Source organism: Oncorhynchus gorbuscha, linkage group LG03, assembly GCF_021184085.1.
Source record: "Oncorhynchus gorbuscha isolate QuinsamMale2020 ecotype Even-year linkage group LG03, OgorEven_v1.0, whole genome shotgun sequence".
Classification (NCBI taxonomy): Eukaryota; Metazoa; Chordata; class Actinopteri; order Salmoniformes; family Salmonidae; genus Oncorhynchus; species Oncorhynchus gorbuscha.
This window is the reverse complement of record NC_060175.1, coordinates 52448556-52736913: the sequence shown is the minus strand read 5'-3', so window position 1 is coordinate 52736913 and position 288358 is coordinate 52448556. Positions and strand designations below refer to the sequence as shown.

General features: G+C 44.3%; 9 protein-coding genes across 30 annotated transcripts in view; 2 read left to right on the top strand and 7 right to left on the bottom strand.

Moving 5' to 3' along the window:
- kaznb (kazrin, periplakin interacting protein b) overlaps positions 1 to 58250 on the bottom strand; it is a 162726-nt gene extending 104476 nt beyond the window's left edge. The window contains exons 1-3 of one of the 4 annotated variants that reach the window (XM_046342912.1): positions 57478 to 58250; positions 56188 to 56316; positions 31313 to 31470 (exon numbers count right to left, since the gene is read on the bottom strand). In XM_046342912.1, the coding sequence (XP_046198868.1) occupies positions 31313 to 31470; positions 56188 to 56263 (234 nt within the window). In that variant the 5' untranslated portion in view covers positions 56264 to 56316; positions 57478 to 58250. Of the gene's footprint in view, positions 1 to 31312; positions 31471 to 56187; positions 56944 to 57477 lie in introns of those variants that run through there. The other 3 variants (XM_046342911.1, XM_046342919.1, XM_046342918.1) reach the window with 3 other exon arrangements.
- A 5641-nt stretch (positions 58251 to 63891) lies between these two features.
- Positions 63892 to 79870, bottom strand: prdm2b (PR domain containing 2, with ZNF domain b). Its single transcript, XM_046342910.1, is given in 9 exon segments — positions 63892 to 64136; positions 64355 to 67334; positions 67336 to 69007; positions 72336 to 72449; positions 74791 to 74917; positions 76069 to 76221; positions 77592 to 77695; positions 78239 to 78359; positions 79796 to 79870. Coding segments are annotated over 9 exon segments (5349 nt in total). The 5' UTR covers positions 79856 to 79870; the 3' UTR covers positions 63892 to 64118.
- Positions 79871 to 106443: 26573 nt separating this feature from the next.
- Positions 106444 to 189968, bottom strand: LOC124031537 (forkhead box protein J3-like). Its single transcript, XM_046342909.1, has 12 exons — positions 189672 to 189968; positions 161451 to 161907; positions 131894 to 131968; positions 127478 to 127561; positions 125143 to 125244; positions 118281 to 118409; positions 115613 to 115787; positions 113619 to 114086; positions 113185 to 113286; positions 110985 to 111185; positions 110728 to 110796; positions 106444 to 110273 (listed from the first exon to the last, which is right to left on the bottom strand). The coding sequence occupies exons 2-12, from the start codon at positions 161772 to 161774 to the stop codon at positions 110161 to 110163; spliced, it is 1842 nt and encodes a 613-aa protein (XP_046198865.1). The 5' UTR covers positions 161775 to 161907; positions 189672 to 189968; the 3' UTR covers positions 106444 to 110160.
- Positions 189969 to 194215: 4247 nt separating this feature from the next.
- ppcs (phosphopantothenoylcysteine synthetase) lies at positions 194216 to 196664 on the top strand. 2 transcript variants are annotated; one of them, XM_046336170.1, is made up of 4 exons: positions 194216 to 194372; positions 195457 to 195990; positions 196093 to 196196; positions 196283 to 196664. In XM_046336170.1, exons 1-4 carry the CDS (start codon positions 194270 to 194272, stop codon positions 196604 to 196606), a joined length of 1065 nt encoding a protein of 354 aa, XP_046192126.1. In that variant the 5' UTR covers positions 194216 to 194269; the 3' UTR covers positions 196607 to 196664. The 2 variants fall into 2 exon arrangements, with proteins under 2 accessions (XP_046192126.1, XP_046192134.1); XM_046336178.1 differs by lacking the exon at positions 194216 to 194372 and adding an exon at positions 194397 to 194562.
- A 2208-nt stretch (positions 196665 to 198872) lies between these two features.
- utp3 (UTP3 small subunit processome component) lies at positions 198873 to 206887 on the bottom strand. The gene is made up of 16 exons (XM_046336160.1): positions 206654 to 206887; positions 206246 to 206333; positions 206033 to 206089; positions 205878 to 205934; positions 205650 to 205767; positions 205455 to 205523; positions 205154 to 205296; positions 204885 to 204905; positions 203363 to 203473; positions 203091 to 203203; positions 202910 to 203006; positions 202643 to 202774; positions 202175 to 202314; positions 199831 to 199891; positions 199435 to 199542; positions 198873 to 199172 (listed from the first exon to the last, which is right to left on the bottom strand). Exons 1-16 carry the CDS (start codon positions 206668 to 206670, stop codon positions 199083 to 199085), a joined length of 1422 nt encoding a protein of 473 aa, XP_046192116.1. The 5' UTR covers positions 206671 to 206887; the 3' UTR covers positions 198873 to 199082.
- Positions 206888 to 209366: 2479 nt separating this feature from the next.
- fam83e (family with sequence similarity 83 member E) lies at positions 209367 to 220647 on the bottom strand. Of its 3 annotated transcripts, none has more exons than XM_046336137.1 (9): positions 219679 to 220647; positions 219217 to 219363; positions 217849 to 217973; positions 217306 to 217755; positions 211245 to 211307; positions 211028 to 211087; positions 210635 to 210881; positions 210262 to 210474; positions 209367 to 210008 (listed from the first exon to the last, which is right to left on the bottom strand). In XM_046336137.1, the coding sequence occupies exons 1-9, from the start codon at positions 220138 to 220140 to the stop codon at positions 209808 to 209810; spliced, it is 1968 nt and encodes a 655-aa protein (XP_046192093.1). In that variant the 5' UTR covers positions 220141 to 220647; the 3' UTR covers positions 209367 to 209807. The 3 variants fall into 3 exon arrangements, with proteins under 3 accessions (XP_046192093.1, XP_046192106.1, XP_046192099.1); XM_046336150.1 differs by having other exon boundaries at positions 219217 to 219379; positions 219679 to 220034; XM_046336143.1 differs by lacking the exon at positions 211245 to 211307.
- Positions 220648 to 222576: 1929 nt separating this feature from the next.
- Positions 222577 to 235558, bottom strand: LOC124020831 (epithelial membrane protein 3-like). Of its 2 annotated transcripts, XM_046336124.1 has the most exons (6): positions 235037 to 235558; positions 227077 to 227096; positions 224732 to 224854; positions 223874 to 223976; positions 223495 to 223635; positions 222577 to 223295 (listed from the first exon to the last, which is right to left on the bottom strand). In XM_046336124.1, the coding sequence occupies exons 3-6, from the start codon at positions 224807 to 224809 to the stop codon at positions 223120 to 223122; spliced, it is 498 nt and encodes a 165-aa protein (XP_046192080.1). In that variant the 5' UTR covers positions 224810 to 224854; positions 227077 to 227096; positions 235037 to 235558; the 3' UTR covers positions 222577 to 223119. The 2 variants fall into 2 exon arrangements, with proteins under 2 accessions (XP_046192080.1, XP_046192071.1); XM_046336115.1 differs by lacking the exon at positions 227077 to 227096 and having other exon boundaries at positions 235037 to 235555.
- A 3781-nt stretch (positions 235559 to 239339) lies between these two features.
- si:dkey-264d12.5 (myosin-11) lies at positions 239340 to 272153 on the top strand. 5 transcript variants are annotated; one of them, XM_046342904.1, is made up of 21 exons: positions 239340 to 239654; positions 239892 to 239939; positions 242576 to 242752; positions 242926 to 243046; positions 243491 to 243723; positions 244051 to 244134; positions 244897 to 245056; positions 245350 to 245421; positions 245635 to 245750; positions 245920 to 246006; positions 246172 to 246257; positions 246419 to 246815; positions 255983 to 256165; positions 256483 to 256619; positions 256783 to 256948; positions 260820 to 260932; positions 261057 to 261198; positions 268590 to 268726; positions 269045 to 269177; positions 271331 to 271392; positions 271537 to 272153. In XM_046342904.1, exons 1-21 carry the CDS (start codon positions 239640 to 239642, stop codon positions 271766 to 271768), a joined length of 2901 nt encoding a protein of 966 aa, XP_046198860.1. In that variant the 5' UTR covers positions 239340 to 239639; the 3' UTR covers positions 271769 to 272153. The 5 variants fall into 5 exon arrangements, with proteins under 5 accessions (XP_046198860.1, XP_046198863.1, XP_046198864.1 ...); XM_046342905.1 differs by having other exon boundaries at positions 239341 to 239654; positions 245920 to 245991; positions 271537 to 272152; XM_046342907.1 differs by lacking the exon at positions 239892 to 239939.
- Positions 272154 to 283224: 11071 nt separating this feature from the next.
- LOC124031534 (alpha-1,3-galactosyltransferase 2-like) overlaps positions 283225 to 288358 on the bottom strand; it is a 20198-nt gene continuing 15064 nt past the window's right edge. For 5 of the 11 annotated variants that reach the window (XM_046342894.1, XM_046342895.1, XM_046342893.1 and 2 more), the window contains 2 exons: positions 284721 to 284858; positions 283227 to 284584 (listed from right to left, as the gene is read on the bottom strand). In XM_046342894.1, the coding sequence (XP_046198850.1) occupies positions 283897 to 284584; positions 284721 to 284858 (826 nt within the window). In that variant the 3' untranslated portion in view covers positions 283227 to 283896. Of the gene's footprint in view, positions 284585 to 284720; positions 284859 to 288358 lie in introns of all 11 variants that reach the window. The other 6 variants (XM_046342901.1, XM_046342902.1, XM_046342903.1 and 3 more) reach the window with 2 other exon arrangements.

The window sequence follows — 288358 nt, the reverse complement described above, 5'->3', positions numbered from 1 at the left end:
TCTGTGAAACTGTGAGAAAAAGAAGGATATGTCTCTGTGAGTCTGAGATGACATAGGATGGGTCTCTGTGAGTCTAGTCTGAGAAAGTAGAATGGGTCTCAGTAAGTCTGAGCTAAAGTAGAATGGGTCCCTGTGAGTCTGTGAGATAAAGAAGGATGGGTCTCTGTAAGGTCTAAGAAGCTAAGAACAAATTATTATTTTAAATGACGTCATAGGAACAGTGGGTTAACTGCCTTGTTCACGGGCAGAACAACAGATTTTTACATTGTCAGCTCTGGGATTCGTTCTAGCAACCTTTTGGTTACAGGCCCAATGCTCTAACTACTAGGCTACCTGCCGCCCCAGATAACATAGGATGAGTCACTAAGTCTGTGAGATAAAGTAGGATGGGTCTCTGTGAGTCTGTGGGATAAAGTAGGATAGGTCCCTGTAAGTCTGTGAGATGGAGTAGGATGGGTCTCTAAATCTGTAAGATAAAGTAGGATGGGTGTTTGTCCGTCTGTGAGATAAAGTAGAATTAGTACTCTGTAAGTATGTGAGATAAAGTAGGATTGGTCTGTAAGTATGTTAGATAAAGCTGATGGGTCTATGTGAGTCTGAGATAACGTAGGATGGGTCTCTGAGTCTATAGTCTGAGATAAAGTAGAATGGGTCCCTGTAAGCATGTCTCTGTAAGTATCTCTGTAAGTATGTGAGATAAAGTAGGATGGGTCTCTGTGAGTCTAGTCTGTGAGGTAAAGTAAAATGGGTCTCTGTGACTCTGCGAGATAAAGTAGCACGGATCCCTGAAATTCTGTGAGATAAAGTAGGATGGGTCTCTGTAAGATCTATGTGAAAATGTAGGATGAGTCTCTAAAAGTATATGAGAATGTAGCATGGGTCTCTGTAAGATCTGTGAGATAAAGTAGGAGGGGTCTATAAGTCTGTGAGATAAAGTAGTATGGGTATCTGTGAGTCATTGAGAAAAAGGTGGTTAGGCCCCTGAACGTCTGATAAAGTAGAATGGTCATCTGTGAGATAAAGTAGCATGGGTCTCTAATTCTGTGAGACAACGAAGGATGGGTCTCTGAAAGTATGTGAGATAAATTAGTATGGGTCAATGTGAAATAAAGTAGGATGGGTCTCTGTGAGTCTGTGAGAAAACGTGGGATGGGTCTCCAAGGCTGTGAGATGAAGTAGAATGGGTCTCTAATTCTGTGAGATAAGGAAGGATGGGCCTCTGAAAGTCTGAGATTTTCATTTATATTGTTTATTTAACCTTTATTTAACTAGGGTCGATGTGAGTGTGTGGGATAAAGTAGCATGGGTCCCTGTGAGTCTGTGAGATAAAGTAGAATGGGTCTCTGTAAGTCTGTGAGATAAAGTAGCATGGGTCCCTGTGAGTCTGTGAGATAAAGTAGGATGGGTCCCTGTGAGTCTGTGAGATAAAGTAGGATGGGTCTCTGTGAGTCTGAGATTTTCATTTATATTGTTTATTTAACCTTTATTTAACTAGGGTTGCTGTGAGTGTGTGAGATAAAGTAGCATGGGTCCCTGTGAGTCTGTGAGATGGAGTAGGATGGGTCTCCTTGTCTATGAGATAATGTAGAATGGGTGTTTGTCAGTCTGTGAGATAAAGTAGCATGGGTCCCTGTGAGTCTGAGATAAGGTAGGATGGGTCTCTGTAAGTCTGTGAGATAAAGTAGGATGGGTCTCTGTGAGTCTGAGATAAAGTAGGATGGGTCTCTGGAAGTCTGTGAGATATTTCTATCATCAGCCTTTGTCAGTGTGAGAAGAAGAAAGAGGCGGAACACTTGACTGTTAGATCTCAGCCGTGTGTTAGGTCAAGGATTTCCCCACATCTCCTCATTGTGACTGCTGTTTCATAGCAACACCAGGGTATGGCAGGACATGCTGGGAGCCACTCCAGGGAGAGCCATGTTGCATCCTGTCTGAGGCTGGAGCAGCCCGCTGAATGAGAACTGACAGATTGGCCACCGTGGACACGAACAGGCTAGACAGGAAGAAATGAAGAGTGGTTGTTTTGAAGGACGAGGAGATGAGTGAACTGAAAAAGGGGGATGCTTCCACATTTCCATTTTTCAGAAATGTAGTTGAAAAAGTAGTATTCTGTTTGCGTTAACGTGGGTTCAGAACCATGGAATTGACTGGTGCAATATGAGAATGAGGTGTGTCATGTATTTCTGTGTGGGAAATGTGATTCAACTGCAGTGTGGAACTACAGTAAAAGAGAATGTCAAGAGAGGCTATATCTTCTTTCCACTGCTCGTCTCTCCCAGTCCTGCCCTCTCTGAGCCAAACATCATCCATTTATGGTCAACACTCTGAATCAAAGTTTTCACACAGTCTGAGGATTTATGCAAATGTCACAGTTGGGGGAAAAGGGACATTTATGTAAATGCTTGAGTGACAGTGGGGAGGGGGGAGGCCTTTGCCCTCTTCCACCCTGCCCGAGCGATGGCAGTGTGCCACACTGGGACAGAGTAGCATTGATGGTGAACACAGTCGATGGCACAGAGAGGAAACTGAGCTCTCATTCTTCATCTGCCATTTGGCTGCCTCGCTTTCTCTCTCTGAACCTTCCACACGGTCAATGGAACTAAGCCTAGGAAACAGAATATCGAACAAACGAGCTATGTTTTGATAAAAGAGAGTAAATCACTTCTTTATTCAGCCCCGCTGAGAGCGCACCTGACTACATTCCAATCAACCTCTGGCAGCAGTGCTGGTATCTTTTATCAGAGCCAAACCCTATTACATATTCCACAGGAGGAGATCCAACCTGGTTCACACTTCAAGCCAAACGCTATCACCAGGTTTTTTTATGCATCAAATGTACCCGGAGGCCCTGCTGGCTATGTGGCTTGAACTCTGACAGCGATAAAGTTCCACCCCAGGAGCGGGGCCCTATGTTGTCTGAGATAAGGTTCGTAGGGAGGACCTTTTATCCACTGTCAAACTCTGTGCCTTCCTTACGCACCCCCGGTCTGTCGCTCCAGTCCTCCCTCGCTGCTCCCTCCCCTCCCCTCTCTCACAAGCCTCGCTCTCCTCTCCCACATTCCTCCATCTTCGATAGAGGAGCAGTAACCCCCAACACAGGGACACAATCTCTCCACTCGAAGATAACGGGCAGACAGGGGTTGCGGAGTGTGATGCCAAGGGCCATGATGAGGATTACGATAAAACCTAGCCTGCAAGGCAGTAAGGGGGGGGGTGTACCTGGGGTTTGTTGGGAATTGTTGGATGGAGAACAGAGATTGCGAGACTTGACTAGAGAGACTCAAATGGCCCTAGTGAATCTTTTCCCGCTGTCTCTCGTCTGCCCCCTGCTGGTTGGTTGCTCTCTCTCTCTCTCTCTCTCTCTCTCTCTCTCTCTCTCTCTCTCTCTCTCTCTCTCTCTCTCTCTCTCTCTCTCTCTCTCTCTCTCTCTCTCTCTCTCTCTCTCTCTCTCTCTCTCTCTCTCTCTCTCTCTCTCTCTCTCTCTCTCTCTCTCTCTCTCTCTCTCTCTCTCTCTCTCTCTCTCTCTCTCTCTCGTCAGAAATGTTCTCATGCCCCTCGAGTTAAAGGTTAGTATTGGGGGCTAATCCTAGATCTGTGGGAAGGGCCAGGCAACGCCCATCACAATGTAGCTGCTCCTTAACTAGCATGGGCCCTGTTGACAGGCCAGGTTTAGGTAGGAGCAGACCCAGACATGGAGTAGGCTACAGGACAATGTCACACACAGAGAGGCAAAGTAATGTTGACACAAAAGGTATGCGTAATACAAAGCTCCCCTCCGCAAACTTTCTGACGTCCAATTGAATTCTCAGTACTGCTACCCCCTGTGCATAGTCTCGCTTGTTATTCTACTGCTGCTCTTTAATGACTCGTTACTTTTATTTCTTGTTCTCATTTGTACTGCATTGTTGGTTAAGGGCTCGTAAGTAAGCACTTCACTGTAAGGTTTACGCCTCCTGTATTCGGCGCATGTGACTAACAACATTTGAACCTCCTCCTCCTCCGTCGTTCCCCTCTCTCGATTACAGGACTGCTATGAGATAAAGGGCTGCGCCTCTCTGCCCACAGGGGAGATAGCGATAACCGTCTGGATCATCCTCAGCACAACGGAAGGTGTCATTTGTATAACGGCAGACGTGGAACCAGTGTTACAACTAATAATACTACTTAGCGTTTAAGTCTCGACCATAAACCAAACTGATTTCTGGCCATTTTTCGCCGTGAGAGGACCGTTCCCTGGGCTCAACGGGCGAGCTACGATATGTAAAAGTATCAGTGAGGATAACGCTGTGGATATTCCAGGCGATGGTTTTAATAAGGCTCACCGTCCCAGCTCTGCTCCACACCGAGGGCCTCATTCATTCCCACTCTCCTCTCTCTGTACACTGAAGTGATCAGTCAGGGGGGGGGGGCAATGCTGTGGAAATCACAGCGACAGAGCCTCGGCGGCTTGATTTATGACATGCAGTTAGTTATTTATTGGCTAATCATGGCAGGCTGCTGAGAGCGGACTGAGGCATACCTACAGAGGAGGAAGGCAGACATGGAGCTGTGCTGAGCTTCATGGGAGACAGATGAAGAAGACGAGCCGGCTAGGGTTATTACTGGGAGAGATAGGGAGAAGACTTTTCAAATCACCAGATGAATCTAAAGGCAGTCGTGGGTCATAGTTCTCTCTGCCTGGAAGTGCATTCCAATGCTGATGATAGTGCAGGGTTCCAAAGGTGTGTCGTGAGGTTGGTACACAACTAACAAAGGACTCTTCATTAATCCAGAGCGCTCTGCGATGAGAGTGAACGTCCTGTTGTATTATTCATTAGAAGAGAAGAGGGATTTTCCACCAATCAGAGGAGAGTGAGAAAAGAGCAGATCAATCAGAGCTCTCCTTGGGAGAGATTCTGAGGGCATCCCACTCAAAGAGATGATTGACAGCCTGGGGTAGTACCAACAGAGTGTGTACAATGGATCCATAAGAACTGATACTGTATTGGTATTGAAGAGCTACCCTATTCATGTCCATTCCCCACGGTGAGGACACATCTGTGGTAACCGTTCTGCTGATTTGGTAGCTCATCTTGCTGGGATTGGCCCATGTCCTAAACATGGTGGGGCAGCTACAGCGAGGCATAGCGGGGAAACGAAACCAATCTTCCACCATCACATGTCTATGTGTCTACTCTTCTCTCTCTTTCACTCTGTAACTGTCATCTCCTCTCCTCTCTAACTGTCATCTCTCTCATTCACTCTGTAACTGTCATCTCCAGACCATTTCCGGAGACCTTCTCCCTTACCTCACCTCGCTCATCAACTTATCCCTGACCGCTGGCTACGTCCCTTCCGTCTTCAAGAGAGTGAGAGTTGCACCCCTTCTGAAAAAACCTACACTTGATCCCTCCGATGTTAACAAATACAGACCAGTATCCCTTCTTTCTTTTCTCTCCAAAACTCTTGAACGTGCCGTCCTTGGTCAGCTCTCCCGCTATCTCTCTCAGAATGACCTTCTTGATCCAAATCAGTCAGGTTTCAAGACTAGTCATTCAACTGAGACTGCTCTTCTCTGTATCACGGAGGCTCTCCGCACCGCTAAAGCTAACTCTCTCTCCTCTGCTCTCATCCTTCTAGACCTATCGGCTGCCTTCGATACTGTGAACCATCAGATCCTCCTCTCCACCCTCTCCGAGTTGGGCATCTCCGGCGCGGCCCACGCTTGGATTGCGTCCTACCTGACAGGTCGCTCCTACCAGGTGGCGTGGCGAGAATCTGTCTCCTCACCACGCGTTCTCACCACTGGTGTCCCCCAGGGCTCTGTTCTAGGCCCTCTCCTATTCTCGCTATACACCAAGTCACTTGGCTCTGTCATAACCTCACATGGTCTCTCCTATCATTGCTATGCAGACGACACACAATTAATCTTCTCCTTTCCCCCTTCTGATGACCAGGTGGCGAATCGCATCTCTGCATATCTGGCAGACATATCAGTGTGGATGACGGATCACCATCTCAAGCTGAACTTCGGCAAGACGGAGCTGCTCTTCCTCCCGGGGAAGGACTGCCCGTTCCATGATCTCGCCATCACGGTTGACAACTCCATTGTGTCCTCCTCCCAGAGCGCTAAGAACCTTGGCGTGATCCTGGACAACACCCTGTCGTTCTCAACTAACATCAAGGCGGTGGCCCGTTCCTGTAGGTTCATGCTCTACAACATCCGCAGAGTACGACCCTGCCTCACACAGGAAGCGGCGCAGGTCCTAATCCAGGCACTTGTCATCTCCCGTTTGGATTATTGCAACTCGCTGTTGGCTGGGCTCCCTGCCTGTGCCATTAAACCCCTACAACTCATCCAGAACGCCGCAGCCCATCTAGTGTTCAACCTTCCCAAGTTCTCTCACGTCACCCCGCTCCTCCGCTCTCTCCACTGGCTTCCAGTTGAAGCTCGCATCCGCTACAAGACCATGGTGCTTGCCTACGGAGCTGTGAGGGGAACGGCACCTCAGTACCTCCAGGCTCTGATCAGGCCCTACACCCAAATAAGGGCACTGCGTTCATCCACCTCTGGCCTGCTCGCCTCCCTACCACTGAGGAAGTACAGTTCCCGCTCAGCCCAGTCAAAACTGTTCGCTGCTCTGGCTCCCCAATGGTGGAACAAACTCCCTCACGACGCCAGGACAGCGGAGTCAATCACCACCTTCCGGAGACACCTGAAACCCCACCTCTTTAAGGAATACCTAGGATAGGATAAAGTAATCCTTCTCACCCCCCCCCTTAAAATATTTAGATGCACTATTGTAAAGTGGCTGTTCCACTGGATGTCATAAGGTGAATGCACCAATTTGTAAGTCGCTCTGGATAAGAGCGTCTGCTAAATAACTTAAATGTAATGTAAATGTATTTCACTCTGTAACTGTCATTTACTCTCTATTTCACTCTGTAACTGTCATCTCCTCTCTTTCACTCTGTAACTGTCATCTATACTTCTCTCTCTAACTGTCATCTCCTCTCCTCTCTCTTTCACTCTAACTGTCACCACCTCTCTTTCACTCTGTAACTGTCATCACCTCTCTTTCCCTCCGTAACTGTCATCACCTCTCTTTCACTCTGTAACTGTCATTTCTAACTGTCACTCTGTCATCTATACTTCTGCTGCTGTCCACTTGTTCCATCATCCCAAGCGACATCATCAATCACTCTTATCAAAAAAGCACATTCCTATCAGAAATACATCTCCTCTCATCCAAATACTGGCTCACTAACAACTAAATATGGCAATGCTTATCAGGCTTCAGGAATGCTACAAATATAACTGAAACATGGGAATGTGGTCAAAATGGTGTTCTGCTCCTTGCAAGATAACAGAACTAATAGTGCTGGGAAAAGATTAGGGGAAAAATGTGGCTAGTGCATATTGACTAACTACTGTATCTTCCGAATATAAATTGGACAGAATAAATCATCCTTCCAAAGCATATAAACTGTGAGAGATGGCTATAAGGGGAAAGAAGGAGAGAGAGCGAGCGAGACGTAGAGGGAGCGAGAGACAGTTGGATGCCAAAATAGTTGAAGTCATTTATTATATTTCAACATTTATCTCTTGGAAGGAGCAAGAGTTATCAGAGGGACTAAATTGAAAGACATTCAAGCGTGCAGTGGGGACTCAGGAACACTGATGACCCAACAAGCAGAAATCCATTCAACACTCCAGGCTTAGCCTGCCATGCAGCTTTGCACAACCTTGCACAGAGCAGAGCAGACGAAAGCAGAGGAGAAGAGAGCAGAGGAGAGGAGCGCAGAGTAGAGGAGAGGAGAGCAGAGCAGAGAGAATAGCAGAGGAGAGGAGCGCAGGGGAGAGGAGAGCAGAGCAGAGCAGAGAGAAGAGCAGAGGAGAGGATAGCAGAGGAGAAGAGAGGAGAGCAGAGGAGAGCAGAGCAGAGAGAAGAGCAGAGAGAAGAGCAGAGGAGAGGATAGCAGAGGAGAAGAGAGGAGAGCAGAGCAGAGCAGAGAGCAGAGGAGAGCAGAGCAGAAGAGAAGAGAGGAGAGCAGAGGAGAGGAGAAGAGAGAGCAAAGCAGAGCAGACTAGAGCAGACGAAAGCAGAGGAGACGAGAGCATAGGAGACGAGAGCAGAGGATAGGAGAGCAGAGGAGACGAGATGAGAGCAGAGGAGACGCAGAGGACAGAGGATAGGAGAGCAGAGGATAGGAGAGCAGAGGATAGGAGAGCAGAGGAGCGCAGAGGAGAGGAGAGCAGAGGAGACGAGAGCAGAGCAGAGGAGACGAGAGCAGAGGATAGGAGAGCAGAGGATAGGAGAGCAGAGGATAGGAGAGCAGAGGATAGGAGAGCAGAGGAGAGGAGAGCAGAGGAGACGAGAGCAGAGGAGCGCAGAGGAGAGGAGAGCAGAGGAGACGAGAGCAGAGCAGAGGAGACGAGAGCAGAGGATAGGAGAGCAGAAGATAGGAGAGCAGAGGATAGGAGAGCAGAGGATAGGAGAGCAGAGGATAGGAGAGCAGAGGATAGGAGAGCAGAGGAGACGAGAGCAGAGGAGAGCAGAGGAGACGAGAGCAGAGGATAGGAGAGCAGAGGATAGGAGAGCAGAGGATAGGAGAGCAGAGGATAGGAGAGCAGAGGATAGGAGAGCAGAGGATAGGAGAGCAGAGGATAGGAGAGCAGAGGAGACGAGAGCAGAGGAGCCGAGAGCAGAGGATTTGTTTGATCGTAGCTAGCTACATAGCTAGCTACATAGCCGTCTTTGTATCAAAGATAATTGTGTAGTCTAGAGCGATTTTCTAGGTTAGCTAGCCAGCTATTGTCGTTCTTTTAACGCAACGTAACGTAAACAACACTGCTAGCTAGCCAGCTAGCCCCCGAATAGCAGCACCGTCGAAACTATTACACTCAACGGAACGACTTGATTAGTGTAGTGTCAACAACGCACCCACTGCCAGCTAGCCTACTTCAGCAGTACTGTATCATTTTAATCATTTTAGTCAATAAGATTCTTGCTACGTAAGCTTAACTTTCTGAACATTCGAGACGTGTAGTCCACTTGTCATTCCAATCTCCTTTGCATTAACGTAGCCTCTTCTGTAGCCTGTCAACTATGTGTCTGTCTATCCCTGTTCTCTCCTCTCTGCACAGACCATACAAACGCTCCACACCGCGTGGCCGCGGCCACCCTAATCTGGTGGTCCCAGCGCGCACGACCCACGTGGAGTTCCAGGTCTCCGGTAGCCTCTGGAACTGCCGATCTGCGGCCAACAAGGCAGAGTTCATCTCAGCTTATGCCTCCCTCCAGTCCCTCGACTTCTTGGCACTGACGGAAACATGGATCATCACAGACAACACTGCTACTCCTACTGCTCTCTCTTCGTCCGCCCACGTGTTCTCGCACACCCCGAGAGCTTCTGGTCAGCGGGGTGGTGGCACCGGGATCCTCATCTCTCCCAAGTGGTCATTCTCTCTTTCTCCCCTTACCCATCTGTCTATCGCCTCCTTTGAATTCCATGCTGTCACAGTTACCAGCCCTTTCAAGCTTAACATCCTTATCATTTATCGCCCTCCAGGTTCCCTCTGAGAGTTCATCAATGAGCTTGATGCCTTGATAAGCTCCTTTCCTGAGGACGGCTCACCTCTTACAGTTCTGGGCGACTTTAACCTCCCCACGTCTACCTTTGACTCATTCCTCTCTGCCTCCTTCTTTCCACTCCTCTCCTCTTTTGACCTCACCCTCTCACCTTCCCCCCCTACTCACAAGACAGGCAATACGCTCGACCTCATCTTTACTAGATGCTGTTCTTCCACTAACCTCATTGCAACTCCCCTCCAAGTCTCCGACCACTACCTTGTATCCTTTTCCCTCTCGCTCTCATCCAACACCTCCCACACTGCCCCTACTCGGATGGTATCGCGCCGTCCCAACCTTCGCTCTCTCTCCCCCGCTACTCTCTCCTCTTCCATCCTATCATCTCTTCCCTCTGCTCAAACCTTCTCCAACCTATCTCCTGATTCTGCCTCCTCAACCCTCCTCTCCTCCCTCTCTGCATCCTTTGACTCTCTATGTCCCCTATCCTCCAGGCCGGCTCGGTCCTCCCCTCCCGCTCCGTGGCTCGATGACTCATTGCAAGCTCACAGAACAGGGCTCCGGGCAGCCGAGCGGAAATGGAGGAAAACTCGCCTCCCTGCGGACCTGGCATCCTTTCACTCCCTCCTCTCTACATTTTCCTCCTCTGTCTCTGCTGCTAAAGCCCCTTTCTACCACTCCAAATTCCAAGCATCTGCCTCTAACCCTAGGAAGCTCTTTGCCACCTTCTCCTCCCTCCTGAATCCTCCTCCCCCTCCCCCCCTCTCTGCAGATGACTTCGTCAACCATTTTGAAAAGAAGGTCTACGACATCCGATCCTCGTTTGCTAAGTCAAACGACACCGCTGGTTCTGCTCACACTGCCCTACCCTGTGCTCTGACCTCTTTCTCCCATCTCTCTCCAGATGAAATCTCGCGTCTTGTGACGCCCAGCCGCCCAACAACCTGCCCGCTTGACCCTATCCCCTCCTCTCTTCTCCAGACCATTTCCGGAGACCTTCTCCCTTACCTCACCTCGCTCATCAACTCATCCCTGACCGCTGGCTACGTCCCTTCCGTCTTCAAGAGAGCGAGAGTTGCACCCCTTCTGAAAAAACCTACACTCGATCCCTCCGATGTCAACAATTACAGACCAGTATCCCTTCTTTCTTTGCTCTCCAAAACTCTTGAACGTGCCGTCCTTGGCCAGCTCTCCCGCTATCTCTCTCTGAATGACCTTCTTGATCCAAATCAGTCAGGTTTCAAGACTAGTCATTCAACTGAGACTGCTCTCCTCTGTATCACGGAGGCGCTCCGCACTGCTAAAGCTAACTCTCTCTCCTCTGCTCTCATCCTTCTAGATCTATCGGCTGCCTTCGATACTGTGAACCATCAGATCCTCCTCTCCACCCTCTCCGAGTTGGGCATCTCCGGCGCGGCCCACGCTTGGATTGCGTCCTACCTGACAGGTCGCTCCTACCAGGTGGCGTGGCGAGAATCTGTCTCCTCACCATGCGCTCTCACCACTGGTGTCCCCCAGGGCTCTGTTCTAGGCCCTCTCCTATTCTCGCTATACACCAAGTCACTTGGCTCTGTCATAACCTCACATGGTCTCTCCTATCATTGCTATGCAGACGACACACAATTAATCTTCTCCTTTCCCCCTTCTGATGACCAGGTGGCGAATCGCATCTCTGCATGTCTGGCAGACATATCAGTGTGGATGACGGATCACCACCTCAAGCTGAACCTCGGCAAGACGGAGCTGCTCTTCCTCCCGGGGAAGGACTGCCCGTTCCATGATCTCGCCATCACGGTTGACAACTCCATTGTGTCCTCCTCCCAGAGCGCTAAGAACCTTGGCGTGATCCTGGACAACACCCTGTCGTTCTCAACCAACATCAAGGCAGTGGCCCGTTCCTGTAGGTTCATGCTCTACAACATCCGCAGAGTACGACCCTGCCTCACACAGGAAGCGGCGCAGGTCCTAATCCAGGCACTTGTCATCTCCCGTCTGGATTACTGCAACTCGCTGTTGGCTGGGCTCCCTGCCTGTGCCATTAAACCCCTTCAACTCATCCAGAACGCCGCAGCCCGTCTGGTGTTCAACCTTCCCAAGTTCTCTCACGTCACCCCGCTCCTCCGTTCTCTCCACTGGCTTCCAGTTGAAGCTCGCATCCGCTACAAGACCATGGTGCTTGCCAAGGGCACTGCGTTCATCCACCTCTGGCCTGCTCGCCTCCCTACCACTGAGGAAGTACAGCTCCCGCTCAGCCCAGTCAAAACTGTTCGCTGCTCTGGCCCCCCCAATGGTGGAACAAACTCCCTCACGACGCCAGGACAGCGGAGTCAATCACCACCTTCCGGAGACACCTGAAACCCCACCTCTTTAAGGAATACCTAGGATAGGATAAGTAATCCCTCTCACCCCCCCCCCCCCTTTAAGATTTAGATGCACTATTGTAAAGTGACTGTTCCACTCGATGTCATAAGGTGAATGCACCAATTTGTAAGTCGCTCTGGATAAGAGCGTCTGCTAAATGACTTAAATGTAAAAAATGTAAATGTAAATGAAAGGAGAAGAGGAGGAGAATAGAGGAGAGAAGAGGAAAGGAGAGGAGAGCAGAGGAGAGAAGAGGAAAGGAGAGAAGAGGAAAGGAGAGCAGAGGAGAATAGAGGAGAGAAGAGAAGAGGAAAGGAGAGGAGAGCAGAGGAGAAGAAAGGAGAGGAGCCAGTCGACACAGGAATGCAAACACAGTAAAATCAGGGAGACAGAGCACACTGCTGCCACCTCCAATCATTTAAAATGCATAGGCAATTAACCACCAGCCACAACACCACAGTAGAACTGGCAACCTGACAGCAGGACTTTGATCATTTTAACGAGTTGGGACAATATGGCTGAGTCGTGTTTAAATGTAATCGAAGGAATGGTTGGAAGAGGAATGGTGTGTGGAGGGATGTTTAGGTTATAGGATATGCACACTTTACGTTATTACAACTGCAGGGAGACAGTTACAGTATGGAAATGTATTTAGGTTAAATTACTACGCTGGCGTGCTCCCTTTCCAATGTGTATTTTATGTAATGGCTCCGACATAGCTCACTGTAAATGTGGTTAATAAGCTGGCTTCTGTAGAGGCTGAGAATTGAATTAATCTGCATTCCAAATGAGTTTGTCTGAATCCAAAACTAGTACGGCTTAGGGAGTTTTGAACCGAGTAGGAATTATAGCATGAGTAATACTAAGAAGCGTGAATAGTAATACAGGACATTATGCGATATTTCCCATTGTTTTCCAATTTGACATCTGGCTAACCTCATTTACACAATCATGTTTTGGGACCGTATTTGTAGTAATTATTTGAATTATGGAACACATCCGTGTGTTACGAATCAGTGTGTGTGCATGTGCCTAAGTGTGTGTGTATGTGCCTAAGTGTGTGTGCATGCGTGTGTGTGTGTGCATGCGCGCTTGTATCCGAGTGTGTGTGTATGCGTATACCTTGTACCTCTGCACATTGATCTGGTACTGGTATTCCCTCTGTATAGCTCCATTGTTGTGCATTGTATTGTATTCCTTGTGTTACTGCTTTATTTTAAAACTCTGAATCATTAGGGCGACAAGCATTTGTAAAGTCTGCATGTGTCTGACAAAAAAAGCATGTGTGCGCGTGTGTATGTCTGAGTGTGTGTGTGTGTGTGTGTGTGTGCGTGTGTGTGTGTGTGTGTGTGTGTGTGTGTGTGTGTGTGTGTGTGTGTGTGTGTGTGTGTGTGTGTGTGTGTGTGTGTGTGTGTGTGTGTGTGTGTGTGTGTGTGTGTGTGTGTGTGTGTGTGTGTGTGTGTGTGTGTGTGTGTGTCCGAGTGTGTGCATGTGTCTGAATGTGTGCTCGTGTGTGTGTGTGTGTGTGTGTGTGTGTGTGTGTGTGTGTGTGTGTGTGTGTGTGTGTGTGTGTGTGTGTGTGTGTGTGTGTGTGTGTGTGTGTGTGTGTGTGTGTGCGTGTGTGTGTGTGCGTGTGTGCGTGTGTGTGTGTGTGTGTGACAAAAGGCGAGAGAGAGACAGAGAGTGTCTGTGTTGATGACTTTGCGTCGACTGACACCGTCACAACCACAGGTACTTTAACAAACAAGCCGTCTTAAATTAGAGTGCACCTGCCATCCTTCAAGGACCTGAAAGGCCAATCATTCATTTCAGAACCGTTGAAAGCCTCATGGCTCTGCCGGCAGCTGTTATTCCCTGGAGCACCATCCAATCCCTGTGTTTAAACACGAACCACAGAAAAGGAAGCAACATCACTATACAGCAGAGACACTCCTTTAATTAACGGTAACCCGTATACACCAGCACAAGACGAACCCCTTTAGACAACGAAACCGCGAACATCCGTCCCGAACGAAGCGCCACTCAAACACATTTTTAAAAGCCAGGATGTGTTGTTATTGGCTGCTACGTTTCAAACTCTGCAGGCCCTGTTGACATGCATTGATTTAATTCCCTCTGCAGCATGAGGTTGATTTGGACAGGTTGGTCACCTACAGAGAGAACAAAATGAGCAGTTGATGATCAATCAGGTTTGAACTATTCAGAGTGATGTTTCTACAGTAATCACCCGTTTAGAGGTCATAGAGGTCAATGGGATTTGTATGGTTCTGTACTGTGTCCCTCACTCTCTCTACTCGATCTTGAGAATATTGAGAGAGCTTAAAAAAGGGAGAACATGAGTACTGTAAGGACTCCTTCATACAACCACAACACAACAGAGCATGGCCTCGTGAGTCTGGTTCTGATTATTGTACTCTACAGATGAATAACCAAGGAAGAATCATTTGGAGCACAGACAGATCCAACAAGTGATTGATCATAGCCTTCACCTTTAACATGCCTGTCGGATAAAGATGTTGTTTTCTTATGAGTCTGATGTTCATGTAGGGAATTCAATGGAACATTTTGACTGGAGCAGTTCATCTTTTTAAATATGTAACTACATGTAATCCAAATGTAATCTAAGTAATCCCCAAAATTAATTATTTATCATGAGAGGACCGTAAACAATAACTAGTAAATGCTGCATACTCCAAATCTCACCTTTCTGGTAAAAAATAGTCATAAAATGCTGTGGTGTAGTTACTTTTACACCTGCATTGTTTGCTGTTTGGGGTTTTAGGCTGGGTTTCTGTACAGCACTTTGAGATATCAGCTGATGTACGAAGGGCTATATAAATAAGATTTGATTTGATTTGATTTTAAGTACACAGTACAAATACGCAAAAAATATGAAAATATAAAACATTTATATGACATACTTCCTATTCAACAAAATTGTATGAATAAGGCTTGGAATTACTTATATGCGTTCTAAATATGGTATAATCAAATTATAAAACCACAAATTATAAGATTTCACCTTCCTTATAACTGTAAAATATATATGTGTATGTTTAGTGCTAGAGAAAATGTGCATGTTTTCTAATGGTCTCTCTTAATCAAAACATATACCCCCCACCGCTGTGAATTTCACCCAAAATGCTGTAATGTGCTGTAATGTAGGGTTCAGCCAGGAGTTGATGGACAGTCGGAAGAGCGAATGAAATGATAGGAGGGACATTCCAGCCAGTCAAGGCTAACAAAATATACTACCGCGGGAACAAGGTCTATTGCTCAATGTAAGTCATTTCGATCTACGGTGTCCACAGATCGATTTCTAAGCGAAAATGTTGGTCGGAACCGGTACTAGAACCACGGAGGTCTCCTAAACGGGGGACTTCACATCTAACACGGAACCCAAACCCGCTGCGCGTGAGCGCCATCGTGCATAAATGTATTTTGTCCCCCCACACCAAACGTGATCACGACACGCAGGTTTAAATATCAAAACAAACTCTGAACCAATTACATTAATTTGGGGACAGGTCGAAAAGCATTAAGCATTAAACATTTAGCTAGCTAGCTTGCACTTGCTAGCTAATTTGTCCCATTTAGCTAGCTTGCTGTTGCTAGCTAATTTGTCCTGGGATATAAACATTGAGTTGTTATTTTACCTGAAATGCACAAAGTCCTCTACTTCGACAATTAATCCACACATAAAACGGTCAACCGAATCGTTTCTAGTCATCTCTCCTCCTTCCAGGCTTTTTCATCTTTGAACTTAAATGGCGATTGGCATCAAAACTTTCATAGTATTAACACGACGACCGGCAACAAAGTTAATCTTTCAATCACCCTCGTGGGTATAACCAATGAGGAGATGGCACGTGGGTATCTGCTTCTATAAACCAATGAGGAGATGGGAGAGGCAGGACTTGCAGCGCAATCTGCGTCAGAAATAGGAATGACTTCTATTTTAGCCCTTGGCCACGCAAACGCTCATGACGCGCGCGAGCATTGTGGCTGCAATAATTGAATAACATAGATTCTTAAATGTACTTTGCAACGCACGCGACGTGAGCGGTGTGGTCAACTGCACCTTCCTGGCATCTTATGTCATGCAGCATACAAGAGGACAAGAGTTCATTAAAATACAATCTGCTCTCTAAAGAAACCATGAAGATGCATGACAAAAAAAAGTGCTCCAGGGATTTAAGAGAATGTTATTTGACTCAATGATATTGAAATATATATCGCTCGAGTCAGAGAGCACTGTTTTCCTATACTCACGACTGCTGTAGAAATAACTGCTGGTCAAATAAATAAATGTAATATCAGGTTGTCTGGGACGTAACTTAACACTGTATGCACTAGAACTGCACTGTACAAAACATTAGGAACACCTGCTCTTTCCATGACATAGACTGGTCAGGTGAACCCAGGTGAAAGCTATGATCACTTATTGATGTCGCCTGTTAAATCCACTTAGATGATGGGATGGAGACAGGTTAAAGAAGGATTTTTAAGCCTCGAGACAATTGAGACATGGACTATGTGTGTGTGTGTACCATTCAGAAGGTGAATGGGCAAGACAAAGATTTAAGTGCCTTTAAACGGGGTATTGTAGTAGGTGCCAGGCGCACTGGTCTGAGAGTGTCCAGAACTGCAGTGCTCCTGGGTTTTTCATGCTCAACAGTTTCCTGTGTGTATCAAGAGTGGTCCACCACCTATAGGACATCCAGCCAACTTGACACAACTGTGGGAAGCATTCGATTCGACATGGGCCAGCATTCCTGTGGAACGTTTGACACTTTGTTGAGGTCAAGCCCCAACAAATTGAGCCTGTTCTGAGGGCAAAAATAGGTGCAAAGCAATATTAGGAAGGTGTTCCTAATGTTTTGTACACTCAGTGTATAGAGTGCATAGCATCTTTGTAATTGTGAAATAAACTAAAGTCCCATTAGGATTGTTATGAGAGGCCATCCGTTGGGTGAGTCAGCTATCCAGTGACACAGAGCCATCGGAGGAGATAACGGGGGCAGGGGAATATCCCCAGGAAAACATAGTGGAATTCTAATCCGCCAAACTTGAGAACACATCATGTAGATACAGCGCACAGCCTACTGTACGATCATGATAATTCCAACCACTTTCTTTCGTTAACATGCTGGAATTGGATTTCTCTACAAGGGACATTTTCTCCTATCTCATTGGTAACATTCAATGTGACACTATACATTCTCTATTCATCTTCATATCAATTTGCGGTGGCGTTCTATTGCGTCACCTTTATGCATAACAACATAGACTGATGTAGAGGTCTCCAAAACCCAACGAGGGGATCAGGGCACAAGACAATTAACATGTGAACGAAATGACAAATTGAGTGAATTTGACCAGACGACTGGTAGAACACGCTGGAACAAATTCAAATGAGCCATGTCTAAAGTGGGCAACCGGTCTGCCTTAACCACTTTGCTGAGAAGTGGCTCTTGAGGCAATTCAGCCGGGTCTCACTTCATCACTAGGGTTCTCGTGTGTCCTGTCCAATATCGCGGCATGGGAGTGAAAGCTAGCTGACACACATACACACACACACACACACAAGGCCAGGATACTCTGGGAACTGTCCGGAATAAAACACTTAGCAGTGCTCATAAATAGATGAGATATATCTTTGGTAACCTTGTCCATGTGATTACACTAGTCATTATAGTAGTCATCGCAGTGGCAGGGACATCTGTGGTAGGGCAACTGGTCGTTGAAGGGGACAGAGGACATTAAGGAAGGTATCACTTAACATGAAAATACCAAACAGTATTTTTTTTTATCCTAATCATACTGTTGACTAAAACTTTAGTGGAAAGCGACCTCATCCTGGTAAAATGGAAACAGTATTTAACAGCAATATGATGAAAACTAGGTCTGGATTATGGATTTTGCCCAGAACCTTCATCCATTCCTAAGAATAAACCTGCATCCATAATATATTTGATTCAATGTCGAGATTCGCCATCAAACTCCTGGCCTGCTGCAATCACTAGTACAGTTCATCTCATGGAGTTCTGTATTGTGGCCAACTGGTGGCGCTGCAGCAGGCCCAGGTTCCTATTGTAAAGTCCACATGACACCCTGTATGACATGCAGGTATAATATAATAACCATGGTGTGAGGGCTATGCTTGGAGGTACAAGTGATCCTATCAAACCACCTGCTGTGGGTGCTGTTAGGTGGGTACTGGTACCACCCCTGTACAGTATGAAGATGACCCAATCACCTGTATGGAGGGAGGCCTGCTGAGCCCTCCAGAGGATTACAGACAGATAGCCTCTCTGTTTAATTACATTACACCAGATTACACCAGGATATGACACTCATAAACCAGCAAGCTACTATTGATGATTGCTTTGACTGTCTCAGTAATCAGGGGGGGTTACTGAGCTAACATATACAATTGTTTTAAGATGGTCATACCATGGACCATTTAGCTATTTGATTGAGATATTTAGGACCCCTGTCATCGACAGATCATCAACTACAAAATCAAAAGGAAGTCTGATTTGAGTTGTCTGAGATGCATCTGAGAGATATAGGAAAGCATCAAGCAAAAAACTAAAAGACACAAACAAAAAGGTTACATGTGTAACCCTGGTCCCCCAAAATGTGATTTATTTGAATCAATATTTTGCCGGTCGGTGCCAGGTTACCTTCAGACGAGACTCGCGAAGCTTGTGGGCGTCATAGAGAAACACGGAGGACACGTTCATGTCCGTGAGATAGTTTCAAACCGCTCGGACCAGTGGTGGAAAAAGTACCCAATTGTCATACTTGAGTAAAAGTAAAGATACCTTATTAGAAAATGACTCAAGCTAAAGTGAAAGTCACTCAGTAAAATATTACTTGAGTAAAAGTCTAAAAGTATTTGGTTTAAAATATACGTAAGTATCAAAAGTACATGTGTAAATAATTTCAAATTCCTTATATTAAGCAAACCAGACAGTACCATTTTCTTGTGTTTCAATTTACGGATAACCAGGGTCACACTCCAACACTCAGACATAACTTACAAACTAAGCATTTGTGTTTGTGAGTCCACCAGATCAGAGGCAGTAGAGCTGACCAAGGACGTGCTCTTGATAACTGAGTGAATTGGACCATTTTCATGTCCTGCTAAACATTCAAGTACTTTTGGGTGTCAGGGAAAATGTATGTTTATTTTCTTTAGGAATGTCGTGAAGTAAAACTAAAAGTAGTCAAAAATATAAATAGAACAGTAAAGTACTAAAACGTAGTACTTTAAAGTATTTTTACTTAGGTACTTTCCACCACTGGCTCTGATGTTTTTTTCGTGAGAAGGTGTCTCCTGGTCTGACAAACACTTCTGTATCTCGGCCACCTTCCACCGCAGATGCGGAAATCCGACATTGGCGGAAGATGTATATTGAGATGCAGGCCATGATAACAGAAATCTCTAGTTAAAACAGATGTATTGAGATGGAGTTTATTTTATTATGCTAATTCATTCCATTCATTATTTATTACGCTCAACATCAATGCTGCTTTTGACTAGAGGTCGGCCGATTAATCGGAATGGCCGATTAATTAGGGCCGATTTCAAGTTTTCATAACAATCGGAAATCGGTATTTTTGGACATTCTTTTTTTACACCTTTATTTAACTAGGCAAGTCAGTTAAGAACACATTCTTATTTTCAATGACTGCCTAGGAACGGTGGGTTAACTGCCTTGTTCAGGGGCAGAATGACAGATTTTTACCTTGTCAGCTCGGAGATTCGTTTTTGCAACCTTCTGGTTACTAGTCCAACACTCAAACCACCTGCCTTACATTGCACTCCATGAGGAGTGCAACAGGCTGACTACCCGTTTCGCGAGGGAAGCAAGAAGCCACAGTAAGTTGCTAGCTAGCGTTAAACTTATCTTGTAAAAAACAATCAATCTTAACATAATCACTAGTTAACTACACATGGTTGATGATATTACTAGTTTATCTAGCGTGTTAATTTCTCATCCAATCACAGCCTACTTTGCCAAACAGGTGATGATTTAGCACTGTCGTTGCACCAAACCTAACCATAAACATCAATGCCTTTCTTTAAAATCAGTACACAAGTATATATTTTTAAACATGGATATTTAGTTAATATTGCCTGCTAACATGAATTTCTTATAATTAGGGAAATTGTGTCACTTCTCTTGCATTCCGTGCAAGCAGTCAGGGTATATGCAGCAGTTTGGGCCGCCTGGCTCATTGCGAACTGTGTGAAGTCCATTTATTCCGAACAAAGACCGTAATGAATTTGCTAGAATTGTACATAATTATGACATAACATTGAAGGTTGTACAACGTAACAGCAATATTTAGACTTCGGGATGCCACCAGTTAGATAAAATACGGAACGGTTCCGTATTTCACTGAAAGAATAAACGTTTTGTTTTCGAAATTATCGTTTCTGGATTCGACCATATCAATGACCAAAGGCTCATATTTCTGTGTGTTATTATGTTATAATTAAGTATATGATTTGATAGAGCAGTCTGATTGAGCGATGGTAGGCAGCAGCAGGCTCGTAAGCATTCATTCAAACAGCACTTTCGTGCATTTGCCAGCAGCTCTTCGCTGTGCTTCAAGCGTTGAGCTGTTTATGACTTCAAGCCTATCAACTCCCGAGATTACGCTGTTGTAACCAATGTGAAGTGGCAAGCTAGTTAGCGGGGTGCGCGCTAATAGCGTTTCAATCAGTTACGTCACTCGCTCAGACTTGGAGTAGTTGTTCCCCTTGCTCTGCAAGGGCCGCGTCTTTTGTGGAGCGATGGGTAACGATGCTTCGAGCGTGGCTGTTGTCGATGTGTTCCTGGTTCGAGCACAGGTAGGGGCGAGGAGAGGGACGGAAGCTATACTGTTACACTGGCAATACTAAAGTGACTATAAGAGCATCCAATAGTCAAAGCTATATGAAATACAAATGGTATAATAGAGAGAAATAGTCCTATATGTCCTATGATAGCTACAATCTAAAACTTCGTACCTGGGAATATTGAAGACTCATGTAAAAAGGAACCACCAGCTTTCATATGCTCATGTTCTGAGCAAGGAACTGAAACATTAGCTTTTTTACATGACACACATTGCACTTTTACACTTTTACTTTCTTTTCCAACACTTTGTTTTTGCATTATTGACAACAAATTGAACATGTTTCATTATTTATTTCAGGCCAAATTAATTTTATTGATGTCTTACAGTGGGGAGAACAAGTATTTGATACGCGGCCGATTTTGCAGGTTTTCCTACTACCTAAAAATCCAGAAAAATCACATTGTATGATTTTTAAGTAATTAATTTGCATTTTATTGCATGCAATAAGTATTTGATCACCTACCAACCAGTAAGAATTCCGGCTCTCACAGACCTGTTAGTTTTTCTTTAAGAAGCCCTCCTGTTCTCCAATCATTACCTGTATTAACTGCACCTGTTTGAACTCGTTACCTGTATAAAAGACACTTGTCCACACACTCAATCAAACAGACTACAACCTCTCCACAATTTCCAAGAACAGACAGCAGTGTAAGGACATCAGGGATAAAATTGTAGACCTGCACAAGGCTGGGATGGGCTACAGGACAATAGGCAAGCAGCTTGGTGAGAAGGCAACAACTGTTGGTGCAATTATTCAAAAATTGAGGAAGTTCAAGATGACGGTCAATCACCCTCGGTCTGGGGCTCAATGCAAGATCTCAACTCGTGGGGCATCAATGATCATGAGGAAGGTGAGGGATAAGCCCAGAACTACACGGCAGGACCTGGTCAATGACCTGAAGAGAGCTGGGACCACAGTCTCAAAAAAACCATTAGTAACACACTACGCCGTCATGGATTAAAATCCTGCAGCGCACGCAAGGTCCCCCTGCTCCAGCCAGCGCATGCCCAGGCCCGTCTGAAGTTTGCCAATGACCATCTGGATGATCCAGAGGAGGAATGGGAGAAGGTCATGTGGTCTGATGAGACAAAAATAGAGCTTTTTGGTCTAAACTCCACTCGCCGTGTTTGGAGGAAGAAGAAGGATGAATACAACCACAAGAACACCATCCCAACTGTGAAGCATGGAGGTGGAAACATCATTCTTTGGAGATGCTTTTCTGCAAAGTGGACAGGATGACTGCACCATATTGAGGGGAGGATGGATGGGGCCATGTATCGCGAGATCTTGGCCAACAACAACCTTCCCTCAGTAAGAACATCATGGCTGGGTCTTCCAGCATGACAACGACCCGAAACACACAGCCAGGGCAACTAAGGAGTGGCTCAGTAAGAAGCATCTCAAGGTCCTGGAGTGGCCTAGCCAGTCTCCAGACCTGAACCCAATAGAACATCTTTGGAGGGAGCTGAAAGTCCGTATTGTCCAGCGACAGCCCCGAAACCTGAAGGATCTGGAGAAGGTCTGTATGGAGGAGTGGGCCAAAATCCCTGCTGCAGTGTGTGCAAACCTGGTCTAGAACTACAGGAAACGTATGATCTATACCAAATATTAAGTTATGCTTTTCTGATGTATCAAATACTTATCGCATGCAATAAAATGCTAATTAATAACTTAAAAATCATACAATGTGATTTTCTGGATTTTCGTTTTAGATTCAGTCTCTCACCGTTGAAGTGTACCTATGATAAAAAATTACAGACTTGCTTTGTAAGTAGGAAAACCTGCAAAATCGGCAGTGTATCAAATAATTGTTCTCCCCCACTGTATATGAAGATAAAAGAAAAGTGTTCATTCAGTATTGTTGTAATTGTCATTATTACAAATAAATAAAAGAAATTGGTCGATTAATCGGTATCAGCTTTTTTTTTTGGTCCGCCAATAATCGGTATCAGCGTTGAAAAATCATAATAGGTCGACCTCTACTTTTTGACCATAATAAACTCAAAGATGAGAGCTGCTCCTACTTCTCTTCCTATCAAAGATAAAGAGACCATACTACTCCCACAGAGTGGCGCACAGTTTGTTTATCAGTGAGCTGAGCTGGTGGCAGGCCCAGGTTGAATAAACACTGTTTGTATGAACCTGTTATTAAAGCTGCCCTGTTATCAGTCCAGTCCACAGCAATCCTGCCAGGACAGCATCATTTCTCCCTTAAATATGTGCCTTCAGAATGAGGGGCCCTGGGCTAAACACCATCTCAGCCAGGCCTGCCTGCCTCCTCAAACCGATTGCTTCTGGCAGGGAATCAGATAGGAGGGGGAAGTCATTTAGCTCCCTGCACTTCTCTACAAGCACAGGATGGCAGGAAGCATTTCAATCTTAGAGTGAGGTCAAGGGGGGACCCCATACAGCTTTGATAACACAAATCCCAACTCTAATTCCACTCTCGCCTCATTCCTACAGTATTATTCCACTTTCAATGAGGAGTGAATGCAGGCAAAGAGGGATTCAGAAGGTGAACACGCTCCTCAGGTTGAGATCACATACACTTTCCATGTAGAACCCTATGTGGAAAGAGTTCTACCTGGAACCAAAACGGTTCTACCTGGAACCAAAAAGGGTTCTTCAACGGGTTCTCCTATGGGGAGCCTTTCAGGTTCTAAATTGCACCTTTTTTTCTAACACCATGCCCAAACCGGACGTGTGCGCAAATTGATTTTGTCCCCCCACACCAAATGCGAACACAACACTTAGGTTGAAATATTTTTTTTAAAAACTCTGAACCAATTATATTAATTTGGGGACAGGTCAAAAAGCATTTGACATTTATGGCAATTTAGCTAGCGAGCTAGCAGTTGCTAGCTAATTTGTCCTATTTAGCTAGCTCGCTAATTTGTCCTGGGATATAAACGTTATAAACGAGTTGTTATTTTACCTGAAAAGCACAAGGTCCTCTAATACGACAATGAATCCACACATAAAACGGTCATCCGAATCGTTTCTAGTCATTTCTCCTCCTTCCAGGCTTTTTCTTCTTTGGATTTGATATGTTTATTGCCATCTAACTTTCATAATATGGTGTATTACCACAACTGACCGGCAGACCTCAATTCACCTTTCAATCACCCACAAGGTATAACCAATGAGGAGATGGCACGTGGGTATCTGCTTCTATAAACCAATGAGGAGATGGGAGAGGCAGGACTTGCACCGCGTTCAGCATCAATGCAATGCAGACGCTCGTTTGTGCGCGCGAGCAGTGTGGGTGCAATGATTGAATAACACGTATGTGTACATTTATTTTGCAACGCTCACGCACGCGAGCGGTGCTGTGGTCAGCATGTAAGAGTGTAGAGGAGGATGGAGTAGGTGAGACAGGAAAGAAGGGAAAACTAAAGGGACGTCAGTCTCTTCATCTCACATCAAACTTCAGTTTGGGCAGTTTACCCACTGTTCCCGGGGCGCAGAAGACGTGGATGTTGATTATGGCAGCCCCCCCGCACTGCTCTGATTCATGGGGGATGGGGTTAATACATTCAGACTAGGTATCCCCCTTTTTCCCTTTCCCTTTGCAGCAATTCAACCATGAAGTCCTGATTCACACAGTCTCCTTTGAACAGTCGATGTTGAAATGTGTCTGTTAATTGAACTCTGTGACGCATTTATTTGAGCTGCAATCTGAGGTGCAGTTAACTCTAATGAATTTATCCTCTGCAGCGGAGGTAGCTCTGTGTCTTCCTTTTCCTGTGGCGGTCCTCATGAGAGCCAGTTTCATCATAGTGCTTGATGGAGTTTGCGTTTGCACTTGAAGAAACTTTCAAAGTTCTTGAAATGTTCCGTATTGACTGACCTTCATGTCTTAAAGTAATGATGGACTGTCGTTTCTCTTTGCTTATTTGAGCTGTTCTTGCCATAATATGGACTTGGTCTTATACCACCCCTACCTTGTCACAACACAACTGATTGGCTCAAACACATTAAGAAGGAAAGATATTCCACAAATTAACAAGGCACACATGTTAATTGAAATGCATTCCAAGTGACTACCTCATGAAGCTGGTTGAGAGAATGCCAAGAGTGTGCAAAGCAGTCATCAAGGCAACAGGTGGCTACTTTGAAGAATCTAAAATACAACACTTTTTTGGTTACTACGATTCCACATGTGTTATTTCATAGTTTTGATGTCTTCACTATTATAATACAATGTAGTAAAATAGTAAAAATAAAGAAAAACCTTTTAATGAGTAGCTGTGTCCACACTTCTGAGTGGTACTGTAGACCATAAGGGATTCTGGTATAGTTTGCCATTGTTTTGATTCATTCAGAGAGGAGAAATGTATGAACAATACCATTAGTTCATTATTTAGCATCTGTTCGTCTGTGAGATTTCTTCTCCTGCTGTTGGTGGTGTTGCTTCTTGAAGCCTGGCGCCTCAAGACATCATCTGCTGTGCACTGACGACTAAGAGGATGGAAGTTTGATGTGAGATTATTATTCTGCACGGTAGAAAATAGTAAAAATAAAGAAGAACCCTTGAATGTGTAGGTGTGTCCAAACTTTTGACTGGTACTGTATGCTGAACTCTGGTGGGGGTTCAGTCAAATAGTGTCAATCAGGAGACAGAACACAATTTCTGATTCATTAAAATGTTCCCATCCTCTCCATATGCTGTGAGACTCAATACTATAACCTGTTACCTCACCCATGTGAGTTGCTGCTCTCCACTTCCCTCTTGTTACAGTCTCTCTCTCTCTCTCTCTCTCTCTCTCTCTCTCTCTCTCTCTCTCTCTCTCTCTCTCTCTCTCTCTCTCTCTCTCTCTCTCTCTCTCTCTCTCTCTCTCTCTCTCTCTCTCTCTCTCTCTCTCTCTCTCTCTCTCTCTCTCTCTCTCTCTCTCTCTCTCTCTCTCTCTCTCTCTCTCTCTCTCTCTCTCTCTCTCTCTCTCTCTCTCTCTCTCTCGACATTCTGCAGCCATCTCCATGCCTCCCCTCAGAGCTCTCTCAGAGTTTCCAATGCGAGACGAGTGAACGTATTCCCTTCAACCAGACACAAACAAGACCACAACAAGGGCCCCGAACAGCACAAACACTCTTCCTGTCAGTCAGGAGCAGATGGGCGGGGAGGAAGAGACCTTTTATATCATCAACACTCTCTCTAAAATTGAGGTGAGCACCTTTGGTCTGCAGAAAGAGTGAGTGTAGTGATCCGGATCACCTTTGTGACAGCACTCTCCGTATCTATGGCAACGTGCACACAAGTGATGCTCCAGTTTAAACTGCTTCAACAGGCAGCTTTGGTAAGGGCTTTAGACGACCAAAACCCAACCTGTTCATTCACCATCACAAAATTCCTACATGTAAAGCAAAGGCTTGATCTACCGAGCAATGTGCCCGCAATGTACTGGGGTTATTGGACGTATGATCAGAGATGATATTCTACTGTATTCAAGGGACTTGGGGAACAATGCAAAGAATCACTCACATCTGCGTATCATGCCATTGAAAGGCGGTAATATCCTCAGTGTGATAAAGCAAGTGAAGTATCCAACTGCAGTGCTATTCTGTCCTCCTCCAGGCATAGGAGCCTTGGATATGACAGGTATTTAATTTAAGCAGATTCTCCACAGTTGGGATGGATCCAAAACAAATGTAAAATAACGAATGTATCATAGTGGTTTAAAATGCCTAGATCGGTTTGAAAGGGCATATCAGCTCAAACCGCACAGCTAGAAAATGAACAACCTCCTCTCTTTGAAGTCCAGACCACACCAGTCAATCAAATTAAGAAACTTTGGTTCAGGAAAAGATCTCATACCGCCACGCGATGAATCAGGTGGCAGAGAAAGTAATGACGGCCAGTCAAATGAGACGAAAGACATTGTCGTTTGCGGAGATAAGATCTGTGTTCTCCTCTGACAAAACAATGTCATTTCATTTTTTTTACCTCTGCAGTAAAGGGTTCACACTTGTAACGAAGGCCGACAAATCTCATACACACCATCCATGGCCTGCAAGGCTCTAAGTCGTAGAACACAAGTAATGATGAGATGCTAGCTAGGAGTTATGGATCTATATTCAAGATGGGGCAGCAAATCAACACTCGCCTGGGTCGTTCTTTGTGTGTCTGTTGATCAGTTTATTAGTGCAATATGTGAAGGGCCTGATCCCCCTCTCAGACCCAGACACACCTCAGCTGAAGGAGTTGCACAAAGGACTGAGGGCTGGAATCCAAACCCTGCTGGATCAATACCCCAGCCTCCCAATTCATTTTCTCACAGGCCATTGGCTCACATTCCTCTAACTCTTGATTGATCAATAAATCATTTTAAATGGTGACAGTGCCAAAAACTCTATAATTGTGCATCAAATTGGCGCCTTACCCATCTGTCTAATCAAAACATGTTTTGTAGCAGCCATAACATAATTCACTGTAGTTGTAAATCGGCACACTTCACCATATTTACTCAATTCTTCCTGAAATGTTATATTTGACTAGAATGATTTTGATGTGCATTGCTCATAATCAGACTCCTGTGAACTGACCGTAAGTGGCTGAAGGTGATGGCTAGGATTAATAGCACTTCTAATCATACTACTGCTGCCTCCTGCTCTGGCTGCCTTTTCGCCTCAGTGTTCGTCCAGTATGGAATTTCTAGGCTCTCTGTTTTTGCTTCCACTACAGACTCGGTTCATTGCCAAACAGCCAGACCCTGACCCTGAACGTCCGAGTAGTGGAAGAGAGGGGAGATTAAGGATGTGCAAGGTCTGCAGAACAACCCACCCATAACGCCAGCCCACTGTCTGATCAATACTGTAATCACTTCCTGGTCTCCCATCTAACAGCCTGCCTATAGTGGGCTATCTATTATTCTGTAAAATGGCTCAAAGCCTTTAGCTAATACACAAGGAAAGCTCTCCTGCTTGGACAGAGTGACCATGACACCCAAACGGACAGTGAATGGTGTATGAGTGCCAGGACTGCTCTTTTTGGGGTCTCTAACCAGTCCCAGTTCGGCTGTTTATTTAGTCTGAATCGACTCAGTATTGCAGCAGTTTTAAGTACTGCTCCTGAGCTTGGGTATTGTTTACGGGTACAGTATTTTGACATTCTGAGCAGTGCCAAGTGGTTGAGCAGTGAGTTCTCTTTCCACCATCATCAGATCAGAACAGCAACCTATGGAAAACCCACTGAAACCCCCACCAAAGTAACGCAACGTAACGCTCCGCTACGTCAAGTCAGTCGCCACACCCACAGAAAGGCTTCGGATTAGTCACCCAGCCACAGCACAGCACATAAATAATGCATCCGTGCAAAATGATTAATGAGGCAATCAATTATGTGACAGCATTCAAAGAGAAACTATTTAAATCCCTTCTCCCCAAATAAATCTGCCTTTTAGTGGACTTTGCCTTGAGAAATTAACAGTTAAAAACAGATCAGATTGTTTTTTGTTTCATTTATTTGCAGTCAAACCAAATATTTGATTAAAAAAAATATTTGATTCAATTTCCAAAGTCAATATTGCTTATTTCACATCATTCGCTTGTGACTAATTCTGCACTTTGTGAATCCCAACAAGATGGAGTAAACAGATGTGATCATTATGATACCGTGTTTAATGAGAAACATGAATACTTTTGGTGACAGATATCCTCCTTCAGTAGCCCTATGCCTGGCGCTCACGTTCCTCAACCACAAGTAGCACTAATTAGAGTTAGCGATCTAATGACCCACAACATGATGGGTGATGAAGTGAGAGAAGGCGCAGGGCTGTGCCGGGCTGGTGACAGCGGGTGATGATGTCAGAGCAGGCTGGAGGGCGGCAAGGCGAGGGTGTGTCGGCTCTTTAAGGTTATGCGGGGCACCAGAACAGCCCAGTCTGGCTCTGCCACATAACCAATTAGACTGAGAGGGGCAGCTGTAGCTCTGCTGTCAGCTAGATGAACTCTGGTTCAGACTTACCCCAAGATTGACGGCTAACACGGATGGAGAGAGAGGGGGGGGGGTGATTTCACATTTTTGCCTGCTGCCGCTCTACCCTCAATGAATGAAAAACACTTTGGGTAGACAGGCTGGAAGACAGGCTGGGAGGCAGGCTTGGCAGGCACTGCTCCTGAGTAGGTAAATTGAGAACAGTCTCTTGACTCTTCTCACATCCCATTTTGCGAGGTTCCGTGGGTAGAGTCAAACACTACAGACGTGAGGATGTAATCACGGTGATCATGACTGATCAAACAGAGCATTGGGCTGCACAGTTCAGAAAGGTCCCAGTGTGCCCGGAGGGGAGGAGAACGTAACAGAGAGACACTGTGCTGCCCAGACTGATGCGTAAGCCTGCCTACCATTCCAAAATTAAGGGAAGGTCCTGTAGAGGACGCACAGCTCGTCGCCATGGCAACAAGCAGCTGTCAGTCAAACAGGGGCAGCCTCTACTATAGCTACTCTACTGTGTCTCTACAACTGACAGGGCAGAAGAGGGCGTCATGGATGGGCTCAGGTGACAGGATGGGCCTCATGGGGGGGGAAACGGGTGCAAGTAAAGATAGTGGGTCTTACGGGACACAAAGCCAGGGCAACAGGTAGACAATTAGTCAACTTGACTGCTACAAGACGCTTCACTTAACATTGAACTGCTACTAACTTCTCACCCAGATAATCAGCAATCCATTCGTGGCAGAAGGCCCCTGCTCATCCATCACCCGTACAGTTTTATATCGTTGAGCTACAGAGAAACTGACTGCGGGCTAGCAATCTTTCACCCCGACTTGCATACGATCGGGCCGAGGAGAAGGCGATGGCCTTTTGCTGAATTACATTCTCTTTAATCAATGACACCGCAGCGTCTCAGACAAATATCTCGGGGAGAATGGCGAGGGGACTCTATATTCATCATGTAAGTGTGTGATGTGACTAAAGGATGAGCCAAATCCATCACTGTGTCAAGTCCCCGGCGCACATCTAGCAAAACAAGAACAGAAAAGGAATGAGACGATTCAGGGGTAACTGTAAAGAGGAAATTATCAAACGATCCAAGGCAAACCAGAGGACACATGTGGATTGTTGTATTACTTCTCTCTGTAGACATTTCTCACATATTATACATACAGAGTCCCTTCTGATGTAGGAAGGAGATCCTTATGTTCAGGAAATAACTGTTTAGAAAAGGCAATGGAAAGCATTGTGATTGAAGCAAGCATTTTCCATACATCTTGAAGAAGGAGAGAGAAACAATACAATGCTTTAGCTCATGGCCAGACTCCCCTGTACAATAACAATGAAGATAGGCAGCGTATTGCCAGATTGGAGACAATTTCCAACATGGATGTGCACTGTTGGGTACTTGGGTCGGCATGATATTGGGGCCTTGGTTTATGCGTACTGTGATCCGTGAGCCGGTCCGAGTCACATTATGTCCATATCTGCAGTGCTGATGCTGTCATAGCGGGGGTTGGGGCTAATGATTTCGAAAAGCTCACTTGAATTGAGAGCTTTAAAAAAAAGACTGAGAGCCCATTACATTATTTATGCTCCCCTCTGAACGAGGTGACATTCAATTATTCAAACATCGACATTTGGGGGCGATTCCGTTTTGTTTGACTTTTGTCTCTCCCAGGTCCTGCATAGAGTTAGCTCGCTCATAGCTGCCCTGTCGGTGACCGTTCCCTGGGAGAAGCTATATCCTCTCCAGAAAAGAAAAAAAAGCGCAAGGTGAAAGATTTGAACAAACACCCTAGGACTACATGAGAACTACCTGCAAACGTCATCATAATAGTCCGTAACGAAAAGGATGGAGCAGAAGTCAACTGATGTAACAGAGCACATTAACTCCCTCAAGTCCTCGCTAAGTTTGCTGGGAAGGAAATAATATAATAATATATGCCATTTAGCAGACGCTTTTATCCAAAGCGACTTACAGTAATGTGTGCATACATTTTAAGTATGGGTGGTCCCGGGGATCGAACCCACTACCCTGGCGTTACAAGCGCCATGCTCTACCAACTGAGCTACAGAAGGTCCGGCATAGTATCAGTTGAAATCGATTTTTTTTATTCATGAAATTGGAGTGAATGAACTATAAATACTCTAGTCTTAACAGCCCAAGTATGAGTCATCATAATATGATTGCCCTCTCTCTTTATGTAGTGTTGTCTCTCTCTTGTCGTGATGTGTGTTTTGTCCTATATTTATATTGCTTTAAAAAAAAATTATATCCCAGGCCCCCGTCCCCGCAGGAGGCCTTTTGGTAGGCCATCATTGTAAATAAGAATTTGTTCTTGACTGACTTCCCTAGTTAAATAAAGGTTAAATAAAAAATAAATAAATACAATTGCTGTGAAAAGATCCTGCCTCAATGGATTTCAGTAGGCTCCAACAGCAGAGACTTGTTACCCCTTTGGACTCTTGCCCTGGTTTTAAAGGAGGTGAATGATCAGGGGTCAGGGATTAGAGATCGGGGGTTAATACCTGTGCGTCCATGAGCAGGTGCCTCATCAGGGCCATGGACTTCTTCAAGGTGTCTCTCTCTCCGGGTATGAAGGCCTCGCCCTCCCGGGACAGAGTGCCGGGCCTGGTCACCATGAAGTGGACTATCTGGTCATTCAGACTGTTCAGGGACTGGACCGCTAAGAGAGAGAGTGAGACAGAAAGAGAGAGGGGGGGGGGGGAGAAAAAAAAGGTTCAGGGCCATGCATATTTAATTTGACTCACACACAAAAGACACACACAACATTTACAACAATAAGACAGTCTGCCTTTCCATCCATTGCCATGGTGACCTGTCAGCTCAACTGATTTCCCTCACGCTGGCTTTGCTCTCCCATCTTCTCCCTCCCTGCCCTGGCTGATCTCTCCCATTTGCATTCTGAGTGCTGAGCTATAATCGCTCCCATCCCCATGGCCACAGCAACAGCACCGCTCCCTCCACTGGTCTCCTCTCAGCATTAATCCCTCTCTCTCACGTAACCATGGGGGGGGCATCATTAGAGTAAGTCCATTACCGGCACACAAGTCTCACTCCAGCCCATTTGCTGCATTTGTTCATGCTGTAAGCTCCGGCGATCATGCAACCCTTTGTTTTTCAGCCACTAGAGATGAAAGCAACAATATGTGCAGCACTTTCAAACTAACACACTACGTTTACTTCATAGAGACCTCGCCGCGGAGACTGTAAATGCTCCATTAACCTCTCTGGCCCAAACCCCTGTGATGGGAGCACTAATGTGACCAAGTCCTGTATGATGGATAATGACGGTCTTCACTTCAATAGGCAGCTGTGCAGACCACACAGGCTATAGTAGCTGTCTTGGGGTGAGAGGAGGAGGTTGTGCTTGTCTAAGCAGGTCAGCATATCAGACGTTAGAGCAGATGACATTTGACCTTGTGGTGGGAGGCCACACTGAGGTGAAGAGGAGGGTGACCTGCAGAGTAGGTTGAGAGGTCAGCGGGAAGTGGAACCAACACTGGTCACGTGTGACCCCGTCCCAGATGACAACCAAGGACAGTCTATCAACACAATGATGAAAGATTTATGTTCCCACCTTTCAGCATTTCATTGAAATGCAACAGCATCACACAGCCAGGGAGACATGTTTATGAGCACACAGCCCCGCAGGCAGGCAGCGGCACACATCAAATCAGAGGCAGGGAAAAATGTAATGTTTATGGCACCGGTTGACGAATGGATTCTAATTTGACATTCAACATTGACGAGGTGTACAGTCCCTCTTTCTGGCTGAAAGACGGGCGGCGGGCAGACAGGCTGCAGTGTAATAAAACGCTGCTGTTGAAAACGACATTCTTCCCGACGTGGGGAACAGACTGTACTCGGAATTTCCATTCAATGCATTCTGTCAATGACGGAGAGAGAGAGAGATCGCTCAGCTCAACAACAAAAAAAAGCAATTGTTTAACAATCCAACTTCAATATGGCAAAATAGAGTGAACATGCAGTTCTCTCAAATAGGTTCCCACTATTCACATAAGAGGATAAAACAAGCTGAAGGTAGGTTATTACAAAACCATCTCAGACTAATACTCCAGTTCTCCTCTTTACTTCCAAGTAAAGTTCTGTAACAACCTCTAGACTCATAAGACCCGTGACTCCTTACATTACTGCAGTTCCCGGGTACACAACTCCGGTCCTTGAGGGCCACAGGGTCTGCCGATTTTCATTCTACGCTTTTGATAAACGACTGTTTACCTCTGGGGAAAACAGATATGTACACTCTCTGGGAAATCACTAACATGAATTGATCCGTTAAGTTCCCGGTAGAAACGAAAACATGGGCGGCCCTCAAAAAGGACTCGGTGAGGTGCTCTCCTGCACACGTTCCTAGCTTCACGTGTAATCATATTCACACAGCAAGTGCAAAGCAGACAAGGAATTAGCATGGAAATGAACACACGCCCATTTATTCTACAGAGAGTACAACGGCAGAGGAAATGTCAACGCTTGTTTTTCAGATCAATGATTGAATACCTTGCCTAAGCATTCAAATCACCTGGAGAGCTGACCATGTGTGAACTCGAGCATTTGATAAGCATAACTGAGAGAAATGTTATCACTGCCCTTTCTCAGCAAGCGCTACACGGCTTATATCATTGTAAATATGGGGAAATGTCTAGTCCCTTCACTATTTGCTCAAGCATACATCTTTAAAGTCAATAGCGTTTTGTCTTTCAGATAGCCCTCTGAACAAGGTCTCTGTAATAATTCATGTTCCCAAAGTGATGTACTTTTTACTCCATACATTTTCCCTGACACCCAAAAGTACTCCCTGACACACTTATCAAGAGAACATCCCTGGCTCTGATCTGGCAGACTCACTAAACACATGCTTAGTTTGTAAATTATGTCTGACTGTTGGAGCGTACCCCTGGCTATCAGTAAATGGGAAAAAAACAAGAAAATTGTGCCGTCTGGTTTGCTTAATATAAGGAATTATAAATTATTTATACTTTTACTTTTGATACTTAAGTATATTTAAAACCAAATAGTTTTATTCAACAAGTATTTTACTGAGTGACTTTCACTTGAGTCATTTTCTATTAAGGTATCTTTACTTTTAAATATGACAATTGGGTACTTTTTCCAGCACTGCACCTGTGAAACAGATGAGGGGAGCTCATTACAGGGTCTGTAGAGCCACTAAAATACACAATGGCATCAACAATGAACTGTACTGAGACCAGTCAACAGCAGAATCATAAAACTGTGAGAAAACAGTTAACTCTTATTAATGTAATAGCTCTAGAGGGGCATTTGGCGCTTAATTTCTGTGTTTTGTGATGTTAAAATATCAATCTGCATAGTGATTCCTATGGGAGCCAGATTTGTTTCGCTACGGTGTAATAGCAAAACTAACCAATTTAAAAGGTAATGATGTGGTTTTTCACCCAATCCATCTCATCCAGCTCTGCAATATAGATAAATAAGAATATTCTGCTGGAGCAGAGAGAAATAAAGATGAGCGTTTCAATTCTTCAGCAGCTTCGGGGATCCCTCCCTGCCCTGGTGCTGTGGTACAGTCTCAGAAGCCTGTCTACTGCCAAGGCAATTTAAAATAAGTTCTAAGGACTTCCCTGCAAACAATAATGAGTCGTTAGGACGTCCCAGAGACGTCCCAAAACGTTGCCTAAACTCATCAGGACGTTGTGTCAAGGTCCCCTGGAGGTCCCTCTAGTTCCCGGTTTGTGCCGGGGTTGTTTTTAGGACGTTGCGCCATGATCTCCTGGAGGTTTTGTATTTTTTTTTGTGTGCCTGTTTTGCATGTTATTTTGGCATTCATTCATGTCACATATCAGTTTGCAAACAACGTAAAAAACAATGTGATCCCTCTCCCCCCTAAGAACTTAGCCTACTGACTTGATGTTGCACATGTAGCCTATAGCCTGTTTTAGAGGAATGTCATCCTCGGATATTGTAAGAGCGGCCCATGTTCTGATTTACGTCGCTGTCCATTTCAAAAGGGCTGAACAAATAGTTATATCAACTGCTCGCTCATTAATGTCTGCATCCAAATGACGGCTTGTCTCTTATTGGCTCATCGTTCCCTTATGCCATAGTTTGTCCATCTCAATTGTTATTTTGCTTCACGGGTCTCTCTCATGAATTTCTTATTCATAATTTTAGGAAATGTTGGAAGGATTTCATTGTTTCGCTTACTTTGTGTATTATAATTAGCTCATGTGCTTTTCTTCACAAGGAGGGGATACTATATCATGTTGTTGGGTCTGTAACCATGTTTGCCAGTGACAGTCTCTTCCCATAAAAAAATTATAATTCAACATAAAGTTCAGTAATAGAACCATGTACTTCCAGTTGATATTGCGAGAGTTGTTTAGTTTGCAAAATGCGCTGTCTGTGCACCAGTATATTGTCAATAAAAATGGATCCATGTGACTGTGTTTTCCTGGCCTAATTAAATAATTGGCCTAATTAAATAATAACGTTATATAGTGGCTTTGCTGGCATGCATCTAAAAATATTTCCAATATTTCCATACTAAAATCGCCACTGGTCATGGTCCCCTGTAGGTTTTGTCTTGTTTCCGGGGACATCACCTGATGGTCTAAAATAAACGTTCTAGCTAGGGCACGCAGACCATAGTTTCATTACACATCCCCCCCTTGTTACTGTTGCCAAGCCCATCGAGGCTCTGATAGGTGACACACTGATCCATTCACAGCTCTTTGTCTTTTGGCAATGCTAAACAGTGCTTTTAACACACATATTTGACACAATTTGACATACATGTAATACAGTAATGTCTATTTAACATGTCCTCATGTGGGATGTACTCAAAACTTGTTGGGTCACGGGATTCCGGTCTTCCAGCTACCCCACCATGTCTGTATCAATGACTGAATTCACCTGTAGGCCTATTCCGACACTTTGCCCCTCAAGGTACATTTCATCCATGTTAAAAATACACTCAAGAAAAACTATTATATTTATCATAGTGATTCCTTGAGTAACATTAAATCCCCGCCAACGTTAGAAAAGTAAACAAAAAACCCAAACTCAAAATGCTGAAATAAGTCAATGAAATCAATGAGAGAAGTCAGATTAAGTGATAATTAAAATAGCAGTGCAGTTGGCACTCTTTTGTGGAGAGATGTGTTATATGTAATTGTGTAGGGAATTCTGTAATTCTTCAGTCTTTGTGGCACAGCAGAAAGATCAGCATACCCCAGATGCAGAGGTTGTGAGTTTAAATCCCAGGTGGGGTCATATCGATATGGTCAAATGTAAAACATACTGTCATTGATTTGACATGAACACTATTTTAGCTGAACAGCGTACAACTTACCTCAAAACCAGATACCATTTCATTACTTTACTTATAATGGTTTGGGACACCTGGAACAATCAGGGGAGCCTCAGGGGACATTGCCACAACATCCCAAGAACGTTCATGGGAACAAGAAAAAGGTCCCCCAGAAAACATTCCCTTGGGACCATCACACAGCGTTCTTAGAACGTTCTCAGAACGTCAGACGGATAACGTCACACCAAAACCCTTAAAGGACCTAATGGGAACATCGCTGAATGTCCTCAGGACGTCTCCTGTTCGCTGGGTTCACACTTCAAACCTCAGGCCCAGGGCTGCATCAATGGATGAGAGGTCTCCAAGGTTCTGAGACCACCAAGAGAATGCCACTCGGCTGCGTCTCAATTGCACCGTTGCCAGGAAAGCACCCAACACAATTATGTTGGGAGAACAAAGCCTGTATTGAATCTAAACTAAAGGCTATACAGTAACATGATCTGTTACTTTCAGAAAGAGGAGAGATTGAGGCTCATTTTGAGGCTTTGGAAAGCTTGCAACTGTAATGCTAATTGTAAAGCTGCTCAAACACAGGCATTTGGACAGAACCATTATAGTTTAGAGGTTTGCTTTGCATAAAATAACCCAATCCCGCTCGGTATCTAACAGCGTCCACACAGGCCTGTAATTTTATTGTTTACCACATTGTTCTGCTTCACTATCCATGGAAGGGTGCAATTCATCCCCCGACTGTCTATGCATCTAAATTCTCCAGAGAAATTGGACACTTTTCTCAAAACCATGCTCCAAACAATATATCTAATTGAGAGCTAAAGTGTCCCCTTAGAGATAGAATCAAATGGACCTTGTCGACCTCTCAAAGAATAACTGCATTTATTCTGCAAAAGTAAATCCTTGCTGCAAATAGGGATAGCTGCCAAAAACCCTACTATGCATTGACCACAGTGCTGGCTCCAAAATCTTTCCTTTCTGAGGACAGAATGACAAATACTTCACCTAAAATGAGGTAAGCCTCATTCCATGGTCCCCCAGTTCCTCAGAAAGCAACATATCCTGTCACTCTCAACATTGATGTGTGACTGTGTGAAGATGATGCTTAGCAGATGGAGATGTGTGTGTGAAGCTTAGATTTGCTCTATTTTGGGGCGGAGAATGAAATAAAAGCACAGCACTGACAGCCACTGGATCCAGGAGGCTGATCTAAAAAAGGAACTATACAAGGTTCTGGTATTCTGTGCGTCATTGTTTGTGTTCCCCAGAATCACGAATCTGAGAATCCACAGACCTCAGTTTATCCAAAACAAACACCCAGACTGGCATACATACAGACAAGCATACATACATACATGACAGGCATACAGGCATACAAACATACAGACAGGCATACAGGCATACAGACACAGACAGACAGGGCTTGGGTTCCCTTGCTTCGCTCTGTTCCATACCTACCAGCTTGCAGAGATCCCTTGTGTCCTTATCAGATGTGTGATTCCTATGGCGCAACAGTATTGTTTTGGTTTGTGTAGAACAAAACCTTCTGTTCTAATCACGAGCTCAACACAACACCTCAATCTGTCGCAGAGTGACAAATGGGAAACACTCACATGCTCTATACAGACCACAATATACTAAAACACACACCACTGACACTCGCACATTAGCATATTAATAATACTATCGACACATCCTTTCCTAACGAGGAAAGATTTTTTAAATACACACGGTAAGTGGTTGCTGTAGTGTTAGGGAACAGCACCAGCAGCATTAGCCCAGTGTTGACAGCCCAGCACACACAGCAGAGGCTTTAGTGGAGCTGACTTTAAGGTGCAAAGACGTGCTTGTATACAGCCGAAATCTGGTCCTTACAGGAGTTTACATAGAAAACTCTTGAATGAGCTATACATGCACTTCTGGTTATAGTTTAATGATATACAAGTCTGCTTATAAACTCAGTCAACTATTTTATGAATTATGAGCATTTGTTCATGTATTTCTTAACATCAGTGAATACATGTGTATAAACCATTTATTACGTTAAGTACCTTCAAATTGCAATCATATTGTATATAAATGATGAACAACCTTATTTCAGTAAAATAGGAGTTTACCCGTGCATGTAGAGAGCAGTTGGGTCTTACTGCACCACAATGGGTTTGGAACCTAGTCTGGACAACCAATCTTCTCAATGGAAAAAGGGAAATGTGATCTTGACAAACCATTTCTGAATGGATCTCGCTTCGTGCACGGGGACATTGTCATGCTGAAACAGGAAAGGGCCTTCCCCAAACTTTTGCCACAAAGTTGGAAGCACAGAATTGTCTAGAATGTCATTGTATGCTGTAGCATTAAGATTTCCCTTCACTAGAACTAAGGCGCCTCACCCGAACCATGGAAAAGAGCCTAAGATCATTATTCCTCCTCCACCAAACTTTACAGTTTGCACTATGCATTGGGGCATATAGCGATCTCCTGGCACTCCGCCAAACCCAGATTCGTCCGTCGGACTGCCAGATGGTAAAGAGTGATTCATCACTCCAGAGAACAAGTTTCCACTGCTCCAGAGTCCAACGGCGGCGAGTTTTACACCTCTCCAGCCAACGTTTGGCATTGAGCATGGTGATCTTAGGCTTGTGTGTGGCTGCTCAGCCACAGAAACCCATTTCATGAAGCTCCCAACGAACAGTTATTGTGTTGACTTTGCCTCCAGAAGCAGTTTGGAACACCTGCATTGTTTGCTGTTTGGGGTTTTAGGCTGGGTTTCTGTACAGCACTTTGAGATATCAGCTGATGTACGAAGGGCTATATAAATAAATTTGATTTGATTTGATTTGGTAGTAAGTGTTGCAACCGAGGACAGATGATTTTTACGCACTTCAGCGGTCCCATTCTGTAAGCTTGTGTGGCCTACCACTTTGGGTCTGAGGCGTTGTTGCTCCTAGACGTTGCCACTTCACAATAACAGCACTTACAGTTGCCCGGGGCAGCTCTAGCAGGGCAGAAATTTTACAAACTGACTTGTCTGAAAGGTGGCATCCTATGACAGTATCACTTTGAAAGTCACTGAGCTCTACAGTAAGGCCATTCTACTGCCAATGTTAATCTATTGAGATGGTGTAACTGTGTGCTCGATCTTATACACCTGCCAGCAACGGATGTGGCTGAAATAGCCTAATCCACTAATTTGAAGGGGTGTCCACATACTTTTGTATAAACCGCGCATCTCAAAGGGATTTCTTATTAGAAATTTCACTGTAAAAGTCTGAATCTTATATGTATTGTTTTCACTGAGCCATAAAGCTGTGTCTGTTCAATTCCAATACATTGACCATGTTCTGCATTCCATCAACATTTTTGTTACCAAGGGAGTGAAAAACAAGAATTGCATTTGCATATTTTACATTGTTTTATTTTACTTCTTGATGTACTAGAGACTCAAATGGCAATGCAATCTATCCTCTTCAAGTATTCCCTATATTCCTTAAACATATAGCAGTATAAATTAAATGTGATTAAATGTGTATAAAACTGAAATGTATCAAAGAATTTCTAGTCCAGCAAATAAATACTAAAGTAGCTCCCTCAGTTTCCCTTGTGGGGGTCCAACTAATTACACTGATAGTTATTCAGCCCTTTCAGTGCTCACCCACGATAAGCCTACAAAGACACCCGCCCACTCCTACTTCTCAACAATGAGGGCTGATGAAAAAAATAAAGGTTTATCCCTCCTTCAAGAAACTCAAAAGTATTTCAACAGGCGCAGTAATCAAAATTCAAATGAAGGCGAGAACCAAAAAAAAAAAGTCCCACTTACATTTCTAATGAAACTTTTACAGCATATCTCAGTGCTGGTTGCTATGGTGACGGTAGAACCAGAACCTACATCTCCCTATATGCACTCGTGGGTCTTGATGCCAGCAGGAGCAGGCAGCACTGGCACTGCAACACTTCTTAACCCTCGTACGATCACAATATAACTAAACGCCATTGCATTAACACACGCCTTGAGGGTCACACCAATCAAGTCTCTCTTGAACAGCAGTAGCAGTTCATTGTCCACGTCCAAAGCAAAAGGTTAAAACCCTTGAAACATCTTGTAGAAGTCATCAGCTGTACTCAGCGATGTTAAATATTCACGTGATACAGCCCACTCAGTCAGCAGGGTTCTGCTTGAATAGGAAAGACATTAAAAAGCTATGCTTTAATCATGCTAGGGTGCGTTCAGGTGAGGACCTGACATTACAATATTCTAGCACTTCTCTCTGGGTATACAACCACTTTGGCAAAAACTGGTTGAATCAGCGTTGTTTCCACGTAATTTAAACCATAACAATCTGTATGATGATGTTGAATCCACGTGGATAGCTGATTGGATTGGCAAAAAGTCATCAACATAAGGGCATTTAGTCTTTTTTTTTCTCAAATCAAATTGTACACGTCACATGCGACGAATACAACAGGTCTAGACTTCACCGTGAAATGCTTACTTATGAGCCCTATCCAAACAACGCAGAGTGAAAAAGTACATTTAACCTAAATCCAAGGACACGGCGAAACGTTTTACTGAATTCACGTCAGTTGACAACTCGACCAAATGTAAATCAACACGAGACGTAGAACTGACGCCAGCGGCCAGCAGGAAGTCACATACAGAACTCCTCAAACTGACGTGCAAGCAAAAGAGTATACAAGTTCACAGAAGTGGATAGCTAAGACCAAATCAAAGCATGCACCTTGATTTGTCGTTGAGTTTTCTACATTTGTTTTAAGTATGATCAAATTCTACATGGTAAGCAGATGGAATTGTTAAACAAATCCTGGGTGATTTCAGAGTGCATACCAGTATAGCTGTCACTATGATCCAGCAACATTTCCTTCTGTAAATGTCAACCAATGGCCCCCCAGACCCGAAATTCCAGAAATAAGAGTTTGACCTATGAGGCTTGACCTCTCTATCTGTCAGATTTATCCTTAAAAAGGTCAACAGACAGTTGGCTCTGGTTAGCTATGTGGGTTCATCACTATGTTTTGTTGTTACTGACCTGTTGTTCCAGCAGGTAGCAGGCAAACCTGGGGGAAGGTGAGTTGAGCCCTTAAATAGTCTGTGTACTGCATCATTTATTTCAGCATACACTCCCTGTGTGCAGAGATTCCACCTGACTTTTACAAATCAACACTGCCACCATCTGGTAGTTCCGTGGCATGGTAGGCTACTATATGAGCATGGGAGTGGTGTAAATCCTCAAGTCTGGTCTATTTTCAAGGGCTTGTTGATCAAATATTAGATCAAAGCCTACTATAAACATCCCTTCAATTTAAAACAGACTGACATCAACTATCACATGCATCACAAATCAAGACGTCCAGATCCACCTCAAATCTTTGCCACACGATCCCTCAGGTGTATCGTCCAGCAAAACCGACGTCTCCAGACGCGGCGTTATCACAGAGAGTTCGGCATTGGGGTCTCCTAAGGTTGTGATTGGAGACAGCGGTAGGACCGAGCTGCACAGAACAGGATGCCGAGTGAAACAGCGGCGGGAGCAGAGCAGCTCGAGGCAGCCTGGAGGAGAGTGCCCTCCACGGGCCCGTCGTGTCTTTGATCAGTGTGCCTGCCACCTAGTGAGACAACCCAGTGAGCAGCACTAGGAGCTGCTCGGATTCGCCGCTTTCAGTCTTGAGCTTTAGATGGAGCAGCACATAAAAGTCTCCTTCGGCCCTTTAATATGATATGCCAAAGGCCTGGCTGCATGCTCTGCACTACCAGGGCTGGAAGAGCTTTCCGGTATTATTACCCTGACATTAGCGTGCGTCCACACAGACCCAGAAAGCCCACAGACTAATTGAAATGAATGACAAATGAGTGCGGCGAGGCGAGGCTCTCATCGAGAAGGTGCATGTAATGGCTCTCATCATGTATTGGTGCATGTAATGAGAGGGAAGTGAGAGGAGCGTCTGTCTGGTTGTACGAGAGGTCAGGTGTTAGGGAAGGCCAACTTGACCACCTGGATCGATCCTCAGCCGAAGGTCAGCAACACTAGCATCCCCATCCTTATGCTGCACGCCCACAACAACAACAACAACACAGAGCCTACCAGCCCAGAAGCATAATGGAAACTCGGTTACAACAGTCTGTTTTATTCTACTATATATGAAAGGCAAAAGATGAAGAAGAAATGTCTGAAGGATGGGAGTGGCACATGCTGAAGGAAAGAGGCATCTGTGTGTTTCTTCCAGCTGAGAAGAAGAAAGCGTATGAGGATAAGGCTCTTCTCTTTGAGAAGTCAGGGTAAATAGAGCTTGTTAGAGGGGACCCATAGGAACTACACAGCTACACAGACGCCACCGTTGTCATCGGGCACATCAAATCCAGGGCTGAATTAGGGTCCTTTGGAGAGTCCGGACTATGGGGAGAATATGTGACAAGTCTGCTGCCAATTAGGCCTGTTTGTGTCTCAGACCCTGTGTCTTGTTTGTGTTTGTCATTCAGGGGAGGAAAATAGGGTAGAGGCAGATCTGTTCCTAACTGTGCAGCAGGAAGGAACGCTGTCTGATAGCTAGCAACTCTTCACAACCTAAAATAAGGCTATTGAGAAAACATTTTAGATCTCAGAATTACTCGAATAGTGCACATTGGGACCCATTATACCCACTTTGAAGCTCAAAATCCAATTTCGTAACCATGAAATTTGATTATATGTCATTCAAAAGTAGAAAAGTGTTAGCAAAAACTTGGTTACACTGTTTTTATTATATAAGGCTACCAGGTTTATATGAGGCCATACTGTGGTAAACAGCCCCAGAAATTCAAAGGCAACTCAAACCAAAGCATACTGAGCTTGACAGTTCCGAAGAAAAGTTAAAGAGCACTCACATCCTTCATACATCAAACATTCCAAGCTCTCCTCACGCATGCACAGACAGCTCCGTATTCACATGTCTGCTAACAGTGAGATCAGGAGAGGGGTGGAGAGAGGAATGCAGCTTAATGATGCTGACAGTATCTCTCCTACTGAGTGCCTACTGAAGAGCCTATTACTGATTGGATCAGACAGGTTATGCCCGTCTGAAAAGCACAGATAGGGTCTTGATCCTGTGGTCTTGATCTCCAGACCACTGCAGACCATGTAAATGCAGTTTGGACACAGGAACTCTGCCTAGAAGGCCAGCATTCCGGAGTCGCCTCTTCACTATTGTTGTTAAGACTGGTATTTTGCGGGTACGATTAAATGAAGCTGCCAGTTGAGGACTTGTGAGGCATCTGTTTCTCAAAGTAGACACTAATGTATTTGTCCTCTTGCTCAGTTGTGCACCGGGGCCTCCCACTCCTCTTTCTATTCTGGTTAGCACCAGTTTGTGTTGTTCTGTGAACGGAGGAGTACACAGTGTTGTACAAGATCTTCAGTTTCTTGCCAATTTATCTCATGGAATAGCCTTCATTTCACAGAACAAGAATAGCCTGACGAGTTTCAGAAGAAAGTTCTTTGTTTCTGGACATTTTGAGCCTGTAATCAAACCCAATAATGCTGATGCTCCAGATACTCAACTAGTCTAAACAAGGCCAGTTGTATTACTTCTTTAATTAGCACAGTTTCAATGGTTTTCTAATGATCAATTAACAAAATGCTGTTCACAAATGCTCTCCATCCAACCTCACTGAGCTCGAGCTGTTTTGCAAGGAGGAATGGGAAAAAATGTCAGTCTCTCGATGTGAAAAACTGATAGAGACATACCCCAAGCGACTTACAGCTGTAATTGCAGCAAAAGATGGCGCTAGAAAGTATTAACTTAAGGGGGCTGAATAATTTTGCACGCCCAATTTTACAGTTTTTGATTTGTTAAAAAAGTTTGAAATATCCAATAAATGTCGTTCCACTTCATGATTGTGTCCCACTTGTTGTTGATTCTTCACAAAAAAATACAGTTTTATATCTTTATGTTTGAAGCCTGAAATGTGGCAAAAGGTCGCAAAGTTCAAGGGGGCCGAATACTTTCGCAAGGCACTGTATATTGGTCACGGTTTATATCCTCCAAACACTGGCTTCTCGGGCGTTATCACTCAAATATGTCACAACACAATATGGGTCATGACAGTGTTTTGACCAGGTTATGACAAGTTATGACATGACATGGTTAAGACCCTGTCACGACGGTGTTATGGCGCTGAATGTCAAGTGTCACCCTGCTGATACAATGTCGCTGATGCAGAAAACTGCATTCTCACTTGAAGTCAGCAAACTGATGTATCTCAGAGAAAGTTGACTGTCAAAAACAGAAAGCATTTGACACACGAGACTGCTTTTTCAGGTTCTGAGAGGCAGCGTATGTAAATTATACTCTCACTTTGTGAGCACTCTCCCCAAAATAAGATCAGTGAGTAAATATACCAGCAGACTCAAACCATTTCAAACCTGCCTCACGTCTGCTATATCTGGCTCCGCTCTGCATCGGTCTCAGGTCTGTGAATGCCGCGGTGCTGCATGGAGAGTCCTGAAGGTGTGAGAAGAAGCAGCAGCAGCCTACTGTAGCTAAGCCTCATCATCCTCTCGATGGGTTTCTGTGTTTCCTGCGTCATTGAAACGGAGGCTGCCTGTGTCTGCTGACTCCACACATCTGTCTTCCCTATCCAGTATCCAGCGCCGCTGGCCTCCTTTCCCCTTGGTCTGGATTATAAAACCCCTTAGTTACACTGCTGAGTCCTCCACTGCAGATACACGTTGAGATGCTTGCCAAGCCTCCAGTGTTCCTCTAACAAACGATAGAGCTACAAACAGGGGGGGGGGGGGTGAAACAAGATAGATAAAGATAAAAACAATTTATTCTATGACTGTAATAAAAAAATGAATATATCCACACTGAGCCACAACACAAAACCATAACGCTACAGTATCCAGAGCACATTACCAATAGTACAAACACCCATACTGTAGAACAGTACCTTTATACCGTGCCTTCAGTAAGTATTTACACCCCTTAACTTTTTCCACATTTTCTTGTGTGGGATTCAAATGGATTTATTTGTCTTTTTTTTGTCAACGATCTACGCAAAATAATGTCCAAGTGGAAAAATGTAACATTTGGAGAAAGAAAAAAATCTTGATTAGATAAGTGATTCAACCCCCTGAGTCAATACATGTTAGAATCACCTTTGGCAGCGATTAGAGCTGTGAGTCTTCCTGGGAAAGGTGAATTTGTCTCCCAGTGTCTGTTGGAAAGCTGTTGGAACCAGGTTTTCCTCTTTGATTTTGCCTGTGCTTAGCTCTATTTGATTTATTTTGTAATCCTAGAAAACTCTCTAGTCCTTACCGATGACAAGCTTACTCATAACATGATGCAGCCACCACCATGCCTGAAAATATGAAGAGTGGTACTCAATATGTTGTGTTGGATTTGCCCCAAACATAATGCTTTCTATTCAGGACAAAGTTTATTTCTTTGACACATTTTTAGCAATTTTACTTTAGTGCCTTGTTGGAAACGAGATGCATGTTTTAGAATAGTTGTTATTCTGTACAGGCTTCCTTCTTTTCACTCTGTCAATTAGGTTAGTATTGTGGAGTAACTACAATGTTGATCCATCCTCAGTTTTCTCCTGTCACAGCCATTTAACATGTCTGCTTTTTTTTTATTTATTCAGACTATTTCATCTAACAATAGTTGCCCTTCTTTTGCGAGGCTTTGAAAAACCTCCCTGGTCTTTGTGGTTGAATCTGTTTGACATTGACTGCTCGACTGAGGGACTGTTCAGACAATTGTATCTGTGGTGTATATTGAGATGAGGTAGTCATAAAAAAATGATGTTAAACACTATTATTGCACACAGAGTGAGTCTATGCATCTTATTATGTGACTTGTTAAGCACATTTTTACTCTTGAATTTATTATTATTATTATTATTATTATAAGCCTGAATTTATAGGCTTGCCATAACAAAGGGGTTGAATACTTATTGACTCAGGACATTAGGGATTTTCATTTTAAAATTCCAAAAAACATAATTCCACTTTGAGATGATGAGATATTGTGTTAACACCAGTGACAAACAAATCTAATTGTAATACATGTTGAATGCAGGCTGTAACACAACAAAATGTGGAAAAAGTCAAGGGGTGTAAATATTTTTGCTGAGCTCATAACACAGAGTACAATGCGCTTAAATCCAGTAAGAGAAAACAGGGCCTATTGCATGTGGTAGCCTACACAGTCCATAGCACAGAACCTATAGCACATCATCATCATTCTATAGCGCAGAGCCCATAGAACATCCAAGACATTGATAATCCATATTAATTAGCGCATCAGTAGTTAGTCTGGGCTCACGTTGTGGTGAAATATATAACCTTTACAGCACTTCAGTGGCAAGCTCTTTAACAGGCAGGCCACGCTCCACACAGATGGGAGTGCACAGAGCAGAGTGTGCATGTTTGTGACAATGAGACAAGGTAACAGATAGTTTAAATTGGACCGCCTCTATGCATATGGGATCGCGGTCTAAGGCATCGCAGTGCTTGAGGTGTCACTACAGACCCGGGTTCGATCCCAGGCTGTGTCACAACCGGCCGTGACCGGGAGTCTCACAGGGCGGCGAACAATTGGCCAAGTGTCGTCCTGGTTAGGGGAGGGTTTGGCCGGGGGGGGATTTACATGGCTCATCGCGGTCTAAGGCATCGCAGTGCTTGAGGTGTCACTACAGACCCGGGTTCGATCCCAGGCTGTGTCACAACCGGCCGTGACCGGGAGTCTCACAGGGCGGCGCACAATTGGCCAAGTGTCGTCCTGGTTAGGGGAGGGTTTGGCCGGGGGGGGGATTTACATGGCTCATCGCGGTCTAGCGACTCCTTGCGTCGGGCCGGGCACCTGCAGGCTGACTTTGAACAATGTTTCCTCCGACACATTGGTGCACCTGGCTTCCGGGTTAATCGGGCGGGTGTTAAGAAGCGTGGTTTCGGAGGACGACTCGAACTTCGCCTCTCCCAAGCTCATTGGGGATTTGCTACAATGACACTAGACCATAATTGGACATCACAAAATTGGGGAGAAAAAGGTAAAATATAAAATAAATAAAGCTATTGTAACCCTGTGTTTTCTGAAGGTTAATTCTTCAACTTGGCACCACAACCTTTCATTATCTTGTATGAAGGTTCAGTGGTGTTTTTCATTAATGCTGAATCTGTGAGCAGGATTATAATGAAAAAGTGGCTCCAGCTGTTTCTATTTTCAGCAAAACAACATCAGCCTTTATCATTAGATGGACTCGACCGGGGTGTATTGTGTGCTATTGGTCGTGTTTAAGAGCATGCATGTACCACTTACAGTGTGCTGCTTGCAACAAGAATTCTGCAACAGAACGGGAAGCTAAGCGTCTGTCAGGAGCTTTTTAATGCCGTATAGAATTGAACAGATCTTAAAACAGCTTGAGCACCGGAGCATGAAAGCAACTGTCTCTAAACAAGCCACTCTTCTTGAGTACAAGCTCTGTGATAACACAGATACCATCTTACATTTTATCACAAAAGAAAAGAAAATTACCGGCTACTATCTTCAGAAAATGCAGGAAGGTGTGAAATGGGGGCTGTGTGTGTGTGTGTGTGTGTGTGTGTGTGTGTGTGTGTGTGTGTGTGTGTGTGTGTGTGTGTGTGTGTGTGTGTGTGAGAGAGAGAGCAAGAGAGCTCTAAAGCAAGCCCAAAGGTAAATCAATATGAAAGAAAGAAACAATACCGCAATACAACGTGTGAAAACATGATGAGCATCTCAGGCATTTCTCCACATCAAAAGCCTGGGGAGCGTAGTTTGAACATTAGAGTGAGATTCTGTCATTGGCTCGGTGCTCCATAAAGGGCTACTGAAATCAGCAGGTGTCGGTCTACTCCCTCTCAAAGACGACATGATTGGTCAGGGCCAGGGGTTAGACCCACAGATCCCACTTAGGGACGAGCCTCATGCCAATCACGCCCAACATGTGGATTTCCTGTCCAGGGGAGACATCTGTTTCCCCCAGAGTTAGTGTTTTATTGAACCAGCTTAGATAGGCAGGAGAACGGTGCACTAATGAAGAGACCTCGCCCAGCAGTACACTCCTAGCACGGAGACCACAGCGCGGACAATAGCCACAACACAACTACACAGACACACACTATGTCTGCAGAATAGCAATTAGACACTTTTGGGGCTCCTACACACTTTGCTGTAGTCACTACTTATGCAGACACACATATGCATACAGACAAATACACAGTATTGATTACCCTGAGACAGCACACACACACACACACACACACACAGTCCCACTGACCCCGTTCTTAAACAGCGACCATTAGAAACATGAGGCCTGCCCATCTCCGCAGTCAGATGCACTAATGTAGTGCTGAAATCCAATACGGGGGATTAGATCCGAGATAAAGAGAGGTATAAATTAAGCCTGTATTTACTCTGATGAAGGGATTAGCAGAACCACTGGGAACACCCAGCGACCACTGTCAATAAGGACCTCTAATCTAAATACAGATATGAAAGCCACTGACTGAGCCGTTCATCGTAAGCCTAATAATAAAGTGTGACTGGCTTTTTATTAGGAACTAAGGACACTGCCAACAATATCAAATGTGTCTGGCCGTGATTCGAGACGACACTAATGTTTTAGCAGTCAATCTGGGCACACAGAAAGAGAGTTGGAACATTGGCCGTGCGCCAGCCCCCTACCTCCCTCTCTCACACACACACACACACACACACACACACACACACACACACACACACACACACACACACACACACACACACACACACACACGGGATGAAGACAGTATAAAGAGTTATAGGCTCCTTAGACTTGAATCTGCTGATAACCTTGTTCTCCCTCGGTCCTCTCATCACTGGAATCTAGTGGTGCAGAAAAGGTGACTGGAACTCCTTCATAGGACATTACAGTAGAGTAAAGGTGCTTTTAGCCAGAGCAGACCCAGATATGGGCTTGATTTGAGTGACACGCATTTAACGCATTAAAAGGCAATCTCCCAACTTTATAGGCCCTTGTGAAATGTGACGTTTTTGGCGGAAGTGGGACTAAACATTACCCTGAACGTAAGATGTGTATACAGAATTTTTGGGGTCAACTCTGGTCCCACATAAAACAATGCGGTCAGAATTAAAGCCCTGCGTTACCTTGTAAACACAATAACACTTCAATGTTACAGCCACCCTTACAATGTTGTTGAGGAGCAGGGAACCGCATTGAAAAGACAAACCTGGAGAACGGCATGGAAATATAAACCTGTAATTGATACAATTCATTCAATGTTGATGAGCGATGATAAACACGCTGCCAAAAACCTACTGGTTACTGTTTTGTGACAACAACCATACCGGCGGATCTGTCATCTAAGAATTCTAACCTGTTGAAATAAATGTTATTTATTAATAACCGCAACTTTACAGATTAGCTGCTTTGTATAATTGCATTAGCTAGATAGATTTGGTTAGGCAGAGTGGGCTTGATAGTACAAATCAAGTTACAGTATAGCCGGTGTGACTCAATCAACCCTCCATTTACATAAGTGCAAAAGAACAATTTGTGTGTGTGTGTGTGTGTGTGTGTGTGTGTGAGAGAGAACTTTATCCTATTTAGATAGGATAAGGCCTAGCTTTGCTCTCCTAGATACAGAAGAGTCTCATCATCAGCAGTACTTCAAAACCCAGCACACATTTAGTAAAGAGGCTTTGAGCCGCCTGCGATCCTCCAGTCAGCGGCAGAATATTAATCAGGGCCCCGTCACCCCATCCGACAGTAATACGCTACTGAATACCAAACACACTTAATGAGTCCACAGACACATTCAAACAAAGAGCATTATTTATATGCAAAGAGAGGACAGGAACAGAGAAGAGAGACACACTCTCGTCAAAGACAACGAACAATATCCCACCAGGCTGGATAAGCTCGTTTATCTTATCAAAATCACTCCGCGGCCTGCAGTGAGCAGAGTTGACTAAATCAATCACCAGATAGTAGATATACTACACTGTATCACACCACAGCTCGTTACACCCCGGCAAGGAACATGTGTTAATGAATTATGTTCTCATTATCACAAACAACTTCTCTTTCGGCCCCTTATGCTTTAATAGTGTGAATCCCAATCAAATGTCTTTTACTGTGCGTCTCCGTTGAATTAACACATTACTGAATCAGGACCGGGGCCTTCTCTCTCTCTCTCTCTCTCTCTCTCTCTCGCCCTCTCTTCCGGTTGTGCAAATAAATACTTCTGAACTATGCCGTTAACTTTCTCTAACTTCAATGAGAAAGTACTGTTCAGGTCTCGCTCTCTCTCTCTCTCTCTCGGACTGCTCTGGCAGTGTTTCATCTGGCAAAGGACGTTCTCATTACCCAACATGCATGTATGTCAGTTTGTATTTATGGCAGAAGGGAGGTATCAAAGGATGTGAGTAAGATCTCTCTGCAAGACCCCAAGAGAGAGAGAGAGAGAGAGAGATATTCAATCTGGAGGCAAGTCAAGGGAAATCATCTGTATTTAGGAGCTATGTGACCCAGAACATTGTTGAATAAGACGTCAGCCAAACATGGTTGACATAGAGATGATCGGAAAGTTGCAGAGACCTGTCAACGCATGTGAAAACGTAATAGATTTAGCTCAAAATAATACAGCCTTCAGTTTGGGCAATATAAATGTTCTAAATAGTTTCTCAGCCCCCTCACTCTAATGCCTTGAGATTAATACTGTGTAAAAAATAAATAAATATAATTCTGTCATGAAGGATTAAAAAGACAAATACAAGCAGGCAGCTGGAAGAAGCTGGAATGGGTTCAGCCACCACCATTTCCCACTGATATTTTAACTAGAGCCTGACCGATAAATTGGTTAACTTTTCGCAGAAATATTTGCATCGGTCTACATTTCACAAATAAAGCGCTGGTAATATATACATAGAACAAATAAATACACCTGCTCATTTGAGGTAATTTTTTGAAATGTTCAATGATTGCCTGAAGAGGGCGTTCTACCCGCTGCTGATTGAACATCATTCAGCCCTAAGTCACAACGTGAGAGAGTAGGCATTGTGGTTAACGTAAGTAGCTTGCCACAGCCAACGTATTTGAATAAGTAAATCATCAGAAGCACTCTTCATCAAGCAAGCACCTCTGACCTCATCACATTCTCACTTAGTTAACATTAGCTAGCTAGCTAGCCAGGAAGGCAGTTAACTTAGCTATCTAGCCAGCATGGTACACTACATGGCCAAAAATTGTGGATTTTACTATTTCAGCCACACCCGTTGCTGACAGGTGTATACAATCGAGCACGCAGCCACACAATCTCCATAGACAAACATTGGCAGTAGAATAGCCTCACTGAAGAGCTCAGTGACTTTCAATGTGGCACCTTCATAGGATGCCACCTTTCCAACAAGTCAGTTTGTCAAATGTCTGCCCTGCTAGAGATGCCCCGGTCAACTGTAAGTGCTGTCATTGTGAAGTGGAAACATCTAGGACCAACAACGGCTCAGCTTCGAAGTGAAAGTCCACACAAGCTCACAGAATGGGACCGCAGAGTGCTGAAGCACTTATCTCGTAAAAATTGTCTGTCCTCGGTTGCAATTCTGACTACCGAGTTCCAAACTGCCTCTGGAAGCAACGTCAGTACAGTAACTGTTCATCGGGAGCTTAATGACATGGGCTTCCATGGCCGAGCAGCCTAAGATCAGCATGTGCAATGCCAAGCATCGGCTGGAGTGGTGTAAAGCTCGCCCGGCTGGAGTGGTGTAAGGCTCGCCGCCATTGTACTCTGGAACAATAGAAACGCGTTCTCTGGAGTGATGAATCACACTTCACCATTTGGAAGTCCGACAGACAAATCTGAGTTTGGCGAATGCAAGGAAAACGTTATCTACCCGAATGCATAGTGCCAACTGTAAAGTTTGGTGGATGAGGAATAATGGTCTGGGTTTGTTTTTCATGGTTCGAGCTACGCCCCTTAGTTCTAGTGAAGGGAAATGTTAATGCTACAGCATAAAATAAAATTCTAGATGATTCTGTGCTTCAGACTTTCTGCAACAGTTTAGGGAAGGCCCTTTCCTGTTTCAGCATGACAATTCCCCCGTGCACAAAGCGAGGTACATAGAGAAATGGTTTGTCGTGATCGGTGTGGAAGAACTTTACTGGTCTGCACAGAGCCCTGACCGCAACCCCATAGAACACCTTTGAGATTAATTGGAACACCGACTGCGAGCCAGGCCTAATATCCCAACATCAGTGCCGGATCTCCCTAGTGCTTTTGTGGCAATGTTCCGACATATAGAGGAAAGCCTTCCCAGAAGAGTGGAGACTGTTATAGCAGCAATGGGGGGGGGGGGGGGGACCAACTCCATATTAATGCCCATGATTTTGGAAAGAGATATCCGACAAGCAGGTGTCCACACACTTTTGGCAATATGTACTACTTATGTGCTAACACTAGATTGATTGTTGCCAAAGTGAACACTCGCCATTGATGCAAAAAATTACACCGTTACTATCTGGGCTTATTATGTTAGCTAGTGGGCTTATTCAGTTAGTTTACCCAAAATATGCCATCTGCAAAAAGCAAGACAGGTGGTGCAGATCTATCATTCAGACCATGCACTTGCATTCATGATAAGTAGCTAACGTTAGCTAGCTAGCTAAATTAAAATGTGTGACTAAAACCAGTGTGGCAAGCATTTGCCTAAATTTTGTCATGAATAACATGCAGTGCCTTTGGGAAGTATTCAGACTGCTTCATTTTTCCTTCATTTTGTTACGTTACAGCCTTATCCCCCCAAAAATTTTAATTGTTCTTTCCCTCATCAATCTACACACAACACCCCATAATGACAAAGAAAAAAATGTTTTTAGAAATGTTTGCAAAAAATAAAAAACTGAAATATCACATTTAGTATTCAAACCTTTTACTCTGTACTTTGTTGAAGCACCTTTGGCAGCGATTGCAGCCTCGAGTCTCTTGGGTATGACACTACAAGCTTGGCACACCTGCATTTGGGGAGTTTCTCCCATTCTTCTCTGCAGATCCCCTCGAGCTCTGTCAGGTTGGATGGGGAGCATCGTTGCACGGCTATTTTCAGGTCTCTCCAGAGATGTTCTATCAGGTTCAGGTCCGGGCTCTGGGTGGGCCACTCAAGGACATTCAGAGACTTGTCCCAAAGCCACTCCTGCATTGTCTTGGCTGTGTGCAAAGTGTCATTGTCCTGTTGGAAGGTGAACCTTCTCTCCAGTCTGAGGTCCTGAGCGCACTGGAGCAGGTTTTCATCAAGGATCTCTTTATACATTGCTCCATGTATCTTTCCCTCGATCCTGACTAGTCTCCTAGTCCCTGCTGCTGAAAACAATATTGCCACATCATCCTGCCACCACCATGCTTGACCGTAGGGCCAGGTGATGAGCGGTGCCTGGTTTCCTCCAGACATGATGCTTGGCATTCAGGCCAAAGAGTTCAATCTTGGTTTCATCAGACCAGAGAATCTTGATTCTCATGGTCAGAGTCCTTTAAGGTGCCTTTTGGCAAACTCCAAGCAGGCTGTGATGTTCCTTATACTGAGAAGTGGCTTCCATCTGGCCACTCTGACATAAAGGCCTGATTGGTGGAGTGCTGCAGAGATGGTTGTCCTTCTGGAATGTTCTCCCATATCCACAGAGTACCTCTAGAGGTCACGCTCTGTCAGAGTGACCATTGAGTTCTTGGTCACCTCCCTGACCAAGGCCCTAATCCCCCGATTGCTCAGTTTGGCCGGGCAGCCAGCTCTAGGAAGAGCCTTGACGGTCCTAAACTTCTTCCATTTAAGAATGATGGAGGCCAATAGGTTCTTGGGGACCTTCAATGCTGCAGAAATGTTTTGGTACCGTTCCCCAGATCTGTGCCTCGACACAATTCTGTCTCAGAGCTCTACAGACAATTCCTTTGACATCATGGCTTGGTTTTTGCTCTGACATGCACTGTCAACTGTGGGACCTTATATAGGCAGGTGTGTGCCTTTCCCAATCATGTCCAATGAATTGAATTTACCACAGGTGGACTCCAATCAAGTTGTAGAAATATTTCAAGGATGATCAATGGAAACAGAATGCACCAGAGCTCAATTGAGTCTCACAGCAAAGGGTCTGAATGCCTATGTAAGATCGGTTTTTTATTTGTAATACGTTTGCAAAAAAAAATCTAAAAACCTGTTTTTGCTTTGTCATTATGGGGTATTGTGTGTAGACTGATTTTATTTTATTTTAATCCAGGCTGTAACATAACAGAATTTTGAAAAAGTGAAGTGGTCTGAATACTTTCGAATGCACTGTACTTCTTCTCCACTGTACCTAAGGTAAACCAAAAAAAGTGTTGTATTTACTACCGTAAATATTCTGAAGAATATAAACGGAACATGCAACAATTTCAAAGATTTTACTGAGTTAGTTCAAATAAGGAAATCAATCAATTGAAATAAAGGAATTATGCCCTAATCTATGGATTTCACATGACTGGGAATACAGATATGCATATGTTGATCACAGATACTGTACCTTTGAAAAAAAAAGTAGGGGCGTGAATCAGAAATGCTGTGACCACCATTTGCCTCATACAGCACGACACATCTCCTTCGCAAAGAGTTGATCAGGCTCTTGATTGTGGCCTGTGAAATGTTGTCCCATTCCTTTTCAATGGCTGTGCAAAGATGCTGGATATTGGCGGGAACTGGAACACGCTGTCATACACATCAATCCAGAGCATCCCAAGCATGCTCAACGGGTGACATGACTGCTAAGTATGTAGGCCAGCTTCCAGGAATTGTTTTTTCAGCTTCCAGGAATTGTGTACCGATCCTTGCGAAATGGGGGCACGCAGATGAGCTTCCCTGAAATGGTTTCTGACCGTTTGTGCAGAAATTCTTCAGTTTGAAAACCCACAGTTTCATCAGCTGTCTGGGTGGCTGGTCTCAGACAATCGTGCAGGTGAAGAATACAGATGTGGAGGTCCTCGGCTGGTGAGGTTACACGTCGTCTGCGGTTGTGTAGCTGGTTAGACGTACTGCCGAATTCTCTAAAACGACGTTAAGGCAGCTTATGGTAGAGACATTAACATTAAATTCCCTGACAACAACTCTGGTTGACATTCCTGCAATCAGCATGCCAATTTGATTATATTGGCAAAGGTGAAATGCTCACTAACAGGGATGTAAACAAATTTGTGCCCAAAATTTGAGAGAAATAAGCTTTGAGTGTATAGAACATTTCTGGGGTCTTTTATTTCAGCTCAAGAAATCATCATTTAGAGTATCTGTTAATCCTTTGGGGCACAATTAGTGTCAAAAAGGTCTGTTTTTCATTCCTCCACTAAAAAAACGATATATCGGCAAATACATCAGTAATCCGCCTCCCTAAAATTGGAATCGGACCCAAAATTCCCATATCAGTCGGGCTCCAATTTTAACTTGTCAAACAAGGGAGCAATATACATGTATTTTTTACGGTCGTGAAAATTAAAACGTGGTGTGTGTCCGTACTGTGAAGAGTGTCTTGGGTGACAACCCTGCTGTGAGATGACACCGCTATAATATAATGAACCCCCTCCTCCACATACTGTACCAACACTTGACATGTATCAGCCGTACTAGTGTTTCACTCAACCCTGCCATTGTTTCAACTCAACACAGCAACAGAGGTATTAACCATGAGTACCCGACTACTACACAAACTGCACAGTTCCACATGGGCACAAAAACAAAACATCCTGCAACCTAAAGCCCCTGGGTGCAGACCACTGCATTTTCCCTTCATATCAACCTACAGTACATAGAAACACCAATTTACTCCAGAGACTAGAGCAACAGTAATCCCATCTCGGCCTCATCTCTATCTGAAACAGTCTCTCCAAGCACCAGCTCAAGTGACAGCCAAGGAGATCCGTTAAAACTGACAGAGCAGGCTTGTTATCGACCTGATCTGGGAGGGATCTCCAGGCAGCCGATGGGGGATAAAACACTGACATGTTTAACAAAGGTGTATGTTTGGTTACTCACTAGCCTGCATGAGCTGTCCCTGACGTCCGAACACCTGGGAGAAGGTGGCAGGGCTGCAGGTGAGGGTGTCCTCCATGGCTGACCCACTGGCCCACGCTGTGCACACCAGGGGGATGAAGGTCAGAAACACTGCGTCACGTCGAGGCGGAGAGAGAGGGGAGAGAAAGAGAAGCAAAAAGAGGAGAGAAAGAGAAAGAAAAAAAGAAAGAATGAAAGAAAGAGAGAGAGGCTTGTTGAGGGCTTCCAAAGTCCAGAGCGTGAGCTGTCCTGGAGTCTGGAGAGAGCGAGTTGACTGCCCTCCACTGGACTAGTCCTGCTGCTAGTACTGCTGCCGCCAGAGAGAGAAACAGTCCACCGCTCACACCGACACGGGCAGAGCTTCTCACTGCACAGATAGAGAGGGGGTGTGCCTGCGTGAGTGTGTGTGTGTGTGTGAGCGCTTGCGTGGTAGAGTTCTGGACGTGCCTGAGTGTGTGTGTGTGCCTGTGAGTGTGTGTGTTAAGAGTGAGAGAGTGCCGGAGTGTTGGAGGAAGCAGCAGAGAGAGAGCCCTGAGTGCAGCTGTTCCAGTAGTGCTGTGATCTTGCTCTGTCTGTGCAAGGTTGACAGCAGGTTTCTGTAGCTGAAGGCAGAGAGCAGAGCAGACACAGGCTGGATTCTCCAGCAGGTGAAAGTCACACCTCCCTCCCCTCTCTCTCTTCCTCCCTGCGTGTTGGCAGTAGGAAGGAGCCTTGTATTCTGGGCATGGGTGGTGGAAAGACGATTGTTGTTCTCTGATCTGTTGAGCATGCCCCCTTTCTCCCCTCCCTTTGCCTCCCTCCGTTCCTCAACCCTCCCCTCTCTATAGCCCTCATTTGCTGTGCTTCAGCAATAACATCTCTCTCCCTCCCTCCCATTGCAAACCCCCTCTATCCATCTTAGAGCCGGAGCTGCTGCTGGGAAACGGATTTCTGCAACCCCAGCTCTTCATTTCTCCCTGGTGCTGGAAAATGGGATGAGGGAGAAAGAGGTTGCATACAAGTATGAATTCTATATTTGTCACCTAAGGCTTCACCTTCAAAAAGCAGAACCGAAAACACTGAATATGAACTGAAAACGAGCAAGTAGCTTACTTGAAACAATTATTAATGTATTATACTGTTACATATAGTATGTACAGAAACTGCTCTGCTGTTGCATTTGACTAATTGCATCTAATGAGATGAGTGCCAATGCTTATATGCATCTGAAAACACATTAATGTCCACCTGTTGAAATGAAGGGAATATCCAATTTAATTGAGAGAATATTACCTCAGATCCTGAGGCACCTTGAAGCGTAGTGCTCATTATTTATGTAGGTGTTGGCATGGAAACCGCCACCCTCAGACAAATGATGACACTATTACTACTATACAATAATTGAATTATGGCACCGAAACCCATATTCCTCTCAGTGAGTCCACCTCTCTTTCTCCATTATGTTCAGGTCCTGAGCCTTTTGCGGGATGTCAGCCAGCTCCTCCGACAGGCTATTTCCCTGTTAGCAAAACTTTCCCAGGAAGCCCATTGTCACTGAGCCCTCTCGCACACACTGAGGGGACCTGGCCATAGAACTCACATCCTCCTTTTTGAATAAATAAATAAAAATCAGGAAACGTTAGAGCAGGACACTCAAACAGTGGGAGATCAGCGCTCGGTTGGCTAGCTAAAGCAGGTGGCCTGCAGGGAAAAAGATCTGGCCTTCGACGTTAGCTTGTCAAGTGAATAATTAGCCATAGGCATACACATGCTTCGACCATCTTCAGGTGAACATTCAGCCAATCTAAGACGTTCAAGTAGGTGAACAGTTCACCACATAGTGTAGGTAACTGAAAAGTACCCTCATCTCACAAACACACATGCAGATGGACAGAGGAAAATAGATCCTATAGAGTGTCTGGTACAGGCTCAGCTGTTGCATGACATGAGCAACGACAACAGACACAGAGAAGATGGCTTCTCACTGACATCTCTGCCTAACTCGGAGTGACGCCCACTGGAATTCATTATTCATCCCCTCTCGAACTTCGTTGGCTTTAATGCCATTCTCTTTGAACAGGAAGTCAGGACTGGGAAGCTTTTTTTTAGGACACAGGAGGCTGGGCGCTGTGATGTGTGAGCAGCAGCAGTCATGCCCCTCCCACAGAGCTCGCTGACACTTTCCTATAGAGAAGACAGACTACTATATTCCTCAGGGTTTTGGAACAACGGAGGTTACAGAGCGATGAGGTTTACAGCGCCGCAGAAACTGCACCCCTTTAGGACTAGGATAGGTCCCTGTCTAAATTCACAAGCGATAAACACTGCGGTCTTGCGGTTATGCTGAATTTGCGTGGTACTTTATATCTGCAGCATTAGTAGTGTGTCCATGCACTTTCTAAATCTGCCAGCTTTCCTCTGTATCATAGTTTATTTAGTGCTCTCTGCCAGCCTGGTACAGAGCTGCATGGGATTGCAATTTTATGAATCCGGCTGTACACAGCAATCAGGAGAGCAATGATATTTCATTCTGACAGCTGGGGCATGGCACAGCGCTCCTCTCCCCACACACACGGGCTGCAGAGCACCCATAAACAACAACACCGACCCACGAGGGAACCATAAACCAAACCGCCATGGCACCAGGGGAAAGATAAACACGTCGCACCATCCCACTGAATAAAGACCCTCTCAAATCAAATTCACACACACGCCTTTCAATCCGTCATTCGTCTATCAACCGTATAGCTCCACGCACCTTTCTAGTGATACAAATTCATTAGAGAAGTTCTAGTCCTGAAGACATTCCAATTCTCCCGCGACCAGTACGGTTTAATGTTGCCGCTGCTTGTTCGTCTAGTGTGTGGGCTTGATCAATCAAAAATCTAATAAAATTCAAGGCCATTAACGCGTGTGAGTGTGACGGATGGGGCTTGGACAAAACTAATTTCGGCACAGATGCACGCAGGCCAGAACCTGACTCTAAGCGTATTCATGGCAACGCAGCATCAATGTGACGGAGATGCACAGCATTGCATCCAGTAAGCTAACCTGCTTTACTTGCCAGTAAAAGACACGTTTTATTTCACTGTGAACGACACTTACTTTGTCCATGGTATCATACAGATCTGAAAAGACAGGGAAAGACTGACCAGAATGTTATCAATCATGGTGCCAATATTCTCAATATTTAAATCAAATAGAGGGAAGGGTGTAGTAGAAACTGACGTAGTGGCATAATAAATATGAGCCCTGTGGACTACAGCGAGTTTCGTCTTTCTGATGACTGGCAGCAGCAGTAATGAAAAAGACAGGTAGGATTGAGGAAGAGACGAGAGAATACCCCGCATGTCCAACATCAGCACCAACGTTTACACCTCTAAATAAATGTATTGACGGTTCGTGTCAGATGAATGCACTCCATCCCTGATAAAATGCAGTTTAGACTGCATGCTGTAAAAACCTGAAAACAAAGCTCACAATTAGCATTTGGAACATGACAAATACATACAGCAAAGTACAATTGGTATTTGGAGGACAGGTGGTTAATATTTTGTCATTTAATGGCAGATGGTAAACATTTCTATGTTACTTTTAAAGCTTTTAATCTAGTACTCAAATCTATTATTAACTCTGACCTCTGGTCATATTGATGTCTAACTTGTGGTGCTGTTTTAGCACCAGTCTCAGACCTCTCAAGGTCACACTCTGATTTTCTGATGCGGTCATTTCCTGGTCAAGCTGCACTGAAACAATACATCTCCAGGAACAAAGATAGCGATTCCACTGTCAGAATAAATCTGATGCAATTTGTATGCAGTGGTCATAACTTTCAAGTAGAAAATTCAGTGACTCTTCAGCAGTTTGCATACTGATAGGTGACTCAGGACTCATTTGCACACAGGTCATTGTTGTTCATGAGGCTGACTGAAAAGTGTCAAGGCTCTATTGCCTGTCCCAGAACAAGCCTTTCACAAGGTATCACCCACGCAGAGGAACGAGGCGAGGGCTGTAGGCATGAGATGACTCACATGTCAAATTTACTGACAAGTGTGCAACACTCAAAATAGACTCAAATCACAGGAGCTAGCAAGCCAGCCATGGTCCTCCGACACATATAACTTTTGATACGCCTTGATTACAGTATCCATCTAAACTGTTTTTTTTGTTTGTTAAAGAGAACATTCCAATTGGTCACAACTTGCCAATGCCAAGATAGGCCTAGCTTTATCAGCCACCCAGAATATTACATGATGTACTCTGTCAAGGGTAGACTAAGGAATAAATAAACAGAGCATTTGGCATTCTGACCACAAGCCAACTCCAGCAGCAATGCCTCAGGTAATATTCTGGCTCTACAGCAAACAAATAATGACAGACTACAGCTTTAGCATTACAGCAAGATGGTTCATCTAGAGGGGGCTAATCACGCTTAAGGTAACTTTTGATCTTGATTGAAGAAATTTGTATCTATTCTTTGGCATGTCGAGAAGACCCCTTCTCTTTTCCCACATTTTGTTACGTTACAGCCTTATTCTAAAGAGGATTAAATGTAAAAGAAAATGTCCCTCAGTCTAAACACAATACACCATAATGACAATGCGAAAACAGGTTTCTACAAAATGTTACCCTTCTATATAAGGTTCCACAGTTGACAGTGCACGTCAGAGCAATAACCAAGCCATGAGGTCCAAGGAATTGGCTGTAGAGTTCCAAGACCGGATTGTGTCAAGGCACAGATCTGGGGAAGGGTACCAAAATAATGTCTGCAGCATTGAAGGTCCCCAAGAACACAGTGGCTTCCATCAGTCTTAAATGGAAGAAGTTTGGAACCACCAAGACTCTTCCTAGAGCTGGCCGCCCGGACAAACTGAGCAATCTGGGGAGAAGGGCCTTGGTGACCAAGAACCCAATGATCACTCTGACAGATCTCCAGAGTTCTGTGGAGATGGGAGAACCTTCCAGAAGGACAACCATCTCTGCGGCACTCTATCAATCAGGCCTTCATGGTAGAGGCCAGACGGAAGCCACTTCTCAGTAAAAGGCACACGACAGCCCGCTTGGAGTTTGACAAAGGTCACATGAAGACACTCAGACCATGAAAAACATGATTCGCTGCCAAGATTGTAGCGTCATACCCAAGAACACTTGAGGCTGTAATCGCTGGCAAAGGTGCTTCAACAAAGTACTGAGTAAAGGGTCTGACTACTTATGTAAATGTGATAAAGTTTGTAATTTTTTATAAATATCCATTATGGGGGGGTATTGTGTGTAGATTGATAAGAAAAAACATTTAGGAATAAGTGTAACGTAACAAAATGAGGAGAAAGTCAAGAGGTCTGAATACTTTCTGAAGGAACTGTATAAGTAGTGTATCAGTGTTTCTGAAATAGACTACATTTCAGTCAGATGGTGCATAATTACTGTTCGACTTATCACTATGCCTCCCAAATAGGCCTAAATACTCATCACCATGTGACCAAGATGAGCAAATCTGTGCCTCACCTGGCCCAAAACAGATGCCCGAAAGTAAGATGACTAAAGTTAAAAAGGACATAACCAAAACATATTAAATCATACATGGCAGCACACAGACGGCAAATTGAAAAAGGCTTTAATATATCAATTAGAGCAATATGTTTTACATAATGAGGTCAACAGGGATACGTCTTTGTTCATTCATCCTCAAACATATATTAGAAGATTCTCCATTAATTTCACTCCTTAGAGAATTATCAGGAATACCGATGCAGGAAGGCAACGGAAATATTATAAATTAGCTTTATAATATATATATATATAGTTCAATTACAGTTTTTTTTCAAACATGCTACAAGCACTTGAGTCATATCCCTCTCCTCTACCTCAGCTGTAAAAGGCAGATGGTCCAAAGGAACAACAGTGGGGTGAGCATTGTAAACAGGGACAGAATTCCTCTATATAGCACATCATGGGATAGATAGGGACTAATCATAATCAAAAGTACAATACTTTGTCAAAGTATAACATGTAATAGGTCTACATATAGATGACATTGAAGAAGATACACTACCTTCCCAGCCACCCTTGACTGTAGGTACAGAAACAAACAGCAATCAAATGACCTTACTGCGGTCTGTTTGCAGCTGCAAGGAACATAAGAACCGAAGCAACTTTTCAAGGCCATCCTTATTACTGGAACACAGTGGCTTCTGCTCTCCTCATCTACAGCCATGACTCCAATTATCAAACCTTAAACGAAACAAAAAAATCCTAACATCATCATGGTGGAACATTTTTGGCAATCCTCCACACACGACCACCGCCGCTACATATTTCAGATTAATGCATTTGATTACATCATACGGGTGAAATCAAGTCTGGGGAACTATTCAAAATTGCTCAATCTACAGGGAGTCTTAAACGAGGGCAATATTCCAACGACTATATTTCACTGACTTTCTGAGGCAACCCAAGTTCTCAATCATATGTAATAGAGATCTCCACATTCCATTCTTCACATTTGAACCCAAATCATTCAAGGATTCATAGCGATTCAATCAAAACAGTTTGGCAGATGTTTTTAAAGTGCTTTCAGACAAGACGACTTATATCATGTATGACACCTCAATAAAATGTGAGCCTCTGAGAAATCCACAATGTCAATAAACTGGATAAGTGGCAGCGTCGTCGTCCCCTCCCCCACACACACATTTTCAATGTCATCTTCCCCTATCCCTTCCCAGGGAACTAACTGTCAGAGGTATACGGCTGCATTGTTCTAGTTATCCTCTGATAAGCAACATAAGGAAAACATGCCGGAGAGAAAGCAGACATCTCAACTTTGAGATCAAGGGGACAACGGTTGTCAGCCCACACATAAGGTGCAAGCCTACCCATACGCACGTTTGAATGCATATACACACACACACTTGGGACATGCCGTTTCTGACAAGCCATTTCTACAGTTGAAAACAGTTCCGTTTCATCTTGGCTTCCCGACAAAAATACAAATCTGCCAATGAAGAGATGTTCCAAAATGTATTCTCAACAGAGCATTGCGTGAAATCAAATATACATATTAATTTGCAAATCATGTGTATTAATCAAAATAGGCGCAGGACTTAACATGGAGACACGCAGACAAGGGACAGGTCTCTAGTTCAGCTGGATTCAGCACATGCATTAAGAGACAGAGATGTCAGAGGATTCATCAACCACCAAACAATGGAAAAAACGGAGCGAAAAGAAACACCAGACCAGTTTTGTGAACGGATATAAATGATTGCCATTTGCAATATCAGCTTTTAACCGAACCCCAATACCAATGTTACGAGTCAAGTTATGACACACAATATATATTTATATATATATTATATTTATTCATTGTCATTAATAGTCTGTTTAATCCTTTCTTTTTTTGTGTTGGCGCCAGCACACCTCCAGATCCTCCCGTCTGTCTCTGTGTCCGTCTGTCTCTGTGTCCGTCTGTCTCTGTGTCCGTCTGTCTCTGTGTCCGTCTGTCTCTGTGTCCGCCTGTCTCTGTGTCCGCCTGTCTCTGTGTCCGCCTGTCTCTGTGTCCGCCTGTCTCTGTGTCCGCCTGTCTCTGTGTCCGCCTGTCTCTGTGTCCGCCTGTCTCTGTGTCCGCCTGTCTCTGTGTCCGCCTGTCTCTGTGTCCGCCTGTCTCTGTGTCCGCCTGTCTCTGTGTCCGCCTGTCTCTGTGTCCGCCTGTCTCTGTGTCCGCCTGTCTCTGTGTCCGCCTGTCTCTGTGTCCGCCTGTCTCTGTGTCCGTCTGTCTCTGTGTCCGTCTGTCTCTGTGTCCGTCTGTCTCTGTGTCCGTCTGTCTGTCTGATCCTTGGGAAGGCCAGAGTTTCTTCTCAGAGGCGAGCCAGCACAGCGACATCCTCCTAGCCGGGGACTTGTTAATCCTCAGAATCCACATTTCTCTACCTGGCTCACTTCAGCAAGTACTCCTGGAAGACACGAGACAACAAGTATCAGCTACAGTGATACGTCTTCTCTACCTTGAAGTGCAACACAGAACCTGATTAACAGAACCACCTTGTGTTGAAAGTGCTCTCTAAAACACAGATTATTGCGTAAAGGTTGATTTAAAGGTAACTTGCTATGAATTAATTAGGTAATAGTTCTACATGGGCTGAGACTGGACACTGTTTGAAAGTAACCTTACCTGGGTCTCTTCAGGCTCCTGGCTGGAGAGGTCATCTGTTTTCACCTCCACAGGAGCTGCAGTGTTGGCCATCTGTAGGCTCCGGGTCACCGGCCCGACAGCTCGCTCCCTCGCTCTCAGAGAGAACCGTTCCCCTTCTTTCTTAGGCGGCACCTGAGACTGCTGCTGTGGGGGCGATTTCACCTCCGCTCCCTTCTTGGGTGGCACCTCCTTGCCCATGCGTTGCTTTGTCTGAGCTGCTGGCCGCAGTGCAGAGTCACTGGGACTCTCGGAGGGCAACGGGGTGGGGGGTAACGATTGAACTTTGCCTTTTTTACTTTTCTTGCCGAGAGAAACTGTGGCTGCTGGGAAAGAGGCTGGCCTCTTGGTGCACACCTGTGTGGCAGCCATCTTTCCTTTACCTACCGGTGGTGGGGCCTCAGCCTCCGCAGGGCCAGGTCCAGAGTTGCGAGCCCGAGTTTTGCTAAGCGTTTTGGGAACCGGCTCAGCCAGTTCTGGCTGCTGGATCTCAGAGTCTGTGGTTCTCCGTCGAAGGCTCATGTTTTTGTCTACAGCTGGTGTTGCCTCTGTTGCGGCTCCCTTTTTGGCCTTCTTAGAGACTGGCTTCATGGGACAGCTGCCTGCTATATGTTTATTGAGGCTGGCAGGGTAGGTGAACTCTCGGCTGCAGTGAGGGCATACGTGGACCTCCTGCTCTTGCGGCTCCTCCTGTTTAACCTGGCTAGGGGCCTTGTTAACAGTAGCTGCAGTCTCATTCCTCTGCCCGATGGCCTTCTGAACCAGCTGGCTCTTCTTCTTACCGAGGGAACTCATCTTGGTTTTGCCAAGCGGTTCTTGGTTGAAGTTGAGCCTCTTGGGTTGGCCCATTCTGCGGAAAGCGTTGTGCCCTGCGTTGGCTGCAGAGGCAGGCGACAGAGAGCCGTTCTGGGGCTTCACTATCTGTCTCAGAGGGATGGGGTTCTTCTTGGGAGTGTACCGCCTCTTATCACTGGCGTTGGCACAGGCTAGTATGTGCTTGTGCAGCTCGGGCATGTTGTCGAAACTCTTGCCGCATTTGGTGCAGCGGATGGCAGTGCTGAATGTCTGGGGGATGTTGTGGGTAGTGAAGTGGGTGGCCGAGGCCACAGAGCCTGCAGCAGTGCGGTTGTGGTAGGGGAAGGGGGGTGGCTTGAAACTGGGGTAGTGTTGATTAATGCCCAGGCGTACGTCTGGGCCTTTAGGCTTGCCTCCCTCAGAGGCCATGATCTTTATAGTAGTGTACAGCTCTTCAGTTAGGTACTCCAGTCCATCCTCCTCATGCTTCCCGTTAGTATCAGGCTCCTCCTTCACATCAGAGACCCCCTGGGAGGAAGCAACTTCAGGAGAGGACTCAGGCCCTGTGGCTACGGTTGAGGAGGGGTTACTCTCCTCTTTGGCCCTGGCTGGGTCTGTGTAGTTCTGTGGCCTGGGCTTGCCGTTCTCCACCGCTGTGTGAGTGCACAGCTGGCTGGGATGCAGGTCCTTCTGGTGCTGCTGGAGGTTGCAGAGGAAGGCAAACTCCTTGGAGCAGACGGAGCAGACAAAGACGCGTCCCACGCCGTGGAGGGCCGTGCGGTGCTCCAGCAGAGCAGGGGCGTTCCCGAACAGCTGCACACAGAACTCACACTTGTAGGGCCACTCAGCGGCGTGCTCTAGGATGTGCCGACTGAGCTCTTTGATGGCGCGGAAGGGGTCCTCACATACATTACACACAAAGCTCTTACTGAAGGGCTCTGGCGGCGATCCCTCTTCCTCCTCCGACAACGACGAGGGTTTGTCAGCAGCAGCAGACAGAGGTGAAGACCCTGTGCCACTAGGAGAAAGGACTAAGTCAGCCAGCTGTTCACTGTGCTGGGGATCCCCTTTAATCACAGTGCTAGAGAGAGATGGCGGGGAGACCGCTGGTGGAGCTGGGATATCCGATATGGCAGCAGGCGAGGTCGATGAGGCAGAGAGGAGGGATTCTGTTACGGATGATAATACAGGGAGTTCAGAGCATTGGGATTTCTCCTGTCCCTCAGTAATAATCGGTTCCAGGTCTTGATTCACTTGGACATCCAGCTGGTTCTCAGTCCTAGCAGGTTTCGATTGTGTTGAGGACAGACTCAGAGCGACAGCATCAGATACCAAGGAGGGCTCTGTAGAGGGGCTTGAAATAGCTTCCCTGGTAAGGGGATCTGGATTAGAGTCTATTGGCTTATTGATATGTTCCTCATCTCCATAACTGTTACTTACTGCAGCTAACATTGTCTCTGCTGTGGTAGAGTTCGATACGCAAACTGGCTCGTCCTCACCTTGGTCGATAGATCTGGGGGACATTTTGTGGGAGAGGACAGGGAGAGAGCTGATGAGCGTAGGGCAGTCTGGTGAGGGCATGGTGGGTAGGACAGGGGGGGGTGGCGTTGGAGAGGTTAGGCTGGAGCCGCAAGGGGAGGAGGGGTTCATCGTGACGGGCGTTAGAGAGGGGGGAGAGGGATGGGCTGATTCAGAGGGCAGATTGGAAGAGGGACTGTGAGATGCGGTACCTGTACCACTGCCTGCAGTATACTGAGAATCTGGGCTTCCCAGGGGAGAAGAGCCTTCCTCTTCTGCTGGGTTTAAGCCGGCGTACTCGTTCATCAACACCTTCTCTAGCATGCTGGTGTTGGGCTTCTTCTTCTTGGTGGGGGGCTGTGCCGGAGATGGACTTCCCTTAGACTCCGCTGTACTCTTCCGACTCATGCTTAAATCCAGCACTACCTCCCCGGGCGTCTTGTTGAAGCTGTCCCTCCTCTTACTGATGCCGCTGGACAGATCCAAGGGCTGCTGATTACACGAGTTCCCTCCGGTCCGAGAGGCAGACCAGCTGCACCCGTTCTTCCCGCTGGGACTCAGTGTGTCCCTCTCCTCCTTGCTGGACAGACTCCAGGCAGGGGACATGCCCAGGGTCTCCAGATTTGGCACCTTGAGGGTGTACGACGAGACCCCCTGCCTCGTTCATACAGCCGTTTGCTTTCAGCGCAGGGCTGAGCTGTGGAGATGAGGGGGAAGCTGTTCTTCTCTTGAACCTGCCTGAGGCTGCAGGCAGAGACGTAACGGAGAGAGGGGGAGCTAATCTGTGCCTCTCTGCTATCATGGCAATGGCAGGTTTCTGACTGTCTGTCTGAGTCTGGAGGAGCTGTTTGAGCTTAGGAGACAGATAGATAGTTTTCTCCTTTTGAAATGCTAATGAGTCTGAGGACTGAGGGAAGACACTTCCCACCAACAAGGCGGATGAGGAAGACGTGGAGGAGGAAGAGGAGGCGGAAGAGGACCCAGTTTCAGACTCCATTTTAGGACTTGGCATGAGCGGGGGTGTCGACGTTCTCCTTTTCGACATGGGCTGGCCGAGATTCGAGACCTGCCTCACAGCACATGTCCTGGTATCCACTTTGAGAGCATGACTGATCTGATTGGGGCTGATGACCACTGCGTCAAGACCAAACAGTGCTGCAGAACTGGAGTCCACTTCGATCACCTCACAGCCACTGACTGAACTAGTGGACAGGATCTTGCCGTCGATGTACAGGCTGAGATTCTCCGAGATGTTATTGGCTATGTCGACCAGGTACTCCTCTCGGTCCCCCTCATCCTCAGTGTCTGCACTGGGCACATAGACGAGGGGTGGGCTGACGCTAGGGGACTGTTCAGGCAGATGATGCAGCTGCTGCTGAGATGGGCTCTCCTGCAGCAGCATGCCTTTCCTGCGGACACCCTTGGGCAGTAAGTGGCGCTCGTGGATTCTGCGCTGGTGTCTGCGCATGTTGGTGTGAGTGCCGAAAGCCTTATTACAGTACTTGCAGGGATGAAGCTCCTTTGTCTCACCATTCTCATCCACGATAAACGGCCGGTCACTCTCAGCCGCAGGGTCCTTCCTCACAACCTCAGGGCTCCCCATAGGTCCTCCAGGGATAGGGGAGCCCCTGACAACATAGTGGCCAGAGACGGTGCCACAGTCTGGGCTCGAACCACCAGCCTGCCCCAGAGGAGAGAGTAAAGTTGCAGTCCCAGCTAGTGAGCCAGGCCTTTGGCCTTTGTTCTTTGGCCCGTTCTCATGCCTCCGCTCGTGCCGCCGACGCCCCACCTGCGAGCCGAAGGACTTGCCACAGTAACGGCATTTGAACGTGTGCGTTTGCTGGTTTGCGGTGGCATGGATGTGTGTGTGGCGCTCCAGGCCCTGTTTGGTGGAGAAATGGCGCTCGCAGTGCTGGCAGGGATGGGACTCCTCTCCGTGGGGGTCACCTTCCAGGTCAGGGTCGGGGTCAGGGTCTGCCTCTGGTTCAGCCCTTGGTAGGGATGATGCAGTCTCAGTGTGATGATGAAGGCTCCCAGGCCCCTCCTCAACTGGGCTGCTATGGCTTAGTGGCAGATCAGGCTGCTCACTCCTCTCCTCTGGCTCAGCTTCAGTAGCAGACTGAGCACTCTGCTGTGTCAGTGACAGCGGCTGCTGCAGATCCCCTGGGTCTTCCTCTTCATCATCCTCCTCCGCTTCCCCTCTCATTGCTGCTGAGATGAACTGGGCTTGAGAGAGGCCGTTCCTCCCCATGGGGGAGCTCTCCCGAGTCCCCTTGGAAGGCCCTGGTGATTGGGAGAGTCTCTCGTCTTCCTCATTTGGACCTACAACAACAGCAGAACAACAACAGTTAGTTACATCATTTAAATGTAAAAAATGTAATTGAAAAAATGCTGAGATTTTAAGAGAAGAGTATAGTCGAAACATTTGAAACACCTGAATAACAGGATTTAACTAGCCTATACCTAGGGCTGTTGCGGTGACCGTATTACTGCCACTAACGACTGCAGTAAAATGCCACATGACCTTTGAGTCACGGTAATCTCCTTATGCTCTCAGGTCATGCCTTGGTAGGACCCTAACGACCAGCTGGTCCTAATACACTGGTACTCACCACTCCATTGTCCCTCTAACCACTCTGACATCAACGCAAATACAATAGAATATCACATCAAAACAGTATCATCCTTTTAAAACTCAGCATTTCGCTACACTCGCATTAACATCTGCTTACCATGTGTATGTGACAAATAAAATTGTCATTTTGAAGAAAGAAGGTCAACTCAGGTTGAAACGGAGTGTAAAACAGGGTTGTTGTGGATGTTGTTTCAAAGTCTAACAACAAAATGGACAACTCTTTCTGTGGTTACTAATTCATAATACCCATACACATATTAGAGCTTATGAATATGAGCCTGAGCCCAAGCTCCTCCCCCCCAATCAAAATATGATTGTGCTGTTATACAACACATTGCCTACCGCATATTAAGCATGGCAGGAAAAACATGAAACAAAGCTGATTTAAGATGTCTTTGGTACATAATTGGTCTAGCAGCCTATACTCCAAAATGAAATGCATTCACACCTTTGAGTGTGGACTGTATTATTATGCATACTGGATGGACTGGTTACCTTATCCTATGCTCTAAACGTTCTATCCATGAGTCTGGGGGAGAACGTTTAGCCCTAGGATACGCGCAATGCCGTCGAGGGAACACAAAATATTTTACTTTTCTTCACATTTTCAAACAGCCCATTTATATTTTCTAACGGGGCTATACTTTTGGGTGAGTAGCCTCATTTCACTGCCAAAAATACAATTAAACCATCTAGTGTTCAGCAAAATAACGACACAATATCAAATACAGGTAACCTAGGCAAATACTGAACATCAAATCAAATTAACCGTTACTCTCTCAGCAGTAATTCCACTAACGGTCCGTATGTGGCCAAAAATAGCTGCAGCTCATGTTGGTATCTGTACTGATGGCGCAAAAGCAAAAGCCATGACAGGGAGACGTAGTGGAGTGGTAACGCGCTGGCAAGCAGTTTCTCCTGGCGCCTCTTGGGTGCACTGCAGCATCCACCAAGAGGCTCTTGCTAATGCTTTTACAACATACAGAAGTGCGCTAGTTATCAAGGGGCAAAGTATGGAAACCTTTTTTTTGTACGAGCTTAAAGTTCTTCACTGAGCATCATTTTTACTTGTCTGACCACTTGCACGATGATGAGGTTCTCACACGACTGGCCTATCTGGGTGATGTTTTTTCTCGCCTGAATGATCTGAATCTAGGATTACAGGGACTCTCCGCAAAGTATATTCAATGTGCGGGACAAAATTGAGGAGTTGGAGCTGATTAAGAAGTTGGAGCTCTTCTCTGTCTTCATTAACAAGGACAACACACAGGTCTTTCCATTATTGTATGATTTTGTGTGCAAATTAACTCAAGCTTACGGACAATGTCAAATGTGATAAAGCGAAGCACCTGTGTGAGCAGGTACTTTCCCAAAATGGATGAAACAAACAACTGGATTCGTTATCCCTTTCATGCCCTGCCTCCAGTCCACCAATAACTGAACAAGAAAGCTTCATCGAAATTGCAACAAATGATTCTGTGAAAATGTAATCTAATCAGAAGACACTGACAGATGGATTGGGGTGCGCTCAGAGTATCCTGCCTTGGCAAATCGCGCTGTTAAGACACCGATGCCCTTTGCAACCACGTACCTATGTGAGAGTGGATTCTCGGCCCTCACTAGCATGAAAACTAAATACAGGCACAGACTGTGTGGAAAATAATTTAAGACAGACTCTCTCCAATACAACCCAACATTGCAGAGTTATGTGTATCCTTTCAAGCACACCCTTCTCATTAACCTGTGGTGAGTTTTTTCAATTTTTGATGAACGAAAGGTTTTATATGTAAGATGGTTAAATAAAGAGCAGAATTACTGATTATTATTATTATTATTATTATTATATGTGCCCTGGTCCTATAAGAGCTCTGTCACTTCCCACGAGTCGGGTTGTGACAAAAACGTACTAATTCGTATGTTTAATAAATGTATCGTATAGTGTGTGTGTGTGTGGCAGGCTTACAATGATGGCAAAAAAACAACATTTGAGAGTGCTCTGACCCTGGTGCTAGAGGGGGTACGCAGCTGGAGGTTGAATGGGGGTACAGGACGACAAAAAGTTTGGGAACCACAGCCCTAGGCGATGCTGTTGGTTAACTGATTGTGCAGGGCTGCTTAACAGTTCGCTTACAGTGAATTCCAATATGATTTTGAATAGCCTAGTCATTTTTTCTATTTTCAAAATGAATAGGAGGATATTACCTTTAGCTACAGAATCTCGCCACCATGCGTTTCCATCTCCTCCCCCGTTATTTATCCTATGTATTTATTGTGATGGTGTGTATTAATTTTATTTTATTATATATATATATATATATCTTTTTACCCCCTTTTCACCCCAATTTTGTGGTATCCAATTGGTATTTAGTATTTTCTCAACGCTGCAACTCCCATACGGACTCGGGAGAGGCGATGGTCGAAAGCCGTGCATCCTCTGAAACCCGACCCAACCAAGCCGCACTGCTTCTTGACACAATGCCCACTTTAACCCGGCCAGCCGCACCAATGTGTCGGAGGAAACACTGTGCACCTGGCGACCGTGTCAGCGTATACTGCGCCCGGCCCGCCACAGGAGTCACTAGTGCGCGATGGGACAAGGACATCTCTGCCGGCCAAACCCTCCCCAAACCCAGACAACGCTGGGCCAATTGTGCGCCGTACCATGGGTCTCCCGGTCACAGCCGGCTGCGACAGAGCCTGGACTCGAACCCAGAATCTCTAGTGGCACAGCTAACACGGCAATGCAGTGTCTTAGACCACCGTGCCACTAGGGAGACCATCAACTTTTTAAATGTAGCAGTTCCAAAGGCGCACATCAGCGGCTTGAACGCAGCTGGGATGCGTGGAGATGCTAAACTTGTTTATGTTAATTAATGGTCAATTACTGTGAGACCGGCAGTCTTTTGCATGACAATAATTGGCTGACAAAATGTCATGACCGCCATAGCCCTACTTACAACCTCAACTGACTCCCCAAATTAAACAAATATCCATAATAATGGGAGAACTACTAACCTTCCTCTTTGTTCCACATCTCTTTGAGAATAGGTTTGGTTACGCCTGTTTGCTTGGGCCCACGGAATGCACCCAAACCAGCCTGTCTTGCTCCCTCCAACAGCTTTCTTCTGGCTAAGGGGGAAAGCACACATCAACCAACAAACATTAGCTAAACTCAAATAAACCATTTCACACCAAGGCAATACTGGTAAGTTGTGGAGTTTAATTATTTCAAAATGTTGACATTGGACTACTTCTATGTAAGTAAATCCACTATTAGAAAAGGAGATGTTCAGATGAATGAACATCTAGCGGGGGTGTACTAATTCCCTTTCACACCTCAACTCACAACTGTGCTGCGTATTGGTTGGCACTTAAAACCACGTGGAATTACAAACTCATAACATTAAAATGTGGAAAGCAAAGCAAGATTTGACTGCTGAACAGGATCTGAAAAATGTAGGTCAAGTACCACGTGAGCTTATGTAAAAATGTTCTTTGAATATTGACAATGTTTGTTTTTTTACAAGCTGCCGCAGGTTAAAAAGTCTGTTATAAGTCCAATACATTAAAATAAAACGACCGGCCAAAATTACTTTTAGCAGCCTTGATGCCCTCATTCTGAATATTTCAAGAATAAAACACTTGTCTTGGCTACATAATGAACACACAAATGTGAAGTGAATTATGGAATGGCTCATCATTGTGGTATTTATGGCTCTAGGCAGGAGACCATTTTAAGTTTTAATCTCAGCCTGCCTCAAGAGACTGGGCTAGCACCCAGTCATCACTGGAGTTGCTGTGACAAGTAGGTAATCTGGTATGGTCTACAAAGCCTGATTCATGCCACAGAAACACATGCTTACAAGCTCAGTCATCTGACAAGCATGGTCAAATACATTATGCAAAATATAAAACAGTGCCACTCAAATGGGTTTCAAGTCAGAAAATGTAACAAGTTTGAGTGCTTGGAAACAAGTATTGAAATGTTACTAGCATTTAGGCTTTCTGCCTGAAGTACCCACTTATTGTTGGGGATTTGATACAGATATGCTAATATCGTTTATAGCATAGAGGGATCGCAGATGAATGACAAGCAGGCTCAATCTCAATATTACACAACTCAGAATGTTGAGACTTCTAACATACCACTGAGTCAATAAATCATACTGTAAATTCAAAAACAGACAAGGGTTGCATGCATAAGCCTACACCACATAGAGACGTACAGTAGTGAATGTGGATATACCACCAACACTAACATTTTCCTTCATATTGAAAAATAAACACTAGTCCAATTACATGGAGAAAGAATTCTCAAATTATACAGATTTCATTCTAGCAGCTAGCCTAAATCAAAAGATAATTATGGAAAATGCAACTCAATCTGAAGGTTTAAGAAAGGAAGGGTGGGACTTCAGAGCTTGTGCAACTGCATTCACCCAGGGCCTAGTCTGCACTACCTCAACTTTGCATTGGTTTTGGCTGAATAGCTAGCTACCCTCCCTAGGCCAAATGAAAATAGAGCTCACACTTACCTGGGGAAATTAACAAAATATCTAACCGTTCAGCTAAGTAGTCTTGGCTACATCGAAAAACTCAAACAAAGTGTGTTTATTTTCAGGGCAGGCATATATTCCTTGCGATGGTACAGCCAAAATGGATAACTTATCCAGCTAGCTAACAGTGAGTAGCTGGCTAGATGTAGCTTCCGTTAAGGGTTTACAACACATGTATGACACATACCTTAAGTTATCTACCCTAGCTACTTTTCCCCCATTATCACAACGGCCTTGTTTTGATCAGTTAGCCATTTGCTGAACACAAAGCCAGCGCTTGCCATCTTCCCTGCACGGGTTGTCTGGCACGTCCGGGCTTGATTTAGCCTGCTAGCTACCTGAACTGGATTGACAGGTCCGATCGAAACAAACAGATCAGACTATGAAATCCATAACCTGCAAGCCTGGTAACAGAACTAACTAGCTGGGTACCTTTTAAATATAGGTAAGTATATAATGTAATAAACCGATCAGATAACGTGGCTCGCAACTGAGTTGTAAATCTGGAAAGGACGCGTCATATAAAACGACATGATGAGTTAGCTAGCTAACTTATTATTCTGATTTATTTAGCTGACTAGCTAATGTTGACAGTGACGTACTGCCTGTGTTGTTTACATAACAGCAACCAATTTAGCTGAAATCACACTCTTTATACGAATTAACAGTAGTATAAAAGTATCTAACTTTTTGAGACTGAAAGTTTGGAAGAAAAAAATGGACTGCATCAAAACCTCGCTACAGTTAGCTAAGCTAGCTAGCATGCTATCAATAATTAAACTTTGAAATGGCATAAATACAATTTTATTCGATTGCTGCTAACCACTGCGAACTACCGTATCGAAAAGGTTGCTGAATAATCTCCTGCAAAATGTATGACAGGATATGTTTTATTGTAGGGGTGTACGCCTTACCTCGCTTTGCCCTGGGTGAATTTTTCTTGCTCAGACTGCTGCCTCTTTCTTCCTCTAGTGCAGCTGTTATCTCAGGGTTGTCTTCCCCATTGTACCACAACAGCAGCTCATCCCCTGGCCCAATTGGCTGTTTACAAGGAAAGAGGAGAGTGGGAACCAATCAGAGACATGTTTGCTAAAAGACAGGACGAAATATTTGGGCCCCTGTCGTGTCTGTCAAGTCAGAGTCCAACAACAGGAATGTTAGGTCTTGACATTTTGGTAGCTACGGTAATTAGGTGGCAAACGGTATTTTAACATGTAAAATGTCATTCTTTTTATGTAAATTATTTATTAGCCTACCCAAGTCTACCAGAGACAACATGTAAAATTTGCATTAATTATAGAAAGAGGTACATACAATGGTAAACATAGCAAAGACCAAAACGTTGCAATTCTCTCATTTGGCTTCAAAGCAGAAATCAGCTGATGAAACACAAACAAAGCTTTCCCCACCAGTGTTTTCAGTAAAAAGCTGAGGGTTGGGGCAGGACAAATGTAACCACTGTCAAATTCATAGACAGAGCTATGGATGCAAGGACTAACCATCCATGACAACGATGATCGTTTTAACCATATTTTGAGGCTATATAATAGTGTTTGTTGACATTTACTTTCTTTACAAACATTGGATCACAACAAGCTTCCATTTTAGATTCTGATGGGTTACGACAGCTGAACTAAGCTAATGGGGCATTTATAAGTTATGTACCTATTGATTCTTTAAGAATATAGCAGTAATTTGTTAGTCCAAAAAATGGATGTAGCAACTGATTGCCCCTTTAATAAGAATCTAAATAGCCAATACTCTAGATTCACATTAGAGCTGGGACGATAAACCGAAAATCTGGCCATACGGATCACTTATCGCAGGCATTTTGCTGATATCGTTCATTACAATAAGTAGCCCATACTAGAGAAATGTTAAGTTTGAAATGAAATAAGTTTGCTTATTTGGGTGATAGTTAATGGGACAATTGATGGCTTCAACCATCAAAACTAGTAGTAGTAGTAGTTTAAATGAAAAAAATGTAAAACTATGGTGCACATTAATTATTATAAACATATTCTATTCATCGTTATTGCATCAATTCAAGTAATTTATCCCAATATGGATTTTTGTCCATATTGCCCAGCTCTAATTCACATGCCTAAATAGAAAACCACCCCATCACTCTGCTTTAGTGATCAACTGAATGAGAATAACATTTTACCAGTGAGACTAAATGTCCAACTTACCCGTAAAACTTTGTAGTAAATGGCTCGGTTTATCTCTATGGGGAAAAGGTTCTGTTCTTGAGTGGAGTTAGCCCAGTTTACATACCGTTGCCAGTTCCCCTTCATGGGGTCTGTGGCATCCACACACATCCAGCCCCTGGCTGGAAAATACACCTACAGAGGACATCTTGGTTATCTAGCCAATATTCTTTAAAATGGATGTATGAAAATGGATAACAGCATATAAAATAATAGGGAGGGTGTCCTGTGCCTGTAATGTGTACAACCTACAGTGCCAGTCAAAAGTTTGAACACCTACTCATTCAAGGGTTTTTCTTTATTGTTTCTATTTTCTACATTGTAGAATAATAGTAAAGACATCAAAACTATGAAATAACACATATGGAATCATGTAGTAACCAAAAAAAGTGTTAAATTAAAATATGTTTTATATTTGAGACTCTTCAAAGTAGCCACCTTTTGCCATGATGACAGCTTTGCACAGTCTTGGCATTCTCTCAACCAGCTTCACGATGAATGCTTTTCCAACAGTCTTGAAGGAGTTCCCACATGCTGAGTACATGTTGGCTGCTTTTCCTTCACTCTGCAGTTCAATTCATCCCAAACCATCTCAATTGGGTTGAGTTCCTTTTGATTGTAGAGGCCAGGTCATCTGATGCAGCCCTCCATCACTCTCTTTCTTGGTCAATTAGCCCTAACACAGCCTGGAGTGTTTTGAGTCATTGTCCTGTTGAAAAACTGATTATTGTCCCACTAAGCACAAACCAGACGGGATGGCGTATTGCTGCAGAATGCTGTGGTAGCCATGCTAGTTAAGTGTGCCTTGAATTATAAATAAATCACTGACAGCATCACCAGAAAAGCAACCCCACACCATCACACCTTTTCTTTCCTGTGGTGGTCCTCATGAGATCCAGTTTCATCATAGCGGTTGATGGTTTTTGCAACTGCACTTGAAGAAACTTTCAAAGTTCTTGAATTTTTCCAGATTGACTGACCTTCATGTCTTAAAGCAATGATCGACTGTCATTTCTCTTTGCTTATTTGAGCTGTTCTTGCCATAATATGGATTTGGTCGTTTACCAAATAGGGCTATCTTCTGTATACCACCCCTACCTTGTCAAAACACAACTGAGTGGCTCAAACGCATTAAGGAAAAAAATTCCACAAATGTACTTTTAACAAGGCACACCTGTTAATTGAAATGCATTCCAGGTGACTACCTCATGAAGCTGGTTGAGAGAATGCCAAGAGTGTGCAAAGCTGTCATCAAGGCAACAGGTGGCTACTTTGAAGAATATCAAATATATTTTGATTTGTTTAACACTTTTTTGGTTACTACATGATTCCATTGGTGTTATTTCATAGTTTTTATGTCTTCATTATTATTCTACAATGCAGAAAATAGTAAAAAATAAAGACAAATCTTGGAATGAGTAGGTGTGTCCAAACTTTTGACTGGTACTGTGGATGTGTGTTAATAAGGTTGATCTGAGGCTATCGCTCTATTCTCTGCTGCTCACCTCCCACATGTATACATTGCTGGACACCTGGGACCGTTTTTTCTTCTCTCCTACAAAAGGGCCGAACCTCTTGCCTTTAGGAATCGACCTAGAGGCCCAGACACCTGGGGACAAAAGTGTAATGAAATTCAATTTTTTTTATAATGTACTCTGCTTCCACTACCTTATCTAGTTCATCCTCTCCCTTGTGATCACTTGTTGTTACTGTATGGTCATCAGTATCAGGAGCTCCACTCGTCTTAGGGTCCTAGGGCCATGTGTTTCGATTGATCATTTAACCTGGATTTGAACCTTTATTTTGAAAGCCTTTTCATCAAACTTCCCCCTTTTATTTTTATGTCAGATTGTCCAACACCATCCTCAGACAATTGCTTTCATTTTTGGTGTAATTACCATTTCTGTAAAATACTTCAAATGAAGGTTAAAATCCAGGTCATGTGACATGATCAACCAAAACACAGGGCCCTAGACCACACCAGCGAACACCACAGAATCAGAAACCACACAACCACTCACTGCTTATCGTAAGATACACTGCTGCTATTGGATTTTTTTTTATCGCAAACAATCACTTGGATCACTTATCTACGAAACTGAAAAGTAATGTGATGTTAGAACAAACCCAAAGCAGCTAATTTTCAACTCACCAATTCGACTTTGATCAACAGCAGAGGGGCTTAGTCTCAGGCCATCGGGCAAGCTCTTCCACACATGGTGTGGAATGTCAGCAAGCGTTTCCATTGTCCCTTCAGGAACAGCCATGGTCACCTAGAATATAACACATCCTCATGTCTCAAACAGACCAACACCCTGAGCAAAATATATTTTTTTAAACGTCACACCGGGAACACTAAAACTCATGTACAGAATGGGCATAAATGTATTGGCTTCTTTAACCTAATCATGTAAGACTCCACATGGACACTTTCGGCAGGCTGTGCTCACATGGGATCGAAAGGGGAGGCAGCACAGGGGACATGGTAGGATAACAGCATTGAGGCTTACTGCCAATGCCCCATGCTGGCAGAGTCACTGTACTGATTATCAAGGGGATAGCTATCATTACTACTCAACTATAATTATGTGTGCATGACACTAAAATGTAAAGATGAACTGCCCCTGTATTAACAACAAAAGGTTGCAGTATATGATCTGCCAATACCACACACATTTCAACAAGCTTGAGGAGAAATATCCTTTTGTAAGAAGTTGTATTTGTTTCTCATGACTGTCCTAGCTGTCACTGGTTCCAAATAGCACACTCTCCTTTATGTAGGCTATCGGCCAGCTGTGACATGGTTTTCTTCATCGGTGACAAAGTCCTACACAAAGCAGATAACATGCTGGCCAATTGTTTGAAGCTTGCAGACATGCATATATTTGAGATTATAGGATGAATTCAGTGTAATAACTCATTTTTTGTAATAGAGGTGAGTTTATATAGCCTGGGATAGTGATCAACTCAAATAAATTAATCCCATCTCAAAGATGCAAGATAATGTACGGTCTTCAGTAGGCTATATATTGGCTGCACCTCATGTAGAATATAGGGCTGGCTATAAGGAATTCATTTTAAAAACAGATTCCACTGATGATAATTTTAATGAAAAGACTGTGGCCTATTGCCCATCAGATAAACGAGTACTTATCCAGAACATTCCTAGGCTGTCCACAAATCAGTTAGACATACAAGAAATATAAAGACGACGAATTTAAGGGCTGATGGTTAAAAAACGCATACAGGCCTTTATTGTTATCTATATCGTTATCATCGAATACATTTAGACTTAGTTTGTATTGAAAGGTTTGAATTAAGAGATCAAACTACCCTTACCATAAGATAAAATAATGGATATAAGGGAAGTTTCCAAATTTTCTTAGTTCATAAATAAAACAAATCAGGATATGCCATAGCCTGAAGTACAATTAGGCATGATTTATTTAAATTTTGTAAAGGCTATTTGCAATTGGAAACAAAAAAGTTCTGCTGCTAAAAATATAGCCTTTTATTTTAACCGTATATATTGCTTTAGCCTACTTATATGCTAGAATGGCCCAATAAAGCCAAGATTTACCACAAAATTTTAACAAAAGGTTTTTTATTTTATTTTATTGCCTACATCATGTGCTTGGAGTTGTATTCCGAGATTAGATATCAAGCAAGTGTTCCATTGTTACAAACAAATAGATACAGAGGATATCACCTTTTTTCTTTCCGATTGTGTAATGCGCTTGACCGAAAATTTGCGCGAGATGTCGTGCATCCTGGTCAAATAATATGACAAAAATGTTTTTTATTGTTACCCTTGTATTGCATCGACCATTCACAGGGTAGGCTATTCCAAGCCGATGCAACCATCGACAAGGCGTTTCTGGTTTTCCAATGTAGGCCTATGTGTCGTCAACAGGTTTGATTGGGATACATATTTGTGGACTTACCGGTTTTATTTTGATCAGCACTGTGATTTTTGTCTACCTGCTTTCAATCTGCTGAAAATGGCGGATGGAGGCTTGAATCGAAATGTTATCCAATAACTATTCGTTCGGTTCGTAGTTGGGAGAGGCAGGCAAGCGCCTCGTGCAACCATCGAGGGGCAATGTTAAATTCGGCTCTTAAAATATTTTTATTCAATGACTTTGGAAAATGGACAACAGACGTCTCTTGAATTTAAAAACAATTAAATATGAATAATTGTTTTAAAAAATGTACGCCCCCAAGTCACTAAGTAGCCCGACCTCAAGTGCCAAAATGTTTGCATAATAATGCCTCACATCATTATTCAAAGGCATATCTAATGGCATTTAGGCTAGATATTACCAGAGATTGATAAATCACATTACATTTTTTAGTGGAACTGTTACATCAGGCAAATAACATTAATTAATAGAGTTGTTGGTGTCAAAAACATTTCCACATTATTTTTTAAAACATATTAGGTCAGTAAGGCATTTCCTTTCATTTATTACACTCATTGTGTGGAAATGTAAGGTTTATTTTGTATTTATGTGCTGGAGTATTAGGGCTACTCTGTAATTAAAAAGAAAGCAGGATATGCTATCACAGAAAAGCAGGATATACTATCACAGAAAAGCAGGATATACTATCACAGAAAAGCAGGATATACTATCACAGAAAAGCAGAAGAAGAGATTGCAGAGATAGCTTTTTTGCTCTACCCAACCCCCAAACACACACACACACACACACACACACCTGGGAACCCTGACAAGCCTACGGTGCAGCACCCCTAGAGCTGTTCTAGGGGTCAAGTGCCTTGCTCAAGGGCACAGTGGCATAATATGGCACCTAGGATACTGACGCCGGCTCACTCCCCAAGAGATTTTCCCTTCGGACTATGAATGGAAGTACTCTTAAATACACCATCACATTGATTTAATCGCATGGTATCTTATCCAGTTTGTTTTTTACTTTAAGATAATGAAATGCAGTACATATGAAACTAGCTACTGCTTCGGGGAAAACATTTTGTTGTCAAAGTTATGTTTCAAACATGTTAGTGGCCACCAGAGGAGGCTGTGTTCCCATGTAATGTAGGTGATGACAGCCGAAACTCCCTTACCATCTACCAACAATAGTGCTCTATTGCACACTGTCATTGCAATAAATATTTACAAAGTCACAAGCCTATCAAGAGTATCCAGTTCATAATCCATGGTGAGTTGTCAACCTGTGCAATAAGTATCTCTCATTCATGTTGTTGGCAAACAGATGTAATCATTCATTAGCAAACCCCAGGCATTGTTAAAGGGCAGCTGAACTCAAGAAACAACTTCTCAGGATGAAAACGAACTATGTTGCATCAATATTAGTCAGAAACTTTTATTCTAGTGTTGTGTGTGTACAAAGTGAGTTGTGTGACATGTACATGTAACGGATGTGAAACGGCTAGCTTAGTTAGCGGTGTGCGCTAAATAGCGTTTCAATCGGTTACGTCACTTGCTCTGAGACCTTGAAGTAGTAGTTCCCCTTGCTCTGCAAGGGCCGCGGCTTTTGTGGAGCGATGGGTAACGATGCTTCGTGGGTGACTGTTGTTGATGTGTGCAGAAGGTCCCTGGTTCGCGCCCGGGTATGGGCGAGGGGGCGGTTTTAAAATTATACTGTTACATTGATGCTGTTGACCCGGATTACTGGTTGCTGCGGAAAAAAGGAGGAAGGTCAAAAGGGGGGTGAGTGTAACGGATGTGAAACGGTTAGCGGTGTGCGCTAAATAGTGTTTCAATCGGTTACATCACTTGCTCTGAGACCTTGAAGTAGTAGTTCCCCTTGCTCTGCAATGGCCGTGGCTTTTGTGGAGCGATGGGTAACGACGCTTCGTGGGTGACTGTTGTTGATGTGTGCAGAGGGTCCCTGGTTCGCGCTCGGGTATGGGCAAGGGGACGGTTTAAAATTATACTGTTACATACATACACTGAGTGTACAAAGTTCCAACCCGACTTTGCTATGTAGTTACTTTGTTCTCGTTTCTCTTGACTTTTTTTGTACAGAAAGTTCATACTATTATCACATATGACCGTGAAGCACTTTTGGACATCAGATCGACAGTTACTAACCTTGATTTCGAGTCCAGCGAACCCTGCAACTACTGACAGTCCGGTTGCCTGGGATGGATCTACGATCCCTGGGACTACAGCCAGTCCAGTCACCTTTGGTGCTCCAGCCAACACCCCAGCTGACGAGAGAGATGGCACTCCAGCTGCTGCTGCAGCTAAAAATCCAGCCTGTCCGTGGGCCATGAGCACCCTCACCAGATCATCATCAGCCAGAGCTTCCCGGAGAGTCTCCAGCAGCAGGGGAGCATCCTCAATCAGGCCTGCTTTCCTCAACAGACCCAGCATAGGGGGCCCTCCTACCTCCCTCCGGGTACACCTTGGGTTGGGGAACCACCGCCACCATGCCTGCTCTCCTCTGCTGGGGCACGGCTTGCCTTGGCACTGAACTAAAAGGGTCAATATCAGGGGATATACTGTATTGTCTGGATATCTGAGATTTTATTAGAGATAAGAAGTAGACATGCTCCAAATAAAATACGCATGTCCTTAATTTCATATACGAAGCTAGGATATTCTCAGTAATGGGACAGTTTCTACATGCATCCAATCTGGACCTCAGAAATATCCCTGCTACCATATACAGTGCATTCAGAAAGTATTCAGACCCTTTCCCTTTCTCCACATTACAGCCTTATTCTACAATTGATCAAATTATATATTTTTTATCATCAATCTACACACAATACCCCATGATGACAAAGCTAAAACATGTTTTTAGAAATGTTTGCAAATGTATTAAAAACAGACACCTTATTTACATAGATATTCAGACCTTTTGCTATGAGACTCGAAATTGAGCTCAGGTGCATCCTGTTTCCATTGATCATCCTTGAGATGTTTCTACAACTTGATTGGAGTCCACCTGTGGTAAATTCAATTGATTGACCATGATTTGCTAAGGCACACACCTGTCTATATAAGGTTCCACAGTTGAAGGTGCATGTCAGAGTAAAAACCAAACCCTGAGGTCGAATGAATTGTACGTAGAGCTCCAAGGCAGAATTGTGTCGAGGCACAGATCTGGGGAAGTGTAAAATAATTCTGCACCATTGAAGGTCCCCAAGAAAACAGTGGCCTCCATCATTCTTAAATGGAAGAAGTTTGGAACCACCAAGATTCTTCCTAGAGCTGGCCGCACCGGCCAAACTGAGCAATCAGGAGAGAAAGGCCTTGGTCAGGGAGGAGATGAGAGAACCTTCCAGAAGAACAACTATCTCTGCAGCACATCACCAATCAGGCCAGGCCTCTATGGTAGTGGCCATAAGGAAGATATTGCTCAGTAAAAGGAACATGACAGCCCACTTGGAGTTTAACAAAATGCACCTAAAGACACTCAGACCATGAGAAACAAGATTCTCTGGTCTGATGAAACCAAGATTGAACTCTTTGACATGAATGCCAAGCGTCACATCTGGAAACCTGGCACCATCCCTACAGTGAAGCATGGTGGTGGCAGCATCATACTGTGGGGATGTTTTTCAGTGGCAGGGACTGGGAGACTCGTCAGGATGAACGGAGCAAAGTACAGAGAGATACTTGATGAAAACCTGCTCCAGACCACTCGGGACCTCATACTGGGGTGAAGGTTCACCTTCCAACAGGACAATGACCCTAAGCATATAGCCAAGACAATGCAGGAGTGGTTTTGGGACAAGTCTCTGAATGTCCTTGAGTGTCCCAGGCAGAGCCTGTGCTTGAACCCAATTGAACATCTTTGGAGAGACCTGGAAATAGCTGTGCAGCAACAATTGGATTTGGGGGTGACCAGTGAGATATACCTGCTGGAGCTCGTGCTGCGGGTGGGTGCTGCTATGGTGATCAGTGAGCTGAGATAAGGCGGAGCATTACCTAGCAACGACTTATAGATGACCTGGAGCCAGTGGGTTTGGCGACGAACATGAAGCGAGGGCCAGTGGTGGGTAGTATATGGGGATTTGGTGACAAAACGGATGGCACCGTGATAGACTGCATCCAATTTGCTGAGTAGAGTGTTGGAGGCTATTTTGTAAATTACATCGCCGAAGTCAAGGATCGGTAGGATAGTCAGTTTTACAAGGTTATGTTTAGCAGCATGAGTGAAGGATGCTTTGTTGCGAAATAGGAAGCCGATTCTAGATTTAATTTTGGATTGGAGATGCTTAATGTGAGTCGGGAAGGAGAGTTTACAGTCTAACCAGACACCTAGGTATTTGTAGCTGTCCACATATTCTAAGTCAGAACCGTCCAGAGTAGTGATGCTGGACGGGTGGATAGGTGTGGGCAGCGATCGGTTGAAGAGGTATGCATTTAGTTTTGCTTGCATTTAAGAGCAGTTGGAGGCCACGGAAGGAGAGTTGTATGGCATTGAAGCTTGTCTGAAGGTTAGTTAACAGTGTCCAAAGAAGAGCCAGAAGTATACAGAATGGTGTCGTCTGCGTAGAGGAGGATTTAGAGAATCACCAACAGCAAGAGTGACATCATTGATGTATACAGAGAAAAGAGTCGGCCAGAGAATTGAACCCTGTGGCACCCCCATAGAGACTGCCAGAGGTCTGGACAAGAGGCCCTCCGATTTGACACACTGAACTCTGTCAGAGAAGTAGTTGGTGAACCAGGCGTGGCAGTCATTTGAGAAACCAAGGCTGCCGATAAGAATGTGGTGATTGACAGAGTCGAAAGCCTTGGCTAGGTCGATGAATACAGCTGCACAGTAATGTTTCTTAACGATGGAGGTTATGTCTTTTAGTACCTTGAGCGTGGCTGAGGTGCACCCATGACCAGCTTGGAAACCAGATTGCATAGCAGAGAAGCTACAGTGGGATTCGAAATAGTTGGTGATCTGTTTGTTAACTTGGCTTTCGAAGACCTTAGAAAGGCAGTGTAGAGTAGATATAGGTCTGTAGCAGTCTGGGTCTAGAGTGTCTCCCCCTTTGAAGAGGGGGATGATTGCGGCAGCTTTCCAATCTTTGGGCATCTCAGACGATACGAAAGAGAGGTTGAACAAGCAAATAATAGGGGTTGCAACAATTTTGGCTGATAATTTTAGGAAGAGAGGGTCCAGATTGTCTAGCCCTGCTGATTTGTAGGGGTCCAGATTTTGCAGCTCTTTTAGAACATCAGCTATCTGGATTTGGGTGAAGGAGAAATGGGGGAGGCTTGGGCAAGTTGCAGTAAGGGGTGCAATGCTGTTGACCGGGGTAGGGGTAGCCAGGTGGAAAGCATGGCCAGCCGTAGAAAAATGCTAATTGATATTCTCAATTATCACGGATTTATCAGTGGTGACAGTGTTTCCTAGCCTCAGTGCAGTGGGCAGCTGGGAGGTCCTCTTATTCTCCATGGACTTTACAGTATCCCAGAACTTTTTGGAGTTCGTGCTACAAGATACAAATTTCTGTTTGAAAAAGCTAGGTTTTGCTTTCCTAACTGCCTGTATATATTGGTTCCTAACTTCCCTGAAAAGTTGCATATCGCGGGGGCTATTTGATGCTAATGCAGTACGCCACAGGATGTTTTTGTGCTGGTCAAGGGCAGTCAGGTCTGGAGTGAACCAAGGGCTATATCTGTTCCTGGTTCTACATTTTTTGAATGGGGCATGCTTATTTAAGATGGGGTAGCAGTTTGGGGTTGTCACTCAGTTGTTTTTATCGGAATAATTAATGTGGTGGTCTTCCAACATGGCCACCGGGAGGCATTAAAAGTCAACTGCAAGCCCTTTGTAGGGGAAATATGATAATAACACAACAACTGATGGCAGTAGCCGTTACGGCTGTTGGAAGGAGAGGACCAAGATGCAGCATGGTAAGTGTTCATGTTAGATTTATTTGATAAGCTGAACACTGAAACTCAAAGTAAACAAAAGAAAACCAAAACAGTCCTGTCTGGTAGAGACACAGAGACAGAAAACATAAAAAAGGAACTAAGGTCAGGACGTGACAGTAACAGAACTACCCACCAAAAAAGGATCAAGCAGCGTGGTCACCGGGAGCAGCGTGGAATGGATTCATGGACATGGGAGGACATTCTGGACGGGAAGGGTTCAAATACATGGGAGGAGATCCTGGCTGGAAGGGATCGCCTCCCATGGGAACAGGTGGAGGCAGTCAGGAGAGCGGAGGCAGCAGGTAAAGGGAGCCAGCGCTTTGAGGGATCACGGCTGGCAAGGAAGCCCGAGAGGCAGGCCCAAAAATGTATTGGGGGGGGCACACGGGAGTGTGGCTAAGTCAGGTAGGAGACCTGGGCGGGCAGGCACCGTGTTATGCCGTGAGGTGCACGGTGTCCCCGGTGCGCAGGCATAGCCCGGTGCGCCTCGTATTGGCCGGGCTATAATGGGTGTTGGCCGGGCTATCGAGCCAGGTGCCATGAAGCCGGCTCAGTGCATCTGGTCTCCAGTGCTTCTCCTCGGGCTGGGGTACATGGCACCAGTCCTACGCACAGTGTCCCCGGTTCGCCAGCACAGCCCAGTGCGGTCTGTTCCACCTCACCGCACTAGCCTGGCGACGGGGAGTATCCAGCCAGGTAGGGTTGTGCAGGCTCGGTGCTCGAGACCTCCAGTGCGCCTCCATGGTCCGGTCTATCCGGTGCCTCCTCCACGCACCAGGCCTCCGGTGGCAGCCCCACGCACCAGGCTCTCTCTCCATCTCCTTCCTCCAGGTGCTCCCTCCTGTCCAGCGCTACCAGAGTCTCCCTCCTGTCCTGAGCTGCCAGAGTCTCCCTCCCGTCTGTCCTGAGCTGCCAGAGTCTCCCGTCTGTCCTGAGCTGCCAGAGCCGCCCGCCAGTCAGGAGCTGCCAGAGCCGCCCGCCAGTCAGGAGCTGCCAGAGCCGCCCGCCAGTCAGGCGCTGCCAGAGCCGCCGTTCACTCCGGTGCTGCCAGAGCCGCCCTTCACTCCGGCGCTGCCAGAGTCTCCTGTTTATTCGGGGCCCGCTGAAAGGGTCCCCAGTTGAGGGTCGCTGCTACAAAGGCGCCACCTAAGTGGGTCCAGACTAAGGTGGAGTGGGGTCCACGTCCCGTGCCAGAGCCACCACCGCGGACAGATGTCCACCCAGGCCCTCCCCTATGCACCTTTGGGGGGGGGGGGGTATTTAGCAGTTAGTACATTGTTGGAGTGTTTTACGCCTGTGTTCGGTGTCACCGGTTCGTGCACTGTTACTATACGGAGAATAAAGCGGTTTCTCAAATCCTCTGCTCTCTGCGCCTGACTCTACACCCATCACTCTTCAAGCGTTACAGTAGCTAACTACTGTAGCTAACTTCTGTAGCTAGCCAGTAAACAAGCAACACTAATGGGATTGCAAATGGGTTAGCATAACTATAGCCCAAAAAAATATGTTTTTCTAAATATTAGCTAGCTGGCTAGCATTTCTGAAACACGTTCCACACATGATTGGAATGTACAGTATTTCCTCCAGCGTTATAATGAAAAGGTGCCTCTCGGTCCCAAAACACACATTTTCTGGACACTTGTGGGAGGAGTGTGTTGTGTTCATCGCTGATTGTCTAGTATAACATCCATGATTCGTATCATCGATTGGACAGTCTATTTTGTTTATCGGAAATGACTAGGTGATTCGGTGGCTCTATTTCCGTTGTATTTTGAGATGCTACTCATTGAGATAAAACCTCAGCTTCAACTGAAGACAGATGTTTGTTGAAAAACATAACATTTGGCAAACGAGGATGGCTGAAAGTATTTCTACAATATCCCTACCTCCACAGGAGCAGTTCTTGATTCAAAGGGCCATTCTTCTCCACTGTCTCGGCACTGAGGACATGCTCATCTTCCAAACGCTCGGGGAAGCACACACATATGATGCAGCTGTTGATCTTTTGGATGTACATTTCTCAAAGAAACAAGTGTGCTTCTGAAGAGTTTGGAGAGAGAGAGGCGCGAGCATGCATCTGAGCCTGCAAGCGGTGGCACATTTACCTCTACGGATGTTCTTTCACCCGGCGCACCGACCACCAGGCCCTCACAGCCTTGATGTCTACCTCCGGGTCAGGTCACAAGCCCCTCTGCATGTATTGCTGGTCAGAGCGCCTCCAGCAGGATAACTTTAAGCTGTTGTTTACTCCAGTCAGGGTCAATGTGGTGGCCGACCTCCTTTCACGTCAGTTCCCCCCCAGACCCCACCTGTGCCCAGATTGACTCCGAGGAGTACCTCATCCAGCTCCTACACTCACTTCTCCAAGACACAGTGTCGCTCAAGGAGCTGACCCAAGAATCAGCCAACAACCCCATCCTCACGACCTTGCGGGAATACGTAGCTAATGGCTGGCCAACACAGCTCCAGTCGGAACTCCAATATGCCAGGATGACACGTCTGGCTCGCGGAAACTGCACCGTCATACCAAGCAGCCTCAGAGGACGAGTGTTGGCCACGGCTCATGAGGGCCACCGTGGCATTGTGAAGCTGAAGCCGCGCTGCCGGAACCTGGTGTGGTGGCCTGGCATCGATCATGATATCGAAGGGCTAGTACATGACTGTGCTTCATGCCTTGTCAGTGGAAAGACAGGCCCACCCTCGGCACCCTACACTGCAGCCAGTGGTCTGGCCTTCCTGTCAATGGAAACATATCCAACTGGACATCTGAGGTGAACTCTACAATGTGCCACATGACCAACGCTTCCTGGTGGTTGCATATGACCTTGTCTAGTATAGCAGCCATGATTCGTATCACCGATTGGACAGTCTATTTTGTTTATATGTTTTTTATCAGAAATGACAAGGTGAGTTTTGAGATGCTACTTGTTGAGATGAGAACAAGTGTTTTTTTTAAACATAACAGAGTGCTGATGATGTCGCCCACTGTATGCGCTTTCGGTAGTTTGATTGTGTCCAGGCTGAGGAGAAATCTGCATACAATGCAGCCCTGGTCAGCCAGATTTGAACACAATCAGACCACAAAGCGACTTTTGTGTGTCTAGACCAGAGTATGGGAGCAGAGTTGAGCAGTTAGCTATCCTGTTCACGGATAGCGCTCCACTTCCTTTCCAACCACTCAGCTAAAAACAAAACCAAAAAATCACAATTTAACCAACACCCATATATATTTTTGTGACTAGCTGGACCTAACATTTGGTTTTAAGGTATTGAAACCAAACCATTTGAATGAAAAGTATAATAAACATTAAAAGGTAAATGTAAGAAGCGCTCATAATTTAAAATAGGCTACATCTCATATTAAACAGCATATAAACACTCTAAATAGGTCAGGAGCCAGACAGGGAGCCTAAGAAGGAATTTAAATTAATTATTTAGGCTATATTATTATTTAAAGGCTATAGCCTACAAAGAAATACATTGTGAAGTATTTGCGAGTGCAACACTATAGGCTGGTAGGGACATAAAGCGCTCAGCATTATAACAACATTTCGTTGTTTTAAATCATTATATTCTATAAATTGTGCATATCGGCTGTGACTTACTTAGAATTAAATACAAATTAAATGGAAAAATCCTTATTAGGCTCAGTCTACAGTGCCTTTGAAGTACTTTTTAGAAACAAGAGTTTGGCCAGTCTGTGGCTTCAGGCTGATGCAATGGTGCCTGGAGGGCAGGCCAGCAGCGTTCTCTGAGCTTGCAGAGCCACTGGGGATGCTAAACACCCTTTTGGCCACTCTTGCCAGGCTGGGGAGAGAATACAGTACAGTATGTTTTAGCAGGGAAGTTTGGTAGGGTGACTTGTTTTTCTAACTATGAAAATAATTTTGTCGAACAGATTGGGAACCCAAAAGTTCGATTCTAGATGGGGAACGATAAATCAAAAATGATTTGGTTTGGTCTGATCAGTGGATAATTTTCATTCTCAACCATGTGCTATAATATAGCGTAATTAATGTGCTTGTCAGCAAGAACACTACTGTTATTCCCCACACTTATTTTTGTAACGTCTGCTTCCAGCTTACACTCTCAAACACATAGATCCCCTGAACGCAGCTCACTCTCCAGATCCCAATCACCTGAATTCTGATCACCTGTTCACACACATGTATGTCATTATCACACACTATTTAGTTCAGTTCTTTGCACCCCATCATTGTGAGGTATTGTTTGTTTTGATTGACATTTCTATTTGAAGTGCTGGTTTTTCCCCGTATTAGTCCTCCTGTGTACTGTAGTGTTTGGCCGTCCTCACTAACGTCGATTTTTTGCCGATTCCCTGCCTGTACTGTTTCCTTTTTGGAGTCCCTGTGTATGACCTTCTGCCTGCCCCTGGACCCAGCTACCTGCCTCCTCCTGTGGTCGTTTACTAATAAACACCTGCTGAGCCCTGCGCTTGAAACCAGCTCTCTGTCTCCCATCATATTCATTGCAATTGTATTATTCCACTTCTTCACACTTTTGCCAGTGTAATCACACATTTGAAATTTGATATGCCAACTTGTGTCTTTGAAAATGAATTATATGAGGCTATGTATTTTGGCAGCCATTCATGGACAGTTTTGAATACGTCGTACAAATATGCATGGGATATGCTTAAGGAATCAAATCAAATGTAGGACATTTTAGTATTGTGCACATGCTAGGCAGAAATGGTAGGGGGACTCAACTTTTGTTTATGTAGAGTAGGATAATGGCAAGGATATTCAACTAGTAGGCATAAACCACCTGAATATTGATATTCATTGGGTTTTTCTTAAAGGCTGGATGTTTTTGAGAAATGAATTGTTATAACAAGAGCATTTTCAAACACTCAGCACTTGGGAAACAGATCAGGGGTGGCCAACCCTCCTGGAAAGCAGGATTTTATTCCAGTCCTATTTTAAAGAGATTGTTCACCCAAATGACAAAATATCTCCTTACCTTGAGAACAGTCTATCAACAAGGAGACTGCGATCTATGATTTGGTTACCCACTGCCATCAACCACTAATATAAAACATTTCCTGGGCATAGTCTTGGTGTAGTGGTTGTCCTCCCTGCCACGTGTCGTATACAACTTTCCACCTTAGAACAGGGGTAGTCCCTGCTTCCAACCTTTTGACTTTTTCATCCATTTGCCTGTCTCCCCACCTCATTTAATTACTGTGTGAATAAAGTGTCAAACCACCTACAAAATATTACATTTCACCCCCCCCAAAATCTCAAAGTAACAAAATCGTTGAATTTTGAGTGTTCGTTTAAAGTATCCTGAATTCACCCTGGTTATAGTCCTAAACCATGTCGAAATACATAGAATTGCAGGAAATGAGCTTTACTGGGGAAGACCAGTTCCCCCCCATCTAGGGGTTGTGCCAGAAAATATCGCACCAAGCTTTCTTCAAAAGTTGGCAGCCCTGGTATACTCTAGCCTATTCACTCCATTGTTTGGCGGTGTTTGTCTACTCAACGGCACAACTGTAAGTGCTCATACACAACAATACACGACTAGACTAACTCGGAAGCAGTGGGTGGGACTCTAACCCTTGCCACATCCGATGCTCGTCGGATGTGGCAAGGCTTGCAAACTTTACAGACTACAAAGGGAAGCACAGCTGTGAACTTCCCAGTGACCCGAGCCTACCAGATGAGCTAAATTACTTCTATACTCGCTTCAAGGCAAACAATACTTAAGGATACATGAGAGCATCAGATGTTCCGGACGACTGTGTGATCACGCTCTCCGTAGCCAATGTGAGTAAGACCTTTGAACATGTCAACTTTCACAAAGCCCCAACAGATCCACAGATGATGCAATCTCTATTGCACTCTACACTGCCCTTTCCCACCTGGATAAAAGGAACACCTATGTGAGAATGCTATTCATTGACGACAGCTCAGCGTTCAACACCATAGTGCCCTCAAAGCTCATCACTAAGCTAAGGACCCTGGGACTAAACACCTTTCTCTGCAACTGGATCCTGGACTTTCTGAAGGGCCACCCCCAGATGGTAAGGGTAGGTAACAACACGTCCATTATTCTGATCCTCAACAGGAAAAGGAGGAATGAGCACGCTCTCATTCTCATTGACGGGGCTGTAGTGGAGCAGGTTGAGAGCTTCAAGTTCCTTGGCGTCCACATCACCAACAAACTAACATGGTCCAAGCACACCAAGACAATCGTGAAGCGGGCATGACAAAACCTATTCCCCCTCAGGAGACTAAAAAGATTTGGCATGGGTCCTCAGATCCTCAAAAGGTTCTACAGCTGCACCAGTGGTTGCATCACTGCCTGGTATGGCAATTGCTCGGACTCCGACCACAAGGCACTACAGAGGGTAGTCCGTACGGCCCAGTACATCACTGCCTGGTATGGCAACAACTCAACCTCTGACCGCAAGGCACTACAGAGGGTAGTCCGTACGGCCCAGTACATCACTGGGGCCAAGCTTCCTGCCATCCAGGACCTCTATACCAGGCGGTGTCAGAGGATGGCCCTAAAAATTGTCAAAGACTCCAGCCACCCTAGTCATAGACTGTTCTCTTTGCTACCGCATGGCAAGAAGTACCTGTGCGCCAAGTCTAGGTCCAAAAGGCTCCTTAACAGCTTCTATCCCCAAGCCATAAGACTCTTGAACAGCTAATCAAATGGCTACCCAGACTATTTGCTTTGTCCCCCCCCTCTCCTTTATGCTGCCTCTACTCTCTGTTTAGTATCTATGCATAGTCACATTAACTCAACCACATGCACATATTACATTTACATTTACATTTACATTTAAGTCATTTAGCAGACGCTCTTATCCAGAGCGACTTACAAATTGGTGCATTCACCTTATGACATCCAGTGGGACAGTCACTTAACAATAGTGCATCTAAAACTTAGGGGGGGTGGGGTGAGAGGGATTACTTAACCTATCCTAGGTATTCCTTAAAGAGGTGGGGTTTCAGGTGTCTCCGGAAGGTGGTGATTGACTCCGCTGTCCTGGCGTCGTGAGGGAGTTTGTTCCACCATTGGGGGGTCAGGGCAGCGAACAGTTTTGACTGGGCTGAGCGGGAGCTGTACTTCCTCAGTGGTAGGGAGGCGAGCAGGCCAGAGGTGGATGAACGCAGTGCCCTTGTTTGGGTGTAGGGCCTGATCAGAGCCTGGAGGTACTGAGGTGCCGTTCCCCTCACAGCTCCGTAGGCAAGCACCATGGTCTTGTAGCGGATGCGAGCTTCAACTGGAAGCCAGTGGAGAGAACGGTGGAGCGGGGTGACGTGAGAGAACTTGGGAAGGTTGAACACCAGACGGGCTGCGGCGTTCTGGATGAGTTGAAGGGGGTTTAATGGCACAGGCAGGGAGCCCAGCCAACAGCGAGTTGCAGTAATCCAGACGGGAGATGACAAGTGCCTGGATTAGGACCTGCGCCGCTTCCTGTGCGAGGCAGGGTCGTACTCTGCGGATGTTGTAGAGCATGAACCTACAGGAACGGGCCACCGCCTTGATGTTAGTTGAGAACGACAGGGTGTTGTCCAGGATCACGCCAAGGTTCTTGGCGCTCTGGGAGGAGGACACAATGGAGTTGTCAACCGTGATGGCGAGATCATGGAACGGGCAGTCCTTCCCCGGGAGGAAGAGCAGCTCCGTCTTGCCGAGGTTCAGCTTGAGGTGGTGATCCGTCATCCACACTGATATGTCTGCCAGACATGCAGAGATGCGATTCGCCACCTGGTCATCAGAAGGGGGAAAGGAGAAGATTAATTGTGTGTCGTCTGCATAGCAATGATAAGAGAGACCATGTGAGGTTATGACAGAGCCAAGTGACTTGGTGTATAGCGAGAATAGGAGAGGGCCAAGAACAGAGCCCTGGGGGACACCAGTGGTGAGAGCGCGTGGTGAGGAGACAGATTCTCGCCACGCCACCTGGTAGGAGCGACCTGTCAGGTAGGACGCAATCCAAGCGTGGGCCGCGCCGGAGATGCCCAACTCGGAGAGGGTGGAGAGGAGGATCTGATGGTTCACAGTATCGAAGGCAGCCGATAGATCTAGAAGGATGAGAGCAGAGGAGAGAGAGTTAGCTTTAGCAGTGCGGAGCGCCTCCGTGATACAGAGGAGAGCAGTCTCAGTTGAATGACTAGTCTTGAAACCTGACTGATTTGGATCAAGAAGGTCATTCAGAGAGAGATAGCGGGAGAGCTGGCCAAGGACGGCACGTTCAAGAGTTTTGGAGAGAAAAGAAAGAAGGGATACTGGTCTGTAATTGTTGACATCGGAGGGATCGAGTGTAGGTTTTTTCAGAAGGGGTGCAACTCTCGCTCTCTTGAAGACGGAAGGGACGTAGCCAACGGTCAGGGATGAGTTGATGAGCGAGGTGAGGTAAGGGAGAAGGTCTCCGGAAATGGTCTGGAGAAGAGAGGAGGGGATAGGGTCAAGCGGGCAGGTTGTTGGGCGGCCGGCCGTCACAAGACGCGAGATTTCATCTGGAGAGAGAGGGGAGAAAGAGGTCAGAGCACAGGGTAGGGCAGTGTGAGCAGAACCAGCGGTGTCGTTTGACTTAGCAAACGAGGATCGGATGTCGTCGACCTTCTTTTCAAAATGGTTGACGAAGTCATCTGCAGAGAGGGAGGAGGGGGGAGGGGGCGGAGGATTCAGGAGGGAGGAGAAGGTGGCAAAGAGCTTCCTAGGGTTAGAGGCAGATGCTTGGAATTTAGCGTGGTAGAAAGTGGCTTTAGCAGCAGAGACAGAGGAGGAAAATGTAGAGAGGAGGGAGTGAAAGGATGCCAGGTCCGCAGGGAGGCGAGTTTTCCTCCATTTCCGCTCGGCTGCCCGGAGCCCTGTTCTGTGAGCTTGCAATGAGTCATCGAGCCACGGAGCGGGAGGGGAGGACCGAGCCGGCCTGGAGGATAGGGGACATAGAGAGTCAAGGGATGCAGAGAGGGAGGAGAGGAGGGTTGAGGAGGCAGAATCAGGAGATAGGTGGGAGAAGGTTTGAGCGGAGGGAAGAGATGATAGGATGGAAGAGGAGAGAGTAGCGGGGGAGAGAGAGCGAAGGTTGGGACGGCGCGATACCATCCGAGTAGGGGCAGTGTGGGAGGTGTTGGATGAGAGCGAGAGGGAAAAGGATACAAGGCAGTGGTCGGAGACTTGGAGGGGAGTTGCAATGAGGTTAGTGGAAGAACAGCATCTAGTAAAGATGAGGTCGAGCGTATTGCCTGCCTTGTGAGTAGGGGGGAAGGTGAGAGGGTGAGGTCAAAAGAGGAGAGGAGTGGAAAGAAGGAGGCAGAGAGGAAAGAGTCAAAGGTAGACGTGGGGAGGTTAAAGTCGCCCAGAACTGTGAGAGGTGAGCCGTCCTCAGGAAAGGAGCTTATCAAGGCATCAAGCTCATTGATGAACTCTCCGAGGGAACCTGGAGGGCGATAAATGATAAGGATGTTAAGCTTGAAAGGGCTAGTAACTGTGACAGCATGGAATTCAAAGGAGGCGATAGACAGATGGGTAAGGGGAGAAAGAGAGAATGACCACTTGGGAGAGATGAGGATCCCGGTGCCACCACCCCGCTGACCAGACGCTCTCGGGGTGTGCGAGAACACGTGGGCGGACGAAGAGAGAGCAGTAGGAGTAGCAGTGTTGTCTGTGGTGATCCATGTTTCCGTCAGTGCCAAGAAGTCGAGGGACTGGAGGGAGGCATAGGCTGAGATGAACTCTGCCTTGTTGACCGCAGATTGGCAGTTCCAGAGGCTACCGGAGACCTGGAACTCCACGTGGGTCGTGCGCGCTGGGACCACCAGAGTAGGGTGGCCGCGGCCACGCGGTGAGGAGCGTTTGTATGGTCTGTGCAGAGAGGAGAGAACAGGGATAAACAGACACATAGTTGACAGGCTACAGAAGAGGCTACGCTAATGCAAAGGAGATTGGAATGACAAGTGGACTACACGTCTCGAATGTTCAGAAAGTTAAGCTACGTAGCAAGAATCTTATTGACTAAAATGATTAAAATGATACAGTACTGCTGAAGTAGGCCAGCTGGCAGTGGGTGCGTTGTTGACACTACACTAATCAAGTCGTTCCGTTGAGTGTAATAGTTTCTGCAGTGTTGCTATTCGGGGGCTAGCAGGCTAGCTAGCAGTGTTGTTTACGTTACGTTGCGTTAAAAGAACGACAATAGATGGCTAGCGAACCTAGAAAATCGCTCTAGACTACACAATTATCTTTGATACAAAGACGGCTATGTAGCTAGCTAAGTAGCTAGCTACGATCAAACAAATCAAACCGTTGTACTGTAATGAAATGAAGTGAAAATGTGATACAACCTGTGAATGCGACCGGGTAGTTGAGTTCTATACCTCAGTTACCTCAACGAACATGTGCCTCCCCGCACATTGACTCTGTACCGGTAACCCCTGTATATAGCCTCGCTATTGTTATTTTGCTGCTGCTCTTTAAATATTTATGTTTTTTTTTCTACTTATCAATTTTTTACTTAATACCTATTTTTCTTAAAACTGCATTGTTGGTTAAGGGCTGCAAGTAAGCATTTCACTGTAAGGTCTACACCGGTTGTTTAGGGCGCATGTGACAAATAAAATGTTATTTCATTTGGTCTGCTAAACCGGCTGCCATTACCCAACACAAGAAGAGGTTCACCAGCTGAAGAACATTCTGGAACCTGCCTGGAACATTCAACGAACACAACATCCATATAGATTTCAACTGATGTTGTAGTATAATATACAATGCCTTGTCTGCTCACAACTGCATTGTGGTATTGATATTGCTAGCTGTTATACATATGTATATGATGGTGTTTTATGTAATATTTTCTACAAGAGTACTGACAAGTGACTAAATGATTCCAGCTGCATCAGAAACCAATAAAGTGTTGAATTCAACTTCTGTATCAATTAATTGTGATATTCATGAAATGTATTTGGGTAAACTAGCTTCAATTTTACTGATAAAACAAATGATGTAGGGAATTGGTGTATCATTTAAACTTTAATTTGTTGGCAAGTAAACATGTTGCAATAAAACAGTATATTAGTCTGTCAATATAGCAAATAAGTCGACATATGGCTTGTATTCAATGCAAAGTGTAAGGACAGATGCTTGAGTAGAAAAGTAGGTACGGGGAGTCAACATTTCTTTGGAACAGACATGGCACAGGACAGGAACAGCGTCAGAACAGGATAATACACAGACGTAAGACAATTAATGCAGAAGCGGGGAACAGAGCTGGGGAACAGACAGATATAGGGGAGGTAATAAAACAGGTGATTGAGTCCAGGTGAGTCCAATGAATCACTGATGTGCATGACGAGGGAAGGCAGGTGTGCGTAATGATGGTGGCAGGAGTGCATAATACAGGGCGCCCTCGAGCGCCAGGGGGGAGAGCGGGAGCAGGCGTGACAAAGTTTATTTGCTCAGGAGATTGAGAGGAGTTCACACAGCAGTATGCAGGAACAGTTATGGCAATGTATCACATATACACAGTAGAATAAAAATATACCACTAACGCCTAATAAATACTACAGTTTTACAAAGGGAATACATGCACATGGTGACATGGAGTGTTTGGGTGGTGCAGTGAGGTGTTCAGAGTCACTTTGATACAATGGGACCTTTCAGATCTCCTCTTGAGAGTCATCAGATTTTTGGATCCAAGTGGTATTGTCTGTGAGAGAAAGACAAAAATACTATTAGATATTAATGTGCAATCGTTGTGTACTGTCTGTATTCCTGCTGTAGCATCATGGTGTAAAATATGAAACATCCCAAACACACGTTAGCTAGCTTGCTACAACAATCAGGTATAATTACTCCAAGACTAATATGATTCATAAAACCAAAGTTTATTATTTTACTCTCTACCACCATCATCATCAACATTTCTCAATTTCTACACCTAATGAGAAGCACTGAGGCTAGCTAGGCTAGTAAGCTAGCTATAATGTCAGACTACAGTACATTTTAGGTATAGCAAACACAGCTAGCTAAACTTGGCTCGGTTGGCTTGTGGTGGTACTAGCAAAGCCCAGTTATGGCCAAATCTATCACAAAATTGCACTGTACTGAACAACGCTGCCTCGTGCAAAGAGAGGTTATATTGCAAATTAGTCAACCTAGATATCCTGCAATGTCCTGGCAGATAGGAGCATTGTTGAGACCAATGGCTCTATTGAATAAAAACACTCATATCGACTCGCTGCCAGCATGATCGTGCAATCGGCGAAACAGACAGCAGGCTAAATCAACAAATGAAGTCATTGGTTGAACTCTCCTGGTGAGAAAATAAAACAAAATACAGATATAGTGCATAATTGAATGAATTATAGGTATGAATGTATGAAACACCCTCTCATTATTCATAATTATGTAGGGAGACTGGAAACATACAGGGACACCCATCCCATAGAGGTTAATGCAATTGAGCCAATCAGTTGTGTTGTGACAAGGTAGGGGTGGTGTACAGAAGAAGATAGCCCTATTTGGTAAAAGGCCAAGTATATATTATGTCAAGAACAAATAAGCAAAGTGAAACGACAGTTCATCATTACTTTAAAACAAAGGTAGTCAATATGGAACATTTCAGGAACTTCTACAAGTTCAGTCACAAAAACCATCAAGCGCTATGATGAAACTGGCTCTCACGAGGATCGCCACAGGAAAAGGAAGACACAGAGCTTCCTCTACTGCAGAGGATAAGTTCATTAGAGTTACCAGTCTCAGAAATTGCAGTCCAAATAAATGCTTCAGAGTTCAAGTAATAGACACATCTCAACATCAACTGTTCAGAGGAGACTACGTGAATCAGGCCTTCATGGTCAAATTGCTGCAAAGAAACCACTACTAAAGGACGCCAATAATAAGAAGAGACTTGCTTGGGCCAAGAAACACGAACAATGGACATTACACCGGTTGAAATCTTTCCTTTGGTCTGATGAGTCCAAATTTGATATTTTTGGTTCCAACTGCCATGTCTTTGTGAGACGCAGAGTAGCTGAATGGATGATCTCCGCATGTGTGGTTCCCATGCGGTGGCGGATTGAGGTATATGCCACATGGGCAGCATCTTTCTGGGGGCGGCACCGGCTGCCCGCACAAAAAAAAAACGTAAATGGTGACATTTGCGAGATAGGTTTTCTATCGCTCATTTGCACGTCACGTCAATGATATCATGTCACCGTGTGGGACTGTGGGTCAATTAACCTTAGTTAATAAAGTGGGCGCCCTGATTCTAGTTTGTGAGCTAGGCAGGCTACTGCCTGGGAAGGTCTCCCACTCAGAACTATGGGGGTAGGGGGAGTGGTGGAATCTATCAAATAGCACACCTCGAACTTTGTCCAGTACTAATGCAATTAGTAAAATCAGTCACACTACGAAATGCTACCAAAGAAATCACAAATCATTCTTAATACTGTGAATATATAGTTTCACAGACATAATGTTGCATTTTTTTCTGGGTTGTGTGAAATCGTTAAGAATAATATAAAAGCAGTCTGCACACCACCAAGGTGAATTGGTTCAGTCTCGACTCTTGGTTGACAGTGTTGTGGGGATGGGTAATGTGTTGATGCTTGGTTGACAGTGTTGTGGGGATGGGTAATGTGTTGACTCTTGGTTGACAGTGTTGTGGGGATGGGTAATGTGTTGATGCTTGGTTGACAGTGTTGTGGGGATGGGTAATGTGTTGATGCTTGGTTGACAGTGTTGTGGGGATGGGTAATGTGTTGATGCTTGGTTGACAGTGTTGTGGGGATGGGTAATGTGTTGATGCTTGGTTGACAGTGTTGTGGGGATGGGTAATGTGTTGACTCTTGGTTGACAGTGTTGTGGGGATGGGTAATGTGTTGACTCTTGGTTGACAGTGTTGTGGGGATGGGTAATATGTTGACTCTTGGTTGACAGTGTTGTGGGGATGGGTAATGTGTTGACTCTTGGTTGACAGTGTTGTGGGGATGGGTAATGTGTTGATGCTTGGTTGACAGTATTGGGGGGATGGATAATGTGTTGATGCTTGGTTGACAGTGTTGGGGGATGGGTAATGTGTTGATGCTTGGTTGACAGTGTTGGGGGATGGGTAATGTGTTGATGCTTGGTTGACAGTGTTGTGGGGATGGGTAATGTGTTGATGCTTGGTTGACAGTGTTGTGGGGATGGGTAATGTGTTGATGCTTGGTTGACAGTGTTGTGGGGATGGGTAATGTGTTGATGCTTGGTTGACAGTGTTGTGGGGATGGGTAATGTGTTGATGCTTGGTTGACAGTGTTGTGGGGATGGGTAATGTGTTGATGCTTGGTTGACAGTGTTGTGGGGATGGGTAATGTGTTGATGCTTGGTTGACAGTGTTGTGGGGATGGGTAATGTGTTGACTCTTGGTTGACAGTGTTGTGGGGATGGGTAATTTGTTGACTCTTGGTTGACAGTGTTGTGGGGATGGGTAATGTGTTGATGCTTGGTTGACAGTGTTGTGGGGATGGGTAATGTGTTGACTCTTGGTTGACAGTGTTGTGGGGATGGGTAATGTGTTGACTCTTGGTTGACAGTGTTGTGGGGATGGGTAATGTGTTGACTCTTGGTTGACAGTGTTGTGGGGATGGGTAATGTGTTGATGCTTGGTTGACAGTGTTGTGGGGATGGGTAATGTGTTGACTCTTGGTTGACAGTGTTGTGGGGATGGGTAATGTGTTGACTCTTGGTTGACAGTGTTGTGGGGATGGGTAATGTGTTGACTCTTGGTTGACAGTGTTGTGGGGATGGGTAATGTGTTGACTCTTGGTTGACAGTGTTGTGGGGATGGGTAATGTGTTGACTCTTGGTTGACAGTGTTGTGAGGATGGGTAATGTGTTGACTCTTGGTTGACAGTGTTGTGGGGATGGGTAATGTGTTGATGCTTGGTTGACAGTGTTGTGGGGATGGGTAATGTATTGACGCTTGGTTGACAGTGTTGTGGGGATGGGTAATGTGTTGACTCTTGGTTGACAGTGTTGTGGGATGGGTAATATGTTGACTCTTGGTTGACAGTGTTGTGAGGATGGGTAATGTGTTGACTCTTGGTTGACAGTGTTGTGGGGATGGGTAATGTGTTGATGCTTGGTTGACAGTATTGGGGGGATGGATAATGTGTTGATGCTTGGTTGACAGTGTTGGGGGATGGGTAATGTGTTGATGCTTGGTTGACAGTGTTGGGGGATGGGTAATGTGTTGACGCTTGGTTGACAGTGTTGTGGGGATGGGTAATGTGTTGACGCTTGGTTGACAGTGTTGTGGGGATGGGTAATGTGTTGACGCTTGGTTGACAGTGTTGTGGGGATGGGTAATGTGTTGACGCTTGGTTGACAGTGTTGTGGGGATGGGTAATGTGTTGACGCTTGGTTGACAGTGTTGTGGGGATGGGTAATGTGTTGACTCTTGGTTGACAGTGTTGTGGGGATGGGTAATGTGTTGACTCTTGGTTGACAGTGTTGATGGGGGATGGGTAATGTGTTGACTCTTGGTTGACAGTGTTGTGGGGATGGGTAATGTGTTGATGCTTGGTTGACAGTGTTGTGGGGATGGGTAATGTGTTGATGCTTGGTTGACAGTGTTGTGGGGATGGGTAATGTGTTGACTCTTGGTTGACAGTGTTGTGGGGATGGGTAATGTGTTGACTCTTGGTTGACAGTGTTGTGGGGATGGGTAATGTGTTGACTCTTGGTTGACAGTGTTGTGGGGATGGGTAATGTGTTGACTCTTGGTTGACAGTGTTGTGGGGATGGGTAATGTGTTGACTCTTGGTTGACAGTGTTGTGAGGATGGGTAATGTGTTGACTCTTGGTTGACAGTGTTGTGGGGATGGGTAATGTATTGATGCTTGGTTGACAGTGTTCTGGGGATGGGTAATGTGTTGATGCTTGGTTGACAGTGTTGTGGGGATGGGTAATGTGTTGACTCTTGGTTGACAGTGTTGTGGGGATGGGTAATGTGTTGATGCTTGGTTGACAGTGTTGTGGGGATGGGTAATGTGTTGACTCTTGGTTGACAGTGTTGTGGGGATGGGTAATGTGTTGACGCTTGGTTGACAGTTTTGTGGGGATGGGTAATGTGTTGACGCTTGGTTGACAGTGTTGTGGGGATGGGTAATGTGTTGACTCTTGGTTGACAGTGTTGTGGGGATGGGTAATGTGTTGACTCTTGGTTGACAGTGTTGTGGGGATGGGTAATGTGTTGACAGTGTTGTGGGGATGGGTAATTGGTTGACAGTGTTGTGGGGATGGGTAATATGTTGACTCTTGGTTGACAGTGTTGGACACCGCTGGTTCTGCCCACACTGCCCTACCCTGTGCTCTGACCTCTTTCTCCCCTCTCTCTCCAGATGAAATCTCGCGTCTTGTGACGGCCGGCCGCCCAACAACCTGCCCGCTTGACCCTATCCCCTCCTCTCTTCTCCAGACCATTTCCGGAGACCTTCTCCCTTACCTCACCTCGCTCATCAACTCATCCCTAACCGCTGGCTACGTCCCTTCCGTCTTCAAGAGAGCGAGAGTTGCACCCCTTCTGAAAAAACCTACACTCGATCCCTCCGATGTCAACAACTACAGACCAGTATCCCTTCTTTCTTTTCTCTCCAAAACTCTTGAACGTGCCGTCCTTGGCCAGCTCTCCCGCTATCTCTCTCAGAATGACCTTCTTGATCCAAATCAGTCAGGTTTCAAGACTAGTCATTCAACTGAGACTGCTCTTCTCTGTATCACGGAGGCGCTCCGCACCGCTAAAGCTAACGCTCTCTCCTCTGCTCTCATCCTTCTAGACCTATCGGCTGCCTTCGATACTGTGAACCATCAGATCCTCCTCTCCAACCTCTCCGAGTTGGGCATCTCCGGCTATCTCTTGGATTGCGTCCTACCTGACAGGTCGCTCCTACCAGGTGGCGTGGCGAGAATCTGTCTCCTCACCATGCGCTCTCACCACTGGTGTCCCCCAGGGCTCTGTTCTAGGCCCTCTCCTATTCTCGCTATACACCAAGTCACTTGGCTCTGTCATAACCTCACATGGTCTCTCCTATCATTGCTATGCAGACGACACACAATTAATCTTCTCCTTTCCCCCTTCTGATGACCAGGTGGCGAATCGCATCTCTGCATGTCTGGCAGACATATCAGTGTGGATGACGGATCACCACCTCAAGCTGAACCTCGGCAAGACGGAGCTGCTCTTCCTCCCAGGGAAGGACTGCCCGTTCCATGATCTCGCCATCACGGTTGACAACTCCATTGTGTCCTCCTCCCAGAGCGCTAAGAACCTTGGCGTGATCCTGGACAACACCCTGTCGTTCTCAACTAACATCAAGGCGGTGGCCCGTTCCTGTAGGTTCATGCTCTACAACATCCGCAGAGTACGACCCTGTGCTCACACAGGAAGCGGCGCAGGTCCTAATCCAGGCATTTGTCATCTCCCGTCTGGATTACTGCAACTCGCTGTTGGCTGGGCTCCCTGCCTGTGCCATTAAACCCCTACAACTCATCCAGAACGCCGCAGCCCGTCTGGTGTTCAACCTTCCCAAGTTCTCTCACGTCACCCCGCTCCTCCGCTCTCTCCACTGGCTTCCAGTTGAAGCTCGCATCCGCTACAAGACCATGGTGCTTGCCTACGGAGCTGTGAGGGGAACGGCACCTCAGTACCTCCAGGCTCTGATCAGGCCCTACACCCAAACAAGGGCACTGCGTTCATCCACCTCTGGCCTGCTCGCCTCCCTACCACTGAGGAAGTACAGATCCCGCTCAGCCCAGTCAAAACTGTTTGCTGCTCTGGCCCCCCCAATGGTGGAACAAACTCCCTCACGACGCCAGGACAGCGGAGTCAATCACCACCTTCCGGAGACACCTGAAACCCCACCTCTTTAAGGAATACCTAGGAAAGGATAAAGTATTCCTTCTACCCCCCCCCCCCCTTAAAAGATTGAGATGCACTATTGTAAAGTGGCTGTTCCACTGGATGTCATAAGGTGAATGCACCAATTTGTAAGTCGCTCTGGATAAGAGCGTCTGCTAAATGACTTAAATGTAAATGAGAGCATGACCTGGACATACACGGACCTGGTCGTTATGTGTAGGGGGTAGGGGAGGGTCTTCGGGGAGCTGGGCGGGGAAAAGGACATGCATGTCTTGATAAACCTTTGATTACTGATATTTAAGGAGGTTTCCATCTTTTTATGCGAGTAAAGTACATATCGGATGAAAAAAAAATGTAATGACAGGCCTGATAGAAACAGAACATTTTCCGGTAAACTTTCAAAATGTCAACAAAACAAAATATGGTAGACAAGGTGGGGTCTTGTGTAGCTAAAATGAATTATACGAGAAATGTGCAAATATTGATATAATAACCATCATATGGAAGTAAATGTAAGTCACGCCATGACATGTTGTACTCCCGCAAAGACGCGTCGGAAAGGCATGACGTTAATTAGGCTACAGATTAAATAAATTATTAACTTCACAGGGTAGTGAAAGTGCAAGATGAGCTTGATGCTCCTTTCCAATAAATATCGAGTCTTATTCTAGTGATCATCGATGCGTTGTTGTCATTTGACAAATTAAAATAATCTTGCTATTTTGTCCATAATAATTTAGGCTATAAAATCGCATAGCTATTGGCTAGAGCGCACGTGCCAATTGGATGAAAACCTAGCTAGTAAACGTCCTGGGAGACTATTCTAGTCCAGGAACGTGTCAATGTGGAAAATAACATGAAACCTGTCACTAGGAAGATTTCCATTGACCCAGGTTTTTTCGTCAAATGCAATCATTGCGAAATGTGTAGGCCTAATGGAAATGGCAGATACAGGAGAAATGTTCTACATTGTACATTTAAGTAATTTAGCAGACGCCTAAATTATGGACAAAATAGCAAGAATCACAGCAGTGAGTTCATACATTTTCATACTTTTTTTTCCTTCTTAAGATCGATAACATTTTCATCCGTTAAACAAAAGGTGGATTTTTCTTTTTTCTAACTTTTTTTATTACGACAAATTATGATTTTCTAATCATTTTGACGCAGTGCATGTGATGTCATCACGTAACTATAAAGCTCCACTCCACATGTAATTCTAATAGTCTACTGCATACATTTTTTCCCCACTATATATATATATTTCAATGTATATATATATATATACATTGAAAGTCAATATATATAAAAAATATTTTAAAATAAAAAGAGTTCTTAACAGGGCATGTTTTTTTTTTACCCTACCCCTTTACCGAGAAGAGATCAACATCCGACGAGCTTCTCCTCCACGTCTTTATGGATTAAAATGACAATTTTTTATTAGGAACCAGTGACTGATTGGGGATGTTAATCACAGTGGATGGATCAATGTGCTGTCAATCATTGATGGTTCAGGGAGCTACTACTCATGAATGGGCAGTCTGACGTCGAGCTCACGTCTGAAGGAGACGATACCTGTGAGGGTAAAAAAAAAAAAAAAACATGCCCTGTTAAGAACTCTATTTTTAAAAAATATATTGACTTTCTATATATAAACATTTGACGTTCAAGAATGCCTGAATTGCTTAGCCTTGCTTTCCTGATCGGCCGGCAAGATTCACCATCCAATTATTTCAGATCTACAGGATTGCAAGAACTGCGGCAATACGTTGGCACATGATAATTATTAGAATATGGCAAATAGTAAATTATTGCATTCTATCCATGTTGGCATTCGCAGGCTACCGGAGATATTTAACAGATACAGTCGGTGGGATGGCATGTAGGCTGTCGCCAGTTTATTAATGCGCAATTTTCTGAAATAAGTAATGGAAACATTTCAACCACTTACCTTTTATTCGACACTAGGTTTTTTGGGAAAACGGTTTTATTAGGTGTTACGTCATTGTTTAAAAAAATCAAATATAGTGAAATGGAAATGCACCATAGAAAATAGATGTAACAATTGCCTGCTATGTGAACATTTCTAAGTGTAGACAAAAACAAAACACAAGACAAGTTACTGGAAATATGAAAGGTTGTGTGAATTGTTCACTTGGGAAAGGACAATGAGTATGGAAGACTACTATATTGTAATACTAACCTTCTGAATTAGGAAATGTTTAAAAGTTGAGTGCACGATCAAAGTGGAATGTTGCAGGTGAAAAAATACTTACCGAAAAACAAATTGTAGGTATCATGCTTGAGAGATGTGACCACATAGGCGCTGCACTACGACCTGTTATATTCAACCCGAACCTTTAAATTCGCTGTTTCAACACAATCGCTGTCATTTTACACAGTGCACATAGAAAGTGCGATTCCACTACGCACAACTATTAGTTTAAATAGACTGCAAAACTCATGTGACTGATGGCAGCTACTTCTACTGTTCAAAATAGTAAATCATTCACAGGATCATTCACTGTAGCACAAGTCTGCTTCATATAACTCGTTCAAATACATACAAAATATGACAAACACCACACCATTCCACAGTGAAGTTAACATATTTTATTTCTTTAAGTGCCATTCATGCATATTGGGGATGGGAGTGGGATAGACAATTCTAATAACACTGGAGTTATTTTACAGCACTAAACCAATACAAAGAGTAGCTGTGTCACCTCATTGGACAGCAAAAGTAATAAACCGTGCAATAACCAAAAAAAGGACAAAAGGAAAACAAATACAAGAAATGACAAAGACAAAAATCAAAAAACATTATCAACATTGAAACACTGAATGTAGAACCATAGTACAGGTAAAAGGTAGTGTCACACAAAAAGCCAACGCATTTTCATCACATATATACAATATAGATATATACATACTGTGTCACCCTCTGATTGGACAATAACAAAATACTCTATTCTTTTTCCCTCCTCTCATGTGTAAGTCCCACCCTTGCCTTGATGCCCCACCCCCAAGAGGAAAAAGGGATGATTGAAAATACATTTATTTACAAGAAGCACAACACACCAGCACTGAATAAAATAGGCCTCAATCAGCAGTACTCGTTGGCAGTTCTCCCATGTAACAAGGCTTATTTTTTTTATTTTTTTGATATCAGTAATCTCTCTGGCAGGTACATCTCCAGTGGTATTTTAAAAATTGAGTTAGTCTTTTCAAACAAAATGTACTCGCTCACACGGACAGACACACAGACTCAGTAAAGAGGGTGATGCATAAACATGACCCAGTCATCAGTCTTTCCCTTACTCGTTCACATCTATGAGCTCTTCCCCGCCCTTCCCATCTCCTCTTTGCGCTGTGGGGGGTGGGTTAACAACTACATACCCTTTGACGGTCCTCTAGTGTTTTTCCATTAGTGCCCTCATCATTACCAGTGATGAAATGCAACATACCAAACATGCCCTGCCAACCATGGGCTGCCAACACTTCCCTATCACATTTAGATCCACATTCTAACACTCATTCCTTGGGTCAGTCTCAAGAGTCTACAGGACCCACGCTGACCTTATCTAGCAGTCAAATGGTAAATTCACCATCACTACTACTTCATAAAGTATTCATTGTTCACTAATGAAGGACTCAATGGTTGAGAATCTGAAGTAACCTTGGCATTTTAACTGAATGAGCATTCTGACTGTTTTAAAGGGATACTATGAGATTCTGGCAATTAAGCCATTTTTCTACTTACCCATACGCTAGCGAACCTGCAGACTTCCAGTCAATGTGCCAACAGAGGCTTGCGAACTACCTCCAACTTCCTTTATACTGCACGTAGAGACATAAAGGGTATCCGCGAGTTCAACGGACTCTGGGTAAGTAGAAAAACAATTGTCCGAATCCCTCAGTATCCCTTTAAATGACTGACCGATTTGGGCCAATAAACAAAGCCTAAACACTCAATGGGTATCCACAGGAAAGAACATGAGCCACACACACAACGGTTGTTTAAAATACAAGGAACATTTGGGAATCTAACCCAAAACCAGCTACAAGTAAAGGTAGAAGTAGCAAGACATGATGGATAAAGACAGGAAAAGCAACAAATAAAAACAATTAGCCTAAAATATCAGAACAAAATGGGTAGTAATGAACCATTTACAGAGTGAACTGGCTGGCAAAAGATCTGTACAACCTTGCAGACACGCCTGGCAGTATAGGTTTTTGTGAAAAGCTCTAGTTCCATCCCAGCTTTCCCACTTCTGTCTTCTGCAACCTGTTTCAAAAAGGACAGCCACACAGCATCTACACATGTATACTAACTGTTACAACAGACAAAAGGTGTCTGGGCTCAGCTGTGTTAATGTGATACTACAAACCTTGTCGCGATTGTCGCTAGATCACACACACAAAAAAAAACATTTTCAGCAATGGAAAGAAACAAAATCCAACCCAAGCTAAAGTTTGTCTAAAGGGGGAGGGAGGGGGGGCAACAGTGAATGTTTAGTTTATCTCGGTGATCCGTAGTGAAAGAAACAAAGTGAAAAGGTAAGCTGGACTGTGCTAGACTCAGCCCAAGCTCCCATATAGGTTGCGCAAGCAACCATGTTGAGGGTTCAGGACAAGTCCGATTCAGTAGCCACTAAGGGACATGACAGGTGAACAGGAGTTTTTCCAGCACCACTAGTCTCCCACCCATTTTTTTCTCCTCTCTCCCCCTCCCCCCCCTTAACTGTTGACCAGAAAAAGTGCTAATTTCTCTGAATTATTAACCCTGCCTAAAAAAATGCATCTCTGCCTCTAACCGTTCATTTCTCTGTTTTTGTGCATCTGTTTTGTGCTCATTGATAGCATATGCAGATGATTGCAGCAAACACTCATAGCCCTAAAATTACATTAAAATCACACACTCTCACACACACACACACACCACATTCCCATTGTTTTTTATTTTATTGTTCATGATTGTATTACAGCATATTCTCTGCCTTGCAGTGCAAGTCTGACTGGGTCACAGCAAGGAAGATATTGGGGGAGATCGATACTGATTCAGATGTATAGCATCTGAATGAAGAACATTCCTACTGCATGGCTTGTAGTAGACCTTACGACTGAAAAATGAAGTTAGCCTGTAATTTCCTGCATCAGAAGAGAACAGGGAGATATCCTACAGTTCTTTGTACAGCATGTGCACAGAATGTAATAGGTGAAGAGACACCTACAGACTATAGGGCGCAGACATGTACTCAAATTCATTGTGTATGACTAGTGAAAGGATGTAGTGATTGAGAAGACTGTACTTGCAGTCTTAAGTATTATTCAACAAGTCAAACAAAGGACAGACGGTGAAAAGGAGGTCTGGATTTCTTACAGTCACCCACTCATGCATCTTTTTCAGTCTTGTTGGAGTATTGGAGATTTAAAAAGTTATGATACATTGTTGACAGAATAGACAAAACCACAAATACTGCCGGTAATGTTGCTGAATATCCACAATTAGCTTTTTTTTTTTTTTTAATGGACCAGATGGGTTGGTTAAAGGACAACTGGATGGATTACTCTATGATGAAGCATCTGTGATCTTTATATCAAGCAGAGTTCAATGCAAAACACCCTGGTCATAACGTAACCTTAGCTACTGTAAACCTAACCTCACTACCAATAAACCCACCATTGGGGATCCATCGTCCACTCACGAGGTGACCAACAAGCACCATCACGTTATTCAAAAAGGCTGCCTGCGTTTTCCATAAAAGAACAACGAAAAAGAGAGAAACTCATCCAAGAAGCAGCCGAGGCCTAAAGTCAACACGAGAAGGATAACAAGCCGAAAAAGGTCGCTCAAATCACACAACAGTTACGGACGGACCTGGGGAGACTTTGGATAGATGCTGGCTGGGAGGGGGGGGGGGGGGGGGCGAAGGGGGCTGGCCGGAGAGGGCTGGCCGAGGGATGAAGGCTGGAGCATGTGTTTTGACATGAACGTGTGCTACTTGCCTCGTCAAGACAAGCACATAAGCCACCACTTTAAACATGTTTTACTAAATATGATTGTCTTCAAAGTAACACTTTTTTTTTGTACGTTTTGTTTTTGTTTGTAAAAATGTCAGGACTCTGAAGTCTCTCTCTCTCTTGCGCTCTCCTCCGAAAGTGACACCTGTTCTATGGTTCTGTATCCCACCAACAACAGTTCCGTCTCCTTTTACTGTGAGCGTACAGCTCAGCCTGGCTTCTTCCTCATACACTCATCTCCTCTGCACCTCCTGGAAGCTCCTCGTTAGGGGCAGAACATCTAACGTTAGACAATGGAGTCCCAGTCAAAGTCATCCTGGATGTCATCTGCTGGCATGCGGTGCATCTGGAAGTTTCTGGGAGGGATCATGTGCTGCTGGTTCATCTGCGCATGGTGTCCTAAGAGGGGGAGAGAAGGGGAATCAGGGCATACTAGATATACACAGTAGAAGTATCATTGGTTAAATGAGTCGTTTTGGGCTTCTGAGTGGCGAAGCGGACTAAGGCACTGCATCTCAGTGCTAGAGGCCTCACTACAGACACCCTGGTTCGATTCCAGGCTGTATCACAACCAGCCGTGATTGGGAGTCCCACTGGCCCAGCGTCATCCGGGTTAGGGTTTGGCCGGGGTAGACCGCCATCGTAATTAAGAAGTTGTTCTTAACCGACTTGCCTAGTTAAATAAAGGTTAAATAATAGTCAAATGGGGAAAGGACCTGTCAAGGTGTTGTTCTAGTGCTTCTTTAATGTGGAAGGACAGGTTTGATGGATACCTAGTGTACTGTTGAGACCATGCCCTTGGCTGAGACCTAGTTTAGTGATTATTTGAATGGGGTCTGCAGCTGTACTGTACCTGTCATGTGGGGGTACCCTGGGGGCCCCATCATAGACATGCTCTGTCTGGAGTCCATGTAGAGATTTCCTGTGGAGAGAAAGACCAACTTCACTGAAATACCACAATCCCAAAATAATGTATGCGCTAGCTTAAAAATTCCTCCCCACCACCAGCGTTATTGCAATGTAAGTTCACATAAGAGGAACATGTCAGCATTGTCTGAAATGCTAAATGCAATAATAGTGTGAGCTAGGATGTAGGTGAGGGTCACTGACCTGTGGTGATGTGCTGGCTGGGCTTGTTGGGGTGCATGGAGCCATGGCATACGGGTACGGGCGGCGGCTGCACTGCCCCCTGTGGCTGAATGACACCAGTGCGGGTGAAGAACTGGTTGATAGACGAGCAGAGGTCAGCGATCTGCGTGGGCTCCAGAGACCAGTTGTTCAGCTCCGCTTGTCTCATGCTCTCCTTCAGTCCTGCACGAGGTCAGACCCAAATGCAACATCAGCCAAGGAAAAAAGCAGGACATAGCCACCTCTGCAGCACACCAGTCAAACCATATCAGTAGTACTAGCTGCCAGTCACTGCAGTGACAACAGTGGAGTTCTAAAAATCACACCACATTAAAAAGGTCAAGAGGGTGTAGATCAGTTTGTAAAAAACAAACATGTATTACACAACTATATTTTAACAGTGAAATCTAATTAAAAAACTATTTTGCAATTGTATATTGTATACTCAGCTAGCACAGATTGGAATATGTTCTGGAATTCATCGGATGGCATTGAAGAGTTTACCACAGGCACCCACTTCATTATCATCCTTGAGATGTTTCTACAACTTGATTAGTCCATCAGTGGTAAATTCAATTGACTGGACATGATTTGGAAAGGCACACCTGTCGATCTAAGATTCCACAGTTGACAGTGCATGTCAGAGCAAAAACCAAGCCATGAGGTCGAAGGAATTGTCCGTAGAGCTCCGAGGCATGATTGTGTCGAGGCACAGATCTGGGGAAGGGTACTAACAAATTTCTGCAGAATTGATGGTCCCCAAGAACACAGTGTCCATCATTCTTAAATGGAAGAAGTTTGGAACCACCAAGACTCTTCCTAGAGCTGGCCAATCTAAGCAATCAGGGGAGTAGGGCCTTAGTCAGGGAGGTAACCAAGAACCCAGTGGTCTCTCTGACAGAGCTCCAGAGTTCATCTGTGGAGATGTGAGAACCTTCCAGAACTCCAACAAACAGGCCTTTATGGCATAGTGGCCAGATGGAAGCCACTTTTCAGTAAAAGCCACATGATAGCCTGTTTGGAGTTTGCCAAAAGGCACCTAAAGACTCTCAGACCATGAGAAACAAGACTCCAACACAATAATTAAGTTTGCAGAGGACATGACTGTTGTAGGCTTGATGACCGACAACGAGACAGCCTACTTGGAGGAGGTCCGAGACCTGGCAGTGTAGTGCCAGGACAACAACCTCTTCCTCAACTTCAGCAAGACAAAAGAGCTGATTGAAGACTACAGGAAACGGAGGGCCAAGCACTCCCCCATTCACATTGACAGGGCTGTATTGGAGACGGTCGAGAGCTTCAAGTTCCTTGGTGTCCACGTCACTTAAGGACCCATCATGGTCCAAACACACCAACATAGTCGTGAAGAGGGTACGACAACGCATCTTACCCCTCAGGAGTCTAAAAAGATTTGGCATGGGCCCTCAGATCCACAAATGTATCCGGCTGCACCATTTAGAGCATCTTGACTGGCTGCATCACTGCCTTGTATGGAAACTGCTCGGCATCAAACCGCAAGATGCTACAGAGGGTAATGCGTACGGCCCAGTACATCACTGTCATGTCATACTTCAATCAATCACCTAACCTACATGTAGATATTACCTCAAGTCACCCCAGCTACCTCACTCGGGACTGGTACTCCTTGTACATAGCCTCGTTATTGTGATTTTATTGTGTTACTATTTTCTTTATCCATTTGCAAATGTTATTCATTGTTAACTGCATTGTTGGGAAAGCGCACGTAAGTAGGCATTTCACAGTAAAATCTACACTTGCATTCGGTGCATGTAACAAATAAAATAACATTGGTAATTGGATCAACTCTGTGACCTGCTGAGCAACACTGCATTTGGTAATTAAACTTGAAGGCAGCGTTCCTTAATTGAAGAGCTCCTTCAAATGAAACCCTTGATTGGCAACACTTCAGCACACCAACAAAAGAGCTCCAATAAACTTGCCTGTTGGTGCTCATCACAGGCATTATGGCATGAAATAATTTGGATAAAATGACTCGTAATCACAATAAACAACTTTTGAAATTTTGGTTAAAAAAAATAATCCCACAGGTTGACAATAAGAATATAAAAAATAAAGACGTGTATAATTAGTTAGCTTATTGAGGCTTAAGTTGGATATGCCAATGTAATGCAACTGCATTCACAATCCTTCATGGCCGCACCTTGAAAAGGTGAGAGGTCGACATCAGCCCAGTTATAACTGCTGGCAATACGGCAGCTCTCTTTCAGTGCGTCCAGATTGGGGTACCAGTCAGAGGGCAGACCTGCAAACACAGAGAGGAGCACAGATTGATTTTTTAGAGGCTGGAGAGGAATCAGTATCAACAGTACTCTACTTTGGCCACGGGGTGGAGTCGGTTCCCTCTGAAAAGGTTGCAGGGCTCCAGAGGTACTGTCTGGATGCAGCATTTGCTTTGTTCTCATTACAGCAAACCGCATAAATCAGATGATAATTTACTGTCTGTTGACCAAAATCAGGTCTCTGTACTTAATGCAGAATAAATACTGAGGTAGCCAGGTCCAGCTGTGTCTCACTGGGTTATCTCTGAATGCATCTGAATGTGTGTGTGGTGCAGAGGAAAGAGGCAGGTCTTACCTGTGTTGCAGGCCATCTGTTGCTGGGCAGGATGGGGCTGGTGAGCCAGGCTCTGGTGCTGCTGGGAGGGGTGCTGGCCGTGCTGCTGGGCATGTTGGGAGGGGTGCGGGGTGTGCTGTGTGTGTTGGGAGGGGTGCGGCGTGTGCTGCTGTGGGTGCTGGGCATGTGAGGGGTGCTGCCCATGCTGAGAGTGCTGTGGGTGCTGGGTGTGTTGGCCGTGTTGGCCATGTTGGTTGTGTGGGCCATGCTGGCCGTGCTGGGAGAGGTGCTGTGTGTGGGGCGAGCCGTGGCCCGGGTGGGTGTTCTGGCCAGGGAGCTGGGGAGGGTGGGACAGGGGCACCTGGCCACCGCTGCTGGAGTGGTTGTTTGTCAGGCTGTTCTGGGTGCTGATTGTGCCACTGGGGGAGTGCTGATAGGAGCAGGCGGTATGGGTCTGCTGGGACGACTCCGTCGGCATGCCCATCAAACCTGGAAGTCCATATACACACACAGTCATACTTATTACTCTGTGCTTCAACAAAGGCATTATTTGATATAAACATACAATGCAACAAACTACAAGAAACCACTTAAATATTGCAGGTAAGTCATTAACACCAAGGGGGCTTGTAGGTTTCAGTTGTAAAAGCACCTATTCAAGTTAACGACGACAACATCATCATGCAATCAGTGGATCTGGGATTCCCTTGTTCAAGGAGCACTACACTTGACGACACAGCTGCCATTTTGAACGAGCAGCTAAAAGGAATGAGTCAGCAGCGGCAGAGCTTCTGAAAACCACAGAGAGCCGGGGCATTTCTTCCGAACCCTGCAATTCTTTTGACACTTCATCGTGTTGCCGCACTATTTTGAAAAACAAGCACGACTGGAGCGCGAACATCTGCACATCCAACAGCAATAATCTGAGTGTAGGGGAGCGGTTCTTAAGAGGCCCTGGTCCATCACGGCTTTGGCACGGTAAAACCCATTTCACTGGAGTGCTTTTAGAGCCGACTCCAGCCCTGCCGCAATCGCCCCCAGAACACTCACTGCAGGGGTGACAAAGGTACATCTCTTATCGGTACAGAAAGCCCATTGTCCAACCAGGGAAATACAGAAAGCAATTAGCGCGCAGCCCCAGAATAACAATGCGAGCTCATTACCTATTATCAAAGCCAGTGAATTAGCTCACTGTCTACAGCACCAGGGTGTGAAATCCTCTCGCTCGCATATTTACACTTTTTAATTGCAAGGGCTTGTCTGACTAAGAGATTTCACTTTTATGCATATATAAAATGTAAAAAAAATAATAAAAAAAGGTAACAACTTTAAACTAATGAAACCTAGATGATAGATTAAGGGAGAGGAACACTTTTGAAAACATTAGCATGAAATGCATTTGATTTGTGAAAGTAGGTTATACAAGAAAAAGCTTTGTCGCCGTTTGCCCATAACCCGCTTGTCAAGTGCTTTTTGTTCATCAGTCAATCAGATTACAAACAAAAAGCATTACGTTCTAAAGGGCTGACAGGCTTTTGGAGTGCCACACTTAATCCGACCCTGTGCGATGGGCCTATACCATTATGAATACCATCGTTATGGAAATTGCGTCAACAGACAGAGGTTTGATGCTGCAATCGTCTGAAAAAAGAATGTATAAAACGCGGTAAAGAGATACGAGACGACAGGCAGAGTAATAACAAAGCTGCATTTACACGTTTACAAAACTGCATTATTCTGCTATGAACTCTTCACTCTTTTGTGCATTCGCATTGGGAATGAGGCCAGAGGATTTAGCATGTAGACCGTGTAAACAGCCATATGGATTTGCACTAGAGCTACTGTCTATCGAATCCCGACTCATCCAACCCACTTAACCTAATTAGTTCCAATTCCACTCTCCTTCCACCAACTGTTTAGTGCAAAACAGAAGGCCATAGAATCATCCTGGCCTCCTGTACACAAACTTGTCCACTACAGTAGCTGATGTGTAACCCTTCTTGACGAGCACTCACCCTGTTGGCTGAAGGACTGCTCAAAGACAGACTTGTAAAGGCTGCGGAAGGAGGCACTGAGATCTTCAAAGTCGGAGAAGAGGAGTTGCTTGTCCCTCTCTGGCATACTGTACTGGGGCTGGGGCGGCTGCTGGAGGCTCATGGACTGAGACACCGACTCTTGATGGTTAGTCACCTGGGGAGGAAGGGAGAGCAGGAGAAATAGAAGAGAGATGAGAGATTTGAGAGCCGTGAATTAAATCTATTCTGCTCTGCTTAGAACCCGAGGGTTCTTGTTTAAGTCATTCAGTACATGCCAGCGGTCACACCTCGGTCTAAAACTAACCACAATACAAACCTATTCCAGACAGACTACAACTTTCACTTTAACTGTTGAAGAGTGCTGTTTACACCGTCAAAACTGACTCTACTGGGAAACATACTTCTCAGAGACATCGACGGATATCTGCACATAGATCTGTTGGAGAACAAGAGAGACACTGAAACATTTCACGCAAAACATGTTTCTCCATGTAGTGCAACAGATCTAGGCATATAGATCTATAATATCTTAGTCCAGTCCACTAAGCTAATCGAACTTCTAAAGACATAATGTACATGTATAAGCAGCTAAATATCAGTGTTCATTCTTCAACCTATCAGCGACTTGCCTTTGACAGTCTTAAATCGCTGCTTGCAGCCTCACCTCAAATAGTAACCAACACGAACACAAAGCCAATAACTCAGATGGCAAAATGTATTTTTTTTTTTAAATTAAAAAATAAATCAATACCAAAGCCTTGTACAAATAACCATTCATTTTAGTCATGTCCAGCATATGCCTGGGGGTCGATTTTTATCTGCGGGTGTATGAGAGTGCAGTCAATGTTGCGCTCTAGCAAGACTGTCTAATGAAGTTCATCATGAGAAGAACACCAACATGGAGTCACCACTATTCTATAACTGAGGACACAAAATGAGTCTTCAGGATTTAACACCGCATCACAGAGGTAGCTTTAATAATAATAATAGAATATATGCCATTTAGCAGACGCTTTTATCCAAAGCCACTTACAGTCATGTGTGCATAGCTTTCAAGCCATACCAGGTTGAACATTTGAAGGACACTAATAATTGAGCCATCACTACTCCATCGCTAGGGAGACTCCTTCAATTCATGCATGTTGGAGGCCACGTTATTTACAACAGCAAAGGCTTTGAAGCCTTACTCGTGGGCTACGGTATAGATTGCCTTGCTATAGAATTCAGTCAGTGTGGCTGGCTGAAGTGAGGCAGTAATAAGAAGAGACTGGTCTCAGCAGCACTGGAGAAACATCCATCAGTCTGAACAGATCGATGCAGAGAGCCTGGAGCAGAGAGCACCCTGGGAAGCGGGAGGACCACACCAAAGAAGGGGGCATCTCTGGTGGGAGGACATCACAGGCAGCAGCTCTCCAAGAACGTGTACAGATCTCTCTTTCCCTTAACCCTCCCCCCTGGTCAGGGGCACGGCCCTCAGAGTGGAGCTGCTTCACTGTGTTAAAGTTCCAGGCTTTCAGCTAACTAACCGCTATGTAACTCTGTGATAGTGAGGTTAGGGATCGGCATGCACGGTCTAAATGACTATGTCTAGTGGTGAAGCAGACAGTAGCAGTTTTAGGATCTCAGTCTAAGAAGTATATGGTTGTCAGTGTGATTACAGATTGACATGTATAGTCTATATTACTGTATGTCTAGCTGTGATACAGTGGCAGTGAAACGTGGTGTTTCTTTGGTCTTAGCTCGTGCTTAGCCCGGGGCACTGTGGTTAGAGGTTGATATACTGTGCATTCGGAACGTATTCAGACGCATTAACTCTTTCAGAATTTTGTCACGTTACAGTCTTGTACTAAAATATACTACATCGTTGTTCTCCCATCTTCACAGAGGAACTCTGTCAGAGTGATCATCGGGTTCTTGGTCACCTCCCTGACCAAGGCCCTACTCCCCCGATTGCCCAGTTCGGCCGGGCGGCCAGTTCTATGAATAGTCTTGGTGGTTCCAAACTTCTTCCATTTAAGAATGGAGGCCACTGTGTTCTTGGGGACCTTCAAGGCTGCAGAAAATGTTTTGGTACCCTTCCCCAGATCTGTGCCTCAATAAAATCCTGTTTCGGAGGTCAACGGACAATTCCTTCAGCCTCGCGGCTTGGTTTTTGCTCTGACATGCACTGTCAACTGTGGGACCTTATATAGACAGGTGTGTGCCTTTTCAAATCATGTCCAATGAATTTAATTTACCCCAGGTGGACTACAATCAAGTTGTAGAAACATTAAGGATGATCATTGGAAACAGGATGCAGCTGAGCTCAATTTCAAGTCTCATAGCAAAGGGTCTGAATTCTTATGTAATTTAGGTATTGTTTAAAAAATAGATTTTTAATAGATTTGCAAAAAAGAAATAAAAATGTAAACCTGTTTTCACTTTGTCATTATGGGTTATTTTATGTAGATTGATGATGGAACCAAAATTATTTAATCCATTTTAGAACAAGGGTCAAAGGGTGGGGTCAAGTCAAGGGGTGGGAATACTTTCCGAATGCCGTGTACATGGTCTAAATTGTGTGTAGCTGGCATCTTGTCGTTGTTTGTGGTGCTTGGTCAGAGAAGTGTGTAGCACTGTGGTTAGAGGTCGCAGTGCAACGTCTTACCGGTGTGTAGCTGTGCACGCTGCCAACACTGTTTAGATTGACTGAGGCCAGACTCTGGTCAGACAGGCTGTTGTTAAGGCTGCTTCTTGGGCTGTCACTCCCATCCTGATCTGGGTTGTATAATGCCACCTGAAATAAGATGAAGGCACTGCATTAGCTTTTCTTGCATACCACACATCCTGGAGATTCACCAACAGGGTTTTTACGTAATCATTATCCTTCAAACGGTAAAAATGCATGCAAATCAGTTTGGTTCCGTAACAAACTGAATTTGGTTTGTGTGCGTGTGTGTGTCAAGGAATTCGATACCTGTGTGTGCGTAAAGCTGTTGTGTACTGGATGTTATCACTTGTCATTACTGCAGAGCGTTTTCTCTGAACTGAAATGTTGGCTGGCCTGGAACACCTTTACGGAGGCTACACAGCCAGCAGAGCCCCAGGGGTCCCTTCTGAATGAGTGTCCAGGTAAAGGCTCTTCCTCTGGGTAGGTAAAGTGGGACCGCCCCCTTCTTTACTAAAGGTCACACTACTGGCCGTGTCAGACCCATCTGCTCACAGTGCGCAAATCGGTTTGGGACAACCAACAAAAGGTCTTCGGCGCAACCGAGACCCTGACCTTTCAATACAGCGACGCAAGCAGCCAGAGCACTTCAGAACACTTCATTATCATCATCTGAAAAAGGTTTTGCTAAGGGGGGAAAAGTGTATTGTGGCATAACACAACAGACCGCAAATAAGTAGCATTGGTGGTAGAAACAATCTTGTCATGAATATAATGAGATCCGGAGAGAAAAGCTGTTGCATTCAGTTTTTTCCCATAGTGTGGAATGGCAGCTATGTGGGATGCTGCTGGCTGGTGTGTGCGCAGGGTTTCCCCTCATACGCATCGTGGACACCACTGCAACGGTTGTTTTTACAATAAAATAAAAAACACTAAACTTGGGATGGTATAATGTTTTCAGTGGAAACGTAAACGACTAAAACAGATACAAAGTAAGTAGAAAAGATAAATGGACATTATTTTGTTAATAAGATCATCTTTGAGAACTAACAATCACCAGAAATCACCAGAAATGCCAAAAATGGCGTGGCATGGGGCCCCCATTGATTTTGTTATGCCATCTGAGTGACTCAAACATTAGAACAAGGCATAAGCCATGGCAAAATGTGTAGAATTGCAGGACATTTGCCTTAGAAACAGCAACATTTGGTCTCTAAACCCTCCTCCCACTAACTATGCCACCGCTGCTGAAAAACAACTTGGGGAAACACTGGTGTGACAAACCATGCAGATCTTGGCAGCCTCAGCCTGGATGGTGCTGGTGATGAATCCGAGTCTTGCCCAGTGGCCGGTCGGGGCTGCCTGCTCATCAGGCTGAGTGGAACAAGGCTGGGCTCTGTGCTCTGCACAATGAGACATGCAGCCCTTGGGCCAAGTGGCTGTGGCCCTGCCTGCGCCCTCTCTATAGCGCCCTCTGTCTAACACACAACAGCAGGACATGACTGCTTTGCCTTCTGAGGCCAGAGGGAATTCCAGGCCTGACTGCCCTCCAGTACTTGTGCGTGATTGAGCATGACGGGCACAATGGAAGTCACAAAAGTGAAAACCCAGAAAATCTCAAAAACAGGAAAGCTGAATCAAACCAAACGCTCAAAGTATTTATTATCTATTATGAAAGAAAACAAACCCAGATCGGGCTGCTGTCCTTATTGTTATGTCGCCAGTCTGAGCACAGACACGGAGCTCTCTAAACTCAGTTTGAGCCGTCTGTCATTCTAAGCTCTCACTTTCTCAGCTAGAGAATGACACAAATGTTGTGCTTTAATGACAACAGTCAGAAGAGAGAGCATTGAATCCAGTATTGTATTGTGTGTCGGGTGGGTGAAGGGGATGCAAGAGAAGCTCATTAGTCGACTCTAGCCTTCCACCACTCAGTGTGGGCTGGGCTCCAGTGTTCATTAGCGTGAACGGGGAACTCAATGAGCGGCTAAGACTGAGGGCTTAGGCACGTCTGAGAATCAGCACTACAATGCTGATCAAACTCAGTGCGCTGCAGAAATATAAATGGTATGTGTAATGAAGTCATAAAAGAGGCTTTTAGCCTTAAGCTGCTCGCCATAAATCTATTTTTACTCTCCTCATCCATAAAGTGTGATGATTTCCAAACCTCACTGTGCTCTGTGGTTTTAAACAGACCCCAGAGACCCGGGAGTCAAGTCGCCCACTTGAGCATGTACGCCACACAATGTCATCATGTCTCACACACATGCACTGTTCTCCCCACAGTTCACTCAGCCCCCTCCACACACACACACCCAAACAGCTCACCCCAACACACCTCACCCCAACCCCCCCCACACTCAGCTCACCCGACACACAGCTCACCTCACTCCAACCCCCCCCCCCCCCCCCCAACACACACGCTCACCTCACTCCAACCCCCCCCACACACACACTCCAACCTCACACCAACACACACCCCCCACACAGCTCACACACACACACCCACCCACCCACCCACACACCCGACATACCCACCCACAGCTCACCTCAACACACCCCCAGCTCACCTCACTCCAACCCCCCAACACACACGCTCACCTCACTCCAACCCACAGCTCCCCGACACACACACCCACCCACCCGACATACCCACCCACAGCTCACCTCAACACACCCTCCAGCTCACCTCACTCCAACCCCCCAACACACACGCTCACCTCACTCCAACCCCCCCCCACACACACACACACACCCACCCACAGCTCACCCGACATACCCACCCACAGCTCACCTCAACACACCCCCCAGCTCACCTCACTCCAACCCCCCAACACACACGCTCACCTCACTCCAACCCCCCCCACACACACACCTCACTCCAACCCCCCCACACACACCCACAGCTCACCCGACACACACACACCCACCCACCCACAGCTCACCCGACATACCCACCCACGGCTCACCTCAACACACCCCCAGCTCACCTCACTCCAACCCCCCAACACACCCCCAGCTCACCTCACTCCAACCCCCCCCCCCCCCCCACACACACACCTCACTCCAACCCCCCCACACACACACACCCTCACTCCAACCCCCGACACACACACACACCCACCCACAGCTCAACCGACACACACACACCCACCCACCCACAGCTCACCCGAGCTCATACCCACCCACGGCTCACTTCAACACACCCCCCAGCTCACCTCACTCCAACCCCCCCCCCTCACTCCAACCCCCCACACACGCTCACATCACTCCAACCCCCCACATAGCTCACCCGACACACACACCCGCCCACAGCTCACCCGACACACACACCCGCCCACAGCTCACCCGACACACACACCCACCCACAGCTCACCCGACACACACACCCCTCACCACAGCTCACCCCCCCCCACATAGCTCACACACACACCCACACACACACACACACCCGCCCACAGCTCACCCGACACACACACACACCCACCCGCCCACAGCTCACCCGACACACACCCACCGCTCACCCGACACACACCCACCGCTCACCTCACTCCAACCCCCCACACCCACCGCTCACCTCACTCCAACCACACACACAGCTCACCTCACTCCAACCACACACACAGCTCACCTCACTCCAACAGCTCACCTCACTCCAACAGCTCACCTCACTCCAACAGCTCACCTCACTCCAACAGCTCACCTCACTCCAACAGCTCACCTCACTCCAACAGCTCACCTCACTCCAACAGCTCACCTCACTCCAACAGCTCACCTCACTCCAACAGCTCACCTCACTCCAACAGCTCACCTCACTCCAACAGCTCACCTCACTCCAACAGCTCACCTCACTCCAACAGCTCACCTCACTCCAAGCTCACACACACACAGCTCACCTCAACACACACACACACAGCTCACCTCAACACACACACACACAGCTCACCTCAACACACACACACAGCTCACCTCAACACACACACACACAGCTCACCTCAACACACACACACACAGCTCACCTCAACACACACACACAGCTCACCTCAACACACACCACCCAGCTCACCACACCACCCAGCTCTCACACACACACCACCCAGCTCTCACACACACACACAGCTCACAGACTGCTCACCCCACATGCGCAGAAACTCACTCTACAATAAATCCTGATGCGTGTTTGGTGGTAGCGAGTCAGTGTGTGTGATAGTGTTAGCCATGAATTAGGCAAAAAGCCAGGGGTATCTTTTACACGAGTCTAATCTGGAGCATGAGACACGGATTATGAAATCAAAGCGAGATTCACCCAGGTGTCGCTGACAATGCCAGCCAGTGTTCCTCATAATCCCTCTTCATGGGATTTAAGTAGTGAGAGAAGCAAAGCACAGGGCCAGACGTTTCCTCGGTAAACACACGTCTTCCTACAATCCGCCTTCCTTTATCACACTAGTGCCTGACTTCCGTCTCATTCACGCCACTGCAAACGGCTACCTCAGAATAGAGAAATAATGTGCGTTTGTTTGAGGAATGAGAGAGGAAGAGAGCTACTTGAGAAATGTCTGAGGGATCGTTGGGGAAACACTCACTGGTTCTGTAGTCCTGAAAACCTCACATTGACCTCTCAGAGAAGGCGGGAATTTGAGAGAGCGAGCAAGAGAATTCCTGTGGTTTGGCACAGTGCACTGAAAGAGGCGTGGCCAGTTGTGTATTTACAGTATACTACAATGAGAAACGAGCTCTCTGGCAAGAGCAGAGCTCCGATCTGCTGCTGCTATTTCTCCTATCCACTTGATCTTTGCTTTACCATAGCAACAGTTACAAGCAGGAGAACAAAAAAAGCACAGGGCCACACGTTTCCTCGGTAAACACACGTCTTCCACAACACACACTTCCTTTATCACACACACACTGACACACGTCACACACACGCCACACAAACACACACACACAGAACAGAGAAATACACACACGTTTGTTTGAGGAACACACACACACACACAGCCCTGCTGTAACCTTGCCTGGAGCAGGCATGTTCAGAAGATTTGTTTTGTTTTCCCCGCTCATGATTCTTAGCATCTGTGAAATCTAACTTTTGTTACTCTATGGAGGACGTCCGTGTTAAAATGCCCAACTGGGGTTCGAAACCCCGGCAAATCAATGACGAGTGCTTATTTGTTTAGTTGAGAGGAGGAAAGACAGACACGTGTGTGTGTGTGTGTGTGTGTGTTTACAGTGCCCCCTCACCAACCACCCCAAGACAACGGGCAGCCACTCACACAAACAAGACTCTTCTAACTGCACAGAACAAAAAGACACATAACACACACACACACACACACACACACACACACACACACACACACACACACACACACACACACACACACACACACACGTTTATATTAAACCCAGTCTTTTTTGTGCCTGCTGCAGTAAATGAATAAGCGTCTTGCAGGCTTTTTAAAAGTACTCCAGAGAGCTGCCCCCACTGGGCCCAGAGGAGCGTGCTTAAGGTTAAAAAGCCTATTTCAATTCCAGAGTGAACCGCACACTCAGAGCAAACTGCTTGCAGTCCCTGGGGTTTCTCAACATCTCTGCAGTATTGGCCCCACCCACACACACACCCACCCCTGCAGCAGAGAGGGTAATGTCCCCAACCACACTGGATGGACAGAGAAGGACTGGGCATCAACCTCCAGGTGTGTCGGCAGTAGGGTTGGGGTCAGTTCCATTGCTCCTCAACAAGTAAACCAAATTCCAATTCGACATTCTCTTCATGGAAATTAGAAATGTCAGTGTACTTCCTGAATTGACCCCAACCCTAGTGTGTAGAGTATCACATTGCAAAGTCTGTGTGTAGGGTTGATCATATTGCAGAACGTCAAAGTATCGATACCGTATTGCATAGTACGAGTAATCCCTTGTGGTGCTGTGTGTGTGAGCGGAATGAAACTGGAGTGGAGCGTGCCTAATTTGGCTGGAGCGGATTAAAAAATATATATATGTTTGGATCGACCTTCTCCCCCACTCCAATTTTTCTCCGGTACCACTCAGCTACGAGCTCTAGGCTCTGCCCAGCATTTTGCTTCATTTCCTTCATCACGGTTCTTTTAAAAAGCCAGGGCCTCCCGTTGTATTTATTTAACCTAACCCACCACTAATGCGCAGAGATGTTGACGTGAGTCGACTGAGAAATAGGTCACACGGCCTGTGTTATTGATGGCAAGACAACCAATGAGCCGACGCAGCAGCAACGGAGATGTTTTGATTTCTACATAGGCTATTGTTAAAAGAGGAGTCAGAGTTTGTAACTGTCCATCAACTTTCAAATGTGAGCACCACAGAGACAACTGAAGTATCCGATTATCAATTGATTTTAAAAATAAATATTTTTTTTACACATCAGGTAGATCCTTGTTGAATTAGCCTGCCCTACAACATGTTGAAATGTTGACGATTGTTATGATAGCCAACTTCAAAACCAAATGTTTGAAGGAGTGACTGTTAAATTCTATTTTAAAACACAAAATTTGAGAACATTTGGAGCAGCATTTTTATTTATTTTTTTGCAGAGAGGAGGAAAAGGACATTGACCGGTCTGAGCAACGAGGGTGGATTTCTGACCGCTCAACTCCGCTCGCACACTCAACACTACAGTATTTTTGTATACAGTGCTTCTTGTGCTGCATTGCAGCTGGGCGTTAGTGTGAGATGTACTGGAAAGAATCTGTAAATGTGTGTATGTGTGTGTTTATCCCAGTTGAGTGCTACTCTCAGGGGGGGAATAAGCTGTGGGTGGTTGGGTGTAGGGGAGGGAGGGTCAGGGCAGTGCAGTGTGTGCAGGTGCATGCTGGGTAGGTACCTTGTTCGTCACAGTGTTGATTGCCAGCGTTGGAGAGGCACTTCCAGAGATCATACAGTCCATTCCCAAAGACTCCGACTCCAGGCTGTACGGTGTGGAAGCCTGGAGGAGGGAGACCAAAAAGAAACACTCTTAGCTAATTATCAAATAAAGGAGCACAAAAAAAACAAACATTCTAAACTAATTATCAGAATGATACAGGACCTCAAGCCATAGGTGGAGGTAAAGGTCCTAACACTCATGTTCCAGTGTTTGATGGGAAGCTCGTTTTCCTTCCAGGCAATAGGGAGGGTTGCAGATCCCCAGTATGGAAAATACACCAGGACCATTTATAAAACAACAAAAAGGAGCAACACCTTTATTTAGGTCACATCGGAAATATTTCCAGAGGAGATGGAGAGAAGAGCACAGCCCCCATTGCTCCCTGCACGGCTCGGTCGGAGGGAGATAACTCCACCACGCCTGTCTCCCAAAACTGCTTACTGTAAGAGGATTGGCTGGCAACAATACCATTTTTAATTCATGATAAACATAAATGAGATTTCACCATTTCTAATGTCGGAGGACTTAAATGGGATGCCTTGTAGGCAGCCAGTCAAAATTGTAGGGGAGGATGGCGTGCACGTGTCATACCAACAACATACATGTACAAACTTGAGTGAACACTGTGCATATCATGCTTTTGAATTACACAACAATTACTATATTTAAGCTCATTTACACTGTGTGTCACATATATTGAATGTGCGTTGCTCTATCCCTCTCCCTATCTTACAACCGCAGATAGACACACACACACGTGGGTGGTTAACGGAGTGAGCGGGTTTGCCTTTCCACTGATTCTTTGTGTCTTCGTCTCAGTGTTTCAACCGAAGCCCCACATGTCTTCTTGTAGCCTATGGTGGGCCACACAGGGGAGGCCAGACTGCAGTAGCCAGGGAGGAAGGGATGGATGCCTCGTAGCCAGGTCAATCTGGGCAGTTGACTAAACCAGTATATTACACTGGACACGACTCATGCATAATTAAAAGACAAACGCTCCCACTCAGAATAACCAGCCAGAGGACATCAATTGATGTTCGGAATATTATATATATATATATATATATATATATATATATATATATATATATATGTGTGTACACAAAAGTATGTGGACACCCCTTCACATTAGTGGATCCAGCCATTTCAGCCACACCCGTTCCAGACAGGTGTATAAATAAATAAAAATCTGCACACAGACATGCAATCTCCATAGGAAAACATTGGCAGTAGAATGGCCTTACTGAAGAGCTCAGTGACTCAACGTGGCACCGTTGTTACATTCCTGCCCTGCTAGAGCTGCCCTGGTCAACTGCAAGTGCTGTTACTGTTAAGTGGTAGGCCCAACCGCAAAGTGGTAGGCCACACAAGCTCACAGAACTGCCGAGCACTGAAGAACGAAAAAAAAAGAAAAAAAAGCCTGTCCTTGGTTGCAACACTCACTACTAAGTTCCAAACTGCCTCTGGAAGCAACGTCAGCACAATAACTGTTAGTCGGAAGCTTCACGAAATGGGTTTCCATGGCCAAGCAGCCGCACACAAGCTTAAGATCACCATGCGCAAAGCCAAAATTTGGCTGGAGTGGTGTCAAGCTCGCCGCCATTGCACTCTGGGGCAGTGGAAATGCATTTTCTGGAGTGATGAATCACACGTCACCATATGGCAGTGCGACGGCTGAATCTGGCAGACGCGAGAAGGCTACCTGTCCCAATGCATTGTAGGTGCTATTTTTCATGGTTTGGGCTACGCCCCTTAGTTCCAGTGAAGGGAAATGAACGCAACATACAATTCTGTACTTCCAACTTTGTGGCATCAGTTTGGGGAAGGCTCTTTCCTGTTTCAGCATGACAATTCCCCATGCACAAAGCAAGGTCCATACAGAAATGGTTTGTCGAGATCAGTGTGGAAGAACTTGACTGGCCTGCACAGAGCCCTTACCTCAACCCCATCTAACTCCTGTGGGATGAATTGGAATGCTGATTGAGAAAAGGCCTAATCTTCCAACACCAGTGCCTGTCCTCACTAATGCTCATGGCTGAATGGAAGCAAGTCCCTCTAGCAATGTTCCAACATCTAGTGGAAATGCTTCCCGGAAGAGTGGAGGCTGTTATAGCAGCAAAGGGGGGGGACCAACTCCATATTAATGCCCGTGATTTTGGAACGAGGTGTTCGACAAGCAGGTGTCCACATACTTTTTGTCATGTAGTGTATGTAAATAATGGCATGTGTTAAGTGAGGGTATCTACAACTGTATGAAGACAAAGAATCATGGTGTGTGGTCTGGGGGACTTACCCTCTCTCCGGACCGTGGCCTCTTCTTCGGCCGTGTGGGCAAGGCGTCTTCCTTTGGGTTGGTGTCGATGGCCCAGTAGGAGCCCTGTGGAGGAGAGGGGGGGAGAGAGGACCATTGAGCACCGCAGTAAAGAACAGAACAGACAAAGCCTTGCCTGGCACCACAGGAATGTTAGCAATGGACATATGGCTTTCCATCTCAGGACAAAGAGTAAAATCTGACTTTTTTGGTACTGCCACATTAGTGCTTTGACAAAATGCTAGAAAAACACAATCCACAACAACAACAAAAAAGTAGTCCTGTGTGGGTATTAAGTGTGTACGTGGGTTTTGTTTGTAATTGGAGGGAGCTGTGTTTCATGGCAAGGCTTCCCTTTGTCTTTGGTGCTCGTTAGTTAGAGACTGGGGCTGTTGAACTGGTAAACCCCTCCTGAAGCAGTGCTAGTGTATCCAACCTGCTGTCGACAGGCGCAGGAGCAGCGCTTTGGGTTTCTGTTCCATGTCTGAGCCCAGCTAATCAAGGAGAGAATAGACCTGCTGGCTCGGAGGCTGCAGCTCCACACAACTCCACCCCGTGGCTGCATTATTTATCTCCGCATTCGGACACATTTAATTCATTTTTCAATGGCAATTCCTCCCTGAAGCCACAAGCATCACTGCTTACAGTGGTTAAAATGAGATTCTCAGCCCCAGGCCATTACAAGTTGTGATTTAAAAAATATATATATTTTATATTACTCCTGATAGAATCATTCACAATTGTCCGGGGAAGTGAGATCAGGACCTTTAAAATGACTTCCTTAGCAGGGAGAATAATTGATATTTACAGAGAAATTGTCAGTCTAGACAACAGAAGAGAAAGTGCTGTTGCAACAACCTGTGTCTAAAGGCATCTATACAACACGTGTCCCGTAGTAGGCCCATTTCATACTCGTCACGGTACTACTGCCATCTAAAGCACGGTCCTGTGTTTCTCTCCGAGCTTTCATTTTGAAACGCTGCAACTTTAACTCCACTGCTGCAACAATAAAATGTTGAGAAAATATGTTTTCATATTTTCTAAACCTCGGGGTCAATTAGTGTTTCCCTCAGAGGGAGAATAATTCACAGTGGAAATTAACCAGAGACAATTAAGCAGTAATAATATACAAGTCAGAAGTTTACATACACTTAGGTTAGAGTCATTAAAACTCATTTTTCAACCACTCCACAAATTTCTTGTTAAAAAAATAGTTTTGACAAGTCGGTTAGGACACTACTTTGTGCATGACAAGTAATTTTTCCAACAATTGTTTACAGACAGATTATTTCACTTATAATTCACTGTATCACAATTCCAACAGGTCAGAAGTTTAAATACACTAAGTTGACTGTGCCTTTAAACCACTTGGAAAATTCCAGAAAATGATGCCATGGCTTTAGAAGCTTCTGATAGGCTAATTGACATAATTTGAGTCAATTGGAAGTGTACATGTGGATGTATTTCAAGGCCTACCTTCAAACTCGGTGCCTCTCTGCTTGACATCATGGGAAAAATCTAAAGAAACCAGCCAAGACATCACTTTTTTTAGCAGACCTCTACAAGTCTGGTTCATCCTTGGGAGCAATTTCCAAACGCCTGAAGGTACCACGTTCATCTATACAAACAATAGTATGCAGGTATAAACACCATGGGATCACGCAGCCGTCATACCGCTCAGGAGACGCGTTCTGTCAACAACAGCAAAGAACCTTGTGAAGATGCTGTGAAGATGCTGGAGGAAACAGTTATACAAGTCTCTAATCGACAATCCAAAACCGCCAGAAAAAAGCCAGACTACAGTTTGCAACTGCACATGGGGACAAAGATCGCACTTTTCTGGTCTGATGAAACAAAAATAAAACTGTTTGGCCATAATGACCATCGTTATGTTTGGAGGAAAGGGGGAGGCTTGCAAGCCGAAGAACACCATTCCAAGCGTGAAGCACAGGGGTGGCAGCATCATGTTGTGGGGTGCTTTGCTGCGGGAGGGACTGGTGCACTTCACAAAATAGATGGAATCATGAGGTAGGAAAATTCTGTGGATGAATTGAAACAGCATCTCAAGACATCAGTCAGGAAGCTAAAGCTTGGTCGCAAATGGACAATGACCTCAAGCATACTTCCAAAGTTGTGGCAAAATGGCTTAAGGACAACAAAGTCAAGGTATTGGAGTGGCCATCACAACACCCTGACCTCAATCCCATAGAAAATTTGTGGGCAGAACTGAAAAAGCGTGTGCGAGCAAGGAGGCCTAAAAACCTGACTCAGTTATGCCAGCTCTGTTAGGAGGAATGGGCCAAAATTCCCCCAACTTATTGTGGGAAGCTTGTGGAAGGCTACCTGAAACGTTTGACCCAAGTTTAAATTGTTTAAGGCAATGTTACCAAATACTAATTGATTGTATGTAAACTTCTGACCCACTGTGAATGTGATGAAAGAAATAAAAGCTGAAATAAATCATTCTGACATTTCACATTCTTAGAATAAAGTGGTAATCCTAACTGACCTAAAACAGGGACTTTACTAGGATTAAAGGTCAGGAATTGTGAAAAACTGGAGTTTAAAATGTATTTGGCAAAGGAGTATGTAAACTTCAGACTCAACTGTATATGTGAGTATAAATCCCATTATACCTCACTGTTCTGTAGCCCAATTCCATTGTTGGTATATTTGGCGATGTTGGTCTTCACTGCAAGAGGCTGAGAGTAACGGACAGAGAAACGTCTAAGGACGCCTGAAGGTGAGCTGCCTGAGCTGCGTGTTTTGATCAAAGCATCTGGTTCACTGCTAGATGTATGAGGATTTTGGGGTTAACTGTTTCAATTAGAGCTCTTGGTAGACTCAGACTCACTGCGCCGGTGGAGAGACGGGCGGCGTTTCTTTTAATTAGGCAACAAAAAAAAAATCTTTAAGCACAAACCCTTGGGGAGTTTCTGCATTTCTCCACACGCCCCTCGAGACTCAACGGGGGACGAGACTTAAATAAATCACAAATGCACTGCATCATAGTGAAGCCGGCAAAGCAAGAATGTCTGTCCATAATGTAAGCTACAAATGTAAGGAAAACTAAGCTCTACCATCCATGTAGTCTCTACACAAAATGCCATGGACATGTGATGATTCCACCAGAAGCCCTGATGACCTGATTCTCTCAGAGGCTGGTGATTTTCCTACAGTATTGTATGTCAACCTATTTGTTTTAATCACGGTGCACATTTAGCATTCCTAACCGGTTAACACGCGATATAAATAGGTCTCTGCAGTGGGAGCCGTAACAGCACTTTTACACCCCCCCCCCCCCCCCACGGTGAAGGTGTACGCCACGCATGTCATCTCGCTCTCCATCTCAGAGGTAGACACGGTGCTCTCCTATCTCATCCGACCAGCACTGCTCATATCCCTGCCACATTACAATACTGATGGAACCTATCTAGAGGCTAGCACTTCTTTGAAGTTGTCTTGGGGGGGGGTGAGGAAAATTCCAAATTAAAGTTGGCCATGCATTTGGAATGGGACTCACAGCAATAGATTATTTTGTATTTAGTGCAGCTCCCAGGAGTGTCAATATCAGAGGATTACAGCAAAACATGAAATTAGCATTCAGTCCCCAACCTCTACAGTACATAGCTTGGCGTAGCTCTTCAAGCCACTGTGTGCCTGTTCATGTGCCTGTTCGCCAGACAAAAACTCTTCCATATGGTTCGTCCAATTCACATAACCAGGATACACTAAATATAGGCCCACATGGTCCAACCACGTGAGAAACAAAGCGCAGTGAGATACACGAGTAAAGACAAGGGACAGGGCGAGAGATGGGAGTGATTGTGCGGTAAAACAGGCTGGTATGGGAGCTGGTGGTGTCATAGCAGCAGTCCCTGCCGGCCTAAGATGACGGGGCGGGAGAGGCAGGTGCTGTATGTGTCAGCGTGGCCTCCCTCTCCTCTCACCCTAAATGCTGATCTGGGGGCTTTTCTCCTCATAACCCAGCCCAGAGAGGCACTTTTTGAGCGTTACTCGAAAAGCACTGAATACGGCCTTATTTTGGACTATTCCCACAAGGACAGTGACTTATTATCACATCTTCGTACTTAGTCTGCCCGCAGGTCTAAAAAACAAAAGCAAAAAAAAAAATGGTCTTTACATTTGACATGCAATTTTGTGGGGGTGGAATGTTCCAAATAGATTAGGAGCCATGCATTTCCAGACTGTCAGAGCACACTGGCAGGTGTTCACAGAGAACATGTTCCTCATGCAGACAACATTAGATCATATTGGAGGACTACATGCAAAGAGTGAGTCTAGACTAGTAGGTCCGTCTGTGGACACCAGACGCTTATTTCCGCTACGTTCAGTCATCTCTGTATTTTGGGTTTGAATGAAACACGGTCGTCTTACCTTTCCCGGGTCGTCTTTGGAGCGAGGCACTTTGAGAAAACACTTGTTCAATGACAGATTGTGCCGTATTGAGTTCTGTGGGGAGAGAGAGAGAGAAATTTGGGGTTAGAGATAAGGGATTTCATTTTCCCCCCACTTTTTAAATCACATTAAAAAGTGAAGAGGTCTCGTGTCTTTGAGCAGAGAGCATGTCATAGTCACAGAGGCTGTGCCATTGTGAGCAAGATCAAACAGGGACCTTTGTAGCATGGTACATCGTCATCCTTTGGTGTCAAGTCCCATTTCCTATCAAGATACACTTGTTTTAAAAATGACACCTTGGGAGGAAATAAACTGCTATATCTGTGACTAGATGTAAGTCTACACACTGTCACTGGACCAGGCCAAAGCTACCAGGACCGGGCCTAATCTACCCGGTAACAGCAGACTGGCTTCTTCTACTTCTCAAATTACATGGGCGCCAAACAATCAAAGCTCAGCTTGAATTAAGAGACACGCATCCCAAATGAATCCCTCACTGGGACGATGCCTGATATTAATTAATGCTACACAAGTCTCCTTGGGGGGGAAGGGGGGGGAAGAAATAAATTATGTAGATCATTCTGAAACTTAACTCATCACGGTGTTAGCTATTCCTCACCCACAGAGGCTGATATACATTTCTGCCTGGTCGGGGGCTCGAAGCAGCCATGATGATGGCTGTAGAGTGGAGCGGTGCTCCTGGTCTAGTATCAGTTAGGGTGGAGCCGGCCAGCCTCCTGGAATCAGCTGGGGCTGGGCCAGCCACAGGCTTAACGGACTAGCCGAATGCACACATCTCCACACCATTCTAGTATTGACAGATGGCTGCACTAAGCACCTTTGAGATCCTCAGACGAGTCGGACGGTCGTTGGGCAGATGTGTGATGTGTACAGCCCAAAGCCGATAAGATGGCACTGATTGTAACAGCAGTATAGAGAAATACACCTCAGGAAGAGAGGACAACGACAGTCTTGTTATCAAGCTGTCGATCTCCGGTGGTAAAATCCCCTGAAATGCTAAAATCCAAAACACCAAAACATACACAACCTGATGCAACAAAAAGTGGCAGGACCGTTACAGGAAGGGCAGATTGTGTTCATTATAGAAAAATAAAACATTCATTTTTTAATCTCAAAAACGAGGCTAATCAAACCCCAAAATCTGTGTCACCGTCTGACAGCATCAGTGCTATATCTTCCAGTCTAGTGTGGGACTGGAGTGTATCAGTCAGTGTCCGTGGTTGATGGAGAGATGGTCCAGCAAGCCTGCCTGCTCTACTGGGAATCGGTTGGAGCAGCCGTTCAGTCAGGCCTGGCAGGGCTTCCTCACAGACTGCACTAAAATCAGTAGGATGGTCTGTATCCAGTCTGCCCGCCAGTCAGTCTTTGCCTACACTCCTCCTGCATTAGAGCAGGAGTTCTCCAAACGTTCACTCAGGCCCCCCTTCCAGCATTGGGGAGCATTCAATATTGAATTTTTGTGTGTGTTTGTGTGTGTGGGGGGGCTGCCATGGCCAACAGTTTGGGAACCACTGCATTAGTTGATATGACCACATGTCAAGTGGGGGCACTCAGCTGTGTCTGACACTGTGCATGTGGATACATCTGTATAGACATACAGTAGACTATGCAGAATATTCATAGCCTACATTCAGGTCCAGGAACAGAATGGTGTGATGCAAGCCATCAGTTTGGAAAACATTAAGGCCATTAGGTCCCTATGAAGACAAAAGAGAGAGAGAAAGGAGGGCCCGAGTGTAATGCTGACCTTACAATGTCTTACAAGCGTAAGCACTTAAGACCGAAGTAAAACCCATTCACCTTCCACAGACTGAGCCGGCGTGGAGCAGGAGGGCATGTCGAGCACTTGACGCCACGAGGTGAGAAGGGCAAGTAGCGTTCAGCGAGATGTTGCTCAGTCGCGATTTAGTGCCTTCTTGCAGGTTGAAATCATTGATACGGTCATCCAGGTCTGACCCAGCCTAGAGTACAGCCAGTGCATTAACAGGTTGACTTTTTAAAATGAACTCTTCTCTCCGACCGTCTCTGTGCGCCAGCGACACACTGTATTCTATCAAACACGCTCCCATCTAAGCTTACAAGTCACTCGTGTGAAACTAACAGGCTGAGGGTCAATCATAGGAGAAAGGGTGAAATGGAGTGGATAGAAGCGTTTAACAGGTTACGACCGCAGCGTCTCGCAGAGAAACATCAGGAGAGCCACTTCGGCTCCATTTGAGAGACCCTAGCATCCTTGCAGGGAGGCAGAGCACAACCCGTCAATAAGATGACAACGCGCTGGTGAGAATCCTCCCAATTAAAGCCAGTTAGCTTTTCCAAAACAAACACTTTATGGCTATACTACAATTAGCCTTAGCATCTCCAGCATGCAGCGCATCATACGGACACATAATGATGACGGAGCAGCCAGATCAGTAACCCACAGTGTGGTCAGAAGTACACTGAGTAGAAGGATTTATTGCATTAAGGTAGTATTGCAGGGGTCAATCCAAAGTACTGCCCAGCACGTACAGCACCTGCAACCCCCACAGTGCGGCTCACGCCCAGCCGGTGTGCGTGTCTCCCACTGTCGCCACACACACACACACAGTCACAAAACTAACATGGTGATCCAACGCCAGGACAGCACCGCCCCTGCCCCGTCCCGCCTTAACACATCACTCACCACCACCCTCTCGACACCCCTGCGGCTCAGCAGAAGGGTAGCCAGGGGAAAGTAGGTCACGTTGACGACCTCGCGTCGCGTGTCAAACGTTCAGAGTGAGGCAAAGGGACAGGCCGTGTCACTGCCCTGCGCCTCACAGGGGGGGTAAGGAGTGGGGGCCAGTGCACCCTGCCGAGACCCAGCGGTCCGCAGCATCCCCGGGATGCAACTGCGACGCAGGGAGGTTAAGTTCTCTCACACAGAGAGAACCCGTGGAGAAAAGAGGACTCTCCACAGGTCTAACGCAGTCCTCTGCTGCTGCACCTCCACATGTCCTATTGACAGGCAAGCCAACACATCGCATTTCTCCCTCCTCATGTAAAAGTTGAGTATTTACTTATGAGCCCATTTAAAAAACGAAAATAAAAAATCTTCGTAAGGGAAGGCCCAAACGAGCGCTTTAAACTCCAAATGGAACAGCGCTTACATGCCTTCAGATTTGCAGCAGTGTGTGATCAATATGTTTTCCCACAACTGTGCAGTGTCAGGATTGGAACCCATTATATTGCATAACCCTGAGCTGTTGTACTGGAGTTGCAGTTTCTTTTGACACTTTTCCCCCAATAATAACAACACTAACAACGTACCCACAAGTTCACTTTACATTCCAAACATCTCTCCTCAACATTAACAATTAAAAACAGACAGCACCACCAGGCTTTTAAGAGCATTTTAAACATGCATGTAAAAATAAAAAAATATATAATTACAGGCCTTTGCAGCCAAAAACAAATGGTACAAGGATAGCATGACCTTTAAATGACCTGTGGGGAAAAACTCCATGTGAATGGCTGAGGCAGACAAAGAATTGAGCCACTGCTGCTGCAGTGCATACATCAGATCTAGTCTTGTTATACAGAAAGGGATGTGATCTTTCAGATAAGGCCTGCAGCAGCATTCTGTGAGCAAGGACAGAAAGAGAGCGAGAGAGAGGACTGAGCCACAGCACAGCTATGATACAACAAAGGAAGGAACCAACCAGCAGCGAGGATAAAGCATTGGTACAGTAGATTTGTTTGCATTGTTGTTACACACATTCTATACAAGGTCCCATTCCTACACAAAACATAAACCTGACCTCAGCTTCAGAGATCTCCACAGGGGCTAAGGAATGTAGCACCGTTGCCTTCTATTTGTTGTGGGTAGACGTTGAACGCCATAGCGCGCGCACACGCGCATTCCTTCACTTCCCCACCGAACACAGTTCTCCCCCAACCCCACCACCTGAAGAGTAGACGCACAGTCAAGCACAGGCTCAACACACAGCACACACCGAAAATGTCTCATAACCAAAGTACTGAGACCCGTAGCCCACACTTGAAGAGCCACGAAGTCAACCGCAACGATTTTCAACTTGATTGTTTACAGGCTTCAAAGGCATATCATCTGCATCCCTTGGTATCTTGTAGCAGTCTTGGCATGCTAGGCTTTAAACCCCTTAGTCTGATCTTTACTCGCTTGTATGTCGTTTTAATAAAACAGTTTGCTTGATGCAGCAAAACGCATTCCAAGGTAAAACTAATACATTTAAAAACCCTACTTGGCCTGACTCCATTTAGTCGACTAGTCAATTGTTTGGTCGATAGGCTGTTAGTAGACAGAGATTTTTTTTATTTTTTAAATTAGTCGAGCCACGGCAAATAGATATAACTATACACATACAGTACCGGTCAAAAGTGTGGACACCTAATTCTGGGGTTTTAATTTTTACAATTTTCTACATTGTAGAATAATAGTGAAGCCATCAAAACTAGAGGTCAACCGATTGATTTTTCAACGCCGATGCCAATTATTGGAGGACCAAAAAAAGCTGATACTGATTAAAAATCGGATGATTTTTATATATTTGTAATAATGACAATTACAACAATGCTGAATGAACACTTAATATAATACATTAAATATATTTAGTCTCAAATAATGAAACCTGTTCAATTTGGTTTAAATAAAGAAAGTGCAATATGTGCCATGTAAAAAAAAAACTAATGTTTAAGTTCCTTGCTCAGAACATGAACTGGGAATATTGAACCACCAGCTTTCAAGTTTTAGGTTGTAGTTATTATAGGAATTATGACGCATCAACTATTTTGCTCCATACCATTTGTATTTCATATACCTTTGACTATTGGATGTTCTTATAGGCACTTTAGTACTGCCAGCCTAATCTCAGGAGTTGATAGGCTTGAAGTCATAAACAGCGCTGTGCTTCAAGCATTGCTAAGAGCTGCTGGCAAACTCAGGAAAGTGCTGTTTGAAGGAATGCTTACGAGCCTGCTGTTACATACCACCGCTCAGACAGACTGCTCTATCAAATAGACTTAATTATAATATAATAAACACAGAAATACGAGCTTTTGGTCATTAATATGGTAAAATATGGAAACTATCATTTCGAAAAAACAAAACCTTTATTCTTTCAGTGAAATACGGAACCGTTCTGTATTTTATCGAACGGGTGGCAACCCAAAGTTTAAATATTGCTGTTACATTGCACAACCTTCAATGTCATTTCATAATTATGTAAAATTCTGGCAAATTAGTTCACATCGAGCCAGGCGGCCCAAACTGTTGCATGTGCCCTGACTCTGCTTGCACTGAACGCAAGAGAAGTTACACAATTTCCCTAGTTACTATTGCCTGCTAACAGGAATTTTTTAAACTAAATATGCAGGTTTAAAAAAAAATACTCTTGTGTTTTGATTTTAAGAAAAGGCATTGATGTTTACGGTTAGGTACATTTGTGGACAAAATGGTGCTTTTTTTAAAATCGGCAATTCCTCTGTTTTATTTCCCAATCAATATCAAACACTCTGTCAATGCATTCGAAGGGTTTGCAAGACCCTATATATTTATAAGAATGGACAGAGCCCCGGTCTTAAAAGTCAGGTAACAGTGTTTAATTCAAGAGAGTACTGCCTTCACACACATTTTACCACCGGTTATAAAGTGAAAATGACGTCAGCGTTTTCTAAATGTTCTCTTTCTTGACACTGGTAGAGAGGCCCTATAGTTCGAGCCTTCCCTCCTCGCCTAAAGCCAAGGACAGTCAGTGTAGATAATAAATTAATTTGTACCAAGGAATTGTTCTAAACTTCTGACTATATTATATACAATTGGGAATGGGAGCAAGAGAGAAAATTCATACATGTACAGGAAATAACATTTGGACTAAATGTATACATAAGTCATCATTGATAAAAATTCCCTTAACACTGTGATTGGATGATAAATTAACAGGCACCACTTTGATTATATGCAACGCAGGACAAGCTAGTTAACCTAGTAATATCATCAACCATGTGTAGTTAACTAGTGATTGTTTTTTATAGGATAAGTTTAAACCAGGATAAGTTTAAACCTAGCTAGAAACTTACCTTGGCTCCATGCAGCAAAAAAGTCCATTTGACGCTGCATAAAAAGGTGGTCAGTCTGCCACGCAGTTTCCTCATGGATTGCAATGTAAATTGTCCATAATCGGCATTCAAAAAGGCCAATTACCAATTATGAAAAGTTGAAAAAGCGGCCCTAATTAAAATCGGTCAACCTCTAATCAAAACTACGAAATAACACATGGAATCATAAAAAAAAGCATTTGATTTAACTAGGCAAGTAGCTTAAGAACAAATTATTATTTACAATGGACGGCCTAGGAACAGTTTAACTGCCTTGTAAAGGCGCAGAACGACAGATTTCTACCTTGTCAGCTCAGGGATTCGATCGAGCAACATTTCGATTACTGGCCCAACTCTCTAACCAGTAGGCTACCTGCCGCCCCAATCATGCAGTAACCAAAAAAAGTTTAAAATCTTGAGTAAGGAAACACACCGGATTACTTTTGATCCCTTGCGTGAATAGCCGACAGCCGTGTGTCAGGAGCTCACTGGCACAGGAAACTGAGGGGCCAGGATATTTTATACAATGCTGCAAGTTAGCTAGCACAAACTTCAGGCTGGACCAAGTTAATAGTTGATACAATGTTTCAAGTTCCTTGCAGGCAGGCCATGGGTATCCAATGAGATATATATATATATATATTTTTTTTAAATCAGCATTTTTACCTATGTGCTGCAAATGTTATTTGTTGGCTTTATGTAGGCCATTTTTACATACTGGCAATAGTAGTTAAATTGTACAAATCTAAAGTTTCATTTAGAGAGAATTTTGATTAAACACATGACATTGATTTTGAGATATGAAGATCAATTCAAATGAAATGGTTCCATGAACATCGTAACTGGCACGCAGATCAGTAGAAATGGTACGATAGTCCTGTGGCCCCGGGCGCAGTGCACGCTTACACGGTCGCCAGGTGTACGGTGTTCCCGATACAGAGCGGCTGGCTTCCGGGTTAAGTGGGCATTGTGTCAAGAAGCAGTGCGGCTTGGTTGGGTCGGGTTTCAGAGGATGCATGGCTCTCGACCTTCGCCTCTCACGAGTCCGTACGGGAGTTGCAGCGTTAGACAAGACTAACTACCAATTGGATACCACAAAAATTGGGGAGAAAACAGGGTAGAGAAAAAGAAACCCCAAAAAATTAGAAGAGGTACAATACTTGGCACTCCAAATGGAAAAGTTTGCCAACCGCTGGTGTAGCCGATCACAGGCAATTTCAGGAGCTTAATGGCTGCAAAGGACAGTGGGAGAAGTCAGGAAAATGTTTTTCCTCTTCTGTTTAGGCTATAAAGATTCAGGCTCAGTCTTCATTTTTAAATCACAGAGCTTAAAAGCTTCCGACGTGCTCAGTAGCTTTACATATAGTTGATTTTATTCAAACATATGGTATCTATATGGAAAAATTGCACTTCTTAAAAATGTTGACCAAGCATGCAAGTTGAGGCCAAGTGAATTAAAAGACAGAAGAGGCAGTAAAAAAATAGAAAAACATGTCGATAACAAAACGCACAGTTTGTGATGCAGATCCTACCTAGCCTACCTGTGTGTAACATGTTGAAGTAGGCCTAATCTAAACCAAAACAAATCCTCTGCAAAGTGAGATTACACCAACTGGAAATTCTATTTCAAATGGTTAAATTTAAACCCATCCTTCACAAGTATATTAAAATGAAAGCGATAAATGCTCGCTTATGGAAATGTAGAAGATAAGATGCAATGCGCATAGCCGGCAAAGAAATCAGTGCTCAAAATAACCAGTGATAACTCCTGTTTCTACTGTACAATAAACTATTTGCTTAAAATCAGATAAAGCTTTTCAAAACGTACTGACTATTTAGAAAGGTTTCTCCTTACCATTTGGTGCTGAAGAGCTTCAGATCCAGTACAATAAAAAGCAACCCACGCAAGCCGTTTTAACCCCAGTTGAAGCAGTTCCGTCTACACCCACTGGATAACCATGGTGGGAGTTGCCTGCTAGGGTCATTTAGTTCCATACATATCTTAGATTCACTTCTGTATAGGCTGGTGTACATCTTCCATACATATGCATTGGGTCATGTTAGGTAATAGGCAGATGAGAGACGGGCTGGTTCCTGTCCATCAGGTGGGTATGGGATTGTTAAGCCTCGCTTGCCAGGCTTAGAGAGCTACTAGCTGATATTAACTACACTTTAGTGCAGGGGTGAGCGAAATACGGCCTACGGTCAGGGGCCAGCCAGTCGGTCGATTAAATATGGACCTCAGTATAAACACTGAAATAACTGCACCTTTTCTGGCCCGCAAACTAATTGTCCATTTTTCTCCATTAAAAATAAATAATAAAATAAATACATTTGTGCAGCCTTCAAGACACAATTATTACCCACTCCTGCTTAGTGTGTGGCTGGCTGTGAAGAGGAGACATGACTGGGAATTAAAATAGGTGTGGGAGACACAGAGCCCCTCCCAGGCAGGTATGCAGGGGACAAGAAGATGCCAAGAGAGAACTGGACACCGACTCACACGCCAATCAGTCACGGTCCATCCAAAATGCACTGGTAGATAGTCTGCTATTCGAAACAGAATATTCCCCATATTCTGGCTTTTCAGTTAGTCATAGAGAGTGTGATCCTAAAGACATCCATCTTCATCTGAAGTTACTTCGTGAAGGTAATCCAAGGATACTTACACCCACATTCAGTTTAGGCTCAGACAAAACTCCTATTCTCCGGAGTGACACAGAAGTTTATGAAAGCTACACTAAGGATGTTCCCTTTTCAGGAGTAGGAGGGGATTGGAGACCAAAAGCACTGCAAAGAAAGTGTTCTGAGCTCAACCTCGCTCACACCCACATCTTTACCTGCTTTGTTGGGTAACCTTGAGCTCAGTCTGCGGAGAAAAAGAAAATCCAAACTCTTCTGCATTATTTTCTGGATGCATTAAAGGTTACAGAGCTGACTCTTCAGTGCAACATGAGATTTTTTAACGTTTCCTTTCAAAATTGGTAGCCAGGTTGGCTGCTGCGAATTATTTTTTAAAGGCTACAGGGGGGGAATTCATTTAAATGTAACACTGAATGACAGGTCAACACAATGACAAAAGAGCTGAGCCACTCGTCTGAACCATTTTAATCATAGTCCTTCAGGAGCGCTCTCTCGCCTGGTGCTGAGAGCAAAGCACACACAGTCAAAGGGCTTTTCACAGTCTCCAGAGCAGAGCAGCTCCACTCATAACTAGAGCCTTTCAAATTGTTTTATTTTTGGCCTGATTCAGTTTAGTTCTCCCCAAAAATTGGTGTTTAGTTTTTCCAGGTTTGAGCCCCCCAAGTTTCACTCTCAAATCACAAGGACATGGACCTTGTTAAAAACAGTCAGAGAGAGGAGAATAGAGGAGGGATGGAGCCACTGTTCGTCATCATTCACTGGTCAGCACAGCACAGGAGAAGAATTGGGTCTAGAGGAATGAATGAAAGAACCAGGTGGTCCAGAAGAGTTGAAAAAAAAGTAGTGGACATATAGGCCTAACCTAGCGTTGGCTTCATTGCCCAGGCTATCTGTCTATTTGGCTCATCTTACCATTCTGGTGAGATTCAAATTGAACTGAAGGTCTCGCACAATTGATTTGCAGACAAAGGAAACATCTAAAAACAAGACCTGCATCATCTAGATGAAGGTCAATTGCACTTCCACTCTGACTTGATCCCCGAACTGTGAAACTCCAAGAGAAAACAACGATTTTACAGGTTTTCAGAAGGGAAAACAATCCTCACACATTGCATTCACCATTTGACATAACATCGCAAAAAAAAACAGTTCTGAATTCACAATATTTGCCATAAGAGAGAAGCACACAATAAGCCTGGCTATAAACTGAGTCTGTTCCATTCTGACGGATGCAAGCTTGCACTTTCGTGCTTCTGTGCAATACATGGCTCTCCCCTCCCTCCCTCCCTCTCTCTCTGCGGAGGCAGCACAAGGCCATGAGAGATTGGAGGCAAAGTGACGTCCTCCAGTTTATCCTCCCTGAAAGCCTTCGCATGCTCTCAGTTCCACATGAGAGATCTGATGAAAGCCGTTTGTCAGCACGCCACTTAATTATCAGACGGTAGAGCGTCCGATAGCATCCTTCCACTAACAATAGCTGCTCACAGCAGCCCCCTATAGTGCCCACACTCACAACGCTCCATCGGTACCAAGTAGTGCCAACGGCCCACTTAAGAGTAGAACAAATTAAATGCTACAAAGACGTATTGGGTATAAATTCTGATTTCTATGGCCTTGTCAGTCTCTAGCCTTGTAAGCTGTGGAAAGAAAATAGACATATGTAAAATGTGGTTACCAGACAGACTAATAAAAAAACACCTTCTGTAAAAGACCACAATAATGCTGTATAACATAGCCCATGTCACCAAAACTAAATGCATTTACCCTTTGAGGTAGAGGGCATAATATTGAGAGGCAGATGACATGTTTCAGGTTACATTTTATCTTGACCCGACCTCTTGGACGCTGATTTCCTAAAGACAATTAACTCAATCATCAAATTTGCAGACAACACAACTGTAAGGTGAATGCACCAATTTGTAAGTCGCTCTGGATAAGAGCGTCTGCTAAATTACTTAAATGTAAATGTAAAATAATGTGGTCGTTTTGTGTCATGAAGTCTGGCAGAGAAACTAAACACATAATTTGCTTCCATTGAATTTACAGAGCTTATACTCCCCAATAATCAAAACATACAGAGCAAAATGTAGGCAACATGCATTCATTCTTTAGGTCTACCATTCATGGCAGAGTCAAATTTGTTGACTTTTAAAAAGCCTGAGAATAGCAAAATGTCTCTGGGATGGAAGAAAGATAAAAAAATAAATTAAACACCACATCTAACGTAGCGAGAAGGTCAAAGTGGAATAATATGAGACTGAAATAAGGCATACGAATTTAGTATTCAATGTCAGAGAGACGGAAATGACTTGCCAGCCATGATTGAGCACCACTAAAAAAAAAAGGCAGGAGGAAGTACGTTTTGCGATTGGGACGATCTCATCAGAAACGTGGTGGAGTTCTCTGGAGGCATCATATATTCACTATGCCTGGTGAATGCAAACTGACTGCCTTTGGGAGTTTGGTTGTTTAATGAATTGCAAGAAAATAATATTCTCAGTGGAAATACAGGTTCATCAATTCATATTCAGTCGTGTTCTTCTCCCGTCGCTCTTAGAGAACAAGCAGTGAAAAGACACGGATAAATGAAGGGTTCACAAATAGACCAGGGGTCTTACGGTCCACATTTACCTCCATCCATGGAGGGCCTAGTGTAGGGCTGGGCTGTATACAATATTTGACTACACACACACACACACACACACACGTATTGCTGCACGGAACGGTTTGGGTTTTTACTTAGCCTTGTACAACTGTATTTCAATGTTTGGTTTATTAAATGTGATATGCCACTCGGCCTTGTGTCACGTCCGTTTTTATAGTTTACTATGCAACTTGAGTGAGTCGTCCCTCGCCGCCTCTCACCAAGCCCCGACCCGTCCCTCAAGGACGGCTCGCCCACTTCAACAGACTTTAGTCTGCATGATCAATGCAGCAGCTGGCAACAAGATGTTGATGAAAAACGTTGCTGCTTCCCACTTTGCGTCTTAAATGTATAAAACCACAGCGTTCTATGACGACATTATTAGTTTGTGCGTCTTACCGTCTGCAAAAAGCTACTTTGTCTTTTCTTAGGTAGTTGTGGCCAAAATAAATTCTGTTCCACTTATCACTAGATAGTACATTTATTAGCAGAGTCAGAGCAAAAACGGAGCTAGCTAATACAGCCTGATTAATACCAGTGCTGATGTAGGCCTAAATCAGCATGTTGCTTGTACAACACCTTCTAAAATCAGAGAGGAGTAGGTGAAGCATGAACATGTTAGCTTTATGTACATGAAGTAAGAGAACATAGTTAAAATGTTGACAAAGGCTATAGGTTTCCCTGGGAAACACATTGGTTCACACCCTGACACAAATTCCTCCCTGACTTTTTCAATAGTTGTCATGTCAAACTGTATTCAAAGTGACCAATATTATATTCCAACTATACATTTAGAATAATCATTATATTTCCATGATCGCAACGGTTCACCCATGTTTTGATCTAAATCAAAATTGCAACAGTCGGTTAAAAATAAGTGCTTGATTGTTTGCCCATTTCATACAGACCTACGTAGCAGTGTAGAAACTCTCAAGTGCAAATATTCAGCATTTTCATCAATTTCTGCAAATGATAAGCAGTTAAGTTTGATTGAACAATATCAAACAAATCAGCATTGAGAAAGACCCATTGAAATCACCTAGAATGTACGTGTTGCCACCAATGTGTATAAACCCTGGATGACTGACAGGGGGCGTTGTATTGAAGCCACTGCACAGCCATCTTGGTACATCTTGGTACACCTCAAAATACATTTATTTATTCATGCCTACATGCCTACGTTCATTTGACACATTTTGTCTACTACAGACACCTTAATTTATCATTTAAAAGTATATTATGTGCGCCAAAACATTTTCCTTGGTATTTTTTGTTGTTGTTGTGAGGTAATGTTACTGTCCCCAACACAATCCCAAAATATTATAAAAGCTTGTAATTTTGTCCTTTAATTGAAATACTGTAGAATTGCATTCATTCCTACGGAGGACTGCTCCTGGCCAACACATATCAAACCAGGGTTTATATAAGTCATTGGTTGCCACCCTAGGGTTATGCACTTCTCATAAAGCAAATTGATTTTTTTTAAATGTAAAAAACAAAACAATATGTATTTGCCATTTATCACCCAGCCCACTGTCTGCTGGTTTTTCCTTTTAATTAAGACCTACATAACCAAATGAGGGGAGTTCCTTACTAATTAGTAACCTCAGTTTGTCAATCAAGTACAAGGGAGGAGAGAAAATCTGCAGACACGCTGCCCTCCGTGAAATGAGTTTGAGACACGCGATCTAAAGCCTCTGGATATACAAATAATCCCCCAATAGGACAGAGAAACTATCCTACCTCGGATTAAACTATACAGAATCAAAGAAGTTCATATGGGGCAACCAAGCACATCATGCCTTTGCATCACAGGCAGACAGAGCATGACACAACCCCGGATCTGCGGTAGATCTCCCATGGTAACCTGTCCTCAGGGTACACTATTCATCCTTACAGGAATGTACAGAGGAACAGAAAAAGAGCCTTTAAAAAAAAGTGTTGCCTTAGCTTCCACCTTCAGACCAAACCAGAACTTTCCTGAATTCTATTTGACTTGCTACCGATTTAAAAAGCAGCTACAGACCTCCTTTTCAGCCCATTAGCCAAGTTAATGTTGAGCTGACAGACTCGCTGACCCATAAATAATACATGGCAGTGGTCAAGAGAGGCCAGATACCTCAGAGCACCCGTTCATCCCTCTACACGACCGCATTAATGGGCTAATTCAGAGGCAATTAACTGGTGGGGAAGAGGGCTGTGGCCTCGCGGCTGCAGGGCTCAAAGCCGGGGCAAACAATTGCTCTGAGCATTCACACACACACACACACACACACACCATCTCCCACACGGAGCCCCATTTAAATATTGTACTAGGACAGAACTCCCAGCATCTAGATAGAGCCACAAGGTAACAGTAAACACGTTAAAACGTTGGTTTCCGTTCTTCCTGGTCACGGCTAAGATTCCAGAGTACAATCTCAACACTGGCGACTAGTAGGCAGTCAAACTGTGCTGCTGTGGGCCCCATTGGTTTTCTACTGCAGCCTTTATGCTTACACAGCCCCTGCCTCGTAGCAAATTGACTTAGACCATTCCTTTGATGTTTGTCAAATGGGACTTTCATTCGATAAATTAACTGCAGAAAACTTGCATTGAAAACGGTGACATTGACAAACGAGCAATTACAACCAGCAATATTCATGTGTCACATCCGTGGGTGTAGTGACCTGCGATTAGCCACACTGACGTTGGATGGGAGAGTCGTGGCTGTCAATAGGAGTGGAGGGAAGGCTGAGCAGCCCATTCTGACATGTCATCCATCACTGGTTCCGCTCAGCCGCCACAGCTGTGTCACTGTCCCCCTCTCAGTCGAGCACCGACCCCAATGAGGACGTGCAGGCACGGGGCTCAAGTTTCTCACTCAGAGACCGTCCAGACGTGAGCAAGGCTTACAGCGAGGGGCGTAGAAAAGCTCTCAGATGTGGCAATGACAACGTTAAAATAATCAACATGTCGCCACGTTATGCTTTGCACATGGTGATATCTTGACATTCACGCCATTGCAGAAAGCGGCGATCGCAAGCGGCAGCGTGAGGTTATTAGCTCTGGGACAATGACCGAAGGGGTGATCAGGGTTACGTAATTACCATGGAGGCTCGAGGATGCATTAGAACAAAAATGAAATGAAATAAGCCAGGAGCATTCTCACTATAATTACTACCCATGCTGATTAGATGAACATGCCAATCATTAGGGCTTGTTACCGCTGCTTTTAATTCCTATCAGATAACTGTGACCTGCAGTGTGGCTGTATAGGCTAGTTAGCTCAGATATACCGTTAAACCTGGAGGGTTATGCTCAGTGAAGGGCTTTACCTCAGCCAGCCTCCAGAACTCCGGCCTGATCCCCAGTTAGTCTCATGATCCCCAGGACCTTCCCACAGGTTCTTATAATTAGTCTTGGCTGGAGCTTTATTCATTTTAAAAATATTTCTTTTTTTTAAAGAAGAAGAAGAAAAAGCAGGAGCACGAGAGAACAGCTGACAAATTAGCAGCGAGCTTCACGGGAGGCAAACGATCTAGAGGGAGAACAGACTACCTCAATTATGGATATTATTAATGAAATCAAACAAAGACCGGGAGACCGAGAGAAGGGAAGAAATCCGTCACACATATTTTATTAAAAACACGAGAGCATTGATTGTTTGATCGTTCATGTTTTCTGGAGGATTTGTGAAAATAATAGTTTTTATATAGCAGAAGCCAGCAGCAGTAGCCGGCCTAGCCCAGCTTAGGTGGATTTAACAGGGAAGATTCAGAGTTAAAGGCGGATTCCAAGGACTTGGCTCTATTTATAGCATGTAGAATTCATCATGGCTCAGCGCCGCTCCCCCCCTCTGTCTATCCCCCACTCTCCACCCACCCCCCCTCTTTCCGGGAGAAATCAAAGTACCTATGAGAGGCCATGCTTAGGTTCAGACTGACCTAACACCGAAAGGCCATGAGTAGGAATTGAATTCAAAACGTCGAGCTTAGGCTTTCAATTAAAACGAGACCGGCAAAGCAGAGGCTTTCATGATTGGGATTCAGTCTTCTACTGAAGCCATGGTAAAGCCTTCACCAGCTCTCAAACTAGGGTCCTGTGTTCGCGCGATCATGTGACATGCATGATTTTAACCTTATTTAAAGCTTTTTCCATGAAACTTTCCCCCTTTTCTTTTTATGTCAGATGGTTTAGCACCATCCTCAGACAACCGCTTTCATTTTGTGTAAGGCTTTAAATAGAGGATTAAAATGATGATGTCACATGACTGCACAAGCCACAGAGTCCTGCACTTAGGAATGTTAAATGCTCGCTGCCCTTGCTACAATGACAGGAACACCCATAAGGCCAAAATGGACACCACCTCAGAAGAGCATCACATCTAAAAAATGAAATAAAAATATCCAAATTCGGTTGGGTACAAAAAGGATGACTTAAGGATTCTCATACTACCCATCCATTTTCCCTTTAGAAGAACCTGGGGACTAGCTAATTATTTTTCTAGTTTTATGAGTTTTTTTAAATGTCTAAAATTCCTTGCAGTTCATAACTCTGTAGCTAGGGTGATTTCACCCCCGCCTCCCAAATTGTCTCCATTTCCAGCCTTACATCTGAGACAAAGCATGGGCACAGCCCATTGGAGGTGATGATCTCAGTCGCCACATAAGCGAACAGATCTGGAAAAGCCATAAAAATACAGAACCACCCCCTTTCTTCAGTTATTAAATACACACAAATAAATCTCAGCGAATCCAAATTCATCCCTATACTGTGCTTCACTGCATTGCTGAGTCTCAGTCCAAACCCTACCCCCAGCTACTGAGCAGCTGTAGAGCCCATTCTGCTTCCTCACTGCTCTAGTGTCGTCGTAGCACTCAGCGGCTGAGCAACATGCCCCCATAACACAGACCGAGACGCGCTGCTTTTCAGATAGGCCAGGAGCAGGCCAGGAGCAGTGACTCAGCAAGTATGCACCCCATCCAGAGCTCAACAGTGGATCACTGTCCAACACCATCGGTGGAGAAATAAACAGCACAGCAGCAGTACTACTACTACTACTGGGGTCTCAGTCAGGCGGCAAGTCAGGTATTGACTTTAAACAGATTTCATTATCACAGTCGAGGGAGCTTCGCCGATCAATTCGTGACTAATGACGATGGTAAAATGTGATGGATGGTAAAACCGTAAAAAAAAAAGGTTAATATTTAAGCTAAGATTTGCTTGTATGGAATGGAACCTATAGATAAACTGAACCGTGAAGTCATGGTCATGAGCTGGGAAAAGACACAGTTACATAAAAACTGAGCCAAAATCTGTACATATGGGCCACAAGAGAGACCGCTCCAGTGCCCCGAGCCCTTTCATGTTCCTCAATGTAGTCGACTCCTCACTCAACGGGGTGTGGGGACAACAGCTCCTGCCAAATGGATGTGAGGCATGCCAGCCAGCATGTCCTCCCCGCCCACTCCAAGGGGCAGAGTGTGAGCAGTGGGGAGGCGGTGGGGGGAGGAAAGGTGAGGCTGGTGGGCGGGCAGCCAGGCAGGAGCTTCCTGACACGGGAACCCGCCACACAGCAGGATCAAACCGGCTGCCGAATGATTCACTACCACTCCCACCACCAACACAGTCGGCACCGGGCCTCCACACAGCCACTTCTGCTGCATCTACAATTAACAACAATCTGGGGAGAGACTGAGTTGCTAAAAATAATCCCACATGTATCTAAAAAAACAGGGCTCTCACTTTGCAATGTCAGTGCCTTTGATACAGTATGATAAGACCGTGTTCTAAAATGGTCGTATTTTTCGGGGCCGGGGAAAATAAGCATTAGTTACTCCAAATATGTACCTCAGCTGCTGAATTATTGAATATCTGCAAAGCATTTAAAAAAGTAACTGCTTGCTTAGCGGGGTAATGGAGAAGTAGATGGAGGTATCAAGAGTCTACCGTTGAAGCAATTTTTACACTTTCACATTCCACGCCCTGAAACCCAAGCTTGAGGTGGGAGATAGCAGGGGTAGAGAGAAGCGCAAAACACGCTTACCTGACTGATCACATTTAAAATAGGCAACAGGAGCTGCCTGGGATTTCTGTGCTGCAGTCAGTCACTACGTTAGTGAGCAGCAACATTATCTCCAAAGTAAATAATGTCCCGGAGGAACAGCAGCTCCCCAAATCACTTCTTAAAAAACAGAAACCGCTCCAGGCTGCTATTATTAAGCTTGCGCCATCCAATGGGAAGGGGAACCTTTGATCCCTTTAGGGTGCAGCGCATTTGCATTTTATAATGAGATCAAAGAGGCTAGGTCTGTCCAGGGCCCCTGCAGAAGGCAGCGCCGTACCCCATCTCTAGTCTGCAGACTGGCCCGATTTATAGCCTCCTAGACACTGGAGCCGTTTCTTAATCAACATGACACAGTAGCTGTGAAGACATGTGGACATGCAGTAGGGAGATGGTGTTTGTAGGGCAATCGGCATCCATTATTTGCCAGCTTGCCTTCACGCAGGTGTGGAAAACATGGAAAAAAAAAAAAAAAAAAAAGTCGCAACAATATCCTCCTCAACAGTTAAAGTTCAAGAGCAAACATTTCAAACCTGGTTGAGAATTGTGCCACGTTCTGTTTGGCATCCTTCACCTGCTAGAAACGCAGCAGGGAAAGAGTTTCTGCCTGCACTGGACGACATACGGTGTGGGAAGAAAGATTTGAGACGGAGGTGGGCGGTTCCACAGTCAGCGACTATTGGATTGGGTGTACATGCGTGCGCAGGTGAGTTCCATCGGAGAGCACTAACGAGTCGGTTTCCCGGAGTTGGAGCGGGCCGAACAGGGGCTCCGCTGGCGTCATCTGTGGGTGCTCTAGCGTCTATACATGTAAAACCTTAACACCGAGGTTTATACTGAATGTGTCATACGTCGAAGGATCCCACACTACTGCATTTCAGCGGTAGTCTATAGGCTGTGTGGTCTGAGGAGCGAACAAGTCACTGCAGGGCTGAGGTATGAGACCCAAGCAGGACAGGTAGAACTTGGATCACTTTAAATTCATTAGCTGTGCGCCCATCTGTCAAGGCCCGGCCGGACACACGTTTTCAGAGGGTCTGATCAGATTAGATGGCCGGTTTGAAGCGGGATTATAAACCTGTTTTGTAAACAGATTTCAGATCTCTGCAGATAACATGAGCTTTTGCATGGACTGGGTGCCCAGTAATCCTCTAGTGTCTATACATTCAATACCTTAACACTGAGGTTTATATGGAACGTGTCACAAAACAAAAACGGATCCTACACTAATGCATTTCAGAGGTAGCCTATAGGCTGTGTGGTCTGAGGAGAGAACAAGTCACTGCAGGGCCGAGGTATGAGACCCAAGCAGGTCAGGTAGAACTTGGATCGCTTTAAGTTCATTAGCGGTGGCTCAGGCAGGAGCCAGCCAGTGTGAAACTAATAACCTTAGAAACTGATCCACAGCCAAAACGTCTTGAAAAAAAAAAAAGAAGTCTCATCAGCATCAAGAGCTTTGGACAGGCGAAGCAGGACATCTTAACCTGGGAGAGACCAGGTCACTCTGACCTGCCTTTAAATCTGTAGAAAGTCATTAGGGCCAGCTCCACATATCCTACACTGCAATGACAGACTGGAATGGATCAGTTTGAGCAGCAAGATTGAATTGGACTAGAGGGAACAGCAGACAACACAGAAGGGTCTGTTTTAGAATTACAAGCAGCACACACACACACATAAATTATTCTCCCATGTAACATGCTAGGTGATGTTGGTACAAATATATGCTATGGGATGGGGGGGGACTATAGAAAGGATGATATATCCTTAAGCAAGTATCCATGTAGCAGGCATAGTGGGCCAACATTAGTCAGGACTAGCCAGTGTGTTTCTCCAAGTACTAGCTATTCCCCAAACATCGTTCTCGTCAGCTAGTGTGACCTACAGCACAGGCCTATAAAAGAAAAACAAGAGGTCTCTTTTTATAACTCTTCTGCATCGCTTAAGAGTGCAAAAATCTATCCAAAAGTGCTTTAGAAAGCTGGAGAGTTTAAGAAAGCCTCTGTTTAATTGCCTGCTCGTGGACACAGTGTGCTTATTCACTCCTTCAAAAACAACCACGCTCATATTTTTTGACCTTGATGAATTAGCTGTTCCTATTGACAGCACTTATTGATATTTCTTAAAAGCGTGGGCTAATGGAGTTCTATGGAGATGATTAAATGCCTGGATTAGCCCGGTCTCATCTCAGAGGCACAGCCCGCATTATCATACAGAGCAGACGCGTGCGTGCTCTGGCTCCTAAATTCTTGCAGCCCGCCAACATCTCTCCAGGGGAATAGCGGAGTGATGACTGCATCCGACCTACATTCACCCCGCCCAGACATGCTCACATCAACCCCTCACACACAAACACGAAAAGGAACTAGACACACGCTATCCACATTTTCAAACATTGCTATGTGCACAGACAATGGAAGTGAAGGATTCGACTTACGCCTTCCTTACCTACTGCAGTGCCCTCCTGGCAAACTTGCTAGAGTCCATTTTTCTACTGGAGTCTCAAAGTCAAGTAAACAAGTGAAATTGTATATGTATTTAATTAAAGTTCGCTAATGTTAGCTATATCTACGAGCAGTTATGTTGTGATAATTAGGTTAGTTGTGTAAGAGTTAAAACCTCTACAGGATTGGTGTTTGTCCCGCGGGTCGGTTGAGCTAACATGCGTTAATGTGATTAGCATGACGTAAGTAACAAGAACATTTCCCAGGACATAGATATGTCTTATATGGGCAGAAAGCTTAAATTCTTGTTAATCTAACTGTAGTGTCCAATTAACAGCAGCTATTAGAGTGAAAAGAATACCAATCCTTTGTTTGAGAGCGCACAGGAAAATATTTTATCATGGCAACTGGTTTGATACATTCGCATCGGAAGGTATATAATGTACTTGTAATCTTGCCGATTTGACGTCCTGAGGGTCCCAGAGATAAAATGCTGCATTGTTTTGTTTGATAAAATACATTTTTATATTCAAAAACGTAGGCACTGGGTTCTACAGTTTGAACCCCTGCCGTGTCTGCTCCCATCTAGATGGTTCTGTGAAGGTTAGTGCCTTTTCTGTAGGGAAGCCATCATTTATGACATACCTGGGAGTGTGTAAAACATTTTTTTATTACCATATCATTTTTATATGTTCTCTTTAGTTATGTACTTAAAATGTATCAATTGACCAATTCGGCACTTTTGGCTTGATACAAGATTTTGAACAGTAATACAATGGTTCATTGGATCAGTCTGAGAGAGGCTGGACTGAGGGCGTGTAAGGCAGGTCCTCACCAGACATTACCGGAAACAACGTCACCTATGGGCACAAACCCACCATTGCTGGATCAGACAGGAAGGTTTTGTCTCACCAGGGGTGATGGTCGGATTCAACTTTGTACATACAGTGGGGAGAACAAGTATTTGATAACTTGCTAAATCAGCAGTGTTTCCTACTTACAAAGCATGTAGGAGGTCTGTCATCTTTTAAAGTAGGAAAACCTGAGACTTATGTTCATACAAATATTTACACATGTTTAGTTTGCTGAAAATGAACACAGTTGACAGTTTTTCTGCTGAGTTTACATATCCTTGCTTCAGGTCCTGAGCTACGGGCAGTTAGTTGGTTATGCCATTTTGAGGCGAAAATTGGGGAAAAAGGGTCCGATCCTTGAGAGGTTTTAACTTCTTATGGCTGGGGGGCAGTATTGAGTAGCTTGGATGAATAAGGTGCCCAGAGTAAACTCAGGCCCAGAAGCTAATATATGCATATTATTAGATTTGGATAGAAAACACTCTGAAGTTTATAAAACTGTTTAAATGATCTCAGAGTATAACAGAACTCATATGGCAGGCAAAAATCTGAGAAACAAATCCAACCAGGAGGTGGGAAATCTGAGGTCTGTATGTTTTAAGTCTTTGCCTATCCAATATACAGTGTAAAATTAGGTTCGATTGCACTTCCTACAGCGTCCACTAGATGTCAACAGTCTTTAGAACCTTGTTTCAGGCTTCTACTGTGAAGGGGGAGAGAATAAGAGCCGTTTGAGTCAGGTGTCTGGCAGAATGTCATGTGCTCAGTCTCGCGTGCGCCAGTGAGAGTTAGCAGTGTTCCTTTTCCTTTCTAAAGACAAAGGAATTGTCCAGTTGGAAAATTATTGAAGATTTATGGAAAAAAACATCCTAAAGATTGAATCTACGAACTGTAATGGAACTGTCGTCTGAACTAAGTGCCTGCCCCTTGTGAATTTGGATTTGTGAACTAAACGCAAACAAAAATGAGGTATTTGGACATAAATGGACTTTATCGAACAAAACAAACATTTATTGTGGAACTGGGATTCCTGGCAGTGCATTCTGATGAAGATCAAAGGTAAGTGAATATTTATAATGCTATTTCTGACTTCTGTTGACTCCACAACATGGCATGTATCTGTATGGCTCGTTTTGGTCTCAGCACTGTACTCAGATTATTGCATGGTGTGCTTTTTCCGTAAAGCTTTTTTGAAATCTGACACAGCAGTTGCATTAAGGAGAAGTATATCTTTAATTCCATGTATAACACTTGTATTTTCATCAACATTTATGAAGAGTATTTCTATAAAATGATGTGGCTCTCTGCAAAATCACCAGATGTTTTGGAAGCAAAACAATAATGAACATAACATGCCAATGTAAACTGAGATTTTTGAATATAAATATGAACTTTTCGAACAAAACATGTATTGAGTAACATCAAGTCCTTTGAGTGTCATCTGATGAAGATCAAAGGTTAGTGATGAATTTCTCCCTTTCTGCTTTTTGTAACTCCTCCGTTTGGCTGGAAAAATGGCAGTGTTTTTCTGTGACTAGGTGCTGACCTAACATAATCGTTTGGTGTGGTTTCGCTGTAAAGCCTTTTTGAAACCGGACACTGTGGGATTAACAACAAGTTTGTCTTTAAAATGGTGTATAATACTTGTATGTTTGAGGAATTGTAATTATGATATTTCTGTTTGAATTTGGCGCCAGTTGTCAAATTGATCCCGTTAACCTGTTAATCCTACCCCCTACTTTTTGGAACATTCTGTTAAAAATCGCGCAACATTTCAGTGCCCTGCTACTCATGCCAGGGATATAGTATATGCATATGATTAGTATATGTGGGTAGAAAACTCAGACGTTTCTAAAACTGGTTAAATCCCGGCTGTGACTATAACAGAACGTGCGTTTCATCGAAAAGCGCAGGAAAATCTGATCACTGAAAATGGGAAAATATATCCATGCGCGACTTGAACCCATTGATAAAGGTGAACCACATTTAATGGGGCTGAGGTTGCAATACCTACAGCTTCCACACGTTGTCTAGAGTCTTGTCATTTGCCTAGGCTTTGTTTCTTGGTCAAACAGACGCGAGGCAACAAGACCGGATATTTTGGTTGAGAACTACCCGGACATTATTTCCAGACGGACAGCTAAAGAATATATTTCGCCTCGTGATCAATTTGATCGCTTATTAACGTTTAATAATACCTAAAGTTGCATTACAAAAGTATTTCGAAGTGTTTTGTGAAAGTTTATCGTCGACTTTTTTAATTTTAAAAAATGACATTACAAGACTATTTTTTTCCGTTTATCACACAGTCTTCATCGATCGATATCTAGGCTATATATGGACCGATTTAATCGAAAAAAAGACCCAATAGTGATTATGGGACATCTAGGAGTGCCAACAAAGAAGATGGTCAAAGGTAATGAATGTTTTATATGTGCGGTTTGTGTAGTGACAACTATGCTAATTATTTTGTTTACGTCCCCTGCGGGTCTTTTGGGGTGTTACATGCTATCAGATTCAGATTCTCATGCTTTCGCCGAAAAGCATTTTAAAAATCGGACTTGTTGCCTGGATTCACAACGAGTGTAGCTTTAATTCAATACCCTGCATGTGTATTTTAATGAACGTTTGAGTTTTAACTAGTACTATTAGCATTTAGCGTAGCACATTTGCATTTCCAGATGTCTAGATGGGACGCCTGCGTGCCAGGTAGGAGCAAGAGGTTAAACTTCTTACGGCTGAAATCCCGTTAAAGGCCATCAAGCCAATAACTATAAAAACAAAGATGATAAACTATAGGCTACAGGACTAGAAAATGTTGGTGAGCATCCAAAAGAAAGTTTGTTCTACAGTCCTGCACCGGTCGACTGATCAACACATCCTATTACATGTTGCAGATTCAAAAAGGTGGCAACAAGACCATTCATGGCATTTAACACACTGGTTCAGACCATTCAGTGTGTGTTTGTCATAGTGACAACTGAAAATAATACTTCAATGTACATGTTGGCCTAAGGAAAAATATATAAAATAACTTATTTAAAAAATTACATTTTTATTTTATGTCGCAATTCAACCAAAAAACGCTATTTAGGCTGGGCTAAACTTTACAGCATGCCATTGCCCAAGTGGATTGTAAGTGATTTCCATTTTTCTAACTGTTGTCAATTCTTTCACTGTGCTCATCTAGGCTATGTAACAGTGTTATCATAAATGGCCAAAAGTGATCACACCAATGCACTTTGTCCTCAACTTTCCCCGACATGCCTTTTATATGCTCTAGGCCTGTTTTACATTCAGCAAATTAGTAAAAGTAAGCCTGCTTCTTTCCCCAAAATAGGCCATTAGGCTTAGAATATCAAAAAAAAATGTCCTATAGCTTTGGTAGCCTATAGCTTTCATGGGATATCACGAAGAGAGGACTGGCCTATTATCGGAGAGGCTTGAGTAGCCTAGAGCCTGTTGAGCACAGGAACAGCTGTAACAGAGGCTTGTGATGTGTAGCTGAGGTAAGAAACTAAATATTAGTTACCTATATTAGGCCATTCATTAGCTAAATACACTGCTCAAAAAAATAAAGGGAACACTGAAACAACACAAATGTAACTAAGTCAATCACACTTCTGTGAAATCAAACTGTCAACTTCTGAAGCAACACTGATTGACAATAAATTTCACATGCTGTTGTGCAAATGGAATAGACAACAGGTGGAAATTATAGGCAATTAGCAAGACACCCCCAATAAAGGAGTGGTTCTACAGATTGGGACCACAGACCAATTCTCAGTTCCTATGCTTCCTGGCTGATGTTTTGGTCACTTTTGAATGCTGGCGGTGCTTTCACTCTAGTGGTAGCATGAGACGGAGTCTACAACCCACACAAGTGGCTCAGGTAGTGCAGCTCATCCAGGTTGGAACATCAATGCGAGCTGTGGCAAGAAGGTTTGCTGTGTCTGTCAGCGTAGTGTCCAGAGCATGGAGGCGCTACCAGGAGACAGGCCAGTACATCAGGAGACGTGGAGGAGTCCGTAGGAGGGCAACAACCCAGCAGCAGGACTGCTACCTCGGCCTTTGTGCAAGAGGAGCACTGCAAAATGACCTCCAGCAGGACACAAATGTGCATGTGTCTGCTCAAAACGGTCAGAAACAGACTCCATGAGGGTGGTATGAGGGCCCGACGTCCACAGGTGGAGACTGTGCTTACAGCCCAACACCGTGCAGGACATTTGGCATTTGCCAGAGAACACCAAGATTGGCAAATTCGCCACAGCCGAAAGCAGGTTCACACTGAGCATGTGACAGAGTCTGGAGACGCCGTGGAGAACGTTCTGCTGCCTGAAACATCCTCCAGCATGACCGGTTTGGCAGTGGCTCAGTCATGGTGTGGGGTGGCATTTCTTTGGGGGGGGGGCCGCACAGCCCTCCATGTGCTCGCCAGAGGTAGCCTGACTGCCATTAGGTACCGAGATGAGCTCCTCAGACCCCTTGAGACCATATGCTGGTGCCGTTGGCCCTGGGTTCCTTCTAATGCAAGACCTCATGTGGCTGGAGTGTGTCAGCAGTTCCTGCAAGAGGAAGGCATTGATGCTATGGACTGGCCCGCCCGTTCCCCAGACCTGAATCCAATTGAGCACATCTGGGACATCATGTCTCGCTCCATCCACCAACTCCACGTTGCACCAGACTGTCCAGGAGTTGGCGGATGCTTTAGTCCAGGTCTGGGAGGAGATCCCTCAGGAGACCATCCGCCACCTCATCAGGAGCATGCCCAGACGTTGTAGGGAGGTCATACAGGCACGTGGAGGCCACACACACTACTGAGCCTCATTTTGACTTGTTTTAAGGACATTACATCAAAGTTGGATCAGCCTGTAGTGTGGTTTTCCCACTTTAATTTTGAGTGTGACTACAAATCCAGACCTCCATGGGTTGATAAATTTGATTTCCATTGAGAATGTGTGTGTGATTTTGTATTCAGCACATTAAACTACGTAAAGAGAAAAGTATTTAATAAGAATATTTCATTCATTCAGATCTAGGATGTGTTATTTTAGTGTTCCCTTCATTTTTTTGAGCAGTGTATATTAGGGCAATATTTACCCATCAAAGTGCAAGGGGGAAAAAAATAAAAATAAATTGAGATCTGTAGTGAGTTCCTCAAGGCTAAGATCTGTGGTCCCTGGGAACGCAAAGTTCCACTAGTGATTGTGCATAGGGCTATGTTTTTAGACAACAACTGCTATACCTGGGCTACAACAGGGCGACGAGGAATTTATTATTGTCATCTAGTGAATACACAATTAGTCCATAGGTTGTAAAACTGCAGTGACGTAGCAACGAGTTTGGGTATATTCTTGACAGTTTCGAAGGACAAGGTACCATAGCAGGCCACTCATACGGTGTATTTTATCAGTGTTAAGATAATAATTGCCTAAAGTAGGTATACTAACTTCCCCTTTCCATCTCCCTGACGGTTCTTAATGCTGTAGCCTATTTTACATGCAGTAATCAAGCGCAAATCTCTCCAATAGGCTATGAGGTAAAAAACTACATTTGAAATAATTGTCCAACAAGCTTTTGTAGTCTCGCTTTTCCTGGGACTCCAGGAATAACCATGGCAGCGGCAAGGCCAGGTGCATAATTGTGCAACAGAACAAAGACAGGCTGGAGATGTAATCTACAGCCTAAGTAGAAGTGTAGGCATATTAGACCAGAATTCATATAAGCTCAATGTTAGGCTTAATACCGCAGTGAATATATCCAGTCAATTTACACAGCGAAATAAAACATTTATTAGATAACGAAATCATAGGTAGCTACATTATGTGCCTCCAGAGGCTGCGCTGAGTGCGCTCCCTACCAGTCCAGGGGTACGCAGCTGGAAAAGCTACCATATGTTACAATACAATGTAATGAAGAATGTTATTGTTTTCAAGTCAGTAGAAAACTCTAAGCTGGAAACTGCAGTTATGCAATTTGAATAACTGCTCAGATGCCTGGTGTTTTGAACACATCCCAGTATTCATTTCAAAATAACTGCATCTAGACTGACTGATTGGGCAACCATTAATATCAGTTACATGCGTAGTGATACCACATTTTTCACATCACAGCCTCAATAGTCAACCTAAATACTTTTCACCACCATACAGTACTTCCTTTTGCCCATGTTCAAACTGTGTAGGCTAACAATGTGTTTTGTTTGTCATTTAGCAGATGCTCTTATCCAGAGCAATTTACAGGAGCAATTAGGATTAAGTGCTTTTCTCAAGGACACAGACAGATTTAACCTAGTCAGCTCAGGATTCAAACCAGCAACCTTTTGGTTACTGGCCCAATCTCTTAACTGCAAGGTTACCACCGAGCCCACCACTCCTTAGTAACCTCTGCAATGTCAACAGTAAACATGTCAGTCTCTTTTGGCTCAAAGTAGAGGAGAGATTGACTCTTAATTTCATCGCCAATAACTGACAAACTCGTCAAATACCTATTTTTCCTAACTAAAACTGACGATAATGAGATGCTCGAAAAAGAACCAATAACTTTTACAAATTTTAGTTGACAAAAGTGTGAGACAAGATGAGAATTCCACGTGAGGCTACGGGACATTTAATTTGACAAGTAACTCCATTTCATCCATTTTGTCAAATCCTAAACATGTACAATATTTAATGCAATGCATCGGCATCTTTCAGTCGTGTGGTCTGATCGAGCGGATCTGCCCGGCTCTCCCTCACAGCTCCCAGGTGGTCACTTCAGTCACTGTCACTTGTCAATCTTTTAAACTGATGCGAATCCAGGACACTTGACTTGCAACTAACCTCAACTAGAAACAATGTTTACGCCCTCTCGTACTTTCATGTAGGCTATTTTTGCTTTGATCACATCAGAAGCTCTATTTTCCCATGTGTGCTGCTATTCACTCATCGGTGTTGCCGCTGCCACGCCGCAGTCCGCAAATGAGAGTTGTGGTTGCTTTTTTCCTATGGGAAGAACAAAATGCTATTCGTTGAATATTAGGAGTACAGTAATACGTCTGGCATTTTTGGAAAGATCCCATTTTCAAAGGAAACCACTGTTATTTACCCCCTTGTTATTTATCTCCCTTGACTGTTATGATGGTGTGTGTGTGGAGGGGGGGGGGGAGTAAGGTTAGTTGGAAATGGCTATCTGAATATGAACATAATGGAAGTTGGGGGTAGCCTAAATAGTCATTATTTCACCTAGACAAATCTATATGGAACAATGTTTTTTTACACAACAATTTCAAAGATTTTACTGAGTTACAGTTCATAAAGGGAAATCAGTCAATTGAAATAAATTCATCGGGCCCTAATCTATGGATCTCTCATGACTGGGAGTACAGAGGAGTCTTGGTCACAGATGCATTAAAATAGGTAGGGGTGTGGATCAGAAAGACAGTATCTGGTGTGACCACCATTTGCCTCGTGCAGCACGACACATCTCCTTCTCATAGAGTTGATCACGTTGACTGTGGAATCTTGTCCCACTCCTCTTCAATGGCTGTGCGAAGTAGCTGGATATTTGGTGGGAACTGGAACACATTGTCGATCCAGAGCATCCATATATCCATATCCATATCCATATATATATCTATATATATATCTATCTATATATATATATATATATATATATTTCCTGAGGTTTCATATATCTCCTAGATACAGGGCAAACACCTCAACCTTGTTTCTTATGATACATTGTTTGCCATTTATGGGCTATACTAGTAAATGCCAAATTCAATATTTTATCAAATCATTTTTATCCATAAAGGGGCCCTAAAATTCATAATGAAATAGCTAAAATGATCCATAGTATGACCAGCTTAAAACAATTCCATTCGTCACCTAACGATCATATTAATCTCAAATGACTCAAGCAGACAGCAAAATTACCTTTTAAATACATTTTTTTTAAAAACATAGTTATGACAAATGTAGTAAAGTATTTTTGTCTAATATATTGGGGGGTTTTGCGCCGGACCAGAGGAAGACTAGCGGTCGCCACTGGCGTCGGCTAATGGGCATCCCACTAAAATCTCTAAAATCTAAGACATTGCATATCAACATGGTTGATATGAAGCCAAATCAACCCATTTAATGCTGGATACTTTCTTATCCCCTCCTCACATAGACGCACACAGGAAATGGGCTGCATACATCATGTCTGACTGCAATAAACCAGTGCCGCACATCCTACTTCCTATAAATGTCTACTGATTGGAAAACTCATTCTTGTATCACTTTCCATCTGGGCTCTTTAAAAGGCAATCAGCATAGCTTCATCTGTGTTGATCATGTGCTCCTTGAGATGATGACACAGCACTGGCTCTCTCCTACACAACGGCCTTCTCCCTATCAAGGCATCTGCAATGAATAATACCACCCATGAATGAGTTATTTAGTCTTTGTTTGCTCAGATCGGGACATCTCTGAATATTAATCCAGAATTTTACACTTCACAGTTCTCGTAGGGCTGCTCCCATTTTTATTTTATTTTTTTATTCAAAAGATGTACAGCTCGCTTTGAGCTTAACGGGAAATTACAGTGTGGCGCTTGTTATTAATGACATTGAGCTTTCACGTCCAACTCGATGTCTACAAAAACTAACTCTATAGCATTCCAAAAACTAACACACATTCCAAACACACACACACACACACACACACACACACACACACACACACACACACACGGTGATGTCATCAGCTGGGAATTGACATCCTTTCTACTCCAGCTCGTCTGTCTGTCCTCTTACAGTACGTACCTTCCAGCCGCTGCCTGCCTCCCGGTAGTAGGGGAAGTTGTCACAGATCCACTGGTAGATCTCGCTCAGAGTCATCTTCTTCTTTGGCGAGCTGTTGATGGCGAAGGTGATGAGGCTGGCGTAGCTGTAGGGCGGCTTGCCGTCTTTGTGCTGCTGGACCTCCTCCTGGTCCAGCGTGGTGTTGGGGTCCAGCATGGCGTTCTTCTTGCCCATGCCCTGCCCCCCGTGGCCCCCCTGGGCATCCGCCTTCTGGATGGCAGCCCGCATGGTCAGCTGAGGCAGCCAATCCATGGAGGTCAGACTACTCTCCAGCTCCGACGTCATAGCGACGGCAGGCTGGGCTAGGCTGGGGGGGGGCGGGGGGGTGTTGATGGGTGGAAAGCAGGCCAGGTGAGGTGAGTGGAGGCTGAGGGCAAGGCTCCCCCAGCTCAGCTGTCTAGCGGTCTCTGAGTGAGGCCTAGAAGATAAGACAGGCAGGGTTCAGTCCAACTACACACATTTTGAAATTACACTTTAACAATGAGGTTGGTGAACATTAAAAAAAGGACCATGTCTGGCAGCTAGCTAGACATACTGCATTAAATTAGCATCATATTCCCTGTAGTAAAAAGGTAAATGTCTGATTGGTTTTAGGTACTTTCAAAACATATGGATGCTTCCCGTTTTACAGGATACTAGAAAAACAGGTAGGTTTGATTGACTCAGCCTGGCCTTAAATCCACATGCTGGTAGTCGCTGTGCCACATTTTGTTACAGAGATGGTTAACAATACAACACAAGGCTGTCTGACACACTCCATAATCCCAATTCAGCACACAGGAACTCAAGTCCAGGAGCCAGCAGCATCCCACTGGCTTGCTTCTGAAGCTAAGCAGGGTTGGTCCTTGTCAGTCCCTGGATGGGAGACTAGATGCTGCTGGAAGTAGAGGTGGAGGGCCAGTAGGATGGCACCCTTTCTTCTGGTCTTAAAAAAAATGACAATGCCCCAGGGCAGTGATTGGGGACATGGCACCCTACACAGGGGCAATCTTTCGGATGGGGCGTTAAACGTCTGTCCTGACTCTGTGGTCGCTAAAGATTCAATGGCACTTATCGTAAGAGTAGGGGTGTTAACCCCAGTGTCCTGGCTAAATTCCCAATCTGGCCTTCATACCATCACGGTCACCTTATGATGCCTAGTTTAAAATTGGCTCATTCATCCCTCTTCCCTGTAACTATTCCCCAGGCCGTTGCTGTAAATGAGAATGTGTTCAGTCAACTTACCTGTTAAAATAAAAAGATATCCCACCACCCCTGCAAGTTAGCACATTCACTCTCCCTGCTGCCCATAGAGCTGACGCGGAGTTAAATACTAGAGGGAGAATTGTTTTCACAACTGCCAGCCAAATGGGGGAATGGCTCAGGAGGAATTCTGACTGCAGGCTAGTAAACCCTCCTCCCCCAGGCGGAGCCTCTGCCGTAAACAACCAGCCCTGTGTCATCATGCCAGCCGTCCTAGCCTATGCTCGGCCCTTTGTATCCGCCTTGATTTGCACACAAGCCCCTCTCGCTGGGCTCGAAGCCCTCTCTGGCTTAAAATAGCAGCAGAAGAGGGGCCTAAAGTTGCAGGCATAGCTAGGTGAAGGCAGGCAGCCATGCAAAACAAGCCCCCTGTAAAGGACTGACACTGCACTATGGTGGGGGAGAAAGCCCCGCAGGAGAAAGAGAGGAATCTCCACTGTGTGAGTGTTGCTCACACGCCCACCCTGCTGTAATAAATACCTCCCAGACCTCGGAGGGTTTGAGGAGCAGCAGGAATGCCCTTCACAGAGACAAGGCTATACACTGCAGCAAGTCACTGACTGGAGCCTCAGCCTAGTGGTAACTAAGACCCTGATCTGTGAGAGACGTAGCAGCAGCACTTATGCAAGCTCACTGCTGCTTTATTACCTGAAACGACCAAATGCCACAGTGGCTCTGGAGGCACCCTTTTTAATTGAAATGAAAAAAGCGAGTCACGCCCTGCTAATGAGTCATTTTCCACTTTAAAAGAGATAGCAGGGTAACCAACCCTTTCCTAGATCAAATTAAAACACACTATTCTCATTATCTTTATGTACCATTGAAAATACGAATCTCTAATTGTTCTACCACCAATTACATTGTAACACAAGAAACAATACCCTGAAATACAACTAGCAGACTTTCCCCTGCAGCTCTCACTCAGTGTGTCTGTAGCTGGTTCTAACCTGTGGCTCAGCAGCAGTGATCCGCTGCATCCTTACAATAGGATGATGAAGCAGGGATAGGATGCAGCCAGACCCTGTTAGCTTGCCATGAGGCCAGCAAGCTGACAGACTGCAGGTTGATGAGTGGATCCACCCGCAACACTTAGGCGAAAGCCATTTGACCCTATGCTAATGATCCAGATGTTTCAGAATCTGCAGGGTCGATCGTCTTACATTGGCGAACCCTGGCTGGGGCAGGAATGATGAAGAGCGGCAGCAGCGCCTCTGCCTTCATCAGGCCAAGGCTCTGTGAGAGGCAGCCAAGGGCAGGACCATCCAGAGGCCAGAAAGTTCAGGCCCCGACACTTAAGAGACCCAGGGAGGAGATTACCACTCCACACATGGAACCGCTTTGATCCGGCTGAGTCTGTCACTGTCGCTTTCACAAACCAGGGTTTTTCCTCAACTGTAATTTGTTTTGAGTGTGGTGCTCTGGGGCGCGTTTTACAACAGAGGAATAAACGCCTCGTCAAATTCGTTTCTATTCAGTGGCGCTTGAAGGGTTTTATCCCCCTCAGATTAATGGCAGATTTGGTATTGAAATATCTTAATCCAACAAGTTCCCTACCTTTTTATTACGCAGAGCACCGACAGTGATTCAGTCATGCCTCACTGTCAATAAGTCTGATGTGGCTCAAACAGAGTGCAGCCATTGCGTAGTGCCAAACCCTTTTGTCTGTAGGCGTCATCCTCTGAGGCAACAGGGTGACTAATGATGGAGCCTGCAGTCCTCACCATACAGTCACAGTAGATGACACCTTCACGGTCTTGAGATGGAGCGGAAAGAATTGGGTTTGAAACTCACCCCTTCCCACTGTCTGCTGCATAGCCTTACACTTGGCAAGCTGTCGTTTCAGTACCTGCTTATATAGTTCCATATAGGCTACATTTCCTAGTACCTAATGCTTACCACGTTCTCTTTACCTAGCTACAGAAACCTGTAGATATCCAGAACCCTGAATCATTCCCTATCCCAGAGAAAGGGATATCCAGACTCCACATTCTCAGTCACACTTCCAGACGCAAAACTCTTGATAGGTACCAGACCAGTGTTCCTTCTAATGCACTTATCGGCAATGAATCCCCCCCCCCCATTCACTCCAGCCATGCATCGGTCACACTTAACACCTCAGCACAGCATATGTCTGCCTGGCTACACAAAACCCATGGCCATGATAGTGCTGCACATCTCCTTAAGACCCAACACAGTCACCGGTAGTCAAACTCAACAGTAAATATTTACACCACCGGTGATTAAATGCTGCCCCTGAGCATGTTGGAGAGAGAGAGAGAGAGTACAGAGAAACTAAGACGAGAAAGGGAAAAGCTTGCGGTTATAAGAGATATCTTCCTGTAGTGGGAGGGATGGCAGGTAGCCTAGCGGTTAACAGCACCTAGCCAGTAACCGAAGAAGAGCAGACTAGGTGAAACATCTGTTGATGTGCCCTTGAGAAAGGCACTTAACCCTAATTGCACCTGTAAGTCACGCGGGATAAGAGAGTCTGTTAAATGACTAAAAAAAAAAAAAAGTGTAATGTAACTTGGCGAAAGAGACAGGAATGGCTCAGCGAGTCCCCCTCTGCTACGCCTGAAGATCTGGCACACAACTCACAACAGTGATGTAACCTGGTAACAAGCTTTTGGTATCATCTTCACTCTCGACCGAAACCCAGGCCATACCTTCTATATCAACAGCCTTATTCCACTGCTTGAAAAGCCCTTGTTTTCTTAGAACCCCACTCACCTGTCTGTCACTCAAAAGGGAGATTCCTCACTTTTTCCCCAGTCCTGGAAGCAAACGGCTTATTGGAAGAGTTATTTTTGGAAGAACACGGCTGGCCATTGTGATTGGAATGCTCACGTTTGTAATCGTGTCGTGTGTACACCCCCAAGGGGGTTTCATCTTCATTTAAAAAAAAAATCAAGTAGGTAATGGCAGTGCCAAGGCAACGACTTTTAATTTCAATCTTCCTTCTCAATTAAAGGCTTAATGGTGCCATTGAAACCACCGCCAGGAAGAGAGGGAGCATTAATAACCCAATCCTTACTTGCATTTTTTAGGATGTGTCAATTATCGCTTCACTGCTCAAACTGCTGAGCACATTGTTCAGCTTATTGTAGCCCGCAGCCAAGCTGGGCTCAGAGACAGGGCCTGTGTTTGCAGATAGCTGCTAACTGTGCATTTGGAGTTCTGTTTCAGTGTTGGGAACCGGTCTATTTAATTGGTTGGGTTTGGTGGTTATGTGAAGCAGTCTATGGTATACTGTAGGGGAAGTGGGTTCTCTCGATTCACCTGCTCCCACCTCGCCAGTGACTTAACTCCATACTGCATAACTATTATGCCAATCAGTGGAGAGTGCCACCATGCTGTGTGTGTGAGGCAGTTTGAAGCCTTAGTTGCTGAAATTTTCGGATTTATATGTACCCATTGATTCTTAAAAGAATATAACTTGTAAATACCTCATGACCAAGCAAAATATACTCCAATGTTTGTGAACAAAGTAAATGTAAACAAACACTAACCTCAAAACACAGGTAAAACGTTAATATCATGGATGGCCAGTCTTCGCAGCCACGGCGCTGAATGAATTTGAGAGAGGTTGCTTTTCTCCCACCCCTCAGCTTCTTACCAAAACAGAGGTGAGGTGATCATTTAAATTCAGGACAAAAGCTTTTTAAAAACACTACACATATCCAGGTCGGAAGAGACTCGTCTTTGCCCGCTTGCCCTTTTCATGCCACGTTGACATGAACAACTTGGCTCTTGTTGCACTGAGCAAAAACATACTAGTGGGGGTGCTCGAAGCACTCAGCATCAAACCAACCAGAGTATAATAGGCCGCATGGATGTGCATGTCTGTCTACATAAGCCGTAGCAGGCAGCTGACACCAGGCCAGCCAATACAGTCGGAGTTGGATGAGGCCCAGCCATGCAGATCCAGCCTCAAGGCTGTCATGAGGTTACAGCGGAGACAGACTCTGTGACCCCCCACATCAAGACCTGGTCAAACAGACAGGGGTCGCGTTAACGCCGATTGTGATTTTTTTCAGGCGTAAGAAATACCTTGCTGGATATTGTAAACAGATGTAAAATGGTTATTGTAATCTCTGCTCTGAATCAGACTCATTTTAAGCTTCAGTTGCACTTCTGCACTTGAATGAGAATTCAGAAACTGGCATTCTATCAGCAGACAGCGCTCTGACTGATGTGGAGCTACTTTTCTCTGGTATTTATCCTCTTGTAGCCTACTTTTCTCCGGTAAAAATGCGAGCTCAACATTCGGAAAATGTAGCCGGCTGCATTCGCTTCATGATAAACAGACATAGGATGGCCGTGCATTGTACTAACGTAGTGTCTGAGAATGTAAACTAAAGCTGTACGCCCCTGATCACTATTGAAGAAACAAAAAAAAAATCATATAAAAACGCAGTTGAAACTGGGTTTAAAGACGCAGATTTCTGGACGGTCTGTTTTGAAACAGCAGACGTAAGGAAAGCTAACACGGCCCCCTGGGTACTTGAAAACAAGAGAAAAAAAGATTCTGAATGGAAGCTGCAGTAATTACGCCGTGTGGGGATATTAGAAATTAGCAGTCTGCCGTTATTCACGGTAGTGTTCGGAGCCTGGGCTTGGAGAGAGCTGCGCACGCAGGCAGGCAAACACAAGGCCCTCAAGCTCATTGTGCAATCTGCAGCAGGTCCTCACAGACACAAAAAAAGCACATACAGCATTCCAGTAATTCAATAAGCCTTTCCAATGAATTACACCAGTGATCAGGAGGGGTTTGTGTTTCTGTCCCTAACAGCTTGGCTGGGAGGTGGCCTTTGTGTAGGGAGCGGTGGGGGTGCCCTGACACCGACCATGCAAACCCAATTACCCTGGTCCCCGGGCCTGAGGGCCTGCATTAACACTCTCCCCTGGGGAGCTCGACTCCACGCCAGCCTGGCAGCCGGAGCAGGAGACCGAGAGACAGACAGGACACAGAGACAGACAGGACAGAGAGGGGCTGCTGCTGAATCCCAAATAGACCACTTAAGGGACTGGCAGGAGGACTGTTTTGGTGGCATTCTTGAGCCTTTCCCCTCATCAGCATTCCCCAGATCCCATCCTATAGGCCACAATTAAATTCCAGGCACTGGGGTAAGGAGGGAGGTGCTGGCACTGTCTCTGGACCAGATATGATTGGCTCCAGTGTCACATCAGTAGAGATACAGCAAACTCACAATAAGGAAGTTCTCCTGCAATTTAAAAAACACGCATGGACTCTGCCGGAATAAGCCGCTTCGTCTTGACATGGAGTTCCAGCACCACGTTGTGCATTTGTAAATCCCATATCACCGCCTTCACAAATAACTGTGCACAAGCGCTCTTCCTCGCGGCAACTGAAACATGTTAAATAACGAGAACAAGCTGAAGTTGCCAAAGCGTGAGTCGAAGGAATTACCTGGGTGGGCAGAGAGCGCTCAGAAATCACATCACAGGAGCTGGAATAATGTCCTGAGTTTCAAAATGGAGACAGGGTTCAGGCTAGGCAGCACACGAGATTGTGCAAAGACGGAGAGTGATACTAGCGCAACATATAGTTACAACACTAGTCAGGCCTATTTAGTGCTTCAAATATAAATACAACACCATTCTAAAATTGGGAGAATAAGGCACTTCGGTTCAGTCGTTAGAGGTTCTCGTCACGTAAGCCGAAAAATTGTCTTCACCTGGGATGGCATTAACATTTGAGTTTAAAAATTAAAAACGCTTTGCTTTTTAATCAATATCCACTCTCTCAGAAATAATGAGCAGCTTATTAAAAGAGTTCACTGCCTGACGGAACTGGATGCTGTTGAAGAGCTGCTCTTTGACTCCCCGAGTTCCATTTCAGCATTTTACTGCACCTCCCTCCCCTCCCTCTTTAAAAAAAAAAAAAAAAAACTTCAATAAAGCGTCACTGTACCCTCTGCCCTGCATGAGATAACGCCGCCCAGTAGCCAGTGGAAAAACGCATGCAGCACAGCCCACAAACAGATAAACACAAACACACAACAAAAATAGTATGGAACAGCAGCCTTCCAGACAGTAATTGACTAAGATAAAGCTTATGCTAGAGTGACCATGCACATTGCAAAGGGGCTGGCTGGACCACCAATCATAAAACCGTGCCCTTTCCCTGGAACGATAATGCCTATGCATTTGTGGTTGCACAATAACAGCGGAGATTAGAGGATTAAGTCACAGGTCAATAGTTTCATCTTTTGTTGGTGCGTCAGCTTAGCCTCTGCTCAGACAGCGTAGCCATTTGGCACAGGGCAGGCAGGCTGAGGAGGCAATCTTTGCAGAGGGCTGATTGATGTGACGTCGGAGCGTTCTGCGGAAGTGCGCGTGAGGGGGACAGCATGCCATCACTAGATCTGTGAGTGACCCCCCCATCACTGGGTCACAGCCAGCACAGACAGTCCATCGGTGGCCCATATTCACTGCCAGGAGAAACAAATCAGCCATTACAGAGCTCTACATTCTTTCTGGAGAGCGATCCCATTCCATTCGAGAGTGAGACTGCTGCTGTGTGTACCGTTAGCCCTAGTAAAATCAAAGAGTTGACAGAGAGTGGAGAAACCACAATCTGCTGTGGAATGGACCAGGGACACCACGAGCCAGTCACCGGGACTCAGCCATGGTCAAACCTGGTTAGAAACTCCTCAGGCATTCTCTGGAAGACTTTCAAATCAAATTCGATTTGTCACGTGCTTTGTAAACAACAGGTGTAGATGAACTGTGAAATGGAAACTTATGGGCCCTTCCCAACAATGCAGAGAAAGGGAGAATTTTTTTAACAAAAATATTAACAAGGAATAAATACACAATGACTAACAATAACTTAGCTATACACACACACACACACACACACACGGGTACCAGTACCGAATCCATGTTTTTATTGTTTATTTAACTAGGCAAGTCAGTTAAGAACAAATTCCTATTTACAAATGACAGCCTACACTGGCCAAACCCCGACAATGCTGGGCCAATTGTGCACCGCCCTATGGGACTCCCAATCACGGCCGGATGTGATACAGCCTGGATTCGAACCAGGTACTATAGTGACGCCTCTTGCACTGAGATGCAGTGCCTTAGAACGCTGCGCCACTCAGGAGCCCGATGTGCAGGGGTAGGAGGTAATTGAGGAAGATATGAACATTAAAAAGTCAGGGACAAAGTGACTAGGCAACAGGTTAGATAAACATTAACAGCAGCATGTGTGAGGAGTCAAGACTTAATCTGCATTAACCCTTTATGCACTAACTATTTAGCAGTCAGTCGGGTGGCTTGGTTCCAGACTCTGTGCATCCGTACCCCTTGCCGTGCGGCAGCAGAGAGAACAGTAGAACTTGAGCGGATGGAGTCTATAACAAGACGAGCTGGAGTAGCACGGCTTCCTGCCCTCTACCTGGCTGAGACTGAGCCACTTCACAAGGCAGCTTCCTGGAAGCTTTAGGCCATGTGAGTGACTGAGAGTCGGAGATAGACAGGCATTCAGCATCGCCACCTGTCAACATCATCCCTCCCACACACCCTGTTCCAGGTTGCGTCAACGCGTTTGGTTTCCAAGAGACCACACTGTTTACCTGGGTGTGGAGGAGGAGAGGAGAGAAGGTAACTGTACGAGTCATTGTTGTTCTAGGCCTTTGCTGTTCAAATACCTCCAGGCAAAAGGGAATCAACATGGCATTGCTCATCAAACAGCACAATAGGGCATCACTAACCGAGGATTTATCATGAGATCAGGTATACGATTTAGATTTTAAAAAGCTCAAAGTAAGCAAAAATCTCCCAAAGCCAAGTGCACGATGTTCAAATGAAGCGATGGAAATTTCAGACACGCTGTCCGAACAGCCGCTGTGCAGCAGTATCAGACTGTGAAATCATCGTGGGGACTGAACTCATACTGCCTGGCAGAGCCACTGCCGGCACGTCACTGATCACAGATCTGATCCGAGAGATCACTCCACCTGCTGACCAGTCCACACAGTTGGAAGTGTTTTTATTTTATTTTAAATAATAATAATACAAACTGAACAATAGTGTTGCAGACAATCAAGTCTCCTGCACAGACCAGGCTTGCTGAACTTGTTTACTTACATTGAAGCTGCAAGGCAACAGAACAAAGCCACCAGCCACCACTCCCACATGGCAGCAGCTTCAGGAGAACAGCACCACAGTGTTGTGTCCAGTGACATGACTCAACGCTACGGTAGCCTGGCTGTCAAGACAGACAGAGGAACTCCCTCCAGTGTTAGGACGCAGCCATAGCCAGGTGGAAATCTGAAACTGGTGTTGTCAGAGAGAAGGCAGAAGCCCATGCAGGCAGTGAGGAGAAGCATGCTTCTGCTATGGAACTTGCACTATGAGGGGAGGAAGGCATGGGGGCTGCTTGACAATTCCTGAATCTGGTCACTAGCGAACTGTACTCGTGGGACAGACTGGTGTGGAACGCCCTCTGCTCCTCCCATGAAACAGCTGCGTCAAGGCCGTTTGTAGACGTGTGGTTAGAAACATCTGGGAGGCGCATAAAGCAGTGGACTACACTGAGTGTGTTGTCATCATAGCCACCATATATCATTTATCCAATATTTTATGACATTATTTATAGAGCGATAAGTCTCTGGGTTGTCTAAGTGCACTACTGTGGAGATTGTACAAATTGGTCTAGTATTTTATAGAAACCGCCTCGTGAGCGCAGCCATTTCGCAGGGCTATAAGGACCTCCAGGGAAATTCCCATCAAGTCAGTGGCAGCTGATGTTGTTCACCGCCAATCGATTTGCAAAAAAACAAAAACAGTCTTAAGTCCTCAGTGTATTAACATTATGTGACAACAGCTGAAGGCGATAAATCGTACATTGATCCAGGATCTTTACAGACAGCGTAAAGCTCATCTGCATCACGGCTCCAGAGAGCTACATGTCATGACCGAACATCCAGACGTCACATGACCCCTGATGGATTATCACTTACCAAAGATCAGGTAAAAGTACCCTGCACGCTTTGTAGCAAAGTCCACAGCAAGACTTAAAGCTGTTATGTCCCTGCCATGTAATGGCTTGGAAAACCTGAATGTACTGCAGACACATACATGGGAGGGGGGGGGATTCTAAAACATCCAGATGAAGAAAAAATAAAAAAAATACAACTTTCAAAGCCCTCACAGTAATTCTCTGCGTGAAGAAATGTGCATTATTGTTGATGCTGGTTGGAAATGTAATCACCAAAAAACCCTTTGCAGCTTCACCCCAGAGTGTTTTAGCACCAAAGAGAGGGAGCCACGTCAGATATCAGAGGGGCTAATGAATGTTTGAGTCGAGAGAGGAGACTTCCTATCACATCTGACATACCCCTCAACCTCCCTCACAGATTACAAAGCCTTTTTCTCCCATTCTGCTCTGGCACGCTGCTGTCGGTTGCTCACCTTACCTTCCTTTTACCCCACTTTAAAATTCCTGAGCATATCCCCATCCCCCTACACACACACACACACACACACACACACACACACACCACAGGCTGCGCTCATTAAAAGCGGATTTGCATGTCTGCTCCAGAGCTGTATGAGGAGATGAAACACAAGTCCCAGTTGCTGCCTCTGCCGAGCGTCACTCATCTGACAGAGACACCTTCACTTAGGGGCCCCAGAAACAGCCAGCCAGCAGACACAGGCTCCCCTTAAAAAGGGGCCATGCACACAACACCATAGAAATAGGATTACTAATACGTCTAAGGGGGTACACACCGCCATTGTACAATACATAATATTCACAATGAGTAACAGCCATGGACCGAAAATCCACAGAAACAATGTCAACCCTATATCCTGCAGGAGACACAGCGCGCTTCATCAATCAGAACTGTTCAGCTGAGAGGGCGAGAGACCGCCGCAATACGAGAGCTCCAAACCAGTCTCCATTGCCTCAGAGATCACATGCCCAAGACAACGATCACTTCTTATTTGTGCATCTCAGCCTCTATGCCTGTTATTATGGTTTTATTATAGCCTAAGCATGAGAAAGCATGTGTTGGCCAAGGACAAACAGCTGTATAGGTTAATAAAACTCCCCATTTCTCTCCCGGGTCTTCTGCATGGCTTCTGTTTAACAGTGAGCGAGAAAGGAATTATACTTTATATATATAATAATAAATGCCATTTAGCAGACGCTTTTATCCAAAGAGACTTACAGTCATGTGTGCATACATTCTACACTTTAGAGCCACAGCAAAAGATACACTATGAATTCTACAACAAAATTGACTAAGACTTCAATTGATATAGCAGGATTATTAAAACAAGGAAAGGCAGAGAGTAGAAGGCCTTGGAATTCAAATAAAAAAATTTTGGGGGGGGCTATGGATATTGTGAAAAGGCCATGGAGGACATGTCTGTCAGATAACAAGCACGTGAATACATTGTTTATTTTTTTACAATTCAAAAACAGATTACATGCACAACACTATGCTGCTTTAAGTTCTCTGCCAAGACGGCTGGGAATATGAGAAATGAGAGAATTCTTGCAAAGGACAATGACGACAAATTGCGTTGAACACCACTATGCTATACAATCCTCACCAATTCATGGTTATCGGAAAACAGAACACACGTGTACGCTCACAAACTGGGCTAATGACGAGACAGATTCGGAGAAGCTGATAGAGGACAGCATGAAGAAATGTATCATATGACCATTTACTGCAATTTTATTAAAAAAAATGTAAAAATATTTCTCAGAAAGAGGTTCCTGGTTCCCCCTCAGCCTCCTCCATATGAGGCGCTTTTGTTAGAGATGACTCACTTGGCGAAAGTGGTGAGTCATGTGGTATGCAACATGACTCACTGGTTCAGAGGAGCTGTAGTGCAGCAGAGCAGACTGCTGACCTATAGAGCCTGTCCACAGGAGCTTCAACATATAAACAGTTCCAAGATCATGCAACTTACAGACCCAAACACTTATCGAATAGCCACACAAACGCACACACCCACAATCATACTGAATGTATTCTACATGTAGACTATCAACTGAATACAATTCTTGGCTCTCATGACTGTGTGAATTTCTAAACATTTGTTAGCACTACAGTGGCGTGTATCACATTTTTGGGGGATTAATATTGAATTATCCATGAGTTTTGAAATACACTGCTCAAAAAAATAAAGGGAACACTTACACAACACAATGTAACTCCAAGTCAATCACACTCCTGTGAAATCAAACTGTCCACTTCGGAAGCAACACTGATTGACAATAAATTTCACATGCTGTTGTGCAAATGTCTATTCCAACAGGTGGAAATTATAGGCAATTAGCAAGACACCCCCAATAAAGGAGTGGTTCTGCAGGTGGGGACCACAGACCACTTCTCAGTTCCTATGCTTCCTGGCTGATGTTTTGGTCACTTTTGAATGCTGGCGGTGCTTTCACTCTAGTAGTAGCATGAGACGGAGTCTACAACCCACACAAGTGGCTCAGGTAGTGCCGCTCATCCAGGATGGAACATCAATGTGAGCTGTGGCAAGATGGTTTGCTGTGTCTGTCAGCATAGTTTCCAGAGCATGGAGGCGCTACCAGGAGATGGGCAAGTACATCAGGAGGAGACCATAGGAGGGCAACAACCCAGAAGCAGGACCGCTACCTCCACCTTTGTACAAGGAGGAGCACTGCCAGAGCCCTGCAAAATGACCTCCAGCAGGCCACAAATGTGCATGTGTCTGCTCAAACGGTCAGAAACAGATTCCATGAGGGTGGTATGAGGGCCCGACGTCCACAGGTGGGGGTTGTGCTTACAGCCCAACACCGTGCAGGACATTTGGCATTTGCCAGAGAACACCAAGATTGGCAAATTCGCCACAGCTGCCCTGTGCTCTTCACAGATGAAAGCAGGTTCACACTGAGCACGTGACAGACTTGAGAGTCTGGAGACGCCGTGGAGAACGCTCTGCTGCCTGCAACATCCTTCAGCATGACCGGTTTGGCGGTGGGTCAGTCATGGTGTGGGGTGGCATTTCTTTGGGGGGGCCGCACAGCCCTTAGGTACCGAGATGAGATCCTCAGACCCCTTGTGAGACCATATGCTGGTGCAGTTGGCCTTGGGTTCCTCCAATTGCATGACAATGCTAGACCTCATGTGGCTGGAGTGTGTCAGTAGTTCCTGCAAGAGGAAGGCATTGATGCTATGGACTGGCCCGCACGTTCCCCAGACCTGAATCCAATTAAGCACATCATGTCTCGCTCCATCCACCAACGCCACGTTGCACCACAGACTGTCCAGGAGTTGGCGGATGCTTTAGTCCAGGTTTGGGAGGAGATCCCTCAGGAGACCATCCGCCACCTCATCAGGAGCATGCCCAGGCATTGTTGGGAGGTCATACAGGCACGTGGAGGCCACACACACTACTGAGCCTCATTTTGACTTGTTTTAAGGACATTACATCAAAGTTGGATCAGCCTATAGTGTGGTTTTCCACTTTAATTTTAAAGACTCCAAAGCTAGACCTCCATGGGTTGATAAATTTGATTTTCATTGATAATTTGTGTGATTTTGTTGTCAGCACATTCAACTATGTAAAGAAAAAAGTATTTAATAAGAATATTTAATTAATTCAAATCTAGGATGTTTTATTTTAGTGTTCCTTTATTTTTTTGAGAAGTGTAAATAAAACGTAGAGTTAGGTTCTAAAAAGTGCATTTGCAACTTTTTGCCTTGGTTGCCAAGTTAGCATGGTAAGTAGGGCTTCAAAACAGCAAGAGTAGAAAACAAATAGGCTAACGCTAACCAAATAAACAGTGCCTGCTTGCTATGAACCCTTAAAAATGTGAAGTTTATAGGACAACATGAAAGTCAAAAGAACGAGGCAGGCAAGGGGGTTTCAAAGCCAGTCATTTCTGAGGAGGGATAATGTGACGAGAGCACTATGGGGATTACGAGTCTTGAACCTCTCCACCCAGTAGTAAATCAGTATTAGCCAAAGAGGCACTACTCATTTCTTCATCCTCAATCATGATCACTTTTGTCAGAACATTAACTTTGACACTCTGCAGCTAGACATTCTGTGAGCTACAGAACTTGTGCGCTCGGGTTCTACAGCGCCCATTAAGTAATTAAGGTCCCAATGCGCACACAGTCTTTCCCTCACCCCCCCTACCGAACAGACTTTCTCTGCCTCCTGCATCTTAAATGGGGGGGAGAGAAACCAGAAGGGAAGGCATCACAGTATTAGAGGAAACCTAAGAAAAATTTGTGAACACACCCCCTGGAGCGGCCATGCCGGGTCCAGGGAGGTCACACTGAGCTGGGCCGATCGTGTCAAACTGACATTTCAAAGCAGCAAAGCCTTGTACAAGGGAAAGAGCAGCAAAGACGCCGCATTCAACAGCACAGCTTGTTTCTGCTTCAATGAGGCAACACGCCGAAAAACTGCAATTAGAGATTAGTTTGAGATGCTGTCCTCATAGGAAAACAGCACAGTTTTCCAATTAAAGCCAGCTCATATCAGACCGCTCTTATAAGCATTGATCTTCCCCGTGCTTCATTTTCAGTGATCACCAAGCTTTATGGTCCTGTCCCTTTTAAACATAATTAATGTCGAGTCGGTTCTTCGGGTCTAGAAAGGCTGGGAATTGCCAAGGACCTCACGATACGATATTACCACAAGACTTCGGTGACGATACGATATGTATATTACAATTGTCCTCATTCTATAAGTCTTGCGATTCAATACTGCGATTTTATATCGAGTTGATGTTGCAAACATAATGCTCACTAAAATATATGCTGTAGAGATACGAGAGAAAGCATGAGAAAAGTGTCAGTCAGGGGAAATGTGCCGAAAACATGTGGGCTAAAAAGATTGATAAGCTAGAGGATGAAAAATAGTTTTGGTGCAAGTAGGTCTGAGTGATTAGTGCTTTGAGGTCAGTTCGATAACAAAATAATCCAGTTTTCTATTTCAAATATATATAATTTTTTACATGAATAAAAAAAAACAACTAAATGGAATTCAACTAACTTAACCTATTCTGGAGTACTTCTCCTGGGTGAATTTAAGTATGCTCTCTCTAATTCGCTCTTTCTCTCTCTCGGAGGACCTGAGACCTAGGACCATGGCTCAGGACTACCTGGCATGATGACTCCTTGCTGTCCCCAGGCCACCTGGCCAGTTTGAACTGTTCTGCCTGTGATTATTATTATTTGACCATGTTGGTCATTTATGAACATTTGAACATTTTGGCCATGTTCTGTTATAATCTCCACCCGGCCCAGCCAGAAGAGGACTGGCCACCCCTCATAGCCTGGTTCCTCTAGGTTTCTTCCTAGGTTCTGGCCTTTCTAGGGAGTTTTTCCTAGCCACCGTGCTTCTACACCTGCATTGCTTGCTGTTTGGGGTTTTAGGCTGGGTTTCTGTACAGCACTTTGAGACATCAGCTGATGTACGAAGGGCTACATAAATACATTTGAATTATTCGCAATAGGAAGCATGTACAGTCAACTAGCGCTAGCTAATGCTACCTACTGAAGCAAAAATACATACATTATTGATTTTGTAAAAAAAACAACACTGAGTCATATCTATAATAGTCCCAAAATAATAGCGCGTTATGCAATTGTATCAGTTCTCCCCCGCAATTAATACGGTCTACGCACACGTATGGGGGTAGACCAAGATGGCCTAGGTACTATAGGGGTTTTCCCCTTCATGCCCAGTGCCACTACACTAACTAAAAGCCTTTGATATCGATTGAATCATACGTCTGAGTGACAACATGGATAAATTGGATACATCAAACAGAAAGTATACCATTACGGACTTTGACAAGGCTAATTAGTTAGATGCTGACATTTTTGGAATTGGCTTGAGGGAGGGAGAGCCAATATAAAATTCAATCATTTGTTGCTAATGAGATATTACATCTGAAATGTTTGCAGAATGCCTCTGTGGCTCTGCGATAACGAAGGGAATTCTCTGAGGTGACTACCATGCTGACACAGCCTTTGGGTGCTTAAATCCTAAAATGGGTTTAACTACAATTTAATTGACATATTTAACCACCGTATTCACCTGCAAATACAAGTATCTCGGGCACTCTTAGAAGACATAAGTAGGTCACTCAGACTGAGTTATTGATCCTGGCAAGGGATCAAATAGTGCCGGTATAGGGAAGACAGGACTAAGCCGAGTGAGGCCTAATGGCAGTCAAACACTAACAGTTATCAACACTAATGTGAACGCCATGTGATTTAACTATACACCAATACAATTGAATACAGTTGACATTGCCTATATAACAATGACTACGTCAAATCAATGGAGTCTGTGTATTGTGCAAAGTAAACAGCCTAAGAATTCCCCTACTATAAAAAAATATATTCTTCCTAGACGTCAAGGTTGGCAGGTGTGTGTGTGTAGCCCTATTGCACAAGACGTAACAAAGTGCACGCTTTGATGAAGGAATCTTAATTCCTGCACTGGACAAAAGACTAACAACACCAAATTCCTCCAGAGATAGAGGCAGCAATTGCTTCAGACATGACCAGGTGCAGCAGGCTCCATCCTCTCCAGCCCCGGGGCCTGCCTGCCTCCCAGGCCCAGTGGAACATAGCCCTGCCAGGGTCAGCGGCTGGGCTTCCAGGCCATCAGTTTACCAGGGGATGACTCACCCTGGCTGACCGTCACATCAGCCACCTGGGGACGGCCATTCTGTTGCACCATGGATCTGCCTCGCCTCAAGCTCCTTCACAGACACACTGAAAAGGGCACTATACACTACAAATGCAGTTGTACTAACTCTTTTGTGGCAAAAAAAAAATTAAATAATAAAATGTTGGAACGGACCGTGTACAACGCTCCGACGCCGTTTGCATGAAGTGTGGCGTGGCCTTGACACTTCCTTATTACATTATAGGCCACTGGCACAGTGGCAGGGCACCGCAGCCATCCTGCCACTCCCCTCCCCCCACCCGCTCATTCATCCACTCTGAGGGAGAAGCACACAGGCCAGAGGAAGTATGACTCATCTGAGTAACAAGATGCATTCTTCAGAAATCTCCACAGATGTGTTGTTTGCTAAGTGAGGAGCAGCGAGTGAATGTAGTGGTATGGGTTAGCAGAGAGAGAGGGGGAGGGAGGGGAGTAAATCACTCATTGTGTCGGTTATGGTTCCACAGACCGACGTTTCCGCAAACTCCACAGAGATCCCTTGGCTTCATTCTGGGATTTTCTGAATCACAAATGAAACCTGTGCGCACATGAACTACGTGAAGAGACATTTATTCGAGTTTCAGAAACGCACAATATAGTGGGGGAGACTTAAGACGTTCTGCTGAGCAGGCAGAAAACGTTGAGGCACAAGGGTAAAAAATACCATTTAAATTCATAAGGTTGATATATCTAACTTAACACAGTCCCCCCCCCCCAAAAAAAAATCTATAAAATCTATAAACTTGGCCATCATTCCTAAAGATCATGTGCATTGCACCACATCACAACTCTAGATAAAATTTCAGAAATTAGGTAGAGATAATTTGTCTGGTCTGCATTAGCATTGAGAGAGAAAGATGAGAGGGAGAAGAATGAGCAGTGACTGAAGCCGTAGAGACGAGGCTGGTTGAATGGTCGCCTGACTGGTTCAACCCCAGCAGGACTGACTTGGGACAGTGACCGTCACAGTGAGTAGCGTCTCCACATACTACTAACACATTTAGCCTGACTTTCTTAAAAAAAATATATATATATATTTTTTTAAATCAGGATTAAGAGCAAAAGGCTTCATTAAACCAACCCTACTTTTCCTCACTGAACAGAGAGGCTGGCAGTTTAAACACACACACAGGTCATTGTATCATTTCAGTGTTATCAATGCTTCCAGCAAAAGGACTTGGTTACAACTTTGTTTTGGGATGAAGACTCCTCTCAAAAAAGGTCATCTTTAGCAAGTTAAGCCATTTAACTTGGAGGTGAAATTTGCATTCGCTAAGTGCGAATAAGCTAGCCACTGTAATTAAAATGGATACTAAATAGCAGGAGGAGAGCTCCATTCTCATTACTTAAGCTGTGTAAGCTTAGCAAAAGCTGTCGCCAGCACACAGCTCACAAGTCTCTTAAGAGTGTGAATCGTATAGGCATATCAATTGCTTCGACTGAGCATAGGAAGAAAAAATAAAAAGTACTGCGATAGGCGATGACAACTCAAGGACACCAAGTACAATATGATGAACTCATGAAATCCTGTCAAGGTATTAGCAGTCAGTCTTACTCATTACGCATACTGTTAGTCTCACATGGCAGAGATGGCAAGGTCCTACTATGGTATGTTCTAATCTACACTTATATATGGTCAAACCTTCCCTGTAGTCAATTCCCCTGGAACATTTTTTCTTGTGGTGGTTAGGCCTTCTTACAGCTGCCACGTGCAGCCTATTCTGAGAGAACCACAACAGCCCCACGTTGCAAGAGATAAATTCATGATTCCCTCTGTCCTCTCTCACCCACACGTTCTCGAGCGCGAACCCACCAGGCCACAGTGTGGGTAGCTGGTTCCTCTGTAGCGGCATCAATAGTCAACATGGGAAGGTTAGTCCAAAAACATGGCACCAGCACACAAACAAGGCCCTTATCTAAGCTAGCAGATGGCAATATGGACACATTAAGAGATTGAGTTAAAATGTGTAGAATTGTTTCGATAATTCTGGGCAAGCAGAATAATTTAAAAAAATATTTCACTGATCAGTGTCCACAACTAGTTTCTTCCCAAATTTTACAGACACATTTTCAGCCTTGCATATTGGAGAGAGGGAGACTGAGTTAGGCAGTATATTGCTAGATGAATACAAAAAATTAACTCAAGCGTAGTTCTTCAGTAAACTTGCTCTCTCCATCCCATGAGGAGGTAGGGGGGGTTGTTTGAAAACTCTGAACCAATGCTGCATTCCAACATCCAGCGAACGGCTCTTTAAAAATTCATTAATTTACAGCAAAAATAGATTAAAGCGCCCAGCTGAGCAAAACAAAAAATTTTGGCTCCTGAATAACATTAATGATAAAACATCTCCCACAAGCCCTGGGGGTTTTTGCCTGAGGGAAAGAAGTGCTGGCTTTCTTTCACCTTACAGCACCTTGAGAATAATTTATTTTTAATCATTACAAAAAATAATGCGTTTCTAATTGTTATTTTTAATTATGACTTTCCTTAGATGCAAAACAGCTGCATAAAACCTGCAAAACTAATTAAAATCCATCCTTGAACATTCCATTTCCACATAATGCTTTGCCAATGTCAATCTATTCACCATTTGATATCCCAGCTTCAGAGTGTTCAATGACAGCTGCTGCAGGCCCCCGAAAATGCCTGGAACTGCAGTTACTGTAATTGCTCTGGCCAGCACTAAATGAGGTTCACTTAAGAGCAATTATCCCCCTCTGATCTCTCACATAAAGATATTTCTTTAACATGGAGAAGTGGGCTCACACAACTGCAAATAAGATTCAAATTGGAATCAGGGACGCATTTCCAGGAGATGAATGGCTTCATAGCTCATCTGCATTCTGGTGATGCACAGCGTTGCTAATGAAGACTGAGCTAGTCCCATCTCACCAACACCACAACCAGGAGCACAAACTACAGACTGGATTAGAGCAGAACATAGGAGAGATTTCAAAAGAACCCTTCAGAGTCACTTAGGCCTGAGCTGCTGCTTCAGAGAAGGCGCCTGCAATAGTTTCCTGCCATCATAGCAACAAACAGAGGAGCATGCATGTGCCCACCCAATACCCAGCAGGAAGTCTCACGTATGAGGTATTTTTTTGGCAAACTTTACAGATTAAATAAAATCATAGACCATTCGTTGCCCATAATTTCTCCATGGCACCAATAGACATTTTTGCAGCTGAGGAATTTCTTGCAATTCTACACATTTTTCCATTTTGCAGCTTTAAAAGCTAGTTCCCTGAAATTATAGGCATTTTGCATGGCTAATGCTGTGTCATTTGCTCAAAATAATGTTTTGGGGGAATTGTCATTTCTCCCCATCTTGCGTTTATATTGGTGATTGTTAGTTCTCAAAGATTTTTTAAAATATATATTTTTTCTACATACTTTGTGGTTTCAGTCATTGAAGTTAATACTGAAAGCATTGTTTTCCCACTGTTTGGCAGGCCGCCCTAGAATGTCAAAAAAAATCCCTGGTTTTGAACAAAGATCTGATCAATCAATAAGGACAATGCACCATAATATTGCAATTGGATTGAAGACATACTGACCACTATACTTGCACTACTGCGGTCAGTCACCAGTCAATCAAAAGAAAAGCCCAGCCTATAATATAAAATAGGATGATGATTGCTAATATCTTGACATTGACTGCTTGGGCTGGTCTGAATGGATAGCCTCCCTCCTGAGTTCTGTCTGTCCGATCCCTGGGCAGCAGGGGACTGGTATATTCAGCCTGCCGGGCCTGGGGCTCAGCTACCACCAGCCGTCGGGTTACTGAGTCTCACGGACTGCCATTTGAATAATCGCTTCAACAGGGGGAGAAATTAAAAAGCCTCTCAGTGAGACGGAGCTAGGCACAGGGCCACAGATGAATTTGAAATTAGCTGCTCGTATGTGAAAGGTGAGAGACTGCCTCTTACAAAGGCTTTGTCGGTTTGGAGACCCTACCCACCTCTCCACAATGGTGTCATTATCCTATTAAGCTTATTAAAAGAAATAGCACAATATTCAATACTGGATTCCGCAATTATATGAAATGCAAAACCTGTGAAATACAGTACTTGCAGGTAGATAAAGATTAATACCATAAGCCAGTGAACAGGCTCCAATGATGAAAAAATAATAATAATAATTTTGTTTCATTCAGATGTTTGTAGTACCACTGTTAAGCACAACTGGATCAATCAATGCTGCACAATATCTCAAAAGCCAGGGAAATGCAGGTCTTCCACAGAGGGCTCGGAAAAGACAGCAGGCAGACTCAAACATGATCCTTGTGAGGGTACATCTGAAGCATTACCCTAAACCATCAGCACACTATAGATATTCCCATCCCTGATCACAAGAAAACCTGCCAATCTAGTTTCTGAGGAATGGAGTCTTTCAGTCCATAACAGTAAGGTGGAAATTGGGTGGGGGGGGGGGGTATAGCCCCTTTCAATGTGCTGGTTTTCATTTGTGGAACGCTTATGTTGAGCAGATTTAACCCCATAGTGCTTGCTTGTGGTCGCATTGTGCCTCATCTCCTCAAAATGCTGCACATCATTGGATGGAAATGGTTACAGACAGACCGAACAAGCAGAGGCTGAACCTCTACTTCCTCAACTGAGATTGTGCATTTATCCCTGCTTGGAGATTATTTTAAGATTTTAAAAAATGAGGCCTACAATTTGAAACTGAAAGGGGTAGCCTAATCCTTAATTATTTGTGGATACATTTAATTACACAGGACCAACGACAGAGCATCTAAGAGGTGCCCTATTTAAAGCAGACAAACGTTGTGGCCAATACTGTTCAAAGTCTAGGCTACATGGTCCATACATTTGCATAGATAAGGGATATGAAAACCCTCAATAGAAGAGGTGAACACTGATGCACACACTGATGGAATAACTTCACAATGCTCAGAGAACAGTTCAGCACACAAAGCCGCAACAATGCTGCATCATGCCGCACAATATCTCCCGCTCTACTACCCAGTCATCCAGAAACAACTCATTCACAGTTCATACAATTCCTTGAAAACAATTATTATTATTTTTTTTACATGGGAATTTCTCACTATCTTGCATGTTGTGTGAAACTAATGGGATGTGGGGGGGGGGTGCCAAAAAGTCTTAAAATCTAATAAAAGATGTTTACTCCACTTATCACCATCAAAGAATATTAGGTTATAACCAAATAGCAGACTACCATCCGTGTCCTAAAGACTCAAAACTGTGGACAGCTTTAAGGATAGTACAATGTCGAACCCAAAGGGAAATTGGCAGGGGGGGGTCAATAAAGAACACCTATATATATATATATATATATATATATATGCCATTTAGCAGACGCTTTTATCCAAAGCGACTTACAGTCATGTGTGCATACATTCTACGTATGGGTGGTCCCGGGGATCGAACCCACTACCCTGGCGTTACAAGCGCCATGCTCTACCAACTGAGCTACAGAAGGACCACTTACATCACTGGGGGAGGAGAGAGAGGGAGAGAACCTCAATGGCACATTGAATGACAATTTATATTTTAAATCACCCACATTTGCAAAGTTTGTTACCGCTCAGTAACAAAAACTGTACTTTGAGGAATCAGACAAATGTGTGACTTATGCACAGTCATTTCTAAAAACCAAGTCAAAATAGAACAAAAGACTAACTCAAGTCATTAATGTAATGCTGGTGGAGTGATATCAATACTTGAACAGCTTCAAGGCTGCATGTACATGCAGACAGCACACTGTAGCTGCTATTTAAAGAAGCACTATGCAGAAATCACGCCGCCATTTCCTGGTTGCTAAAATTCTAATAGTTTGTCATTTCAGTTTGTGACAAAACAAACAGTCATTGTACCATTAAACAGCTGTGAAATTAAAATGTTCCATAACCAAAAATGTTGTATATTCAGCTGTTTGAAGTGGATTTACAGAACCGAAAGACTCAAACTTAACTTCAGAACGGGAAGCAATGAAATAGCACACAGAACAGAACTACAGCTTCTTAGAATTGCGTTCAATGGGAATTAAAGACCTAACTCAAATTTGTGTGTGAATTTGGTCAGGTCACCAAAAAAGTGAAATATTGTAGCTATAAATAATGGATGATTAAGACAAACCCAGTCTGGTCTAGCTTTGTGGGACTAAGTTTGAGATTTTTTTTTGTATTTGTTAGTAGGACATATAGCAGAGATGGCACATATATAGAAACAACTTAACCTCTGGTTTGTAGACATGTGATAACAGAAAAAACTGTAGCTACATATTTTACACCAGATCATGTGATATAACCAAAGATTTTAAGTAGTACATTACAGGAAAGTCGCATACAAACCGCCGCCATCAATTATGCAACTAACCTGTTCTTGCCGATACTTTCTCTCTTCTTCCCCAAATCGAGAACAAAATAAATTCTCCAAAAATGTAATTTTCCAGTTGCAGGTGATTCTACAAAAACCATAGATTAATATATTTCTGAATTTATGTTTTGTATCGCGTGAGATACAGTGCATTAGGAAAGTATTCAGACCCCTTACTTTTTCCACTTTGTTACTTTACAGGCTTATTCTAAAATGGATTAAATAGTCGTCCCCCCCTCAATCTAAATACATCATGACAAAGCAAAAACTGGTTTTAAAATGTGCTTAATTTTTTTTACTGCAATATAACACTTACATAAGTATTCAGACCCTTTACTCAGTACCTTGTTGAAGCACCTTTGGCAGCGATTACAGCCGAGAGTTTTCTCAGGGCTCCAGAGTGGGGCAGCAGTCTAAGGCACTGCATCTCAGTGCTGAGGAGTCACTACAGACACCCTGATTTGAATCCAGGCTGTTTCGCAACAGGCCATGATTGGGAGTCCCATAGGGTAGCACACAATTTGCCCAGCGTCGTCTGGGCTTGGCCGGTGTAGGTCTTCATTGTAAATAAGAATTTGTTCTTAACTGACTAGCCTGGACAAATAAAAGGTTAAATACAAAAATGCTACAAGCTTGGCACACCTGTATTTGGGAAATTTCTCCCATTCTCCTCTGAAGCCCTGTCAGGTTGGATGGTGAGCGTCGCTGCACAGCTGTTTTTAAGGTTTCTCCAGAGATGTTCGATCGGGTTCAAGTTCGAGCTCTGGCTGGGCCAATCAAGGACATTCAGAGACTTGTCCCAAAGCCACTCCTGTGTTGCCTTGGCTGTGTGCTTATGGTTGTTGTCCTGTTGAGGTTCTTAGTGCTCTGGACAGGTTCTCTCTGTACATCTCTCCCTCGGTCCAGACTAGTCTCCCACATCCTCACAACATGAGGCTACCACCATGCCTTCACCGTAGGGATGGTGTCAGATTTCCTCCAGACGTGACACTTGGCATTCAGGCAAAATAGTTCAATCTTGGTTTCATCAGACCAGAGAATCTTGTTTCTCATGGTTGGAGAGTCTCTAGGTACCTTTCGACAAAACTCCAGATGCCTTTTACTGAGTGGGTTCTGTCTGGCCACTACCATAAAGGCCTGATTTGTGGAGTGCTGCAGAGATGGGAGAACATTCCAGAAGGACAACTCTCTGTCAGAGTTACTATTGGCTTCTTGGTCACCTCCCTGACCAAGGCCCTACTCCCCCAATTGCTCAGTTTGTCTGGGGCAGCCAGCTCTAAAAAGAGTCTTGGTGGTTCCAAACTTCTTCCATTGAAGAATGATGAGACCATTGTGTTGTTAGGGACCTTCAATGCTGCAGAAATGTTTTGGCACCATTCCCCAGATCTGTGCCAGGACACAATCCTGTCTCAGAGCTCTTCGAGCTCATGGCTTGGTTCTTGCTCTGACATGCACTGGCAACTGTGGGACTTTATATAGACTGGTGTGTGCCTTTCTAAATCATGTCCAATCAAGTTGTAGAAACATCAATGATGTTCAATGGAAACAGGATGCAACTCAGGTAATTTTTTGAGGCTCATAGCAAAGGGTCTGAATTAGAGGTCGGCCGATTAATCGGAATTGCCGATTAATTAGGGCCGGTTTCAGGTTTTCATAACAATCGGAAATCTGTATTTTTGGGCGCTGATTTTTTTATATATTTTTACACGACCTGCCTCTGGGTTAACTGCCTCGTTCAGGGGCAGAACGACAGATTTTCACCTTGTCAGCTCGGGGGACCCAGTCTTGCAACCTTACAGTTAACTAGTCCAACGCAATAACGACCTGCCTCTCTCTCGTTGCACTCCACAAGGAGACTGCCTGTTACGCAAATGCAGTAAGCCAATGTAAGTTGCTAGCTAGCATTAAACTTATCTTATAAAAACAATCAATCATAATCACTAGTTAACTACACATGGTTGATGATATTACTAGATATTATCTAGCTTGTCCTGCGTTGCATATAATCTGACTGAGCATACAAGTATCTAAGTATCTGACTGAGAGGTGGTAGGCAGAAGCAGGCACGTAAACATTCATTCAAACAGCACTCTTGTGCGTTTTTGCCAGCAGCTCTTCGTTGTGCGTCAAGCATTGCGCTGTTTAGGACTTCAAGCCTATCAACTCCCGAGATCAGGCTGGTGTAACCAAAGTGAAATGGCTGGATAATTAGCACACGCTACTCGCTCTGAGCCTTGGGGTGGTTGTTTCCCTTGCTCTGCATGGGTAACGCTGCTTCGATGTGGTGGCTGTTGTCGTTGTGTTGCTGGTTCGAGCCCAGGGAGGAGCGAGGAGAGGGACGGAAGCTATACTGTTACACCGGCAACACTAAAGTGCCTATAAGAACATCCAATAGTCAACGGTTAATTAAATACAAATGGTAGAGGGAAATAGTCCTATAATTCCTATGATAACTACAACCTTAAACTTCTTACCTGGGAATATTGAAGATTCATGTTAAAAGGAACCAACAGCTTTCATATGTTCTCATGTTCTGAGCAAGGAAAGTTAACGTTAGCTTTCTTACATAGCACATATTGCACTTTTACTTTCTTCTCCAACACTTTTTGCATTATTTAAACCAAATTAAATACATTTCATTATTTACTTGAGGCTAAATTGATTTTATTGATGTATTATACAGTATTAAGTTAAAATAAGTGTTCATTCAGTATTGTTGTAATTGTCATCATTACAAATAAAAACAAATGGCCGATTAATCAGCATCGGCTTTTTTGGTCCTCCAATAATCGGTATCGGCGTTGAAAAATCATAATCGGTCGACCTCTAGTCTGAATCCTTATGTAAATAAGGTATCCGTTTTTTATTTTTGAATCAATTAGCAAAAAATTCTAAAAACATGTTTTGCTTCATCATTATGGGGTATTGTATCTAGATTGAGGAAAATAAGTACTCGATTCCATATTAAAGTTATGACTAACATAACAAAACGTGGAAAAAGTCAAGGGGTCTGAATACTTTCCAAATGCACTGAATACCTCTTACATGTGTGCAGAACTTGGTTTTTGGTCACATTGTATGACGAGCTGTCATCTACTATGTGGCTGCAGCCGTGATGCATTGAAACAACTCGTTTCTGCCAGGGTTTGGAACCGGTTCAGGGAAAATAAGTACATTTTCAGAGCAACGGAAACAGGACCAGGAACGAAAGTGATTTCTAGTGTTCCAGAACAGAATCGTTATTTTCAAATATTGAGAACTGGTTAATGACGTTATTTTTAGTTTCATATTTTTTTCAAAAATATTGTCTATTAGTTATCTAATTCGGTGAAGTTATAGTGCTAGTAATAGCCCAAATACATTCCAATTCCGTCATGATGTTCAGAGCTTCAAGCCAATCCCCCTATATGTCTGACCCTCACCTGTGACATCTAGCTCCTGCAATTATCTGACCAATCAAAACATGTAAACAACTATCTTACGCGTTGCTGCTCTATTGGCGCTAATTGGAGTAAATTAATGAGCTAAAAGTAAAAACGATGTTGATTTCACACAACAACAAAAATATATATTTACGAAAACTAACTATATGAAGCGTAACTTTTCGGGTGGTTCGAACTGGTTCAGAACTTTATTTTTTACCTCAACAGAAATAAAAATGTAAAAAATAAATACAAAATAATGCTCACAACAGAACTATTGTAAAATAATTTCGGTTCCAACACCTGGCTCCTGCAAAGATGCTGGGAAATGCCATATGCGCAGAAGCTACGATGGCGAGGAACATCCTCACGCTATACAACAACAAAAATACTAAACGAGTTTTCACTGGTTTTTGTATATCGACTTGTAACTGGAAATGAAAAAATATATACTTTTTTCACGGAATCGAGAACGAAGAAAATATCGCAAAGAACAGATAAATTGATCAAATCTATGGCGGTGGTTTGTATGGTGCTTTCATGTAACGCCCAGTATGGACACCAACAATATGTGGTTATGTCACATTATCAGGCGTACAATCTGTAGCTAACAAATCAGGAGTTGGTGTTACATCCCTGGTTCTGGAGTCATCGGTTGTGCAAGTCAGAACTACTATAACCTGAATCAACTGATCAACAAAGCCTTGCTCTCAAGTGCTTTTTCCCCCCTTAAATTCTTCACTTCAGGTAGCCAAACTAGCCAGTGACATTTTGACAATGCATACGTTTTTGATGAGCTAGTTAAAGTACAGACGCTTAAGACCATTGATTATCATCCATATCTCGGGAAATCCCACAAAGTCAGACAACATTAAATTGACAGACGTAACGCATTCCAACAGCTGATGAAGGACCAAACGTACCAGCCAGTCAAGCTGGCTAGCTCGAGTTAGCTAAATACAGTGTGCGCACAGTGTGACCCATTCCCAAGTTAGCTAACGATAGCAACTTAGCTTGGATAAATGTTGCTAAAATGGCTAACCTTTTAGCAACACACCTTGTCAAAGAATGGTCGGGCTTCTTTTAAATATCGCTAGTTAGCTAAAGATATGGAAAAACGAATGCTACCGTGGCGTTAGCTGTCAAAGTTGTTCAGTTGTCAATGGTGCTAACTGTCAAGTTCGAGAGTTATAGCTAGCTACCTACGCATTGTGATCAAGCATGCTAGTTATCGTGTTAGGAAACGAGCTACCTGGATCGTTACGAATGATGTCCCTATACACCCCGTCCCAGCAAAAAAAATTAAAAAACTATCAAGGCCTGATTGCTGAACTCAATCCCCAGAACTTCAGTACTGCTCACTTCCCCCATGAAAGTCGTCCATTTCATGGGCCTCAGTTCAACTACCATTCCCATGTTCTTACAGCTCACTTACCCTGGGTATGTCAGGTCGTTACCTTGGTCCAGGGCAGTATTGAAGTATCTGCCCCCTCCCCTTTCACCTCTTCTTCAACAACAAAGTCCCTCAGGTGCCTATGCTCTTGGAGTTTGTCCTAGGTAAGACCCGTTGAACTCTCGCCAGTGTCGTCCCTCTTCGGCTTCTCTGCCTTTTCCCGTTCGCCTTTCTCTCGAGTCCAGTCTCGACAGCCAACATCCGGGACTCTGTCGTTTTCTACACAGGCTACAACAAAAAAAAATACCCGGAACTACTTTCAATACAATTCAGAGAACGACGCAAATTACAAACTGCACTGGCTACATTACTGCACTCGGCGATGTACACAGCCACAAAAACTAGTCCTCTACTTCACTGTCCCCCTCTCTCTCTGCCTCTGCTAGAACTACGTTCACAATAATAATAACAACACATATTTACTCAATCATTATAATTACAACAACATACGTGATTTAAAAAACGTTGTTTCTTAGCTATTAATACTCGTACTACAGTACCACTCGAGGTTATATTTATCAGCAAGACATTATTAATTGACCTATTTTCTTGACTTTCTTTAGATCTATTACACTGTTAGACGCATCCTGTCAGCTACATGGAGCATTATCTTAATAATGTTCATGAAACATGAGAACGACACAAATTACAAACTGCACTTGGAGATGTACACAGCCACAAAAACTAGTCCCCTACTTCACTGTCCTCTCTCTTCTTCAACTACTTTAATAAAAACAACAATAGTAATAACTATAGTAAGAATAACAATAAGAATAACAGCACATATTTACTCAATCATTGTAATAACAACTAAATACAAAAAAAGTTGTTTCTATGTGTTCTTACGCCTCGATCACTCCAGCAGTGCTTTGTATTTTGGTACACCAGAAGAAGTATATTCATTTCCAGTGGAACTCTGCATTAGCCATACTGCATTGCGTTGTAGAGGCTGTTGCAGTGCGTTCTTTGTGGAGCATACGTTGAATATATCGAAGGTATGCATCGAATTGTATGCATAGATCGATGGCTTGGCGGAAATGGTAGCATGTGAAAGCTGAAATTTTGTTGCACACATATCCAGATGATGTTGCGTACCATTTTGCGTAAAAATACTGTAGGTGTGTTCGAGGTGTTAGCTCTTCATAATCTTATTACAGGAGTTACTACAGTACTACTAGAGGTCATATTTATTTGCAATAAATTAATTATTTTGCTATTTTATTGACTTTAGATATTTTGCACTGTTTTTAGAAGCATCCTGTCAGCTAGGATCTTAATAATGTTCATCTTCATGAGACATGCATTGACATTTCGGTCAATTCATCATACCTTGCTGGACTCAAAAACGTCTAATCTGAGCTCGTCTAGTTCAGTATCATTTCAGTTTCCTCATCCAGTTTTTAGTGAGGCAACAGCACCTCCAGTGGATTAACATTGAAAATGCTTCACTTGCGCCGCAAACAGGTTGCGATTCATATTTCTTCCTGTCCAAATACACATGACCAAAAGTATGTGGACACCTGCTCGCCGAATATCTCATTCCAAAATAATTAATATAATAGAATATAACTTTATTGTCCATCCAGGATGGACATTTTTCTTTGGCATCACCTTAATTAAAGTAATCACGTACATTCTCACATACACATTTAAACCAGTCAGTCCATCATGTTGCATACACTAACAACATAGAGGACATTAATACATTCACTCCCAACCGACCACAGTCCCAACTGCACTAGATAGATAAGTACATATACCGATACAATGTACTTTGCATTTAGTAGTCCAACAAGCACAAGGAACGAGTGAATGTTTGAACACGTTTTTCTTGGCCATGTGTAACGGATGTGAAACGGCTAGTTTAGCGGTGCGCGCTAAATAGCGTTTCAATCGGTGACGTCACTTGCTCTGAGACCTTGAAGTAGTAGTTCGCCTTGCTCTGCAAGGGCCGCGGCTTTTGTGGAGCGATGGGTAACGATGCTTCGTGGGTGACTGTTGTTGATGTGTGCAGAGGGTATGGGCGAGGGGACGGTCTAAAGTTATACTGTTTACACATGGGCATTCTGAAGCACCAGCCAGAGGGAAGCCTCAAACTGAGGGTGGGAGTGGTCGCCAACAACAGCCAGCCTTCTTTTTGGTTGCCTTGTGGATCAGAATTCTCAAATGTGCATGTGGTCGACTTTGCTGGCTGTGTTTCCTATTCTGGTCAGTTTCCTTTTGCTCCTCACACTCAGATTACCATAGCAGACTGTCATATTGAACGTGAGGATGCTCTCCACCAAGCTGCAGTGCTGCAGTACACCCTCTCCAAAGCATCCTGGCTGACCTCAAACCCCATTCATTTCCTGATTAACAGGCGTTGGCTTGCTTTATTTTTTTTTTTACAACTGCAGTCTGCATTCTCTGTAAAACTTAGCTTGTTATCAATTTGTGTCCCTCGGTATTTAAAACCCTCAACCACCTCCAATGGTTGGTCGTTCAGAGAGAGTGGTTGGGGCATTGGCAAGTTGTTGCCCTTGATGATCAGCTCCTTTGTCTTTTCCACATTGATGTGGAGGCCACTTGACCGACACCATTCTTGAAGGTTGTTGGTCTGTTTAAAATAGCTGTCCCCATCTGATGTAGCATCTTTTAAAAAAAGAGTCCTACCAGAGCCATGTCATCCGCGTACTTTAAAAGGCTCACATTGTTTCCTCGGCTCTTCATCTCGTTAGTGTAGATAAAGAACTTTAAGATTTAGATGCACTATTGTAAAGTGACTGTTCCACTGGATGTCATAAGGTGAATGCACCAATTTGTAAGTCGCTCTGGATAAGAGCGTCTGCTAAATGACTTAAATGTAAATGTAAACTACAACAGTGAAAGGACATACCCCTGTGTTCAGGGTCAGTACATCAGAGAGGGCCCCATTCATGAGGACCCTCTGTGGGCGGTCAGTTAAAAAGTCCTTGATCCAACCTGCGAGTCCTCCATTGACATTCAGGTACAGTAGTCGTTTCAGCAGTATGTGTATTTGCATTGTATTGAAAGCTGGAATAAAATCAATAAATAAAATGTGATGATATGATTTAGCATGTTGAAGGTGACTAGCCACCATGTTCACCAAGGTCGGGGTAGCAGCCTCAGTCCCCCTTTGTGCACGGGGGCATTGTCGTGCTGAAACAGGATAGGGCCTTCCCCAAACTTTTGCCGCAAAGTTGGAAGCACAGAATCATCGAGAATGTAATTGTATGCTGTAGCATTAAGATTTCCCTTCACTAGAGCTAAGGGGCCTAGCCCGAACCACGAAAAAGAGCCCCAGACCATTATCCTGGTATCCACCAAACCAGTTCATCATACCCACCCCCCAAAATACTAACCTTCCCTGTTATTGTAATGGTAAGAGGTCAGCATGTCTTGGGGGTATGATAACTGTGCGTCTGTAGCTTTCTCACTCATCATTATTCACGATTCATTCAGGACTATCCGTAATCACCGAAGCGTCCATATTAATATAGAAGTGTTTAGAAACATATCCTATTCTTATTTACAATAAAAGTGACTCAAAAATGATAATACATTTTTTTAACATTCATTTCTATTGGGCACAAAATCATCTGAAACACATCCAAAACAAATAGCAATTGCAACCAACAAGTTTGTAGCGTCACAAGCTGTAATTGCTGTACTTTCTGACCAGTTCTCCCGATATGGATGAAAATAGCCTCAAATGAAAGCTTAAAGTCTGCATTTTAACCTCTTAGTTATTGTATCATTTCAAATCCAAAGTGCTGGAGCACAGACAAAACAACAAAACACTTGTCACTGTCCCTTTTGGAGCTCACTGAAAGCGGATTATAGCCTCTTTTTCTTCTTCGATGGGGTTTAACGGCGTTTGGCATCCAATATTAATAGTGCATTACCGCCACCAGCTGGGCGGGGTATTGAATGAGAAAATACAAATCCATTGCGTGAAAGACTGCAAAACAACGCCAAACAAAATACAGAAATTGACACTTCGACAAACAATATCCATCCCACTTATTCAATCACAACCCATTAATCTCTGTGCTATTATTTTCACCCGACTCATTATAGCAGTTTCAAACAAAACCTCAGTTTCCACTATCTTCTCCTATATGTTGCTTTCAGGACTGCAGCATCTGCCAAGAGATGTGGACTTGTAGGTAGTGCACTTGTCCTGTCGCTGATTTTTAGCTCAGGTGTTCCCCCTGAATCACTTCATTGCTGGCAGCGGAGTGGTAAATCCTGCAGTCTCCGACTTTTGTTTGACGTTTGCCTTATTTGTATAGCCTTTCTAAGGAAGCTTACTACAGCCCCTGCCAGGTCTGGACCTTCATGGGACAGGAGGTTGTTTGCCTGTGACTAAAAGTATCTAGGAAAAGGGCCACTGAATCACTACTTGGGTTGTTATTATATCGGAAAAAAATGTTTAAGCGTGTTAAATAACTGAAACACAATATTTAGGCTAGCCCCTACATTCCCTTTGTTGTTGGAGTCATTTGTAATGCAGTCACCTGCCAATTCAACCTCCACGACGTTAGGCGGCGACATAATTTCGAGTTCTTTACATTCCAATGAATGTAGCTAATCGAAGAAGACATCACGCCAGACAGCATCAGGAAGTCGCCCGGTACCTCTCAATCATTAGCTACGTTTTTCCCTCGGTGCCTTTTAAAAGTAAGGAATGTTTTTATTCATGAATAAGATTCATATGAATATTAAGCTAATTCACTGATAACTGCAACATTAGCCGAATGATCTTAGGTGCGTGTTCCATGCCAATGAACTTCCTTGTAATAGCAGCTAGTGTGAACCGCATAACGTTAACTGCTGTAAAGTGCAGTAAAGTTGTAGCTAGTAGACAAAGGTGAGTCTAACATGCTTACGTATCATAGAGGCAAACCAGATACTCTTTCAAATAATCAACCAGTGACTACTGTTCGTCCCCTCAAGTTTGTCAAGGTCACAAGTATCCTTATTCCTACCAAAAACGTACTTTATCTAAGATATTGATGGCTTGGTCCTCTCCACGACTTTAACGGTGCACGGCCATTTCTTGATTGTTAACATTCGAATAGTTCCCCTAATTTCAGTTTGTGACAACAACAAAAAAACAGGTATAGTGTTGAGAATCATTGTTCTATCTAAACCGCTGTGAAATGTCTTGTCCATAACCAAAAATATTGCATTTTCAGCAGTGTAAAGCTGGTATACAAAACCAAAGACGCAAAAACGAAACATTAGAATGTGAAGCATAGAAATAACACAAAACAGTTCAACCGCTTCTTAGACTTGCTTTCGATGAGTAATATAGATCTAAAACTCACATTTTGTATGTAAATCTGGTTTGGTCACCCAAAAAGTTACATATTGCAGCTTTAAACCAAATTATATACTGGGTGGTTTGATCCCTGAATGCTGAGTGGCTGACAGCCGTGGTATATCAGACTGTATACCACAGGTATGACAACATTTATTTTTACAGCTATAATTCCGTTGTTAAGTAGTTTATAATAGCAATAAGGCACCGTGGAGGTTTGTGGTATACGGCCAATATACCATGGCTAAGGGCTGTATCCAGGCACTCCATGTTGTGCATAAGAACATCCCTCAGCCGTGGTATATTGGCCATACCCCCCCCATGCCTTATTGCTTAATTACATACTCTACATACTCTGCAATGCATGTTAGGTTTCACATTCCTTTTCAATGTAATATTTGTCTTGTAAGCTGATGTTCCCCCCTCTCCTCGGCCAACCAGGCATGGCAGACCCCAGGACCCTCACTGCAGAAGGGAAGCTGTCTGAAGAATTTGCTGTTCCCTCCCATGTAGAGGAGGTCAAAGGGCAGATGGCAGCTTTTGCTGTGCAGCACAGGGCTGCAGGGCACAGGGTAGTGCTTATCACCTCAGGAGGTACCAAAGTCCCCCTGGAGTCCCGCACCGTCCGCTTCCTGGATAACTTCAGCAGTGGCCGGCGCGGAGCCTCCTCGGCAGAGTACTTCCTTGAGTCAGGCTATGCTGTGATCTTCCTGCACAGACACCGTTCCTTATATCCTTTCACACGCCTCTACTCTGGGATTAATCTGCTGGACAGCCTACAGCTGGAGAGTGGAAAGGGGGGTTCGGTCTCTGACCAAGTCGTGGTCAACCAGCATGCACTTCCCAACATTACCAAAATCCTGATGCGTTACCAGGCGGTGAAAAAGGCAGGGCTTCTTCTGCCTGTGGAGTTCAGCACCCTATCCGAGTACCTGCACCTCCTCAAAGCAGCAGCACAGGCACTCAGCCCCATAGGTAGGTACTGACACTCAACTAGTGGTAGCAGGGCTTGTTAAGATGTACAGTACCTCCATGTGCAGGGATAACTAACATGCGCTCTATGTTCATTCCACTCAGGGTCCAACGCTATGTTTTATTTGGCTGCAGCAGTGTCAGATTTCTACATCCCAGCGTCTGACATGCCAGAGCACAAGATCCAGTCTTCCAATGGACCACTTCAGGTGAGTAAAGAAAGCCATCAAATACAACGGCACATGCTCTTTATTAGAGATCCACTGTTAAGTCAAGATTCTTTCCTGTCGTGTAGATCAGTATGAAGATGGTCCCCAAGATGTTGTCGCCGCTGGTGAAGGACTGGGCCCCTCAAGCATTTGTGATTTCCTTCAAGCTGGAAACAGACCCATCCATCCTGCTGGACAGAGCTCGGCGGGCTCTGGCCACCTATCGGCACCAGGCTGTGGTAGCCAATGTACTGGACACCAGACGAGGTTATGTAGTGGTGGTGACCCCTGACACTCAGGCTGAGCTGGTACTCACAGATGAGGAAGCAAGCAGAGATGTAGAGATTGAGGACAGGATTGTCAGTAATCTGACTGCAGCTCACAGCCAATTCATAACCCAACAAGGCTGAGACCCCAATTAACCATGCTAGGGCTTTCCCCAACTAAATAAACATTTTGTTGACCGAAGGTTCTGTTATTTTGACCAGTTCATCGTTTGAAATTTGTAAGTGTATTTTTCCATATATAGACATACCTTGTGTTTTAATCAATTCAACTATAGGCATGGATCTTCTGACGCTTTAAACTTAGTTTGATATAAGACGTGCCTCAAGAGGGCACCAGAGATCTAGATAACCAGAAGGAAACAAAATAGCCTACATAAAAACATTGCAGCCTGCAGGTAGAAAATAACCTGATAAAATGAAATATTCTATAAATCACTGTCTACACATGGCCTGTCTGCAACTATTTTGAAACAGTGTATCTATTAAGTTGGGTCTAGCCCAAAGCTTGCACTAGCAAAGCTGCAAAATTGTATAAAATATTGTGGGCCTACAGACACAGCTTTAGGCTATTTGCACTAGGATAAGAAGCAGTGCTTGACTTGGGCAGGAGCTCACCGGAGCAGAGAAGCAGTACTTGACTTGGGCAGGAGCTCACCGGAGCAGAGAAGCAGTGCTTGACTTGGGCAGGAGCTCACCGGAGCAGAGTACAGGCACATTTTTTTATAATATAATATTTTTCTACTGCTTGAGCTTCTGTTCCTCTTATATATTAGCTTAAGAATTGTGGCGCTCCTGCACCTCAATATAAACAGTACCAGAACCTACACTACCATTCAAAAGTTGTCACTTAGAAACATCCTTGTTTTTTATAGAAAAGCCCCTTTTTTGTCCATTAACATATTGATTAGAAATACGTTGCAAATGACTTATAGCTGGAAAGGTCAGATTTCTTTAAATAGGTGTAGAGACCCATTATCAGCAACCACCTGTGTTCCAATGGCACGTTGTGTTAGCTAATCCAAGTTTATCATTTTAAAAGGCTAATTGATCATTAGAAAACCCTTTGCAATCATGTTAGCACAGCTTAACTGTTGTCCTGATGAAAGCAATAAAACTGGCCTTTAGACTAGTTGAGTACCTGGAGCGTCAGCATTTGTGGGTTCGATTACAGGCTCAAAATGGCCAGAAAAATAACTTTCTTCTGAAACTCGTCAGTCTATTTTTGTTCTGAGAAATGAAGGCTATTCCATGCAAGAAACTGCCAAGAAACTGAAGAGCTCATACAGCACTGTGTACTACTCCCTTCACAGAAAAGCGCAATCTGACTAACCAGAATAGAAAGAGTGGGAGGCCCTGGTGCACAACTGAGCAAGAGGACAAGTACATTGTCTAATTTGAGAAAGACACCTCACAAGTCCTCAACTAGCAACTTCATTAAATAGTACCCGCAAAACACCAGCCACAACGTTATCAGTGTAGCCGGAAACTGCAATTTTTTAAATAACAGTATGGAATATCTACATCAACAGTGAAGAGGCTGGGATGCTAGCCGTTTAGGCAGGGTGGCAAAGAAAAAGCCATGTCTCAGACTGGGCAATAAAAAAAAATGAAAGATTAAGATGGGCAAAATAAGACACTGGAAAAAGAGGAACTCTGCCTAGAAGGCCAGCATCCTGGAGTAGCCTCTTCACTGTTGATGTAGATATTCCATTAAATGATTTTTTAAAATGCAGTTCCCAGCTACAATAGTCATTTACAACATTAATAATGTCTACACTGTATTGCTACAATAGTCATTTACAACATTAACAATGTCTACACTGTATTTCTGATCAATTTGATGTCATTTTAATGGGGGGGGGGGGAAGGGCTTCTTTCAAAACAAGGACATTAAGTGACCCCAAACTTTTGAACGTTAGTGTATGTATGTATATATATATATATATATACGTTACTGCTCGGTCGACTAAACAACCTTGGTCAACTAACAGCCTAATGACCAAACAATCGACCAGTTGACTAATTGGGTTCTGCCCTAAACCATGCTGCTTACTAGGAGACCTGGCTACTTGTAAGAACACTAATGTACAGTGCAAGTCCCCGGGCTTGGGACAATCTCATGTACTAAACTCAGTTTTAAATCTGGCTGTAATTCATTCTTGTTGAGTTTGGATCATTATTTTATCTGGCTTGGCTTTCACCCACCTAGACCAGACATTCATGTGTATGGGTAAGCAGGTTTCAGTACTCACCCTCTGCCTAAATTTTTTTTTTAAACATTACATAACGACAGCAAACGGATCCTTGAGCATCTTAACTTTGTTTCATACCATCTTGTCAGGATGCAGATTACAACATGTGGGTTGTGGAACGTTATTACCAAACGAAGTTTGACTTAAGAACAACTTTATTGCAGTTTCATTACAACAAAGTAGATTACTCTGACAATGTCAGACATTTACATCGGTAAAGTGACAGACTTGGGACATTAAACCCCAACTGTATGTTGGTATTACATTGTGCTGGAGAAATCACACAAATCGCCTCCAGTCCACAGGGAACTGTTGACATTCTTCCTTAAATGAAACAGTTGGGTTGGTTACTTGAGTTTGACACTCTTTTTAACACCAGCACGAATACCAGACAGCTCTCCACTGTATCTTGTCTCCTCACGACGGACTTCACGAACCTGGAATACATGAAAGTATTTAATGTAGATTTGTTTGAAGAACTAGGAATTCCAGTCTTTTTGTAATTTGGCCCATAATTGACAAGTTAAACGATACAAGTTGTCAATTTTGCTTTCAAATACTGTATATAATATCAGTACACAGCAGTGGTTCTGAAAGATCTGCCTGAAGGTGTCAGTAATTCCTGCAAAGCACTTATAGTCAATCATTCATAGGATTTGTGTACACTGCAACTTCCACATTTAAATGTAGTCTACAAACCTGTCCCTTTCTGCGGATCTTGGCTCGTCTGAACTTCTCTCTGTGTTTGACCCTGGGATTGCGGTCAATCTTCTTCCTCTTTGGTGTAAGCCCTTTGTTCTTGGCCATCTTCAGAAAGGATAGATCAACATGTGCTAATTAGACTAATGGTTTAAACTAGGAAGGGAATATAATACTCTTCCATACAAAGTACAAGATCGATCTGAAGGCCATGTTCATGTATTGGGAGAATAAATGCCTCATACTGTGCTTTGTACAATGAAAATGTGAACAAGAGACATGAACCAGTTCATATTGTACATAAAGGCTAAGATGTACAATAAATCATGGCTGCTGTATACTTGAATGTGTGTGTGTGTAACTAATTTCTAATTCTCAGAGGGTGTTACACTGTACCTGGTAGGTAATGCGTCTCTTGGCATCTGGATCCACATAGTCATCTCCTGCCGCCTCCAATCTGCTACGAGGAAACAGATCTACCATCAAACCCTGCCCATCTCATTCCTACTCTTTGAACCTGATTAGAGAATCACAGTATGTCCTAATACCCATCAAACCCTGCCCATCTCATTCCTACTCTTTGAACCTGATTAGAGAATCACAGTATGTCCTAATACCCATCAAACCCTGCCCATCTCATTCCTACTCTTTGAACCTGATTAGAGAATCACAGTATGTCCTAATACCCATCAAACCCTGCCCATCTCATTCCTACTCTTTGAACCTGATTAGAGAATCACAGTATGTCCTAATACCCATCAAACCCAATATCCGGTCAAACAGGGAAATGGTTAGAATCGTTTTTCCACCATTAATTTTTCACGTAGGGGATCTTTTAGAAACAGCCTTACAAAAAAAGGGTGCCGTTTTGAAACTGCAGTCGTCTGGTATTTTGGACAATTGCAGAGGACTGCAGTTATACCACACTAACTGCAGTTACACTACAAAACTACTGCAGTAAAAAATACTTATTTTGGACGCAGTATTTGCAGCATACTGCACTGACTGCAATCCTTTTTTGTAAGGGCACTTAAAATAAGGGCTGTATTTCGTGAAGGCTTACCCCGGTGTGACGTTTTGATAACATCAATATATTCGCTTGTATTTACCCCCAACCCATGAAATGCCAATTATCTGCTAATGTGGCTACAATAAAAACTACAAATGCCATGATGATCTGGATGAGACTGACGAATCGAGGCAACCCTAAGAATCTCTGGGTTAACTATTTGTAAGCTAAAATGTTGTAATTAATAAATTGGCAACATTTCTTTAAATTGACAATTCTGTGAACGGTCTTGGGCAAGTTTTAAATTGACACGATACCTGTTAGCAGATGTCAGCAGGAGCTTGCAGAGGTTTGCAGTATTGCATGATGTCCGCACTCAACGACCTGTATAAGTCCATAGGAAAACAAGAAAATGCTCACCCAGAAGGGGCGCTCCTAGTGTGTACAAATTCTTACTTACACCAAGCTAAGGGCCCTGGGACTAAAAACACCTCCCTCTGCAATTGGATCCTGGACTTCCTGACGGCCCCCCCCCAGGTCGTAAGGGTAGGCAACAACACATTTGCCACGCTAATCCTCAACACGGGGACTCCTCAGGTGTGCATGCTTAGTCCCCTCCTGTACTCCCTGTTCACCCACGACTGTGTGGCCAAGCACAACTCCAACACCATCATTAAGTTTGCTGACCACACAATGGTGGTAGAACTGATCACCGACAACGTTGAGACAGCCTATATGGAGGCGGTCAGAGACCTGACAGTGTGGTGCCAGGACAACAACCTCTCCCTCAAGGTAAGCAAGACAAAAGAGCTGACCATGGACTACAGGAAAAGGAGGGCCGAACAGGCTGTAGTGGAGCGGGTCGAGAGTTGAGTTCCTTGGTCTCTGCATCCACAAACTATCATGGTCCAAACACACCAAGACAGTTGTGAAGAGGGCACGACAACCCCCCCCCCCAGGAGACTGAAAATACTTAGTATGGGTCCCCAGATCCTCAAAAGGTTCTACAGCTGCAACAGAGAATCTCCTGACCGGTTGCATCACCGCCTGGTATGGAAACTGCTCGGCATCTGACTGCAAGGCGCTACAGAGGTTAGGGCGTACGGCCCAATACACCAGCCACCCTCGTCATGGACTGTTCTCTCTGCTACCGCATGGCAATCGTTACCGAAGCGCCAAGTCTAGGTCCAAAAGACTCCTTAACAGCTTCTACCCCCAAGCCATAAGACTGCTGAACAATTAATAAAATGGCCACCCAGACTATTTACGTTGACCACCCCCCTTTGTTTTACACTGCTGCTACTCACGGTTTATTATCTATCCATAGTCACTTTACAAATTACTAACCTGTACCCCAGCACTTTGACTCGGTACTGCCACCCCCTGTATATAGCCTCTTTATTGCCATGCAATTTTCTTGTGTTACTTTTTGATGATTTTTGATGTCTAATGTGAAGCTAATTAGCATTTTTGAATCTGAGTTTAAATAGAGTCGAATATATTGATAAAAGTCACCTTGTCTGAAAGAGAGAGATTTACCCAGTTATCAAAGCGTTAGGCCAGGGTAAGCCCACAAGAAACACAGCCCTTATTTGAAGTGTTTCTAAAATCCCCTATGGGGAAAATGAATGGTGGGGAAATGATTGGAACCATTTCCCTGTTTGACCACTAGGTTTTATGGGTATTATGACACCACTGTGGTGCTCTATAATATACTCGGGTAACGCTCACCCTTCCTCAGCCTGCGGGTCCTTGCTCTTCCTCTTCAGTTTCAGCCGCTCCTCCACACCTCTGTAGAAACGCAGAGCAGCCTCCTCATCCAAGTCAGAGTATGAGTCTTCAGATGATTCCGCCCCAGCCTCTTCAGATACCTGACAACATAGGGAGCAGTCCAGTTTAAAGGTAGACCCGGCAAAATGACATTGCCACGAGCAGCGCCGCAGATATTGCGTTGAGCGAGATGCAAGACTTCCCTCTCACACAGTATATGCGCACGGGTTCGCTTCGCGCTGTTACAGTGTGGTAGCAACGGGACCAACACAGCAGAGAGGTTTAGCCTTGTGATTCGACGCTCAAAGTTGTTGCAGAAATCGACCCAATACGTTTACTTTGTGCATCTACGTCATATCACTGAGTCCACCTTGAAGTATACGCAACATCCACATCACCCAATGGACCAACATCCAACTCATTTCTCACCTTGACCTTTTTGTTGGTGATCTGCACGCTGCCCTCCGACTTTCTAGCGGACTTCTCCTTCTGGTCTGCAGAGAGCAGCTGGCGCAGCTGTGGGGCAAGCCGAGCGTCTACCTCACCCATCTCATTAATCAGCTGCAGGGAAAGTCAGAGAACGCAATTATTATAGGACACAATCAGAATCATACAAACTACATGACAAGCACTGTGTTAAGTTCACTACATACAGTATACCTACAATTGGATCAAATCACAAATGCATCTACTCACATTTCTGTAAGTCAACAGTCTTTCAATCACAGGGTGGTTGTGTGCGGGAATACGCTTTGCTTTCAGGACCAGGTAGAAACTGATGTTTGTGCAGTAACTAAGGACAGAAATAACCATAAGCGAGGCCATTCTCATTGGCATTCTTCATGCAATTTATGTCACAAATAACATTCACACTTACTTTAGATAAAGCTGCTGTTTGGTCCTGAGGTAGTTGGCACCCTTTCCTGGTGGGATCCGTCCATCGTTGACCATCTCCAAAAGAGGCTGCAGCTCGTCCTTCAGCTCTGCCAACTGCACACACCACCATTGGCAAACAGCACGGCATTACCACACAATACCACCATTAGTAACTGTAACGCTTGTTACAGGCTCAACAACATTAAGAGTGGATTACACTATGTTTCTTATCCTGTTGCACATGGAGTAGTAGTGATGTTGTGGTTATCACACCTTTGCCTTAAAGTCCTGAATGAGCTCCAGTAGCTCTGGTGACTCTTTCTTCAGCAGCTTCATCTTCTCCTTCTGGGACATCTGCTGCAGGTCCTTCACAATCCTCTCCTTCTCCACCCCTGCTCCTCTACAGCAAACTCCTACACATACAGACACACAATGAGGACAACAGGAAAATGTATTTATTTACTTCGATAGAGCTAGAGGCTCAAGCATGTACAGGGGAAGTCGGAAGTTTACATACACCTTAGCCAAACACATTTAAACTCAGTTTTTCACAATTCCTGACATTTAATCCTCGGAAAATTTGCATGTGTTAGGTCAGTTAGGATCACCACTTTAAGAATGTGAAATGTCAGAATAATAGAAGATAATTATTTATTTCAGCTTTTATATCTTTCATCACATTCCCAGTGGGTCAGAAGTTTACATACACTCAATTAGTATTTGGTAGCATTGCCTTTAAATTGTTTAACTTGAGTCAAACGTTTCAGGTAGCCTTCCACAAGCTTCCCACAATAAGTTGGGTGAATTTTGTCCAATTCCTCCTGACAGAGCTGGTGTAACCGAGTCAGGTTTGTCGGCCTCCTTGCTCACACATGCTTTTTCAGTTCTGCCCACACATTTTCTATAGGATTGAGGTCAGGGCTTTGTGATGGCCACTCCAATACCTTGGCTTTGTTGTCCTTAAGCCATTTTGCCACAACTTTGGAAGTATGCTTGGGGTCATTGTCCATTTGGAAGACCCATTTGCGACCAGGCTTTAACTTCCTGACTGATGTCTTGAGATGTTGCTTCAATATATCCACATCATTTTCTGTCCTTGTGATGCCATCTATTTTGTGAGTCGCACCAGTCCCTCCTGCAGCAAAGCACCCCCACAACATGATGCTGCCACCCCCGTGATTCACGGTTGGGATGGTGTTCTTCGGCTTGCAAGCCTCCCCCTTTTCCGCCAAACATAACGATGGTCATTATGGCCAAACAGTTCTATTTTTGTTTCATTAGACATTTCTCCAAAAAGTATGATCTTTGTCCCCATGTGCAGTTGTAAACCATAGTCTGTCTTTTTTAATGGCGGTTTTGGAGCAGTGGCTTCTTCCTTGCTGAGCGGCCTTTCAGGTTATGTCGATATGGGACTTGTTTTACTGTGGATATAGATACTTTTGTACCCGTTTCCTCCAGCATCTTCACAAGGTCCTTTGCTGTTGTTCTGGGATTGATTTGCACTTTTCACACCAAAGTACATTCATCTCTAGTTGACAGAATGAGTCTCCTTCCTGAGCAGTATGACGGCTGTGTGGTCCCATGGTGTTTATCCTTGCTCCCAAGGATGAACCAGACTTGAGGAGGTCAATCATTTTTTATGGGGTCTTGGCTGATTTCTTTTAATTGTCCCATGATGTCAAGCAAAGAGGCACTGAGGTTGATTGTAGGCCGTGAAAAATACATCAACAAATACACCTCCAATTGACTCAAATGATGTCAATTGGCCTATCAGAAGCTTATAAAGCCATGACACCATTTTCTGGAATTTTTCAAGCTGTTTAAAGGCAGAGCCAACCTAGTATATGGAAACCTCTGACCCACTGGAATTGTGACACAGTGAATTATAAATTAAATATGTGAACAATTTTTGGAAAAATTAATTGTGTCACGCACAATGTAGATGTCCTAACCAACTTGTCAAAACTATAGTTTCTTAACAAGAAACTTGTGGAGTGGTTGAAAAACTAGTTTTAATGACTCCAACCTAAGTGTATGTAAACATCCGACTTCAACTGTATATACTTTGTTGCTGATAATGTATACCTGAAGGAGGTTAAGATCATAGTCCTCCTCGCTAAGATCGGCAGCCAATCGTCTCTGAATATTCTTAGCTTCTTCCTCTTCCTCTTCATCCTCTGCCTCTGCGTCTTGCTGCGATTTCCCCTCTGCAACAAACAAAAAAGCGAGTCGTTTCAAGGAAACCGCCTACGAGGAGGTCAAAAAAACGTAACTACATCAACCAGATATAAACATTCAGGAATCATAAAAGACTACAGGTAACGGGTCTCAATAATATGAATGAATAAACATGTGAAATACTCACTGGCAGCCACATAGTCAGAGTCATAGAACATCTTCTTCCTGTTTCCCCATGCCATATCATTGGGGAGATCTAGGAGAAAACAACCACATTTAATATGTTAATTCAGCAAAATACACACGCAGGGAAAAAAACAGGTTAATAGTTGAGTGGGTACAAAAACTGCTATAGTAGGTTGACATTGGGTTGTATAATTACAATCATCCTTCTTCCCCTCCAGATCACTGTCCATATCAGCCTCTTCTTCCTCCTCCTCCTCCTCCTCTTCCTCCTCCTCTTCCTCCGAGTCAGTGAGGTCCAGAGCCATCACTTCCTCCTGCAAACCACACGACACTCATTGGCTCAATGTGACGTTTGCACGGGTAAGTCATTCAAGTTCTGCTCTATTAGATACTGCTCACCTGCAGTTGTTGGCCTTTGACTCACCTCATCATCACCATCTTCCTGGTCACTGTCCATCTGAACACCACGTGCCATGAGTTTCTATAGTGGCAAACATACGCAACATTAAGACGGAGTAGGGTTAAAAAGAACCAGGGTTAAGAAGTTGAACTCTTCAAATATACAGATGGGAGACTCACCGAGATTTTGTCATCGTGGAACTCGTCGACCTTGTCCTTTGTATACTGCGAGGATCTCTTAAAAAGATTGTACGTTGAAAGGAGGTTGGACGGAAACTTTCAAAAATCAGTCAACAGCAACAATGACAAACAACTCTGTTGATGTTGATAACATGTGAAGTTAAATCACACTTCTAGTCACACAGGCTTCTCCATAACATATATAGACTGTACCTTATCTGGGACAGGCATGTCCTTGAATGCTTTAGGGTCATCTTCGTCAAACTGTTCCGTCTTCTTCACCGGAGGGGCGCGTTTGGTTCTGAGTGGAGTAGGGGGTTTAAGTTGTCACATCCAAGCCAGGGCCCAGTTTTTCGAAAGTAATCTATTTGGATTTCGCCTCTCGGATATGATTAAATGCATAGATATTGAATGAATAGAACGGACGAAACATGTACTTGAACGGTAACTCCCGTTCTATTCATATGTATTTGATCGTATTCGATAGGCGACATATAGATAACTTTTGAAAAACAGTGCCCTGGACATCATAAAGACTACAATATTGGCATCTCATATGACAATGTAAAGGTCAAATGTCTAGCATATAACTGTTTATACAAAGAAATCTAGCTAACGTACCTTAGCGCCCGAACCATGTTGAGAAGCTCAGTGGAGTAAAGTTAGCTTGCTAGCTATCTTACTAGTGGGATAACTTTTTCTGTTGCCTAGAAATGTGATCTTCCAAAAAATGCTGTCTCTATTCCGGTGACTCAACAAACGATAAATTGACATATAATCGTTTGCAACTCCTAGCAGCCTCGCATTTTCTGTTTTCTTTCCACGTGCTTCCGGGTTGTTTTCTTCCTCTTCTTCGGTGGGGTTTATACGTGTTTGGCATCCAACGGTATCAAAGATGTTCTAGTGAGACGTTATGGTGCGTTACCGCCACCTACTGTATTGGAGTTTGGGCCAGAGAGACGGAAAGCTCAATTCTTCCAGCCAGCCCCGTTGCTCTTAAAATTATATGACAAAATATTTGAAACTATATTTAATGAAGTTCCACTCAATCTACTCTGAACTTATTTCCTGTATCCTCTTCTTATCATACTAGATGTCAGCCTCTCTCTTTCCCTCTGATACTCTCCACACTGCAGCAATACAGGCTCCACAGTCTCTGTTTCCTGTCAATAATCACACTTTCCTGTTGGATGCTTTCCTATCACATTTAAGGTCTTATTCAACTGGCTGTGTCCCACCCTTAATCTACTGGCTGTGTCCCACCCTTAATCTACTGGCTGTGTCCCACCCTTAATCAACTGGCTGTGTCCCACCCTTAATCTACTGGCTGTGTCCCACCCTTAATCTACTGGCTGTGTCCCACACTTAATCTACTGGCTGTGTCCCACCCTTAATCTACTGGCTGTATCCCACCCTTAATCTACTGGCTGTGTCCCACCCTTAATCTACTGGCTGTGTCCCACCCTTAATCTACTGGCTGTGTCCCACCCTTAATCTACTGGCTGTGTCCCACCCTTAATCTACTGGCTGTGTCCCACCCTTAATCTACTGGCTGTGTCCCACCCTTAATCTACTGGCTGTATCCCACCCTTAATCTACTGGCTGTGTCCCACCCTTAATCTACTGGCTGTGTCCCACCCTTAATCTACTGGCTGTGTCCCACCCTTAATCTACTGGCTGTGTCCCACCCTTAATCTACTGGCTGTGTCCCACCCTTAATCTTGTAAAAATAGCCTCCTCTCTTATGTCCCTTCCTGCCATCCTCCCCTTCCCGACTTTCCTCTGTACTTGAAATAAATGCCTGCCCTTAGTATCTCAATTCCACTGCTCCTGCTATCTCTGCACCATCACTGTCCATATCAGGCTTTTTGCCTCTGCCTTGCTCATTAAAACTACAACATCAACATTCCCACTACTAAGTGCTTGTTTAGCCAGTATATCAGCTGCCTCATTCCCCTCCAACCCCACATGGGCTGGGACCCAAGTAAAACTTGTCTGTATGCCCATCTGTCTAATCCTGCCATGGGTTTGTAGCACCTCATACAGCAGGTCTTGTCTGCTATGTGACCTAAAGGACTGGAGACTCATCAACACTGCACATGAATTAGAGCAAGTAACTACATCCTTCACCCTCTGCAAGGCCAACAGAATGGCCATCAGCTCTGCCGTATATACAGCCAGATGATCTGTAATACGTTTCCTGACTGCCACCCCATGTTCCTGCACTACAAATCCTGACCCAGTAGGTCCTGTCCTTGTATCTTTTGAACCATTGTGTAAATAACCACAAAATCCTTATACACAGTTTCCAGACGTCTCTTAAACAAATCAGATGGATCAACACCCTCCCTATATGTCTGTAGTCTCTCCAACACTTCTAGATCAACTACTGGAGGCTGGAGAAGCCATGGTGGATTTACAGGAATAGCTACCGTTGGACTAAACTCCCTTCCATGCAGTCCGTTCTCCCTCGCCTAGATATTACCCACCCAGCTAAAGCGTTCTGTCTTCGCTCGTGTTCCCAGCATGCCTGTGAAATCCCTTTCGCAGGATGAGACACCCCATGTCCCTGTAGGTTGATCCAATAATTCATTGCCAGCTGCTGTCTCCTAATCTGAAATGGCATATCCCCCCATCTCCACCTGTAGTGCAGCCACTGGGGATGTCCGAAAGGAGTCCTTGCCCCTGTGTGACATCTAGCCTTTCCAATGAGGTCCAGGCTGCTGAACCAGATGCTATACTGCCATAGTCTACGACAGATCGGATCAATGCAACATACATGGTCCTCAATGAGGAACGCCCAGCCCTCCCACTCCTTCCCCGTCAGACAGCGCATCACATTTAGCACCTTCTTACACTTTCCCACCACTCTCTCAATGTGTTCTGCTCAGGTCAGTCTAGTGTCAAAGTATACCTCAAGGAACCTGAGGGCTCCACCCTTTTCAAGTTTCTCCCATATAACCTCAAGCATACCTCATCTCCCATCATCCTCCTGGTAAAGAACACAGTTCTCTACAGAGAACCTGAATCCCCACATTGTGGATATCATGAACATACTCGTAATACTACTGCCATCTGGCGACTGAACCAGAATATGACTATTTGGCTGACTATTGAACTGTCCCAGAATATGACTATTTGGCTGACTTAAAAATGTAAAATGTAAATGAAAGGGATATACTGCATATACTATGGAAAATATGTTTTTTTTGTCTGCCCTGGACTATAAAATATAGTATATTTGCGAGGACAGAGACATAGTTAATCATGATAATAAACAAAATATTAAAGTTATATTAAACAGATCAACCTGTGTGTATTAACATTATGAAAGGTTATTTTATTCAGTTTGACATATAATGAAAAACAGTCCTAATCCAATATTCCATAAGAAACCAATTAATATGTCAAGAAATATATTGTTCTAGTCATCGACCTGTATGTATACATTTGTGTGGGGCCTGAAACAATGAATACTGTGGCTGTTTAGATTTGTTCTGCTGAGCATTTTATCATCTTGTAGGACCTACAATTGAGTTTACATTGGTCACATCCATTACGTCACATTACATTACAATACATTTCAAACTACCGTCATTAACAGATGGCTTCCCTGCTTCATCTTCCAGGTAAATACAGTAAGCATTTTCACTGAAGTTGCACATCAATTTTGTCCGTGTGATTCAACACTAGACTCTGCTCTCAATGCAGCTACCATTGTCTGTCACATTCGCATCGTGACATTTCCCCCTTCTCTTCCATCCTCTTCACTCAATCACTTTCTATCCTCCTTCCCTAGATCCCAGTCACTCTGTGGTCTTCTCCAGTCCCTCTGGAGTCCAACGCTGCCACTGCGAGGCCTGGTGGTAGGAGGCAGAAAGGTTTTGGGAGGCCTAAGGATCCCCGTTTTAAACTCATCATTCCTCTTCCTCATCAGGGCGAAGGCTGGGGTCATTCGAATAGGGTCAGAAAAGTACTGTCGGAAAAAGAGAAAACCAGGGAATGTCTCAGTAGATGGTTTCTATTTTTATCTTGCTCTCACACACACACACACACACACACACACACACACACACACACACACACACACACACACACACACACACACACACACACACACACACACACACACACACACACACACACACACACACACACACACACACACACACACATACATACATACATACAGTGAGGGTGTGACATAAATCCTAAATCCTTACACTTACACTGGCTTGTGGTACTGATGGTCCCTTCTCTTTAAAGCCTGGGTCTGTATGCATCACACTCAGGTCCATCATGGAACTGCTGAGTTCTGACACGGTGGTCTTAGCGCTCCTCCTTAGCTGGGTTGAAGAGCTCTGACGAGGCTGCAGCCTCCTCATGATGTCACTCAAAGAGCTGAAGCTTTCACTTTGTGGCACCTTCAATATCAGAGGTCTCTGCATAAGAGAAAGGCAAACCTTCACTGTCCATACTCTGTCCTTTAACATCTAACAGTATTTGATTTTATTGTACTCTAAATGAGACAGATTCATATTTCCATACAGGATGAATCAGTAGCAGTGGGACTGTGCGTATATTTATAAACCAGAGGCTCACCCTAGATATAGAGGGGCTATCAGCACCAGAGTTGACTCTAGATTCAGTTGCCTCTGTGCCTAACTCCTCTGCCATAACATCTTCCCTTCTAGTTGGATGATCTCTTCTCTCTCTGGAGGGAAAGCCCACAGCTTCTTCTCGTGAGCCTGTCTCCATTTTGTTTTCACTGGGCCCCACAGACTCTTTCTCATCAACTTCAGAGCTCCTCTGTTTGGAGAGGTGTATGCCATATGTTTTGAGTTGGACCCTTCAAGAGAATAATTAAATTTTAGTACTATTTACTGACAAAGTATGGCTAGGTTTACTATGGCAATGTATCCATTTAATTAATTGGAGTTCTGAAAGTTAATTCACAATCACAATTATAGTCACGATTATCACAGCGTTACACACCTGTGTTGGGTTTCTGTTTCAGCGGACGTCTGGTTCTCTTCCTGAGAGGGTAAATCTCCGCTGCAAAATCATCCGAAACCAGACACGTGTTATAACATTGCTACTCAAAGTATTGTGGAGAGTTATTCTAAATAAAGCTCATTCTCTTCTTAAGGATATGCCATAACATTGCAAACCGAGCACGTATGAGTCTTATACTTCCCAAAAATGGACTCACTTAAAAGTTGTTTGATTATCCAGCTGAATTTCGCTCTCCGAATTGACATTGTTGGCCCATATTCTGTAACGCGAAAAGTACAAAATGACCTGAGCACCGATCATACAGAAACTGCTACTGTCCCCACAAGATAAATGTATTACAGATAAAGGTGACACAGAGAGAAAATACAACCAAGACAGTGGCTCACAGTACATACAATCACACATTACGTGCGTTCTATGACTGGCTTCATACAGTGCCTTGCGAAAGTATTCGGCCCCCTTGAACTTTGCGACCTTTTGCCACATTTCAGGCTTCAAACATAAAGATATAAAACTGTATTTTTTTGTGAAGAATCAACAACAAGTGGGACACAATCATGAAGTGGAACGACATTTATTGGATATTTCAAACTTTTTTAACAAATCAAAAACTGAAAAATTGGGCGTGCAAAATTATTCAGCCCCCTTAAGTTAATACTTTGTAGCGCCACCTTTTGCTGCGATTACAGCTGTAAGTCGCTTGGGGTATGTCTCTATCAGTTTTGCACATCGAGAGACTGAAATCTTTTCCCATTCCTCCTTGCAAAACAGCTCAAGCTCAGTGAGGTTGGATGGAGAGCATTTGTGAACAGCAGTTTTCAGTTATTTCCACAGATTCTCAATTGGATTCAGGTCTGGACTTTGACTTGGCCATTCTAACACCTGGATATGTTTATTTTTGAACCATTCCATTGTAGATTTTGCTTTATGTTTTGGATCATTGTTTTGTTGGAAGACAAATCTCCGTCCCAGTCTCAGGTCTTTTGCAGACTCCATCAGGTTTTCTTCCAGAATGGTCCTGTATTTGGCTCCATCCATCTTCCCATCAATTTTAACCATCTTCCCTGTCCCTGCTGAAGAAAAGCAGGCCCAAACCATGATGCTGCCACCACCATGTTTGACAGTGGGGATGGTATGTTCAGGGTGATGAGCTGTGTTGCTTTTACGCCAAACATAATGTTTTGCATTGTTGCCAAAAAGTTCAATTTTGGTTTCATCTGACCAGAGCACCTTCTTCCACATGTTTGGTGTGTCTCCCAGGTGGCTTGTGGCAAACTTTAAACGACACTTTTTATGGATATCTTTAAGAAATGGCTTTCTTCTTGCCACTCTTCCATAAAGGCCAGATTTGTGCAATATACGACTGATTGTTGTCCTATGGACAGAGTCTCCCACCTCAGCTGTAGATCTCTGCAGTTCATCCAGAGTGATCATGGGCCTCTTGGCTGCCTCTCTGATCAGTCTTCTCCTTGTATGAGCTGAAAGTTTAGAGGGACGGCCAGGTCTTGGTAGATTTGCAGTGGTCTGATACTCCTTCCATTTCAATATTATCGCTTGCACAGTGCTCCTTGGGATGTTTAAAGCTTGGGAAATCTTTTTGTATCCAAATCCGGCTTTAAACTTCTTCACAACAGTATCTTGGACCTGCCTGGTGTGTTCCTTGTTCTTACATTTACATTTACATTTAAGTCATTTAGCAGACGCTCTTATCCAGAGCGACTTACAAATTGGTGCATTCACCTTATGACATCCAGTGGAACAACCACTTTACAATAGTGCATCTAAATATTTTAAGGGGGGGGGGTGAGAAGGATTACTTTATCCTATCCTAGGTATTCCTTAAAGAGGTGGGGTTTCAGGTGTCTCCGGAAGGTGGTGATTGACTCCGCTGTCCTGGCGTCGTGAGGGAGTTTGTTCCACCATTGGGGAGCCAGAGCAGCGAACAGTTTTAACTGAGCTGAGCGGGAACTGTACTTCCTCAGTGGTAGGGAGGCGAGCAGGCCAGAGGTGGATGAACGCAGTGCCCTTATTTGGGTGTAGGGCCTGATCAGAGCCTGGAGGTACTGAGGTGCCGTTCCCCTCACAGCTCCGTAGGCAAGCACCATGGTCTTGTAGCGGATGCGAGCTTCAACTGGAAGCCAGTGGAGAGAGCGGAGGAGCGGGGTGACGTGAGAGAACTTGGGAAGGTTGAACACTAGACGGGCTGCGGCGTTCTGGATGAGTTGTAGGGGTTTAATGGCACAGGCAGGGAGCCCAGCCAACAGCGAGTTGCAGTAATCCAGACGGGAGATGACAAGTGCCTGGATTAGGACCTGCGCCGCTTCCTGTGTGAGGCAGGGTCGTACTCTGCGGATGTTGTAGAGCATGAACCTACAGGAACGGGCCACCGCCTTGATGTTAGTTGAGAACGACAGTTTGTTGTCCAGGATCACGCCAAGGTTCTTAGCGCTCTGGGAGGAGGACACAATGGAGTTGTCAACCGTGATGGCGAGATCATGGAACGGGCAGTCCTTCCCCGGGAGGAAGAGCAGCTCCGTCTTGCCGAAGTTCAGCTTGAGGTGGTGATCCGTCATCCACACTGATATGTCTGCCAGACATGCAGAGATGCGATTCGCCACCTGGTCATCAGAAGGGGAAAGGAGAAGATTAATTGTGTGTCGTCTGCATAGCAATGATAGGAGAGACCATGTGAGGTTATGACAGAGCCAAGTGACTTGGTGTATAGCGAGAATAGGAGAGGGCCTAGAACAGAGCCCTGGGGGACACCAGTGGTGAGAGCGCGTGGTGAGGAGACAGATTCTCGCCACGCCACCTGGTAGGAGCGACCTGTCAGGTAGGACGCAATCCAAGCGTGGGCCGCGCCGAGAGATGCCCAACTCGGAGAGGGTGGAGAGGAGGATCTGATGGTTCACAGTATCGAAGGCAGCCGATAGGTCTAGAAGGATGAGAGCAGAGGAGAGAGAGTTAGCTTTAGCGGTGCGGAGCGCCTCCGTGATACAGAGAAGAGCAGTCTCAGTTGAATGACTAGTCTTGAAACCTGACTGATTTGGATCAAGAAGGTCATTCTGAGAGAGATAGCGGGAGAGCTGACCAAGGACGGCACGTTCAAGAGTTTTGGAGAGAAAAGAAAGAAGGGATACTGGTCTGTAGTTGTTGACATCGGAGGGATCGAGTGTAGGTTTTTTCAGAAGGGGTGCAACTCTCGCTCTCTTGAAGACGGAAGGGACGTAGCCAGCGGTCAGGGATAAGTTGATGAGCGAGGTGAGGTAAGGGAGAAGGTCTCCGGAAATGGTCTGGAGAAGAGAGGAGGGGATAGGGTCGAGCGGGCAGGTTGTTGGGCGGCCGGCCGTCACAAGACGCGAGATTTCATCTGGAGAGAGAGGGGAGAAAGAGGTCAGAGCACAGGGTAGGGCAGTGTGACTTGTTTGACTTAGCAAACGAGGATCGGATGTCGTCGATCTTCTTTTCAAAATGGTTGACGAAGTCATCTGCAGAGAGGGAGGAGGGGGGGAGGGGGAGGAGGATTCAGGAGGGAGGAGAATGTGGCAAAGAGCTTCCTAGGGTTAGAGGCAGATGCTTGGAATTTAGAGTGGTAGAAAGTGGCTTTAGCAGCAGAGACAGAGGAGGAAAATGTAGAGAGGAGGGAGTGAAAGGATGCCAGGTCCGCAGGGAGGCGAGTTTTCCTCCATTTCCGCTCGGCCTTCCGGAGCCCTGTTCTGTGAGCTCGCATTGAGTCGTCAAGCCAAGCCGGGAGCGGGAGGAGGACCGAGCCGGCCTGGAAGATAGGGGACATAGAGAGTCAAAGGATGCAGAAAGGGAGGAGAGGAGGGTTGAGGAGGCAGAATCAGGAGATAGGTTGGAGAAGGTTTGAGCAGAGGGAAGAGATGATAGGATGGAAGAGGAGAGAGTAGCGGGGGAGAGAGAGCGAAGGTTGGGACGGCGCGATACCATCCGAGTAGGGGCAGTGTGGGAAGTGTTGGATGAGAGCGAGAGGGAAAAGGATACAAGGTAGTGGTCGGAGACTTGGAGGGGAGTTGCAATGAGGTTAGTGGAAGAACAGCATCTAGTAAAGATGAGGTCGAGCGTATTGCCTGCCTTGTGAGTAGGGGGAAGGTGAGAGGGTGAGGTCAAAGAGGAGAGGAGTGGAAAGAAGGAGGCAGAGAGGAATGAGTCAAAGGTAGACGTGGGGAGGTTAAAGTCGCCCAGAACTGTGAGAGGTGAGCCGTCCTCAGGAAAGGAGCTTATCAAGGCATCAAGCTCATTGATGAACTCTCCGAGGGGACCTGGAGGGCGATAAATGATAAGGATGTTAAGCTTGAAAGGGCTGGTAACTGTGACAGCATGAAATTCAAAGGAGGCGATAGACAGATGGGTAAGGGGAGAAAGAGAGAATGACCACATGGGAGAGATAAGGATCCCTATGCCACCACCCCGCTGACCAGAAGCTCTCGGGGTGTGCGAGAACACGTGGGCGGACGAAGAGAGAGCAGTACGAGTAGCAGTGTTATCTGTGGTGATCCATGTTTCTGTCAGTGCCAAGAAGTCGAGGGACTGGAGGGAGGCATAGGCTGAGATGAACTCTGCCTTGTTGGCTGCAGATCGGCAGTTCCAGAGGCTACCGGAGACCTGGAACTCCACGTGGGTCGTGCGCGCTGGGACCACCAGATTAGGGTGGCAGCGGCCACGCGGTGTGGAGCGTTTGTATGGTCTGTGCAGAGAGGAGATAACAGGGATAGACAGACACATAGTTGACAGGCTACAGAAGAGGCTACGCTAATGCAAGGAGATTGGAATGACAAGTGGACTACACGTCTCGAATGTTCAGAAAGTTAAGCTTACGTAGCAAGAATCTTATTGACTAAAATTATTAAAAATGATACAGTACTGCTGAAGTAGGCTAGCTGGCAGTGGCTGCGTTGTTGACTTTGTAGGCTAGCTGACAGTGGCTGCGTTGTTGACACTACACTAATCAAGTCGTTCCGTTGAGTGTAGTAGTTTCTACAGTGCTGATATTCGGGGGCTAGCTGGCTAGCTAGCAGTGTTGATTACGTTACGTTGCGTTAAAAGAACGACAATAGCTGGCTAGCTAACCTAGAAAATCGCTCTAGACTACACAATTATCTTTGATACACAGACGGCTATGTAGCTAGCTATGTAGCTAGCTACGATCAAACAAATCAAACCGTTGTGCTGTAATGAAATGAAATGAAAAATGTGATACTACCTGTGGAGCGAAGCGGAATGCGACCGGGTTGTTGAGTGCGGAAGTTCTATTCAGTAGACGTTGGCTAGCTGTTGGCTAGCTAGCAGTGTCTCCTACGTTAAGGACGACAAATAGCTGGCTAGCTAACCTCGGTAAATTAAGATAATCACTCTAAGACTACACGCTCCAAACTACACAATTATCTTGGATACGAAGACAGCAAAGACAACTATGTAGCTAGCTAACACTACACTAATCAAGTCGTTCAGTTGAGTGTAATAGTTTCTACAGTGCTGCTATTCGGTAGACGGTGGACGTTTGCTAGCTGGCTAGCTGCTGGGCAGATAGCAGTGTAGACTACGTTAGGACGACGAAATACGAAGTTTCTTCATGATGCTCTGCGCTTTTAACAGACCTCTGAGACTATCACAGTGCAGGTGCATTTATACGGAGACTTGATTACACACAGGTGGATTGTATTTATCATCATTAGTCATTTAGGTCAACATTGGATCATTCCGAGATCCTCACTGAACTTCTGGAGAGTTTGCTGCACTGAAAGTAAAGGGGCTGAATAATCTTGCACACCCAATTTTTCAGTTTTTGATTTGTTAAAAAAGTTTGAAATATCCAATAAATGTCGTTCCACTTCATGATTGTGTCCCACTTGTTGTTGATTCTTCACAAAAAATATGTTATGTTTATGTTTGAAGCCTGAAATGTGGCAAAAGGTCGCAAAGTTCAAGGGGGCCGAATACTTTCGCAAGGCACTGTATGTTCTAAGGTTTCTACACCCCGAAGCTCGCAACAATATGGGCCTGCGTTGACACAAGGGCCATGTTTGCACCTGTTGACACATGTTTAGAAGGGAATGAAAGGTAAACGATCAAACCTGAGTGCACGAAACTGACTTTTTTGTACACTTTAGAGCCATACACGCGCGGATCAAAAACCTTTCACTGGTTTCAAATGGTTAGGAAATCTAGCCTTCTGTGGCATAAAAACAGGTATGAAAATCACATTGTGGCAATCCCTCTGGTTTCATCACACATACCTCCCCTCGTATGCATGCGTAGTTGTGAGGTGATCAACTTCCTTCGGACTAAACTCCTCCCCAAAAGGTGGCTTTTTGTTCACTGCTGTAAAATGTTGCAATGGTTCCTCCATGTTCACATTCATGTCCATGGGTTCACCGTGTTGATTGACAGGACTGCCTCTGTGGATGACGCCCAGGGCCTCCCAATCCAGGGTGTAGTCTGCGGGTGGGGGAGGAGGGGGGCTGTTGATAGGCTCCATGGGGAAATACATGGGCCGGTTGTTGAGGTCCAGGAGCACTGAGTGGTGATGGGGCTCATCTATTGGGGCCTTGATGGTCTTCCATGTGTCTGGAACTGGAAGTGAGGCTGCAAAGAGGATCCGGAACTCTCGGTCGAAGGATTCCACTACCGGGCCACTCAGCACAGTCACCAGCTGCCGGTGCAGGTGGGCGTCTGACCATGTGAAGCTAGTGAACACAATAACAAGCTGTTATTTGATGTCAGAGTGTAACTGAGTATGTAATAGGTTATAACCTGTGGAGAGCACCTAGCTGCTTTACCTGTAGCTGCCATTAACCACGGTCTCCAAATCCACCAGGAGGAAGTTGTCCTTCAATTCCCCCATCACTATCTTTCCCTCCCGCGAACAGAAGGTCTTTCCTCCAAGAACACGAACCTGTATATACTGTGAAGTGCAGAATACAAGTTAATCAACTTTATTTCAACCCTGTCGATTCAGACATAGACTTTGAATTTACTTAAATACTGCCAGAATATACAGTATACATATAATCAAATGTTATTTGTCACATACGCCGAATACAAGTGTAGACCTTACAGTGAAATGCTTACTTACAAGCCCTGAACCAACAATGCAGTTTTAAGAAAAATACCATAAAAAAGTAAGAAATAAATTTAACAAATAATTCAAGAGCAGCAGTAAAATAACAATAACGAGGCTACAGGGGGTACCGGTACAGAGTCAATGTGTGGGGGCACCGGTTAGTCGAGGTAATTGAGGAAATGTGTAGAAGCTGTTGAGAAGCATCTTGGACCTAGACTTTTTGCTCCAGTACTGCTTGCCGTGCGGTAGCAGAGAGAATAGTCTATGACTCAGGTGGCTGGAGTCTGACAATTTTTAGGGCCTTCCTCTGACACCGCCTGGTAAAGAGGTCATGGATGGCAGGAAGCTTGGCCCTGGTGACGTACTAGGCCGTACGCACTACCTTCTGTAGTGCCTTGCGGTCGGAGGCAGAGCAGTTGCCATACCAGGCGGTGATGCAACCCGTCAGGATGCTCTCGATGGTGCAGCTATAAAACCTTTCGAGGATCCGAGGACCCATGCCAAATATTTTCAGTCTCCTGAGGGGGAATAGGTTTTGTTGTGCCCTCTTCACGACTGTCTTGGTGTGCATGGACCATGTTAGTTTGTTGGTGATGTGGACACCAAGGAACTTGAAGCTCTCAACCTGCTCCACTACAGCCCCATCGATGAGAATGGAGACGTGCTCGGTCCTCCTTTTCCTGTAGTCCACCATAATATCCTTTGTCTTGTATATCATTACCACAGACGTGATGTTAGCCACACCAAGAGATGCACAGACTGACAAAGTAAATGCAGAACAACCTGTTCAGTTGTGTTGCTTCACCCAGATACATTCCACAAATGCCCAAAAAAAGGAGTTACCAGAGACTAGTCAGCCTGGGTGTGCATCAGGTTCTCAAGAGCCAGATGTCAGGTTAATGACTCCCCTTTCACAAAGTTCATACTGCTTTTATGAAACCTGATGCACTGTGACAAAGATTATTAAAATGTTGAGCTGTTGTTTTGGTACTGTGTGAATTAACAAGGTATGTGGGATTGGCTAAGTGGTATGAATGACATCAGGAGTCAGAGTCTGTAGTCCTTATAGGGTGTAGTTACTCACCGGATGCCTCAGCCTGTGAGGGTGGAGGTTCTCCTGGCTGGATCTCTGGTTCAGGACAATGTAAACAGGGACTCCCCGTGAAGCGATAGTGCGTAGATCCTCAATCACAGTGCTATCTGTCAGTCTGTCTGTCACCATGGCAACAACCTGTACAGCAGACACTCTGTCAGAGGAATATTAATATGTGACAGAGTGGATATTCCTGCCTGACCAGGTCGAAAAACCCTAACACAACATACTGAAGAGGCACCATCAACAACACTGACCCAGCAAAGAAAAGGCATTTCTGGATCCGGCTTGACAGCACCTCTAGGTCCCATTAAAGCAGTAGCGATGAACTCAGCCATCCGCTATGAATAATCGTCATACAATCCAATATTTTTACTGATGTGCCAAATGCATGTAGGCCTGATTCTATTTTTGTGCCTTAAAAGTATATCATCTTCAATCACTCAGACATACCTTGCTAGCCCCCTGCAGTAGTCTTCTGATGATCTCTCTGACAGGAGGTTGTTCATCTGCAGGTGGGCTGGTGTAGACCATGGCGCGTCCCATTCCCACCCAGGTGACCCCCTCAGGCCAGCCCAGCTCCAGGCACGGTGCAGGGATGTCTGAGTGTGTGGGGAAGTACCTGGCGGAGAAGTCTTGCACACCTGAGTTGCCACCCTCCTCAGCCCCCTCCAACTCCTCATAGCTGCTATGGTAGTCCTTGACCCTGCCACTGATCTGGTTCACCTCCTCTGGGGAGAGGAAGGGGACGAGGTGCTCTGCACTCAGCGTGGTGTAGAAGGCCTCGGGGCCCGCACTCAGCAGGCGTTCTAGCGCATAGCGCTCCCTCTCGCAGTGAAGGTACTCCGGGCTGGACTCAGACATCGGCAGAAATATCACATCCTTATTCAGACTCTGTTCCTGGGAGTTTGACATGGCCGAACAATATGTAGCCTCCTCGCTCTTTGGGAATGAGGGTTGTCTTTTGAACTCTGCGGGGGAGGGGGGGGGGTACACCCCCACCTACAAGCACTACTAGGGCAGCACAGGTCCAGCCAAAATCATGACACCAATGACACTAGCTGGTGATGATATGCTATTTGTTACTGGAAAATTGTGTGCGGTAGAAGTCTCCTTTTCACTACCTCTGTTTCCTCTGAGAGAAACGCAGTCACCAATGAATCTTGATTCTCGCATTAGATCTCATTGAAAGCATTGTCCAGAATCAGTTAAATAAGCTAAGGACACAGATATATCTTCAAGGGAACGATCTTGAAAACACAGGCAAAAAAAGTTCCCAGCCTTTCACAAACATGTCACAAGTCCTTGTTGACGTAAGGAACAAATAGCTCTGAGTGAGTTATGATATATAATCACTAAAGAGATCATAACCACTAAAAACGATGAAATAATGATAGTGGCGATAGAAAAAGACAACTCACCCTTCACACTCACACTTCATGTCCTAAAATATGATGACTGATTACCTCCAACTTATAACAGATTCTCTTATCTTCCTCCTCCCCCTCTCGTACAACTCCTCCCTCACTCTCACCTTCCACCTCTCTCTCTCTGCTCACGTTGCCTCTCTCTCTGCTCACATTGCCTCTCTCTCTGCTCCAAGCGATCTGCTCTGCTGACAGATCCTTTCAGTCTCTCGCAGCCACGATCGGGTCACGACCCTGTTTCCTCGAGAGAATCGCCACTTCTTACCCTGAAGGGCACAGCGGACAACTTTCAAATCCTCATGTCAACTTGTGTTCCAACTTGTGGATTCTGTGTGGCTATCTTCCAAAATAAAGCTGTTTTTAGGTGACTCCCTACAGAGAGTGTATGTAGTATTTCTTCCCTTGTGTTATCTATTATGTGGTGATGAAAGAAAACCTTTTCATTCACTTCATAGTTGACTCCTGAGACCGGTCCAGCCAGATGGGCAGGTCTGCTAGCCACAGGAGCAGGACTGGAGTCCCATTGACTGCCTGGGGAAGCCTCGCTGGGGGCAGTCCTCTCTTCCCACACCTTCTATTGACTCTCATTGAATTTCCACCATCCATGCTCAGAATGATGTCACAAGATACGGGTTTCTACAAAGTGGAACAGTCAGCTAATGATGTTATTTGACCATAAAGTTTTTTTTTAGAGTAAGATAGTAATGTTGTGGTGTGAGTGTGGTAGCTACCTATGAATGCCCCTTCACAGGAGTGTCTCTGAAGCTCGAAGGACATAATGGCACACCCTACAGAGGTTATTATAGTACGGCATACTGGAGTTCTTCACAATGGGCACATGGTAGGAATTTAAAGAAGCTTTCACAGAGGAATTAAACACACAAGAGCCATTAACTCCACAACTTTTTTTTTTCTTACTGATCATGAGGAAGATTTTATGCAATCAAATACTTCATCACAAAAACAACAGAATTAACCCAAGCTGCAGCAATATTGCCTACAGTCAAAAATGGTTCTATAAAATGAAATGACACAATTGATAGATTAAATGAGAAAAAGTGTATTTCACAGATACAGTAATAGTATGCACACAATACATACACTATATATAGAGACAAGTATGTGGACACCCATTCAAATTAGTGGGTATGGCTATTTCAGCCACACCCGTTGCTGACAGGTGTATCAAATTTAGCACACCGCCATGCAATCTCCATAGACAAACATTGGCAGAAGAACGGCCTTACTGACAGCTCTCGTGGCACGGTCATAGGATGCTAACTTTCCAACAAGTCAGTTTGTCAAATTTCTGCAATGCTAGAGCTACCCCGGTCAACTGTAAGTGCTGTCATTGTGAAGTGGAATGTCTAGGAGCAACAACGGCTCAGCCGTGAAGTGGTAGGCCACACAAGCTGACAGAACGGGACCGCCGAGTGCTGAAGGGCGTAGCGCATAAAAATTCTGTCCTCAGTTGCAACACTCATTACCGAGTTCCAAACTGCTTCTGGAAGCAACGTCAGCAAAAGAACTGTTCGTCTGGATCTTCATGAAATTGGTTTCCCTGGCCGAGCAGCCGCACACAAGCCTAAAATCACCATGCTCAATGCCAAGCGTCTGCTGGAGTGGTGTAAAGCTTTCCGCCATTGGACTACTCTGGAGCAGTGGAAACGCATTCTCTGGAGTGATGAATCCCTCTTCACCATCTGGCAGTCCGATGGACGACACTGGGTTTTGTGGATGCCAGGAGAACACTACCTGCCCCAATGCATAGTACCAACTGTAAAGTTTGGTGGAGGAGGAATAATAGTCTGGGGCTGTTTTTCATGGTTTGGGTTCGGCCCCTTAGTTCCAGTGAAGGGAAATCTTAACACAACAGCATACAATGACGTTCTAGATGATTCTGTGCTTCCAACTTTGTGGCTACAGATTGGGGAAGGCCCTTTCCTGTTTCAGCATGACAATGACCCTGTGCACAAAGCAAGGTCCATACAGAAATGCTTTGTCGAGATCAGTGTGGAAGAACTTGACTGGCCTGCACAGAGCCCCCATCTAACTCCTGTGGGATGAATTGAAATGCTGACTGTGAGCAAAGCATAATTGCCCAACATCAGTGCCGGATCTCACTAATGCTCTTGTGGCTGAATGGAAGCAAGTCCCTCCAGCAATGTTTCAACATATAGTGGAAATGCTTCCCAGAAGAGTTGATGCTGTTATTGCAGCAAAGGGGGGGGACCAACTCCATATTATTAATGCCCATGATTTTGGAATGAGGTGTTCGATGAGCAGGTGTCCACATACTTTTGGTCATGTAGTGTATGTAAATCCCATTGGAAATCTATTACAGAGAAAATAAAAACCTCTCTTTCATCACGTCTCTGTTGTTGTTCACCACAGTCGAGTGATAACAGGATAACAGTACCAAGTAATATTGAATGATGCTGCTGATTGACCTCACGTCTGTCTTGGCTCACTGCTTCTTGCGCAGGTGGACATACAGAACTCCACTGAAGAGCAGGAGGGGTACACAGGACCATGCCAGGATGAAGCAGTAGCCAAAGTGACCCATGCTTAGGTCTCTAGAGTCCTCCAGGATCTCCTTACGGTGGAACGTGAAGATGAGCGAGGCGGCAAATGATGTGAAACCTGGAGGAGCAAAGAAGACAGGGGACAGGGAGGGTAAATTATCTTCAGAGAATAAACGTGTATGAATCAATAACCACAATTAACAGAGAATGAGGAAGCAACTTATCTAGGTTAATGACAAAGCCTCTAAAATAATATACAGTAAGTACACACACAAAATAACTGGCTGCCATAAACTGGTTCTGGTCCAGTACAGTACCTGCGAAGACCTGACAAAGGCCAGTGAAATAGAAGAGCCCGACTTTAGACAAGGTGAAGAGCTGACCCAGGAAGACCAGGAAGGAGATAGAGGAGAAGACCACAGAGAAGACCATCAGGGCTTGGACAGCCTGCAACCAGTCTGGAGGAACAAGAGATGAGACATAAGACTCCATGTCATTGGGACAACACATAGACACATTGAAAATAAAGACTACATTGAAACACAAAAACACAAACATCATGCACATGATCACTCAAAGGCATAATTACACAGAATAACGATGGGAAGCGGTGACATAAAGTGACATCCTCATTCACATGTACACTAGATCCTAAAGACCACACGTAGCCTGGATAAAACGTCCTATTTTATTTACCATTTTCATTGGAGGCAGCACACAGCCAGTTTCCCGTTGTGTTGTCATGAATGCAGTTATACCAGAGGTCTGTGATCTCAGCATCGGTCCAGACCCACCAGGACTAGAGCGAGACACACAATAGAAGAAAGGTTTAGTTCAGCAGGCAATCTGCCCATATCATAAAAATGGTTTGGCCACGTCCCACTGTTGGATTCCTTCAGAGCTTTCGATGTGATTGGATATCCATAAATCAAATTCCTGCATGTTATATAAATAAGGTCGCGGTAGGTTTATCTTAAGCACTATCCGTAGGTTGATATTCAACATTGTTGTGGTTGCTCTCTTCAGCCTATGATACTCATATCAGCAACACATGCCAGGAAAAGGGAGTGCTGCAGAGTCGGATTTGGTATTTTGGTATTTTATTAGGATCCCCATTAGCTGTTGCGAAAGCAGCAGCTACGCTTCCTGGGGTCCATGCAAAAACATGAAACATGACATATTACAGAACATTAATAGACAAGAACAGCTCAAAGACAGAACTACATGCATGTAAAAATGGCACACATGGCCTACATATCAATACATACACACAACATAACTAGGTCAAATAAGGGAGAGTCGTTGTGAGGTGTTGCTTTATCTGTTTCAAAAAAGGGTTGCTGTTCATTTAAGCAATATGAGATGAGATGGAAGGGATTAAAGATATGACAGATAGGAGTGGCCATAGAGTAAGCTACCATCCTCAGTAGCTTTCCATCTAAGTTGTCAATGCCAGGAGGTTTGTTATTATTGATTGATAACAATAATTGTTCTACCTCTCTCACACTAACTTTGTTAGTTGTTGAGATTGGCTAACAGTGGAGAGTGTCTCACCTTCTCCATGGTAGCGATGAACAGCATGGCCAGAGTGAGCAGATGCAGCACAGTCACAGACATGAGCAGGAGAACCATGATGGCTGCTGCTGGGAGCTTCCACTGAGGCCACACCCACGGGTCCTGGACATAGACAGAGCCTTGAGATAGTTGCCTGAAATACTCTCGCTCTCTCTCTCGCTCTCTATCGCTCTCTCACTCTATCGCTCTCTCAGGGGGAAATGTTCACTTTCATCATGCTCCTCAACATATGCATGCAGTGATTATCTCTCTTTGCCTATCTATCAACCCACCACAGGCATCTTAGTCAGGGGAATAAGTCAGGGGAATCTAGAGAGCCTGAACTGCGTTTGAAGAACATAGTAGAGCTCCAACATGCTGTAGGTTTAGAAAGTAAATGTCCCGTCACTTGTCTGAAACCCCTGTCTGCTGCTACTATTATTACTATTAGCATTTCAATCAGACTAGAAACATGTACAGTTGAAATCGGAAGTTTACATACACCTTAGACAAATATATTTAGACTCTGTTTTTCCTGACATTTAATTCTAGTAAAAATTCATGGTCTTAGGTCACTTAGGATCACCACTTTATTTGAAGAATGTGAAATGTCATAATAGCAGTAGAGAGAATGATTTATTTCCACTTTTATTTCATCACATTCCCAGTGGGTCAGAAGTTTACATACACTCAATTAGTATTTGGTAGCATTCCCTTTAAATTGTTTAACTTTGGTCAAATGTTTCGGGTAGCCTTCCACAAGCTTCCCACAATAAGTTGGGTGAAGGCTTTAACTTCCTGACTGACGTCTTGAGATGTTGCTTCAATATATCCACATAATTTCCCTACCTCATGATGCCATTTTGTGAAGTGCACTAGTCCCTCCTGCAGCAAAGCACCCCCACAACATGATGCTGCCACCCCCTGTGCTTCACGGTTGGAATGGTGTTCTTTGGCTTGCAAGCCTCCCACTTTGTCCTCCAAACATAACAATGATCATTATGGCCAAACAGTTCTATTTTTTGTTTCATCAGACCAGAGGACATTTCTCCAAAAAGTACGATCTTTGTCCCCATGTGCAGTTACAAACCGTAGTCTGTCTTTTTTTATGGCGGTTTTGGAGCAGTGGCTTCTTCCTTGCTGAGTGGCCTTTCAGGTTATGTCGATATTGGCCTCATTTTACTGTGGCTATAGATACTTTTGTACCCGTTTCCTCAAGCATCTTAACAAGGTCCTTTGCTGTTGTTCTGAGATTGTTTTGCACTTTTCGCACCAAAGTACATTCATCTCTAGGAGACAGAACACGTCTCCTTCCTGAGCGGTATGATGGCTGCGTGGTCCCATGGTGTTTATACTTGCGTACTATTGTTAGTACAGATGAACGTGGTAACTTTAGGCGTTTGGAAATTGTTCCCAAGGATGAACCAGATTTGTGGAGGTCTACAATATTTTTTCTGAGGTCTTGGCTGATTTCGTTGGACTTTCCCATGATGTCAAGCACAGGGGCACTGAGTTTGAAGGTAGGCCTTGAAATACATCCACAGGGACATCTCCAATTGACTCAAATTATGTCAATTAGCCTATCAGAAACTTCTAAAGCCATGACATAATTTTCTGGAATTTTCCAAGCTGTTTACATACACAGTCAACTTAGTGTATGGAAACTTCTGACCCACTGGAATTGTGATACAGTGAATTATAAGTGAAATAATCTGTCTGTTAACAATTGTTGGAAAAATGTCTTGTGTCATACACAAACTAGATGTCCTAACCGACTTGCCAAAACTATAGTTTGTTAACAAGAAATTTGTGGAGTTTTAATGACTCCAAACTAAGCGTATGTAAACTTCCGACCTCAACTGTATGTAGACATGTGAGCCTGTGCACATATATACAGATGTCTAGAAGCAATGCAGGACAAGGTTATATCCCATCCCCATCCTCATACTGTAAATAATCTAAAATGCGTCACCATTCATCAACAAATGGCTGGAATAAGAGTATTTCTCGAGAGGAGTTCATTTTGCAGTCTCCTCTAGCTTTTGCCCATTCAAGCTGGCCCATTCTGACAGCGCCTGTTTATGGGATGAATGCCAATGGAGGACTAGGTTCAGACATTCAGTTCCAGAATAGAGCAGACTGTGTGTGTGTGTGTACTGTACTACTCCTTTCTAAATTCAAATACAACACATACATGTTCCCCTGCGTGAAATAGTGAGAGGGAGATTTTTTTCCATTAGATTGGTAATGACTATTCTAAAAGGTATGTGTCTCGTCACATTCTTTATCGGTTTGGCATTAGGCTTTTTCACTGATGTAAACTGTACTGTTTATGTAGTACTTACTTGTACGAAGAGGAGCAAACCTGAGGAATTAACATAGTAGGAGGGAGAATGTACAGTTATGAATATAGCTACTGTTCCCTGAAGGAGGGAATGAGGCAAAAAAATACTATGGGGAGTCAACGACCAATCATATTTACCTGAAGAAAACTGAAATCACTCCCAATGGGCCAATTGATGCCGAGACTGCCCTCGGAAGCCCCGCCTTCCTGGCTATAATACAGATGCTCGCATTGATTTCCTCAATTCAGTACCGCTCTTCAGCAAGCCCAAACCCCCTGACGGCGCGGGGCCAAAACATGTTATACCTCACTCCCTCCCTTAGGGAACAGTAGTTATATTCAAAACTGTACGTTCCCTTTCAGTTGGTCACTCGGTATGACATACTATGGTGATATACAATCTGGAAGGGGACCTGTAAGACTTACTGTAGCACTGTAGTCCTAGCAACATGGGAGGGACCGTGGCTGGAGATGAGCTGTGCTCCTCATCAGGAGCAGGTGGGGGCTTGTTGTTAGCTTCTGAAGCCCCACTAACTGGAACAGGGATGACTCTTAGCTTAGAGACAGGTGGTGGCACCTGGGCTACAGCTGGTGGAAGAGATACTGGGACAGGGGCTAAGGATCCCTGGTCTACAGCTGGTGGAAGAGATACTGGTGGTCTAGAGCTCCACAATGGCTGACTGGTGACTGATGCTCTGTAGCTGGAGAGGGTGGCCACTCTGGAACAGCAGCTGGCGGCAGGCTACTTTTGGCTAACGGTGGCAGACTGGAACACCTTGTCAGGAACAGGATGGATACCCATGCTGAGGGCAAAATGAGAACCAGTGGCAGGGACAGGTAGATACACCCTGGCACCGTCAGCGGGCTGGTTCTCCACACTGGAAATGTCTGGGAGCTGATAGGTAGGTACAGTATGTCTCTTAGCTGGACCACTAGTGGATGAATAGCCTTCAGACAGGTGTGGTGAGTGCCGGGACTGAGACAACTCAGCTGCTGCTGGAGGAGGCTCTTGGTAGCTGCACTGTAGGCTTGGAGTGCCACTCTGACGACACGGCAGAAGTGACTCATCACATGCTGAGGCCACGGTGGAGGGTCAGTCAACTCACAGTTGTCATACTGTCCATCACAGGCCTTATCCTCTTCATTGGGTGATGGCTCCACATGCTCAGCAAGCTCTGATGCGGGCCGTGGTGGTGTTGGCAGAACTCTCTCTGCTGCAGGGATGCCTCAGGATGAGGACTCTGTAGAGGCTGGCTTAGTGTTAGAGATTCTAGCTATGGACTGGGGTGTGAGGTCTCTTCTTGTTGCTCACGTAGCTGAGTGAGACTGTCCCTCTGTTCTCGTGGCTCAGATGGGAGTCTGGGACGAACCTGTACTCTCTGAAGGTCTCCCACTCATCTGGAGTTGTGTCCCATCTGGCCTGGCTGGAGAGGAAGGGACTGTGTGGAGAGGAGTGTTGTCTTGGTAGCTCCCTCAATAAGTGGCTGAAGGTCATTTTCTTTCCCATGTAAATACTGTGCATACTGTGCATACTGTGAATACTCTGCTGTGCTACAACAACTAGGATAAGGTTAGGCGTGGCGCCGTGGATGATCAGACCAGGTCCAGGCTTCACCGGTAACTCGCTGCATCTTGATCTGGGAGTAAACACTTTAACCAGGTTTGAACGGACCACAATGTAGTGGAGGGCTAAAGGTGTATTATTCTTAGGTTGCTGGTTTGGTATATGTGTGTTATTGCATCTGGGCCTCAGTCAGGATGCACTGATGGGAAGACACAGTGAATAGTTGACTTGCAGTTTACTTCAAGATAGACCGTATGTAACAGCACCGTATGAAGGCAGCACAGCATATACAGAGCTACGGCTTGACACAAGGCACACTTGGGTGTGAAGGTGTGTGTGGATGTGTGTGTGTATTTCCAGTGTGGTTTTCCTATAGGAGGAAGCAGATAACTAAAGTGCCATCAAAATCAGGAATGATATACAGCTATTATACAACGACGTTGCATGACAAATATAAACTATATGACATCACTATAACAGGTTATTACACATGAAAGGCTTAAACTAAAGCACCACTAGTTGGCAATAACACATGAATGACTACACCATTACTAATAACTGAATGGATGGAATCTGACTGAATCCCATAAAGACATCGGAAAGGGTGGGACACAACACAATCACCGAAGTAACATGCGCCGGCGCCACGTTAGGCTTGACTAACTACTAAATGCTAACTGTATTAATACACTGGAAAGGCACGCTAAAGTGCTATCTTAACCCAAATAGTGTGCAAAAGCATACATCCATTTAATAGACGGGTGTACAATAACTCCTCATGCAGTATGACTGAAATGACGGTTATTGGTGCGACCCGTCGTCCACTAATAAAGGACTCCCACGGACAAACATCAGACCAACTGTAACAACTTACAGACATAGGCACACCATCATTTTTTGGTTTGTTTTTAGGAAGACACAACAGAGACATACAAGCGCCATAGATGAACTAGTCAATCCAATGTACCACCGCACCAAGTCCGAATGACAATCACATTCCTCAGTAAGAAGATCCTGGGGTTTCAAGCTGTTCTGGAGAGAATTCCAAGACCACCGAGCTGAGTAGTTAAAACACTTTTTTGCAATGATCCGTTCTGATTTTAGGGACCTTTAGAAGTAAGTAGGAGTGAGACTGTAACTGGTCTTGATTTTCTGACCTTGTCAAATAAGAACAGAGATCAAGTGACAGTCTTCCAAAAATGGCCTTATTGATTATAGCATACCAATGTTAAAGCCGACATAGAGTCAGCGAAGACCAGCTGACAACACTATAGAGATCACAGTGGCGTGTCAGACGCTTTTGGTCAGTAATAAACCTAAGAGCTGCGTGATACACGGAATCAAGTGCCTTCAGGGTAGTGCTGAGGTCTGCATATAAATACCATCACGGTAGTCGAAGATAGACAGGAATGTACACCGTAGCAGCTCTTATCTGGCCTCCAAAGAAAAACAAGCCTGGAAAAAAACTATATCTCTATCTTCTTTACCAGGCCCTCAACATGATTAGTGAAGATCAGCTTCTCATCCGCCCAAACTCCTAGATATTTGTCTTTACTTGCTCTGTAGACTTCCTTTTCAAGGTAGTAATGAAATGATTTTCAGAGTGTTTAGTATTGGAAAAATAACATGTATTTTGTTTTAGAGCAATTCAGAACAAGCTTCAAATCGTACAGATTCTGTTGAATGATGTTAAAACCATTTGAGTTCGTTTTTAAGCCAAAGTCAAAAGCGCTGCCGCTTGAATAGAGAACAGTGTCATCCACATAAAAATGTACATCAGCTGTCTCAATGTCTCCCAATGTTGTTGATGTAGATACTTAACAACAGTGGACCTAAAATTGATCCTTGAGGCACACCTCTAGGATGTCAGACTTACAACTACTTGCCAAGATTTGGAAGGATTATTCAGATTATCAGCAGTAGATTTGAGATAGTGGTCTGTTTACACCAGTTTTCAGTCAGAACTTGCATGTAAGCGGTAACTAAGGGAATGATGCTATACACATGTTCTCTATGCATATACACAATATGAAGTGCTAATGCACACATGCTACAGATACACAATGCTACAGATACACAATGCTAGCTTACTTAGCTTATTAACACATTTAGCTGCTGACACAGAGTAAACTCTGAGGGAAATATAATGTGCTAAACTCGACATGTGCATGACTAATATAATGTAAACAGTGACATGAAATGCAACTTACTGTTCAATAACACACACTTAAAGCTGCAATATGTAACTTTTTGGGAGACCTGACCAAATTCACATCTGTGTTATAGATCTGTCATTCTCATTGAAAGCAAGTTTAAGAAGTGGTAGATCTGTTCTATGTGCACTATTTCTATGCTTCCAGTTCATAAGTTTAGTTTTTGCGTCTTTTTTGTGTGATTTTGTACACCAGCTTGAAACAGCTGAAAATACAATATTTGTGCTTTTGAAAAAGATATTTCACAGCGGTTTAGATGTTACAATGATTCTCTATCACCCACGTTGAGAGATCCAGGATGATACGTCGCCCTGGGCGACAGGAAATGCGCACTGCTCCATACGAGCAGATAACAGGCCATGTGTAGGAGTGAGAGAGACCGTGCGCCCCCCCCCCCCCCATGCCTGTTGATGTACGCCACCACCGTCCTGTTGTTGGATCTTACCATCACATTCTGGCCTTCCAACATCGAAAGGAAACGCCTCAGCGCTAGCAAAACAGTCAGAAGCTCTAGGTAATTGATATGCTGCGCTCTTTGCGCTGTTGACCAAATCCCTCTTTCCAAGTAGCCCACACACAGCGCTCCCCATCCCAGTAAGGATGCATCTGTCGTGATCACCCTGCTGAACACTACCTGGCCCATAAGAATCCCCTGCAACAGCAGTCATGGGTCCTTTAGGCACCACGGGGATACCTTGAACCCAACACTGAAACAGACACATCAACAGAAGTCCCAGAGACACCAGATCTATCATAGAGGTCATCAGACCCAATAACCGCAGGCACAAGTGAAAAGGCACAGAGTGCTCTAGCTGAAACCTTGCCAGACAGAGCCGGTATGCGACCCTCCTCTGTTGGGACAAAAACGCATGATTCAGAACCGAGTCCAGAACGAGACCCAGAAACTGAATGCGCTGAGCCGGCGTCAAACAACTTTTCTTGTGATTCACTATGAACCCCAGAGACTGAATATGGGAAACCAATGTGTGGAGCTCCTCCGGTTCCCTCGACACCGCTACGACCAGCCAATCACCCAGATAGGCCAATACTCACACCGGTGCCAAAGCCGGCTCCACCACCACAGAAAAGGTGCGGGTGATAGGGAGAGCCCGAAAGGCAGGACCAGAAACTCATAGGCCACACCCTCGAAATTAAACCTCAGAAACTTTCTGTGAGGAGGATGTTTAGCCACATGAAAATACGCATCATTCAGATTTACGGATTTGAACCAATCGATGGGACGCACAGACAACAATAACTGGAGGAGTGTGAGCATTTTGAACTGGCAAACCTTGAGGTGCTTGTTTAAAACACAGAAGTCCAGGATGGGACACAACGTTCCATCTCTCTTGGGAACTAAGAAGTACCGGCTGTACCAACCGCTCTGTACTTCAGACATAGGGACCACCCGAATAGCCTGCTTTTGAAGGAGAGAGGAAATCTCTCTCAAGATAGACGCTAGGACCTCGGGGACCATTGACATAATGATGCCACGAAAAGGAGGAGGATGCACAGCGAACTGCAGACAGTACCCCCTCGTCGCCGTCCTCATTAACCAGTGAAACTGTGCATGCCAGCCACTGGACAGATCACGCTGCCAGTTTCCTAAGCATTATCTCCTGAACACCGAGGAATCTTGGGTATAAACAATGTGCTTTCATGGTAATGCCGTTCTGATACCCGGCTCACACCGGGTTCGGGGACTTTGGCAACAAGTAACTTGCCCCCATTGACTAAGCCACTTGGGAACATTGTTGTCGCCTTAAATGCTTGGGGAGGGCTTCAAAAACATGCCTCCTCCAGCTAGGATTGTGAGGTCTGCTTCTTTCACCCTGGTCTCCTTTGACCAAGCATGGCGCCTGTGCCAAGACGTCCGCCACTGCCCAGAACCTCGAAGCCGCCCCCTGGCCTGGAGCATCCTGCCTCTGGCTTAGACCCTTCCCATCACGCATTGGGAACAGCCGAGGTGCCCCGGTGAAGGATCTTCATGGGAAAAAGACCCATAGAGCTGCGTCCTTTTTTTGTTTCACCCTGAAAGGGGCCCGTTAGAACACCATAGCCAAGCTAAACAACCTTTTGGTGAAACTGGCTCATCAAAATACATACGCCTGTCCCTTTCAGGAATCCAGGACAATGTCAACCAGAGGTGGCGCTGAGCCACCACCGCTGCTACCATACTTTCCCCCCAACTAGGTTAGTACAGTGGGACAGACGCAGCACAAAATCAGCCGTAGCACGGATTTTGTTGAGAAGATCTGAAACTGGCTTCCCCACCTCCACAGTCGCATTCAGCTCCTGCAGCAAATCGATATGATACATCTGCAGCATTGTGACCACATTCAATGACCGGGCCGGCACACCCCTCACCCTGGTACACTTTGTCCATCTGATCTGCCGGCACGGTTTATTCGGAAGCACCCTGCTAGGATTAGCCTCGTTGTTAGCATCTGGAGCTCAGTTTCTCACCAGTTTTCCATCCATCAGACTGCAAATGTGCCCCGCCCTCTTCATACCCTCTACAATCACTAACTCGCCATAACCTGGTAGCACCAGCCTGGCTGAATGAGGGGAATCCCAGGTCGCCTTTAGCTCATCTGCGAAAATCTTTATACAGGGGTAAGTGATGCTTCACCGCGCTGAGTGAGGGACAGGAGGTAAATACCTTCTCCCAAACCTGGAGGAACTCTGCTGCGGGGCAGAAGACACCCAATCCATCTCCAGGTGATCTGCCACCCGACGACACAGCTCCATCAAAGGCACATTAACCACCAATGGTTCACTCTCCACCACCAAATCCAAAGCTGTGGGGTTTTAGGCTGCCCCAGAGCTGCCCTTGAGCCAACCAGGCTCGTAAGACCCTTCACTGGTTTCATCGTAAGAGCCTTCACTGGTTTCATCGTAAGACCCTTCACTGGTTTCATCGGAAGACCCTTCACTGGTTTCATCTGAACACCCTTCACTGGTCCGAGCCAAAGGCCTACTGAGCGTATTTCCACCCCAGGCAAACAGGACAACACTTGTGAGTATTCCCTAGGGTACGGTCGGAGGTTAAAACTCAGCTGGTTAGCCTTTACTCTTACCACTGGCCATCTTACTCAAGCAAGGAAGCACTGGCTACACAAGCAGAGCAGAAAGTAGTGGGCTTTTAGCAAACACAAATCCTACCCAAGCAAGGAAGCATTAGCTGAACAAGCAGAGCAGAAAGTAGTGGGCTTTTAGCAAACACAAATCCTACCCAAGCAAGGAAGCATTAGCTGAACAAGCAGAGCAGAAAGTAGTGGGCTTTTAGCAAACACAAATCCTACCCAAGCAAGGAAGCACTGGCTACACAAGCAGAGCAGAAAGTAGTGGGCTTTTAGCAAACACAAATCCTACCCAAGCAAGGAAGCACTGGCTACACAAGCAGAGCAGAAAGTAGTGGGCTTTTAGCAAACACAAATCCTACCCAAGCAAGGAAGCATTAGCTGAACAAGCAGAGCAGAAAGTAGTGGGCTTTTAGCAAACACAAATCCTACCCAAGCAAGGAAGCATTAGCTGAACAAGCAGAGCAGAAAGTAGTGGGCTTTTAGCAAACACAAATCCTACCCAAGCAAGGAAGCATTAGCTACACAAGCAGAGCAGAAAGAACAGAAAGAAGTTGACGTTTATCAAACACAAAAACAGATACCAACACCCAAAACTCATAACCTTTAGGGGTACCAGTACTCTCTCCCCAACAACAGACACCTAAGTTGAAGCCGAAAATCGTAATCTTTGTGTCCTTGAAAAGTTTGTAGATTGTGTGAGCTGAAGAGCGAATAATTGAGGAAATGAATGCGATCCTGGTATTATAACCAGGAATGCTTCCGAGGGCAGGCTCAGCATCCATTGGCCTGTTGGGCGTGATTTTCAACAGGTGAATATGATCGGTCATTGACATTGACTCCCCACAGTATGTTACACTGAGTGAGTGACTGAAAGGGAACTGTGGCGTGAAAACAAAGTACATTGACTCTGATAACATTACACTCTAGATTGAGAATAACCATTTTAAAAGTATCTATTTCAAAACACACATAATGATGTTGGTATATAGTATATTTGTGTCACTGTTAAATCAAAGCAAAAACACAATAGATATCACTATAACCAAAGATTTATCAAGACTGTCAAGTCAAGTTCAAAGCCTTGATATTGCGACTTACCTTAGATTGCAAATTTCAGTTCCTGGGGCCAAGTGGCTGGTTCTGTAACCCTCAATAGCCTCGTCTTCTACTGCAATCGGGCTTTTCTCACAGATGCCAATCTCCTCCCCCTCTACTCTTCGTTTTCTCCCGCACTCGGTCTCCAAAATTTAGAGAAAGACAGGGGTTGGAATGCAGAGTGGGATACAGGGGGAGTTTTAAACTTCCATTTCCTCTGCCCTCCCCCAAAGTCTACAGTCTGGACCAACTGACTAAAAATGACTACGGACTACCCACTGCACTGGACCCACCCACAGTCATGAACCGAGTCAATCACATGAAAAGCTACATATTGTAAACATTACATTCGTATGTTGGCATGGTATACATACAACGGGGAATAATTAATACTTTGCTTTCGACCTGTTCCATAACCCTACAGCAAATTGTAAGAGTAGAAAGATGTAATGTATGTGTTCAGTGTCAGTTTATAGAGACAGAAGGATCTTAACTGTCATAGCAACATATATTATTATTGCATTTGTCGGGAGCAATTTACCTCATGTATTTTATTTTGTCAAGTTGTATCCAAAGTCACTCTATAGTTGAGTAGACTACCAGTTTAAAGTGATCCATTGCTTTGATCTAGGGGAAACTGTGTGGGAATATGGGAGATGTACTGTATAACCCATTCTGGGTTAGTCTGTCTCTAGTACAGTACAGTTGGCTACTGTTGCCAGGCTGGATTCAGTCAATGGGAGGAAATTACTTCTCATTAGAGACCACTTTTGATTCCTAGTGAGTGGGAAAACTGAGACCACACAAGAAACCTAAACAAGTAGGCTAAAAGTTAACACAATAAGACAAACAAAAAGATTGTCACGAAATCTGCTTTATTTGAATGTAAAGGCAATATTTGACAACAAACATACAATAAAATAGAACAATCTAAAAAGACACCAAATTAACAAATGTACATTTTTCCATGAAGTGCCTTGATAAAATTCAATGTAATTCAATTCCATTAAACTGAACACTGATGTTTATTTTTTAAATATAATGACCCCCTATTTTGATTTGAATCGCAGCTTGGTCTATGGTTGCATACAGGTTCTTTGTTGTTGTTGAAAATGACCATAATATAGCTGCAGTAATAGTGGAATGATAGTGTTTCACAGTATTACTAACCCTCCAGTGATGTGATTGGCTGTGATATTCACTTATTGATGTCTCCCAACAGAGCTGCATCCGTTGTCAAAATGGGAAAGCTGCTTGTGGCTGTGTTATCTAGTGGAAATTGGGTCAAGTGGACAATGTAGACATTCTGCTCAAATCTAGGTTTAGCACCTTTAAATTTGGAATTCAGAGGTGGGGGAGCCCTATTTGGAGGGGTTAGGTTAAGGTTTGAGCCAAGGTTGAACATAATGGTTATGCCAATATTAGGCTGATACTAGGGTTAGGGTTGAAGTGGGATGTAGGCATGAAGCTAGGTTTAAGTTAGGGTTGAAGTGGGATGTAGGTATGAAGCTAGGGTTAAGTTAGGGTTGAAGTGGGATGTAGGCATGAAGCTAGGGTTAAGTTAGGGTTGAAGTGGGATGTAGGCATGAAGCTAGGGTTATGGTTGAACTGGGGTGTAGGCATAAAGCTAGGGTTAAGTTAGTGTTGAAGTGGGATGTAGGCATGAAGCTAGGGTTAAGTTAGGGTTGAACTGGGATGTAGGCATGAAGCTACGATTAAGTTAGGGTTGAAGTGGGGTCTAGGCATGAAGCTAGGGTTAAGGCAAGGTTAAAGTGGGGTCTAGGCATGAAGCTAGGGTTATGGTTGAACTGGGGTGTAGGTATAAAGCTAGGGTTGGGGTTGAACTGGGATGTAGGCATGAAGCTAGGGTTAAGGTTGAAGTGGGATGTAGGCATGAAGCTAGGGTTAGGATTGAACTGGGATGTAGGCATGAAGATAGGGTTAAGTTAGTGTTGAAGTGGGACGTAGGCATGAAGCTAGGGTTAAGTTAGTGTTGAAGTGGGACGTAGGCATGAAGCTAGGGTTAAGTTGGGGTTGAAGTGGGATGTAGGCATGAAGCTAGGGTTAGGATTGAACTGGGATGTAGGCATGAAGCTAGGGTTAGGATTGAACTGGGATGTAGGCATGAAGCTAGGGTTTAGTTGGGGTTGAAGTGGGATGTAGGCATGAAGCTAGGGTTAAGTTGGGGTTGAAGTGGGATGTAGGCATGAAGCTAGGATTAGGATTGAACTGGGATGTAGGCATGAAGCTAGGGTTAAGTTGGGGTTGAAGTGGGATGTAGGCATGAAGCTAGGATTAGGATTGAACTGGGACGTAGGCATGAAGCTAGGGTTAAGCTAGTGTTGAAGTGGGACGTAGGCATGAATCTAGGGTTAAGTTAGGGTTGAAGTGGGATGTAGGCATGAATCTAGGCTTAAATTAGGGTTGAAGTGGGATGTAGGCATGAAGCTAGGGTTAAGTTGGGGTTGAACTGGGATGTAGGCATGAAGCTAGGGTTAAGGTTGAAGTGGGATGTAGGCATGAAGCTAGGGTTAGGATTGAACTGGGATGTAGGCATGAAGCTAGGGTTAAGTTAGTGTTGAACTGGGATGTAGGCATGAAGCTAGGGTTAAGTTAGTGTTGAAGTGGGACGTAGGCATGAAGCTAGGGTTAAGTTGGGGTTGAAGTGGGACGTAGGCATGAAGCTAGGGTTAAGTTAGTGTTGAAGTGGGACGTAGGCATGAAGCTAGGGTTAAGTTAGTGTTGAAGTGGGACGTAGGCATGAAGCTAGGGTTAAGTTAGTGTTGAAGTGGGACGTACGCATGAAGCTAGGGTTAAGTTGGGGTTGAAGTGGGACGTAGGCATGAAGCTAGGGTTAAGTTAGTGTTGAAGTGGGACGTAGGCATGAAGCTAGGGTTAAGTTAGTGTTGAAGTGGGACGTAGGCATGAAGCTAGGGTTAAGTTAGTGTTGAAGTGGGACGTAGGCATGAAGCTAGGGTTAAGTTAGTGTTGAAGTGGGACGTAGGCATGAAGCTAGGGTTAAGTTAGTGTTGAAGTGGGACGTAGGCATGAAGCTAGGGTTAAGTTGGGGTTGAAGTGGGACGTAGGCATGAAGCTAGGGTTAAGTTAGTGTTGAAGTGGGACGTAGGCATGAAGCTAGGGTTAAGTTAGTGTTGAAGTGGGACGTAGGCATGAAGCTAGGGTTAAGTTAGTGTTGAAGTGGGACGTAGGCATGAAGCTAGGGTTAAGTTAGTGTTGAAGTGGGACGTAGGCATGAAGCTAGGGTTAAGTTAGTGTTGAAGTGGGACGTAGGCATGAAGCTAGGGTTAAGTTAGTGTTGAAGTGGGACGTAGGCATGAAGCTAGGGTTAAGTTAGTGTTGAAGTGGGACGTAGGCATGAAGCTAGGGTTAAGTTAGGGTTGAAGTGGGACGTAGGCATGAAGCTAGGGTTAAGTTAGTGTTGAAGTGGGACGTAGGCATGAAGCTAGGGTTAAGTTAGTGTTGAAGTGGGACGTAGGCATGAAGCTAGGGTTAAGTTAGTGTTGAAGTGGGACGTAGGCATGAAGCTAGGGTTAAGTTAGTGTTGAAGTGGGACGTAGGCATGAAGCTAGGGTTAAGTTAGTGTTGAAGTGGGACGTAGGCATGAAGCTAGGGTTAAGTTGGGGTTGAAGTGGGACGTAGGCATGAAGCTAGGGTTAAGTTAGTGTTGAAGTGGGACGTAGGCATGAAGCTAGGGTTAAGTTAGTGTTGAAGTGGGACGTAGGCATGAAGCTAGGGTTAAGTTAGTGTTGAAGTGGGACGTAGGCATGAAGCTAGGGTTAAGTTAGTGTTGAAGTGGGATGTAGGCATGAAGCTAGGGTTAAGTTGGGGTTGAAGTGGGATGTAGGCATGAATCTAGGGTTAAGTTAGGGCTGCGGTTAGGCTTGGTACTTTTATCCTACTGTCTATCCTACTATATCCTGACGACTAGCTCTATGTTTATAATTTATATAATGACGCCCCTATCTTGATCAGAATTTCAGCTTGGTCTTTTGTTGCATATATGTTGTGCATTATATGTGCGCCCTCTAGTGTTTCTGCTGTTATGGAGAAGGGTTGATGCAAAGTTCACAATCTTTACGGTGTTTCAGTTACATTCACCGTATTATTTCGATACAACATGAAGATGATTTCTTAATTAAGTAGTAGGTCTGTGTATAAAAAATATTCAACTAACATGAGGAATGTTAAAGCCTATGATTGGGAGAGTTGGCTACAAAAACGTACATATTAATAGGCCATGCATTTTTTCTCGATGTTTCCTATTCTGTAGCCAGAAAATAGAAGCGAATGGTGCGCTGGTATCCCGGTGCGCGTTCACGACTCCGAAACAATCCACCCAGTCAAAAATAACGGTAGCCTATGATGGGAAGGGAGTGAGACCAACTGTGCACTGATCCGTGGCATACCGAGACAGACGAAAAATAACTGCGATCATGACACGTAAAATTAACAATACAATAGATAAATGTATCATGTTTTGAAATAAGGTTTATAAAGAGAAGGGTCAGAGAATGCCTTGTAAAAAAACGTATCCTTGTTTGGAAATAGTGCTGGCTTGGGAGTCGTCGTCCATGCGTCTCGCTGGATGAGTGTTTCTACAGTAAGTCTGCTAACGCCTTTTGTATTCAGCCATGTCCGAACTAAAAACCCGTGAACTGCTCAATGCCTTATTACGCGATCCGTGTCTCTGGAATGCAATGCAACATTGTTGCGTCGCATAACGATAATGTGTTCCACTTTAGAAAGTGAGTTTGTTACAGCCATTTTTTGGGGGGAGAAGCAAATCACTTCTATGTCTTTTGGGGGATTAAACGCCTAAATAATAGTACTCTTCCAGTTGTTTCGAGTTGTCTCGCCTATCATGGAAGATACGGAGCAGAGTGAGGTAAGTCCCTCTTTCTTTCATAGTTTTACCATTTGATGTTGACGACTTTATACTAGCCTATTTGCAACTGTTGATCAACATTTACCATTCAACTTTTCGGACAACCCGTCAAAATAAGTTTATAATGAGTACAGTATCTAGGGTTCAAACCCTCCATGACAGTGACAGACTTTCTCTGGCAAAACTAGAATGATGACTATAATCAACTGTCATTAACCGCAGACTTGATTGAACAGGATTTACCTTGGGCATTTTTCTCATAGAAAATTATAAATGTAAGATTCCTTTCCAAAAAAACGTCTCTTAAAATAGTTGGGAAGGTCTGGTGGGCATTTAAACAGCTGCACATTTCAGGCAAACTTCTCCTGACTATCCCAACTGCAGCTGACGCTAATAAGCAACAGTTGTTTCCCAAAGTCATGTGGATCCATAGTCTCAACAGTATAGTCATCCACAGAGGAAGGAAAAGGTGATACCTAGTCAGTTGCACAACTGAATGCAGTCAACCTAACTGTGTCTTCTGCATTTAACCCACCCCCTCTGAGAAAGTCTACTATATGTTTTTCATACTGAACAGTGCAGTACATGAGATGTGGAAAAAAACATGAATAAATTATAGTTAAAGTCAGAAGTTTCAAACTAGTTTTTCAACCACTCCACAAATTTCTTGCTAACAAACCATAGTTTGGTTAGGACATCTACTTTGTGCATGGCAAGTATTTTTTCCAACAATTGTTTAGACATTATTTCACTTATAATTCACTGTATCACAATTCCAGTGGGTCAGAAGTTTAAATATACTAAGTTGACTGTACCCTGAAACCTATTGGAAGATTCCAGAAATTTATGTCATGGCTTTGGAAGCTTCTAATAGGCTAATTGACATAATTTCAGTCAATTGGAGGTGTACCTATGGATGTATTTCAAGGCCTACCTTCAAAAGAAATCAGCCAAGACCTCATGAAAAACAATTGTACACCTCCACAAGTCTGGTTCATTCGTGGGAGCAATTTCCAAATGTCTGAACTCACCATGTTCATCTGTACAAACAATAGTATGCAGGTATAAACACCATGGGACCACGCAGCCATCATACCGCTCAGAAAGGAGATGCATTCTGTCTCCTAGAGGTGAACGTACTTTGGTGCAAAAAGTGCAAATCAATCCCAGAACAACAGCAAAGGACCTTGTTAAGATGCAGGGGGGAAAAGGTACAAAAGTATCTATATCCACAGTAAAAGTGAGCCCTATATCGACATAACCTGAAAGGCTGCTCAGCAAGGAAGAAGCCACTGCTCCAAAACAGCCATATGGTTTGCAACTGCCCATGGGGACAATGTCCTCTGGTCTGATGAAACAAAAATAGAACTGTTTGGCCATGATGACCAGCGTTATGTTTGGAGGAAAAAGGGTGAGACTTGCAAGCTGACGAAAACCATCCCAACAGTGAAGCATGGGGGTGGCAGCATCATGTTGTGGGGGTGCTTTGCTGCAGGAGGGACTGGTGCACTTCACAAAATAGATGGCATCATGAGGTAGGAAAATTATGTGGATGTATTGAAGCAACATCTCAAGACGTCAGTCAGGAAGTTAAACCCTGGTCGCAAATGGGTCTTCCAAATGGGCAATGACCCCAAGTATACTTCCAAAGTTGTGGCAAAATAGCATAAGGACAACAAAGTCAACGCCATCACAAAGCCCTGACCTCAATCCTATAGAACATTTGTGGGCAGAACTGAAAAAGCATGTGTGAGCAAGGACGCCTACAAACCTGACTCAGTTACACCTATTCTGTCAAGAAGAATGGGCCAAAATTCACCCAACCTATTGTGGGAAGCTTGTGGAAGGCTACCTGAAACGTTTGACTCAGGTTAAACAATTTAAAGGCAATGCTACTAAATACTAATGGAGTGTATGTAAACTTCTGACCCACTGGGAATGTGATGAAAGATATAAAAGCTGAAATAAATCATACTCTACTATTATTCTGACATTTCACATTCTTCAAATAAAGTGGTGATCCTAACTGACCTAAGACGAGGACTTTCTACTCTGATTAAATGTCAGGAATTGTGAAAAACTTAGTTTAAATGTGTTTGGCTAAGGTGTATGTAAACTTCCGACTTCAACTGTATGTGTCAGATACAGTCCATGCCTCTTCATCAAAGTGCCATTGACAGGCTTCATATTAAAACTTTTATAGGTAAGAATCTGCCTGGCAAGGCAGGTGATCTGACAAGTTCAGCATTTTCTCCTTCAATTAAATCAAATTAGTCTCAGAGAGTGCACTAATCTCTCTCAACACAGGGTCATGTTGCCTGAAGCCGGCCTTGAAACCTTGAGACGCTGTTGATAAGTGTCTCTCAGGTGCAGCCCAGTACCCAGAGCAGATCCCCAGCCTGTCAGAGCAGAAGCATGTTCTAGCCCAGGAAGAGAAGCAGGGAGAATGTGGTCTCCCAGAGTTTCACTTTGTTTTTGCCTTGTCTTTGACCACCTTCATAGCAGCTATTTGCTTTCCAACTGATAGTCAATCATTACAAATACAATTGCAAGAAACAGCATTGAGACATTCCATTCAATAGAAGGTGCCTATCAGTGTCTGATCTCTGTGGTTGTCTCTGTCATGTTAACCCCAGGAGGAGCTGGAGCATGTAGTCCTCTGTCTGCAGGAGGAGGGCATGGCCCCCGGGGCCTCAGTGAAGGAGCAGCTGGGTTTCCTATGGAGGCTGTTCCAGCACAGCGAGGGTCGCCTCGTCGGCGTGACCCATGACTTGGACAGCCTACGAGCACGCCACTCTGCCGAGATGGCCGAGGTGAGCCATTACCCAGAGTTTTGTCTGTGATGCTACACTGTACTGTACAGGCTGCACATACATTCATCTCAATACTTCTTCTCTGATTGGCACCATGTGGTGGGTACAGGAACTCACTCATCTGGCTTCAGCCAAAGCTCAGGGCCTGAGCTGATGATATGTGTCTATCTCAGGTGCAGAGGTACCTGGAGTACATCCGTAGCCTATCAGAGAAGAGGGATGCCCTGGCTCAGGAGTACGAGCAGGAGAATGAGGTCCTCAGGGCCCAGCTGCAACGCCTGACACTCCAGCAAGGTGGGACATAGAACCCAGATAAGATGTGAAAAATGTAACCCTATGGAAACAAATGAACCTTTGGAACGAATGACCATGTTCCTTTAAAAATAAAAAAAATAGTCAACTGTCTTTTTTTTGGTATGTGTATTCCACATCAAATGTAATTATTGAACAATCATGTCATCACACTTCTCTCTTTCAATTGAACGTTCTAGTTTGATTTCATACATCTTTTCCTTTTTATAACAATTTATATATAATAATAATTTATGAAAAATACAATCTAAACGCACATATGGTTCTTTGTGTGTAGGATTCAAATGTGTATCCCATTCCCTGTCAAACCTTCAAAATCATGGTCATAAGTGTCCTTACCAATGTGTAATAGTCCCCTTTTAAGTGACGTGTTGTAGGTATTGCACTTACACAGTAAGGAAGAAAATAAAGTGTGTGTGTGTACAGATGCCCAGATGAATGAGGTGGCTGAGATGTTGTACCAGGAGGGCCTGGCAGAAGTGATTCCCAGCAGCCACAGTGAACAGGTGGCCTACCTGCTGGTGGAGAGGGCCTCCCTGCTGGAGAGACCTGATGACCCCCAGGCCCTGCAAGTCCCCAATGCCCAGGCAGGCACCCCCTCTGCCAGCCAGCAGGAGACACAGTCCCAGACTCAGTGCACCAAAGAGAGCATGGACCAGGTGAGACCAACTCGCTGTCTCATGCTTTCTCTCAGTCCAATATTATACTGAGTTTAGATGAGAGGATTAGGGCTAACCAAAGTACTTTAGAAGTCACATTTCTTTTCTTGTTCAGTTTGTTCCAGTGGTTTAGTAACTGTCACAAATGATACATGAAGATTTATAGTTACATGGAGATACTATAGTTGGTTCATGTTGTTATAGTGAATTTTCTAAATCAGGGTGTCATAGACAGTGGACGTGCTGCAGCTCCGCTGGTAAGATCATGGAAAGAGAAGATCCAGTCTGTGACGAAACTGTTCATTAATTCCACTGTCTTTCCACAAGGGGGCGACCTCACGTGGCCAGAGCCCATGGAAGAGGCTCTTTGGACTCCGCAAGGCAGCTCAGAGCAAACAGGCTTTGGCCTCAGTATGTCCATTTAGATGATACTGCATCCCCGTTAACACTTAGCCAAGCCTGAATAAGATGCTCTATTTTATGTTGAAACTCTTCAGCATGGTGATGGGACCCCTTGTGCATGCCCTCTAATTGCTGTATCTCTTTCCTGTTCTCTTTGCAGCTTGACATTTATTGGGATGAGTCTTGTCCTTGAGGAAAAATTGTGCGATTTCTGCCAGATGGGTTAAAATTGACTATATTGAAAAAAATTAATCAAAACAAAAATATGCTTTTTGGTCTTGATTTAAAGTTACGGTTAGGGCCTAACCGTTAGGCATTAGGGTTAGCAGTGTGGTTAGGGTTAATGATTTTATGACTTTGTGGCTGTGCCAGCTGGTGACCACTCTGAAGAGCTGCCTCCAGAACAAGATTCATGACCAAAACGCTAACTCTTTCTAGTCAACATTGTTCCATGTTTCTGGGTGTGTGGATGTAATGGGTAATTTGGAGTCTTACACCCTTCAGTGTCAATGGTCTGTTGTCTGAACCAAATGCATGTACTGCACGTGTGATTTCATGACCAATTTTAAAAAAAAATTTAATCGAATATTTCTGTTCTGTTTTAACCTTCTCGGCGTGAGGAACAGCTAAGGCCTCACAACAGTGATCTTTCAAATGACTCCACCTTTTCCTGCAGAGAATGATTTGTCAAATCAATAGTACTCCTGTAGACAGCGACGATAGATACCTCTCCGTGCTCAGTGTTGTGGTCTGCTCTCTTCCCCTCCCCAGGTTGAGCTCAGGCCGGGGTCAGGGCTCAGTGTGGAGCGGGAGTGGGCCCGTCTAGAGAGAGACCTGGAGGAGGCATCACGCCGCTTGGCCATGGCCCACAGAGAGATCCGATGTCTGACCGATGAGCTAGAGTCAGCCCGCATGACCCAGAGTGCCTATGGTGAGGCCAGATTTCACACAGCCCGTTTCTCTGCTAAGTGAGGGTACTAGTTACTATTCAAATCAAATGTTATTTGTCACATGCGCAAAATACAACAGGTGTAGACCTTGACGTGAAATGCTTACTTACAAGCTCTTAACCAACAATGCAGTTAAGAAAGATATTTCCTAAATAAACTAAAGTGAAAAAATAAAAGAGCAACTGTATTAATGTGTGCATTTTTTGTGTGCCAGTTGTGTGTTATGTATTTCTCCGACGTCGGTCTTGAATAAGTATATGTGTGCTTTACCCAGAGCCAGAGCTGCAGGGAGCCCAGGAGGAGGTAGAACAGCTCAGACAGGAAGTGGAAAAGCTCAAGAAATGTGGTAAGAAGATATTTACTTTACATTTTGGATTACTGTAAAAAAAGATCTATAAAAAAATCCTTTGTGGAGCATTTTCAGACAACAGCCTTTCAGAATGTCAAAGGAACTGCACCGTATCTCTTTAGGCTTTTCCAGAAGTATGACTGACTGACTAACTGGTGTGGAGACAGTGACACCCATAGTTTGGAGGGTAAAATATCCCTTTGTCCCTAGACGTGGTGGAGTTGCGTAAGGCCACGGAGCTGAATGATCGTCTGGACCAGGAGATCAGAGCCCTCAGGACAAGGGTGCGCACCATGGACGCAGAGAGAAAGACCCTCCTAGAGACGGTAATCTGCCATTCCTGGATTCAGTTATCCCCCCCCCCCCTCCTTAAATTTTCATAAAGAAATGGATCACGGATAAGATGCAGTTATTTTGGCTACAATGTGTGGGGGGGGGGTGGGTGAAGATCACGATAGTTACTGTATGTAATGTGCTCATACTGTTGTTCCCTAGGTGGAGAAAATGAAGCACTCTGACAACGCGGCTAAGATCCACCCAGAAGCACTGCAGCTTAACTTGGCTAAGGTGCAACCAAACACAGTATGGAGATGAGACCACATCAAACTACAACAAATCAGCTATTGACATCACCATCTTTATAGAAGTATCTGTTGCTTCAAAAATAATTGAAGTGGTCATGCAGTAGGTTTTGTCTTTCAAACATTGCCTGTCACTTAACTGCCTGTCCTGTGTTGCGTGTTTCAGGGAGAAGGGATAGCCGCCCCTCAGATGCACACCGTCTGTCTCCAGACAGAACTACTGCTCCTGGACCAGGTCAAGACCCATGAAAGGTCCCACCTTAACTTTGTCTCTAGAACTTAGCCCAAAACCAAACCCAGTATAATCTCAGATTTGTGTTTGGCTGATAGTAGATGCTATTCCAGTTAATTCATTTGGAAAGGAAAGTGAAATCTGTTGTCAGATGGTGATGATCTGTCTCTCTTTCATGCAGACGCCTCCAGCAGTCCGAGACCAAGGACAAGCTGAACGATGTGCGGCGTCAACTGCAGGGGCTGCAGGAGAAATACGATGAGCTGCTGAATGTTACGAAGAAGGCAGAGGAGTACGAGGACTACGAGGAGCTGAAGAAGCAGAGAGAAGAGGAGGAGAAGGTTCTGGAGCTGCTGATGGATAAGACCGAGGAGGTGGAGGAGGAGTATGAGGAACTGAAGACTAAAAAAGAGGAGGCGGAGAGGGTGTATGAGGAGCTGAAGATTAAGATGGATGAGGAGAAGAAGGAATATGAACATCTGGATAATATGAGGGAGGAGCTGGAGTTGAAGCTGGATGAAGCTCTTGGCCGGAGCAAGAAGCGGCATAGTAGTCAGGAGGTGGAACTACAGCTTAAGGTGAGGATGACTCCTGTCTGTCTGATGTAGTACTATGCTGTGGCCACTAGCAGGGGCTACCGAGTTAGTGTGAATGGGCTGGTTGGGACCAATTATGTGTCTATGGTTAGGTCCTGTCAATGTTTCTCAAATTTGTTAATAGAATGAATTTACAAGTTTTAAGTTTGATAGAATAGTAACATAATATCGACTTCTCACAGCAAATTGCTTAAATTCACGTTTAATATTTAATCTTAAAAATCCTCTTACAATTTAAATCCTCTTTCCTGACTACCTTTCCCAAGGAATGATGTAGTTTTGTTTTTACTATCTATATCCCACACAGTGACCCATTGATTGAAAGCAGCTGATGTTAATGGCTTGTGCTGTGTTTTTCATGGATTTAGTGGGTATTCATTTGACATGGCAGCTTGGTTGCGCTCTCTTTCTTCTTTTAACGTCACACTCCATTGTGTGCCACAGACGGTGTATTGTGTACAATAGCTGTGGGCGCAGGCCTGCTGTTGATGTATTGATGGATGATGGACATGTTGTTCTGGGTCATGACTGGTAGAGGATATATTACCCAGTCAGCAAAATTACGTTGAAAAGACGTCTTTTAGACATCCTTTCCCGTTGTTGACATCACATGCATTTCAGTGACTGAATGAAAGGTTCGAAAGCCTATTTTCCGGATGTTTCATCGATAAAATACGCCTTATATGGACGTCAAAAAGACACAGCCTGACGGTAAATGCGTAGTGGGGAACCTGAAATCCAGAACCTGTTTTCAGGTAACATTCCACTTCCTATAATCTTTGTCCTGCCAAAATCAAGAAGTGGAAAGACAGCAGAAACAGACTGGTACCCAGGCTAAAGAGATATTGTCTAAAATAGGGAAATCTCAGTTAATCCATGTTTTGATTAGAAAACAACCTGTTTTGAGGAGGTATCTTGCCACTTTATTGAGACAGTTATGAAATTACAGAAGGGGGAGACGGGTACCTGGGAGAAACAGTTTGAAGGGTTGGAGTGAGGAATTAAACCCAAGTCTATGGGCAGAGGAGTGTATGGGCGCGTTCCTCTGCCCAGGTGTTGTTGACGCATGTCACTATCTTACTATCTGACTATGCCAGGTTAGGTATTTTACGTATCATCTAACCACATATGCAATCTAGTGCCCAATACCAGTCGATGGCATGGCACCCAACCATTGTTTGATGCAGGTGAATGTAACCTATATGGCTGTGTTTCCAAAGGCAGCCTAATTTATTTCACTAATTGGTCTTTTGACCAATCAGATCAGCTCTGAAAAAGCTCTGCTGTGACTGGTCAAAAGACCAAATGAGTGGGAGGGGGGGATCAGAATTGGGCTGCCTGTGTAAACACAGCCTAAGTGTCTATGCCTGTAGTGTTACCACTAGACCACAGGCTCTGCACTAGAAAACAATCAGCTTTAAACCTGAAAACTGCATAAGTCGAAACAGCGCACTGTTTGGCCCAGCACCTTTGTTATTGTATTTGTTTTGTTGATGAAACAGAGGAGATCAGCGTCCGACAGTGTGGTAAAAAAAAATATTGCTGTACATATGCTGGTGTTCTATCTTGCGTGCAATGATGTCAGAGGGAAAAATAACAGTTTTCGTTGTTTGAAGGAACTTCTTTGTTGTAATATCTCAAATAGACGTAGCAGATTCACCAAGTACCAAATGCTTCCTCAATAGGGGCCCGTTTCTTCAAGATGGCGTCGGAGGGGAGGGCTGCCGTCTTATCGGCGCTTTAACCAACCATGCGATGTTGTTTTGTTTTTTTGCGTTGTTCGTAACTTGTTTTGTACATAATGTTGCCGCTACCGTCTCTAATGACAAAGTTCTTTCTTCTTCACTGAGTCGGACAAGAGGGATATACTACAAACACCAGGCCCAGATCTGTGATTCGCTGGAAAAGGAAACGTAGGTCTTGCAGAAAGAGATCAGGATGCCTTGTGAGGATCAGGCGACTAGTGGCTAATCTGCCCCTGCCTTCCATTCTGCTAGATAATGTTCAATCGATGGAAAATGTCCCATTTAATCTGAAAGCACGTATATCCTACGAACGGGACATTAAACATTGTAATATCTTATGTTTCACCGAGTCGTGGCTGAACTACATCTTTAAGAACATACAGCTGGCGGGTTATACACTATCGGCGGGACAGAACAGCAGCCTCTAGTAAGACACTGGGCAGGGGCTTATGCATATTTGTAAACAATAGCTGTTGCACGATATCTAAGGAAGTCTCAAGGTTTTGCTCACCTGAGGTAGAGTATCTCATAATAAGCTGTAGACCACATTATCTACCTAGAGAGTTTCTGTATTTTTCGTAGCTGTCTACATACTACCACAGACCGAGGCTGGCACTAAGACTGCACTCAATGAGCCGTATTCCGCCATAGGAAAACGCTCATCCAGAGGCGGTGCTTCTGGTGGTTTGCAGGGAAACTTAAATCAGTTTTACCTCATTTCTATCAGCAAGTTAAATGTGCAACCAGAGGGGGAAACAATTCTAGACCACCTTTACTCCACACACAGAGACTCATAGAAAGATCTCCCTCCATTTGGTAAATTTGACAATAACTCTATCCCCCTGATTCCTGCTTACAAGCAAAAACTAAAGCAGGAAGCACCAGTGACTCGGCCTATAGAAGTTGTGGTCAGATGAAGCAGATGCTAAGCTACAGGACTGTTTTGCTAGCACAGACTGGAATATGTTCCGGGATTCTTCCGATGGTATTGAGAAGTACACCACATCAGTCACTGCATCGATGATGTTGTCTCCACAGTTACTGTACATGCATACCCCATCTAGAAGCCATGAATTGCAGGCAACATTCGCACTGAGCTAAAAGGTAGAGCTGCCGCTTTCAAGGTGCGGGACTCTAACCTGGAAGCTTATAAGAAATCCTACTAGGCCCTCTGACAAACCACGAAAAAGGCAAGCGTCAATACAGGACTTAAATCAAATCGTACTACACCGGCTGACGCTTGTTGGATGTGTCAGGGCTTGCAAACTATTACAGACTACAAAGGGAAGCACAGCCGAGAGCTGCCCAGTGATACGAGCCTACCAGACAAGCTAAATAACTTCTATGCTCGCTTTGAGGCAAGTAACATTGAAACATGCATGAGAGCATCAGCTGTTCTGGACGACTGTGTGTTCACGCTCTCCGCAACCGATGTGAGTAAGACCTTTTAAACAGGTCAACATTCACAAGGCCGCTGGGCCAGACGGATTACCAGGACGTGTACTCCGGGCATGCGCTGACCAACTGGCAAATGTCTTCACTGACATTTTCAAACTCTCCCTTTCTGAGTCTGTAATAGCAACATATTTCAAGCAGACCACTATAGTCTCTGTGCCAAAGAACACTAAGGTAACCTGGCTAAATGACTACCGGCCCATAGCACTCACGTCTGTAGCCATGAAATGCTTTGAAAGGCTGGTCATGGCTCATCAACACCATTATCCCAGAAACCCTAGACCCACTCCAATTTGCATACTGCACCAACAGATCCACAGATGCCATCTCTATTGCACTCCACACTGCCCTTTTCCACCTGGACAAAAGGAACACCTTTGTGAGAATTCTGTTCATTGACTACAGCTCAGTGTTCAACACCATAGTGCCCTCAAAGCTCATCACTAAGCTAAGGATCCTACCTCTGCAACTGGATCCTGGACTTTCTGACGAGCCACCCCCAGGTGGTAAGGGTAGGTAACAACACATCCGCCACAGTGATCCTCAACACGGGGTTCCCTCAGGGGTGCGTGCTCAGTCCCGTACTGTAGTCCCTGTTCACTCATGACGGCACGACCAGGCACGACTCCAACACCATCATTAAGTTTGATGACAACAGTGGTAGGCCTGATCACGGACAACGATGAGACAGCCTATAGGGAGGTCAGAGACCTGACCGTGTGGCGAAAGGACAACAACCTCTCCCTCAGCGTGATCAAGACAAAAGGAGATGATTGTGGACTACAGGAAAAGGAGGATGAGAATGCCCCCATTCTCATCGATGGGGCTGTAGTGGAGCAGGTTGAGAGCTTCAAGTTCCTTGGAGTCCACATCACCAACAAACTAACATGGTCCAAGCACACCAAGACAGTCATGAAGGGCACGACAAAACCTATTCCCCCACAGGAGACTGAAAACGTTTGGCATGGGTCCTCAGATCCTGAAAAGGTTTTACAGCTGCACCATCGAGAGCATCCTGATGGGTTGCATCACTGCCTGGTATGGCAACTGCTCGGCCTCTGACTGCAAGGCACTACAAAGGGTAGTGCGTACATCACTGGAGCCAAGCTTCCTGCCATCCAGGACCTCTATACCAGGCGGTGTCAGAGGAAGGCCCTAACAATTGTCAAAGACTCCAGCCATCCTAGTCATGGACGGTTCTCTTTGCTACCGCATGGCATGCGGTACCGGAGCACCAAGTCTAGGTCCAAGAGGCTTCTAAACAGCTTCTATCCCCCAAGCCATTAAACTCATTAACAGCTAATCAAATGGCCACGCTGCTGCTACTCTATAATATTATCTATGCACAGCCACTTTAATAACTCCACCTACATGTACATAATTACCTCGACACCGGTGCCCCCGCACATTGACTCTGTCCCGGTACCTCCTGTATATAGCCCGGCTATTGTTATTTACTGCTGCTCTTTAATTATTTGTTATTCTTTATCTCTTACTTTTTTTTCTTCTTAAAACTGCATTCTTGGTTAAGGGCTTGTAAGTAAGCATTTCAATGTAAAGTCTACACCTGTTGTATTTGGCACATGTGACAAAAATCTAATTTGATTTGATAGTCCAGGAAGAAGAACAAACTATCCAGACAGCAGCAGATGACTATGCAGGTTCTGACCACAGTGAGTCCACTTTACTGCGCCAACAGGACAACCCTAACCCATCAGTCACAGGATCACTAGGGGCCCAATTCAGACTTATGAAATGTATGCCTTTTCTACGCATTTTGATTTAAGCGCTTCTCAGTGTTTGGTATTCAGACTTACCTTAGTCTGTTTTTGTTTTATTTATTTAACTTGGCAAGTCAGTTAAAAACAAATTATTATTTACAATGACGGCCTACCAGGGAACAGTGGGTTAACTGCCTTGTTCAGGGGCAGAATGACAGATTTTTACCTTGTCAGCTCAGTGTAACGCTCGTCTGAAGAAGAGGACCAAAGCGCAGCGTGGGACGTGTTTATGATTATTTATTCAAACTGAACACGGAAACAAAATAACAAAGTGGAACAAAATGAAACAGTTCTGCCAGGTGCAAACACAAAACAGAAAACAACTACCCACAAAACACAGACGGGAAAAAGCTGCCTAAGTATAATTCTCAATCAGAGACAACGATAGACAGCGGCCTCTGATTGAGAACAACACCCGGCAAAACCCAAAGAAATAGAAAACATAGAAATAAAGAAACTAGAATGCCCACCCTAGTCACACCCTAGCCTAACCAAAATAGAGAATAAAAACCTCTATCCCCCCACTTTGGTGGCGCCTCTGGTGCGGGGAACCTCACCGCCAACCCCGGACTGGGGACCCTCGCTGCGGGCCCCGGACTGGGCACCCTTAACCAAGAATGCACAAAACAGAAAACAACTACATACAAAACACAAGTGGGGGGAAAAGCGGCCCAAGTATGATTCTCAATCAGAGACAACGATAAACAGCGGCCTCTGATTGAGAACAACACCCGGCCAAAGAAATAGAAAACATAGAAATAAAGAAACTAGAATGCCCACCCTAGTCACACCCTGACCTAACCAAAATAGAGAATAAAAACCTCTCTATGGCCAGGGTGTGACACTCAGGGATTCGATCCAGCAACCTTTCGTTTACTGGCCCAACGCCCTAACCACTAGGCTACCTGCCGCCCCATTTTTAATGAGTGCATTTCGTAAGTGGCTAGTATGCATCAACTACCTTTAACTAAAACTACGGCAAAGGATTTGCCTACAAACTTTGGTTTGAATCGTGATGTCCGCGGAATTTGTTTTTCTCTGCTTATTGAAGTAAGCAGTGCGAAGTTCGTTCATCAATGCCAAAAGAGTCAATCATTGAAACCAGACCGTAGTCACTGTGTTGCCTAGGGTCGGGTTTTGTAAAACTAAATACGGTGTACATTTTATTAGAATTTTGTTGACAGACTCACTATAATATATAGAGAGAACGGGTTCAGAATATTAAGGATCAATGAAAGATGGCCATCAAAATATCTGTTTCAGCCATAATTGGTAAAATTACCTGATCTTGTATATTTTAGGAATCTACCTTCTTCATAAAAAATGTAAAACGTTTAGAAGAGTCTTTACACACGAAATATATTGTTTGATTAAAAAAAATACAACGGTTTGATTAATTAATCCTGAAAGTTGCCATTCAGTTGGAGAAGCGTGTAACAGTAGAGGTTGACCAAAGATCCTATAAATCGACTCTAATCCTCACTGATCATGGAACTGATATGACAACAGTCCAGTCGTCGTGTGTCAGGCTCCAGGTTTAAACTGCCAGGCTTGGTTTGCGTTCCGTGACGATTCCATGAAGTGGGCGACATGTCAGTAGTTATTGAACAACTTGTAATATGTTAAATATGATCTATTATTGCTTTTGAGCAATAGGGCTGAAATTTAAACATCTAGAGTGCACAAAGGTTCAATTTGGCCCAACTGTCACTCTTCGTGGATTTGGCTTGTCATCTCATTTGGCTTGTGTCTCCAAGATTTATCCCTGCAAGTTATAAGGCCGTACAATTTAAATTCTGTAAGCACAGCATTTCATATACTTCAGTGTGGGAACGGGGCACACACAGCCTACCTGTCATGTTGATATACTTCAGTGTGGGAACGGGGCACACACAGCCTACCTGTCATGTTGATATACTTCAGTGTGGGAACGGGGCACACACAGCCTACCTGTCATGTTGATATACTTCAGTGTGGGAACGGGGCACACACAGCCTACCTGTCATGTTGATATACTTCAGTGTGGGAACAGCCTACCTGGGCAGTGTGGGAACGGGGCACTACATGTTGATATACTTCAGTGTGGGAACGGGGCACACACAGCCTACCTGTCATGTTGATATACTTCAGTGTGGGAACGGGGCACACACAGCCTACCTGTCATGTTGATATACTTCAGTGTGGGAACGGGGCACACACAGCCTACCTGTCATGTTGATATACTTCAGTGTGGGAACGGGGCACACACAGCCTACCTGTCATGTTGATATACTTCAGTGTGGGAACGGGGCACACACAGCCTACCTGTCATGTTGATATGCTTCAGTTTGCTGCCATATGACTGGTTTCACATTTGTCTCCAAAGATCATGAGGTAAAATACATCTAAAACAATTTTAAATTTATAATTTATATTTACAATCCCCTTATCCAAACTAATTGATAATTTACCTAGCTCTTATCAATAGCTCTCATCAATTAGTAAATTACAGTGCATGGAGAATTAGTGAATACCACTGGTGTTACAGCATGAAGTGTTTTTTTTTTTTTTTTTACACACTTATTTATTTCTCTATGTCAATAGGTCTTTGTTGTAAATGTTTTGGTGCCAAACTGGTGGCAGTTGTGAAAAAATAAAATAGTTAGAAGAGATGCAGAGTTCATGTCCTTTTTGGTTGTATGTTTTTTTCATTAATTAGACCAAATAAGTGTTCAACAAATCAAAATATATTTTGATTTGCCACCTTTTGCATGACAGCTTTGCACACTCTTGGCATTCTCTCAACCAGCTTCATGATTTAGTCATTTGGAATGCATTTCAATTAACAGGTGTGCTTTGTTAAAATTAATTAGTCATTTGTGGAATTTGTTTCATCCGTAATGCGTTTGAGCCAATCAGTTGTGTTGTGATGAGGTAGGGGTGGTATACAGAAGATAGCCCTATTTTGTAAAAGACCAAGTCCATATTATGGCAAGAACAGCTCAAATAAGCAAAGAGAAATGACAGTCCATCATTACTTTAAGACATGAAGGTCAGTCAATCCAGAAAATGTATAGAACTTTACTCGCGTGCAGTTGCAAAAATCCTCAAGTGCTATGATGAAACTGTCTCTCATGAGGACCGCCACAGGAAAGGAAGACCCAGAGTTACCTCTGCTGTAGAGGATACGTTCATTATCTGAACTGCACCTCAGATTGCAGCCCAAAATGCTTCACAGAGTTCAAGTAACAGACACATCTCAACATCAGCTGTTCAGAGGAGACGTGAATCAGGACTTCATGGTCGAATTGCTGCAAAGAAACCTACTAAAGGAAAAGACTTGCTTGGGCCAAGAAACATGAGTAATGAACATTAGACTCTTGGAAATCTGTCCTTTGGTCTGATGAGTCCAAATCTGCGATTTTTGGTTCCAACTACTGTGTCTTTGTGCGACGCAGAGTAGGTGAACAGATGATCTCCACATGATTGGTTTCCACCGTGAAGCATGGAGGAGGTGGTGTGATGGATTGGGGGTGCATTGCTGGTGACACTGTCATTGATTTATTTCGAATTCAAGGCACACAACCAGCATGGCTACCACAGCATTCTGCAGCAATACGCCATCCCATCTGGTTTGCGCTTAGTGGGATGTCCCTCCGAGCTGTGTAAGGGCTATTTGACCAACAAGGAGAGTGATGGAGTGCTGCATCAGATGACCTGGCCTCCACAGTCACCTGATCTCAACCCAATTTAAGATGGTTTCGATGAGTTTTACCACAGATGCTCCACATATGTGGGAACTCCTTCAAGACTGTTGGAAAAGCATTCCTCATGAAGCTGGTTGAGAGAATGCCAAGAGTGTACAAAGCTGTCAAGGCAAAGGGTGGCAAATCAAAATGGCATATCAAAAAAAAATGATTTGTTTAACACCTTTTTCTTTTCTTTTTGGTTACTACATTATTCCATATGTGTTATTTCATCGTTTTGATGTCTTCACTATTATTCTACAATGTAGAAAATAGTAAAAATAATGAAAAACCCTTGTGTCCAAACTTTTGACTTGTACAGTATGTCAACAATCCTTCCTCCAAAGGACCATTTTATGGATTACATTTTGTGAAAACAAATCATGGGTTCTCTTTATGTAAATGTATTGGTTGTGTGTGTGTGTGGTTGTGGTGGTGTTCAGGTGTGTGCTGAGTTGAAGCAGGGCCAGGCTATGGTCAGCCATCTGGAGCAGAGGGCTCTGCAGCAGGAGAGTAGGGAGCTGAGGGAGGGGCTGGCCCAGAGCAGCCAGAAAGCCCAGAGTTGCAGCCGTCTGCAGGAGGAGCTGAGTGCTGAGAGGGCCAATCTCAAAGCCATGGAGGTAGAGGTGAGACACCATGCAGGAGTGCAGTGTCATTCATAGTCTTCAGCCTATAGTCTCAAGCCAGGGGTGGCCAATCCATTTCCGCAGAGGGACAGTGAAATTTGTTCCAATCAACTTTGTTCCAGTTCATTAAACTAATTTAAATTCCACGCCGATTAGTTGAGTCAGTTGCATTACTGTGGATACGATTGGCACCCATAGAGAGAAATAAAATCAAATCTGGTGTTCTGAGCTCTCTGACCAAGCCAAACAGAATAATAGTAGTAGTACTTTTCACACAAGGTAAATGACCTCTTCCCTCCGCTGCCTCTTTGACTCAGATGCAGGGTCTGCAGCAGCAGCTGAAGAGCACAGAGCACCAGCTGAATGTGGAAAGAAACCGCAACACAGATTCTGGCCAGCAAGAGGAGGCAGCAAGATACACGGCCCTTAGGACTCAGGACAACCAGCTCCACAGGTACCTTCTCCTACTAAAGGCCCCTCTGCTGCTTCAGTTAAACTGTTTAAACCAGCAACCAGCTGTGTGATGGTCAGTTATGGTCTTGTAGGGGTTTGCTTGTGCAGTTGTAGATATGTGGTCCTGGTCTAAAAGTGTGTGTGTGTGTGTGTGGTTCATTCAGGAGGATGTGGGAGCAGAGGGAGGAGGAGCTGCAGGATGAGGGGTGTTCCCTGCGAGAGGTGGAAGACTCCCTGAACTGCACTAACTCAGAGCTGAGCCTCCGATTTAAAGGCCAGCAGACACAGCTAGATGTCCTACAGAGTCAGACTGGCACAGCCAGCCAGGAGGTGAGTGACTTGGCACCCTCTGACTATGGGGCATGGCACTCTCTCTTCATTTCAAGAGAAAGCTGTCAAATAACTAAATGTATAGTGCGGCCCTTGATAAAGATTAGCAACAATGATTGTATAAAATAAATAATACAAATACTGAGCTATATTGTATGCCAAAATAGGATATTTACAGTGGGGCAAAAAAGTATTTAGTCAGCCACCAATTGTGCAAGTTCTCCCACTTAAAAATATGAGAGAGGCCTGTAATTATCATCATAGGTACACTTCAACTATGACAGACAAATGAGGAAAAGAAATCCAGAAAATCACATTGTAGGATTTTTAATGAATTTATTTGCAAATTATGGTGGAAAATAAGTATTTGGTCACATACAAACAAGCAAGATTTCTGGCTCTCACAGAGCTGTAACTTCTTCTTTAACTTCTTGCGTCGAGCCATCCCGGATCCGGTATCGTGACTACAGCCTCAAGCTCATTACCATAATGCAACGTTAACTATTCATGAAAATCGCAAATGAAATGAAATTAATCTATTTGCTCTCAAGCTTAGCCTTTTGTTAACAACACTGTCATCTCAGATTTTCAAAATATGCTTCTCAACCATTGCAAAACAAGCAATTGTGTAACAGTATTGATGGCTAACGTAGCATTTAGCGTTAGCATTCAGCATGCAACATTTTCCACAACCATAAAAGCATTCAAATAAAATAATTTACCTTTGAATAACTTCAGATGTTTTCAATGAGGAGACTCTCAGATAGCAAATGTTCAGTTTTTCCTGAAAGATTATTTTTTTAGGACAAATCGCTCTGTTTTCTGCGTCACGTTTAGCTACGAAAAAAACCCTGTATCCAGGATTGTGTAAATCTATCAGCAAGCTCATTAGCATAACACAATGTTAACTATTCATGGAAATAGCAAATGAAATGAAATTAATCTATTTGCTCTCAAGCTTAGCCTTTTGTTAACAACACTGTCATCTCAGATTTTCAAAATATGCTTCTCATCCATTGCAAAACAAGCATTTGTGTAACAGTATTGATGGCTAATGTACCATTTAGCATTCAGCATGCAACATTTTCCACAAAAACCATAAAAGCATTCAAATAAAATAATTTACATTTGAAGAACTTCAGATGTTTTCAATGAGGAGTCTCTGTTAGATAGCAAATGTTCCGTTTTTACAAAAATATTATTTGTGTCGACTAATCGCTCAGTTTTGTTCATCGCGTTTGGGTAAGGGAAAAAAAAGTAATTAAAACGCAAACTTTTTCCAAATTAACTCCATAATATTGACAGAAACATGGCAAAAGATGTTTAGAATCAATCCTCAAGGTGTTTTTCACATATCTATCGACGATAAAATCCATCGTGGCAGTTTACTTTCAATTCTGAAGAAATGGAACGCGCATGGACCAACAGATTACGTACACAGGACACCGGGCGGGACACAGGGGAAATGTAGTCTCTTATGGTCAATCTTCCAATGATATGCCTACAAACACGTCACAATGCTGCAGACACCTAGGAGAAATGACAGAAAGGGCAGGCTCATTCCTGGCGCATTCACAGCCATATAAGGAGACATTGGAACACAGCGCCTTCAGAATCCGAGGCATTTCCTGTATGAAACTTCATCTTGGTTTTGCCTGTTGCATTAGTTCTGGGGCACGCACAGATAATATCTTTGCAGTTTTGGAGACGTCAGAGTTGTGTCTTTCCAAGGCTGTCAATTCCATGCATAGTCGAGCATCTTTTCGTGACAAAATATTGCACTTAAAAACGGGCACTTCTTTTTATCCAATAATGACACAGCGCCCCCATAGGTTCAACAGGTTAAGAGGCTCCTCTGTCCTCCACTCGTTACCCGTATTAATGGCACCTGTGTGAACTTGTTATCTGTATAAAAGACACCTGTCCACAACTTCAAACAGTCACACTCCAAACTCTACTATGGGCAAGACCAAAGAGCTGTTAAAGGACACCAGAAACAAAATTGTAGACCTGCACCAGGCTGGGAAAACTGAATCTGCAATAGGTAAGCAGCTTGGTTTGAAGAAATCAACTGTGGGAGCAATTATTAGGAAATGGAAGATACGCAAGACCACTGATAAGCTCCCTCGATCTGGGGCTCCACGCAAGATCTCACCCCATGGGATCAATGATCACAAGAACGGTGAGCAAAAATCCCAGAACCACACGGGGGGACCTAGTAAAGGACCTGCAGAGAGCTGGGACCAAAGTAACAAAGCCTATCATCAGTAACACACTACGCCGCCAGGGACTCAAATCCTGCAGTGCCAGACGTGTCCCCCTGCTTAAGCCAGTACATGTCCAGGCCCGTCTGAAGTTTGCTAGAGAGCATTTGGATGATCCAGAAGAAGATTGGGAGAATGCCGTATGGTCAGATGAAACCAAAATATAACTTTTTGGTAAAAACTCAACTCGTCATGTTTGGAGGACAAAGAATGCTGAGTTGCATCCAAAGAACACCATACCTACTGTGAAGCATGGTGGTGGAAACATCATGCGTTGGGGCTGTTTTTCTGCAAAGGGACCAGGACGACTGATCCGTGTAAAGGAAAGAATAAATGGGGCCATGTATCGTGAGATGCATGGCCCCATTCAATGCAAGGGCATTGAAGATGAAACGTGGCTGGGTCTTTCAGCATGACAATGATCCCAAACACACCGCCCGGGCAATGAAGGAGTGGCTTCGTAAGAAGCATTTCAAGGTCCTGGAGTGGCCTAGCCAGTCTCCAGATCTCAACCCCATAGAAAATCTTTGGAGTTGGAAGTCCGTGTTGCTCAGCAACAGCCCCAAAACATCACTGCTCTAGAGGAGATCTGCATGGAGGAATGGGCCAAAATACCAGCAACAGTGTGTGAAAACATTGTGAAGACGTACAGAAAACGTTTGACCTCTGTCATTGCCAACAAAGCGTATATAACAAAGTATTGAGATAAAGTTTTGTTATTGACCAAGTACTTGTTTTCCACCATAATTTGCAAATGAATTCATTAAAAATCCTACAATGTGATTTTCTGGATTTTTTTCCTCATTTATCTGTCATAGTTGAAGTGTACCTATGATGAGAATTACAGGCCTCTCTCATATTTTTAAGTGGGAAAACTTGCACAATTGGTGGCTGACTAAATACTTTTTGCCCCACTGTATATTGTTTTAAACTAATATAATTGCTGAGCGGAAGACATTTTGTTAATAGTAATAAAAAATGTTTTCCAAAAAGGTAGAGGTCAAAATTATTGACAACCTTGAAGATTCTTAAAAATAAAGTAGTCAAAAGTTTTTGATTTGCGCCCATATTCCTAGCACACAATGACTACATCAAGCTTGTGACTCTACAAACTTGTTGAACGCATTTGCAGTTGGTTTCAGATAATTTTGTGCCCAAACAAAATGTATGGTAAATAATGTATCATTTTGGAGTCACTTTTATTCTAAATAAGAATATGCCTCTAAACACTTCTACATTGTGGATGCTACCATGATTACGAATAATAATGAGTGAGAAAGTTATAGCGGGTCAAATGTCATACCCCCAAGACATGCTAACCTCCCCTGTTATTATTCATGGTAAGAGGCTCTCATATAAAACTAGCAAAATAGTATTAGTATAAAATAAAATAATTTTTACAACACAGTTCAGAATTTGAGTTATTTATTTTATACCGTCATTATTGTTCATCTTTATCATGCGTGTCAATAATTTCAGACCCCACTGTATTTGTGTTTCAGTCAGAAATGTATGGTATTGGAACAAATGTAAACTGAGACCCTCCTCTAGCCTATGTAGATGTTGATCATGTCTTTCTGTCTGCCTGCCTGTCTGACTGACCACAGATTCCTGCTGATTATGTAAAGCTGAAGGAATGCCTGGAGGCCAGGCAGGAGGATTGTGAGAAACTAACAGAGGAGCTCATGGAAGTTCTCACGTGCCTGGATTTACAGAAAAGGTAAAGATCCTAGAGAACATTCTCAAAGCAAAACCAGAGACTTAGCCTAGCTACTGTAGTCACACTTTCACTCTCTTCTGGTGCTCAACAACGCTGTGTGGTTTGGTTTCCTCTGCTCCCACAGCAAGAACGCCGAGAAGCGATCTCAGCACAAAGCCAAAATGCGGCGAGCCAAACAGATTTATTTGAAGGAGACAGGATGTCGTGATGAGAGGATTCAAAGCCTTGAGAGAGACCTGGCTCTCGCCTTAACATCATCAGCCAGGGTAAGAGGTCAGACCCACCAGCCAGCTTGTTAGCCTGCACAATAGGGGTCCGCTCCCTTGCCTGGCACAACAATAGGTACCACAATAGGTATCACCTGCTGTGTGCCTGACAACTTTGAGAGCACAATCAGAGAGCACAAACATCTGCGAGACAACAAGAAGGAGAAAAGAGGGCACTTTTCCTGCACAGGCACTTTCATGTTCAAAACAGTTAACTAAAATAATAATTTTGACAATTTTGTTTTTGCTGATGCAAGTCTTGCATCGAGCTAAGGGAGTTTTGCGCTTGAAGGATAAACAGTATTTTGCTTAAGTTTGAGAATATATATATATATATATTTTTACATTCAAATACAATTACAAATTTAGTGCATAACATTGTACATAACATGCATACTTACAAACAGTATCAAAAGGTACCGTAACAATATAAGAATATCAAAACTCCTAAAAAGAAAAGTGCTGTTCTGCAGAACCTGACCAGTATTATTGGCCTATATTCAAGATTAACATGCCTCTAACAATCTCCAAAAACAATACAAACAATTCTATAAATAAAAATATATACATATGCCAAAATGCACTGGATAAACCTCAGTGTATATAAAATATCTACAAAGGCTTAATTTACATTCCAATTGTACCTATGTAATACAATTATATATTGGTTATAAAAGCATTTACAATGACGGGTAAATCCCTTTCCATCTCTGTTTGACTGATGCAATGCCCCCCTTATCTATTTCGAATTGTATTCTTTTCCAAACTTCCTGTTTTATCAATTGAACCAATCGCATCGGTGACCACTTGTGGTGCAGTTAATGACACCCTCATCTGGCCTCCCAAAGTTTGGTCTCGATAAGGGACACCAGAGTCACTAATGCTAATAATTGCACCCTTTCCACATTTGTTTTATTTCAAGTTTGGCAACCCCTTCATAATCAATGTTTTTTAAAATCTCTAAACAATGTTGACTTTTTCCCCACACTAATTGAGCAAAAGAACATTCCCATAAAACATGGGGAATTGTTTCAATTGCGAAACAATTGTCCCTGGGACAGAATTTATTCAGAGTCAAATTATGATCGTGTAAAGTTGAACGGACCGGAAGACGTCTGTGTAAAACAAGCTAATTAAAATCTTTCAGTCTGTTATCTAACCCTTTTAATTGTGTCCGTAGCCAGGTGGAAGGCGATATTGGTAATCTGTCTCTAGGACGACAATTTTCTATTCATTTTGCGTATAGCAATCTGTGGTTGATGACATTTTCTTTTACTTTGCAGACAGGGGTTTTCCTTGCCCATTCCACTATTTTCTTAAAATGTAACAGGATAATTTCAGCTTTTGGCTTACTATTATCCCACTCCACCATGAACCTTAACGGTACAGACAGCCAGAATTTGATTCAAATGTGACATTTGTGTACAGAAGACGACAAAAGACAACAAAGGTTTGAGTAGAACAACGCATGTAGCTTGAGAGGAATATGAGGGAAATCCCTTCCACCAGCCTCTACAGACTGGTACATCCGATTTCCCCCCCCCCCCCAAAAGAAATTAAACGGTACCCGTTTGAAAGTTGTTCTTAGGGACACCGGCATGGGAAACACATAGGCAAGGTGAAGTAATGAAGGCAGAATGTCCGCCTTCAGCACTAGCACCTTCCCACTAAAAGATAGTCGCCTTACTTTCCACAGTCCCAATCTTTTATTCATTGATAATAGTTTTTCTTTCCAATTAAACATGTCGTCTTTCATTTCCAAAAGATATACCGAGCACTACCATTGGTCCTGTGCACACAGTCAAACCACATAACTGATCCGTTCTCCATTTCCACTGTCCCAAATATTTTATTTCTGTTTTATTCTTGTTTATCTTCGACCCAGACGCAACAGAGAATTCATCAATGACTTTGATAGACTCTTTCAAGCTCAGGTCGTCTTGTAAATATAAAACTGTGTCGTCCGCATATTGCGATATTTTTAGCATATCCCCTCCAGGTAAAATGATGCCTTTGATGTTATAATTTTTCCTAATTGCGCATGCGAAAGGTTCAATATATAAAACATACAATAGAGCAGATAGAGGGTCACCCTGTCTGACACCTCGTAATTGCTTGATAACATTTCCAATATTCACATTAATATTTACCCTGCTACCCACATTACTATACAGAATTTTTACCCATTTCATAAAATTATTTCCAAAACCAAATTTTTCCATAATTCTAAACAAAAACTCATGGTTTACCATGTCAAGGGCTTTTTCCTGGTCCAAATTCACAGTAATAGCTGGCAGGTGCCTTTCCTCTAAATAGGCTTGAACGTCTCTGTGCAATTGTAAATTCCAGGTTAATCTTCTCCCCACCACACCACATGTTTGGTCTAAACCAACAACATATGCCATGGCAGAAGATAGGCGATTAGTTACGGCTTTGCTTAATAATTTATAGTCACACATTTGAGAATATACAGTAATTAGCTAAGCCAATCGCACTTCATAAAACAAATGGGAAAGCTTTCTCCATGCTAGCTATCTAGCCTCTGTAGGTAGTAACCAATGGGGTTTATATACATCATTGGTCATAACAAATCAGAGTGAATTTGGGCTGCATTGATTATTCATTAAAATCAACTTTAATTAGAATTAAATTTGAATTTTCATCATAGAGTACTCGTCAAGATTGAATGTTAGCTCATTTTGCATCCTCATAGTGATTGGCTCTCTTGTTGTATTTTTGATCTCGTCTCCCTCGCTCTTTCTGTGCTCTGCACCTTCCCCCCACAACACATACAAACCAAGCCCTACCCGCTGCCACTCACAACAAGCAGTTCCAACTCTTGTGTGAATGCTAATTATGCTAACGCTTGCATCCGAGTGCTTATATTACGTGAGGAAAAACAAAAACTTTTTTATTGATTCAAATAAGTGGGCGAGGCTACATAAAGTGGATAAGCAACTCGTTCTCATTCTGAGCTCCAAGCTGACTTGCCCAGTTACATAAAGGTAAATAAAATAAAATGCTCAAAGCCTGTTGGGCAATGGGCAGGAGTTCAAGCAGTTCATTCTAGCTAGATATTCCAGCTAAACCTGATGTGATTCGTGTGCACGAAACATGGCTCAAACTGACTGTGAAGTTTTATCATACAGTATCAACCACTACGTGGTTCGTAGGGACAGAGATGTAGGGGGAGGACACGCTCTTGGGGGGAAATCTCCAAGTGATGGAAAATCTGATAGAAATGAAAGATCTAGGCTGCGTTTCAAACTCAAAGGTCGACAGCCCTTAACCCTTAACCCTCATCCATATGCTCTTGGGGGAATCCCCGCGGCCATATTTGTCATCGGTCCAAATGATTAGCCAAGCAAGGGAAGTTTGCAACGTAAGCCCTCATTTTTAATGGAGTTTGCGAGTATACAGTTATGTTCACTTCGGGGCCTGAAACGCCCCATAATTCAATTCGCGATGATTGTACAGAGAACATCAATGTCAATATGGAGTCAACATATTGAACATTTTACTTACTAGGTAAGTAAAAACGAATGTAAATAGTTAGAAATTGTGCTACTAATGCACAAACATGTCTCTTAAAAGTAATTATGTTTTTTGTTTGGTTTGCTTTTGGGAATTGTGGAAATAAAACATTGTCCTTATTCACAAGTAGCTAGGCAGGCTAACGTTATTTAGCTAATTAATTTGATTGCTATCATACAGTAGGCATATATTAATTATTATATAGTTAATATAAGTTGACATGTAATCATAACTGACTGTAGCGCATATAAAGCACCCACACGCTACTTGGTAGCTGAAAACACAATCATCGCGGGATGAGCCAGTGACGAATTTCCAGGCAAGGGCGGTCCGTTTAAAAAAAGAATTCCTTCCTTCCTCACCCCTTGCCCTGCAAGTGTATACTCATCAGACATCATGATACGTATTCTGAAGTGTCCACTTAATTTGAGGGCTGAGGGTATAGGGTGTGTCTTTTAAGTGTTTGGAATGCAGCCCTGGTGTGCCTGAATGATGGCCGAGGGACCAGGCTTGATGAAGCCATAGGGACAGAATATGCCTTGGACCTCACTCTGGTATCTAATGTAATGGCAGGAATCTGTGAGTGGGAGGTATGGGAGGAGTCGACAGTAGGGAGTGATCATTACCTCATAGTATTCACAGTAGGGAGGAGGAGGTGTCAGTGGATGGAGTAGGCAGGTGGGGGATTGGAAGGGCAAAGTGGGATCAGTTTAAAGAGCTGAGTTTAATACCTCTGGTTGTTTCAGCAAGGCTACTTAAAAATCAAGAATCTTGTGTGTGTGTATATAACAAACATGAGAATTTGTTAATGCAGAAAATAACGTAGACAACACTACTGCCAGAGGTGAGTGAGTGAGGTGATGGCTCGGGTGGATATGAGATGGGATGTGGATAGTATGAATGACTGGGTGAGAACAGTGTTAGGGGGGGCAGCTACTGAGGTTATACCTAAGAGTTCAGGGAGGCGGAAAACAGTCCCATGGTGGACGGAGGAGTGTGGGACAATGGTGAGGAGTCGGAACAGGGCATTTAGAGTACTAAAAAGGACGCACAACTTCCATCGGATTCAGTATAAGCAGGCTCAGGCCCTGGTGAAGAGAACTATCCGTCAGGCAAAGAGGTTATGTTGGCGTCGGTTCTGTGACACCATTGGAAGGACGACACCCATGGGAGAAGTATGGGGGATGAGTGGGGTCAGAAGGGAGTGGGATTATCCAGTGTTGACGACTGGCAGTAACAGATGAGAAGGTAGAGATGATGGCCAAAGCATTTGTCCAAGTGCATAGCTCAGCATATTTGTCAGAGGAGTGGCGGAGGGGGAGAGAGAGAACGTGAGAGGAGGATCTTGGAGGGCTGGATGGGAGGGAGGATATAAATAATGCGTTGAATGCACCATTTACCATGGTAGAGGTGAACAGGGCAATGGGTAAGGCTGGGTTAACTTCACCTGGGGAAGATGAGGTGTGCTACGTTATGTTGACCCAGCTTAGTGATGACGCCCTGAATAAGGTGTTGGTGTTGTACAACAGAGTGTGGGAGGAGGGGAAACTACCAGGCAGTTAGGAGGCAGTAGTGGTACCAATCCGGAAGCCAGGTAAGGACCCAATGAGATCAACAAGTTACCAGCCAATAGCTTTAACATCACATGTATGTAAGATTGTGGAATATCGCCACATCAGAGTGGGTTCAGGAAGGGTAGGAGAACTATGGACCCAGTGCTCTGCTTAGAAGCAGAGGTCAGGAAGACTCAGGTGAACAAGGATACTTGTAGCTGTCTTTTTTGATGTGGAGAAGGTGTATGATATGATGTGGAGAATGTGTATGATATGATGTGGAAGGAGGGGTCGTTAATCAACCTTGATATTATGGCGGTAGGTGGAAGAACGTACAACTGGCTAAAGGATTTCCTGTTTGGAAGGTCTATCCAGGTGAGGGTGGGGAAGTCCCTATCAGGCAGCTACCTGGTGGATAACGGTACACCGCAGGGGAGCGTGATTAGTCCTCTGTTGTTCTCAATCATGATCAATTATGTTTACTCTCAGGTATAGCCGGATATTGGGAGGTTGTTATTTGCAGATGATGGGGCCTTATGGAAGAGGGAAAGGAATGTGCCTTACATAATCAGGAAGATACAGGAAGCAATTGATGAGGTAGTGTGGTGGGCATTAATGTGGGGGTTCAGGTTCTCTGTAGAAAACTGTGTTCTTTACCAGGAGGATGATGGGAGATGAGGTATGCTTGAGGTTATATGGGAGAAACTTGAAAAGGGTGGAGCCCTCAGGTTCCTTGAGGTATACTTTGACACTAGACTGACCTGGGCAGAACACATTGAGAGAGTGGTGGGAAAGTGTAAGAAGGTGCTAAATGTGATGCGCTGTCTGACGGGGAAGGAGTGGGAGGGCTGGGCGTTCCTCATTGAGGACCATGTATGTTGCATTGATCCGATCTGTCGTAGACTATGGCAGTATAGCATCTGGTTCAGCAGCCTGGACCTCATTGGAAAGGCTAGATGTCATACAGGGGCAAGGACTCAGGATATGTAGTGGTGTCTTTCGGACATCTCCAGTGGCTGCACTACAGGTGGAGATGGGGGACATGCCATTTCAGATTAGGAGACAGCAGCTGGCACTGAATTATTGGATCAACCTACAGGGACAAGGGATGTCTCATCATGTGAAATTGATTTCATTGGCTAACTGGGCTATCTGCATTGTGTTACACCCACCAACCCCTCTTTTACGCTACTGCTACTCTCTGTTCATCGTATATGCATAGTCACTTTAACCATATCTACATGTACATACTACCTCAATCAGCCTGACTAACCGGTGTCTGTATGTATTGGTTAGAGGCTATAAGTAAGCATTTCACTGTACGGTTGTATTCACCTGTCTGGAAACTGTGTATCAGGATTTTGTGGTTATTTACACAATGGTTCAAAAGATACAAGGACAGGACCTACTGGGTCAAGATTTGTAGTGCAGGAACATGAGGGGGCAGTCAGGAAACGTATTACAGATCATCTGGCTGTATATACGGCAGAGCTGATGGCCATTCTGTTGGCCTTGCAGAGGGTAAAGGATGTAGTTACGTGCTCTAATTCATGTGCAGTGTTGATGAGTCTCCAGTCCTTTAGGTCCCGTAGCAGACCAGACCTGCTGTATGAGGTGCTACAAACCCATGGCAGGATTAGACAGATGGGCATACAGACAAGTTTTACTTGGGTCCCAGCCCATGTGGGGTGGAGGGGAACGAGGCAGCTGATATACTGGCTAAACAAGCACTTAGTAGTGAGGATGTTGTAGTTTCAATGATCGAGGCAGAAGCAAAAAGCCTGATATGGACAGTGATGGTGCAGAGATAGCAGGAGCAGTGGAATAGAGATACTAAGAGCAGGCATTTATTTTAAGTACAGAGGAAAGTTGGGGAGGACGGCAGGAAGGGACATAAGAGAGGAGGCCATTTTTTACAAGATTAAGGGTGGGACACAGTTGTGGCTATCTAGTTAAAGTATGAGCCAGGACGTTATACAAATTCTAGCTAGCTAGCAACATTAGCTCAGCAGAGTTAGTTTTAGCTATCTAACAGAACATGGACATACCAATGGGAACAAAGCAAGCAACGCTACAACCCATTCTGGCCTGGAGTATTTTAACCAGGCTGACGGCCGATGTACTGTGCTATTTGAACACACAAAAATGACTGCCGACATGCTGGGCAGAGGTACCACGGCCAACAGTCTTGGTGGTCTGTCCAAGCCCTAAATCTGCTGCTCCCTCATGTCACACACTCTGGACAATGCCAATTGATGCCATGCATGCAAAACAGAACTCAGGAACTTTCTCTGTTTTCTCTAGGAGAAAGAGATGATAGTGAACATGAATGAGGAAAATGGGAAACTGCTGGCAGAGAAGAGGGATCTGCTCGGAAAACTGAATGATGTGGAGGAGAAAACAAACAAGAGTGTGCTTGCTGCCACTACCACTCAATGCAGGTATTCAGAACACCCCTCCCCCCACTAACACCACTCAATACAGTACTGAACCCCAGCAATGGTACTAAACACAGGTACTACTAATCACTTCCGATTTAGCACAGTAATGAGAGTACAGCTCCACCATTTAGCACAGTAATGAGAGTACAGCTCCACCATTTAGCACAGTAATGAGAGTACAGCTCCACCATTTAGCACAGTAATGAGAGTACAGCTCCACCATTTAGCACAGCTACTGAACCTCCTGTCGTGTTGTTAAGTGTTGGATGTCTCTGGGGAGTGTCTAAGTGTGCTGTTTCCTATCGTTTCATTCTCCAGTGTGGATTTCCTGGAGAAGGAAAGCGAGCACTTACAGGACACCATAGTGGAGATGTCCGGTCTGATTCCTAACGGAGCAGCATTGCAGCACGCACTAAAGAATCTCCATAAAGCACGCAGCGCTAATGTACAGGTACATTGAGTGGCATAGATTATATTTTTGTAAACTTTTTTTGTTTAACTAGGCAAGTCAGTTAATTTACAATGACGGCGTAGGAGCAGTGGGTTAACCGCCTTGTTCAGGGGCAGAATGACAGATTATTTTTACCTTGTCAGCTCGGGGATTTGATCTAGCAACCTTTCGGTTACTGGCCCGACGACGCTCTAACCACTAGGCTACCTGAAACCCAGAAATGTGAATTGTTGTTTAAGTTGTCAAAGTATCCAACTATTTAGATTTCCCAGAGTCTGTGTTCTTGGAAAGCCAGTCATAATTGGACTTCATACTTAGCGGCGTTAAAGTTGCAATCTGCAGTTCAAACAATAACAAAGTGGCCCACCCTGCCACTTATTTGGTAAAAAGCTCAGGGATGAGGCAGGAGAAATGTAACTACTCAAATTCATAGACAGAGCTATGGATGCAAGGTCTGGCCATACATTGTACATGTGGTTGTATTGCGTTTGAAATGATTAAATAAATCGACAACAAAAAAGCTACCAAAATTACATTTGAATTAACCATGTTTTCAGGTTACACATTCTTCATCAGAGGAGTAAAACAATATTGTTTTGGTGACTGATGGGGTCAGACAATGCAGCTAAGCTCATGAGGAAATAGAAGTTGTGTTCTTCAAGAATCAATAGGGCATATATCATGAATTTAAAATAATAAAAAAATGGATAGAGCAATAACAGATGCCCTTATAGGGGCAATGTAGCTGCTTGTTAAAGTGCAATTCCACCACTTTACAACGTCATATTCATTATCTCCAGCACGATACCAGTATCTACATACAGTGGAAGTCGGAAGTTTACATACACTTAGATTAGAGTCATTAAAACTCCTTTTTCAACCACTCCACAAATGTCTTGTTTACAAACTATAGTTTTGGCAAGTTGGTTAGGACATCTACTGTGTGCATGACACACATCACCAACAATTGTTTACAGGCAGATTATTTCACTTATAATTCACTGTATCACAATTCCAGTAGGTCAGAAGTTTATATACACTAAGTTTACTGTGCCCTTAAACAGCTTGGAAAATTCTAGAAAATGTCATGGCTTTAGAAGCTTCTGATAGGCTAATTGAGTCAATTGGAGGTGAACCTGCAGATGTATTTCAAGGCCTACCTTCAAACTCAGTGCCTCTTTGCTTGACATCATGGGAAAATCAAACAAAATCCGGCCAAGACCTCAGAAAAAAATGTTTGACCTCCACAAGTCTGGTTCATCCTTGGGAGCAATTTCCAAATGCCTGAAGGTGCCACGTTCATCTGTACAAACAATCGTACGCAAGTATAAACACCAACACTTGAACACTCCAGCCAGCTGGCCTGCGCATGCTCTGAGTACGCAGCTTCGGATGCCATCTGGACTGGCAGCCTTGCGAGGGTTAACATGCTTAAATGTGTTACTCATGTCGGCCACAAAGAGAGTCCACAGTTCTTGGTAGCGGGCTGCATCGGTGGGACGGTGTTATCCTCAAAGTGGGTGAAGGTGTTTCGAGAAGTTGAATAGCAGTTGGCCAATGTTTTACCAGCGCAAGTACGACATACAGTCAATGTGTTGGTTGAACTTCGGTACCGTTTTCCTCATATTTGCTTTGTTAAAAAGAGAAGAAAAGTCCTACAATTGCTTCTGAGAAATCACAGGGTAGGGTTAAAAGTAAGAAACTGTGATTTTCAAAACCTGCAATGAGTTTCTTGCAAAAGGGAGGTTATTTTCTTATTCCCCACGTCACTGTGAATTGCATAGAAATGCACCGTTTTCACACATGTAGACACGGGTATTGTGCTGGAGATAATGATAGAGGTTGGATCACGATGGGATCGCACTTTAAGGTAGTCAACAAACAACTCCAGGTGTGCGTTCAACATTCTCATGTTTCCACATGTTTTCATGAGCCTAGACTTACCCTGGATGCATTCTTGCTATATGGAATTTATTTGATGAGTCCCGAAACACAGCACTGCACAGAACAGAGAGAGTTTAACTGATTGTGTGTGTATGATGATGGTTAAAGTTGTAGCTCAGTGTGCAGGATATGGTTCAAAGTGAGGTTGACTTGGAAGTGGGATTTTGCCTAACCATAACATGCCACGTTTTCCTTCTTTAAAAAATCAGGAATCGAAGAAAATGTCTCATTTTGAGAGCATACTGCTAACGTCTAGCCTTCTGGAAACCAGGTAGAGAAACTTCACCGTTTTTTTCCAAACCGCCATTGTCATGAAAGGATACTGTGTTCACTTTAACAGAGCATCTTACATGCAATCTTTGTTGCACTTTCCTCAAAGTAAGACACTGTATTGAATGTTTTCTGTGGTCAACAGAGTTCTGCCTGGAGCATTTGACATGAGAAGCCATTTGGACAACATCTATAGGTGCAAGGCCAGTCACACAGAAGAAGCCACCTCTCCACGCTCTTCACTCACCTCTTCACGCTCTACCCTGACCACACAGCCTGTGGAGATGGGCTATCTGAACCTGACCTCATCCCCAGGGGTGTGGGACAGCAATCTGAACCTGACCCCCCCTCTGACCAGGGCTGACCACAACCTCTGACGCGCTGAGCTCGGACAGTGATGAGGTGTGAGGACAGACAGGCAGCTACAGCCAAACTTTTAAAAAAGAAGGGAATGCTGCAATGAATAATACCATACTAGTTGTTTTATTTTTAAATTACATATATTATATGCATTGTGGTTTAAGTCTATTTAAAGTTAATTTTGTGTCATGATATAACTTTTGATATTTTCACATTGTCAGTATTTAAAGGGGCAATCAGCAGTCGCTATGTCCACTTTTGAATGACATGTATCCATTGATTCTTCAAGAATATAACAAATGCCTCTTGAGCTCAGTTCAACTGTCATACAACTGCTTGTTTTACTCCCAATGTTTATAAACAAACACAAAACATGGTTAAAACTATAATTTTGATATCATGGATGGTCAATCCTTGTATTCATAGCTCTGTCTATAAATTTCAGAGAGGTCAGATTTCTCCAGCCCCATCGGTCAGCTTCTTACCAAAACGCGTGGGCAGTGTTATGTTTGTTCCTTATATAATGACAAACCGGGGCGTAGGTTTAACTACTTTTAATGAACGTATACTTCAGCTAGAAAACTCCATATTTATCCATGCAAGGCATTCTTCAACCCCCTGCCCCCCACATAGCCTGCTGGGTAACGTAGTCTAAATGTTATTAACACATAACAACACATCTTCCTTCCTTTACAAGGAAACTACTTTTCTATGTAACAACACGTGTCACATCACATTTGTTTACTCAACCTGCATAACAAGTCATTTTCAGTAACACATTTCTTTCCCCCAATTTAAAAAAAAATATATATATTTTTTTTAGCAATTCTCAATAAGCCTTTCAGGGCCTCTGACAGTCCTTTTTGGTCGTTCTGGTGAAGTGCTTCCTGAAACAGTTGTGGACAGCACTCATTGTCAGTCAGGGTGTTCTGACTGAATTGTCCATTGCTAAAGGCATTTGACGCTTCAGCAGTATCCTCCTGATGATCCTCAGTCCCTTGAATGAATGGCTGAAGCCTTAGATCCACTCTGTTTCGTCTCAGTTGTGATCCACACTCCGCTTGGATCTCATAGGATCGCGGTGCAACTTCTCTCTGCACACACCCTTGCTGCATCCAGATTCCTGTGGTGATGTCTCTGAGTCGTACCTGATCTCCAGGTTTCAGTTCAGGTAAGTGTCTTGCACTTTTGTCGTGTCGCTGTTTTTGTTTGTCTTTCTGTTGTTCCTTCACGAGTTTGACTTTGTGAGGACCTCTGGGTGTTAGCAAGTCCTCATGGATGGGTAGGTTGGTTCTGACAGGACGTCCCATCAACATTTGTGCTGGTGAAAGTCTGTTCTGCAGCGGTGCGCTGCGGTAGATAATCAGATTTTTTAGGAATTCCTCCTTTCCATAGTGTGCCTTTTTCAACAGACCTTTAAAAATGTTGACTGAACTCTCTGCTAAGCCGTTGGACCTTGGGAAGTTGGGGCTGGAGGTGTTGTGTCGGAATCCCCAGTCGTCAGTGAATGAGCGGAATTCTGAACTTGAGAACTGCGGGCCATTGTCCGAGTACAGTTCAGACGCGGCCCCATGTCTTGCAAAGACTGACTTCAGGTAGGTGATTACAGCTTTGCTGGAGGTAAGGTCAGAAAGGTCAACACCAACTTTGTAGTAGGGTCTGTTGGGTACTGGATGAGGCATTAGCGGCTCTGCTTGCAGCTTTGGCCTGTAGGTGAAACACAGTTCACACGAAGCAGTGGTCTGGCTGATTTCCTGGTTCATTCTTGGCCAGTACATTACTTCTGGTGCTCATAGTTTGCATTTTTCCTCACCCAAGTGGCCCTTGTGTATTTTCTGTAGCATTTCTTTGCGTAGTGTCATGGGAATGACAATCTTGTTGCCTTTGAACACTGTCATCCACAACGGTGAGCTCTGCTCTGCACATCCAGTAATCCTGTATTCTCCTTGGACAGTTCTTTTTCTGTGCGGGCCATCCTATCAGTGTTGTTTCTTTCAACTCTGTCATTGTTTGGTCAGCTGTGGTCTCTCTTTTGATCTGCTCCATTCTCTCAGAAGACACAGGAAGTGATGCTACCATCATGTCAACGTAGGCCTGAGTTTTTCTGTGTAACGAAGCTCTCCTTGTCTACTACTCAAGAAAGAGAGAAAAACTTGTATCTCTCAAAGGTGATGTTCTGGCTTGGTACAAAGTACTCCTCTAATGTATCAATTAGCACAATGTTAAGTTTTCCATGTCTTGCTGAAAGCGATTGTAAATGACCAATGCATCCTCTCCAATAACATGCAGAAAAATGGAAGCTTTCAATTTGTCATCATCTCCCCCTGCACCACTTGCCGCTAGGTAGATATTGAATCTCTGCTTGAAACGTTTGGAAAATTGTCAGCTAGATAGCCTGTTAACTGCATAGGAGTAGGAGGACTAAGCCTATCCATGATGGAGAACAGGAACAGTGTCAATTTCTCTTACTTCAGTATGTTGCTCATCAACTTGCTCGTCAACAGATTCCAATGCAGCCTCGCTCTCGCTGCTGCGGCTCGTTGCCCTCGTTCTTGCAAGCTGGCATCTTCAACTACTCGCGTCACTTGACTTGTGGTAGAATGTTACATTTTCATTGCGGAAATTTGCAGAGTTACTCCCCGCCCCCCGCATGGCCTGCTGGGTAAGGTAGTCTAAATGTTATTAACACATAGCAGCACGCTTAAAGCGCTTATTGGCGCTTTAAGTTTAAGTTTAAACCAAGGAGATGAACTAGTATTAGAACAATATTTAGACTTAGAAAACCAGCAATAACTTGTTTAAAATGGGTGTAAATACGAGAATCTGTCAAAGAATCGAGAACATCACTGTTTTCAATTCTGCCCACACGGGACAATTCTGCCCACACGGGACCGTTGCCTGGCTCTGCTGGCAGCACCCGCAGCACCCACATCGTCCCGAGCACAGCTGCACCTGTGCTGCAGTGCACGCTATCCAATCGTAGCAGCAGAACCAACCTACTGTCTGTCCCAAGAATTTTCAATCCCAATGATAACTAACACTTATTTAAGCTTTGACCAATCCCCGAGGTTTGTAAGACCCTGGGTTTAATAATAATTAGGCAGACTCAGCTTATGCAAAAGGTCCGTAAAGTTTACTCGAACGTTCTAAAGTCCATAATACAAATCACTCCCTCCCTACTTACGCACATACTTACACACAAACAGTTGGTAGCCTACGCACGTACATACACACGAACAGTAGGTGGGATGTATCCTTCCACATGGTTCTCACTACTGTTTATCACTACCAAGCTGGCAGTTCCAGTCCCCCGAGATTAGAGGACCTTGATGGGACTCCCTTTCCTGCCGTAAGTTTCTCAGAGTTCTAGCCAGGTCCGGTCATACACAGTTTAATTGTTCTCTGTATTTTCTTAGTCACACACACACTCATTTCTACTTGTCTCGACCAAACCTTATTAGACTGAAGTTTATCATTCTAATTCATTATACATGTTACAGAATCTAATAATTACTAATAGTTACGTTTGTCTAATTATTCATTATATATGTTACATAATGTCATAATTACATTTCAGGGTGGTATTCTTTAGTCATTACCTTTAAACATATACATTCCCTTATCACTGTCCACCCCATTTCTTTTCAGAAAGAACTACCAATCATCACCAATGTTATGTTGAAAGAACAAGATTTGTTGTTTATAAACGGTTTCTTACACCTGGTTTGGTTTGCACCAGACATACCATTTTCCTTGATGCACAATTGGCCTTGAGCCTTTTGTCTGTCACCCCACGGACCTCCCGGTCGTGGTCGGTTATGACAGTGCCTGGGCACGAACCCAGAGTCTCTGGTGGCACAGCTGGCGCTGCAGTACAGCGCCCTTCACCACTGCACCACCGGGGAGGCCCTTGCAAAATATTTTTTATCATGAAACAAACAAGAAATAAGACAAAACTGAACTTAAGCGTGCATATCTATTCACCCCCCAAGTCAATACTTTGTAGAGCCACCTTTTGCAGCAATTACAGCTGCAAGTCTCTTAGGGTATGTCTCTATATGCCTGGCACATCTAGCCACTGGCATTTCTGCCCATTTTTCAAGGCAAACTGCTCCAGCTCCTTCAATTTGGATGGGTTCCGCTGGTGTAGAGCAATCTTTGTCATACCACAAATTTTCCATTGGATTGAGGTTTGGGCTTTCACTAGGCCATTCCAATACATTTAAATGTGTCCCCTTAAACCACTCGAGTGTTGCTTTAGCAGTATGCTTAGGGTCATTGTCCTGCTGGAAGGTGAACCTCCGTCCCAGTCTCAAATCTCTGGAAGACTGAAACAGGTTTTTAGAATTTCCCTGTATTTGGCTCCATCCATCATTCCTTCAATTCTGACCAGTTTCCCAGTCTCTGCCAATAAAAAACATCCCTTCGGCATGATGCTGCCACCACCATGCCTCACTGTGGGGATGGTATTCTCGGGTGATGTGTTCTGTTTGCACCAGACATACCATTTTCCTTGATAGACAAAAAGCTCCATTTTAGTATCATCTGACCAGAGTGCCTTCTTCCATATGTTTGGGGAGTCTCCCACATGCCTTTTGGCGAACACCAAAAGTGTTTGCGAGATTTTTTCTTTAAGCAATGGCTTTTTTTTTCTGGCCACTCTTCCATAAAGCCCAGCTCTGTGGAGTGTACGGCTTAAAGTGGTCCTATGGACAGATACTCCAATGTCCGCTGTGGAGCTTTTGATCTCCTTCAGGGTTTTCTTTGGTCTCTTTGTTGCCTCTCTGATTAATTCCCTTCTTGCCTGGTCTGAGTTTTGGTGGGCGGCCCTCTCTTGGCAGGTTTGTTGTGGTGCCATATACTTTCCATTTTTTAATAATTTATTTAATGGTGCTCTGTGGGATGTTCAAAGTTTTGGATATTTTTCTATAACCCAACCCTGATCTGTACTTCTGCACAACTTCCTCCTTGACCTGTTTGGAGAGCTCCTTGGTCTTCATGGTGCTTCTTGCTTAGTGGTGTTACAGACTCTGGGGCTTTTCAGAACAGGTGTGTGTGTGTGTGTATATACACATACATACATACACCCATACACACTCCGACCATGTGACACTTAGATGGCACACGTGTGGCCATCTAACTAATTATGTGACTTTTGAAGGTAATTGGTTGCACCAGATCATATTTAGGGGCTTCACAGCAAAGGGGGATTTTTCAGTTCAATTCACCAATTTGGACTTTTTTGTATGTCCATTGCATGAAATCCAAATAAAAATTCATTTAAATGACCAGTTGTAATGCAAAAAAATAGGAAAAATGCCAAGGGGGATGAAAACTTTTGCAAGGCACTGTATATAGTCAAGATACCCCATGCAAGGGTCTGCGAAACACGTGACTCTATGTACTGTATATGTATGCGAAGGGAGACAACTGTGTGATAAAGTTGCCTCAGTCTGTCACAACGGAGTGAGGTCAACAAGAGCCAGAATGACAGGAAGTCCCTCCACACACTTCCTCTAACAGCAGCACAACGGTTCCCCCAATATGGGCAAGCAAGTGCATTCGACTGTCTGTCCCGATGGCATGTGGTCATACTGGTCTCACACACACACACACACACACACACACACACACACACACACACACACACACACACACACACACACACACACACACACACACACACACGAATCTTTCACCCAGAAACAGGCTCCAAACAGAACAATTGCGCTATCACTGGTATGCAGAATACCACGGATACCTGGATATGGATACCCGGATATGGTCATGCTACACACACACAGAACAGTTAGAACAGGCCTCTAATTCGCACACACACATTTCTATTATATGAGTTTAAAGAAACTAACTCAAGCCCAATGCCTAGGCTTAAAGATGGATAATTTAGTACAAAAGCATTAGTAAGGTTTAACAGAAAATGCCCTCACATTCCCCATTTTGAAGAAATGAAGTTTATTTGAAACCTTCAGTTAAACCCTTACAGCGTTAAAACAATCAAATTAAAATAAGAGCGATTTAAAAACCCTTCTGGTGCTCGGCCCTGCCGTACATGGTAAATAACCTCCCTTGGGAAACTGAGTTGAATCCCTTCCTGCCATCAGCACAGTCTTTTCTATATTAAATCATATTTAGGAAATTAACTGACTCTGGGACCACGTATTCCCTTTAAAACACCACCTACAGTTGCTCCTCTCAGGACTATGTATACAAACCAAATGGGCCATCAGATCAATTTGGGCCCCGTGCTCAGGGTTTGGATCAAAAATGTAATTTGGTAATGGATATAGATAAAATAGATTTGACTCTCAGGATCAGAGTTCACCCTCTCCATTCACCAGGGCATGCTGAGTATAGTGTCAACATCTTCAGTACACAACTTCTTCACCCATGTCACAATTAGCATAACATCAATCGAAACAACAAATCCATAATACATTAATTGCTTCACTCATATAGTGAACATACTCAAATCAATTGGTCAGTTTTCCCCCAAAAAATAGTTCAGTTACCAAATTATAATCAAAACCCAATTAATTATCCAACCAAAAATTTGAACGACTTTGCTTCAGTGATTCACATTGGTCTGAGTACTCAAAGTAAAAGGCAGAACGCACAAAACATACATTTATATTAACATACAGTATGATTATAGTATTCACTTTCTTATGATTATAACCACAGATCAGTATCCCAATGCACTCCAATGTATCCCCCCCCCCTTCAGGCACTCAATCTTCTGTCGTCTCTTCATAGTCTTCTTCAGATAGCTTCATAGTTCAAGTGGATGGCCCATGATAATGTCCCACCTCGGGCCGCCCCCACCTCTACCACCCATTCATTATATCTTGACAATTTGCCAACCAGCATACCAGCAACATGAGAGAAGTTAAGGAACGGATCTCTCTCCATGCTTACTCCACGTGGACTCCGGTCACACGCCTGAGAGAAAGCAGTTGAGAGCTTTGATTGGATGCTGTACACCGGTTGCTGGCTCTGACTCTGGTCTCTCGGTAAAAGGGTTGCGGACAGGGTCGTATTGAATGCCGTTGTCACTCTTCTTCAGCTGGTTTAGTGGGGGTTCACACTGTCCTCGCTTACAAAAGTATTAATGCATTTAGACACCGACCATAGTCACCCTCACAATAACCTCGAGAGAGAGGACAGAACAGTTTAGTTCAGTTCATTTCTGATTCAGGAAAACCAGACAAGCATCTTAATACAAATCTAAAACACGTCAATGAGAAAAACACATTCTGTTGAAACAATTTTCAAATTGGCTTATCCTCCACACTGTCAACTTCACCGCAGAGACACAGGATCGGGAAGTCAGACCTCTAACCCATCGGGAGAATCCCAACAATCCAGCAGAACTAATCTGGGGAGATTTGTATTGAAACAGAACAAGCAACACAACAATACACTCCTGCATATCACCATTCCCCCATTTTGACACAAGACTCACACTGTTAAAAAATAAAATAAAAAACACCACTACTGTTTAAAAATAAAACAATTTTCAAATGACAAAATCGAATTAGAATGACTACCCATAAAGATTTTTGATAATTTTTTATACCCATACAGTCATAGGAAAATATACTTAAGACAGCCTACCCTTATTCAAAGGCAACACCCTCTCCTTCTTCCTGTTGGTCCGAATCACAAATAAGGAGATGAACCACAAACTTAATGATCAGTATTACAAATCACCTTAAATGTATCATCCAAATGGCTTTCCAGTGAGGGTGATCAAACCACACTTGGGAAGTCAGGTCAGAGGTCAGACAAACCCTTCAAAGAAGTGTTTCTTACTATATTCGACTAATTAATCAAAAACAGTCTAACATTTCATACTGGAAACCTGGGATCCAAAATGTAAGTTTCCAGTACATTTCTTATCAAAAGAATGTACATGTGTTCAATTAAAACTCAGAAACACAAAAACGTTGAAATTCCATGTGTGTGCCCCTTTACGACAATGCCAGCTTGTGAAAACTCACGAACCCGACTGAACTAGTCCACTCAAGTCAAAACATGGTATTAACACCACTAACAAATATTCATAGCAAATGTGTTGTGAGTGGGTTTTTACATACATATGGCTAAAACAAAAAACATGGCCAGGCCAGTTCCCTTTACAAATCTATTCCAGAATAAGACAACATTAAAAAAAACAAATCTCACATGAGATTAAACACCCAAGGTTCTGAGTATTTTATTTATTTATTACCCTTTAGACTCCATTGTCTTTAATTCTCGAGAGGATTGTCCAACCCCAAAAATCGGCTCCATTTCCTCCCATGTCAAATGATCCTGGTATCGTTACTGGACCAATGTCCAATTACATTGGTAATAGCTGTATCGCCCAATTCCGGTAATGTTATCATTTTAACCTGTTGCATTGATTTAGTCAAAATATAAACCTGTTTAACAAATCTAGAGCCTTCAACAAGTCTGTGCTGTCCTATCAGCGTAATAGTCAAAACATTTACTTGGATCTACTTTCATTTTAAGCACTGTTCCCCGGCAATGGAAATATATTATCGTTTGAGAATTCATTAACTTTGTGCTGAAATTCAGTGGTGTTAACTAAACCTATAAAACCCAGCAACAGTAATCAGAAACAATCAAGAGAACGTTTCCGATTCAACTATTCAGACCTCTGCTGCAAATGTCCCACTGCGTCCCTTACAGCCCCGTGAGCACGACTCGCTTTCACCAGCCGACTAAAACATGGCATTAGTAGTCTGTCCAAAAACCACCAATAACTTAATATGCCATTTAGCAGACGCTTTTATCCAAAGCGACTTACAGTCATGTGTGCATACATTCTACGTATGGGTGGTCCCGGGAATCGAACCCACTACACTGGCGTTACAAGCGCCATGCTCTACCAACTGAGCTACCTAATAACATATTTCCATTCAAATTATTAGAAGGTATTGTTTTCATTTCAGTCTACCCAAACAATATTAGTCTGTATTTTTAATACCAATCTCTGCTTCACACTTGTTAATTTTAAAGTTATGGACGTTTAATGAATATGTAAATGTACCAAATTAAAATGCATCCGTCAATTCATGAGGAAAAAAATACATTGATGGGAGCTAATAGTTCACAATAAGAGCCTCTTTCTGTCCACAACATCAATCCATTGCTGTTGTAGCCTTGTATGATCATGCAATAATGAATACCCATATTATATAATCATGGTCATGGATCTATCGCAATTGCCTATCCGCTATTATTAGAATTAATTAGATTTAGTAACTGTCCCTTCTGATTAGGCTACAGGTAATAAAACAAACACTTGCAATTTTTAACAAGCATATATTCAGTTCATATCCATATCATTAATATTTGATTCAGTGATTTTAATTACGACATCATTCCTAGTAGCCTATTCTATCAGGGGATTAAAGAGTCGTTCAATTTGAACTAAGCAAGCTGCAAAATCGTCAAGAGTTCATATCTTAAAACAAACACTGGCTGCTATAACTAAGAAAAAAATGGCAATAGTTGAAATTACAATCAGAAACAGTCAGTAACATAGACCCTATGCTATTGAAATGACAAATAAATCCCGCAAATAACCCAATTATAATGGTCTGTAGTGTTAGCATTTCCGGAAAATAGCCTTACAGTTCGTTAGTGTTTCTCCGCAGAGATTTTCACGTGCAAAGTGGATTTATTAGCAGTCAATGAGTCCATTGACTTAACACCAGACATTTCTGGGGGGGAATGGCCCTAGCCCTCACCCTCCAATCCAACAGGTCCCAGACGTGCTCAATGGGATTGAGATCCGGGCTCTTCGCTGGCCCTGGCAGAACACTGACATTCCTGTCTTGCAGGAAATCACGCACAGAACGAGCAGTATGGCTGGTGGCATTGTTATGCTGGACGGTCATGTCAGTATGAGCCTGCAGGAGGGGTACCACATGAGGGAGGAGGATGTCTTCCCTGTAACGCATAGCGTTGAGATTTCCTGCAATGACAAGCTCAGTCCAATGATGCTGTGACACACCGCCCCAGACCATGATGGACCTTCAACCTCCAAAATGAATCCCGCTCCAGAGTACAGGCCTCGGTGTAACGCTCATGCCTTAAACGATAAAAGCAAATCCGACCATCATTCCTGGTGAGACAAAATCGCGACTCGTAAGTGTAGGGCACTTTTTGCCAGTCCTGTCTGGTCCAGCGACAGTGCCCATAGGCAACATTGTTGCCAGTGATGTCTGGTGAGGACCTGCCTTACAACAGGCCTACAAGCCCTCCGTACAATCTTTCAGCCTATTGCGGACAGCCTGAGCACTGATGGAAGGATTGTGCATTCCTGGTGTAACTCGGGCATTTGTTGTTGCCATCCTGTACCTGTCCCACAGGTGTGATATTCTGACGTACTGATCCTGTGCAGGTGTTGTTACATATGGTCTGCCACTGCGAGGATGATCAGCTGTCCATCATGTCTACCTGTAGTGCTGATTTAGGCATCTCACAGTACAGACATTGCAATGTATTGCCCTGGCAACATCTGCAGTCCTCATGCCTCCTTGCAGCATGCCTAAGGAACGTTCACACAGATGAGTAGGGACCCTAGGTATCTTTCTTTTGGGGCTTTTCAGAGTCAGTAGAAAGGCCTTTTTAGTGTCGTAAGTTTTCATAACGGTGACCTTAATTGCCTACCGTCTATAAGCTGTTAGTGTCTTATTGTCTGTTCCACAGGTACATGTTCATTAATTGTTTATGGCTCATTGAACAAGCATGGGAAACGGTGTTTAAACCCTTTACATTTAATATTTTTACGAATTATCTTTGAAAGACAGGATCCTGATAAATTGACTTTTTTGTTGTTGCTGAGTATATAACTTAAATCTAAAAAGATACTCACAATAACTTCTTGAGTATAGGGGGCAGAATTTGTTTTTGGCTAAAAACCGTACCCATTTGAAACGGCCTATTTCTCAGGCCCAGAAACTAGAATATGCATATAATTGCCAGAGTAGGATAGAAAACACTCTAACGTTTCCAAAACTGTCAAAATTGTGTCTGTGAGTATAACAGAACTGATATTGCAGGCGAAAACCTGAGGAAAATCCAACAAGGAAGTTCTGTTTTTCCTGAAAGCTCTCTGTTCCATGGGATGCCTCCCCTCCATTTAATGGGATATCAACCAGATTCCTTTTCCTATGGCTTCCTCAAGGTGTCAACAGTCTTTAGACATAGTTTCAGGCTTTTATTTTGAAAAATTAGCAAGAAATATCACATCATGTCAGTGGATAGCTGGGTGTTCGCAGAGTTTTCCTTGCGCAACAGAGTGGGGCGGCCATGGTTCTCTCCCTCTCCTATTGAAAAAGCTACAGTCCCGGTTGATATATTATCGATTATATATTTTTAAAACAACCTGGGGATTATGTTTGTTAAGACATCTCTCTCAGCAGACATGTGGCCAGTAAATCATTGTCCTTAGAGGCATGCAATATCCCCAACCTGAGATGTTGCCATTTTTAAACATTTAGGCCTAGATTCAATCTGTAGCGCTACTGATGAAATCTAGCCCTTGTTTTGGCGTTGGTTTGCTATGGGTGGATCCTTCTGACAAGTTCTTATACAAGTTTTTTTTTAAGGTATCCATCTTTATTTTGTAAAAGTGATACATAAAATGATACATAAAAACAATTTCCAATATATAATACAACTTTATAAAACCATTTTTTAAAAACATTTTTTATTTTTTTTAAAACTTCTAATTCACAAATATAAACCGTACAAAAGAAGTAGTGCGAGCATGGTCTATTTCACCATTTTTTTCAATCCCCGCTAGCCACAGTCAGCAGACTTCGTGAGTGGAGAGACAATACCACCAGACAACTGAAGCAACACAGGAGAACCAAGAAACGTACTACTTGCAAGATCATGTTTCAACACACAAGCCAAAGATTCCACAGTTTCACAGCTCTAATAGTCTGACAGCCCATTGTGACACATTTACAAGCCTCATTGCTCTGAACAAGGCATGGGCATAAATCACATTGGGCTGTAGACTATTGCAGCTCTGTACTGTGGACCATGTTTGATGCTTCAGGGGCTTTTGCTTATTAGATTATTGCACACAGGTTCTGATTACTCACTCTGTAACCCGGAGTGTGCCATATTTCTTCTCTGACCAGAGCAGGCGGGCCACATGTATGTCACCACGGTAGCCAATGTTCCTGTCCCAGCAGTACTCTGGAGACAGCACTTTGCTGGGCTTATGGAGCCACAGGTACTTGTTGAGGTGACTCTCGTCGTGCCACAGAGCCTCCACCTGGTTCTCCTTGTCCTTCATGATGGTTTGGTAACAGGTCTCCGTCACATTCTTCACAGTTCGCCATGAGCCTCCGAACACAGCAGCATGATAGTAGAAGTCCCCAGTCTCCATGTAGGCACTGGACCTGGGGTTGCGGTCATAGGTGTACAGGCTCTGTGGTCGGTGGTAGTAGTAGGCGTGGAGCAGAGCAACAGAGTCTCCCAGAGCCTCGGAGCCGAACCGACCCACAAACACCTGGTCCACGTCAAAGCAGAAGACATAGTGGCTGTGGTGACGAATCCATGACTCGATGGCATCTGCGATGGCCCTCATACGCATCATGGAGATGTCCTGCCAGCGAGAGTGTCTCTGCACCCTCACAACTTTCAGGCTCCGCCCAGGACCAAGCTGGATGTCTGGTACCCTCTCGGGAACGTCCGTGAACACATAGTATGTCACAGGTAAAGCCTCCATAAAGTGACGCTCAGCAGAGAGAAGGAATGCCTCCAGGTAGGCATCTAGATACCTTGGGATGGGAAGGAGTAAAAACTCTGGTTCAAGAAGAACATATCAAAATGTTGTTTAAGTGACTGAAGTATTTCATAAGAATTGATGAGTTGATTTTTCTTTTTAAAAGAAGGTAACGGAGTTGAAAAACTGACCTGCCCACAGCGAATACAGTGAGAGAGACAGATGAGTGGTTCTTCCTGTGCTCCTGGTCGTAATGATCTGGGTCAAACATCCCATCCCAGATCACAGGTGCTCCCCAGTCAGTGCAGGTCTGAACATCACCTCTGGACCTGGTTGGAGAGAAAATAACAGATTGGGTTTCAGAACAAACAATGGTAAAAACAAAAGGCTTCACTGTCGTGTGTACGGTGTGGTATATGGAATAGGAGAGGAACATTTATATAGAATGAGAGTAATAAAGGTAATTAACTCCCTATTCTAGAGACAGTGGGGGATATGAAGCAAGTTAACATGCTGTCAATGCTCAAGGGATTGGCCCTTTTTTTAGTGCATTTGAATATAGCAGGACTTACAGTGCATTTGGAAAGTATTCCGACTCCTTTCCTTTCTCCACTTTGTCACATTACAGCCTTATTGTAAAATTGATTAAATCAATAACAAAATCCTCAATCTACACACATTAACCCATAATGACTGTGAAAAATTTGCAACAAAAAGTTTATTAAAATAAAATAATTTATTTACATAAGTATTCAGACCCTTTGCTACGAGACTCGAAATTGAGCTCAGGTGCATCCTGATTGTCCTTGATGTTTCTACATCATGATTGGAGTTCACCTGTGGTAAACTCAATTGATTGGACATGATTTGGAAAGGCACACACACACCTGTCTATATAAAGTCCCAAGGTTGACATGGCTTGGTTTTTGCTCTGACATGCACTGAGGTCAAAGGAATTGTCCGTAGAGCTCCAAGGCAGAATTGTGTCGAGGCATAGACCTGGGGAAGTGTGGCAAAAAAATGTCTGCAGCATTGAAGGTCCCCAAGAACAGTGGCCTCTATCATTCATAAGTCAAAGAAGTTTGGAACCACCAAGACTCTTCCTAGAGCTGGCCGCCCCAGCCAAACTGAGCAATCGGGGGAGAAGGGCCTTGGTCGGGGAGGTGACCAAGAACCCGATGATCACTCTGACAGAGGTCCAGAGTTTCTCTGTGGAGATGGGAGAACAACTATCTCTGCAGCACTACACCAATCAGGCCTTTATGGTAGAGTGGCCAGACGGAAGCCACTCCTCAGTGAAAGGCACATGACAGACCGCTTGGAGTTTGACAAAAGGCACCTAAAGACTCTCAGACCATGAGAAACAAGATTCTCTGGTCTGATGAAACCAAGAATGAACTTTTTGGCCTGACTGCCAAGCGTCTCATCTAGAGGAAATCTGGAACCATCCCTATGGTGAAACATGGTGGTGACAGCATCATGCTGTGGGAATGTTTTTCAGGGGCAGGGACTGGGACTGGGAGACTGATCAGGAGAGGGAAATATGAACGGAGCAAAGTACAGAGAGATCCTTGACGAAAACCTGCTCCAGAGCTGGGGTGAATGTTCACCGTCCAACAGGACAATGACCCTAAGCACGCAGCCAAGACAACGCAGTAGTGGCTTCAGGACAAGTCTCTGAATGTCCTTGAGTGGCCAAGCCAGAGCCCAGACTTGAACCTAATCGAACATCTCTGGAGAGACGTACAAATTGCTGTGCAGTGACGCTCTCCAACCAACCTGACAGACCCAAGAAGACTCGAGGCTGTAATTGCTGCCAAAAGTCATTTTAATACATTTTCAAAAAATTGTAAAGAAGTTTGTCATTATGAGGTATTGTGTGTAGATTGATGAGGTGGAAAAACTATTTAATTAATTTTGGAATAAGGCTGTAATGTAACAAAATGTGGAAAAAATCAAGGGGTCTGAATTACTTCCCAAATGCACTGTATGCACTAAAGCACTCAAATTCAAATCTGGATCTCAAAGCTAGTTCCACTGTTTTTTTTCTTCTCCATTTTCCCCTCCAACCAGAGACTGATTTTAAACCTGGGACACCAGGTGAGTGCAATTAATTATCCGGTAGAACATTAAACCAGCAGTCCCACTGGGAACAAACGTCAATTCTATGTTGGTCCTCCTCCCCTGATTGCTCAGTTGGGCCAGCTCTAGGAAGAGTCTTGGTGGTTCCAAACTTCTTCCATTTAAGACTGATGGAGGCGACTCTGTGTTCTTTAGGACCTTCAATGCTGCAGACATTTTTTGGTACCCTTCCCCAGATCTGTGCCTCGACACAATCCTGTCTCGGAGCTCTACAGACAATTCCTTCGACTTCATGGCTTGGTTTTTGCTCAATTTCATTGAAGTGGAAACAACGTTGAGTCAACCAGCATGTGCCCAGTGGGGTAGTCCGGACCTCGTTAGGTAACATTTGAATACCTCTGCACTGAGGCATGAAGCATTTGACTGTGGGCTGACTTGATAATTCTTATGCTATTCATACAGGGTCTGACAAACATACATACCTCTTAACTAAAACCACTGCCCCTTCTCCCAAATATGCTGCCAAGCAGGTTGAAAAAGCAGATAATGTGGTTGACATTGCACTAAGAAACCTATTACAAGGATGTACAGTGGGGAGAACACGTATTTGATACACTGCCGATTTTGCAGGTTTTCCTACTTACAAAGCATGTAGGGGTCTGTAATTTTTTATCATAGGTACACTTCAACTGTGAGAGACGGAATCTAAAACAAAAAATCCAGAAAATCACATTGTATGATTTTTAAGTAATTAATTTGCATTTTATTGCATGACATAAGTATTTGATCACCTACCAACCAGTAAGAATTCGAGCTCTCTTTCTTTAAGAAGCCCTCCTGTTCTCCACTCATTTACCTGTATTAACTGCACCTGTTTGAACTCGTTACCTGTATAAAAGACACATGTCCACACACTCAATCAAACAGACTCCAACCTCTCCACAATGGCCAAGACCAGAGAGCTGTGTAAGGACATCAGGGTTAAAATTGTAGACCTGCACAAGACTGGGATGGGCTACAGGACAATAGGCAAGCAGCTTGGTGAGAAGGCAACAACTGGTGGTGCAATTATTAGAAAATGGAAGAAGTTCAAGATGATGGTCAATCACCCTCGGTCTGGGGCTCCATGCAAGATCTCACCTTGTGGGGCATCAATGAACATGAGGAAGGTGAGGGATCAGCCCAGAACTACACGGCAGGACCTGGTCAATGACCCAAAGAGAGCTGGGACCACAGTCTCAAAGAAAACCATTAGTAACACACTACGCAGTCATGGATTAAAATCCTGCAGCACACGCAACGTCCCCCGGCTCAAGCAAGCGCATGTCCAGGCCCATCTGAAGTTTGGAATGGGAGAAGGTCATGTGGTCTGATGAGACAAAAAATAGAGCTTTTTGGTCTAAACTCCACTCGCCGTGTTTGGAGGAAGAAGAAGGATGAGTACAACCCCAAGAACACCATCCTAACCGTGAAGCATGGGCGTGGAAAGATCATTCTTTGGGGATGCTTTTCTGCATAGGGGACAGGATGATTGCACCGTATTGAGGGGAGGATGGATAGGGCCATGTATCGCGAGATCTTGGCCAACAACCTCCTTCCTTCAGTAAGAGCATTGAAGATGGATCGTGGCTGGGTCGTCCAGCATGACAACGACCCAAAACACACAGCCAGGGCAACTAAGGAGTGGTTCCGTAAGAAGCATCTCAAGGTCCTGGAGTTGCCTAGCCAGTCTCCAGACCTGAACCCA

Excerpts from the sequence above, each read along its gene's own strand:
- fam83e (XM_046336137.1), bottom strand. The coding sequence starts at position 220,140 with ATGTCAAACTCCCAGGAACAGAGTCTGAATAAGGATGTGATATTTCTG. Across the intron at positions 217,974-219,216 it reads CTCACAGGCTGAGGCATCCG|TATATACAGGTTCGTGTTCT; the intron begins GTGAGTAACTAC and ends TGCACTTCACAG. Across the intron at positions 210,882-211,027 it reads GAAACAGAAACCCAACACAG|GGTCCAACTCAAAACATATG; the intron begins GTGTGTAACGCT and ends ATTCTCTTGAAG.
- ppcs (XM_046336170.1), top strand. The coding sequence starts at position 194,270 with ATGAATGTAGCTAATCGAAGAAGACATCACGCCAGACAGCATCAGGAA. Across the intron at positions 194,373-195,456 it reads TCCCTCGGTGCCTTTTAAAA|GCATGGCAGACCCCAGGACC; the intron begins GTAAGGAATGTT and ends TCGGCCAACCAG. Across the intron at positions 196,197-196,282 it reads CTTCCAATGGACCACTTCAG|ATCAGTATGAAGATGGTCCC; the intron begins GTGAGTAAAGAA and ends CCTGTCGTGTAG.
- utp3 (XM_046336160.1), bottom strand. Across the intron at positions 205,935-206,032 it reads TCCACGATGACAAAATCTCG|AAACTCATGGCACGTGGTGT; the intron begins GTGAGTCTCCCA and ends TTGCCACTATAG. Across the intron at positions 205,524-205,649 it reads GGAGGGGAAGAAGGATGATT|ATCTCCCCAATGATATGGCA; the intron begins GTAATTATACAA and ends GTTTTCTCCTAG.
- LOC124031537 (XM_046342909.1), bottom strand. The coding sequence starts at position 161,774 with ATGACGTCGGAGCTGGAGAGTAGTCTGACCTCCATGGATTGGCTGCCT. Across the intron at positions 125,245-127,477 it reads GGCCACGGTCCGGAGAGAGG|GCTTCCACACCGTACAGCCT; the intron begins GTAAGTCCCCCA and ends TCCCTCCTCCAG. Across the intron at positions 113,287-113,618 it reads ACAGATGGCCTGCAACACAG|GTCTGCCCTCTGACTGGTAC; the intron begins GTAAGACCTGCC and ends CTGTGTTTGCAG.
- si:dkey-264d12.5 (XM_046342904.1), top strand. Across the intron at positions 243,047-243,490 it reads ACGCCTGACACTCCAGCAAG|ATGCCCAGATGAATGAGGTG; the intron begins GTGGGACATAGA and ends GTGTGTGTACAG. Across the intron at positions 261,199-268,589 it reads CCTTAACATCATCAGCCAGG|GAGAAAGAGATGATAGTGAA; the intron begins GTAAGAGGTCAG and ends TGTTTTCTCTAG.
- LOC124020831 (XM_046336124.1), bottom strand. The coding sequence starts at position 224,809 with ATGGTTCTCCTGCTCATGTCTGTGACTGTGCTGCATCTGCTCACTCTG. Across the intron at positions 223,977-224,731 it reads TCATCGCTACCATGGAGAAG|TCCTGGTGGGTCTGGACCGA; the intron begins GTGAGACACTCT and ends GTCTCGCTCTAG. Across the intron at positions 223,636-223,873 it reads TGCTGCCTCCAATGAAAATG|ACTGGTTGCAGGCTGTCCAA; the intron begins GTAAATAAAATA and ends TTGTTCCTCCAG.